This window comes from Mesocricetus auratus, unplaced genomic scaffold (genome assembly GCF_017639785.1).
Source record: "Mesocricetus auratus isolate SY011 unplaced genomic scaffold, BCM_Maur_2.0 Super-Scaffold_100013, whole genome shotgun sequence".
In the NCBI taxonomy this organism is placed as follows: domain Eukaryota; kingdom Metazoa; phylum Chordata; class Mammalia; order Rodentia; family Cricetidae; genus Mesocricetus; species Mesocricetus auratus.
Genome location: NW_024429196.1, coordinates 71229398 through 71511774, shown reverse-complemented (window position 1 = coordinate 71511774; position 282377 = coordinate 71229398). Strand labels below are relative to the sequence as shown.

The following is a 282377-nucleotide window of genomic DNA, read 5'->3' as shown; positions in this document are numbered from 1 at the left end:
ACAGTTCAGCTCTGCTCCTGGAGAGCCGAGCGGAGAGCAGGGAGCCGGGCGGGAGCAGAGTGTAACAACTCCGCTCTGCCAAGGAAGGTTTCCCGGGCAAGTGTTACAGCGCTGCTCGCTCTGCTCTGCTCTGCTCTGCCCAGGGTCGCCTCTGCTCGCTCTGCTCTGCTCTGCCCAGGGTCGCCTTTGCTCTGTCGCAGCCGCAAAAGAAGATCTTCACCCCGAAGCTCATCCAAAGGTGTTTATTGGAAGACAGCTGGACCAGCCAAGCTGAACATACACAGGGTTTATATAGGGGTTCCTGGGGTTGGGGAAGTTTTTCCAGGGTAGGGATTGGTCCGATTTCAGTGCTGAGCTCAGATTGGCTAGAGCTCTGCTCCGGGATTGGTTACTTTTTACACAGGATTAGGGTCAGATTTGGCTCTGGTTTCAGGGCCAAAGTGTGTTTCTTTCTCTGGTCCTTTTTAGCCTTTTGGCTCCAATTTTAGGGCCAGGGTACATTTCTTTCACTGACTCTGATTCCAGGGACAAAGTGTGTTCCTTTGGCACTGGTTTTAGGGTCAGGGTACATTTCTTTGGTTCTGGTTGCAGGGCCAAAGTGTGTTTCTTTGGCTCTGCTCAGGGTGTGTTTCTTTGACTGGTCCCTTTTCCCTACAGAGCCCAGGAGTAGAAAATTCTGGGCGTAAGGTGCCCTCCGCCGCCACATACGGCAACGCCAATTACTGGCTGGTGCTAGCCAGTCCCCGCTTTAAAAGATGCGCTCGTGTAAAAGCTCGTGTAAAAGCTACTGGAAGAAAACATGCCAGGATGTACGTAGAGATTTGGCGAAGCAAACTACAAATAACCTTTATTTTCTCCAATAAGCAGGTGTCAGCTTTTCTGTTCAATTCAGTTTTACGCGCATTGTTAGTTGCAGAGCTTAACGAGCCCCCGCGACTTCTCTGTGTTGTTCTGGTGGGCAACAACCCTACCCTTGGCAGCTGGGCATGGTGGCCTACACCTTTAATCCTCGCACTCTCCAAGGCCAGCCCAGTATCTTTGACGGGTTCTAGGGCTATCCAAAACAGTAAACACGGAAGTCAACACGATAGGTAGCCTTGCTATTGCAAATTTAATATGGTGTTGATGGATGAATAGATGCCTGCGTAGTCAGTCATTCTAACGACAGTTTTCCTTACTCACTTGGCCTTCGGTTAAAAAGAGAACACAGGGTTTTTCTCTGTATAATAGCTCCAGCTGTCCTGGAACTCACACTGTAGACCAGGCTGACCTCGAACTCACAGAGATCCTCCTGCCTACCGGTGAGTTACCACCGCCCTGCTGTGTTCTAATTCTTACACTACTTAAAAGTTTTGCTGGCACTATAATAATAAAGGTGCTGCTTGCCTCCCGGCACTGTCACCTGTGACTGAAATGTCAACGTGCCTGAGGAGGATGTGAATATACTCTCCTTAACGCGCATGTACTTGAGATCTGAGCGTCTTATTCTGAGAGATCGTCCTTAATTACTATCTGGAAATACCTTGCTTTCCCAAGTAGTATCTATTGACCGAATCCTTTAGGTTTCCTGCCCACCATTTACTGCACGTTTGCCTACTTACTGTTTCCCTGTCTGCACTCTTGACTCTCCATGCAACGAATGTAGATAGCATATTTATTTTATTCATTACCCATGCATAGAGCATAATAGAGTCCCTGTGAATGGTGAATACTCAATAATAAACTATTTTTTAAAAAGAAGAAACCTTAAATAAACCATCCACATAGGGATGTATTCCAAAGTAGGCATGATGATGTGCTGTGATAGTAAGGATGTGAACAGACTATTCCAGAAGAGAAAATTGCTAGCTGACATAGAATCTGGGAAAGGAAAGTTGTATAAGGGATGTTTTTGGAAAGAGAGTAGCCAGGCATGGTGGCTTACCCTGTTATCCCAGAGCTCAGGGGGCTGAGGCAAAAGGATTGCTTAAGAGTTCAAGGTCTTCCAGGACAGAGTACCTGTCAGCCACGATTACACAGTGAGATTGTGTTCTCAAGAAACAAATGAGGTTTTTTTTTCAAATATAGAGTAGTGTGGTCCATTCCTCATAGCAATCACTCAGTTTCAGTGATTAACATTTTGCTAATGTTTCATCCATTCCTTCCCTCCTAGCCTCTCATGCCTTTCTTTTTCTTTTTCCATTTTGAAACAGTGTCTAACACTATGTATGTTAAGAGAAGCTTTTTCCTTGCTTGCCGATTTGGTATATCCCCCGCCAGTCACCTGGGCTCTGCCGCGCCAGCCTGGTTCTAGATCCGCATGAGTCCCAAATAAACACACAGGAGGCTATATTAATTATGAAGCTGTTGGCCTTGTTTGTTGTTACTGGCTAGCTCTGCCTTAAGTAATTACCCCATAATTGTTAATCTAAGTATGTTTCTTACCGGAGAATAGTTCCCGGTGTCCTACTCCCATGGCGTCACATGTTGACTCTCCTGTGTTTCTCCTACCCAGAATCCTCCTGGATTCCTAGCCCCACCTATCTAGATTCCTATTGGCCAGACAGTGCTTTATTAGCATAAGACTTCCCCAACATATATAGTCAAGGTTGGCCTTAAACTCACGTTCCTCCTGCCCAGTTCTGGAATTACAGGCAAGTACCACTGTGCCCAGCTTCAAGAAACACACACACACACCCCTACCTTTATCACATAAGAGATTTGGAATGTTTTAGTATTACATGCTAAAAATCAGGGACAGCAAATATATATATATATATATATATATATATATATATATATATATATATATATTTTTTTTTTTTTTTGGTTTTTCGAGACAGGGTTTCTCTGTGGCTTTGGAGGCTGTCCTGGAACTGGCTTGGTAGTCCAGGCTGGTCTAGAACTCACAGAGATCCGCCTGCCTCTGCCTCCCGAGTCCTGGGATTAAAGGCATGCGCCACCAACGCCCAGCTCAGCAAATATATTTTTAACAGTATTGCTGTGTAGTTTACCACATAAATACTATAAAGCAAAAAAGAAATATGATCTTAATAGATGTAGAAAATGATAACATTCACATACTTGTAATTCAAACTCAATAAATCTTCCAGGCACTGATTAATACTACTCAGAAAGTACAAGAAAGGTGCCAGGCAGTGGTGGCACACACCTTTAATCTCAGCACTCAGGAGGTAGAGCCAGGCAGATCTCTGTGAGTTCAAAACCATCCTGGTCTACCAGAGCTAGTTCCAGGACAGCCTCCAAAGCCCCAGAGAAACCCTGTCTGGAGAAAAAAAGTAGAAGAGACGGGAGAGCTTGTTAACTGGAAAGAGTATCCATAAAAATACTAACAATTCTTGCCAAGCAGTGGTGGCACACGTCTTTAATCCCAGCACTGGGGAGGCAGAGGCAGGCAGATCTCAGTGAGTTCAAGACCAGCCTGATCTACAAGAGCTAGTTCCAGGACAGCCTCCAAAGCCACAGAGAAACCCTGTCTCAAAAAAAAATTATTAACATAATTCTTATGGAGAAACATTAGAAATACCCCCTTAAATTTTTATTAACTTCATTAGCAGCAGGAACTGCAGCTGGACATTGTAGGCAGTGTATCCTCAGTCCCTTTCAGAATAATCTCAGGGCCTCTGCCTGTGTCCCTGTGTCCTGGGCATCTGCCACTGGAATGGATTTCAGGATGAGAACGTGGACGTGAAGAGGTTCAGTTGTGGGTGTTAGCACCTTTACGAAGTACAGTCGCCTAAAGTAGCATTTGACTGCTGAGGCTAGTTCTTAGGAAGCGTACCAGCTTCTGTCTCCCTCTTGGAGGACTCTCTTCAGGAATGCTTTCATCAGGAAGACACAGGGACTCATTTGACTCGCCTTTCATTAGTACCGGCTGCCAGGAGCACAGCACAAACCAAGAGGAAGAAGCGGTGGCCCAGTTCTGTGAGGGCCCGGGTTCAAATCTCCAACACCCATGTAAAAAGCCAGGTGTGGCCATGCACAGCTGTAACCCAGCACTGTAGGAGGAAGGGAGGAGTGCAGACAAGAGGATTGCTGAGGCTTGCTTGCCTCTAGTCCAGTACCAGGTTCACAGAGAGACCTCGTCTCAAAGGAATACGGCCAAGAAGAGTTGGATAGGACACTCAGCATCCTCTTTTGGCCCCCATATAAACACACACACACACACACACACACACACACACACACACACACACACACCACACACTCGAGGGCAGACGGGAAAGATGACTCCTTGGGTTAAGTTGTTTGCCACTAACCCTGGCAACCCGAGTCCAGACCAAAGGACCCAAACAGTGGCAGGAGGTAATTGACGCCACAAAGTTGTCCTTCACTCAGGCCTTGACACCCCCCCATAGAGAAATGTAGATAAATAGAAGTAATTAAAGCTCTTTCTGTGCACAATGATACAGAGTGCTTTACCTTCTGTTCATTAGTGTGCCAGTTAGATGGACTCACCACCATTAAGTTAATTGCTGTTGTTTGGCGTATGAGTTATTAATTATACAAAGTTGTTTGGTGTCTGGGTTGTTAATTATGGGAAATTTGCATACCTGTGTCTCACACTTGTTACTCTGTTCATATTCACTTCATTGCTTTGAGACACAGCCTACTTGACAAGATGAATTTTAAGATGAGTGGTAGGTTTCACTGAGATAAATCCATACATACCATTTAACAGTGTTTCTGTACTTTCCCCTTCTCTAAGCCTGGCATGAAGTCTACACTGGCCTCATAAATTGATTTGTACTGTTTTTCCTCCTTTCTTAGTATTCAGACCAACCTGCTTAGAGATGTAATTTACTTTGGTTTTATGTTAATATATAGCTCATTTTTTTCTTTTTTGATTTTGTTGAAACAGGATCTCTATGTAGCTGTGGACATCCTGGAACTCTGTGGATTAGATCCACTTTTCTCTGCCTCCCAAGTTTTAGGACTAATGGTGTGTATCACCACTCTTGGCTTAGCTCAAAAAATGTTAAAGGTCTCTTCCAATGCCTTTCAAATGCTGCAGAGATTGGAAAACTTGGAATGTGCCAAGAGTCTATACATGGTTAACTGTCCAAAGGCTACATCTACAACAAATTAAGCATATAGATGGAGAAGGGAGCTAAAAGTGTTTTTTATTGTCACCTAACAAACCACCTCCCAAGAGTAACGACTTTAAATCGATTTCTTTCCCTGTCACAGTGGTCTTACCTGCTGAGCCATCTCTCCATTCCAAGAAGGAGCTTCTTACAGAATAGAGCTCTGGTTTTTAATAAACATTACCCAAACAGTAGGAAAAGCTTCACAGATGCTCCAAATAATCCATGGCCAACATATGGAGAGCTGTCCATGTGTCCACTTTAAAATCAGAAACTGTTAAGATGCCTGTTGTTGCTGTGGGAAAATATGATCGAATCCTGCGTGCTGTGATGTGAGAAGATTTCAAAACTGCTACAAAGTATGTAACCCAACAACAGTGCCCTGATCTTTATGGAGCAAGGCAGTGATTAATTCCAGTGGTCAGCTTGACTGGATTAAGAAGCCATGGGCCTCAGTGAGGGTATGTCTGTGAGGGTTTTTCCAGAGAGGATTAACTAGGCAAGGTCGGCTGTGACTATGGTCAACCCCCCCCCCCCAGTGGCGGATGGAAAGGCCAGCTGAGCACACTGGTCCCTTCTCTCCTGACCCTCGCAGATGTGGACAAGCAACCTCATGCTTCTGCCACCATGCTCTGCCCACTGTGGACGGCACCCCCACACTGCGAGCCAAAATAAGCCCGTCTTGCCTGAAGTAGTTTCTTATCCGGTGTTCTGAGCCACAATGAAGAGTAGTGATAACACAACCAAAGGTGGTTAGTTAGGAGTGCCTCCGCAAACCAGTGCACATTCTGGAGTGTTCTGTGGGGACCTTTTATCTGTATTCATCATCTATTCCTCATGATAAACATCTTTTTGATGGACTAGTAGTTTCCTTTTTCTCTAGTCCCACCTGGCTGAGTGTTGGGGTGACTAGTTTGTACCACCACACCTAGCTTAATAACTCTCAATACATTATTACTAAGTTACAAAAAAAATCAGAAAACAAAACAAATACGTATGGCCAGCAGGGGCTGAAGAGATGGTCCAGTGGTTAAGAGCCCTTGCTGCTTTTCCAGAGGTCCTGACCACATCAACAGCTTACAGCCAGCTGTAACTGCAGGTCTGAGGCACCCAACTCCTTTCTCTAGCCTCTGTGCACGCCCATACACACGTGCCATACACAAATTACCTTTTTATTTTTGTTTTTGGCTTTCTGAACCTGGGTTTCTGTGTGGCCCTGGCTGTCCTGGAACTCCCTCAGGAAATCAGACTGGTCTCAATGCAGATATCCACTTGCCTCCGCCTCCTGAGTGCTGGATTAAAGGTGTGTGCTCAAAATAAAAAATTTCATAACCTTTAGCAATCAAGGCATTAAGAGAAATCAAAACTGCATTGAGAGGTTTTTGTTTTGTTTTTTGATAGGATTTCTTTGTGTAGCCCTGGCTGTCCTGGAACTCTCCCTGTAGACCAGGCTGGTCTCAAACTCAGAAATCTGTCTCTGCCTTCTAAACTTCTGGATTAAAGGCATGCACCACCACACCCAGCTACAATGAGAGTTTTGTCCCTATGAGAAAAAGTCAAAATAACAAACGCTAGCCAAATGGGGCCTAGATTGTCACAGTTGTATACACAGATGCTAGTAATATGAAAATCAGTATGGTAGTTCCCCCAAAAACTAAAACTGAAACTCTAATCCAGCCAGATCCTGCTGTTTTTCGACATGAAGGACAAATTTAGCATGACTTGCTCAGCCTGCTTTCTTACAGAAACCAGGACCGGCAGCCCAGGGATGGCACCACCCACAATGGACTGGGCCCTCCCTCATCAATCACTAGTTAAGAAAATGCCTTACAGCCTGATCTTGTGCAGGAATTTTCTTAGTTGAGGTTACTGTTGTGCCCAAGTTGTAAGTCCCCAGAGACCACCAGGAAGACAGACCCACTAAACTGCAAAAGCAAGGTTTTAATTGCTCATCCACCCATGACAGGGACCCAGTCTAGCAAGCTGACTCAGCAGCCTCCAGAGGGAGTCAAGCTCCCTGTCTACTGCTAGGTTTTATAGACAAAAGTTACAGGATTACATCATTAGATATGGGATAGTTTCTGATTGGTTGATATTTGGGAACAATTAGGAGAATTTCTCAAAGTCAGTTTTGGCATGAAATACCTGTGTACCGATTATTTTCATTGGTCAGTGCTGAGAGGGAACGTTCTGTAGTTTCAACAGCTTTCTTGTTACGTACATGAGGCCTGTTGTATGTAGATACCAGTAGTTTTCAGAACTATATCCTGGAGACTACAGGGGAGGTTTTGGTCCCCCTTGGAGTTTCTTTTGTGGCCAAACAGTTCCCAGGAACCAAGTATCTAGGAGACTGGGGGAAGGGGGGTCTGGAGTTTCTTTGTGTTCAGTTTTGGTCCTAGACTCCAGGAGGCCAGAGGATCTGGAGTTTCCTTGTGTCAGAGGCCTTCGTGTCTTTTCTGTAGCCTGTCAGGGCTGCTAAAGCAGGGGCTGAGGGAGGGTCTGCTCTCTTTATTTAGTTTACCCCTTTCAGCTACCTTATTTCAGATAACTCTAGCTTGTGTCAAGTTGATATAAAACTAGCTAGCCTGTGGTTCTGATGTAAAATAAGTGAAAAAATATTTAACTAAAAAAAAAAGGCTAGCCAGCAAGCTCACCTCCTCCTTTCCAGATGACATTTGCATATTCTCTCTTTTGTTTCCAGTTGCCTTTTCTGTTTGCCCAGTGACAGTCCTGTCACAGTTGCCTTTGATGTTACCCTTAGCCAGCATCCCTTTCTTGGGTAGCTGAAGTTGGAGTCACACTGCCTCTGAGCCTGAGAACCTGACCTTTAGCATGTTGAGCATGTGACAAAAGGGCTGGAGGCAAGTTAAGAGAAGCCATCCAAAGGCATATTCCAGAGAAATGGACTACAGGGTTTCCTTCCACAAAATCCTGGTGCCGCCTCGTTTCTGTTCTTGAATTCTAGCCCCCTCCCCTTCTTTTGAAACAGGATGTCATTATGTATCCTAGAACTATGTAGACCAGGTTAGCCTTGAATTTACAGAGATCTACCTGCTTCTGCCTCCTGAGTGCTAAGATTAAAGGTGTGCACCACCACACTGAACTCTAGATTTCTCTTTTAATACCACGAACAACCCAACGCCCATTTCATTTTAACTTTAGACTTAAAGTGGTTGTAATGTTTTTTTTGTTATTACCTATGCCTATTAAAGTATTAGAAACAAACAGTGAATAATCTCAGTGTCCCACAAAGGAACAGACAAAGCGAAAGTAACTTGGTTTATCTAATTATTCTTTATCAGTAAAAACTTGGGAGTCAGATATCATTGTAAGAACCTGAATGATCAGGGAAGTGACCGAGAAATGACCAGTGACCTCCTCTCTCCTTCCTCCATCCAAAAGGGCCGAGGATCTTTCTAAGCCCCACCTTACCATTTCCTGTGTCTTTCTATAAGTTCCCGTCCCCAAAACCTCTATGACTAATTTCGTCAGCTCTGCCCTTTGATTCAAAACAAATTGTTGGCAATCTTAGAAGTGTCAGAGTGCAATCAAAATATCCTACAACAGCAAGGCAAATTTTTTTTTTTGTAAAAAACAGTATGCTAAAACCCAAACAAGGGCAGCAGGCTCCTGACTTTTATCCCCGATGTAGGTGGTGACCCAGACTTATTCCATTGCTGGGAGTGTGATGTATAACCTGACACTGCCTATAGCCTAACTTACTTCTGCTAGAATGGGCCTTCTAAAGCTTTCAGCACTATGCATTTCATTGGGAGTGTCTGGGCTCCTACTGTCCCTCATGTGACTTTAATTAGATCTGTCTTCTGTCAGTGTTTAAACTGGACTATTGGATCTGATGGTTTCTTCCCTACCAATAGGCAATCATCTAAGACATGCACTGCCCAAAACATGACTCTAAAAAACAAAGTAGCAAGGCCGGCGTTGGTGGCACACACCTTTAATCCCAGCCCTCGGGAGGCAGAGGCAAGTGGATCTCTGTGAGTTCGAGGCTAGCCTGGTCTACAGAGCAGCCTCCAAAACAATACAGAGAAACCCTATCTCAAAAAACCAAAAAATTAAAAAAAAAGTAGCAACCTTCCATCTAAGACTGTCTAAGACAAACCCTGCCTGATAGTTGGGAAAGCTCCAAGCTGACTGTTTTAAGGGAATCATTTTCCCCTTTAGTTTTAACAAGAACAAGGTAAGAACCTTGAAAAACCTGGTGTTTGGGTTTGGGGGGGGGTTAGATGAGGAGAACAAGGCAACCAGGACATAGTTCTCATACAATAATTAAACAATTGCAAAGTAAAAATCATCATAAAGATGTAAGATATTCGTTATTGGTCTTTTAGACTTAATAACAATAGCCCCTTTTAAATTGTATATAGAGGAAGGCATAGTGATACATGCTTTTAATCCCGATACTTGGGAGATGGATGAGTTGTAAGAGTTTGCAACCTACCTGGTCCACAAGCTTCAGGTCAGTAAGGGCTACACAGTAATACCCTGTCTCAAAAGCACAAGAGAAACAGAGAGACAGAGATAGGAACAGCAGGCAAGAACTGGTTGAGGTAACCTTAATTACCCAAAGGCCTCAATTAGCTTGTCTTTTTTTACGATCAGACTTACTCCAATCCTTGAGGGTGTACCATGGCAGGGAGCCCAACTGACTTTTCTATGGGCTAAACATAATACGAAGTGTCTCTGGAATGAAGGAATCTACCCTCTAATGAGGAATGTTCTTCTGTATATATGTTTCTCTTATTGTTTAATGAATAGAACACTGATTGGATGATTGGCCAGACAGAAAGTGACATAGCTGGGCAGAGTCAGGATATAAGCAAGGACAAACAGGAAACCACTCTCCTCTCTGCGGAGACGCTGAGCAATAACCATGTGAGCTGCCAAAGGAGTTAGAGGTCCAGACCCTTCTCCAGGAAGAGAAGACCACATGGAAATACTTAGATTAATGGAAACGGGTTAATATTTAAGACAGAGATAGCCAATAAGAAACAATAGTCACTGGCCAACAGTTTCATAATTAATAGTGTCCGTGTGCTTCTTTGGGGCTGCGGGACCTGCTGGGACAAAACCTCATGTTACAAAATGGCCCCCAACCTGAACTGGCGTTGGGTGCATGCACAGGAAAGCAAAACTGTATCCTCTAGTTACCGTTTCAGGAGAAGCCTGTATTTGCCATCTCATGCCTATGCATAATTGACCATGCAGATGACTAAACTCAGATGCTTTATGGGAAGTGACATGAACAGTATGAAACAATTGAATGTGTGTCCTAATGTATCAATCAAAATAGAGAATCACCTAAATTGCCTCCCTTAGTAACTAGCCTCTCTGTGCTGGCTCATTTTTATGCCAACTTGACACCAACCCAGCATCATCTGAGAGGAGAGAAACTCCATTGAGAAAATGCCTCCATAAGATTGGGCTGTAGGCAAGCCTGTAGGGCATTTTCTTAATTGGTGATTGACGTGGGAGGTTCCACCCCTGGCCTAGTGGTCCTGGGTTCCATGGGAGAGCAGTTTGAACGAACCATAAGGAGAAAGCTAGTAAGCAGCACTCCTCCATGACCTCTGCATCAGCTCCTGCATTCAGGGTCCTGCCTTGTTTGGGTTTCTTCCCTGATTCCTTCAATGATAGACTATGATGTGGAAGTGTAAGCCAAATAAACCCTTTTCTCCCAAAGTTGTTTTTGGTCCTGGTGTTTTATCACAGCAACAGAAACACCAAGACAGTCTCCTTCTCTTGAACCCCATAAAAAGAATCCTTGAACGAGAATTGGGTCCCATAAGCACTCTCACTCATGTGGATCACTGTCAGTCTCGACAGTGAATCCCACTGTACCCTGCTCTATTGCTTCGTTCTGAATAAAATCTCTTCTTTGGTAAGTCTGTGTGATTCACAGCCATAGTTCTGTCCTTCTGTGTGCTGGCAGAGGTAGTCCATCCGTCTCAGGTGGCTTTTATGGGTGGAGTGGTTTGAATAGGAATGGCCCCTATAGACTCTTGTGTTTGAATGGTTGGCCCATAGGGTGTGGCACTATTAGGAGGTGTGGCCTTGGAGGAAGTATGTCACTGTAGGGGCAGGCTTTATGGTCTCAGAAGCTCAAGTCAATTCTTTCCCTGATGCCTGGAGATAAAGATGTAGGACTGTCAGCTGCCTTTCCAGTACCTTGTTTGCCTGATTCCTTCCATGATGATAAGGACTAAACCTGTGAAACTGTAAGTTAGCCCCAACTAAATGTTTTCCTGCCAGAGGCCATGGGAGTATACAGCAGGTGACAACTAGTATTGAACAGGCTGACCTACCAGATGAGTGACTCTCTGATGAGGAGCCCCACTTGGCAAGGCTGGATGTCAGCATGGACTGAGGCTGTAAGTTGAAATCACGCTTACGCCCGCCATCTTGAAAAAAAGGCAGTTTAAACTGCCGCGGTTTTAACAGATAAGACACGTGGCCAGAAAAACATAAAGATTTACAGTAAAGTCAGACTTGGATGAACAAACCTCTAAAGGTTTACAGTGTGTTTAAAAATATATGTGAGATTGAGAGAGAAAATGAAACGGCAAAGTGGTATATAAATACAAAAGCCGGCGTTTTGGTGGCGCACGCCGGTAGGATTTACTCCAGAGGCAGAGGCAGAGGCAGAGGCAGGCGGATTTCCAAAGAGAAATCCTGTCTCAAAGAAAAATAAATAAAAGTAAATTAAATAAAGTAACAATAGATAAATAAACCACGTAAAGATGGAAAATACACAGTCTGGATACTGTACGCTATTGTGTTTTTCAGTTTTATAATTGCTCAGGAAGGAACAGCTGCTAAAGTACACTTGATTATAAATGCTGCTGAATTAATTCAACTTATATCTTTTCAAAATGCCTTGACTTCAAAATTTAAGTATAAGGATATGTTACTCAGAAAAGGAGATTTTATTCATGTTTCTACAGAAAATGAAAAGCTGAGGATTCCTTCCAGGCTGTGGTTTGATGAACCAAGACCCCCGGAAGCAGTGGACCAGGTGTTCCAACAATTGAAACAGCTAAGATGATGCAGTCTTACAGACCCCGAAAATATGGACTTATACAGGTTTCTGAGTTTTGTCATGATCCCCATGGTGTGAACAGCGCCCCCTTCCAGCACGAAGCAGTTTGGAATGAGCGACGTCCTAATTCCCATCTTGTTTATAAATCTTTATTTTCATTTAAATGGGATTGTTTATAATTGGCTAATGATCACAGCCCATCTCTTTTTAATGGTAAAAAGGGGAATTACGGTATGGGTATTGTTTTTCATTTATTGATACAAATTCAAGGTCAATTTTGTGATATGTATATTTCTCCTCTTGATTAAGTATTGTGCTTATACTGATCTTTTAAAATGTAATGTGTAATTAAATACAGACTATAGATAGTTAATGATAATAGAATTTATAGTTATGTAAGTTAGGTTTTCTAGATATACAGAAATATATTTGAGATAGATAGACAGTCTTCAAACGTCTCAAAGACCTTCAGTAAATGGCATTTAAAATGGCTTAGGGTTTTTCTTGACAATGAGAAATGTCTGCTCCTGGCAGCACCAATTACGTCTGAGAGGAAGATGGGCATCAAAAAAACTTGTTATGGAGTTTACTTTCAACATGGCAAGATTAGCCATTTGGGCAAGAAACTGCTCTTGCCTAGACTGTTTGACTGTTGCTGTATAAACTGGACATGCAGGACCCATAGGAAAGTGACTGCTGAACTCAGTCTTACAGGGTTCCTGCTTCATGGAAGAGTCTACGAGACTTTCTGCAGGACACAGAAAAATGACTGACAGACTGCCAATGCAGATGGACAGTTTGAAATTTCCTGCTTTGCTGAGAAGTGTTCCAGACACATTGTGGCCCATGGGCTGAAGATGGATGCCCCAACGTTACAGAGGAACTTCGGGTGACTGTCCAGGCAGTAAGATGTCTCTGTCAATCCTAATGTTTATATATTATCCTTCTGTGGTCTTTGATAGAGTTGAAGACAGATAGTTATAATTATAGTTTTCCTATGATAAAAGATAAGCTATATATAGAACTTTAGACTCACAAGAATGGGATAGATGATATTTTCTTTAAATCTTGCTAAATGTTGACAAAATATTGTAACTGTGTTCTTACTTGATAACTGTTCTGTTATATACAATTTGACTATGTTAAAGTTAAGACCTTTCTTTTTGTTTAAACAGAAAAGAGGAGATGTTGGGGAAGTCCTGTGTATATGTCAATAAAGCACTGCTGGCCAATAGGAATCTAGATAGGTGGGGCTAGGAATCCAGGAGGATTCTGGGAAGGAGAAACAGAGGAGAGTCGACATGTGACGCCACGGGGTAGGAGCCCGGAACTATTCTCCGGTAAGAGACATACTTAGATTAACAATTATGGGGTAATTACTTAAAGCAGAACTAGCCAGTAAGAGACAAGCAAGGCCAACAGCTTCATAATTAATACAGCGCCTTGTGTGTTTATTTGGGGACTACAATGCGGCAGAGCCCAGGCGGCTGGCGGGGGGATAAACCAAAGCGGCTAGCAATTGTCTCTCTTGTAATTTTTCTCATGTGCCACTAAAACCAGCTATGGGTATTTTCCCCACTGCTTGTGTGTTTATCTCCAGAAATTATTCCATCCACTGGGCACACATAGCTGTGGATGGTCAGGAAGATGATTTCTGCCTAACTATATAATTATGATGAATAGAACTAATACTAGGATATTTTTTGTTACTCAGACTGACATAGGAACATAATAGTATTCTCAGTTACAAAGGCAGCTAATTTTAGACTCAAGAACAAATTCACAGCAAACTGGTTGCCCCTGGAGACTAATATCTGGTTGTCCCTAGGGACAAATACTTGAGGTCAATTTCTCAGGTATTTATTGCTGATTCAAGGTCAGAGCTTGAAGCAACTTTAGTAGACGTAACTTTCTTAGCAACTTTCTGCACGTACTCCTAACCTCAAGGTTCAGCCAGCTAGCTGTTTATTGTTTAAATCCTATATTTCAATGTCACTTTCTGTCTGGGAATCCTGACCTATTCACTGGTGGGTCAGCGTGACCTCGCTAGCCTGAGAGAAGCTGCCATGTATGGCTCTGTTTCTTATTGTTATTCAAGAAGAGCTGAATATGTGATTTGTATTTGTTCAGAGGCTTTTGCTGAGGGAGGAGATGAGAGATGGAGAGAGGAATGTTATATAACTATGTAAAGAGATGTAAGGGTAGTAGAGAGTTTGTCAAGAAAGAGAAATTATTCAAGATGAAGTAAAAGAGAAGGTTGCCAGCAGAAAAGCATGTGTTTATTCCTTTTTTTCTTAAGTTACAATCAGAAAGTATATGTTTCTTTATTTGCCCTCAGATAGAAAAATCTAGCCCAAAGATAGAGAATAGCATTTTCTAGTTCCTCGATGCTCTAAGAAGGCTTTCTTTTTGTTATCCTGGGTACAGTCCTGGGAGCTAGCCTCCCGGGCTGCAACATTTTCCTTTATAAGTTGCCATGGTCATGGTGTCTCTTCACAGCAATAGAACCCTAAGTAAGACAATGGAAAATGTCAAAGGGGAAATATCCTCAAATAAGATTGATTTGAATGAACTTCCCAGACTGAAAACCATGACAGCCTGAGTTTCAGACCTCGGCTCATTCCTCATATGGAAAGAAAATGAATCAAGGGAGGAAGAAAGGCAGCGGAATTCACTGTCATCACTGTCCTGGCTGCCCGGTCTGTGTCAAGCATGTCAGAAGTGGTTACCTGGCCTCCAATACAGTTTCAGCCACACTTACAGAACACAGCCCCCTTGCTGGAGGGTGATTTCCAATAACTTGTGGTTGTTGCATTTTATTTCACTAGAGATTTAAAATCTTGCATTCTCATTCTGATGAAAGCAAACTAGTAACTGTTTAGCCTCTTTCTAATTTAGAGTTTTTTGGGGTTTTTTTGCTTGGTTTTTGGTTTTTCAAGACAGGATTTCTGTGTGGCTTTGGAGGCTGTCTTGGAACTAGCTCTTGTAAACCAGGCTGGTCTAGAACTCACAGAGATCCGCCTGTCTCTGCCTCCCAAGTGCTGGGATTAAAGGCGTGCGCCACCAACGCCCGGCTCTCCTCCCTGTTCTTGGGAGACATTTTGTGTGAAACATACTTGGGTCTAAAATGGGAGAGTTGTAGCCCCACTTACAGTACTTCCCCCTCCCTCCTCTTCCTCCCTCCCTCTCTCTCTCTCTTTTTTAGTTCATGTTGTGCCCAAATTTTGAAACCCCCAAATCACCGAGAGACCCATTTCATCGCAAAAGCAGAATCTTTTATTGTTGTTTAACCCCCCATAGCTTGGGTCCTTTATCCATTCATCGAGGTAGATGCTTGGAGAAGGACCTTAAGAAACCACGGGGTGGGGAATATATTGGGTAGAGCAGGGGGAGTGTCTAGGGTTATGCAACAGTCTCAGAATTGGTGTGCTTCCGGGCTTGGGCGACCTGTCCTGTGTTGATTGGTCAACTGGTTGTGATGGTCCATAGGCCTTGCATGTAAAGCACAGCCCTGCCAGCTAACTTCTGATTGGTTCCTTGCCGAGAGGAAGGTATCTGACCACCTAGTGACCAGAACAGGAGGGGCAAGGTCAGGCAAGCACTTGTTAGCCTGTCATGATTGCTAAAGCAGGGGCTGGTCCCTTTATTCATCGAAATTATTATTGTATATACTATTTTTGAAGTTTTATTGTATGCAAAATTTGTAATCACTTAGAGCCATTTACCTTAATTTTTAAAATTTTGAACAATTTTAAATTTAAGTATATTTTGATTATGTGCTTCCTCTCCCCTGTCCTTCCAGCTCCTGTCCTCCTCCCTCCCCACTTTAATTCATCCTCAAAAAACAAAACTCAATACAACAACCAAATCCCCCCAAGCCAAGAAAACAAACAAACTAAAAGCACACCCAAAAAGAAAAAACAACAATAAACAAACAAACAGAGAAACAACCCACCAAATTGTAGTTGGTCAACTACTCCTGAGCATGAGGCCAGTCCTGGAATGGTTGATATAATCCTGTATACTCTGTTGGAGAAAACTTATTATTCCTTTCCCAGCAGGTATAAGTAACATCCAATTGTTAGCCTTTATCCTAGTGACTAGGTTTTCATTCATTCAGTCATTTTTTTTTAGAATTATAAAAAAGATTTTAAAACAGCCTCTATTCATATGGCAGAGGTCCTTAAAGAGGAAATGAATAAATCCCTTAAAGAAATCTATGAAAATACAAACAGTGGAAATAAGTAAATAAAACCATTCAAGACCTGAAAGTGGAAATATAGTCAATAATGAAAATCCAAACTGAGGGAAATCTGGAAAGAAAAATATTGAAACTGGAGCAGGAACCACAGAGGCAAGCTTCACCAACAGAATACAAGAGATAGAAGAGAGAATTCTAGGCAAAGAAAACATGATAAAAGAAATAGATTCTGTAGCAAAAAAAAAAAAAAAAAAACAAACCAACCAAACAAACAAACAAAAACAAAACAAAACAAAAAATGTTAAATCTAAAAGACTCCTGGCACAAAATTCTAGGAAATCTAGGATACTCTAAAAAGTTCAAGTCTAAGAATAATAGGAATAGAGGAAGAAGAAACAGGTCAACTACACAGAAATTATTTTCAACAAAATCATAGAAGAAGCTTGATGGGGGAAGTCCTTCTAAAGGCAGCTGGCGGGAAAGAATACATGATACAAATGGCGCCCGGACTTAGGGCACAAATTTTCACTTAGCAAAAGCTTAAAAAGGGATTTTTAAAACAGAAGAACAGAGAGAAGCATGGCTTCTTGGTAGCAGCATTTTTCTCAGGTGGGCTCTGTTTTGTTAGAGACCAGCAGAGATTCACGTGGCTCCCTTAAGGGAATCTTCCTGACTCAGCATAAGTGGCAAAAAACCCGCAGGGCTCTTTTAAGAGGCCCCACAACCGAACAAGAATGGTGTATATGAGCAGCTGGCAGTGGCCGTGACCACATCTCCAAGCAGGCACCATGCTGCTTGATGGTGACATAGGCTAAGGCAGTGAGCACAGCTTCCAGAGCTGGCGGAAAACTTACGCCTGTCGTGTTGGAAAGCCAATGCCTAAAACAGCCACAGCTTTAATTCTAGCAATGCTGTTTAGCAGATAAAAGACACATAGCCAGAAAAACATAAAGATTTACAGGAAAGACAGATTCAGATGAAGAAAAACCTTTAAAGGTTTGTTTGCAATGTACTTAAGAGAGAATAGAAAAAGGAAAAAAGTAGCTGTGCAGTGGTTTGGTTGTGGCACACGCCTTTAATCCCAGCACTGGGGAGGCAGAGGCAGGCAGATCTCTGTGAGTTCAAAGCCAGCCTGGTCTACAGAGTAAGTTCAAGGGCAGCCAAAGTTACACAGAGAAACCCTGTCTCATAAAAAGAAAAAAAAAGTAAAAGAAATAGAGTAATAATACTAAATAGATAATAAAAAAGCCACATAAAGATGGAAAATACAGTCTGAATACTGTATGCTGTTGTGTTGTCTTTGAATTGTTCAGTTGCTAAGGAAGGAGCAGCAACTGCTGACATATACTTGGTTATAAATGCTGCTGAATCAATCCAACCTATATATTTTGAAAGTTCTTTGACTTCTAAATTTAAGTATAAGTAAATTAAGTATAAGGATATGTTACTTTGGAAAAGAGATTTTATTTTTGTTTCCACAGAAAATGAAAAGTTGTGGATTCCTTCTAGACTAATATGGTTTGATGAAGCAAGACCCCCTGAAGCAGTGGCCCAGGTGATCCAGCATTCAGAACAGCTGGGATAAGGCAGCTTTGCAGACCACTATAGCCAGGATTTCTGGGTCTTCTTAGGATCTCCATGGTTACAGTGCTCCCAAACAGCAGGAAGCAGTTTGGAGAGAATGATGCCCACATTCCCAAATATTGTTTATAAATGTTTGTTTTCATTTAAATGGGGTGGGTTAGAAATGATAATGATCACAGTCAAGCCGGGCGTTGGTGGCGCACGCCTTTAATCCCAGGACTTGGGAGGCAGAGGCAGGTGGATCTCTGTAAGTTCGAGACCAGCCTGGACTACCAAGGGAGTTCCAGGACAGCCTCCAAAGTCACAGAGAAACCCTGTCTCGAAAAAAACCCAAAAAAAAAAAAAAAAAAAAAGATCACAGTCAACCTCTTTTTAAAGGAAACAAGGGGATTAGGATATAGAAATGAGTACTTTGTATTGGGATGGATTTTCATTTGCTGATACAAATTTAAGGCCAATTTTGTTATATGTATATTTCTCTTCTTGTTTAGCTATTGTGTTTATACAGCTCTTTTAAAAATAATTAAATAAGATGATAGTCACCTGAAATAGTCAAACTTATAGTTATATTAGATTTTCTAGATATAAAGAGATATTTCAAATGGATATTCTTCAAATCTTTCAAAGACCTTCAGAATATGACATTTAAAAAGGTTTAGGGTTAGGCTGGGCGGTGGTGGCACACGCCTTTAATCTCAGCACTGGGGAGGCAGAGGCAGGCGGATCTCTGTGAGTTCAAGACCAGCCTGGACTACCAAGCTAGTTCCAGGACAGCCTCCAAAGCCACAGAGAAACCCTGTCTCGAAAAACCAAAAAAAAAAAAAAGGTTTAGGGTTTTTCATGACATACACAACTACTCCTGACACACCAATTGCGTCTGAGAGGAAGATGGGCATTGAAGAAACTCGTTATGGAGTTTGCTTTAAGCATGGCAAGATTAGCCATTTGGGCAAGAAACTGCTCTTGCCTGGACTGCTTGACTGTTGCTGTATAGACTGGACATGCAGGACTCACAGGAAAGTGACTGCTAAACTTGCAAAACAAGATGGACAGTCCTGAAGGGTTCCTGCTTCATGGAAGAGTCTGCCAGACATTCTGTAGGACACAAAAAAATAGCCGACAAACTGCCAAGGCAGGCAGACAGTTTAACATTTCCTGCTTTGCTGAGAAGTCTGCCAGACACACTGTGGCCTATGGGCTGAAGATGGATGCCCCAGTGTTACAGAGGAACTTCGGGTGACTGTCCAGGTAGCAAGATGTCTCTTTGATGGAGTTGAAGACAGTTATAATTATGGTTTTCCTTAGTTATGATAAAAGATAAGTTACATATAAGACTTTAGTCTCAGCTGGGCATTGGTGGCACATGTCTTTAATCCCAGCACTCGGGAGGCAGAGGCAGGCAGATCTCTGTGAGTTTGAGGCCAGCCTGGTCTACTCAGCGAGTTCCAGGACAGCCTCCAAAGCCACAGAGAAACCCTGTCTCGAAAAAAAGACTTTAGACTCACAAAGATAGGATAGATGATACTTTCTTTAAATTTTGCTAAATGTTAATGGACTAAATATTGTATTTAACTGCCTTGTTATATATTTACTATGGTAAAGTTAAAACAGAGGAGATGATGGGGGAAGTCCTTTTATGTATATGTTGTCCTATTGGTTGATAAGTAAAGCACTGTTGGCCAACAGGGAAGCAAGATAGGTGGGTCTAGGAGTGGAGGAGGATTCTGGGAAATGTAGTCAAGAGTAGGAGTTGCCATATGATCCTAGGAAGAGAGGAGGCATGAGGCTGCATCCTCAGTAAGACAAGACCTTACAAAAATACATATTAGTAATCATGGGTTAATAATTAAGTTAGAGCTAGCCATTAAGAAACCACAGAAAATGGCCAACAGCTTTATAAATAATATAGCATTCTGCGTGTTCATTTGAGACTGACGTGGCTCTGGGACCAGGCTGGTGGGAAGAATACACGTTCAGAAGCTGTGTGGTAGTGGTGATGCACGCCTTTGATCCCAGCACTCAGGAGGCAGAGACAGGCAGATCTCTATGGTTCAAGGCCAGCCTGGTCTACAGAGCAAGTTCCAGGACAGCCAGGGCTACAGAGAAAAACCATGTCTCAAAAACCTAAGAAATCATAGAAGTAACTTACTCTAGCCTAAAAAAGGAGATGCCTATCAAAGTATAAGAAGCATGCAGAACACAAAATAGACTGGACCAGAAAAGAAAGGCCCTTTGGCACATAATAGTCAAAATACTAAACCTCTAGAACAAAGAAAAACATTAAAAGCTGTAAGTGGAAAAGATCAAGTACCACATGAAATCATACCTATTAGAATTGTATCTGATTTCTCAATGGAGATTCTAAAAGCTGGACGGGCCTGGACAGATGTCATGCAGATTCTGAGACCACAAATCCCAGCCCAGACTACTTATTATTCCCAACAAAACTTTCAATCACCATAGATATAGAAAATTAGACATTCTGTAATTAAACTAAAGTTAAGCAATGTCTATCTACAAATCCAGCCTTTCAGAAAGTGCTACAAGGTAAATGCCAGCCTAAAGAGGTTAACTACATCCAACTACATCCACACCAGCAAAGTAAAAAAAAAAAAAAGGGGGAGGGATAGTACACCCCCACTGACAACAAAAATGACAGGAATAAACACTCATTGGTCATTGATATTGCTCAACAGCAACAGTCAGACTAACAGAATAGATGTGAATACAGGATCCCTCCTTCTATCCATTAAACACACCTTAACATCAAGGACAGACATCACCTCAGGTTAAAGTGTTGAAAAAATAGATTCCAAGCAAATGGACCTAAGAAGCATTTGTGTCGCCATTTTAATAGTACAAAATGGATTTCAAACCAAAACTGATCAGAAGAGATAGGGAAGGAAAGAAAAATCCACCAAGAGGCCATTGCAGTTACTAACATCTACATTTGTAAAATAAATACTTCTGCAGCTTAGGTCACATATTGACCCCTACACAATGGTAGTGGGAAATATCAATACCCCACTCTCACCAACAGACAGGCCATCCAGACAAAAAGTAAGCAGAGCAATGCTGGAGATAACTGACATTATAAACCAAATGAACTCAATAGATATTTATAGAGCTAGTTTCTCAGTGAACTCAGACAACATATGACAAGCCAGCGTAATATACATATAATTATCAATACACTTAGTCAATGTTGCTGCAGTGACTTCTCTTGAATATGGTTTCCTTCTAACTTCAAGGAGAAATAGAAATGCTAAAAAAAATTCATTTGAAAATAGAGCAAGAGAAGTCCAATTTTATTTTTTTAATTGGGAATATGTAAAAGAAACAAGCTTATTTTTAGGAATTCAAGTGACTTCATGTAGGAAGTTTCTGCCCTTCCATCAATGAATCATGAGTGTGATATTTGTAACACATTATTTCTGCAATGACATTTAGAATTGAAACATTACCTTTGAAGCACTACAATCTTTCTTAAAAAATGTCTTTAGATAATGAAGAGGATCCCCACACACTGGAGGCTTCCTCCTGGATTAGGGGTTAGCCACAAACCACACCCAAACCCCTGTTTCCCAGAGAGATCCTTCATTAAGTTGGGAAGGAAAGTTAAAGTGGCTGCTTTCTGACTCAGGAGAAAACAGCAGCAAATGACCTTGCAGGTGTCATTTTTAAGCTGAGGAAGAGGGGAGGTCTGCGTTGGAATGGGCTAGGATGCTGTGGTAAAGGGGACAGGGGATGAGGGGGAGGGGGAAAGGTAAGGGGAGGAGTATTTGTCCCAGAGGGACAAAGGACTGCTTCTGCATAGAGAGATAGAGATGGCACGGGAGCAAATGGCAGTTAATAAAAGTGGGAAGCCCTGTGTTAGGGCAAGGTGCTTAATTCTAATTGGGCATGTTAATTAGGTGGACCAAGGGGGCTTCTGATTGTTGAACTTCATTTGACACTTTGATAGCTGGAGCTTGGTAGTCAGCCTCAGGAGGAGGAAGTGGCCAAATGAGGGAATGGTTTAGCAAGGCCGAGGGAGCAGAAGGGCTCAAGCTGGCCAGAGTCCTTTCAGGTAAGGTCTCCGTGTAGCTCTGGCTAGCCTTGAACTCACAGAGATCCATGAAAGCCATAACCCTTTCTTTTAAAACACTGTGCTGCAAATACAAATGTATGCACCATGACAGGTATATTCTGTGAGTTCTGTTCCCCCCCCCCACCTTAGAGGTACAAAGGATGATTTGCAAGTTTTAATTCTCCATTTCAAAATCATTCTAGAAAGTGATTCTAGGTAATATATAAAAGTTAATGGTAATTTGATTATCTGCTTTGATTTAAATCCTGTTGAGGGTGAGGCCTAATAGGAGAAATTTAAGTTGTGGAAGGTTGAATTAGTTATGTTGCTTGTTTGTTTTATTTATTTAAATTTATTTATTTATTTATTGAGACAGGGTTTCTCTATGTAACAGCCCTGGTTGTCTTGCAACTTGATTTGTAGATCAGGCTGGCCTCACAAGGATCCTACCTGTAAGTGTTTCGGGATGGGTCGGGACAGGATGGAACAGGAGTGGGTCAGGTATTCTGGCACTCGGGAGCCAAGGATACTGAGTGTTACACAGCTCAGGTAGAAAGGTATCCTGGAGCTCGGGAGCCAAGGACCACCACAGGTTGCAGTAAGCTTAGCTGCTTACAGCCTTGCCTCAGAGAAAGGCTTCCCCAGTGTATCAGCTCTGCTCCAGCAAGACAGGGTCTTCCAGCTGGGGATGTTCGTCTAGTGTAGCAGTTTTGTTCCAGGAGAAGGCGAAGTTGCTACAGTTCAGCTCTGCTCCTCGAGAGCAGAGAGTGGGGAGCGGAGTGTAACAACTCCGCTCTGCTGAGGAAGGTTTCCCAGGCAAGTGTTACAGCCCTGCTCGCTCTGCTCTGTTCTGCTCTGCCTAGGGTTGCCTCTGCTTGCTCTGTCGCTGCAGCAAAAGATCTTCACAGATCTTCACCCAAAGCTCATCCAAAGGGATTTATTGGAAGGCAGCTGGACCAGCCAAGCTGAACATACACAGGGTTTATATAGGGATTCCTGGGGTTGGGGAAATTTTTCCAGAGTAGGGATTGGTCGGATTTCAGTGCTGCCCTCAGATTGGCTAGAGCTCTGCTCCGGGATTGGTTACTTTTTTACACAGGATTAGGGTCAGATTTGGCTCTGGTTTCAGGGCCAAAGTGTGTTTCTTTCTCTGGTCCTTTTTAGCCTTTTGGCTCCAATTTTAGGGCCAGGGTACATTTCTTTCACTGACTCTGATTCCAGGGACAAAGTGTGTTCCTTTGGCACTGGTTTTAGGGTCAGGGTACATTTCTTTGGTTCTGGTTGCAGGGCCAAAGTGTGTTTCTTTGGCTCTTCTCAGGGTGTTTCTTTGGTCCCTTTTCCCTACACTACCTGCCTCTGCCTCCCAGTGCTGGGATTAAAGGTGTGGGCCATCACACCCAGTTAGTTCCTTTCCTTAAGGCTGTGGCCAGAGAGCTGATAAGAATAAATTTAAGACGGGCGGTGGTGGTGCACGCCTTTAATCCCAGCACTCGGGAGGCAGAGGCAGGTGGATCCAGCCTGGTCTACAAAGTGAATTCCAGGACAGCCTCCAAAGCTACAGAGAAACCCTGTCTCGGGGGAAAAAAAAAAGTATCAACTTAAGGGAGGAGGGAAAGCGTATGTTTCGGATGGGAGGTGGGGGGCGTGTTTCATGGTACTCAGTTCACTTTTTTCCTTTTTCCTCTTTTATTCCATGCATGGCTCCAGCATTTGGGCTGACCCCACATAGGGCGGTGATGGGCCTTTCCCCAGTTTGTCCTCTCTGAAACTCCCTCAGACCAACCCACTTGGAGGTGTGCTTCATTCTAAGTCCAGTCAAGTTGACAGTGAGGATCACTCATCCATCACAGATTAACCCACTTCTTCTCCTTCTCTTTCTCCTCCTCCTCATTCTTTAACGATCTTTATTTTTAATCGTGTGTGTGTGTGTGTGTGTGTGTGTGTGTGGGTGAGAGAGAGAGAGAGAGAGAGAGAGAGAGAGAGAGAGAGAGAGAGAGAGAGAGAGGTGGGAGGTAGGTACATATGTACTAGTCCCAGTAGAGGTCAAGAAAATTTGGCGTCAGAGTCTGTGGAACTGGAGTTGTCAGCCATCTGATGTGGGTGTTGGGAGCTGAACTTGGGTCCTCTGCAAGAGCAGTTTGAGCTCTGGGTGCCTTGGTGTGAGAGTTCTCGCTCTGTTGGGACCGGGTAACTTTCCTGCAGGACTTGTTATAAAGCAAGTCTGGCTCCCCTCAGCTCTCTTTGTGCTGCTCTCTGCATGTGGCCAGTGAGCAGGTGTGTGGCTGAGCACTGGTTAGAGCAGCTGCCCAGTGAGTGTGTTAGTGACACAATGCCTGACACAAGCAGCTTAAGGAAGGAAGGGTTTATTTGGTTCATACCAGTACAGGGGGGAAGTCGCCATGACAGCTGGACGTGGCTAGTCACATGTATCCACACTCAGGAGGCAGAGATAAAAAGAGAAGTGCTCAGCTTGCATTCTCCTTTTTATTTAGTCCAAGACCTCAGCCTATGGGGGTGGGAGGGGTGGGAGTGGGGATGTGGGAGAGGTTTGTATTGGGCTTGCCCACCTCAGTTAATCCAGTGTAGAAACTCACCTCCAGATGTGCCAGGGGCTTATTTCCTTAGTGATCCTAGATCCTGTCTACCTGACAAGCTTAACCTTCCCACAAAGCAGAGTGGCCTGTCAACTGTCACTTGTGTACCAGTAAGGGGGAATGGCAGCTAGGCTACCAAGACCAGGGTGTAGGCGGGACCTTCTTGTCCCACAGCCGCTCACAAATAATCACTCAGAGGCGTAATGCTTGGCCAATAGCTCAGACTTGTTATTAACTAGCTCTTACCCTAAATTGATCTAACTCTACCCCCCCTTTATTTTTGTCTTTTGGCATAGGGTTTCTCTATGGCTTTGGGTCCTGTCCTGAAACTTGCTCTGTATACCAGGCTGGCCTCGAACTCAGATCTACCTGCATCTGCCTCTTGAATGCTGGGATTAAATGCGTGTACCACCACAGTCAGGCTTCATGTTTCTGTCCGTGCTTTGCCACATGGCTCATGGCTTGTCACCTCATTTACGACATGTCCTGCTTCCTCAGCGGCTGACTGGCATGTCCCCTGACTCCACCTTCTTCATCCGGTCATTCTCAGTTTGACTTTGCCTCCTAACTTTTATCCTGTCCAGCTATTGGCCAGGCAGCTTTTTATTAAACCAATCATAGTGACATAGGTTCATACGGTGTACAGGAGGGTTATTCCACCAGGGTGCTTGGTGAAGGGTGTGAGTTCTGAAACAGTAAGAAGCGGTCACCGGCATGAAACAGACTGGTATGCAGAGGCGAGTGGCTGTTGTTCCTCTGTGACACCACTGTACACATGAGGGACACAGAGGACCTCATGTAACACTGTTTCCTCTGACATGGCAATAGCAAACTGTAACAAATCCACAGTCTTAAAAATAAATACAGTCATTTTACAAGCAAAACAAAATTTACTAATGGATGTTTACAATTCTTGGTAGCATCATTTAAATCATGTTCCTTCGATCCTTTGAGTGAAGCCCAGTAAGAGTCAGGTGACATTTACTGACAAAAACAGCATTACTATCCTAAAAAGCCTTATATAAAATGTGTTTGGGATGAAATACTGATCTTTAGCCACCTCTCTTATGCAATCCCGAAAACAGCCACAAGGGGGTGTAGTGCTCCTAATGTTGATCAGCAGCCAACTTTAGAAATAGGACAACCCATTCCTACCTCCCTCCTTTCTCTCTTCCCCTCCCTTCTTTCCTTCCTCTGAAACATGGACTAACCCCTAATAGCAGTCCTTCTCTGCATCAGATCCAACCTACCAAATGTTAGCGTTACCCTCGCAATATTCCTAATCATTTAGCCATGAGGAAAGTCCGCCCGGCAGAGCCAGCTCTGGCATCACTGGCTAAGGATGCTGGGTGGCAGAAGATAACCAGATTCTGCCAGACAGGAAGCAGAAGAACATAATGAGTTATCCTGTGCCTTAGCTTGTCTCACTAACAGCTTTTAAAGTAGCAAATAAGGTACTGAAAACATAGCCAACAGGCAGAAAAATAAGAAGGTATGTTTTTTCACATAGCATTAAAGATACTAGGAAATTGTGTATTCTTCCTCATAATAAATATTGCTAAAACTTTGAATGATGTGCATCTAATATCAATATGTAACAAAGTTTAACACGGTTTTGACTTTTTAATACATCATAATTAGATGTATTCCAGAATTTTAGTGGCTCAGTAATCAGCTAATCCAAAGGGCTTCAGCTAAGAGAATGTCTATTCATTTGATGTGTGTGCGTGTGCGTCCATGTATGTTTGTGCTTGTTATTTCAGGATAAGTATAAAGTTTTTAGTTTCCTGGGCAAAAAGAAATGGAATCATAGCCTGGCAGTGGTGGTGCACGCCTTTAATCCCAGCACTCGGGAGGCAGAGGCAGGCGGATCTCTGTGAGTTCGAGGCCAGGCTGGACCGATAGCCTCCAAAACAATACAGGGAAACCCTGTCTCATAAAAACCAAAACAAAAAAAAAGAAGAAGAAATGGAGTCATGTTTTGCTTTATTTTATTTGAGGTACAGTCTCACTCTAACCCAACCTAGCCTGAAATTGTGGTTCAGACTGGTCTTGAACTCATGACCAAGTGCTGGGCTTGTAGACATGTACCTCCACCCCTCGCTAAGAAAAATCTCCTTGTTTGATTTTTTTGAACAATTGAATCCTATAAGTTAATGTGTGAAATTTAAAACAAAAACAATGAGAATTAAGGAAGAGTATCAAGGCAAAAGTAAAAAGTAGTCATTCACTTCGTGACTCACAAACCAACACACAAGTACTGCCGATGTGGGTTGAACAGGCACCGTAGCCCTTAGCATCCCACAGACACACTGATTTTGGCAACCACCCATGGATATGGATGCCTTTGTGGGAGGCTGGAGTTCAGCAGAGAGGCTTCAACTCCTCAACAGAGTAAGAAAAAAAAAAAAAAGGAACAAACATATCACAGGGTATAGAACAAACAGGTTCACTGTCTCATAGACCTGCCCCCAACCTCACAACTCAGCGACAAGAGCCTTCTCCAGTCATGGCTTCTCCCACAAGGGAAAACAGAAACATGAATGCCTGGTTTCCTAACCATGTCGGAGTCTAAGAGACCTGGTTCCTTTTTGCCTGCTCAAACCCTGATGGCTTGTCATGAATAAATAGTCTGGGCCTAGCTAGAAACAGGGGAAAGAGGGTAGGGGTCATAGCATTTGGGTCATGGAAACCAACAAAGGATGATGGGTCTTACAGCCACCTTACAGCTTTGTCAAGAGGCCCAGGCAGGCACACTCCTCCTCTAATGTATCACCTGCAGGTGCTTCTGTGCAAAGCCTGTGTGGGCCCTGGCAACTCTGCCTGTACCCCACTCGCTACTGCTCCCTGTGTCCTTTGTAAACCAATACTGATCGTCAACTTGGCAGTACCTAGGTCAGCTAGAAGATGAGCTCCTGGGTATGCCAATGGGTACTATGTCCATTAGGTTATCCTCTGGGTAGATCTTTGAGGAGTTACCTAGAGTAGGTTAGCTGAGGTAAGAAGACCCACACTGAATGTGTGTGACATCATCTCATGGGCTAGGATTCTTGACTTAAAAAAGAGAACACAAGGAGAGTACCACCATCCTTCTCTCCCTGCTTCCTGATTGTGGCTGCTGTGTGACCAGATGCCTCACACCCCTGCGTCTATGCTTTCCACGCTACGATGGACCACACTGTGAGCCAGAACAGACCCTTCCCTAATGTTTTCTGTCAGCTTAGCAGCTGCACATGTGTCTACTGAGATTATAATTATCACCTGTGGCCTCTCGGCCCCACAGTCAGCCCTCCATCTGCCACTCAGGCCACAACCTTGCAGGGCTTCCAGTCCCAAGGCCCTGGCTCTGTCATAGCTATGATATGTAGGTTTAAATTAATTTTCTATCATTCTACTTATCAATAAGACTCAGGAGTCAAAGGCTGGGGTGAAGACCTGCTATCTCAAAAAGGTTGAGAGGTTGAGAAACACTACAAGACTCTTCCCTCATCCCAGAACCAAAGAAAGAAAAAGAAGAAAAGCACTAAACTCAAGTCCCTGCCCTTTTCTCTTTGTGCATCTTCTCCATCCAAACTGCTGGCTTCTCTATGGCCATCAGTTAGTTGCTGGCTCCTCCCCCTTATTCAAGGTTTAACTTTACTGACAAGTCTCAGGAGTGTGAGAGTGCGGTCAAAATATCCCATGACACTTCTTTCCATTGCTTTTGCCGAGCATTGTATCACTGCAATGAGCTAACTATCCAAGGCAGGCAATGGCTCAACTCTGCAGAACTAGGAGCAAGCAGTTAACCTTGAACACTCCAGGCACTCCTGTCAGGAAAAGAAACAGCTTCCAACTTGGCTTAGCTTTGTGAGAGTCAGAGGAGGCATAGGTTCCCAAGATGTTTCCCAACCATGAATCAAGGGGGGTAGAATGGCTAAATCCATAGATAAGACCAGATGAGCTCCCACAATCCCTAGATCACTAAACCTGGCTCTTCCAAGGCCAGTCAGCAATGACTGGAGATGCCCACTTTTTCAGATGTGAAGGTAGCAACACAAGGCTTAAAGAACATGGAAAATCAGAAACATCAGTGAGCTGTAAGGGGACTATGGTGGTTTGAATAAAAATGGCTCCCATAGACCCAAAGGGAGGGAAACTATTAGGAGGTGTGGCCTTGTTGGAGTAGCTGTGACTTTGTTGGAGGAAGTGTGTCATTAGGGATTGGGCTTTGAGGTCTCAGAAGCTCAAGCCTGGCTAGTGCGTCAATGTCTCTTCTTGCTGCCTGCAGATTCAGATATAGAACTCTCAGCTACCTCTCCAGCACCAGGTCTGCCTGCTGCTGTGCTTCCTGCCATAATAATGGCATAAACCTCTGATCTTAAAGCCAGCCCCAATGAAATAATTAAATTTCCTTTATAAGAGTTGCCATGGTCATGGTGTCTCTTTATAGCAATAGAACCTGGACTAGACAGGAATGCACAGATAACATAATGAAATCAGTCCATGGGCAAAAGAGAAGTTCAGCAAACAATTTTTCAAAAAAATAATTAGCTAAACCTTTGGATCTAAAGAATACAGAAGTAAAGTTTAGAAATGTGACAGAGAGTTCCAACAGCAGACTTGATTAACCAGAAAAGTGACTCTGTAATCTTGAAAAAGGTCATTTGAAATTATCCCTCCAGTCAGAGGGGAAGAAATCAGAATCAAAAGGAGTGAAGAACATTTATAGGATTTCTGACACCTCACAGTGTGAGCCAGTATGTGCATTCTGGGAATCCCACAAGGAAAAGAGAGAGAGAAGTCAGAAGAAAGCTTGTTTGAGGAAATCATAGCTCCAAACTGATAAATTCTCAAATTCTGAGAAAGACTTGGGCATCCAGAATCCTGAATTCAATTCAAAGCTCTTAAAACAAGATTACACTTTACACACACACACACACACACACACACACACACACACACACACACACAACTATCAAAATTTTAAAAGTCAGAAACAGAGTTTAGAAATTATCAAGAGAAAAGAATCCTTCCACATACAACAGAACCTTCATGAGGCTATCAGCAGATTTCTGAGCAGAAATCTTTTTTTAAAGTTCTTTATTTATAATGTTTATTTTTAAATTTATTTTTTATTTTATGTGCATTGGTGTTTTCTATGTAAGTTTGAGGGTGTCGGATCTTGGAGTTACAGACAGTTGTGAGCTGCTGTATGGGTGCTGAAACTTGAACCTGGGTCCTCTGGAAGAGCAGCCAGTGCTTTGTAACACAAATAATAAAAACACTCAGAGTCAGATACTGGGGTTCCAGCTTCAAACTGAAGATCAGAAAAGCAAAGCAGCCAAGCCACTAGCTCTTACCTCTACCTCAGACTGACAGAGCTGATCCTGTCTCCATGAGCTCTCCCCAAGCCTCAGACTGCTGCCTCTCTTCAGTGTGGCTGGAGAATCAATCTCCACATTAGATCACCTTTGTGTGAGCTGTTTCTCTTTAGGACTGAATCAGTTTCATGTGGCTCAGTGTAGCCTTGAACTAACAGATCCATCTACCTCTACCTCCCAAGCGGGGAAGGGGGAGGATTAAAGGTGTGTACCACCACCTCCTGGCTTCTACAGCCAACTAGTGTGGCTGGTTTTGCTGTCTGCACCCTCAGGCAAGCTTTAATACATCATAAATAGTATATCACCACAAATGCTCTTAACCGCTGTGCAGACATCTTATAAGGGAAAAAATGTGGGATAATATAATCAAAGTGGAACTAGCCAAACAAGAGGCCAAGGAGGTAACTCAGTCATTAAGAGCACATGCTGCTCTTGCATAGGACCTCATGCTGGGCAGCTCACAAAGGTCTGTAACAATAGCTCTAGAGAAATCTGTCACCCTCATCTGGCCTCCTTGAGCACCTACACCTAACTACACACAGACACATGGACACATAATAAGGAAAATTTAAAAACAAACATGCAAACAAATGCCCAAACTCAAACTAAAACGAAGAACACCCCATGCTCCCTGGAATGAAGAAATGGTGGAATTCATCATGACTTGCATAGTCATGCCAGCCATGCTAAAGAGAGTTCTTCCCATTGAAGTGAAAGGATGCTAATTTGTGATACAAATTATGAAACTATACAGAGTAAATATAAAGCTCACCAGTAAAGGTAACCACATAATCAAATTCTGAATAGTCTACCATTATGAAGACAGCACGTGGCTACATTTAACTTAGCATACAAGTTTAAAGACTAAAGTGTTAAAGCCTGCTACAGCGAGGTGAACTTAATGGCCACCCAGTCCCAGTATCTGGTAGATGAGATAGAGTATCTTGAGTTTGAGACCAATGTGGACAGTATATCATAGTCTTGTCTCAACAACAACTACAACAATCAGGATAAAGCAAAAACCTAGACATTATATGAAAATATTTAAATTGTGACATCAAAAAATGTAGCAAGAGAAGTAGAATGCAGAATTTTTACATATAATTGAAACTGAGTTATCAGCTTAAGCAACATGGTTGTAAACTGTGTGATGTTGTTGTGTTTAAGACACATGGAAAATATAAGAAAACCCTCCAATGGATACACCAAAGAGAAAGAGAAAGGAATCAAATCATACCATCACACACAGAAGAAAGAGAAGAAAAATTAATCACTATTGGGAGATGTCATTCTGTAAAAAATGTGTCTGATTGGTTTGAATAAAGCACTGTTGGCCAATATGGAAGCAAGATAGGTGGGACTAGGAGTAGAGGAGGATTCTGGGAAATAGAGACACAGGCAGACACAATGTAGGCCATCAGAGGAGTAAGAGGTCCGTACCCTTTTCTCTAGTAAGAGAAATACTTAGATTAACAATTATGAGTTAAATACAAGTCAGAGCTAGCCAGTAAGAAACAAGCAAACGGCCAACAGTTTCATAATTAATATAGTGTCTTGTGTGTTATTTGGCGACTGCAACTGTGGCAGGGCCCAGGAGGTTGGCAAGGAAGACTACACGTTACAAATCACAAATGGAGATACAGATACACACACACACACATACACACACACACACACACACAGACATGCACGCACGCACACACGTGTGCACATGTGGGGACACCAGACCTTGAGCAGAAACCCATTTCCCCTTCGGCCTGGGAGCAGGCAGCTGCAAGATAAGGTTTACTGAAAACAATTCAGTGCTATAAAGCTCTTGATAGGGCTCAGATAAGGGCTCGCTCACTGAAACACCATGACTTTGATCCCCCCTATGGCTAGATGCTTCTTCCTGCTCCCTGCTGTTTCTCCCAAATTCTGGGGCCGGAGATTAAACCACCAGCCCTCCTGGTGAGAAGTCTGGGAGAGCTGTTGGAGAATTGTATGTAGATGGATGGCAGAAGTCCTTAAAAAGGGAAGCGTTTTTTCTTGGGGAGCCTCCTCCTAAGCTGACTTGGGAAGCATTAAGTTTTCTTAAAGCAACCGACCGGTCTCTGTGTCATCTATCCCGACCACCTCGCTACATTCTCGGATGCAGGCTGCACAGCAGGTGCGACATGCACGCATGTGCACACCATATGTATAGGGATGTCTGTGGAGGCCAGAAGAGGGTGTTAGGTTACCTGGAAATGAAGATCAGATGGGTGTAAATTGCCTGGTCAGGATGCTAGGGATCAAATTCCAGAACTCTCCTCTATAGGAGTAGCAACATTCTTAATAGCTGTGCTGCCTCTCCATTCCAAAGTTCATTTTTTCTCTCTGAGATAGGGTTTCTCTATAGCTTTGGAGCTTGTCCTGGAACTTGCTCTGTAGACCAGGCTGGCCTCAAACTCACAGAGATCGGCCTGTCTCTGCCTCTTGAGTGCTGGGATCAAAGGCATGCGCCACCACTGCCCAGCCCCCAAGTTCATTTTTTAAATAGATAAAATTGAAAAATATTTAAAAAGAGGTTGAGATTGAAGGCAGGGGAGTGGGAGGACTCACATAAATAAAATCATAAACAACCAATATAACAGAAATGCCAACAATCATCATGCAACATGACTACAGTTGTGAGCCAACAACTTAGATAATATACACAAAGTAGATAAATTTCTAGAAATGCCACCTATCAACCTGAATTATAAAGAAATGAAAAAATATTAGCAGACCATTGTAGGAGGAAGTCTGATGCCGCCATTAAACATGTGACTTACTAGAGGCGCATACAGATGAGGTAATAAAAGGGCGGTTTACCACACCGCTAACCACACCCACTTTAGGCAGGACTAAAGACGTATACTGCTGGACGTAAAGACGTATACGTACGTAGGCGGAACTACGTCACTAGCCAAGCCCACTTTTGGGCATGGCTAGGGGCGTTACGGGGGAAGGCATAAAAGACAGCGCACAGGAAGTCTCGCTCTCTTTTCCTGGAGTTCGGCTTCCGGTCCAGTCGCTAGCTGAGATCTGCTGGGCTTCTCTGGGTTTGGTAACTTGTGAGTAATTTTCTACATAAAATACTTAGCGTTACTTTCAGTAATTGTGTGTCGCGTATCGTTACAGCGTCCGTTGAAGCCAACAGACCATGGTGAATAAAGAGAATGAATTACTAATCAAAAACTCTTTAACAAAGAGTCACCCAGGGTGAGAAACATCACTGGTCAAATCAACAAATGTTTAAAGAGATCATTTCAATTCTTCTCATACTCTTTAAAAATTAAAAGGACAGAAACATCTCCAAACTTTATAAGGCCAGCATATTCCTGATACTAAAGTAGACAAAGACATTTCAGGAAAAGAAAGCTAAAGACCTATATCTTTGATGAACATGGATGCAAAAGTCCACAAGAAAATACCAGCAAACAGAACTCAATAGCACATTAAAAGAACCATTGTTATGACTGAATGGAACATGTCTCTGGAATACAAAGATGGCTCCATATACTCCAATCAAGAAACACAAAGCACCACATAGAATAATTACATTGTTTATCCTAATACTCATAGAAAATCTATCTACTGAGATTTTTTCTTTTGTTTTGAGGTAAGGTCCCTCTTTGTAGCACAGATTGGACTCAAACTCATTATACTGCTACCCAGCCTTCTAAGTGCTGGGGTTAGAGGCACATACCACCACGCCCAACTAAAATCCAACATTTAAAAATATAAAAGAATAAAATTCAACAAATTATAAATGGAAGGAATGGACCCCAGTCAGTTATGGTGCTTCATGCCCTCCACCCTCCTGGGGAAGCAGAAAAGGAGGATTTCTTGAATCCATAAATTCAAGGTTAGCCTATACAATATAGGGAGACTGACTAAAAAGATGAACAAATGGAAAGAGAGAGAGAAGGAGAAAGAGAGAGAGAGAAAATACAGTGAGAGAGAAATGTATTTTAGCACGAGTCTTGAATCACAACCCAGAGTAATGATAAAATCTAAAAGCCTTTCCTTCCTCTGTGATCAGACAGAAGATAAGAACTTCTCCTTAGCCTTATATTCAACATGGCACAAGAAGTCTTAGCCAGAGCAATTATGTAACGAACTAAAAGACATCCCAATTAGAAAGAAGTAAAATTCTTTTTCAGAAGATATGAACTGCAACACCAAAGACATCACAGAAAAATATATAGATCCAATAAATTAATTCAGTAAAGCTGTATGATAAAAAAATTGAAATACAAAAACCAGTTGTGTTTCCATACAGTAACAATGAATGATTCAAAAAAGAAAAATTGAGGAATTCCATTTACAGTAACATCAAAAAGAACAAAACACCTAGGAATGAACTTACCTGAGGAGGTGAGATGTCTGTACTGAGCTATAAGACACTTCAGAGCCAGGTGTTGGTGGCGCATGCCTTTAATCCCAGCACTCAGGAGGCAGAGGCAGGCAGATCTCTGTGAGTTTGAGGCCAGCCTGGTCTACAGAGTGAGTTCCAGGACAGCCTCCAAAACAATACAGAGAAACCCTGTCTCGAAAAAAAAAAAAAAGACATTTCAGTGAGAGTCACTGAAGATTCACATAATAGAAAGACAGCCTGCACTTACAGATCGGAGGAATTAATGTCATTAGTGTGAATACTGTCCAAAGGGCTGGCATCTGTGCTAACCTGTGCTAGCATTGATCTGTTTGATGCAACATGCCAACATTCCAATGGCATTTCCCATGGAAATAAAAACAAATACTCATCCAAAAATTTCCATAAAGCCATAAAATACTCTGTGTGGTCATAGAAATCTCAAGTAAGAAAGGAGTGTTTCTGTTTAGAAATAAGTCACAGTAGTAGAAACAGTTATCTAGTCCAGTGGGAAAGAAGACAGAGTTTGGATGCAAATGCTCACACTTAAAGTCGAGGGATTCTCAACAGCAGTGGCAAGGCCATGTACAGAGAAGGCAGAGTCTCTTCAGTGAATGGTGTGGGCAAAGACAAGTCCTGGGTGGAGCTGACCTCCTCACATCAACACAAAAAACAACAGATGTAGATTAGCAAGCATAAGGCTTGACACTGTAAAGCTAGTCAAAGGGAACAGAGAAAATGCTTCTTACAAATGGCATGGGCAATATTTTAAAAACAACCCTCAAACAAAAACAAAAATGACAAATGCAATTGCATTGAACTAAAAATTCACTGTGTGGCAAAGGAAAAATAAAACAAAAGACAACCCACATAGAGAGAAAAACACAAGCTAGACACCCAAGCAGGGGGTAATGTCTGAATACAGTAAGAACGCAACGTGATAGCAAAGCCCACACAGAGTAATTAAAAGGACAGAGTTTGACAATACAGTCTCCCAAAGACACGCATATGAAAAGGTGATCAATATCACTAACCAGAGAATGCATCCCAAAACCACACATAGCAGAGTAACTTTAACCAGTAAGATGAAAGAGTAATAGTTATCATGTGAATACAAAGAAAGAGGTATTAGCTCACCGCTCTGGATGTTCAAGAACAAACATGGTGCTGGCATCTGCTCCACCTGAAATGGCCTCCTGTCAGATGGCCTCCTAGTGGTGAGCACATGTATTACAAGGCAGGAAGCAATGGACTAGGGAGAGGCTGGGCTTTCTCTTTTAAGGACCATAGTCTTGGATACTAATCCCCTCCTGGAAGACTCAGTCAACTCTATGAGGCCGAGATTCATCACTACAAGGGTAGATTTTCAGTAATCTATTCACCTCCATCCCACCCACAGCTCTCTTAGAGTTTCTGCCCCCTCCCAGCCACGGAGGGACAAAGCACGCAGCGGAAGCCAAGTGTCGGTGAGGAAACCACGTTTCGTGCACCGTTGGTGGGAAGGTGGATACCACTATAGAAACAGTAAGAAGAGCCCTTAAAAAGACAAAAAGGAATTGCTATGTGACCCAGAAAGGTCCAAGAAAATGAATTTGGGGACTGGATCCCTGCGACTTGTGTTCACTCCAGCATTATTCATGGTAGCTGTGGTTTGGACTTGTGTGTCAATGTATAAATAGATGATTGCATGAGAAAATATTCTGTGGAATATTATTCAGCCTTGAGAATGGAGGAGTTATTCCATGCTTGAAGACATGACTGAGTGTGGAGGGCATTGTGCTAAGTTAAATAAGCCAAAACACAGAAAAAAGCACATGACCTTGGTTATATATGGAATCAAAATATATTGGACTCAAGAAAGTGGAGAATAGAATGGTAACTGCCAGGAATTGGAGGAGAAGGGATAAGGTGGTTGGGACTGAAGGCGATTCAGTTTCAGCTGTACAAGATGAATGCATTCTGGGTACCAATAGCCCAGATGCCTGTCTGTAACTGGTGCTGCTGGACTGCCCACTTGAACTTGGCTGAGGGAGGCTCTTAGGCGTTCTTACCACACATAAAGAAACAGCAACCATGTGAAACAATGGATGTGTTAATGGCTTCATTGCAGCAATTCTTTTAAAAATGTACATATATACCCAGCAAAATATGGCATCATACAGCTGAAATATATACATTTTTGTCAACTACATTTACATAAACCTCAAAAGCACACTATGTTGGAAAATAGAAGCCAGCACAGTGTGGTATCTAATCTATGTGGCCCAACAATTAAAGAGCAGAGCAAATAAAGATGGCAGAGAAGGTGCCCGTCACAGTGAACGGCTCAGAGCACAGGCTCCAGAAGTATGTTCCCACAGCAGCAGCATTGGTGAAGTCACAAGAGTCTCAAGATGCCCAGATCTCTGGAGCAGAAACTCCATGGCAACACCTGCAAGCCTCCACGGGAGCAGAGATGGTCTGAGATCATCACTAAGAACTCCACTGAATGTTTTCCCTGCTCTGTCGCCCTATGCCCAATCCTTGTGTTTGGAATAGGGAAATACTTGTTCTTCTAAAATAGACTTTCTTCTGGGATAAATCTCAGCTACGAAAGGGATTTAATGTAGACACACAATTAAAGGGAGAAGAACACAGACACAAGCTCCCTGCACCCAGTTTAGGAATTTGGATGGCCCTGGGTGTCCAAGCTGCCTATTGCATCTCAAAGCAATTATTTTTCAGGCTAGAGGCCATTGGGTAGTGAGATACTTTTACCGAATGTCTGTTCTGGGTGAGAGCCTCTGCACTGGTTGCTTTTGCAGAGGATCTGGCACACACACGGCCCACAACCACCTGCAGCTCCAGCTCCAGGGGAATCTGATGTCCTCTCTGGCCTCCTCAGGTACTGCATGCATGTGGTGCATAGACATACATGCAGACAAAACAGCCACATACATGGAAAGTCTCTCTTTTTTAAATAAGAGCACACAGTGCTGGTTTGAAACCAGGTTGAAGCATGGCTTTCATCCGACCCATGTGTTCTTGTTTATGCCAACCTCCTCATCATCTATGTTCCACATAGATCAAACTTCCCTAAAAACTTCAGATGCCACACTACTTCTAAGGCTGAAGCAGATTAGTTCTAGCTATCTAGAATCCCCCCCCCCATTTTTTAATTCATAGGGTCCTCATTTAAATTCTCTGATTCACGTCTTCCTTTAATTTTTTTTCTTTTTTGCAGAAATGTCTGGGGCTCAGGCAAAGACTGATTAAACTAGCTATACAAGCATTAAAAGTTAATGGCTTTGTTTCATTTTTACCCACATACCAGTGGTTACCATGGTTACCTAGAAGGGTTCAGGTGGTGCCAACTTGCAGATGTGCTAAAATGTTTTCCTGGCTCTGTCTCTTAGTTGCTACAACATTATAGTCTATAGTTTTCAGGGAAAACATTCTTTTTAAATATCCCAGGCTAATTTGGGGGAGCTTGTCTCCAGTTTTACACCCTTAATCCAACCATCTCACCGGAGGAACAGAAAAGATGCTCAATACCGGGGAGAACTTAGGAGCCATGGCCCTCCTTCCCTTCCATATACTAATTTGTTTTTCATTAGGAATCACCTCATTTTGAAGGTGAGATGGCATCCCATTGTCCAAAGCCAATGATCTCTGTAGGAGTCTTAGAATTACTTGAGCTGAAAGCAGCAGGCACCAACTAGAGAAATGGCTAGTTCTTGTTCATGGAACAGGAACCCAGAGCAGGGACGCAGCTGGAACCAGACACTGGAAAGCTCCCAAATGTTAACTTTCTTCATTGTTTCCTGTAATCCATTTGGATTTAATGTGTAGAATATACACAGCTGACAACTGACCTTTAAGCATTTGTAGAAGTTCACGGCACCACAATGTGTCTTTCACAGCTCCCATCACCCTCTATCCACCTCCAGAACGCTGTCTTCTTCCACTGACCTAGTCACTCTCCCATCTCCAGAAGCCATTTTATTTTATTGTCTAATTTTTGTTGAGATAGAGTCCTATGTATCCCCAAATAGTCCCAAATTCACAATATAGTCAGAGGTGAGTTTGAACTTCTGATTTTCCTGCCTCCACTTCCGACGTGTTGGGGTTACAGGCGTGCGCCACCGTACCCAGTTTTATGTGGTGCTGTGAACTGAACCCAGGGCCTGGTGCATGCTAGGCAAGCACTCTACCAACGCTATCAGGCCCCCAGACTTTTTTTTTCCGAGACAGGGTTTCTCTGTGTCATCCTGGCTGTCCTGGAATTTGCTCTGTAGATCAGGCTGGCCTTGAACTCAGAGATCTGTCTTCTTCTGGCATGCCAAAGGCATGCACCACCACTGCTGGACTATCCAGCCTAGTTTTTAAGACTGACTAACAACTGGTAATCCTCCTGCTTCAGCTTCAAATGCTGGAGTTATAGGCATGCAGCACTGCATTTTTTTCTTTTATGGTCTTTTGAGACAAGATCTTGCTCCACAGCCCTGGCTGGCCTGCAGCTTGCTACATAGACCAGTCTTAAACTTGCAGGAGGAATTTCTCTGCTTGCTTCAAAAACTGTAACCATATTATGTTCCCAAGTACGGCATTGGGAAGAGCTCAACCATCTCTGTTTCCTGCAATGTTAACTGGAGCAGGACCCAGCATGTGTTCACCTGGCTAGTTGTGCTGTTGGCCATGCTGTTGGCTGTGCCTCTGGCCGTGCTACTAGCCTTCCTGGAGCTGATATCCGGTCTCCATGGCACCACTTGGACTTTCCTATATCATGGGCTCCAAGAGCATGGTCTCAAGCAAGGAAAAGTTTGTCTGTGATTCCTCTCGTTTCAAGCTACCCTTCCCCCATCTTCTTCTACTCTTCCATCCCTGAGCATAATGTTTACCCTGTCAGAGCTCATGATAACTTGGATTTTCTGGACGCATTCTATCCCCTCTGATGCCTCCTCTAGCCTTATCCTGTCCTCAGCTTTCTCTCTGACTGACATCTTTCTTGACTCCCGGCAGCACAGATTTCTGCTGTTTGACTTTGGCTCATACCCATTGTTAGCTTTCAGACATCAGGCAACAGTTTGAGTCCCATTGCACCTGCGATTCCTTTACTTGTTGGTCCAATGTTCTCTTCCATGCAGCTAATGCTGTTTCTGAGGGGTCTTGCTTCAGTTTTACATATCTTACATGATGCAGGAATCTGTAAACAACGATGAAACAATAGGACCATTGTATATAACTAATAGAAAGAGTGTGGGTTTGGAGCTATAGTTCTAAGATTCACTTGACAATGTGCCAGGCAAGAAATTTACCACTGTTCTCTTGGATCTTTGACAAAAGTCACTAGACGGGAGGACTTAAAACTCCCCATGCTCTTAGAAACCCCCACAGTCTGCACAAACAATGCGATGTTCCTGGCATGTTCCTCCCATACAAAGTTTACATTCTCTCACACTCTACGCTTTCATGCCCACACCCCATACTCATACACTCCATACCACCCCACTCACACCTTAATACTCTCACACGCCACACACACTCACCTCTCATACTCATATACCGCTCATATTCATGCACACCTCCCGAGTACACTTGTGTATATCCATACTCACACATTCCACACGCTCACAACTCTATGTATTCATACAACCCACACATTCATGCACACCCACACGCTCACAGCCTGACCCACACACTGTTCAACACTAATACCCACACACTCACACACCCACACACTCATGCATGAGCGCTGTAACACACAGACCTTTTCCATGGGTGAGATTGTCTTAGGTTGACTCAGTCATAGACCATGCTTGCACCTGGCAATGTCTTAGGATATTCAGTCTCACTCTGCAGCACCTTTTAAAATGACTGCCTGGAACTTTAAAACACCGATACAGTATAATTTGTTTAACCAACTCTGGTTTGGACATGTTTCTGGGTTTTTATTATTTTAAAATGCTCCCTCTGGATAGTCTTGCATCTAAATATTTAAGCACACACCAATTATTTTCATAGAATAGGTTTACAGAATTAGAATATCAAGGAATTAGGCTATCAAGTGAGTGGCAGCCATCAACATGTCTGGACTCACTTACATTCCCTTCAGCAGAATGCATTCCACCAGTTTCTAGGCATTCTTACACAATTATCTATTCAGAGGTTTTTAAAAATGAGAATGGAGTTATGGGATGAAGTGTTCTTCCTCAAGGATTTCATGTTCTCTGTATGTGTAGATGGTGTGGAATGTTGGTAGGGCCACGAGAACAGAGCCCTAATGTGATGGAGGCCATAAGAAGAGGAAGACACCAGAGTGCTTCTCTGTCTCTTTCTCTGTCTCCCTATGTGAGGAAAGGACATGTGAGCACAGGGCAGGCATGGGAATCGGGCTCATTCATTCTGACAGGCCGGCCTCTGGGGTTACCAGTCCGTCTCTTGCAGAATCTCTGTATTAAACTCTTCCAGTCACTGCCGTGGGAGATCTCATCTCCCTTCTTCTAGGACTCTGACCAACATGGCTGACTAAAGAGAAGGCTGTGGGTGACTTTTTTCTCTGAGACCCACACAGACTGAGGACGGGGACATGCACAGTACTGTTTTGGTGCTGTGGTGTGGTAAGGAGTTGAGATGGCCCATGTACTGACATTGGTGAAGATGGATAATTACAATAGGATGGTGCAGGCATTGGGGACATAGTTCAGTGGGTAAATCACTGGAGACTGGATGCTAGTCCACATCAATGCCACAGTGATCCATTTGTAATCCTAGCACTCGTAGGGCAGACACAGGGCATCCCTGGGGCAAGCTGGATAGCTTAACTAGCCAAATTGGTGGTTTGCGGGTTAAGCGTCTCAATATATAAAGTGAAGAGTGATTGAGGAAGATAGTAGGTGTCAATCTCTGGCTTCCATACACAGGCACTAATGTGCATCCACACTCACAGACACCTGTGCTCATACAGGTGGACACACCATGTGCACCCCTCGCACACACCAAAGGAGAGCACTTTCGCATCAGCTCTGACCTTCACATACACTTGCATGAATGAGCACACCTGTATATATATGTGCACACATGCATACACCCACACATGCAGCACCCCCCTATACACACACACACAGAGAAAAGAGAGAGAGAGAGAGAGAGAATGAATGAGATGATGCATGTTCTAAAATACATGGGCCATACCAAAAACATGCACTCAAAGAAGACAGAAATAAGAGAACTGTTTATGTCAGTGAACATGGCCACACACATGGGTTTCTGCATACAAGCACACACCTGATAGCACTTCAACAGAGCAGGTAATTTTAAGCCTCTTGTGGAGGGTCTTGGGGTAGATAAGGGAGGAGGGGACAGAGAGGCAGGTGGCTCTGAAGGGTATAGCAACGTATGACAGAAGCTTCTTCCTCACAGAGGGACTCTAATTATACCAGGATGCAGGAGAGTGTGAACCGAACTCACGTCACTGGAGGCTCAAAAAGCCCACTTCATAAAGACCTGCTGGGGGCTGTTTTAAGTAGCCCATCAATCACGGAATGGCTGTGATTTTCTTACAATATACTTCTTCCAGTATTTTTTTTTTATTGCTTTTGTGTTTTGCAGAAGGCTTCCTGCTGCCCAGAGAAACTGGAATGGATTCTTTCATTCTGTGTTATAGCAAAACACGTGTTACCATGGTTTCTGAAAACAAAATTCCAATGAGCAGATGGAGTGGCTGAGGGGAGAGCGTCTCCTTGGTGTAGAAATAGGGGGCAGAACTCAAGCTAAAATAGATGCATTTCAAGAAGTCTTGCCATGTAGAATTACACAGAATTGTTGCCAACAGTATGGCGGTGTGCTAATTATTGTGTTAAACATTCTTAATTGATATATATCTCATAAAAATTAGCAAATTCAGAACCAACGTTTAGTGTACAATATGCTTTATTTTAGTCAGTAATATTTTTAAACTTAGTGAATGTTGGATAGGCATAGATGGAACGAAGGGATCAATTTAGAATCCGCTGTGAATGCTGATGAACTATGGAAGCATTTTGAAATGTAGAAATGAATCGATGGAGACTAAGTCACCAGTGGAGTCTGAATTGTTACTTCAGGAAAGAACTTGGAATATTCTGAAGTCACGAAGTGAGGAAGAAAGCCGGTAGCCCGTTGTCACCCACACTGTTTTCTTCTCTGTGATTTTCTTTTGGTGACCGTGCAGAGGGAGGACTGTGTTTCTTTGCCTCCTTTGCAGCGGCATGTGGTCATGTGGCTAAAATCACAATGCAGGTCAGGATATTGCACCTTGGTATTTTTTACACTGTGTGTGTGTTGTGTGTATGTGTACATATTTCTGTTTGTGCACATGTGTGTGGTATATGTATGTGCATGCATGTGGAGGCCAGAAGTCAATATCTGATGTCTATCACTCTCCACCCTAATTAATTAACTAATTAATCAATTTATAGCTTTTGAGACAAGGTCTTTCTATCATGTCATCCTGGCTGCCCCGGAACTCTCTTTGGAGACCAGGCGGCCTCACATTCACAGAGATCAACTTGCCTCTGCCTCCTGAGTGCTGGGATTAAAGGAGTGTGCCATCATGCCTGGCCTTCTTCCTTCATAGAATCTCTCACTGAACCTGGAGTTTGCTGATGGTGCTAGACTAGCCAAGAATCAAGTCTGTGGGATTCTCCTGTCTCAAATTCCCTGGATACCACCACACCCACACAGCAGCGTTTATTTTTAATATGGCTTCTGGAACTCAGACTCAGGACCTCATGCCTACGCAACAAGCACATTTCTGTTGAGCCCCTGTTGTGTTTGAGACGGGAGCTCAGTATACAACCCTAATTGGCCTTGTATTTGTGATCTTCTGGCTCAGCCTCCAGAGTGCTGGAATTATAGGCACTTATCGTCACCCCTACCTCCTTTTCCTTCTGGAAGCCTTCCTTAAGTTCCAGCAGCCTGCACTCCTGGATATTTTCTTTATTTATGTCTCCTGTTTAGTTTCTGGAAAGTGGGTGCCGCTCAAGCTTCTGAGTTTGGTTTTGGTTTGAGAAAAATCTACTTCTATCTAGAGTGGGTGAAACCTTCTTGGAGTTTGTTTGCCATTTGCAAAGAATCCTAACTCCAATTGATGTATTACAAGTTCTCAGGGCTGGGGATGGCTGTGTGTGGGGGTGACTCTTGGTTATGTCTCATCTTACAAGCATGAGGATCTGGCTTTGATCCCCAGAACCTATATTTAAAAGCCAGCTGTAGTGGAGCAAACTTGTAACTTCAGCATGTGGTGGGAACAGGTAGATCCCTGGAACTCACTGGACACCCACCTTTGCCTAATCGCCAAGTTCCAGGACAGTAAGAGACCCTGTCTTTAGACAAATGTGATAGATGGATCTGGAGGAACCACATCTGAGGTTGACCTCTGGCCACCTCCCCCTTCCCCCACAGAGAGAGAGAGAGAGAGAGAGAGAGAGAGAGAGAGAGAGAGAGAGAGAGAGAGAGAGAGAGAGAGAGAGAGAGAGGGAGAGAGAGGAAGAGAGAAAGAGAGAGAGAGGAAATTGTTATAGAAAAACACAGTTAGTATCACAGTTACAAGTGTCAGCAGTGAATCCCAGATTTCACATTCCTGGTTCCCAGTGTTCTGGAGAAATCTAGTCCCAGTGAATAAGAACAAGCCACAAAGCATTTTGAGACCCACAGTAGGCAGCCAGAGCTAGACTTTTAGGACTGTGAAATGCAACTTACTGGGATCTTACTGCCAGAATCATGTCTTGGGCAGTAGCAAGACATGTGGATTTCTGTGATCTTGGTTATAGGGAAAGACATTCAAAGATGACTTTAATCCAGGCTGGACCAGAGTGTAGCTGGCTTATCTCAAGTTAACAATCAGAGTACCGGGCAAGGTCCAGTATGTGGCTGAAAGTTCTGTTTACCATTCTAATTGTTTCCGTTTATTGGGTGCTGGGAGATGGGATGGTGGGGTGGAGAGACTAGACCAGGGTTACCTCTGGCAGCCATGGCTGTTACAATTCAGGATGGCTTGGTCAAGCTGGGTCTTTGCAGTATATCAACATGCACGCTGCTCTCTGACCATTTCAGACATGTACTAAGATGGGAAGGAGTGTAATTGTGGATCATAGGTCAGAGTTGCATAAGAAGCAACTAGCTTGCCCCTTGGGAAGGAAGCTCTCACAGTAATGGAGTCCTTTGATGTTCATCCCCTGATACTTTTTAGAGTCTTCACTTTGCTGTAGTGCCACAACTGGGGCTTCCAACACCTCAACTCAAAGCATTGGTGGTTAATTTTGATATTGGCTTACCCTCCCTCTGCCTCTTGGCATGCATGGTGCATTTTTCCTAGCTGATGTCCTTGGACACCAGATTTCTAGGTTCTGCTTCCTTTGGATCCCAAGACTCTCAAGCACCAGTCTCTGTCTTGGAGTGGTGTGTGGGGCTGCCAGCTTTGTGGACTGAGCTGCTATTGAACTCTCTAGCTCTCTAGCCTACAGATGTCCAGTGTGGAACCTCAGCTTCTGAATTCTGCAGACTGTTCTAATAAGCCCCTTCCTGTTTATTATTATCAGGGGTTATTAACTCCTCCTCCAGTGTTCCTCTGGCAAGCTCTTTCTATCACAGGCTGGGGATATTTTTGCTCATGGTCTTCTTGGAACCCAGTCAGAGCCAGGTTCTTAACTCATGCTGAGGGATACATTTGAAAACTCTAGGATGATACCAGCATTAGAACTCAGTTGTTCTCATCACACATGATTCTGAGGAGCTACATAGGTGTGATGTGCTCAGCTGTCATGCCAGGCTTTAATTCCAGCCGTACTGTGTGGAAACATAGTTGGGCACACATAACACACCATCCTTCACCTCAGCGTTTTGTTATACACAGACAGCGGGAGCAGTTGTTAGAGATGTGGATCACCATTGAATGTAAGTTCAAATTACTGCCCAACCCCCATTTTGTGGAACAGATGTCCCTATAATTACTCAACCCAGTGGTGTCATGGAACGCAAGGCACACACTGATCTAATGAAGGACAGCTCCCAAACCAAGAGCCTCTGAGACTCAGACTCTGCTTCACGCCTCCTTTGATTTCTAGTCAGCATGGTGCTGGCCCCACATTAGACACACAGCAGATATTCTTTTTGTTTGTGTGTGTGTTTTTGTTCTTTTGCGATAGGGTTTCTCTGTGGCTTTGGAGGCTGTCCTGGAACTAGCTCTTGTAGACCAGGCTGTTCTCGAACTCACAGAGATCACCTGCCTCTGCCTCCCAAGTGCTGGGATTAGAGGCGTGCGCCACCACTGCCCTGCTCCAGTGGATATTCTTTAATCAGTTTAATGATTGAAAGAACTAGGCTACAAAATATTCTATCTAATCCATCCTCTATCACTGACCTACATTAGTCATCTACGATCTATTATCTACTTTCTCTCATCTACCTATAAATTACCTAGACCATATTTTATCATGTATCCATTATCCTCTATATATCTATCAATCCACCTATCCGTCTATTATTGGTCTTTCTATCCTATCACTCATCTATCTATCTATCTATCTATCTATCTATCTATCTATCTATCTATCTATCCATCATCTATGTCATCTGTTATCCATCAATCATCTATCATTTCTCTGTCGTCTATCATAGCCATCTGTCCTAGTGTGCTTCTTATGGCTGTGGCTTAAGTCATTGGCTTTAATCAAATACCTACTGGACTTAAGCTGGAAGCAGCTGTTTCTGTTTGCATTGATTGAAGGCTGCCTGGTACCTAGGGGGATCTTGGCACATGACACTAGTAAGTCACCTGAGGCTTGGTGTTTGGTCACTGTGGTGGTTTAAATGTGAGTTGGCCCCCAGAGAGTACGTATTTGAGCACTCTTTAGGGAGGTGCTACATGGAACCTCTAGGTGATTGAGCCTTGCTGGAGGAGGCATAACTCTGGGGATAGGCTTTGAGGGTTATGACTTCACTTCACTTCACTCTTTCTCTCCTTCCTGTGTGTGGAAAGACACGGGATCAGCCACGTCTTACTCCCGCCACCTATCGCCTCTGTCACTATAGATTCTCCCTCTGGAACTGTAAGCCAAAGTGAACTTGCTTCTGTAAATCTCTTTGATCATGGTATTTTATCACAGCAACAAAAAACTAATAGAGCCATGCTTTCCAACAGAGAAGAAAAGCCATCAGAGTCACGGGTGAGCTGGTAGGAACACCCCGCCATCAGAGTCATGGGTGAGCTGGTAGGAACACCCCACCGTCAGAGTCACGGGTGAGCTGGTAGGAACACCCCACCGTCAGAGTCATGGGTGAGCTGGTAGGAACACCCCACCATCAGGGTCACAGGTGAGCTGGTAGGGACACCCCAGAAGCAGGGCTGTTTACACTTATTCTATCAGATGCTCAGCTGTCTGAGAATAAGCTGATCGACTAAGGGTGTCTCCTCAGGACTCAAAGCCTGGTGGAACAAGACTTGAACTTGGCTTATGAGTGGGAATCGTCTGCCTCCAAGTTCAGAGAGTCAGGGAGTTCCAGTCACCTTCCCCTGCATGCTTTCTTGTCAGGATATGGCAGGGAGGGACTCAGTTCAGAGCATGCCCCCTTCTTTGCCAGCCATGTTACCTATGTGTACATACGGAGGTTAGAAGTCAGTCTCAAATGTCACTCCCCAGGAGCCACCCACCTTGTTTTTTAAGATAGGATCTCTCACCTGGGACTCACATAATGGCTAGGCTGAGGCCAGGGAACCCTAGGTATCCAACTGTGTCTGTCTGCCCTGCTGGAATCCTGAGCATATGATATCACACCGGCTTTCTTCAATAGAGGCTCCAGGGCTTGAACTCAGGTCCCCAAGCTTGCATCTCCCCAGCCCAGCCTGCAGTGTCTCTCTGAGGGCATCTGTGGGATCGAGGCTCCTGATTAGAGGCTTCATTGTTTTACAGACACCTTTTTCCCTCCTCCTTTATTCGGCAAACAGGAAGCAAATTTAGAATAGGTCTAATCTGGGAGAACAAGGAACAGAATTCAATGGCATGATTGGTGTGAAGTAGCTTCCAAATGAGGGCTGCGTAAAGCAGTATTTAAAATAGAGGCAACTAGTCACACAGAGTGAAGACTAAAGAGGGATTTTTTTCCCCCTGGATGGAATCTGTCAAAACCAATTTGTTTCCAAGCTTCCCTTTGCTGTGTCACAGGGAAATGCTTCCATCTATTTTGAGCTGTATTTGGAGAGAAGGTTGGGGTGTGTTAGAATGCCAATGCTTTGGTGTGTGTGCGCATCCTGGGGTTCAGGTCTCTTCTGGAAAGAAACTAAGTAGTCCTCTATCAGAAACCCTGGGCCCCTGATCAGAGAAGCCCTGGGTTGGGAGAGGTCAGACCTGTGGGCAGGAGCTAGCACAGCTTAGAGGAATAGACCCCTTTCTTCAGGGGAGGGCTGGGACTGTGTCCAGGGGCAGGGATTTGTGGTTGAGTTGCTCTCCCGTGGTCCAGTTTAACCACCAGGGAGACTTTGATAATGCCTCCTGCTGTCCCCAAGTAGGGAGGCCAGCCAGTCCTGGGGGAAGGAGGCCAATGAAGTGTCCTATTTAGGCAGCACCTGGAAAATCAGGAACTTGGACTGGGTGGGGCCTAGAGGCAGATGATCTGTCATTGGGGCGCTGCTCTCTGAAAGACCAGTGTGATTTTTGTTTGACCTCGGTTAGGTCTCTGGAGAGAGCTGTGAAAGAGAGAGACTGGCCCTTCCTTGGTCACAAGGGCATCACCTCTAATCATGCAATCTCACTGTCTTGTGAGCACGCCTGCCATGCTACAGTGAGACTAGATCCTTTGACAAAGCCAGTCTTGTGCCCTTTGGACTTGTGGCCTCCCCAAGTACCCTGCCCTGACTCCCCTCAGCGACAGAGTGTGACCTGAGAGGTGTAAGCCGAAATAAGCTCTCTCCTGCCCAAGTTGCTTTTGGTTACGGCATTTTGTCACAGAAACCCTGACTAAGACAGCGCTCCACCATGTTGGACTGTATGCCCCGAGACTGTGAGCTCGCGCTTCTCCTCCCCTGAGTTGTTCTGGCCACAGTGAGGAGAGAAGTAACTGATATATGGAGGCTGCGTGCAGGCGAGGGAACCTCCCCTAAGCTGGCACCCTCCCTCATCCTCCTTTAATGCCTTACTCAGTGCATACACTTGGTGAGAGCCGCTGAGCTGCTGAGAGAAGGAGGAGGATGTCTTTGCAACCATGGGTCTTCAGGGGCTGGAGCCCGTAGTGCTCTTGCAGACCTGAAGCCAATTCCCAGCACCCACACTGGGCAGCTTTCACAACCACCTGTAACTCCAGCTCCAGAGAATCTGACACCTTTGGCCTCTGAGGGCACCTGCATGTGTGTACACATGCATACATTTGTGAACACACACACACACATACACACACACACACACAAAATCTAAAATGAAGCAGTCATTTAAATTTCCCAGGGTACTCTGCATCTCCAGTGTCCTCACGACAGGTCCCTGTAGTCTGCTTCTAGGAGGCTTTCCTGAACAGTGTCAGGAAACCGTTGGAGATGAGACTCCATGCCAAACGCTGTGGAGCACTGTTTCCACAGAATTCTTGGGCTCTTAGTTTTTTTCCATCAAGGATTATAAGGTTTCAATACCATCTAACTCTAGTGATCCAATTGTAACCACAGCACCTTCCACACGTGTGTTCAAGTTCTCCTGTTTGAGTGTCTACAGGTTCCAGGGGTTCTTAGGTGGCTTGAGTGACCCTGTGGCCATTTCTCATGGGGAGGTCATGTATGGAGCGTGGGGCGTATGGATGGGCTACTTGAGGGATCCTGGAAAGCATATCTTCAGGGGGGTGCAAGGAGGCCTTTGAGAATGTCAAAGAGCAAATCAGGGAGAGCCAGCAGGGCATCTTCCTTGGGGTCTGGAGCCTGAACACAGGTTTGGGGAGAGCATCTGCTCTAAGTAACAGAGTTCAAGAGTCAGGGAGCAGAGTTTTATCCTGGTGTAAGCTAAGGCTGACTCAGGAGTTCAGAGCAAGGAGCAGGGTTAGGGCTGGTGAGAAGGAAACTGGAAACTGAATTTTCCCAAGGGTATACTCAGCGGTATACTACTTGTATCTTCTTTGTTTTTGGAGACAGGGTTGCTCTGTGTAGCCTGGCTGTCCTGGAATTTGCTCTGTAGCCTAGGCTGACCTTGAACTCACAGAGATCCGCCTGCCTCTGCCTTCCCAGTGCTGAAATTAAAAGTGTGTGCTACCACCACCAGGCATACTACTTGTTTCTTAAAGCTACTTGAATGAGGCTTTGTTTAATGCCTAGTGGCTGTTTTATATCTTTTGGAGCAGGTGAAAGGACACAGACAGGGCTATGTGTACCAGCATGGAAGCCAGAGGCTGGAGGAACGTGTCCAGTGCTTTGCAGCCACCTGTTCTGGAATTAACTCATCTCTACCCCCTGTAACCCACTGCTACGAGACAGCATGAATCATTCCGTGAAGTGGATGTCCCTCACCTGATTATTTCCTCCAGGCTCTACCTCTCAAAGGTCACCAGCTGCCAAACCACCTCACCGAGGGCCAAGCTCTAACAGATGACATAGAAGGACACCACCATCCAAGCTTGAGCACATCCTTGTGAGAAAGAAGCTCTCTCTTGAGAATTAAGGTGGAAAGGTTGAGGCAGGCGACAGTATGGACAGCAATGCAGGGAAACTGAGGCAGGGATGACGTTAGGAGAGCTGTCCATCCACACCCTGGCATGTCTCTAACCCTCTAGGATCTAATTTTTAACTTTGAGATTTTCAAAATCACAAGGGGAAAAAAAAAAAGCCTTTTTCCCCCTCATTCTCCATGCACTCGATTTTGTGCCACAATACTGCTCCAGAGGCTGTGGCCTTGTCTGTCTGGGCATTTGTCTATCCGACACCTACGGTGGCTAAGGTGAACAGTGTTGTGGGTGCCCTGTCCGTAATCCCAGGTGGAGGTTGGAAGATCAGAAGCTGAGGCCCAGCTTTGGTTACATAGTAAGCTCCAGGCTAGCCTGGGTGGAGACCCTGCCTTACCATCACTACCCCATCGTCTTAAAAAAAAATAGCAAACCAAAACAACAAAAGCAGCAAAAAGAAATTCATGGATACAGATATTCCTGGCACAAGGTTGGGATGTTTCAATGTTACAACTGCAGGAGCTCATGGAACTGGTACTTCTGTGGAAATAAGTTTGAAGGGGCTGGGGATTTGCTGTAGTACCTGGACTTTTGTGGGATCCAGAGAAGAATGTTAGGGAGATTCCTGAAGCTCACCACGATGGCCTCCTCGCGCTTTCCTCTGGGACTAAGTGTAGCTCTAGGTAGTGAGCTCCTGTATTGGGCAAGTTTCACTCTGGTAATGGCAGTTCAGTTAGTGCACTGAGTAAAGTGCACTGAGTTCCTTTGAGTAAAGGAACCAGACATAATCAGGGCTGTTGAAAGGCGCATGACTGAGTCCTACCTCAGCAGTGGATGCATGGCTTCTCTTTACCTTTTACTTCTCAGAAAAAGTCTAGTTGTCTTCTTCCTTGGGTGAGGGTGATGGGGGCCGGGACCCGGACTACTGGGTGCTTTGATGGCTGGGTAGGGGACTCGAGCGTGGGCACGCGCCGGGTGGGGCTGGGGGGTTGCGGTTCTCTTGGCAGTTTCCTATGCAGTTCTTGCTCTGGGGCTTCAGTAGCAATTCCTTTCTGTTTTGGACCCACAAACCTCACAGTAATTGTAATGTTTCCTGGGGCTCCCGGGTTACTATGCATTGGGGATAATACACTGCCTCCTGCTTTTGAGTTGGGACTCTTGAGCTTGCAGCAGTCTGCATGCAACACCCACACCCCTACAGCAGCGGCAACATGAGCCTGTAGCACTCATGCGTCCCTGCAACACCCACGCCTCTGCAACACTCACGCTCCTGCAACACCCACGCCCCTGCAACACCCACCCCTATAGCAGGGGCACGCCAGCAGTCCCCATGCCCCGTACACCAGCTATGCACCAGGAACACCATTGTGCACCTGCAGCACCCACGCACCCTACGCCACCCACGCACCGGTAGCACCTACGTGCACCTGCAGCACCCACGTACATAAGTCCAGCCTCGCCACTGCCGCGCTACTTCCACAAGGGAGGGGATGTCATAGTCCACAATAGTGGTTTAGCTAGGTTTCCTGAACCACGTGGTGGGTGGGGGACTGCGGAGGAACGATCTCAGGACACCGAGCCAGAGGCAGCCAGGTCAGAGCCCAGGCACTAATCCCATTGAATCACAAAAGATAAGGCTCTTGCTGATGAGGAATTTGGAGGGTGGGGCTGGAGCAACCCGGAGTTGGCCCTTGTGGCGACTGGAGCCTCACATTGCTAGAGATTAAAGCAAGCAAGAAAGGGGAAGTCAGACCTGCTGGCCTCGGGCTGAATGGAAAAAGAGCTCAGTGTAGAAATGAGGCTGAAAACAATTGCTGCCTTTGGTATACTGAAGCCACAGCACTGCTATTACCAGCAGAGGAGAGAAGAGTCCAAATAACTTGTGACAATTTAAACTGTTTTGCAGTCTCAAGTTTATTATTTCTTCTTTCTTTTAATGAGGTGGCTGGTGAAACCCCTTTCAACGATTTAAAAATAGACTAGCCTTCAAAATGTATTTTAAAATGTCTGCCTAATGTAAACAGTGTTAGAATTTAGTACTATAAATAGCTTTTTGAATTATTTATACTTTCAAATTTTTTTCATTGTCATCTTGAGGTTATTCTGTTGGTTTGGGTAAGAAGAAAAGAAGTAAAACAAATATTTCTACTTAAAATTGAATATTCAGTATTAAAACACAAATAATATATTAAAAGGTAAGGTTTACCTGCATGTTACAATATCAACCTGCCCTGCAAGATGTGCTCGCTGGTAAAATAGTGGCACTAAGATAATGGAGGAAACCAGCCACTTTCTGACTGGATTTGATGACTGTGCCACAGGAGGGAATTCAGGCCTGCTGCTGTAAGCCTGATCAAAAGCCCATGCCTGGCTCTGAAGGTCACGGGTTCTAGAGAGGAACCTACTTACTGTTTTGCTAAACAACATGTTGTCAAACTATCCACACACTAGTACCGTTCGACCAAAGGCTTCTCTCGGCACCTAACGCGGAGGTAAGACTCACACATGCTCAGAGTGCTGAGAATACATGACTGCTGGGCGCTCAGCCCTATGTGGGACGTCTGTGTCACCCTCCAGGCTGAGGCTCAGGGAAAATCTGGGAAGAGGAGCTGGAAGAAATGTAAGAGCTGAAGGATAAGGACGAAAGCTTATCCTCTGTATTGAGGGTGTGCCTCCCTCAGCTACTGGACTCACGAACTGTCTGCAGCTGTGGTTATCTGCACACATTTAGTCACCATCACGGCAGGCAGCAATAAGGGAACTCAGTGGGACACACACACACACACACACCCACGCACGAGCGCGGGCACACACACACAATGTAGTTGTGGGGTACCTGAGGGATTAGGAGGAGAGAGATATAGGTAGATAAGATCAAGACACATTGTTTACATGTATAAAATTGTCAAAGAACAAATAAAAGATACTAACAACAAATGTGAGGTTTAACCCCTGTGTTTTCTTCTTTAGCCTGCTCATATGGTGGGTTAAATTGCTTTTCAGATACTGACTCGGTCTTACAGCCCTGCAATAAATTCCACTTGGTAGTGTTACATGGTTCTTTTGACACATTGCTGGAGCCAGTGGAATATTTTGTTAAGGGGCTGTACTCACGAGGTATTCATTAGACAGAGAAGTTGGCTGTAGCTTTTCTCTAGTTTTGTCTAGTTTTGGTGTCACAGTGATGGAGCTAGTTAGAAACCATTTCAATCTCTTCAGTTTTCTGGAAGAATCCATGAAACAGGAATCTTAATTTAGTGATTGTTCTAGTGAAAACATCTGCTTTTGTGATTTCTGCAAGCTTCTTTTTTTTTTTTTTTTTTGGTTTTTCGAGACAGGGTTTCTCTGTATTGTTTCTGCAAGCTTCTTAACTACCAATTCAAATTCTCTTCCTTCCCTTCCTTCTTTCTTCCTTCCTTCCTTCCTTCCTTCTTTCCTCCTTCCTTCCTTCATCCTTCCTTCCTTCCTTCTAGATGGAGTTTCTGTTCCACCTGGTCCCACAGCCATTTAGCCCCAAATAAACACACAGAGACTTATATTAATTATAAACTGGCTGATGGCTCAGGTTTCTTATTGGCTAGCTCCCTCTTAATTATTAACCCATTTCTTTTAATCTGTGTATCTCCACATGGTCTTGGTTTACTGGAGAATGCTCCAGTATGTTAACTCTTTCATTGGCTACATTGTGTCTCTCTGGCGGCTTCTCTCCCTTTCCTCTTCCCAGAATTCTCCTGATCTGATAGCCCCACCTATACTTCCTGCCTGGCTATGGGCCAATCAGTGTTTTGCGCATCAATCAATGAGACATAAATGCAGAAGGACACCCCCATCACTTCCTTCCTCCCTTTCTTTTTAACAGGGTCTCTGTGTAGTCTTGGCTGTCCTGGAACTCACTCTGTAGTCTCCGCTGGCCTTGAACTCAAGAGATACACCTGCCTCTGCCTCCCAAGTGCTGGGTTTAGAGACTTCATCACCACCACCATCTGGCTCCAATTCAAACTCTAATGGCAGTAGACTGAGCCAGTGTTTGTCATCTTTCCTGTGTTAATGTTGTGGGTTTGAGGAATTGGTGTATTTTACCTACATCACTAAATGTACACAGACTGAAAGTTGTTCATAACACATTTGACTTTTAATGGCTAGGGGGTCTGTGGGGAGAGCCCCTGCCTCACGACAAATGTGGATAACTTGTGTCTTCTGTTTTACCTCTGTGGTTGACCAGAGGTACACCAACTTGAGAGGGTTTTTTCCCCCTCAAAGATCTAGCTACTGACTTCATTAGTTTTTTTCTACCAAGTCCAATCTCATTGGCTTTGTATTTTCTCTTGATCACATCTTTTGCCCTTCCACTGTCACATTTGTTTTGACCTCCATTTACTAGTAAGTTTCTTGTGAGAGAAACCAAGATACGTGAGATCCTATTTTCTAATGTATCATTTAGTGCTATGAATTCAGCTTGACGCTGGTACTTCCATATCATACATTTTGAAGATTCTGTTGCTAGCTCAGTATGTAGCCTGCTTCCATTGCTGCACAGGTCCAGCAGCCTCTGCGTGCCTTGCAGACCGAACTTGAACCTGGGAAGATACTTGCCTAGATGTCGTCGTTTGAACAGGGTATCTTTAAAGCTCTCTTCTAACGACCTTGGAGCCTTGGATGGGTTCTTGCCTTGAAGGACCTTTCCTGCTATCTTGGGGCAAGGCAAGCGGCTTCTCATTCATGGCACTAATCTCTTTAATAATTGCTAGTGTTTCATCCTCTCCAGCTTTGTCTGTGACTGGATTCAAGCTCATTCCCTTGTCAAACTGCACATTCCCCACATCTTTCTGCTCTAATTTCTGCTTTTTGTCACTGTAATCTAAGAACAGTGAGTAGTAACTATGCCACAGTCTGGCTGTTACATTGTCGTAAAAATTCTTCTGCAAAAATAAAAAATTAGCCTATTTCTTTGGATTCAACCATGCTCAAAAAATTACAATAACTTCCTCATCTATTTATTTATATTGTACTGTGCATGGTATGTCATGCTTGTGCAGCAGCCAGAGGTTGTGGAGACAAGAAGAGGGCTTTGACTCCCCCTGGAGTTGAAGTTATTAGCAGTTGATGTAGGTACTAGGATCCAAACTTTTATTCACAAAAGGCCCAGTTCCTGATGGCGTCCTTGTTCACTTCTGAAACCTCCATAGCCTGAATTCTTCTTGGTATTGGTGATGGTTATTCTCAGTTGTCAGCTTGACTGCTTCTGGAATTTAACTAAAACCCATATGACTGGTGACCTGTGAGAGATATTTTTCTTAAGTAAATCATTCGACGTGGGAAGATTCACTTCTAATCTGGATCTTTGTGGCGAGAAGATCCACCTTTAGTCTGGACCACACCTTGTACTGGTAGCCTCTATAAATGACACAGGAGAAGGACACTTGCTCTCTTTTCACCTGCCTGCTCTTACATTTTCTCGCTAGCAAGTCCACTCCTTCATTCACATTATAGCCCACGTCTTCAGGGTTCTGGAGTACACTGCAGACCAGCTGAGACATCCAGCCTCCTGCACTGCACTACCGGATTCTTGGACCATCCGTTGGTAGACGGCTATTGCTGGACTAGCTGGGTCACAGCTTGTGTGTGGGTATCTGCGTGTGTGTGCAGATGCCTGCAGACCAGAAGAGGGTACCAGATCCTCTGGAACTGGAGTCATAGGCTGTTGTCAGCTGCCAAATGTGGGTCCTGGGGCCTGAACTCCAGTCCTCTGCAAGATCAGCAAGCGCTCTTAAACCATCGAGCCATAGTTCCAGTCCCCCCTTTTTTTCTTTTTAAATACCAAGATTTTAAAAAATAACTTATCAAATTTGGATTTTAGTTTCTTATGTTGAGTCTAGGAACCCGGGTATTAGTTCTTTAAATATCTTGTCAACACTCCTCTCATGTGACCCCAGTGATGTTAACACTAGACTTTTTGTTGCTACCTCATAGACGCCAGAAGCTCTGTCCATTTCTCAGTCTGTTTATCTCTGCCATTCAGGCGGACCACATTTTGTTAATCTGTCTTCATGTTCATTGATTTTTATCTTGTTATCACTATTCTACTTGTTACCGAGTCAGTCCTACGGTGAGGTGACATTGTTTCAGTGAGTCATATTTTTCTTGAGTTATATTTTTCATATAAGCACCTTTGTCTCTTTATATAACTTATATTTCTTGGTTGAGATTTTCTATTGTAAAATCTGGTTTCAAGGTACTTGGCACTGGTTGACATTGGCTCCTGGTTAGTCGATGATTTTCATTTTTGTATTGTATGGAGACACATTTGGTCTTAACTTGCTCCTGACCCTTGCCAAACCCTCCCTTTTACTGGATGGCCACTTTATTTATGTCTGAACAGCTTTCGTGGGCTGAAGTTCCTAGGGAAGTTTTTGGAAACTTGAAGTAGCAGTCTGGTTTGCCTTGTGCTGCTGGGCTTCCACCGTGGCCTCCACTCCTGTCGTCTGTAGGAGAAGACACCTTCTCTGGGGCAGCCTGGGGATTCTGGGGTCAGAGTGGATGTCCCTGTGCCCAAGCCAATTCTAACTTTGGCTGAAAAGTGAGGAGATCATGGCTTCACCATTTTTGTCCCTGTGCCTGCATTGTCCCAACTGTCCCAATTGCTTCTGCCCTGGTGTGGACCTGGTCTGAGCACTTACTGGGGCTCTGAAGCTGCCTGTGTGAACAGATCAGCCACTCAGTGCTACAGGAGCCCACATGGGTCCCCACTAGGCTACTGGGCATCCCTTTTCCTGGTCCTTTTGGATGGAGAGAGCAGGAATATTATGTTTAGGTCATTTTATTGTTGTCTAATATCTCCTTCCCTCCCTCCCTCCCTCCCTCCCTCCCTCCCTCCCTCTCTCCCTCTCTCCCTCCCTTCCTTCCTTCTGATATCAGCTATCAAGTGAGTTCTCCCCCCCCCCCCAGTAAAAGAATTAAAGAACCGGAAAAATAACTTAGTGCAATGTGGAAATAAGGTTGTCCCTCCTTCCCTCCCTCCCTCCATCCCTCCATCCCTCCCTTGTTCCTGTCTGTTGGTTCTTGGCTTCAGGCCTCTTCAGCATCCAGCTGACCTATGTGAGGGCTAAAAATAAAACCCAGAGGCCTCACCACAGTGCTATCCTTTAGTCTGAAGTCTACAGTCATTTACTTTTAAAAACATTTTTAATGGATTGTAAATTAACTATAATACTTTTTCCTTGTTTTTCCCCTCTCCCATTTCTATCATTTTATCTGGCTACCTATAAACTTTTTTCTAGGGCCTGAGCTATGTTTAGGGGGAGTTGTGAGGGAACATGAGTCTAAATATTATCTTCTGAAAGTGGAAGCTGCAGTTGACATTTTAAAACATGGATTGTTATCTAGTAATGCATGGCCCTTGGTTTCCCTGAATGGCTTTCAGAGCTTATCCTAGGCTCCCACAGGCTGGGCACCCTAGGAGGCTTCAGTCCATGATCAGTTGTCTTTACTGATGTGAGCCTATAGTAAGGCATCCTATTGTGGTGGTGACAAATCCAGGTAGACTCAGAAAACCCAAGTTGGCTTAACCATGCAGCAAAATCCTTTAACTCCCCACTGATTTCTTTCTTAGAGTCTGACCCATCTGTACACACTGAAGATTTGTTTGGGGGACAGACTTCCTCCACAGTCCTGTTGCTCCATGTGCTCTGTTCAAAGATGAGAGCCCCAGAAATGACCTAGCAGTGTGTATGTGCTGTTATATGTTTTATGTGTGTGGTACATGATGTGTTTATAGTGTGTATACTATGTGTGTAGAGTATATGTAATGTGTGTGCTGTGTGTATGTATGTGCGGGGTGTGTATGGGCATATGTGGTATGTGGTGTGGTATGTGGATACATATCCGTGTATATACATGTGGGGTGTATGCATGTGTGTATTGTACATATAGTACATAGTGTATATAATATGCAAAGATGTATAAATATGTGTAGAATGTATGTTTATATGTGGTATATGAGCTATGTGTGTGATGTGTTTGGGACATGGTCTGCATGTAGCATAGGTAAGTATGTGTGGTATATTTATGCATATGTGGGGTGCATATGTGATATGTATGTGGTTTGTGTAGATATGTATGGGGTACATGGGTATGACACAGGCTTTGCGTATAGTATATACGTTTGTGCTATTTGTGTGTAGGTGTATATATGGGTTTTGTGTGTGTTGTGTGTATGTATATATGGGGAGTGTGGGAATATGTGGTGTGTGTGCACTGGGTATGTATGAAGGTGCATGTGAAACGTGGTGCTTGTGTGTGCCACGTATGTTTATGTGTGGAGTATATAGGCATATAGGTGGGTGTATGTGGTATGCATGTGTAAATGTGGTGGTGGCCACACACTCTTTCTGCACCTAGGAGGTGGCTATGGTGCTGGACTGTTCCTTCTGAGTGATGTGACCTTGGAACAGCTGCGTGAGCTGTTATATCATTTGCATGTCTCCTGCATGGGCCAGGTGCCCTGGCTTCCTCAGCACTGCACCTGTGCACTGTGGGTCATTGACTAGCAGCTAATCTTATTTTGAGGTAGAACTAAAACAAAGGTAAGCATTGGGCATGGTAGCATGTGCTCGTATTTCCGGTACTGAGGAGGCGAATGCAGAAGAACCTGAGTTCAAGGCCAGTCTGGGATACATAGGGAGCACATGGCAAGATTTTATCTTTACAAGGGGGCGATGGTAATCCCTTGGATTTCAGAGTCAGAATTGGGGCCATGGGGACCCGAGCCGACCTCTTGGCCCTTCCTCAAAAGACGACTTGCATCTAGGTGACTTTCTATCCCAATGAGCCAGAGTCAGCTCTCTCAGCTCTTTGACTGACGGGAATCCTGTGGGGAAAGCATGGAGGGCTCTACAGATCACCTGCCGTATAGTCAGTTCTTGGCAAGAGGTCGCTGTTCTAAGTTTTATTTAGTGTTGGTAGCGAGGTCTCGAAGGCATTGGGCTCCTAAATCGATGCAGGTGTGACACAGGACCCACCGTGCTCCCTCTCTACTCAGGAAGTCTTCACAGTCTGTTAGGATGTGAGCAGCCACAGCCCTGTCCTGAGGAAGCAGCATCCTTCTGGTCTTTCACTGAGAAGGTGTCCCCGTCATTCCTCGAGGTCATCAACATTGGCCTGAGCGCGAGGGCTGACATCTGGTGCTGACACTGAAGTGACCAGGCCCGGTGCACGGTGCAGGCGCTGAAGTGACCAGGCCCGGTGCACGGTGCAGCCGCTGAAGTGACCAGGCCCGGTGCACGGTGCAGGCGCTGAAGTGACCAGGCCCGGTGCACGGTGCAGGCGCTGTTCCACAGGACAGGCTTTCTACAGCGGCGCACTGAATACTTTGCTCTGGGAACAAGGTGATTAAAAGAGAGCTTGCTGTGCAGACCCTGTCACCCTGTTCTCCTTCACTTTGCAGCTGTGTGGGTGCTGGGATCTGAGTGGCCAGGAGGAAGGACAACACAGTAGCCAAGACTTAGCCGGAAAGAAAGGTCAAGACCCATGAAATCGTCAGTCCTACCAAGTACAGATTCATTTTCCAGTGTGAAAGTCAGACGCTGTCAGAATTCGGGAGGGGGAGTGTCTCTGTAGTGAAGAGTTTGAAGCTTACTGGGAAGGTTGGTGTCCCCAAGAACTAAGGTCTGCCGCATTAGCTATCTGCTCTGCGTTCACTTTCCAGATTCCTGGCAGATAAAGGGTGAAGTTGCAGTTTCCCAAGCAACAGAGGAGGGGGAGGAGAAATCTCCAGGAGCCAGTGCTCTTTCTGGGCCAAATGAGTGCTAATCTTGGCACTTACCTTGCTATTCCTCACCTGGGTTGCCTCTGAGGCTTTACTGCTTCTGATCACGACACACCCTGCCTTCTCAAGTTGCACCATGGGACACAACGCAGGCTCTATAGGAGATGCTGGATACTATACTGGTTTTGGATACTACAGTTTCCTCCTGTTACTAAGGGAGTGGCCATACATTTGAGGGTAGGGCCAGCATGATGTACTAGGGCAACATGCTTCCAAGACCGACAGCATCCTCCCCACTTCTGGGCAGCGATGAGCCTGTGTAGGATGAGATTTAGGGGTCTGTCTGTCTCTGTCTTCTCCATGCTGAGGTTATAGTTGCCTGTAATGCCACACCCCAGTTTTACATGGATGCTGGGGATCTAAACTCAGGTAATCACGCTAATGCAGCAAGCACTTGGCTCACTGAGTGCTCTCTGCTCTCTCTTCTGTTCTCTCCTTTCCCTCTCCCCCACCCTGGTCAAGGACAACTGTCTGGGCACTGTCAGGATGGCCTTTGTCTTTATGCGGCACCAGGAGCTGAAGAAATGGGAATCTGGACACAGGCCACTTAAAGGAATTACCAACAACAAATAAAACAGTTAGTGAAAGTTGGCTTGGTGGAAGGTTCTGGACTGCAATCAGGATTTCTGATGGAATGTTACAATCTGCCTGCCAGGATATGATTTCAGAGACATTGAAAGGGAGACTTCAAAAATATTTTGATTTGCTTCATTTGGGGGCTTTCTAAACATTTACTATTTAAAATCTTTCAGATTAATGATTCAAAAATGCCGTTTGTTGCAACGACTTATGTTTGGTGTCTACTTGCCATTTATAAATGTTCAACAAAACGGGTCTCGTGTGGCATTTTGGTGGTGTTTGCAATGGCAGTTGTTGGTTTGTCTCGAGATTCTAGTGTCTAAGACATGAGAAGATGACGAAGGACCTGGAAAGGAAAGTTAATGCTGTTGCAAGGGGACAAACCACAATGGATAATGGGGGACGGCCCTTCTCTCTCCTGGTCCACAGAGAGAGACCTCGCTGGCGAATGCATTATGAGAAGGAGGAAAGGGGCCTAAATGAAATGTAAATGTGCCTGCCAACACGGCCTCTCAGGCTAACACCCTCTCCAGGCTGCAGACACCACACTGATGTACTTATGGGGTCCCCCCTTAGCAACAGAGTTTCCATGGAAACGCATTGTGACTTGCTGAGAGGAAGCGGGCAGGAGGAGTCTGCAGGAATTTCTCATTGAAATAATTACAGTCGCACTCCATGTGCTGGGGAGATGAAAGCCACCATGACTTGTTTTCCAAATTCCTTTTCAATGCTTGTTTGTGACAGCCCTGTACCTGAAGACTTGTCACAAATGCTTGCTAGATTATATTGTGTTTTTGAAAAAAGCACAACACAGGCACTTGGTGGCCAATTAGCATTTCTTTCCTAAGGAGGGAGTCTTGAGAATTTAAACATTTGTCCAGTTAAGAAAATCCTGCAGAGTGATTTTCATACATGAGGGAGAGATGGAGAGAGGGAGGGAGAGAGAGAGAGAGCCATATGTGTATGCCATCCCAAAGAATCTGATAAAGTTTTGTGCTTTTGTTCAAATTCCATATATAATGATAATTTAAAAAAACACTTCATATATCACAGCAAAGTTGATCCTATCTGTACTGCATTTAGTACTATTTGTACTGTATTTAGTAATTTAGGAAATTTGGGGTTACTGTAAGGGGTTTTGTTTGTATACTTAGACAATATCTGAAAAGGGGATTGAAAAGAGAAAATGGCATTTAGTGAATTACCCCCAAGTCTTCACAGTGAAAACTAGATTGTTATTTATCCATTTATTTTTGTTTCTCTTTTTCTCTGTCTCTCTCTCTGTCTCTCTCTCTCTCTCTTGTGTGTGTGTGTGTGTGTGTACATACATGGGCATGCACACATGCGCACATCTATGTACATCTCTGGACTTGCATTTGGAAGTCAGAGGTGATGGCTCACCAGCTTCAGGAGCCATTCCTTCCCATCTCCCCAGAGTTTGAACTACAAGTGTGCACCACCATACCTGACTCACTCACATAGACTCTGGGCAGCAAACTCAAGTCCCCAGGCTTGCAAGACAAGCAGTTTACCACAAAGTGGTATCTCTACAGATAGCTACTTAACATTTTTTACGTATTCATTTAAAGATATATCTGTGTGAGCCTGTATGGGTTTGTATGCACTACGTGTGTGCAAGAAGAGTTGCATAAGACTCCCTGCAAAAGGAGTTACAGACAATTGCAAGCCACCATGTGGGTTCTGGGAACTGAGACCTCGGCAAGAGCAGAACACACTGCTAACCACTGCTGTCTCTCCAGCTTAGACAGTTATGTTGGAAGAAGCTTTATATAAAAGGTGAAAAACCTGATGTCTTCTTCCCAGTAGAACTTGCTGCAGTCCTGCACAGCATCAGCAGACACAGGGGGTCCTGGAAATGGTGCTGGAGAATGACCATCCCTAGTGTCCCCATGCCTTTTCTTAAATTCCCCCTTTATGTTGCCCTTTGGGAGTTTCGTCCTGTGCAGTTCTTTCAGTAGCACCATAACTCGGTGAACCCCAGCACAGCTTCTTACTTAGCCTGGCCATTTGACATCCCCCCCCTGAAGGTCTCAGATACCAATCTCAGTCCTTGTTATTCTTCCTGAGCCTGTCCTCTTACTGCAGGGACCATTGTCCACTGGGCACTCTCAACAGACAACCCTTCTCTGATCTAGGTTCATTTCTGTTGTTACAAAACATATTCTGCCAAAAGACAACTTAGGTGGAAAAGGATTTGCTGGAACGCATAAGTCCAAGTTACCATCCATCATTTGGGAGAAGTCAAGGCAGGTGCTTCCTACAGCCTGTTACATCATAGCCACAGCCAAGAGCAGAGAATGATGGATATTATGCTCAATTGCCAGCTTGCTTATGCTCAGCTGGTTTCTCCACTCTTAGATAGTCTAGGATCCTCTTTCCAGGGAATGGTGCCACCCAAGTGGGCTAGGTATTCCCATATCAATGAACTTAATTAAGACAATGTAGACAATCCTTGGTTGAAGCTTTCTTTCCAGATAATTTTAAGTTGTGTCTAGCTGACAGATAAAGCAAACCATTACACTCAATTCTAGGGGAAGTCACCCAGGGTGAGTACAACTGACATTCATGATCACATAGCGGTAAGATCATTATAGGGAGAAGTGGGGGTGGAAGGGGGCCCTGTGGAAAGGATGCTGTGGATTCCACTTTCCAGCCTGAACCCAGGCCTGCCTCCTGCTCTGGCCTGCAGTCCCCAGCATGCCCTTAGTGACTCCTGGTAGACACTTGGTTCTTGTTTGCCAGGACCCTAGGAGAATGGGAGAAGGACATTATCTTTTCTGTACTTTCGATCATTATCCTGGCTTTGTCTCTGACACTGTAACTGAAGAAGGGAGAGACTGTTCAGTTCTGTTTGAATGTTCTGGAGCAATATGGAAGACTTTGGAACCTTGGACTGGAAAAGTGATTGAATGCTGTAATCAGAGCTTACAGGGCCATTCAAGTGGGAGCCTAGAAGACCATAGTGCTGAAAGTGATGAGAACCAGAGAGGCCTAGCCAAGAGGGAAGCAGCAGTTTTAACAGAAGTCAGGCTAGAGACCATTCCTATGATATTTTGGTTAAAAAAATATGACTGCTTTCTGCCTTTGTCCCAAGAACTTGCCTGAAGGCAAATTAAAATGTAATGGGCACATTTCTTTGGGAGAGGAAGTTTCAAGACTGAATGTTGACTCTATTGGGGGGTTATTATTGGCATTGCTTATGCAGGTCTGTAGTAAAAAAAAAAAAGCAAGAGTCAGAGAAGGAAATACAAACTGTACAGTGTGAAGAATGAAAAAATGCACTAGGAAGCTTAATGCTACAGCCAGGGTTGAATGAGAAGAGGCGCTGTCACTGTCAAGGAGGTTTGGGTCCTTAAGGAGAGGCCAGCTCTGCACTGGAGTAAAGGGAGGGGTGCCATAGGGGTGAGACCCACCCAGACGAGGTCCCACTTGTGAAAGAGAGATCGAGACACTTTCTGCTCCCAGAACACACCAGCTTAAAGCTCTGCTGCTGAGGTGGCTCATGGTGCCAGCGCCCATTCCAAGCTGGCAGATGAACTTGGTGGTGCCATGTACCCAGTGCTGGCTTTAGAGGCTTGAAGAATGCATGCAAGAGAGAAGGAGCTCAGCTGCTGAGGCCAGGCAGGCTGAGGCAAGGGAGTCCCAACATGACTGTGAGAGCCATGTTTTGAGGCTGTGAAAGTGAAGCATGGATTGCAGCGCAGCCCCTAGCTGCCAGACAACAAGAAATAAAAGACCAAGATAGGGTTTAATGAAATGGAGACTAAATTAACAGTGCACAGAAACAGTCAGGGAGCTGATTCTTTAGAAAAATATGTGAAATTGAGGACACCCAAATTAACATAACTGAAAGAAAGAGAGAAGACCCAGGCTAATAATTTATAGGTGATTGGGGGTGTGTGTGCTGTTACAACAATTTCCAATGGAGCCCAGAAGACAGTATGTAAATGGAGGCTTCTCTCCCATCCATAAGTTCCAGAATAACCACTCAGAGGCTTAATATATCTTATAAATGCTTGGTCAGTGGCTCAGGCTTATTAAAAACTTGCTCTTACATTTAAATTAACCTATATTTCTTATCTATGCTTTGCAATGTGTTTCATGGCTTGTTATCTCATTTTCTAGGTGTCTTGCTTCCTAAGTGGCTGGCTGGTATCTCCTAGACTCCACCCTTATTCTCCTGTAACTCTGCTTGGATTCCCCACCTGGCTTTATCCTGCCTTGCTATAGGCCAAAGAAGCTTTATTTATCAACCAAGGACAGCAACACATATTCACAGGGCACAGAGAGACCATCCCACAGCAGTTATCAGTGAAGACTTTGAATACTTAGATGCCCTAGAAGAAATTGATAATTCCCAATGTGGCCTACCAAAATTAACTTAGGATATAGATAACTTAAACTTATCTATAACAAACAACAAGACTGAAGCAACAATCAAGAGTCTCCCAGCAAAGGAGAACCCAAGACCAAATGGATTCACTGAATTCTACTGAGCCTCTAAACAGGGTCTAGGAGCAATGTTCCATAAAGTAGAAATGGAGGAACACAACCTGATACCGTGGCTGGGTAAGGACACAAAAGGGCAGAAAGCTATGGGGTCTAGTGAAGCGGCTCAGCAGGAAAAGGCACCTGCCACCATGCCCAAGGGCTTGAATTCTATCCCCAGAACCCACATGTTTGGAAGAGATGACTGACTTCCTTAAGTTTCCCATTTACCCTCGTGCGTGTGCTTTTATGACATGATTATATATGTGCACACTGAAATGCAATGTGCACACATACAAGTAAATGCAAATAAACAAAAGAGAAAACCACATGTTATCTTCTCCAATAAACAAAAATTCTCAATAAAATACTTGGAAACTCAAGAGTTTGAGTACCAGTGCACATGTCTCTCTTTTACACATACACACACACACACACACACACACACACACACACACACACAAGGGTGTGTGTAAAAATATGTCCTATGAAAGAACGCATTGAAAAGATCATACACTATGACCAAGTTGGTTTCATTCCAGGCACACAAAGATAGTTCAACATACGCAAATCAATCAATACAGTATGGTACAGAGATTACATGATCACCCAATAGATACAGAAAGGCCCTAGACAGTATAATATCCCTTAATGATAAAAGTTCTGGTGAAACTGGAAATAGAAGGACTGTACATCAATATAATAAAGACTACAGACTAGTATCCAGCATACTAATTGGGAAAAAAGAAAGCATTTTCTTTGGAATCTGGAATGAAACAATGCAGTCCTAAGCAGAAAGAATAAAGCTGTGAGTTAGATTCATACCTCTTGCCCATATTCAAATCAATTCAAAATGGATCAAAGATCTTAATGTAAGATCCCAAACTCTGGAACTGCTAGGGTGAAATGTGATATAGACATAAGCAAGGGAGCTCAGAAAAGGACTTCAGCAGCATAAGAAATCACTCTAAGAGTCAATGAGTGGGCTTCATGAAATTAGAAACCACCAATAAAGGAAATAATTAGCCTAGTGAAAAGACAGCCCATGGAATGGGAGAAAATTCTTGCTAACTATTCACCCAAAAGGGGTTTAATGTCTAGAATATATTAAGAACTCTAAAAATTAAATGCCCCAAACTCTACAAATCCAACCAATTATGGGTAATCAAATACAATATTCTTGAAGGAAGAAATAAAAATAGCCAATAAGTGGATGGGGAAAGTCTTTATGAGTATATGTTGTCATATCGGTTGGTAAATAAAGTACTGTTGGCCAATAGGGAAGCAAGATAGGTGGGACTAGGTGTCAAGGAGGGTTCTGGGAAATGTAGTAAAGAGGAGTCACCATGTGATCCCGGAAAGAGAGGATGCATCAGGATGGCATCCTTGGAAAGATAAGTACTTATAGAAACATATATTAGTAGCCATGGGTTAATACTTAAGACAGAACTAGTCAATGAGAAGCCTTGGACATTGGTCAACAGCATTATAACTATATAATGTCTTGTGTGTTATTTGGGAGCTGAGACAGCGGCGGGACCCAGGCATGTTACAAATAAACATTTGGAAAAGTCACCAGAGAAATGCAAATTGAAATTACTTTGAAATTCCATCTCGTTGCATTCAGAATGGCTCTCATCACAAAATCAAGCGACAACAAATGTTAGCAAGGATGTGGGAAAAAGAGAAATTCTTAGATTTTGTTGGTGAATACAATATAGGAGTTTCTTTTAAAAAACTACTTTTATGGTCTAATTATTTTCACATCAGTGTTTACTCATCTTATTTGTAGTCATCAAGATATGGAGCCAACCTAGATGTCTATCAACACTTGAAAGGATAAAAGGTTGGCACTTAATGGAATGTCATTCATCTGTGAAGTAAGGAGCTGTGACATTACTGGACAGATGGAGCTGAGGTCATTAGGTTAAGCATAATAATCCAGACTCAGAAAGACAAGTATTCCACCATGTTCTCATGCACACAGAGCTTAGATATGCATTTACACATATGTAGGTGAAGGCAGAAAAGGGATGAGAGAGGCAATTGGAAAATGCCACATGAAAGCCAGCAGGGTTGGGCTTCCTGTCTTTCTTCTGTGAGGGCACGGGCATCTTTGATGTTTGCACACGAGAAGTTGGGCTGGCAAATACTATTAAAGTGGAAGCCTTAATTATAATAATGTGGGGCCCTGGAGTTTTGTGTGTCTGTAAGTTTTTCAAACAGTAAATTAACAAGCAAAGCCCACGTGCACACAGAATGCCAGCACAGAGTGTAACCTCGTTGGTCACTTTGTTTTCTCTTGAGGCAGGTGCACTTGAAGCTTCCTATGTAACTAAAGCAGTGGTTCTCAAGCTGTGGGGCCTGGCCCCTTTGACAAACTTCCATCTCCAAAACTGTCTACATGACGATTCATAAAAGTAGCAAAAGTACAGTTATAAAGTAGCAACGAAAATGATTTTATGGCTGGGGTCAGCACAGCATGAGGAACTGTATTAAAGGGTCCCAGCATTAGGATGGCTGAGAACCACTGCCCTAGAGGATGTGTAGAGTTTAATATTGGATGATTCTTTTTCCCCTAGTACCGACTATCAGAAACATGCTTTGAGAGTCTATTTCTGCTGTGTGTCCCAGTCTCATACTGTGCCCTCAAGTGCACAGGGCAATCTCTCCGGATTTGGGTCCCCATGCTCACAGCTAGGCACATTCAGACTCAAAGAAACCTATTTGCTCTCGCAATTTTAACTTTCATGTTCTCTGTAGCATTAGGGAGAAGTCCTGAGAGAGCTACTTAGTTTTCCAGAAGCAACACTTGCAGGTATGTATACCATCACCAGGGAGTCACATCCTGGGCTCAGGTTAACTGGAAACGTGCCATTTTTGGAATGCCAGAGCACTTCCTAAAACAGCAGAGGTGGCCCTGAGAGAGGCTTTATAGGAGCAGAATATGGTTTGAAGGTCAGAGCCCAGAGGGTGCGGTATACTGGACAACCCTGGAGAGGGTCAGAGTTGGGTAAAATGCACAGTGCAGTTCCGTCTCGTCAGTACCACAGTGTCACCATGGTCACAGCAGCTGGCCATTTACCTTTCACACCGTTTTGGCAGAGCCCTGCTGACCACAAGATGTACGGCCATCCACAGATCACATGATTCTGTAGGAAGCCTCCCACGGACTCCACTCAATTGGCTGTTTCCTAGCAACACACCCACCACACTGTCCACAAGCCCAGAGATGGCCCTACAGTAGCTTCAGTACAGAGAGGAAAATCTGCCACCAGCATCTCATAAGGGGTCTAGCAACCTTCTTCTACGAAGAGGGCTCATTCCTGGCACTTCCTGGTCTTGCAGGGCTGTAAAAACGATGCTAGGGCTCTTCTTGCCTGAACACCAGCACCAGAGTCTCAGATGGAGGCTTCTCTGCCTGCCACATCCCTGAGAGCAGACAACAGGGCATCAGAGCCCCCCCCCTCTCTCTCTGTAAAGAGCAGTCAGTGAGCCATGCAGATGTTGTCACAGTTAACCTAGTCTGTCCTAAATGCCACACCAGTCACTTATATCTACAGAGCAAATGCTCCTGTCTATTAACATGGTGTGGATGCTAGGCACAATCATGTAATGGTTATTTCCTCCAGGGTCACCCGCCCCCCCAAGAGCAGCTGTCTGATTCGGGGAGGGAACTAGAGGGTAAAGCTAGCCTATAACCACAGATAACTGTTATTAAATGGCAGCTGTAGGCCCCAGGTGGGAAGGTATGCATGTACACTAGAGACTGCTGTCCCTCCACCATGCAGGCATCGCTGGGCTATTCTCATGCAGCATCACAGATTATTGTCAGCTGCTCTTCCAACACCGAGTGCTTGAGAGGACCACTCTCAGGTGACACCACCCCCACCCCGACCCATTCCTGGAAATCCATCCTAACTCCTCAACCCACCATTTTTTGCCCCCACCACTTTCTTTTTTTTGCCAGTCTGATAAAAATCCACCGGAAAATTCAACCTAACGTACTGAAGCCTGTAATTCCTCACTGCTGTGTGCTCTCCCTCCCTCCCTCCCTCTCTCCCTCCCTCCCTCCCTCCCTCTCTCCCTCCCCCCTCCCTCCCTCCCTCTCTCACTCCCCCCCTCCCTTCTTCCCTCACTCCCTCCCTTCCTCCCTCCCTCCCTCCCTCCCTCCCCCTCCCTCTCTTCTTCCCTCACTCCCTCCCTTCCTCCCTCCCTCCCTCCCTCCATTCCGTTCTACACCTGTACTCTATCACCCACTCCAACTTCTCTCTGGTGTACTCTACTACATCTTAACTGTAACACAAAAAAGTAAAAGACCCAGAGACTGATATTGGGGTTCAAACTTCAAGCTGAAGGTCAGGAGAGCAAGGCAGCTGGGCATTAGCTGTCACCTCTAGCTCAGGCTGAAAGGGCTGATCCATGCACGAGTCTCTAACTGCTGCTTCTCCTCAGTGTGCCCGGAGAAGGAATGCCTCTACTGAGACCCTGCTTCTGTCTTTTATACCCCTCTAGTGCTGGGATTAAAGGCGTGCGATCTGTTACTCTTTTGGACTGATTCAATCTCGTGTATCCCTGGGTGGCCTTGAACTCAGAGAGATCTGTCTACCTCTTAAACCCTGAGTCCTAGGATTAAAGAAAGGTGTGTGCCACCACCTCCTAGCTTCTGGCTGCTGGGATCAAAGGTGTGTGTCACCACTTCCTGATATCTATAGCTTGAGGCTGACTTTGCTTTTCTGAATCCTCAGGCATGTTTTGGTAAATCATAAATAATATGTCACTACATTTAACATTTGTGCTTATGTCTTTGGAATGCATATGTGTTCGTGTGTATTTTCATGTATGTGTGCGCTTGTGAAGGCCGGGGAATGTCTATCACTCTCCATCTTTCTTATTTTTATTTTGTGTATTGATGCTTTGTCTGCATTTATGTTTGTGAACCATGTGTGAGCCTAGCGTTTGAAGAACCCAGAAGTGGGCACCAACTTCCCTGAAACTGAAAGATAGTTGTGAGCCACCATGTGGGTGCTGGGAATCAAATTGTGGACCTCTGGAAGAGCAGCCAGTGCTCCTAATCCCTGAGCCATCTCTCTGGCTCCCCACCTAATGTTTGAAACAGGGCTTTTCACTGAATGTAGAGCTCATTAATTGGATAGGATTAGTTGGTCATGGAGCTTCTGGGGTCTTCCTGTCTCTTTGTCCCCAGCACTAAGATTTCAGGTGCACACTACCATACAGGACTTTTTATGAGGATCTGGGGCCCTGAACTCATGTTGTGCTTGTGTGTAAGACATTTCACCAATGGAGTCATCCCCTTAGCCTGTCTTTGAAATTGAAGTCTTTTTTAAAATTCCATTCTATCTTCTGGAAAGTCTGAACTGTCCATTCCTTTTTCTGTTTCTCATGCCATTGTTCTGCGATATCTAATGACATGACCACTACATGCAGGGAGAAGGCTCATTGGACAGCACATACCACACCTCTCTGAGGCAGGGTTGTGTGTGGCCATGAAGACAGAAGGTGTGGTTTTGGCATGTTGTATAGCCCCAGTGACCCTTGGCTTCCATTTGTGCAAAATGAGATGCAAGCTGCATTTGCAACGGTGTGCATTGTTTGTTTGTGAGGACATTTTCTTAAGGTTGTGGTGGTGTAGCCAGGCGGTGGTGGCACACGCCTTTAGTCCCAGCACTCGGGAGGCAGAGGCAGGCGGATCTCTGTGAGTTCGAGGCTGGGCTGGACCGACAGCCTCCAAAACAATACAGATAAACCCTGTCTCGTTAAAAAAAAAAAAAGGTTGTGATGGTGTTCTTCACTGCACCGGAAACCCACTCTGCCATGGCATCCTTCCAGTTGGGTTTTTATACTTACCCTACAATTTCTGACTACTTTGTTTGTTTTTGGGACAGGATCTCACCATGTAGCCCAGTCTGTCCTACTGGAGCCCTCAACGGTCCTGCCTCAACCACCCAAAATACTGGCATTGTATGCATGTACCATCTACCCAATATCTGACCCACCTTTTATATCTTGTTAAAGAATTTCATATTTCCCAGTTTCAACCTCTGCACTGGATGTCCCTACACAGAAGACTCCTAACCCTAAGCTGACTATTTCATGCCTTTATTACTTCACCTGGTTGGACTCTTCATCCTGCAGGTAGGAAATGTGGGCTTTCCCCTGCATTCTTTTTGGTGGAAGATGCTGGGCTGCAGAATGGTAAGGGTAAGCAGCCTTCACTAGCAGCTGTTCCGGCAGGCAGGGTGCTTTGCATCACTATGGTGTTTTAATCCGTTCCCCTTGTTAATAACATAGCCCCCAAACTAGGTGAGTTCTGAATAAAGACATTTACTTTGGCACGTGGGTCTGGTACAGTTGAGAGACCAGAATGGGTGATGGGCTTCCCGCTAGCAGAGTCTGAAGCGGCTCAGGGTTTCATGTGGTGAGAAACAGGGAGCATGCCTCTGTGTGTGTGTGTGTGTGTGTGTGTGTGTGTGTGTGTGTTTTGTGTATGAAGTTGTATGTGCGTACATGGTATGGCACCCATGTGGGGGACAGATAGCAGCCTCCACTCTCATTCCTCAGATGATAGCCATATTTTCTTTAAAAACAACTTTTCGTTACATTGCTGGAGTTTCAGCATGTGTGTGGAGGTCAGAGGACAGCTTCAAGATTCTCTTTCCAACCATGTGGGTCCTGGGAATTGAACTCAGGTCATCAAGGTTGTCAGCAATTTTTCTGGCCCCCATCTTGGTTTTTGAGATAGGGTCTCTTCTTGGCCTAGAACTTGCTGAGTAGACTAGGCTGGCTGGCTCCAGAGTCCCAGGAAATCTGCCTGTTTCTGCCTCTGTAACCCTGGATCACTAGCCCAGGGTTAGTTTTGTTTTGTTTTGTTTGATTGAATTTCTGAGGATTGAATTCAGGTCCTCATGCTTGCAAGGGAACCACTTGACTGACTGGGCTGTCACGTGAGCCTCCCCTCTTCCCACAAAGCCACCAGTCTTCACTCTCTGAGACTCCAGTCTGATTACCCTATCCCAGTCACGTCCCAGAAGCCCTTCTGCTGAATGACACAGATTATGATTTCACCCTCTGAATGGTTGCCAGGATTAGACTTCAACATGAGCATTCAGAGAACACATGATGCTCAAAGCATAGTGCAGACTATGAACATGGCATCGAGATTTATCTATCCAGGCATCCCCTTTCTCATCAGTGCCAGTGTGTTGCAGGTTGATAGCCCAGATGCTTGGGTTTTGGAGAACAATGCCTAAAAAGTCATGCCAGGCTCCCCAGGGGAGCAAAGGGCTCTCCTGGGATAAATACATGAGCAGAGCGCCCCTGCAGGGGCTGTGGAACTCCATCTGATGCAGTAGGTCTCTTTAAATTTCTTTTTTTCCCTCTCCTGCATACCAAAATATTCATACCATTTTCCAGTTAACTGCAGATTTTCTGTACTGTATTATATTCTTGGAATATTAACAGCACACACCAACGAGTATTTTTGTATGTAAATTTACACGGCCATTCATATTTTCCCACTCATTTCCCTCCGTTGGCCTCATAACAGAATTGAAAAGTCTCCTGTTGGCTAAAGGGTTAATGATGTAGCTTTGGGATTCCCTCCATCTCTCTGGAGGCTTAGCTTGCTAGGTGTTTTTATTTCTTTATTAGGAAAGACTTCAGGGGGAAGAGGCTAGCCTTTGACTGTGCCTTCTGTGTACATTCATAATAAAAGCTGGTACATTCATGGCTGCTCCATGATGTAGAAGAACCAGTGAATGAAAGTTTGGGTACAGCTCACCTCCAAGAGAGTGGTCCTGCTTCACCCGGACCTGACCCGACCGGTCTCCAACATCTTTATAAAGCTAATGTCCCCCCTCTCTCTGCACAGGCTTGTCTCTTCTTCCTAGCATTTTTGTAATCCATCTGGGTGGTGTTATTTTTTTTTCTTTCTCTCCTTTTTTTTCCCACACTGCTGTTGGATAAAAGATCCCGCCCTTGATTGAAATGGAATCTTCCACTATTGAGCGAGCCTTTGTTGAATGAGTCATCGGCGCAGCCGCTCATTGGCTGATGCCGCCTGAGCCCAGGGGATTGCCTGGCACCGGCTGCAAGGCCCCGCTCCATTCACAGAAACGCTGGCTCGCTCACTGGCCCTTCCATTCACACAAACAGCCTCTCATTCACATTCTGTCGTTTTTTTGTCTGCTTCTAATGAAGACCACGGTTTGGGAATGGTGGGGCTGACTTGCTTCAGATTGGAGGGGGACTCTAATCACCATCGAAATCGTCTGTGGGGTGCGCATCTGCTGTTGCTATGCAAGCTAGGGGAAGGGAAAAAAGAGAGTGCGGGGTGGCTGCTGGGCTAGGGCTGCGGCGCGGTTGGAGAGCGGTGGGGACGCCGTTTGCTGCTCCGGGGCGGGCCAGAGCGCTGCGCTCTTTCGTCCTCTGGAGCCGGCCTCACCCGAGCGCCCGCCATGGGTGGCGCTCCCTAAACTCCGTTCCTGGGGCTCCCAGAAAACCTGGGAACCTCACAGCCATCCGAGATCAGCCCTGGGCGTGAGAAGACTCAGGGTGACCTGCTAGTGTGCTAGAAGGCAAAAGCATTCGCTGGCACAGAAGTTACCGGGGAAACTTTGACAGCGACTGACTTCCCTGTGGTGCAGGTTATCTATCTTAACGCATGAGGACACCTGGCAGAGGCCACCGAGGAAGGGGTCAGTGGGTCTCAGAATCTTGGACAGACCTTCCGGGAGGCTGCCGGTGTCCTGTTCTCCTAAACGCCAGGAAGAAGGCCTATGTGTGTCACTGCAAGCCTGAGCCTGACTCCCAAGGATGAGGCCGTTCTTGCTGTGGATTTGATGGGCAGTTAGAGCAGCCGCATTTTTTTTTTTTCTGTCTGACCGCAGGGCTGCAAAGCAGCAACTGAAGGGACATTGGAATGGATGGATGGTGTTACTAAGGCGTGCTTCCAGGCCTTAAACACATTCAGTTGGCATAGAGCTCAAGACGCAGCCCTCTTTTCTCTTTTCCTGTTTGGCATGGATTTCTGGAGCCTGTTGCTGCTCATCAGAGAAGCACTATTCCTTTTGGGAAGTAGATTTTCAACTTAACCCCGACTGAGAAAGGCTGCTGACTGCTGTGGATGACCAGGGAAGACTTCTTGAGCTGTACTGAGAAGAAGTTCACGTGTAGATTTGGTTTTTTTTCGTGTGTTATCCGAGAAATTGCATCGCCACAGACACTCATGGCTGCTCTGTGGATCTGAACAAGAAAAGCAAACCACGGGAAACTGACGCCCTTTTAAAATATTCACCTGACGGGTGGAGGGTTCCCCTCTTTTTCTTCTTACTTAAAAATTCTTGCTACTTTCCAAATCAGGATTCATCAGGATTCACCTGAAGACTTCTTAAAAAGCCGTCGTCACATTTTAACGCATCGCTGTCAGACACTTCTGGGGCTCACCCACATGAGCTGAGCAAGGGAAGACAAACCCTAACATGGAATAATGGGGTCTGGAAAGTTCGAGAGATCATTTGAAGGAACTGGGGTTACCTTTGGCTCAAATGTGGGATGGGGAAAAGGTAGGTGAAGAAACAAAGATCGGAAGGAGATAGCTGCGAAGGTAGAGGAAGGAAATTTGAGAACTGATTGGCTGTAGTTGCTGTCAGCGGGTGGATGTCGTTTTTCTTCTCTCTCTCTCTTTTTGCTACAGGAAGTGGTTTGCGGAGCTCACCGAGCCTTTGTTGAGAAGGGTCTCCTCAGAGTGAGTCACGCTTTTGCTGGGAGCAGCCCGGTGCAGCTGGGCGCTCCATCAGCGGTAACTATGACTTTTGCAAGGCAAGCGTTCCACCCCAACCCGTGGTCTCCTGGGCCCGCGCTGCGCGTCGGCTGCTCCGCTGCCTTGTAACGGTGTGAGGACTCAGTCGTCGGCCTCGGTGCTCCCTTTCCGGAAAGGCTGTCCTGGGACCCCAGCTCCTTGTCCCGCTCCGGGGCTCGCGGCTAGTGTGCTATGCGCGGCAGTCCGCGCCGGAGCCGGCACCAGCAGCGCCCGGGCGGATGCGGCGAGCTCACGGAGGGGCATGCTTCCACGCACCAAGTACAACCGCTTTAGGAATGACTCGGTGACATCGGTCGATGACCTTCTCCACAACCTGTCGGTGAGCGGCAGCGGCGGCAAGGTCTCGGCGGAGGCGCCCGAGGCGACCCCCTACCTGGTGTCGGGCGAGGCGCTGCGCAAGGCGCCGGACGATGGGCCCGGCAGCCTGGGCCACCTGCTCCACAAGGTGTCCCACCTGAAACTCTCCAGCTCCGGCCTGCGCGGCCTGTCGTCCGCCGCCCGGGAGCGGGCTGGCGCGCGGCTCTCGGGCAGCTGCAGCGCGCCCAGCCTGGCGGCCCCGGACGGTGGCAGCGCGACCCCCGGGTCCCGCGCCCAGGCGGCCAGCATGAGCGCCACCAGGAAGAGCCGGGCTGGCGACGAGCCGCTGCCCAGGCCCCCGCGGAGCGCGCCTCACTCCAACGACCAGGTGTTGGGGCCCGGAGTCACCTATGTGGTCAAGGTGGGTAACCGGAACATACAGCTAGGCGAAGGTCTTGGGATCGGGGTGCGTGGGGGAGTCAGGGCGGCTGGGGACAGATGTCCTTTTCTGAAGCCCCAAGGTATGGGAACACAGACGACGTTTGAATATGAGGAAATGCGCCCTCCTTAGCCATCCTCTTGCTCGACAGGGCAAAGAGCGAACTACAAATGTGCCTTTCGCATGTAGGTGGGATAAAGGTTGAACTGTCTGGTCACCTCGCAGGGGGCCTGCTTTGCCCAGGGCACTGTGGTTGAGGCATACTTCTACCACCTGGCTTCACCAGAAGTCCTGTCAGTGTCCCCTCTCGCTCTAGGAGTCCATCCTGAGATCGTGGTCTGGCCTACCAGAAGTACACAAGTCATATCTGCACGCCCCCCCCCAACACACACACAAGAGATGGGCCCCAGTGCCACAACTTCTGCGTCCTCCCCTGGTGGCGGGGTGGGCCGTATTCCCTTCGAGAGCAAGAACGCCCGGTTTCTGGAGGGCAGCCACATCCTTGCTTCCTATGAGACAGGTTCCAGTGTCTTACTTGGAAAGATATTCTTTGGCCCTGGATTGTTTTGGTTTACAGCAGTGGAAGGAGTCATTGGGACTGTTTCCCGGGTGACAGTAGTCTTCCCTTTAAATGGGGTTAAGAGGGGATGTGGTTGTGGCTCCTGGACCCAGAGACTGGACAGGAGTTTTTCTTGCAACACAAAGAATGATAATTTTTTAAAGAATCACAATGTGGTTGGCAAAATTCCTGCAGTGCACAAGCATGCGTGGCGTCGAAGGTACTCAGCTCAGCTCAGTTAATCTCCCCAGTGCCCATGCCCTCCCATCTGACCAGCTAAAGCAGCCTCAGCCATGCTTCTCCCAGGTGAGGGCCAGGGGAGTCCAGGGACTTATTTCAGTCCCGCCACCCAGGCGTGGCTTTTCTGATGAAACAGAAGCTCTCCCAGCCACCGGTATTAACACACCTGTAGGACGGACTGGGTTGTAAGCACTAGTTGCAGATCCAATTTACAAATTCCACAGGGCACATCTTTAGGTAAAAAGCAGTGTCTTGGCAGCTGGGAACCAAATCCCCAAAGGAATGCATGCCATCTCTGACTGTATAAGACACGTATAAAGAACATGGCCACTGGGGCTTTTCCAGAGTGCACTTTAATTTGACCTCTCAGCTACTGAACGCAGGTCATGTATTATCATAGTATTTTAGCAAAAGGGTCACAGAGCAGCATAAAACATACACATTTGGTTGAGTTTACCTTTAAAAGGATGAATATCGCTTATTTAAGTTATATGTCCAGGGGCCAAAGAGTAAAACCAACCAAGTAAGCAAACAAACAAAAACCAAACTATGACAGCCTGGAGGTTAAGCCGTGACTGGAATATATTTGTTATCTCTGTTAGTCTCATAATTGCATCTTATGATCCTTTTTTGTGAATCATTTAACATAGGCAAAGAGAGCTGGGCAGAACTGTTGGTGTGTGCGAGGCAGGACACAGAGGGTTGTTTTCAAAAGGAGGGGCAATTCTCAAACTCATGCCTTAGAAGAACCGCCCTGATTGAAGTCAGCTGTACCAGTTCCCAAGGAGCAGGTCAATGAGTCCGGAGTTTGAATATTCAACCAGACAAATTAAAATAGTGTTTTAGGGAGAAAAGTCTCTTTACCTAAGGCGTAGCCCTTGTCAGATGGGGCCAAATGAGGAACATAGGAAGATAATGGACGTAGCCTGGACTCTTTCTGTGGGGAGAGTTTTGAGTTATTCCAGAGTCAGCAGCAGTACACCAGGGCCAGCAAGCTGATGGGGTCTACTCTGAAGCTGCGTGTGTCCCCAAGGGGCACAGCAAGCGGTGGTGCCCGGTAGCGGTCACTAAGGACCTGCACCATCCTCCATGGCTCCTGTTGTTGGTCAGCAGCTGTGATCAGTGGTGGCCTGTGAGCATAAGTGCAGGGGTGGTCCTTGCATCCCCGGAGAAGTCTGAGATCACACAGAAAGAAGTCCAGACGCCAAAGGACAATTGCAGTCCTTGTGTGCATGTCCCCTTCAACTGATCGAATGGCCCTCTGTCGCACGTGTGAGCAGATTTCCCACATTGCCATGCTAAGTTCTAAAATGACTTGTTTTATTGAAAACCTGAAAGTCTCTTAATTTAGTGTTACTGATGAATGAAGGATTCTTCTGATACCTTCAAAAGCCTGCATTTTATAACAGGAACTCAGTTCTAAAGTCTGAAGGGTTATGCTTTGTGAAATTGCTTTAATTCCGCTTGATATAATCCTGTTTTCTAAGTTAAAGAAAGCCCCCAGATGCCTTCTGGTCTTCTGGAACATTCCTACACTGCGCCATCACAGGTTTTCTTTTCTACCAGAAGTACATAGTGGTAGGTTGTGATGGGATGTTGTATACAGGAGTGATAACTCTCAGATATTTCATCTGCTTGACAGGGGCACTGTAGATACTGAAGCCTGGTGGGTTTTGATTGTCTACACAACATCAAGCCATTTCTTTGTCAGTTGCTAACATTTTCAGTGGAGGATGGAAAAGTGAAGACTGAAAAAAGTTCTCAACCAGCAGAATTACAAGCTAACACCTGAGCTTGTTTTATCGGCTACATCTGAGCCTGCTGTTAGTTTACCCTTTCCTTTCTTTAAAAGTTTTTTTTCTTTCCTTTCTTGAGACAGGACCTTAGTATTCTAGGCTAGATTTGAACTTACTATGCAGTCAATGGTGACCTCTACCTCTGTGTGGATATTGCAGGTGTGCACAGCCCTGCCTGGCTCATGGAGATCTCCGGGGGTGGGGAGGAGGGGAGAACTGGGGATCAAACCTGGGACTCCCAGAATCCTAGGTGAGCACTCTGTCAGCTTAGCCATAGCCCTCAGTCTGATGTTAAATAAGGGCAGGGGCTTATGCACTCCGGAGGGTTCAGATTTAGACTACTGTGAGCCAGACCTCACTGGCAACACTATTTTATTCCTCCAAGTATTCCAGACACTTGTTTAATTGTGGTAACTTAAAAGAGGAAGAGCAAGAAACCATGACCTGGATAGACAGAACAGAAAAACCCAACAGCAAAGAACCATGAATAGTGTGTTACACGTCTATCTAAAGCTTGCTTTCTGTTTGGATGTAACAGTTGGCTGGAGATAAAGGAGTGCTGTTCTGCAGCCGCTCACCTGTGTGTTGTGTGACTGCTATGTGGATCCCACAGGCCACTCCTCTTTCTCTCCTGGTTCCAGTAGGGAGACTTTAGGAAGGGAAGCTAGTCTGAGCCTGACCCTGAAGAATCTCCGTAGGCAGGCAGGTTTCAGGTTCGGTTTTGGAACTGTTTGGTGGAGGCCAAGACTACAGTTATCAGGTGTGACACGGTGGTCTGCTCCAGGCTAGTCTTAATCTCCAACTTGGTCCTTACAAGAAGGGCTCTTTAGAATGAAGCTTTTAAAAGGTTGAGAGGGGTTGATGCACTGAGGCATGAACACATTTAGGACAGGCCCAGGTGCCAAAATAAGAAGACCCAACAGAGAAGCCACGGCTCAAGGCTCCTGTGCAGAGCTGTGCACACAGCTATTGCCACCCAGGGAGCCGGCAGGCTAGGTTGTGCATAAGTCTTGCTGATAGCTGTAAGTTAGCTGGTGGGTGTTACCTCTTTACCGGAGTGAAAATGACAAGCTATCTATGGAAATTTCTTCCCCCAGTATCGGGCATTGAACCCAGGGCCACACACATGCTCAGCTAGAGTTCTACCACTGAATCCCCAGGGCTAGAGGAACTTTTCCCAACCAAAAAGGAGGTGTGTTGGGACTAGTTTTTTTTCTGGAATAAAGCCTTGATTTTTAAAAATAATTTTATTTCTCTGATTTATGAATCTGGTGACATCTGGGGGTTTGTGAGTCATCTGTTTTATTCATTAATCTATTTATCTTTATAGATGATTTTTATAAACTAGATTTATTCTGAAATTTATTCTTAAATTTTGATTTGACTCATATATAAAGACATCTTTTCCCTACAGCTCCTTTTTAGTAACTGTGACTAAAGTTCATACCAGATAGTCATTGCAAGTTCTTTTAAGTATGTCCATGATGTCTTAGGTAGTAGAATTAATTGAATTTTGTTTTAGTTCTAGTTGAGTTGAGCTTTAAAAGTTGTTCTCTTAAAGTTGTAATGTGTGCCGGGTGGTGGTGGCGCACGCCTTTAATCCCAGCACTCCGGAGGCAGAGGCAGGCAGATCTCTGCGAGTTCGAGGCCGGGCTGGACCGATAGCCTTCAAAACAATACAGAGAAACCCTGTCTGGTAAAAACCAAATAAAAAAAAAGTTGTAATGTGTAACTTGTGCGCAAAATACTGCCTAAAACATTTGAACAATAGTTTTAGAAACTCTCATGACATTAATGGTTACATTCTTAATTTGGTCTGGAAAATGTGTCTTCTCTTATGTGACATAAATGTCGATGTGTAAAATGAACACACTCCACCACATAGCCATCCATATACACATGCCATACACCACACATATCACATAAATATATCTCATACCCTACACACACACACACACACACACACACACACACACGCACACACACATGCACACACACAAACTGCCTAGATATATGCTTTTACCACACACATACATGCCACATCACACATACAGAGTACAACCCCACACCCAATATACTTACAAATACACACATTATTGCAACCAATTACCACACACACATATACACACCACACATCATATATATAACAACATCTGTACATCCTACATATACAATGTACAGGTATACAAAAATGCCACATACTACACATTTACTATGTCATATCCTCAAATCTCCATCCTTTCATATACCACAGAGCTATACACACATGCCACATATGCATACCACACATATCATGTTACATAATACACACATTGCATAGACAATACCTGCACACTGTACTACTATACATATATATACACCATATATATAAATACACATCTCACATACCACACATACACTGTATAAATATACAGGTATGCCATATACTACATACAGACTCATATCTCATATCACATATACAAGCCCCTACTATTGTACAGATATACTGCATATATACACACATAGCACATATCATATTCACACACTGCATGTACACAAATACCATACCTTAAACATATACTGATACACACAGCACATGTCACAAACATAAACCCTCATCCTGCATAGATACACATATGCTATATACCACACACACACACACACATACAAATACACTGATTGCACAATGCAACACATTACACATCATGTACTCAGACACATAGCCCCTCTCCCAGAAATCACATACATGCATACCCTTACCCCACTTACCACGTACTCACACGCATGCCCCTTTCCACCTCTGCAATGCATAGCTGAACAACCAATGATATTTTGGATTGGGGCTGTTTTCATTCTCATTGGAAAGTAGCAAGTGTCTCATTTCTAAAAATGCCCAATGACCTCACATGTTTCATTTTTATTCATGCTTAAGAACAAAGTCACCCTGAACAATAAGCCACCAGCAAGACTTTGTCCTCACAGGACAGTGCTCTGCACCGGGTTTACCTTTCCGCAGATGCCTGGTTTTGAAAGGATGTGTGACAAATACCCTTTAAGCAAAGCCCACTAGTGATAGCGAAGCTGGGTTATCTTACAAGCTGTGCTCACCTGTGACCTTGGCTTGGCTTACAGTGCTTCAGAGTCTGGGGCTGGCTGGCGAGTGGCAGGGCTGCTTGGCGTGGGATTGAATGGTAGTTCATCTCTCTGGACCTCACCATGCCTGCTGTGGACGTTGTAGCATTGTTGGTCTTTAAAGCCAGGAGGCTGGACTGGTAGAAATGTTGACATCATGGTTGGGAGGGTTCTGGCTCTGACAACTAGCCTAATTGGAAAGATGGGCCTATGACAGGCACTGTACCCTCAGAAGAGCATTCGCTTGGGAGGAAGAGGGCTGGATCGCTGTGTCAGGGCAGACTCCAGTGCCAGCTGGGTGGAAAAGTATGGTAGGGTTGACAGGGGAAAGAAGGAACCAGCACACTCATGAAAATGGATAAGGAAAATGTGGGATCATTTAATTAATAATGGAATGGCCAGATGTGCATACTATCTGGAGAGGAGGAGAAAATGTTTTACCACACAAAACCTCTGATATGTTCTGAATAAAGAATACTGGCCAGGTAGGAGACACTGAACATAGGAATACTACAGAGTGGGGATATGTTGTCCACTGTGTGTGTGTGTGTGTGTTTGTGTGTGTGTGTGTGTGTGTGTGTGTGTGTGTGTGTGCGTGTTACTATACTCTAGGATAGACAATGGCCCTGGAGTATGCGTGACTGCACTCTAGGATAGATGCTGACTGTGGAATATGGCTAACTGCATGCTAGGTTGGTTGGTATTTGTACATGTGTGGACTTCTGCACATGACTTTCAGTGTGCTTATGGTAATTACTGATTTCAAATTGTAATTATTGCTTTCCTTTAGTGACAGAAAACAATTCATTTTGTCCTACTTTGATTTCTCATTACCTTCTGCCCACCAAAGCAACAACACCCCTGTTAGGTATATCTACCTGTGTTCGCATCTTGTCATGAGAGACTGCATGTTCATCTCCGAGTTTCAGAATAATTATGAACAGTGTTAATCAAGCCAGAGTAGGGGGACTAAGGATCTCCTTTGGATCACTTGATGGCAAGCAATGTATCAAGGACTGAATTCTGACTTTCCGCACAGTGTTTCTTCAGACTCATTAGGAGAGTGTGGGTGCCTCTTGACCCTCTTGCCCACCACAGGGGATGGCTGCTGCTCTCCTCTGGGCGCTCACATCTTCCTGACTCCCGGCTAGTGCCCCTGCAAGGGATCAGTATTCAGAACTTGCTGGGCTGAGAGCTGCAGCTTGTCAAATTCAGGAGTACATTGATCCCAGGATTCCAGGCTTAGGGACATATGCTATTCTGGGGGTGGGGCAGGCCACAGGCAGCGAGGTCTGAGTTTTTAGCTGTGAACTGCAGATTTTATGAGAAACTGCCCATGCACCCCGAGTCTTCAGAAAAGGCACTTCGAGGAGGTAGCTTCTGGGTTTCTGATCACCTGATAGCCATGTGAATACATTGGAAACCCCTCAAAGTCAAGTGTTCTGAGAAAAAATTTCAAATAGCTCATTGTTCTAATGCCAAGGCTTCAAATGTGAAGCCACATGAAGGTCTCTTCTGAAACGTGTTCTTGTTTCAAAGAGGAAACCTACACCACAAGTCTTCACACCCTTCTGCCTGTTGAAGTGAAGAATCCATTCAAAATTGTGAGTGTGTGTAGGTGTGTGTGTGTGTTTGTTTGTGTATGAATGTGTGTGTGACACATTGGGTGTCTTCCTCAGTTGCACTGCCCTTTATTTTTTGAGATAGGGTCTCTCTCTGAACCTGGAGGTCATTGATGCAGCTAGACTGTCTAGCCAGTGAGCCCCACATCTGCCTGTCTCTGTCTCCTGGCCCTGGAGATTACAGGTGTCTTCTGCCTGGCAGGGTTTTGTGTGTGTGTGTGTGTGTGTGTGTGTGTGTGTGTGTGCTCTGGGGATCAAACTGGTCTTTGTGCTTGTGAGCAAGCACTTTACCATCTAAGCATCATCCCAGCTTCCATCCCAGGTGTGAAATTTATTTCGCCCCAGATTTTCAAAGTCCCTGGAACTTGGCCTTCACCTGAGCTCATGTCAACCACGCTCTCTGCTGGGGTCATTCTGAGGAGCTCCGTCTGCACAAAGCCAGTGATTGCTTGACCGTCAGTCTAGAGGCACCTACTGAAAATAAGTTTAATAGTGTTGCCTTTTACTTTGCAAACATTAAATATTTCTACAGTCATTATCCCAAATAGAAGGCCCCCATTGAAGAAAATATGTTAAAAATCAAAATAACTATGGTGTGTTTCCTCACCATAGATTCACTGCAATGGGACTGAGTGAGTATGCGTGGAAGCCGTTGAGACTGTGAGGAAAATCTTTCTTTTTAGCAGGTTCTCTTAGGTATTTTGTCACAGTAAGAGAAAGCTGACTAATATGCAAGGGGAGCTGTGTGTGTGTCTGTGTGTGTGTGTATGTGTGTGTGCATGTGAGAGAGAGGAGAGAGAAAATGTGTACACATTTGCACATATGCACTGAAGCCAGAAGTTAATGTCAGCTGCTTTCCTCAATTGCAAACTCCACATTAGTTTCGAGGCAGGATTTCTCAATGAACCTGGAGCTTGCCAATTCTTCAGGAAAGCCCTAGGGGTTTTCCTAACTCCACCTCCACAGGGGTAGAATTACAGACACACACTTCTGTATCCACTTTTTATGTGGATTCTGGGATACTGGCCTCAGGTCCTCATCCCTCATGCTTGCATGGCCAATACTTTACCAACTGTGTTGACTCTCAAGGCCAGTGTTCAGAGGTCTTTACAGGACCAGAGGCCTGGGTCCTTTGAATGTGTCAAGGCTCAGATGGCTATGGCACCTGGAGCAGCCTGCAAGCCCCTCCTGCCATCACCACTGCATGGGTAGCAAGTGTAGTAGCAGGATGCATGACATCACACATGTTAGAGGGACAGGGTTGTCCCAGGCACCTATGAGAGGGGTATGCTTCTCTGCCAAGGTGTGTGACCATTAAAATGGAAATACCATGGTCTTTCCCTCTAATTTCAAATATTCATAAAAATTATAATTTATAGATGAGCTTCATTTTAGGATTTGCTTTATTGGCACTCTGGAGATGGCTCCATTGGTAATGTAGCCCTCCTTGCAAACGCAAAGACCTGAGTTTGACCCAGAACCAGAAAAAAAGCCAAGCCTGGTGGCGTGTGCTTGTGCTCTCCAGTGCCAGGCAGACAGAGATAGATGGATCCCTGAGGTTTGCTGGCTAGGAAGTCTAGCTTTTTTCAGTGATTTCCAGGCCAGTGAGAGACCTTGTCTAAAACAGCCAACCACAGAAACAAGGCTGGGTGGTGATTGAGGAAGGACACCAAAGGTTGAGCTCTGGTCTCCACACACTTCCCCACCATGCTCTTGCAAACACACAAGCACATTTACACACACACACACACACACACACACACACACACACACACACACACACCATATGCTCTCATGGAATGGCCAATAAAGTTTTTGGCAGGTGTTTTTATTTGACTTTGACCAAATTAAACAACAGGTAGAAAGGTAGAAAGTACTAGCACAAAGAGGGATTAGTCAGACGAGCGCAAGGGGTCTGGATTGTGAGCTGTCTACCTACCTCCAACTGTTGATGCCCATGCGCTGCCCTCCCCACCCTCTCCTAAGGCCAGGGTCCCCGCTGGCCTTAGAGGTGGAAGGGCTGCTTTGGTAAAGGACTTCTCTGTATGAGAAGGTGCTGGAAGCTCTCTCTGAAGAACAGAGCCGTGGTTCTTTTCGCCGGAAGTCACACCTCCTGTAATGAGCATAACCTTTTTTTTTTTTTTTTTTGAGCAGTGACATATTAACTCAGGGGGAAGAAAAAAAAGGAATTCCAAGTGTGGCCACCTGGGAGGATTGTCTTTCTTATGGACACAGGTTGGTTACTGGAGCAAGGGCAGTGTATCAGTGGCTACGCCTGTGAAGAAAATGACTACTGGTTCTCCACAAGGTGAACTGCCAGTTGTCCTCGGGGAGGGCTGGGGCCACACCAGCCTTTCCCTGTTCACACTGGAATGTTAATGCATCCCAGCGCAGCGCAGTTTAGCTGCTGTGAGTTTGTGCATACGGTGACCGTGTCACATCCAGAGGACAGCATTCACAGCACTGCTCCCAACTTGCGGCTTTCACGATGATTTCTTCTTCTTCCGTAACATTCCCCGGGCCTTGGACTTGACAGTTATTTACTCTCAAAAGTTTAACTAGTTAGGACTCTCTGTATCAACTGCTGCTCAGTGTAAAAAGAAGTTTCTATGGCCAAGGTTGAGAGCAACACCAACCCATGGGTATAAACATAAATATTTAAAAGGCAGTTTGACAACATGGCCATTTAGCAGAACAGTAGTAGGTTTACTGCTGTGATCTATGACTTCCTGAGCAATGGGATTTTGACCAGTGTATTAGTAGTCAAGTTTTTTTTTTTTTTAGAGAAAAGAACTGATAGAGTATCTGTCTGTCTGCCAATGGATTTTTTTTAGAGTGCCTTACAAGCTGTGGTCTAGCTAATACAACTATGGTTGTCTCCATTGGAAAGTCCAAGAATCAAATAGTTGTTCAGTCCATGAGGCTGGATGTCTCAGCTTATCCTCAGCACACATCAGTACCCTGAAGAAGTAGGCTCTAGCGCCAGTGAACTTGCCTGTGTAAGCAAGGGCCAAGAGTCAAAGAGCAAGCTCTTCTTCTTCTCAAGTCTTTGTACAGGCTGTGGCCCAGATTTAAGGAGAGTCCTCCCACCTCAAATGATCCAGTCAACAATGACCCCTCACAGGTGTGTGCAGCTAATTCCAGATGCTATCAAGTTGACAAGACTAACCATCACAGCCACATTTACAGCACTAGGCTCGAATCCCTCCTATGCAGCTGGCCCATCTGGGAGAATCCTGATGTCCCTTTGTAGATGACAGAACCCTCTGCTGTCCTCGTCAGCCTCCTGCTGTCTCTGTACACCTCCTGGTTAGGAGTCTGGAGACAGGGGTGTGCTAGTAAGTAGTGCTCAGCCGGCCCTCTGGACAAAGCTGCCATGGTTGATGTCTGTTCCTGTTGGGTGAACAGCTTCATGGAGAGACGAGAAGACAGACATGACAGGTTTGCGCCAAGGTGCAGATGATGGGAAGATGTACTGCAGTGACTGGGAAGTGATGGGCGTCGAGCATCAGTTACCTTTGCTCTTCATATCACCATTCAAATGTGATGCTTTCCTCTTCCAGCCTCTGTCCTAAACACCATTCCCTTCCTCCAGTGTCACTTTAAGCCTTTTCTTCCTTTAAGCTACCATCCTTATTTGTATCTTTCCCATTCCTTTGTGTGTATGTGCGTGTGTGGTGTGGTGTGTGTGTGTGCTTGTATTGTGCATTATGTGTGGTGTATGCGTGTTTATTTATGTATGTGTTTGTGTATGTGTGTATTGTGTGTTGTATATGTTGTATGTATGTATATGTATGTGTATTGTGTATGCTGTATGCGTGTACGTATGTGTATTGTGTATGCTGTGTGTGTGCTTGTATATGCTTATATTGTGTTGTGTGCTGTGTATGTGTGTGTACGCATGTGCTTGTGTTGTGTGTGTTGTATGTGTGCATGTGTGTGTGCTTGCGTTGTGTGTGGTCTATGTGTGTTTGCATCTGTGTGCTTGTGTATGCTTGTATTGTGTGTTGTTGGTGGTGTATGTTTGTGGTGCATGCATGTATTAGTAAAGGTTCTCTAAAATAAAGGATCATTTTAAGGATCAACTTATACAGTATTGTCCAAGTAATCCAACAATGGCTGTTTTCACACTGGAAAGGCCGAGAACCTGGTAGCTGTGCTCAGTCCATGATGCTGGGTGCTTTTGTAGTCTTTCTCTGGCATTGGAGTCCTGGAACACTCCTGGAGGGCTGCTGGTTTTCATTCCATGCTGGGAGACGGAGGAAGTTGGGTTCCCCCATCAGTGAAGGGTGGTGGTAGCATCTGCAGCAGTGGTGGAGGTGGTGGGGGCGGCAAGGTAGATTGTAAGCAGGGAGGATGAACTGTCAAGTAGACAAGAAACAGCTTCGTTCTTCTACACCACGCTATCTGACTGCCACACAGAGGCTGTGACCCACATTTAGGGTGAGTCTTCCCACTTCAAATAACCTGATCAAGAAAACCTCTCACCAGAGCGTCCAACAGCTTATCCCTTAGATGGGTCCAGACCTAGTCAAGGTGATACCCAAGGTGAGCTATCTGTGTGCAGCAGTGTGTGAGCGTGCACACTCCCGAGCATATGAATGTGGGGCCTGAGTGGGGTACCCGATGTCTTCCCCCATTGCTCTCGGGTTGCCTTGAGACAGGGTCTCTCACTGGACTGGAAGTTTGCCATTTGAGCTAGGGTGACTGACCAGTGAGTTTTTGGGGTTCACTTCTCTCTGCCCCTTTCAGTGCCGATGTTATAGGCATAGGTATCCACACCTGACGTTTTGTGTGGATGTGGGTGACTTGAACTCAGGTCCTCAGGCTTGTAGAGCAAGAGTTCTTGTCTACTGACCCACCTCAGCAACCCTCACTCCCACCACTCTTCTTATTCATGTCCATATGCAGTGGTTGATTTCTCTTCTGTTTCATTGTTGGGTTGTTTTTGAGCAGGCTTCCCTTTCTACCCATCACTGTGTTGTTTTGTCAATGTATAAATTAGTTTTTCAGTTCAGTGGTTACTTAAAAAGCTCCCATGGGGGGGGGAGAGGCTGTGCTAGGAGCTGGGTATAAGCTGATGAATTAGTTGCTTCCTGTTCTTTCAGCATCAAGAGTGTGTGTGTGGGGGGGGGGAGGAAATGCTGGGACCTATACTGGCCACAGAAATATTGAGATCAAGAATGGTTCTTCTAAAAAAAAAAAAAAAAGAATGGTTCTTCTGCCAGGTGGTGGTGGCACACACCTTTAATCCCAGCACTTGGGAGGCAGATGCAGGTGGATCTCTGTGAGTTCGAGGCCAGCCTGGGCCACAAAGTGAGGTCCAGAACAGACAGGGCTACACAGAGAAGCCCTGTCTCAAGAGAAAATGAAAAAAGGATTGGTTCTCCCGAGGGACAATGTGGAAACAGTCTGGAAGGTGATGGGATATGTGTGCATAGGAGCTAGTACATGGGCGTGGGGAAGAGGAGGGAGAAAGGAGAGTAGAAAAAAAGTGTGTGTGCATTGCAGAGGAGGAGACAGAATCAGAGCATGTTCTCATGCCTGTAGCATGTAGAGGAGGGAGGGGCTGACAGGGCGGATGGGACCTGGAGCACTTGCTGGGCCTTGGCAAACCGCTGGAGACCAAAGGTTATTCCACCCTGTGCTTGGAGAACTGACTGGAAGGTGGGGAAGGAAGAGGCAGTTGGAGGGGTGAATGATGAGGACCGGGAGGGTAGCTGCATTGGCAAAGTGCTTGCTGGGCAAGCCTAAGGACCTAAGTTCAATCTTCAGTTCCCACAGACAAGACTGTTGTGGTGTGCTCTTGTGATCGCAGAACTGGAGAAAGAGAGATAAATCATGACCCTGGGGCTCATTGGATGGCCCGGTAGTTCACTTGATGAATTTCAAGCCTTGACCAATGAGAACACTTGACTCAAAAAGTAAGGTGGATGACTTCTGAGACTGACCTCCGGCTTCCACATGCGTGTTCACGTGTGTACTCGCACCCCACCGTATCCCCAAGAAAGCTGGTGGCAGCTTGGACCATGGGCTAAAGGTGAAGGTGCAGCCTAGGTGTGTGTTGGACGCTGTGCAGGGCAGCATGCCGTCTGCTATCGAATGGGCTTCTTCAGAGCAGCAGTGTTCCAAACTGAATTGACAGCCTTTCCCTCTAGTGTCTATTTTTTTTTGTTAGTGTACCACCAATAACTCCACTTCCAAATCAGAAACTTCCAAAGCATCCCCAAACACTTCCTGCCCCAAGCTCACGGCATCTGTTCAGGCACAAGACTTGTTATTTTTGCCTAACGACGCTTCAGACGTTCTTCCTGTGCTTCGCTTTCGTCCTGATTCATGTGCTCATCGTGCCTTGGTTAGTGCAAAGACTCCTGGGTGTGGCTAGCAGTCGCTTTGGGAGACACTCTTCTCATTAGAAGAAAGTGTGGTTGTTTCCCAGTGTTCACAGCAGGCAGATCCACGGAGTAAAAAATTTCCCTTCACTGCCCTGGTTGATTCTCTCTCTCTCTCTCTCTCTCTCTCTCTCTCTCTCTCTCTCTCTCTCTCTCTCTCTCTCTCTCTCTCTCTCTCTCTCTCTCTCTCTCTCGTGCATGTGGGGTGGGGGCCACAGATGTTGACTTCTGGTGTCTTCCTCTTATTGTCTCTACTTCTTTTTTTTGTTTGTTTGTTTGTTTTCAGGCAGGTTTTCTAACCTGTAGCTCACTGTTTTAGCTAAGTAGGTTGTCCAGCAAACTCTGTGATATTCGTTCTCAGCTTCCCCAGGGCTGTGGTTCCAGGCATGCACCTCTGAGGCATGAACTCAGTTCCTCAGTCTGTGCGGCAGGCACGTTCCTCCCTGAACCATTTCCCCACCCCTGCCTAACCCTCTAATCGAAATGCTCTCAGAAAAGGTCTGTAGAGGCTTCACTTCCACCCCTCTCTATCTTTCTCGGAAGCATTTTGCCCATGCTTGCAACATGTTTTAGGGACCAGCACTTTTTTCCTGTTTTTACTGCTGCTGCATTTTGGCTGTGGTGATTAGATGAAGGCCACAATTTTGTCCCAACCTACACCATGAATCTGGCTATATTCCAATACAAAAGGTCACTTACTATTCTATAAACTTTCACAAGTTAGGGGAATTTCCACTGTTCTTAATTTTTTTTGAATTTCCATAGTTTTCAATTGAAAACTCAAAATCTGAAATGGTTCTCGAATTTCATCCATGCATTGAAGTCAGCATCTATTAAGGTAAAATACGTTTTAAAAATCACTTTCAGTTAATTCGACACATCACTCATCTTTCTGAAATTCTTGCCTAACTTCTCATTGCCCTAATTAAAACAAAAGCTCTTTATTTTCCCCTTGGTTACAGAATTCAATTAGAATTCCTTATATGAGAACAAAATCTTGGTTTGGCTCAGTTTAGCCTGAGCCCTACCTCCTATCCCCCCATCTCCCAACTCCATCCACACAGAACAACCTTTTTCTATCGTCCCTCTGGGTTGATCTCAGACTGTTCCCTCCGAGTGCCTTCACGCCATCTCATCTCAACTTGAGTAATGCCCTTTATACTTACAGCTCAAATTAACAACCACTCTCTCTGGCCTCTCATGCCAGCAGCTGGTGGCTCAGTGTCTGGGACTCTACGGCTTTAAGTACCTGCCATTTCAGTCTATATGGAGATTGTACCCAGTGCTGAAAAATCTACAATGAATCAAATAATTATCACTTATAAGGAAATGGTAATCTAGAGAGAACTGTCACAAGCATGCTATGAGGCTACAGTTATGTGTCTGGGTTCTCTAAAATCCCTATGTAGAAATCTTAGGGCAATGGCATAAGGAGGCAGCGGCTTTCAGAGGTAATTAGGTCATGAGCAGTGAATGGCACTGGTGCCTTCCTGAAGGGACCCCAGGGAGTTCCTTTGCCCTCCTTCTAATGTATACCACAGCCATTTCCACACCAGACATTGACTCTACTGACACTTTACTCTGGGCTACTGGCCTATGTAGTCATGAGAAACACATTTGCTATTTAAGACACCAATCTCTAGTCTGGAGTATATTTAGTCTAGCTACCTGGGCTGGGTAATAGATGCAGGAAGTCATGGATTGTAGGAAAGGGGCCAGCCACTTGCTGTAGTCTCTCTTTTGAACACCTGAGAATGGGTACTTTGTAAAGAAAGGTTTATCTTTGCTCATAGTCTAAGACTTGAGTGCCCAAGTTGTGATGGCCGAAAGCGGCAGGGTTAGTGGGCATGTTCAAAGGAGGCAATGTGCAATGCCATTGTCCTCCAAGGCAATGCAATGCCACTGTCCTCCAGGTAAATGCAATGCCATTGTCCTCCAGGTAAATGCAATGCCACTGTCCTCCCGGGCAATGCAATGCCACTGTCCTCCAGGTAAATGCAATGCCATTGTCCTCCAGGTAAATGCAATGCCACTGTCCTCCAGGTAAATGCAATGCCACTGTCCTCCAGGTAAATGCAATGCCATTGTCCTCCAGGGCAATGCAATGCCACTGTCTTCCAGGTCAATGTGTCTCTTGACATAAAACCAGCCCTGTGAGAGTGAGGATGCTCTCATTGTTGCTGGCATGTTCTCCATTCCTGAGTGCTCTGCCCTTCGATCCACCATGCCTCCCAAGACTGGATGCAATCATCAATAGCATCCAGTCTGAGTTTCAGAGGGGACAATCCATCCTCAAATTGCTTCCAAAGCAATTTGGAAGCAATCAATTACTTCCCAAGACTCTCCTAGGCAAAGGGTGGGTGATATCTGAGGACAGAAGACCAGAGGCTGCAGTGTGTGAGAGGGAGAGGACAAGAGCAACTGGGTCAGAGGTTGATGGAGGGCATTAGGAAGGTAACTCCAGGGCCTAGAGAGATGGCTCTGGTTTAGAGTGCCTATGAGGACCTGAGCTCCCTTCTCAGCACCCATTGGGATGGCTCACAGCTCTGTAATTTCACCTCCAGGGGATACAATGGTCCTTTCTGGCCTCCATGGGCATTCACACCTACATATATAAACACACATACAAAGACAACACAGACACCCTCACAATGAACTAAAATCTTTAAAAAATGAAATAAAAAAGTAACTCCAAGGGCAGGGGAGATGGTTCAGTGGCCAAGAGTGGTTGTTGTGCAACCATGAGGACCCGTGTTGGAAACTTAGCACTCCTTTAAACGCTGAGCATGACCATGGGCACCTCACCCCGGTGCTATTGGGGTGGAGACAGGAGGCTGCTGGGTTTTGCTGGGTGATGACCTAACGATAGCTCCAATGAGGGACCTTGTCTCAAAGCAATAAGGCAAAGACTAGCAGAGCAGGCTATCTGACATCATCCCCTGGTCTTCATGATCACACAGATGCAGTCATCTGCACATTCACTTGTGCATGTTACACACACACACACACACATGTGCGCGCGCACGCACGCACGCATACACATGGCACAAACACCACACAATTATGAAGGCAATTCCAAAGAGCACACTTTGAACCCTGCTCTATTGGTCTCCTCCATAATTGTTCCCTCTCTGAGCTCATAGGCATGCATGCCACAGTCTGCCCCATGTCTTCATAGGGTGCTCCATAGATGGGAGGCATAATTAGCAGACCCATGAATTCCATTCCCCCCCTTCCTTGCAGCTAGCCACAGGAGGGTTTCAGTAAGTGACTAGGTTTTAATGAGAGCCTCATGAGACCATTATTAAGTTAAAATGCTGCACAGACAGAATGTTTCCCAAACAGAAAGCTAAACTCTTTAACGCTTCTGTGTACACCCACCTCTGATTAAAGCACACGGAGTCACAAAAAAAAAAAAAAAAGCGGAGGGGAGTGAGTGGATCAACAAGTTTTCAGGGTTTTTTTTGAAGGCTCAATTATGCTTCTGGTCCTGTGGAGAATTTGGTAGGTGGTAAAAAATGGTAGAGGGTGATTTTCCAAGGAGTTTACTGTGGGAAACAATTATCCCCACTTTATACTGAGAGGACTGGGGGTCAGAATAGTAAAAATGAGGCAGTTCACTTTGCAAACTTACAAAGTTGGGCATCAGCCCAGAGAGAAAGCAAAAATGGCAGGCACGTCCTATTTGGTTCAAGACGGTGGTTTTTTATATTCCCAGTTTCATTGCCCTGCCTCCTGAATTTCTCATTGGCGCAGTTCTTCAGGGAAGTACAATCTTTTCAGTAGTCTAACTTTGCAAACTCTAAAACACCCTACTTGGGGCTCAACATTTCTTGCTTTTCTGGTGTTTGGGCTCAGTTGTGTAGAAGACCACATATGAGTTTTAAATTCTAAGATAAAAAACAATAACAAAAATGCCCAGGCAAGAAGGTGCCAGCTACCAGCTAGAGAAGATGGCAGCCTCATGCTACCTGCCCATCTGTGGTCCATTAATGAGGTATAAGTGCACCTCATAGTGAAAATGGAGCACAATGGTATATTTCTTATATGTATGGTCCTTTTGAACAAGGTAAGCACCCCAGTTTTAGAGAGAAAGAAAATGCTGTAAAATGTGTTAGCTATTGGTAAAAGGTCTGTGGAGAGTTGGGAAAGGCCTCGGATTAATTACTTTTCTCTTTGTTGTGACCAAATACCTCACGAGAAACAGCTCACAAGAAGAAGGATGTTTTTTGGCTCACAGTTTAAGGAAACACAGTCCACGAGGGTTGGGGCGGAAGGGAAGACATGGTGGCAGGAACAGGCTGACTTGTCACATTGCATCTACAGTCAGGAAGCCCAGAGAGGCTGAACAATAAGAAATAAATGATATGATCATCCATTGGAAAATTCTAAAGATTCTGTAGAAAATTATTAGAATAAATAAGTTAGTTTAGCAAAGCATTGTGTACACAAAAGCAAATCTAACTTCTGAAGACTAATAGTGACATAGAGAAACTGCAATTATTACATATCATTTGTAATTCCACCAGGGAAATAGAATATTTAGATTTGAACCCACCAAAACATGAGTAAATGGGTGTTTGCTGAGAATTTTAAGACATTGATGGAGTAAATAAAATAAGACACAAATAAACATGTAAGACTGAGACACAACATAGGGCCTGAGAGACAGAGAAGTGGTTAAGAGCACTTGCTGCTCTTGCTGAGGACCTGAGCTCAATTCTTAGAACTGACATTGGGTGGCTCACAACTGCCTATAACTCCCATTCCGAGGTATCCAATGCTCTCTTCTGGCTTCAGTGGGCACATGCATATATATGCACTCATACCCCACCCCCACACACTTAAAAATAAATAACTATTTAAAAATTTGATGAAATACATAAAATAGATACAGGTAAGTAAGATACTCATCACATTATAAGAATAAAACTTAATATATTAAGTTTTAAAATTAAGCAATAGTTTTAATGCAATCACATCAAAACTCCCATAAACACTTGAATAGACACAGCCCATATATTGCAAAACCTCCACAACCTCCAAAATACACAAGACATTTTAAGGTGGGAGGAGTAACTTTGCTGGATACTATGAGCTATTCTAAAGCCAGGGGGCTGGTAAGATGACTCAGTGTGTGAAGGTGCTTGCCACCAAGCCTGATGACCTGAGTTGAATCCCTGCACCCCACATGTAACTCTTCTCTGACTGACAAACATGTAATGTGGAGTTTGTGTGTGCACGGGTGCATGTTGTGTGTGCACGCACACATGCGCATGCACACATACACACACACAACATAATTTAAAAATTGAAAAATTAAAGGTAGATTGTGTGATAAGGCAGGGACGGTGACAGAGTAATCACACATTGAAAGATCCTCAGTTGATCTTTGATAAAGACATCAAAACCATTCACAGGATGAAGGGGAGTATCACTGATGAGTGTCCCAGAGTAATTGGATATCTATAACTGAAAACATAAATTTTGACTTGAACCTCCCACCTTCACAAAATTAACTCAAAATAAACTATAGTGTTGAGAAGAAATGTAAATTATAAAACAGAAAAATGAGGTGTTAACAAGCTTTCTTTTGGTGCACCAACCAGTTCCCAAGTATGACACAGGGGCATACTTAGTTAAGAATGCTTGGCCTTATCTTAGCTCTTATTTTAATCTGTTTCCTTTTATCTACATTTTCCTTCCTTCCTTCCTTCCTTCCTTCCTTCCTTCCTTCCTTCCTTCCTTCCTTCCTTCCTTTCTTTTTCTGTACATCTTTCTTTCCTGCTCTCCAGGCTGGTCGCTGGCTGGCAGCTACCTGGCTTCTGGCCCTGGGCGTGTCCCTCTCTTTTTTCCTTATTCTCTTCTCTCCTGAGCCTGGATTTCTCTTCCTACTTATTCTCTTTGCCCACCAGCCCTGTCTATCCCTCTCTCATCTTTTTATTAGACCAATCAGGTGCCTTAGGCAGGCAGGGTGAAGCAAATACAACAATCTTTACATAATTAAACAAATGCAGCACAAACAAATGTAACACATCATTACATTGTTAACAAAGGCATCAGAAACAAATGTAATACACCTTCACATAGTTAAAGTAATATTCTGCAGCATAAACAAATGTAACACATTTTTGCCTAGTTAAAGTAATAGTCCACAACAAAGAAGGTATGTTTGAGCTTCAGGTCAGGCAAAAAAAGACTTTTATTTGGTACCAATGTAAAGTGTATACAAGAAAAAGTAACAAATTGGATTACATCAAATTAAAGACATGTTCTGCAGGGACTTGTTACATGGATAGAAAGACAACTTTAAAACCATAAACTATGAAATAACAAATAATAAGAAATAAGCAGAAAAAGAATAACAAGAGAAAAAGTCTAATCAGGAAATGAACAAAAGCATTAAAAATATTTCACCAAAAGGCAGACAAACACATGAGAATGTTAACAGCATTAATCACAGGGGAAATATGACACAACGGTTCATTGGTTTAGGCCTCTGACCTGGTTATTTCTAAATGTCTATTTGCCACATCCTAGAATACCTGAGTTCAACTGGGGGATTATTTAGATCACATTGGCCCAGGAGAATATTTGTTGGGGACTGTCTTGATTGTTAATTGACATAAGAAGAGCTCCATGAGAATGTCTGTTGGGGACTGTCTTGACTGTTAATTGATGTAAGAATACCCAGCCCATTGTGAGCAGCGTACTCCCTTGGCAGGGGATCCTGAACTATACAGGACAGAAGACAGCTGGGTGAGAATAACCCAGCAAGCAGGTAGAATGGCACATTCATTTCTCTTTGCAGTAGCTGTATCTATAATGTGACTAAGTTGCCTCAATTCCTTCCTTGACCCCCTTGAAATGGTGGATTATAATCTGGAATTATAACTCAAATAAACTCTTTTATTATTACAGTGGTTTGTATAAGAATATCCTCCCATAGACTGTGGCATTTGAACACTGGACCCCTAGATGATGGTGCTGTTTGGGGGTGTTTAGAGGAATTATGTCACCGGGGGCAGGCTTTGAGAGATTTTAACTTCACCCTAATTCCAGTTTGCTTGCTCTGCTTTGTGCTTGTGTTTGAAGGTGTGAGCCCTCAGTGTTCTACTCCTACCTTCATGTTTATTGCTCGTGTCATGCCTCCCACTCTATGAACTCTTGTTGCTCTGGATCCATAAGCCCCCAAATCTCTCCTGTAAGTTGCCTTGGTCATGGTGTTTTATCATAGCAATGAAAAATTAATTAACATACTCCCCTAAGTTGATTTTGGACAGAGTAGGGCAAGTCTTAATAGAATCCTGAAAATCATAACTGCAGTAGATGTTGGCAGGGTTCTAGGGACTCTACAGTTTTAAGAGACAGAGCTACATGGGAAGCAACATAGATATTTAGGGTGACATCACTGGACTCCGTGACACCCCAGAACAAAACATAGTGCAAAGTTCACCTTAATTTCCAACTTGGCATGATTTAGAATCACCATGGAAATAATCTCTGAGCATGTCTGTGAGGCAGTTTCTAGGTTAGTTGAGACAGAAGACCCACCATAACTGGAGGTGGCACCATTTTATGAACTGGACACCACGCTAGACTGAATAAAAAGGAAAAGGTGAGCTGATCACCAGCATGCACCTCTTCGCTTCCCAAACTCAGATGTGACGTGACCAGCCATCTTCTGCTCCTGCAGCCATTATCTACCCAGCCCCGCCCTCAATGCTGGGCTGTGTCTTCTAGAACTGTGAGCCCAAGTAAGTTCTCATTCTCTTAGGTTGCTTCTTGTCAGGCATTTTTCCATAGCAAGGAGATGTGCAGCTAATACAGGGAGCGTGGGGGAAAAATGGACATACTTTTTAGGCATCTATTGCTGAGGTGTAAGGCCCAGTGTAGAGGCTTACAACTTTGATCTTCCCCTCCAGGAATGACTTGGCTTAGTTCCAGTCTGGGGTGTCTCATGAGATTATTAGATGTCAACTTGCCCAAGGCTGGAAGAACCATTTTTATTTTTATTTTTAATTATGTGTATGAGTATGTGTGTGTGTGTGTGTGTGTGTGTCCACGAGCATGTGAGTGTGGGAACCCACAGAGGCCAGAAAAGGGCACCTCCCCAAAGTAGATCCCCTACAGCTGGTTTCCAGGTGGTTATGTGTAGAGAGAAGCCTTTTCCATAATTGTTAATCTAAATATTTCTCTTACCGGAGAATAGGGTCCGGGCTTCTTACCCTTAAAGCGGTTACATCTTGACTCCTTGTGTTTCTCCTACCCAGAGTCCTCCTGGACTCCTAGTCCCACCTATCTTGCTTCCCTAGTGGCCAACAGTGCTTTATTGACATATACACAGGACTTCCCCATCATCTCATTTTTTCTGTCTAAACAAAAAGGTCTTAACTTTAACATGGTTAAATTATATATAACAGAACAGCTATCAAGCAAGAACACGGTTACAATATTTTGTCCATGAACATTTAGCAAGATTTAAAGAAAATATCATCCATCCCATCCTTGTGAGTCCAAAGTTCTATATGTAGCTTATCTTTTATCATAACTAAGGAAGAATATAATAATAACTATCTGCCTTCAACTCTATCAAATATCACAGAAGGATAATATATAAACACTAGGATTGACAGAGACATCTTGCTGCCTGGATAGTCACCCGAAGTTTCTATGTAATGTTGGGGCATCCATCTTCAGCCCATAGGCTACAGTATGTCTGGAAGACTTCTCAGCAAAGCAGGAAATTTCAAACTGTCCATCTGCATCAGCAGTCTGTTGGTCATTTTTCTGTGTCCTGTAGAAAGTCTCATAGACTCTTCCATGGAGCAGGAAACCTGAAGGACTATTTGAGTTCAGCAGTCACTTTCCTGTGGGTCCTGCATATCCAGTTTATACAGAAACATTCCAGCAGTCTAGGCAAGAACAGTTTCTTGCCCAAATGGCTAATCTTGCCATGTTGAAAGCAAACTCCATAATGAGTTTCTTCGATGCCCATCATCCTCTCAGATGTAATTGGTGATGCCAGGAGCAGACATTTCTCATTGTTAAGAAAAACCCTAAACCATTTTAAATGCCATTTTCTGAAGGTCTTTGAAAGGTTTGAAGACTGTCTGTCTATCTCAAATATATCTCTGTATATCTAGAAAACCTAACTTATCTAACTATAAGTTTTGACTATTATAAGTAACTATCTATAATCTGTATTTAATTATGCATTATGTTTTAAAAGATTAGTATAAACACAATACTTAATCAAGAGGAGAAATATACACATCACAAAATTGACCTTGAATTTGTATCAATAAATGAAAAACCATACCAATACAAAGTACTCATTTCCATACCATAATCCCCTTTTTCCTTTAAAAAGAGATTGGTTGTGATCATTAACCAATTATAAACAACCCCATTCAAATGAAAACAAAGTTTCATAAACAATATGGGGATTTGGACGTTGCTCATTCCAAACTGCTTTGTGCTGGAAGGGGGTGCTGTTCATACCATGGGGATCATGACAAAACTCAGAAACCTATATAAGTCCTTACTTTCAGGGTCTGTAAGGCTCCATCATCTTAGTTGTTTTAGATGTTTGATCACTTGGGCCATTGCTTCTGGGGGTCTTGGTTCATCAAACCACAGAAGCCTGGAAGGAATCCTCAGCTTTTCATTTTCCGTAGAAACATAAACAAAAACTCTTTTCCAAAGTAACATATCCTTATACTTAAATTTTGAAGTCAAGGCATTTTCAAAAGATGTAAGTTGAATTAATTCAGCAGCATTTATAATTAAGTATACTTTAGCAGTTTTTCCTTCCTGAGCAATCAAAAAACTGAAAAACACAATAGCATATAGTATCCAGACTCTCTGTGTATTTTCCATCTTTACGTGGCTTATTTATTTATCTATTATTATTACTCTATTTCTTTTACTTTTATTTCTTTATTTATTTTTCTGAGACAGGGTTTCTCTGGAAATCTGCCTGCCTCTGCCTACTGGCATGAGCCACCACAGCTGGCTTCTTTATTTATTTACCACTATGTCGTTTCTTTTTCTCTCTCATTCCTATGTATATTTTTAAACACACTGTAAACCTTTAGAGGTTTTTTTTTTCCATCCAAGTCTGACTTTACTGTAAATCTTTATGTTTTTCTGACCGGTTGTAAGCGTGATTCCAGCTCATTGTCTCAGTCTATGCTGACATCCAGTAAAAGCTGTCGGCTTAGAGATGTGGTCACTACCATTTCCAGCTGTACGTACACACCTTTTAATTGTTAGCAGAGCCTCTTAAAAGAACCTTGGTTTTTTTTTTTATGCTGAGTCAGGAAAACTCCCTTAAGCGAGCCGCTTGAGTCTCTGCTTGTCTCTAGCAAAACAGAGCCACCTGAGAAAATGCTGCCACCAAGAACCCATGCTTTTCTCCTTTCTTTTGTTTCTAAAATTCCTTTAAAGCTTTTGTTGTTCTACGTGGAAATTCAGTGATCCCACTTCTGACACCATTTGTAGAGGGAAGCCTTTTCCTTGCCAGTCGCTTTGGTTCTTCCCCACCAGTTGCCTGAGCTCTGCCGTGTTGTAGTCCCCAAATAACACACAAGACGCTGTATTAATTATGAAGCTGTTGGCCTTGCTTGTTTCTTACTGGCTAGCTCTGACTTAAGTATGTACCCCATAATTGTTAACCTAAATAATTTTCTTACTGGAGAAAAGGGTCTGGGCTTCTTACCCCTAAGGCAGTTACATCTTGACTCCCTGTGTTTCTCCTACCCAGAGTCCTTTTGGACTCCTAGTCCCACCTATCTTGTTTCCCTATTGGCCAACAGTGCTTTATTGACATATACACAGGACTTCCCCATTAGTTATGAACCTCCCATTGTGGGTGCTGGACTGAGTGTGGGTCCTCTGAAAGAGCTGCAATCACTCTTAACCACTCAGTCATATCTCCAGTCCATGAAGGATCCCCTGGAGGCTAGCATTCATGGGGCAGTGGCACTGGCTGCAGACAGAAGTCTCCCATGGGGGTGCTTGCCATCAAAGCAGTGGTGTCTTTTATGGCTTATCTCTGGAAGTCACATGTTATTCCCCTCATATTCTGTTAGTCATGTGTGTCAGTGAGGGAAAGGATTCTGTAAGGGCAGGCCTTTCAGGAACCCTCAGATACGTACATGCTGTCATAGGCTGTAGGCTGGGAAGGACCAGACTCTGAGCGAGAGTAACATTTCCATGAAGTAGAGATGATGGAATGCAGAGTTTTATGAAAATGGAGCGTGGGCTGACTGAGCCAGGTTGAATGTTTTGTACAGTTACAGCAGACAACCCTCATTCAGATTCCAGGTCAAGTTAACCAGAGCTGGCCCCACTCAAGAGGGAGTGAGTAGTGTGTGTGCATGTGAGCTGGGGGATGAGCAGGGAGATGGTTTGGAAGGCTGTTGTGGTTCAGAGTGACAATGAGTCAGAGGCTTGTATCTCCTTTCTAGTGTGGTTAACTGGTGTGGCCCCGTTGGACTAAGTAGCAATTCAGTCACAGAGGCTGGTGGCAGCAAGGCTACTCTGACATCCCCAGAGATGATATACTGAAAAGCTCCATAAGGTCTCCATTTAAGGTTGGCTCTCTCTCTCTCTCTCTCTCTCTCTCTCTCTCTCTCTCTCTCTCTCTCTCTCTCTCTCTCTCTCTTTCTCTCTCTCTCCTCCCTCCCTTCCCCCCTCTCTCTTCCCTTCTTTCTTTTTTTCCGAGACAGAGTTCTGTGTAACAGCCTTGGCTATTTTGGAACTCACTCTAGATCAGTCTGGCCTCAAACTCAGAGATCCGCCTGCCTCTGCCTCCTGAGTGCTGGGATAAAAGGTGTGCGCCACCACCGCCTGGCCAAGGTGGGGTTTTTAAAGGCATGAACCAGGGGATCCGGACTGTGGCTAATGAGATAGCTGGGTCAGTGCTGAAAGTTTTCAGAGGCTCTGTTCTCCATCACCACACCAGATCCTGTGTAAATGGTTGTCTCTTAGGAGCAAGGTGAGAGAAGTTGGTTGAGGGCCTGAGGGCCGCACCTCAGGGTATAACATAAGCCAGGCTTCAGAAGGAGTTGAAGCCAGTGTCTCAGGGGCCAGTATTAAGAGAATAGTCTCAGGCTAAGACAAGGCAAGCTGTTTCCTCTGACCAGAGGGAGGACTGCGGTGCTGGCTAGGGTTTGGCCTCAGCTGTGGAGAGCAGCTGAGTTGGTTATATTGAGACCATCTCGGTCACCAATCATACTTAGAAGAGGAATGGAGATAAGTACTCTTCAGGAAGAGAGAGAATGGATTTTCTAATACTAAACCTAGGCTGGGCAAAGGAAGATACTAGAACAAACCTGGCTGCTGAGAGCAAATGTAGCTGCCTAGCTCTCCCCCGTCATGTCTCTAGGGTGGCCTCCCCTGGGTGCCAGGATGCACTTTGGAACCTTCTGCACTCCTGCCTTTGACTTTGGAGAGCAGATGTTCATTGCGTTAATTTTCGGATGACACTCAGCATAGCAGTTCACTCTTAGCCAGTCAGACTTCCTCCCCGTGACTCAGCTTCCTCACTGTAATGAGGAGATGACACACTCCACCAGCTAGCGTTCACAGAGGCTTCCAGTTCTTCCGATGGACGCTGTCCTAGTTAGGGTTTCTGTTGCTGTGATGAAACACATGAGCAAAAGCAAGTTGGGGAGGAAAGGGTTTATTTGGCTCTCACTTTCACAGCACTGTTCATCATCAAAGGAAGTCAGGACAGGAACTCAGACAGGGCAGGAGCCTGGAAGCAAGAGCTGATGCAGAGGCCATGGAGGGGAGCTGCTTACTGCCTTGTTTAGCCTGTTTTCTTACAGAACCCGGGACCACCAGCCAGGTGTGGCCCCATCCACAATGGGCTGGACCCTCCCCCATTGGTCACTAGTAAGAAAATGCCCTACAGGCTTGTCTGCAGTCCGATCTTATGGAGGTGTTTTCTTAATTGAGGCTCTCTAGCTGTGTCCAGCTGACGTAAAATTAGCTGGCAAAGCTACCGAGGGGGGCAGGAGGTTGAGACCCCCTGGGAGGAGGCTGAAAGTGGCCAGACACTGTCCATGGCCTGGGACTTCAGGTCTTTCCCTCATAGGTTCTGAAAATGAATCTGGGGCCAAAGCGGTGCTGTCATGGACAACAGAGGACAAGATGATAACCCAGTGAGGTTCTGGAGCTGTGCAGACGTGGTAACTGTCGGCTGGTGTCTAGGCTGAAGGGTCTCACGTGAGTGTTGGGTTGAGAGTGGGTGAAGAGCTTATCACACACTGTCGTAAAAATAAGGCCTTACCCACCATTCATTCAAGACCAAGGTGTTCTGGGTGGATTGCTTATAAATTATTTCCTTTTTAAAAAGTGTGTGTGTGTGTGTGTGTGTGTGTGTGTGTGTGTGTGTGTGTACATGGATGCAAGCACATACGCATGTGTGTAGAGGCCAGATGATGACACTGGGTGTCACTCTCCTTCAGGTGTAACCCACCTTCTTTATAAACACAGGGTCTCTTACTGTAGGCTAGGCTGGCCAGCAAGCCCCAGGTAGCCCTCTTTCTATGCCTCTCCCCAGCATCAGGATTATAGGCACATAACCTGGCTTTTTTAGGTGGGTTCTGAGGACCAAATTTGGGTTTCAATGCTTGCATAGCCAGCAATTTATCAGCTTAGATGTCTCCTCAATCCCTGTAAACTTATGTCCAGAGTAAGGTCCCATGTCTGAAATTCACACTATCTCATGAAACCCTCACTCCCTGACATCCTGCAGAGGGAGAAACAACAAGATCAGTGTTTTATTAAAGTTCACACAGGTATTCAGCCACAGAGTCTTTGATATAGGAAGGGGAGCTAGGGGAGGCTGAAGTGCAGGATTCCAGAGTTCGCTCCTGTCTTACTATAAAGCAGAACACAAAAATACATTCAAATCCCATAGGGTTTCATCATTTGGCAGCCCAAGGGGAAAAATCAAATGCTTTGCATGTGAAGTCCCACACTTCAGAAAGAATACAAAGCAGAGTGAAGTTTGCCATAATTGTCTTTCTTCTTGTGTGTGTGTGTGTGTGTGTGTGTGCTTATGTACTCATGTATGTAGAGGCCAGAGGTCAATGCTGGTGTCTTCCCAGATCACTACTCCATCTTGCACTTTGAGACAGGATCCCTCCCTGAGCCTGGAGCTCACTAGTCAGCCAGCAACCACCAGTGGTTTCTTCTGTCTCTGCCTCCCCAGCACCAGTGTTACCAATTCCTGGCTTTTTATGTGGCTGCTGGGGACCCAAGCTCTGATCGTCACACCCACACAGAAAGCACATCACTGACTGAATCACACACACACACACACACACACACACACACACACACACACACACACGCACACACGCACACACGCGCACACACACACACCCTCTTCTTCCTGTCCGTGGGTGCGCAGGATATGGAAGTATTTAACAGATCCCAAGCCATGTAACAGTGGGAGTCTCAGCTTGTGAGTTCACATACCAGCTAATATAAGTACCCAGAGATCGGTTAATTAGCTCAGAGGCTATAAATCCATCTTAGCATTATCATTAATCACTGGGAAACTCTAAGCATATGATTCAGTTAGGAAAATGTGGATTTATTGATATTGTAGGAAGTGTACCTGTAGGCAAGGTTTAACTCGACCCGTATTTGTTTTCAGGGTGCTGCTCTAGACAGGGATAAATGAACGCCTGGATGAGCTGAGAGAAATGGCCGTATTTATAGCAACAGTGCTCTAGGCTACATCTCTTCTTCCCATCCTCAAGGGGCTAAGGATCATATGTAAGGTTCACTGCATGCTAGGGAATCACTCTACACTGACCCACACCCACAGCCCAGTTTTAAAATCCTTCTTAGTTCAGGGTTATCATCGAGTCACAGAAAGTTACAAATACAAAGCCCATCTTTATCCCCCTCTTCTTCGTTTGCTAAGCTCAGCTGCTCCCTTCCCTTGTTGTTCTTTAACCATGTATCAGCCTCTCAGACAGACAGCCTGGTTATTTAATGGCAACATGACCGGATCTCGGAATAATGTCAGGAAAAGAGGCAGTTGGTGTACAAGCACAATACCTTTTGAAAACCAATACAAAGAGGTGCTTTAAGTGAGACACAAGGCTATGAATTATTATCATTTGTGTAATTCTACGTTGCTGGGGGGCTTCCAACAGCATCTTTAGCCTCAGTTATTTTGTCTACATTACATGGGTAACAGGGGTCATTAGGAGTGAACTGAAAGACCAAGGCATAACTCTGCAGTAATAGTGATGACGTGTGATTGGGGAGCAGTGGCCTGGGCTGGCTGATTGCTTGCTGAGGGCAGGCCCCTGGCTTGGCATCTGGGAGATGAGCTGGAGTGTCAGGGTATTGGCAGGCAGGGAGAGATAGTTTAATAATTTCTTTAATTTGAATTATGGCAACGTATGACACAGACTGTCTTACGTTGTCTGTGTCAAGTGTTACAGCATGATAAAAAAAAACCCAGCAAGACCTCATTGTGAGCAGTTGAGGGGATCATGTTAATGGGTGAGAAAGTTGTAGTCCTAGAAAGAAGGGGGTTAGTTCAGGGACCTGTGATACTTTTGGCAAGGTGATGTTTGATGTGGCTGTTAGGAATTATAGGAAAAGTTTGAGGGATGGAGTGAGAAAGAGAAGACTCCAGATAGGAAAACTCAATATGGAAAAGCAAGGCAATGGTCAAGGACCAGCATGAGACCTCCTCTCCCTTCTGGATACACTCCCTTTCTGTCTCTCATTAGAACAGGTTTCTAAGAGATAGCAACCAAACATGACAAAATAAAATGTAATAAGATAAAGTAAAAACCATCAATAAGGCTGTGCAAGGCAACCTAATTGAAGGAAAAGAGTCCCAAGAGAAGGCAAAATAATCAGAGACCCACTCATCCACACACTCAGGAGTCCCATAAAAACACTAAACTGAAAGCTATAGTATCCACGCAGAGGACTTGGCGCAGCCCCTGGACTTGCTGTGTCAGTCTCCGAGTTTATGGGAGCCTTGTTCTCCTGGTGTCCTCCATTCCCTCTGGCTCTTACACTCTTTCTGCCTCATCTCCCACGGGGTTGCCTGATCTCTGGGAGGAGGGATTGATGGAGACATCTCATTTAGGGCTGTGTATTCCAAGAACTCTCTCTCTCTCTCTCTCTCTCTCTCTCTCTCTCTCTCTCTCTCTCTCTCTCTCTCTCTCTCTCTCTCTCTCTCTGTGTAGGCTGTGAGTCTCTTGCATCTGTTCCCATCTGCTGCAGGAGGAAGCCTCTCTAATGATGGCTTAATAAGACACCGGTCTATGAGTGTAGCAGAATATCATTAGGAGTCACTTTATTGATGTTATTTATGTTTTTAGACCAATAGTGTTTGATTTTACCCTATGTTGCTAGACTATCTAGTATATGGTTCTTGGTTACCCAAGCAGGGTCAGGTATGGGTTTCTTCTCATGGAGTGAACCTTAAGTCAAATCTGACATTGGTTGGATGTCCCCACAGCCACCATTGCTCTAGCCTATCTTACCGGCAGAACAGATCATAGGTCAAAGTTTGGTGGCTGGGTTGGTGTTTGTTTCTCTTTTGGTAGCCACAAGAGGACCTCCCAGCACCAAAGACACTAGAATGTATGGATGAAGGCTTTGTGTCAGCTCCAGCTCAACCTCTCCATGTTCAATGAGTTGTGTGGGTGTTGTCCTTGGCAATGTCAGCTGCTGTCAGTTTCTGGAGAGGAATCCATTGTCTTGGCAACAGCCTGGGTTGTTTGTGGAATTTCATGGGAACCCCTTGGCCAACAACTCAACTGAGTACAACCCAGTCTTGCTACTGGAAACCTCATTTGATGACTCGTTTCCCTCATTATTAGGAGACCTCATTAGGATCAACTTCATACATTTTTGGAAATTTCCACTGCACTAGGTTTCCATAGTATCCCTCAGATGTCCCTCAATTCCAGCAGTCTCTCCTCACACTCTCTTCCTTTACCCTATCTCCCCTCCCTCCCCTCCCTACTTGACTCTCCCATTCCCATGCCACTGACACCCAGTCCACCTATAAAATCTATTCTATTTCCTTCTCCCAGGGAGATCCATGTGTCCCTACTAGAGCATCTCTCTACATTTAACCTCTCTGGGCCTATGGATTGTAGCTTGCTTTTCGTTGACTTAATGGCTAATATCCACACATAAGGAAATACATGACACTTTATCTTTCTGTGTCTGAGTCACCTCACTCAAGATGATTTTAGTTCCATCCATTTGCCTGCAAATTTCATGATGTCATTTTTTTAACAGTTGACTGATACTCCATTGTATAAATGTACCACGTTTTCTTTATCAGTTCTTCTGCTGAGGGACATCTAGTTTGTTTCCAGTTTCTGGCTATTGTGAATAGAGCAACAATGGATATGATTGAACAAATACCCTTGTGGTAGGCTGGAGCATTCTTTGGATGTATTCCCAGGAGTGGTATCTCTGGATCTTGAGCTAGAGCAATTCTAGCTTCCTGAGGAACTGCCATATTGATTTCCATAGTGGCTGTAGAAGTAAGTTTGTCCTCCCACCAGCAATGGATGAGTGTTCCTTTTATTCTCCATTTTAGCCAGCATGAGCTGTCACTTGTGTTTTTGATCATAGCCATTCTGAAAGATGTAAGATGGAATTTCAGAGTCATTTTGACTTTCATTTCCCTGATAACTAAAGATGCTGAACATTTCCTGAAGTTCTTTCTTTGCTACTTGAATTTCTTCTTTTGAGAAATCTCTGTTTAGATCATTAATCCATTTTTAAAAGTTGGGTTATTTTCTTTCTTGATATATAGTTTATTGAGGTCCTTATATGTTTTGGCTATTAGTCCTCTATTGGATTCAGAGCTGGTAAAAATCTTTACCCTTTTGTAGACAGCCCCTTTCTCTAAATGATGGTGTCCTTTGCTTTACAGAAGCTTTTCAGTTTTATGAGGTCCCACTTGTTAATTGTTGATCTGAGTCTTGTGCTGTGGTATTGTGTTCAAAAAGTCTTCTTTTGTTTCATGAGTTCGAGGCCATCCCCCACTTTCTCTTTCAGGTTCAGTGTATCTGGTTTTATGGTTGAGGTCTTTGATCCTTGAGTTTTGTGACGGGTGATAAGTATGAATCTGTTTGCATTCTTCTACATGCAGACATCCAGTTACTCCAGCACCATTTGTTGAAGATGCTGTGTTTTCCCCAGTGTGTATTTCTGACTTCTTTATAAAAAATCAGGTGTCCATATGTGTATGGATTTATGTCTGGGTCTTCAATTCAATTTCACTGATCAATTTGTTTGTTTTTTATGTAAATACCATTTTTTATTACTGTAATTCTGTAGTACAACTTGAAATCAGGAATGGTGAGACCCTAACAGTTCTTTTATTGTTCAGAATTGTTTTAGTTATCCTAGGTGTTTTGTTTTTCCATATGAAATTGAGAATTGTCTTTTTGATGTCTGTAAAGAATTGTGTTGGAATTTTCTTGGGGATTGCTCTGACTCTGTAGATTGCTTTTGGTAACATGATCATTCCTACTATGTTAATCCTACCAATTCATGAGCATGGAGACCTTTCCATCTTCTAATATCTCTTTTATCTTTTTTCCCAAATCTTTGAAGTTTTGGCATACAAGTCTTTTTCTTACGTGATTAGAGTTACCTCAAGATATTTTATATTATTTGAGGCAATTATGAAAGATGTTGTTTCCCTAATTTCTTTCTCAGTCCATTTTTCATTTGTGTATTAGTTTTGGAATTAATTTGATATCTAGTTACATTGCTAAAAGTGTTTATCAGCTATAGGAGTTTGCCTAGTGGAATTATTGGGTCACTTATGTATAGTATCATATCATCTGCAAATAATGGTACTTTGAGTTCTTCCTTTCCTATCTGAATCCCCTTGATCTGATGGGGAATGTCCTTCTGTATATATGTTTCTCTTATTGCTTGATGAATAAAACACTGTCTGGCATACAGCCAGTAGAGGCAGGAAGATAGGCGGGGCTAGGAGGCGAGGAGAATTCTGGGAAAGGTGGGTAGGGAGAGCCCGCCAGAAGGATGCCATGTATCAGAGGAAGGAGTAACAGATCCAGACCCTTCTCTGGTAAGATAAGACCATGTGGAAATACTTAGATTAATAGAAATGGGTTAATAGTTAAGACAGAGCTAGCCAATAAGAAGTACAAGTCATTGGCCAACAGTTTTATAATTAATATAAGTCTCTGTGTGCTTATTTGGGGTTGAGAAGGGCTGCGGGACCTGGTGGGACAAGAGAACATAGCAACATTCATCTCCTTCATTTGTCTTGTTGCTCTAGCTAAGACTTCAAGCACTATATTGGCTAAGTGTGGAAAGAGTAGACAACCTTGTTTTGTTTCTGATTTTAGTGGAATTGCTTTGAGTTTCTCTCCATTTAATTTGATGTTGGCTATAAGCTTGTTGTAAACTGCCTTTATTATGTTTAGGTATTATGCTGGCTGGTTTTGTGTGTCAACTTGACACAAGCTAGAGTCATCAGAGAGGAAGGAGCCTCAGCCGAGGAAATACCTCAATGAGATCCAGCTGTAAGGCATTTTTCTCAATTAGTGATCAATAGGGGTGGGACCAGCCTGTGATGGGTGTTGCCATCCCTGGGCTATAAGAAAGCAGGTTGAACAAGCCATAGCAAGCCAGTAAGCAGCACCCTTCCACGGCCTCTGCATCAGCAACTGGTTCCAGGATCCTGTCCTGCTTGAGTTCCTATCCTGACTTCCTTCAGTGATAAACTACAGTTGGAAATGTAAGCTGAGTAAACACTTTTCTTCCCAACTTGGTTTTTTGTCATTCTTCATGGCAATAGAAACCCTAACCAAGACATATGTCCCTTGTAACCCTAATCTATCAAGAATGGTTATCATGAAAGGTGTTGGATTTTGTAAAATGTCTTCTCTGCATCTAATTAGATGATCATGCTGTTTTTGTCTTTCAGTTTGCTTATACAGTGGATTGCATTTATTGATTTTTGTATATTGAACCGTCCCTGCATCTCTAGGATGAATACTTGATCATGGTGGATGATCTTTTTGATATGTTCTTGGATTCAGTTTGCAAGCATTTTATTGAGTACCTTTGCATCTATGTTCATAAGGGAAATTGCTCTGTAAATCTCTTTGTTGGGTCTGTATGTGGTTTGAGTATCAGGGTAACTATGGCTTCATAAAGTGGATTGGGCAATGCTCTTTCTGTTTCGATTTTGTGGAATAATCTTGTACTCCATGCATGCTGTTTGGAAAATCCCCCACGACCCAGGTCCTTCCTCCACGTTGTGTAGCAAAGTTGTACCTGGGGAATTGTGTACCACTTATAGGGATGGTCTTGATTGTGCTGAGTCATTGTAACCCCATGAACATCTTCATGAACAGATGGTCATCTGAGGAGCCAGGATGAGGCTGCTCAGCAGGAGACATCCTCCCTGTGATTTCCTCCTCAGGTCCTCGGGTGCTATGTAGGCTCCTATAGCAAGTTGCTGCTTTCCTGGTGGTGTCTGTTTCTTTTCCCAGTCCTGCTCTGACTGGCTCACTGAGCCATTTTCTCAGCCCATGTAACTGTCAGCATCACTCCCCATCCCCAGGCCTAGGACTTAAAGTTCTGGGAGGAGCTGTGAAGCAGGCCCTCAGGAGGATTCTGAGGCATGTTCAAGTTCGAAAGCCATAGTGCTAGCCATCAGTTGATTTTATTTACTCTTTAACTATGCCGCTATTTGTAACTGTCTGTGTGATGCATACACACACTCCAGGTGTGTGTGTGTGTGTGTGTGTGTGTGTGTGTGTGTGTGTGTGTGTGTGTGACATTTTAATGCTAGGAGACAGAGAGAGAGGCAAGAAGTCACAGTCTCCCTTCATCCTGTGCTTTAGGAGCCCTTCCCAGTGGCAAGTGGCTGCTCCAGTTGGGCGCCTGTCTACCCACACAACTTTACTATAACATGATATACTGTTTTCAAATTCATAGAATTATGAGTCACAATTTCTCTTTCTTTAAATACGATGTCTTTGTGGCTAGAACTTCATCTTGAGAACTTGTGGTAAGGGTCTTAAAGCTCAAACACAAGGGCTCAAGGGACAATACTGACACTTCTGGGCACTTGCTGTAGTGTTGATTTAACCGTGTTCCTTAAAAGTTTGTGCACTGAGAGCTCTGTTCTCAGGGTGGCAATGCCAGGAGGTGAGACCTCTAGAAAGGAGCCCCAGGGCCAGGTGGTTAAAGCAATTATCATGCAAACAAGATTTGATTTTAAATCCCCAGAGCCTGTGTAAATGCTGGGTGGACATGGCAACTCACTTGTAATTCCAGCCATAGAAGGCAGAGCCAGGAGATTCCTCACAGCCTCCACCCTCCTTCCCCAAGCAGGTTGGTTAGTAAGACTATCCGTATAGGGGAGTTCTGGGTTTGATTGGGAGACGTTGGCTCAAAAGAATAAGACGGAGTGAAGCAGAGGAAGATTTCTGGCATTGGTTTCAGGTGCCACACCTGGGTGCACACTTTTCTTTCTCTGTCTCTGATTCTCTGTGTGTCTCTGTCTCTGTCTCTCTCTTAAGCTAGCCTGCCTCAGGTGTTTATTTCATTGACACAATGAACAATGGGCTAAAACACCTCAGGGACAGTGTCGGATGCTGCTGGGACTGGACATGCTCCAGCAACCTGAGCATGCAGAGCTACCCCACTCTCTGAGGGGTGGGCGACCTAATTATAACTTGAGTGATGTGTTGTGGTTTACAGATTGGGTTGTCACACTGATGCAGAAGGGACCTCCGTGTCTTGGGCCCCTGCAGGTTCCAAGCAACAGGGGGAGTGGAGTCAGTCTTCGCTTTGAGATATCAGAACTTCCAGTCTTGTAACTCATGAACACAAAAAACCTTTCTGTTGTCCTTAGACCCTGGTCCTTTTGCCCCCAATTTCCAAAGCCTCACAGGAGCTTCTGTAATTCATTCGCATTCTTAGGGATCTTGGGGTAGCAGGACAGACTTGCTGTGGTAACCCTTGCCATCAGGTTGCTCACAGCGACAAGTTGACTTCTGTGTCAGCATATGGTTACCCAGGCCAGGCGAGAGTCCTCTGCATCTGCAGACAGTGCCCCAGTGAGTCCTCCCAGTGCAGACAGTGCCTCAGTGAGTCCTCCCAGTGCAGACAGTGCCCCAGTGAGTCCTCCCAGTGCAGACAGTGCCCCAGTGAGTCCTCCCAGTGCAGACAGTGCCTCAATGAGCCCTCTGCATCTGCAGACAGTGCCACAGTGAGTCCTCCCAGTGCAGACAGTGCCTCAGTGAGTCCTCCCAGTGCAGACAGTGCCTCAGTGAGTCCTCCCAGTGCAGACAGTGCCTCAGTGAGTCCTCCCAGTGCAGACAGTGCCTCAGTGAGTCCTCCCAGTGCAGACAGTGCCTCAGTGAGTCCTCTGCATCTGCAGACAGTGCCACAGTGAGTCCTCCCAGTGCAGACAGTGCCTCAGTGAGTCCTCCCAGTGCAGACAGTGCCTCAGTGAGTCCTCCCAGTGCAGACAGTGCCTCAGTGAGTCCTCCCAGTGCAGACAGTGCCTCAGTGAGTCCTCCCAGTGCAGACAGTGCCTCAGTGAGTCCTCTGCATCTGCAGACAGTGCCTCAGTGAGTCCTCCCAGTGCAGACAGTGCCTCAGTGAGTCCTCCCAGTGCAGACAGTGCCTCAGTGAGTCACCTTTCCCAGCACTGGCTTGGCTTCCTGCCCTTTCCTTGCTTTTGCAGCCTGCTCGGGCTCCCCGCTGCAGATGGAGGTCCATGGCAGGGCTCTTCTGTGTGCCTCCAGTTCCTTGGCTGTGACCACTGTCTTCTGAGCAGCATTTCTCCTCTATTTTCCTCTGCTCCCAATAAATTGGGTTTTTCTTTTAACATCTCTGCAAATCACAGTCCCCTTCTCGCTTCATTCTGCCTCCACACCCCCTTGTTACTTTGTTGCTTTAACAATCTAGCTGGGTGCTTTCTGTCAGCCTGCTTTCTGTTGCAGGACCCTCTCCACCTCTTTGCGCCCTTGCTTTGAACAGTTCTTATTCAGAGAGCCAATTTCATCTGGTGCCCTTGAATTGCTATTTTTTAATAGCAATGCTGTTTTCCAGTATTCCTTCTATTTCCCAGAAAAAGGTCTCAGTAACTGGATTGGGTTTTCAACTGGGCATGGATGTGTGGAAGGGGGTGCAGTGCCTGTGAAGCCAAAAGATGGCCTCAGCTATCCCTTCTGGTAGCTGGAGTTACCAGTTGTGAGGCACCTGACGTGAATGCTGGGAACTGAACTCGGGTCCTCTGCAAGAACAGTACATACTCTTAACTGCCAAGCCATTCCTCTGGCCCCTTCTCCCTGGTTCTCATCTAACTAAACTGAAACTCCAAGAGGATTAATGTGACAGACATCCTAAGGAAGTAAGGTTGAAACTTCTGAAGCCAGGACATGGCAAAGAAAAGAAAACTTGGACCTTCAGATTGGTCTCCATGTAGAAAAGTGTCAGCTGTGAGCAGTGGTTGAATCCTCTGGGCTTTGCGGGGCTTGCAGAAGGCTTGGGGCTTGGAGCTCTTCAAAGTCCCCATGTGAACTGGGGAGGTGGCTCAGTTAGTAATTGCAGACCATAGATGATAGTCCCACAGCTCTCATAAAAAAGCAAGGTTCGATGAAGTGCTAGGGAGATGGGGGCAGGAGGGTCCCTGAGATGTGCTAACCTGACAGCTTAGCCTACTTGGTGAAACCTAGGTCAGTGAGAGACTTTGTCTCTGGCAAACCAAAGTGGACAGAGTTCTGAGGAAATATGCTAGAGCTTTTCGAGCCCCTCCCCCCTCTTTTTCTCTCACCCCTATGTGCTACTGAGGATTTTGACATTGGCTTCAATTTGGAAAGCAACAGTCTTCAATTTAGTACTGACAGTTTCCAGCAACTTCTCTTCAATCCTGACTTGTCAAGGATTATGCTACAGATTGAAGGAGAATAGTCTCCATAGGTTCATGACAGGATCTAGAGTTGCCCCAAAGCAAGCCTCTATGCAGAAGTGTCCTTTGTGCTGGGGTCCTGGAAGGAATAGAAACAGAAATGGGGCTGAGCTCCCGGATTATATGTAGCTGCTTCCGGACTGGAGACAATGTGACCAGCCGCTTCAAGCACCATCTTCTCCACCATGATGGACTGTACAATGAACCTATGAGTTAAAGTAAGTCCTTCCTTGAGTTGCTTCTCTGAGGGTATTTTATCACAGCAATAAGACAAGTAGCTAATGCAGCCCATTTATTGTTCCAGGGGACACTTTGCATGGTTACTTTTTACTTAACTCTCAGAGGCTGAGGTGGTCAATCCTAGTGTGAAGATGAGAATAGACAGATTTCATTTCTCTGCATCAGAGCATCCTTGCAGATGTAAAAATATGCTTATAAATAATAGCATGAGTGATCTAAAAATTCTTACATGTAGTTACCAAACAGATACTGATACTATCAGTAACCTTAATTTCATGATTGTGTCAATATTTTAAAATCTTTCTTGAGTGTGGAGATTGAGCTGGTGTCACCTCTAGCTCAGACCTGGGACTCACTGTGTAGCATAGCCTGGGTTCCTGTCCTGAGACTGCATATACACCTCCACACACAACTTTTGATGGGGCATTTCAGGATTTGACTCAGTTCTTGTGCTTTGGTGGACAGTACATCACTAAGTGACTTATTTTCCTGCCCCTAACCATCTATCTAGAAATGAGCTCTTCTGGATCGGCCTCCATAAAACACAGTTATAGCCTAAACACATCCATTTTGCTCTATCTGCTCTCTGGTATCCCCTTGATGGTTCCCTATCGTCCCCTTGATGATGCTCAAAACTCATATTTAAAGTTGTACATAGTTATCAAGGCATACACTCTACCTGTATTTCTGTTGATTCTTCTCACCATCTTGTGGTGGCCCACATGCTCCTCTTCATTGTATTCATTAAGTTTCTGGACTTCTTACAATAAGTGTTCGTGGGCGGTTAACTTAGAGTCTTCCCTTTCCCCTCCCACTTGAGCGGCAGTCTGGGTGGAAATCGGATTCTGGTTGGGTCCTTCTCAACTTCAGACTTATGTTGCTGCTACTGTGTATTCTTCTGTTTGGTGTTGGAAGAACTTCAACGCTCTGCCAGGCTTTATCTCTTTGTAAGTAACTTAGCTTCTTCCGCCTACTCATGTAATACCTTTTCAGAAGAAAATTATAATTTGATCCATAGAAACTGTACATGGGGGGGGCTGTGAGATGCACACAATGTTCCAGTCAAGATAAATGTCTTTTCATTGCCGTAATCGTTTTCTCTCAGTGATAGAAGCATTCAAAATGCTTTCTTCTAACTTTTGGTGTTTGTGGTTTTGAACAAGGTCTTGAACTTGCTATGTCGCTGAGTTTGACCAGGAGCTTCTGGTCCCCCGGCCCCTCCTCCTGAGGGTGGGATTTCAAAATCATCATCATCGTCATCATCATCATCATCATCATCATCATCATCATCATCGCAGCCTGCACACACAGTGCTGGGGATGGGACCCAGGGCTTTGAGCATGCTACAAGTACTCTTCCAACTGATCCACAGGACTCCATGTAGCCTAGGACGACTTTGATCATCCATTTCTCTCCCCTCCACCTCCCAAATGCTGGGATTATAGGAGTGTGTCACCATCTTGACAACTTCTTTAAGACTAAGGACTTACAAAAAGCAACACCAAGATTTATATCTACTAAACATGACTTAGAACCCATGGCCCATGCTTTTCTCACACCCCTTCCTACAGTTCTTCCCAGCCTTGGTAGACAGTGTTCTACTTGACACTTCCCAACCCAACATTTTCATGCTCCATGTATGAGTGGATCGTGTGTGCTGCTACCAAAAATCTGTGCTTCTCTCCGTTCTTCTGTTTCTAAAATTCCTTTAAAGCTTTTGTCATTCTACGTGGAAATTCAATCCCGCTTCTGACAACCATTTTGTAATGAGAAGCCTTTTTCTTTGAGAGAAGCCTTCCTGCCGTCCTGGTTCTAGAACTGCATCAGTCCCAAATAAACACACAGGAGGCTACATTAATTATGAAGCTGTTGGCCTTGCTTGTTTCATACTGGCTAGCTCTGACTTAAGTAATTACCCCATAATTGTTAATCTAAGTATGTCTCTTACCGGAGAATAGTTCCGGGCTCCTACTCCATGGCGTTACATGTTGACTCTCTGTGTGTTTCTCCTTCCCAGAGTTCTCCTGGACTCCTAGTCCCACCTATCTAGATTCCTATTGGCTCAACAGTGCTTTATTAACAAATGTACAGGACTTCCCCCATCACGTGTGGTGTTGGCTGCTTTGTATACGGCTTATTGCATGTAACACAGCATCTCCAGGTCCACCCATATAATTGCAAATCACAGGATTTCACACTGTTTATGGCTGAAAAGTATTTTATTACATATAGATACCATATTTTCTGTAATTGCTCATTACTTGACAATCATTTAGGCTGACATCCCATTCCTTGGTTACAGAGAATAGTGGCATAAGAACATGGGAGACATCTCTTTGGCATACTGATTTAATTTCATATATATTTATAAGCCAGATTGCTAGACTATGTAGTAATTTTATTTTGGGGGAATTTCCATGTAGTTCCTTTTTCTTTCTTCTTTCTCTCTTTCTTTCTCTCTTTCTTTCTCTCTCTCTTTCTTTCTTTCTTTCTTTCTTTCTTTCTTTCTTTCTTTCTTTCTTTCTTTCTTTCTTTCCTTCTTTTACAACATTGAATTCATTTAGATTCCCACTAATGCTGCATAAGTGCTTCTCTTTCCTCTACATCTTTGCCCACATTTGTTATTTTTCATTTTTGCTAATAGTCACTGTAACTGGGATGAAGTGATATCTTGTTGGGGTTTTGATTTCCATTTTTTTGGTCTGATGATTAGTGAGGCGGAATATTCTAAAAATTTATCTTTAATGTGTGTGTGTGTGTGTGTGTCTGTCTGTCTGTCTATCTGTGGGAGAATGGGCACATAAATGCAGTTTCCTGTGGTGGCCAGAAGAGGGTGCTGGATCCCCTGGAACTGGAGTTGCATGTGTTCGTGAGCTACTAGATGGAGGTGCTGGGAACTGTACTCGCATCCTTTATAAGAGCAGCAAGTGCTGCTAGCCAGTGAGCCATCTTTCCAGCCCTGTCTTAGGTTTTTCTATTGCCCAGATAAAGCACCATGACTAAAAGCAACTCGAGGAGGAAGGATTTATTTCACCTTACAGCTTTTAAGTCAACCACAAGGGAAGCCAGGTCAAGAACTCAAGGCAGGAACTCGGAGGCGGGAACTGAAGCAGAGGCCAGGGAGGATGCTGCTTACTGACCTGCTCCTCTTGGTTTTCTCAGCCTGCTTTCTTGCAGGACCACTAGCCCAGGGGTGGTACTGCCCACAGTGAGCTGGACCCTCCCACATCAATCAGTGATCAAGAAAATGAACTATAGGCTTTTCCACAAGCCAATTTGGTGGGTCCATTTTCTCATTTTCACTCCTCCAAAATCATTTTAGTTTCTGTCAGGTTGACATCAGACTAGCTAGCACAAAGCCCTAACATTATTTCTACAATAGTCATTTTAACTGGGGTAAAACGATAGGTCATTGGGGGTCTTGATGTCTGTCTCTCTAATAATAACTGATGTTGAATATTCTCTTATATACTAGTTGATTATATGTATTTCCTGTTTTTGAGAAATGTCCATTTAGGTACATTGCCCATTTTAAAATCAGATTGTTTATTGGCTTATTGTTCACTAAGTTGCTTTCCTGTGTGTTTTAGAGTACCAGACCTCATCAGATGTGTAGTCTCCAGATGTTTTCTCCCATTCTGTATGTTACCTCTCCATTCTGCTGATTGCTCCTCTTTCTTTGTGTACAAGTCTTTCAGTCTGAAATAATCCCGTTCCTGCATTTTGCGTCTGTGCCCTGTAGTTTTGGTGTCTTATCAAAAAACTCGCCACTGAAGCACCACCACAAAGTATTCTATGCTCGGGTTTTCTAATACTAGTCTCACAGTTTCAAGTTTAATTATTTTGAGTTGACCTTTGTACATGGTGAGATAAACTCATTCTGCAGTTTCCTCTTAGCCTTTATTGAGGAAAGTTCTCCTCTCATATGCTCTTTGCATCTTTGTTGAAGATTGGTATGTTATAGTGTGTGGGGTTTATCCTACTGTCGCTAGTTTGTTCCCTTGTCTACTGTTTTGATGACTATTGTCTTAGTTAGGGTTACTGTTGCTGTGGTGAAACACCATGACCAAAGTAACTTGGGGAGGAAAGAGTTTATTTCACTCACAGTTCCATGTAACGGTTCATTATCAAAAGCAGTGAGGGCAGGAGCTCATTCAGGGCAGGAACCCTGGAAGTAGGAGCTCATGCAGAGGCCATGCAGGGGCGCTGCTTACTGGCTTGCTTCCCATGGCTTGCTCAGCCTGCTTTTCTGTAGAATTCAGGACCACCCGCCCAGGGATGGCACCACCCACAAAGGGCTGGGCAATCCCCTATCAATCACTAATTAATAAAATGCCTTACACGCTTGCCTACAGCCTGATCTCATGAAGGTATTTTCTTAATTGAGGTTCCCTCTTGACTGATGATTCTAGCTTGTGTCAAGTTGACATAAAACCAGCTAGAACAACTGTAGCTTTGTAGTATATTTTGAAGTAGTTAGATGTGGTGATGTTTACAGCTGTTTCATTTTCACTGCTGATGACTTTGCTGTCTGGCATTTTATTTATTTATTGGCAGTTCCATATGAATTTTAGGATGTTCTTCTGAGGGAATGTGACTGATATTTTCATATGTACTGCATTGAATCTAAAGATTGCTTTGGGCAGTTTGGACATTTAATAATATTTCTTTTTCCCAACTACAAACAAGGGATGTCTTTCAGCCTTTATATGTCTTCTTTCATTTCTTTTGTAAACATTTTATTCTTTTCAATGTAGAGATCTTTCATCTCTAACATTTTTTAAAATTTTATTTTTGTTTTTTTTTTGTTTTTTTGGGGTAGCAAGTTTAATGTAGGTTGAAAAACATGATTTACCATTTACATCAGATCTAAGAAATGGGAACTTATTCTAAATTACAAATAGAAACCTTAACTTGCAAGGGCTTAACATAGAACAAACAAGAACTTATTCTTTAACTGCAAACAGAAACCTTCACCCACACAGAACAAATAGAGACTTAGGGCAAACATGAACTTATTCTTAACTGTCTTAACTGCAAACAGAAACAGTAAAGTGCAAGGTATATTTTTCCTGACTGGATCTCCCATTAACTTGCAAGATATGCAAGATACTGCTTTGAGCCTCACAGTAGCCCTCCTTGTTTATCTTACAGCTTACATTCTTGCATGACTTTTTTTTTAGTAAAGTCATTTGAAAATACTTGGCAATGCATTAATGTATTTAAAAAGCATTGCAGCTCCCTGGATAGCAGAAAATGCTCTTTGCCATTATTTTTGATAACTTAAAAATGTCTTTGTTTTCTTGATTTCTTTTTCAGGTAACTTATTATTGGTGTGTAGAAAAGAAGCTGATTTTATTACATTGGTTTTGTATCCTGCCTCTTTTCTGAATTTGTTATCAATATTAATTATTCTAATTTATTATTCTAGTAGGGGCATGTGTCTGTGCATGCAGACAGTGACGGTTTGATTTCTTCTGTTCCAACTCCTTGTGTTGCATTTCTTTGTCTTTCTGATTGCCCTGGCTGAGACTTCTGTCCTACTGAGCTGCAGTGGTAAAAGTGCACATCTTCACCTCCTCCCAGACCTTAGTGGGAATGTGTTCACCTCTTTGACATTCCACACGATGCTGTCCACAAGCTTTTAGGATGCTGCTCTCTGAACCTCTTTCTCCTGAGCCCAACCTTTTAGTACCACACGTGTTTGGGAACAAATGTTTCTTCCTATTTCCTTTGAGAAAGTACCAACACTATAGTCTGTCTCTAACACCGAACATTTTGTATCAGTAATTAATAAATTAATTCTTTTTCATGGTATTGGAGGTTGAGCCTAGGCCTCACACATGCTAGGCTTCTATCTCTGAGCGCCAACCCCAGTCCCTTTAAAGCCCTTCCTTTGAGGCACATTTGCACTGTTACATGGCTGGCTTTGCATTCATTGTGTTTCCCGGTAGGCCTTTTGCTCCCCCTGCCTCAGTCTCTGGGCTGGCTGGGACAGAGTTCTTATATCTGTGCTGCATTGTTTTCTGTGACATTCTCACAGTTCTGTTATGTTAGACCTGGTATTAACATCACCATAATGGTGGTCGCGGTGTCCCCACAGTCCCAGGGCACCAGTGAGCCTGGCATTCACAGTAGCCCTGGGCAGTGGACTGTGTTCATGTAACTTTTTAACATTGGGCATGCCTTTCCCATAACTCTGCAATGTGATGTGGTATCTGTGGTGACTTTGATAATGGTGGTCATCACATAAGTGTGTGATATTGGGCCTGTTAGTCACAGGAACAACACTGGATTCTGTAGTTATATAACCCTGTAGTGTTTTGAAAAAATGTACATCTAAATAAAATGATAGTGCTAGTAGGTTTTAGGAAAGCCAAACGTAGTGCCAATCTAGTTACCTAGGATGCTTTACTCACGGATGAGAGTTATGATTGTGTGTGGAAGTGGTGTGCAGATGTGTGTGTACATGTGTGTATACTCACTCCTGTGTATTTGCATGTGTCTGCAGGTGCATGTATGCATGCATATGTGCATAGAAGAGTTGTAGATTTGGAGTGTCTTCCTCAGTCATTCTCCATCCCAGTTTTTGAGAGAGGGTCTCTTATTGAACATGGAGCTCACAAATTCAGCTGTACCCTTGTATATCTGCATTCCCAGAAATGGATTAAATGTGTGTTCTGCTATGCTTGGCTTATTGTACATGGATCTGGGGGATCAAACTCAGGTCCTTGTACTTAGAGGGCTATCACTTTAATGACTGAGCTGTCTCCCAGCCTGGAGAATTATGGTTTTGGTAGAGACCAGCAGTGGTTGTCTAACAGAATAGAATTCTGTCATTGACCTTAGAACTCACATGATTCAGATGGCGCTGGTGGTTTTCTGTAGCCTTGACGTTGGTGCTGGTGGTTTTCTGTAACCTTGATGTCGGTGCTGGTGCCGTGGAGGGAGGAACAGCCACGTTTGTAGATGGAGAGACTTTTCAGTTTTGAGAAGTGGGTCAAGTGTTACATAAAGTTACATAACAAAAGATAACAAAGCTGGGCCCAAGTTTGGGTTTTCTGTGTAATGCAAACTTGACTCCTTTCTGTAACACACTATGAGGCTTATTCAGTCTAATTTAAAGGCGCCTGTATCTTCTAGCTCTCCCAGGGCTTAGAGCAGGCATTGCATCCCTTGTGTCATGACTGCAGTCACAATGTCTGTCCACCTGCACATGTTTATAAGTGACACTGACCTAAGTCACACACTGCAATGTGTGCATTTGAACTTCTGGAAGCTCGTGGTAAGCAGTAAAGAAGGCTTTCCACTAAACTGAAGTGCTCTATAGTTTACTCACAACCCTGTAAATATATTTATCAGACAATGTAGGTGTCCAGCTCAGTTTTACATCAACTTTTCATAAGCTAGAGATGCTTGGGAAAAGGGACTCTCAACTGAGAAAAACGCCTCTGTAAGACTGGCTTGTAGGCAAGTCTGTATGGCATTTTCTTAATTAACTATTGATGAGTGACACCCAACCTGTTGTGTGCAGTACCACCCCTGGGGAGTATAAGAAACCAGACTGAGTGAGCCGTGAGGAGCAAGCCTGTACACAGCACTGCCCTGTGGCCTCTGCATAAACTCTCAACTCCAGGCTCTTGCCCTGTGTGAGTTCCTGCCCTGACTGCCTTAGTGATGGACTGTGCTGAAGGAAACCCTTTCCTCCCCAGGCTGCTTGTGGCCCTGGTGTTTTTATCACAGAAACCAGACAAAGACAGAGGGTTGGCGTTACTGAAAGTGTTGGTTGTACAGTGGCTAAACTCTTCTTTTTTTTTAATTTAAGAACCTAGACAGGCAGTGGTGGGGCACACCTTTGATGCCAGCACTCAAAAGGCACAGGCAGGTGGATCTCTGAGTTCAAGCCCAGCACAGAGTTCCAGGACAGCCAAGGCTACACACATAAACCTTGCCTCAAAAAAAAAAAACAAAAAAAATTAAGAACCTTTAGAAGTCTTGTACCGACCTAGGAATATGATGTTTTGGTTGAGGGGTCAATCCTATTTAAAATATATTTTAACAACATTAACATAAACATTTAAGGTTTTCACATCTTACAATGTATAGGGTATACTTCAGTAAAAGCTTTGAAAAATACACATCCAAAGAAAATGGCAATGCTAAGAGGTTTTATAAAAGTCAAAGGTTCTGCCAATTTGGGATGTTTTCTATTGGATAAAAGTTTAGATTTAGGGTTTTAATAAAAACACAATCACACCTAGAATTTAAATCATTTTATATTAAAATTACTTATTGCTCCCTCTGTGTGTGTGTGTGTGTGAGAGAGAGAGAGAGAGAGAGAGAGAGAGAGAGGGAGGGAGGGAGAGGGAGAGGGAGAGGGAGAGGGAGAGGGAGAGGGAGAGAGAGAGAGAGAGAGAGAGAGAGAGAGAGAGAGAGAGAGAGAGAGAGAGAGAGAGAGAGAGAGAGAGAGAGAGAGAGAGAGAGAGCGCTAGAGAATTGCAGCGTGCATGCAAGAGTCAGGACAGCTGGCCGGAGTTTTCTGCTTGTTCCCTGTGGGTCCCTTAACCACTAAGCCATCTCACCAGCCCTGTTCCCTTGAATTTAAAGGTACAATGTGATGCAAGAATGTGTATTGCCCCCCTCCCCCTGACACCATTAGTACTTTTCTATTGCTCTCAGTTCCCAGGGCTCATGAACTATTTTTTCCCCTTTCAGTACTTGGGATGCATTGAAGTTCTGCGCTCAATGAGGTCTCTTGACTTCAGTACAAGAACTCAGATTACCAGGTAAGCTATCTTGAAAGTAGACTCCTGTGATTTTATCTTTGAAAGGAAAAAATCTCAAAAGTTTGCATCCTAGGAATTTTTAGAAGAAAGCCTGACCCTTCTGACACTGGAGGCTGGTAATGGAGTCAGGACTCAGTGTGTTAAAGTATGCATTGAAATATAGTTGTATCTGTCTACGTGTGGAGAGAGAGGTCTCTCTCATCAGAGCACCAAACTATATTCTTTTTAAAAAACAAAGACCAAGACATCTAGAGTGAGTTTCCAAAGTTGCACAGAGAAAACAAATTTCACAGGAATAGATTTAGAAATATTCACGGGGGAAAATTATTTAGGAAGGAGATTGATTTTTAAAAATATTTTATTTTTGATTAATGTTTTAGGTAGTATACAAAATATTGGATTTAATTATGACATCTTATTTGATTTTTATTAATATTTTAGTATAAAAATACTGGAATTCATTACGCTTTCACAAACTGTGTTTATATTTACCTCCTGTCACTCTTTTTCCCCCCTTTCCTTCCCACTTGTCCTCTTCTCTCCCCAAATACTCTTTCTACTTTCATGTGCCATATATTTTAAATCTTTATTGTACAAATGAGCAAAAACATGTACTTTTTGTTGTCTCTCCCATTGCCCTTTCTTGTTCCACTTTCCCCCTCCCCTGGCATAGTACCCCCTTCTACTTTCATAACACACACACACACACACGCACACACACACACACACACACACACACACACACACACACACACCACACTTCTGTTAGTCTTACTTATTTCACTTAACACCTTAGCACAGTGGTCTCTGGTTCCGTATGCTTTTCCTACAAATGACATAATATTTAAAATGTTTTATATGTGTTTCTCCGCATTCTAAGTTTCTCAGTGGCCAGGACTGAAGCACTTTTCAATGAAACATTGTAGCAAAATGTAATCATAGAAGAGCCAAGCTTTTAGAGAAATGCTGTTGCACTGACCATTGTGTAAGTGCTCAAGCACCATCCTCAGGGAATGATGCTTGATTACTTCATCCAGTTCACTGTGCTGTGCTTCTCTGAGTCAGGGAACCAGGTCTGAAGGTCTCAGTCATGACATGTAGTCATCAGTCGTTATGTTCTTACCACTGTCCTAGGTACTGTAGTGATGCCTCTTCCTCCCCTCTGGAGAAGTTTCTGGTTAAGAGTTGACCTTTCTCTTCTCCCTAAAGCAACTCAAGACATGTGGCGGGAAGTCTGTTTCCTTGGTCACCCATCCACTCACTGTGCTCACAACTACAAGGACATAGAGGGGTGAAGAGGCTTCTCATCAGGGGAGGGTGAGAGAGACAGAGCGAGCTTCACTCACAGGCTACGAACTTATTCTTATCAGGGCTTCTGAGGGGCTTGTTCGTGGGGATGGGGGCTTTTCAGAAGTGTGGGAATATGGACTGGGAGTGATGTGAATGGTTAAACCAGGAAGGGCAGGAACAATATTTGTGGTGACTTTGGGGAAACATTTAAGCTGGAGTGGGGCTGCCTTCAAGATAAAAGACAAGGCAGTCTTAGTCGGTATTCTATTGCTGTGAAGAGACACCATGACCATAGCAACTTTTATAAAGGGAAACATTTAATTGGGGCTGCCTTACAGTTTTATTGTCATGGCAGGAAGCTTGGCAGCATGCAGGCAGGCATTTGCTGGAGAAGGAGCTGAGAGTTCTCCACTTGATCCATAGGCAGCAGGAAGAGAGAGAGAGAGAGAGGCTTGGCTTGAGCATATGAAACCACAAAGCCCACTCCAAGTGACACACCTCTCCCACAAGGCCACTCCCTAATGACCAGACATTCAGCTATATGAGCCCGTGGGAGCCGTTCATATGTGAACCATGTTCCCTTACTCTCACTGACAATGTATACACTGACACATCAAGGGCAGAGTGATTCCCACTGCCTAGGGATGTGAGAACTGTGTGTGATGTTCACGCTCACCTGTGTGGTGGTTGTTTTTAAAGGGATGAAGCCTACTATAGTCTTTTCCACTGGGTTCCCTCTTTAGATTCCTGAGGCATTTTTGTGCCACTGATGTATTTATTAAGTTATGCCATCTGTTGTGTTTCTGAGCAATATGGGCTGTTTGCTCTGCCCAGATGCTCAGTGTTGAACTAGATGACATACAAATGACTGAGGGTCATTTATGGGACACAGACTGAGCCCTCACTTCTGGGGGGAGGTAGTAAGGGGGGCACAATTAAACAATTATAGTTTTTCCCTTGAGTGAAGACTTTCTTCTTGGAGACCTGTGGGTAGAATCCAAGAGGAGAGAAGCATGCACACTGTAAAAGAAAGCAGATGGAGCCAACACTGGGGATGGAGGTTGGATGACTTTCTCCAGCCCCATCCCACTGTGTAAAAATGCTGCAGTACAATAGGGCATGTGGAATGTCAATCCTGGACTCCGGAAAGTTGGTGCTGCACTCTGGTTGCAGCAGTATTGACTTGGGTTTCATTAGACTTTTGAAAGTTATGTCGTCGATCTCTCTGATGCTCCCCTATCCCTGTGTCATCTCTATTATGTAACATACTTCTTATTGAATTTAGTTCCTGGAGCATATTCACGCAAAACATCAACACAAAAAAGAAGCTGTTTGCGTCCAGAGGAATGCTCTGCCCTGCCTTGTAGAGCCAGTCACACAGCGTGGAGCTTTTAAGGCCTTACTAGTAACTAGGCATTAACTGTGCCTGCCTCTGCAATTAAGTACTTCCTCCAGAATTTGTGTAGCAGGAGTATTCTTGGGAGATTGCAGGGACACTTAATATGGTCAGATTTTACAGACACTAGGTGAACTTGTTTCTAAAAATATTCCAGCCATGATAGTTATTTAATTAAATCAATTTTTGTAAGAAAACAACATCTACACATCTGTTTTACTGTATTTTTAAATATAACTTGAAGTTCTTACCCATATATTATTTGGAGGCATTGACAGTGGTACCACATAACATTTTCAAGATAGGTTTAGTTTTGTTATGTTCCATGGCAACTAAGTTTGTTTCTCTTTCAACAATAATAGATATGGATTTCCAACTGAAAGATGGCTTTTAATGGTTTTCCAACTAAAACATAACTTTAAAAACATACATTTAATTGCTTCTAGACTTAGTGGCTCAGTGGCTGTCAAAAATTCTATACTCCTGATACCTTGGTTTAGGGGAATTAGTGATATGTTCACTCCAATCACTACCCACCCTGGTTGTAAGGCTCATCTCTGCCAGGCCAATTCTTACCTGAAATATTGAGCTTGGCTTAGATTTGGACTCCTCATAAGAAGGGGACCAATAATGTCTGTAGATTCTACAGGACAAGGCCTGGTCATAAGGCCTCCTGTTGAAGTTTATTTAGTCTATTCATCACAGTAGACACAGGACTACAAGTGAGCATCCCCAGTATGAGAGGCAGCAAGGCTACAGAAGGTGTTTCTTCCCTGAGGACCCTTTTGTTGACGGGGGGTCCAGCGGAGTTAAGGACCTCAGTGCTTGTGGGAGATTCTGAAGAGGAAACTGCTTCCCTCAGGATCCTTCTCAGCAGGCTCGGAGAGCACAAGTCCTCTCGCCCTTCCCTAAAAGTAATCTTGTCCAGCACAATTCTGGAATAAGGCACAGGCACCCCCACTTCCCACATCTGTGGATGGGAAGTGCATTTTACAGTATCAAAGGGGCAACAGAGAAGCCCCACTGTAGGAGGCAGTGAAACTTTAATTGCTCTAGGATTTCAAAGCTAGCTCAGCAAGCTGATAACCTCACCATCCTCCACTTCCAACAACTGTGACATGATCTTGGCCTGCTCTTCAGGCCCTGCAAAGAGCTCAAGGACCAAGGATGGGAACCAGGACTGATGTCACCTGGTTCCCAACTGGAGGTCCATTGGAGGCCTCTACATTTATCTATGCAAGGCTGTTGGATTTCCACACTGGCCATTGTGGCCACAAAGGTGGGACACTGGCCCTGGCCTCAAAGCTGATGTCAAAGCTGTGATCCCGTCATCTGCACGGCTGGAATGGCATAACAGTATTTCCTGGGTAAGGGGGCCCTGGCCTCATCTGGTGGGGACTCCTGCAGAAGGTGCTTTAGAGTCTGGGCTTGAGCTCATGACATGCTGAATCTGCTCAGAGTAGCCCTGCTGGCTGAGATCTGCAAGGAGACAAGAAATATCCTTGGTCACTGTCGTGTTAAACTCTGTCACTGGAAGTCCCCTCAAGGCCAATCTGTAGACAGTAGAAAGCTATGGGTATCTACACCGTACAACTAAATCCGGAGTCCTCAGAGAGGTGGCATTTCCCCGGCCATGTTACAAAGGTCCTAATGATGTTTATTGTCAGCTTCAGATGTTGTTCGGAAGTCACACCCTAGATACACAATATGCCAAGAGTGTCTGGTCAGGTCCCCAACCGGACACACAGGACAGCAGACCTAGCAGTGGTCACCTACCTGAAGCAAGGGCCTCTTTTCTCTCCTCATTCCCCGCACACATCCAGGGTGTGAAGCTTCATTGTCACTTTCAGATGGATGGGGTTTGGGATCACCATGGAAACACATCTCTGGAGGAGACAATGAGAAGGTTTCCAGGCAGGGAAGACCTACCCTGAATGCGGGCAGCACTATGCCATGGCTTGGGGTCCCAGACTGAATACAAAAGAAACGGAGCTGAGCACCAGCTTTCACTCTCTCTGCTTCTCAGCTGCGGAAGCAGTGTGACCAGCGGTCACACGCCCCTGCCGTCTTCACCACAGTGGACTGGACTGTACAGCAGTGACACAGTCTCTCTCCTTAAGGACAATCACAGAAGTCACACGTGGATTTCAGGTCAGGAAGGGTCCCACTCAACCCCCTGCAATGCTGGGGTGAATATCAACTGTCCAGTTGCCTTCCTCTCTGGGTCCTGTGCGCTTGTGCCCCCCGCCAAGTGTGGCTTTCTGGAGTCTGGAGTGAGTTGCAGGTGACTGATGAGACGTTGTTCAGGGCCCAGCATGAGCCTGCATCTCTAAACTCTGGAAAGGGAAACCATTTGATGCATTTTAGGCTCTTTAAACGGGCTCACAGACCCCTGTCTGGAGTTTTGCATGTGGTTTTCAACACATACCATGTGGTGGCCCCTGCCCTCTGCATACAGGAATTTTGCTTCAGAATGGGGAGATTATGAGAATTTCCACTCTGGTAAAAACTGTGGAAGCAAAGCATCTTTCTTCCTTTTCTCTTTGCCCTTGCTCAGGGCACTGGTGGGATCTCTGGGATGTTCCTCTGGGTGCTAACGTATGTCTCTGGGTGTTTGAAGTGCTGTTCCTGGCTGTGGCACCAAAACCATGAAGTAGAGGCGCCCACAGGCACATGTCAGCCATGATTGATCTGGTGATCGCTGGGATGTGGGGTCATCTCATGCTAGGGGCATGGTTTAGAAGGTAGCAGTGTGGACACACGGTGCTGATCTGAAAGAGAGTCACCATGGCTAGTTACAGGGCTTTGAATGTGGTCAAAGAGCAAGTAAGCCCTGTCCATATATAAAGGGAGCGGAGGCCCGGATGATGGTTTTGAGAATGGCAGTTCTCTATGTGTACTGGGTGTAACCTCCTCTATCTGCCCCTTTATGTGCGTGACCTCACATTTGCCCCTGCGTGGGTGTGGCCTGCTCAGACCTGCCCCTCCGTGGGTGTGCCCTGCTCAGACCTGCCCCTCTGTGGGCGTGGCCTGCTCACACCTGCCCCTGCGTGGGTGTGGCTTCCTCGCCCCTGTCCTCGCATGTCCCTCCACATCTGCTTCCATGGGGGACAGTTCCTCTCCAGCTGAAGGAGGATGTGCTGGACCAGACCTCAGCATCGTGCCTCCACTCCGTCTTCTAAGACGTCACCTGGAAAGCTCAGCCCTTGGGTTCTCACGTTCTCCAACTCCAGGTAAAGCTGTTACTCCATTGTCTTCAGGTCTGTGAGTGTCGGCACGCTCATCCTCACACTCGCCCGTCTCTCCACCCTCACTGTGACTGTCACCACACACCGTCACCACACGCCCGGGAGGAGCATCAGGCTGCACGCCAGCTGTCCTGACCTGAGGGCTCATCCCACTCACGATGTCCTCTGCCACCTGCCGCCTCCATCTCACTATTTGTGTCGCGTGGACATCAAGTCGCCGGCAGTGTGTTTTCGGAGAGGGCATATTCACTGACAGGAGATTTGTGTTGTTTACAGTGGGTTTCCTCAAGCCTCGCGTTCGCCGGGTATAGATTTGCAAGTGGAAGATGCAGGACAGGAAGAAGGGCAGGTAAGGCCTGGGCCTGTGGGGGCCCTGGGGGTTATGTGGTCTCATGACACCTCGGGTAGGTGCTGGACATCTTTTATCCAGGCCTCCTGTTAATTATTTTCCTCTGTAGGTAAATGGCTCCAACTCAATTAAGCGGTCAGGTCCCCGAAGGCATGGTGACAGGGCTTAACTGCATTAGGGTGACTTTCTTATTTGAGTTAATGTTAGTGAGTCTCGCTTCATAAACACATCACGCCAAGCATGTAACTCCACGTACTTGGACACCCATCAAGGTGCAGCTAATGAAGGGGGCCCCTGTTCACCCACTCTCTTAGGTCTGAGAAGGAATCGCATCACTACTTCACCCTTACAAGTAGACTAATGCATTCCTGTATCCCAGATTTCCCTTTTCACTACAAAACAAATAGCTCCCGTGTTGATTTCAGTTAGCTGAGCCAGAGAAAGGAGCAAGTCTATTTTTATAGCATCTCTGAAGCTAAGCAAAGAATGAGGAGAGAGAACACCAGTGTGAATCGGCCCCCTCCACACCCCCTTCCCCGTATACTCAGGCGGCTCAGAATGGCTGGGTTTGAGCTCTACCTGGTCATTCTAAAATGTGCTTCCAGTCCTGACATCTGAACATCTTACAACCCTCCTGAGAGCAAGAGGACACAGGGAGGACTTAGCATTCCCATGTTTGGTTTGATGTTTCAAAAGTGACTTGTGTGTGTGTGTGTGTGTGTGTGTGTGTGTGTGTGTGTACACTAGTACAGTGGCCTTATTAAGAATATTTTTGTGCCCTGGTCTCCCATTCATTAGTATTTGCATTTAAGTGTGTGCCAAGCACAGGGGGTGTGGTGGAGGGCGTCAGGGACCCAGTGTTCAGGGCAATGGACTATACATTTGCTCATGAAGGTGAGAGGATGCTAATTTGGGAATGAATGAGCAAGAAAGAGTGTTCCCCTTTGATGGAGTTGAGCCCACAAGCACTTCTCAGAGGAGGGAGCAATGAACACTGGCAAGTTTCTCCTGCAGACTCACTGAAAAGAGAGCATGGTGGCAGTCGTTTGGACCTGGTTGGATGGGGGACAGACTCCCTCATTGAACCACCCTTATTGGATACACACAATTATGTTAATCCATTTCATGCAGAACTTCCAATTGGTACCCAGGGAAGATGTGAGTCAGCTCCAGAGACTGCCGTCCACTGCATCCAGCTTGTCCTATGCCTTGATGTTAGGACACCAAAACAACCCCTGGACACAGGAACTTGGGTTCTGCCCTGTAGACCCCATGCAGTTCCAATGTTGTGTTTAACCCCTTGACCATGATGTATGCTACCAGATTCTTCTTATTTGTGAAAGGTAGGCAATATATTACTATGTGGTAATGTCCAGTAGAACCATGGCAGATAGTGAGGGCACACAAGATGTTACCTTGATTGGACCTGCAGCTGCGTGTGTTTATAATATGTATACTTCTGTCAGATCACCAATAGTTCCAAGGTTAGGTATGGAGAGGCTCTTAGGAGCATGTGCAGCGGCCCCAGAGAAGCTGGGTCACGGAGTTCCCATACAATGTACTGGCAGCTTAGCTGACTACAGGATCCTTTCGCCAGCAGTCCTTACTGTTATATAGCCTTAGGGTGGGGGGCCTTGTGAGTCCCGTAAGTTTTCTCTACTTCCCTCCCACCGTGAGAGCAAACAGTTCTATGTGCATGTGTGGGTAGAATCGGATCCCTGGAATGGCACGGGTGTTGGCACCTGGATGAGCTCGAGCTGCTGAGACCAGGAGAGGAAGAGTGGCTGGCTGGGGCATGTTCATGCAGAGAAAGGGGAAGCCTATCAGAGCAGCTGGACTCTGAAGGTCTCACCATTCCTGGTTCTGGCCTGTTCTCTTGGCAGCAATGTGAAGAGTCTCTGGAATACACTCTTGATGCCATGCTTTTTTCCCCAGGCCACCTCTACTATAACGGATTGAAATCCTCTGTTTTTGTGAGGTATTTGTCACAGCGACATGAAGTCAACCACACCAAGTGTTGAAGGGTTACCTCAAGATTGATTCATTTGCATTTATTGACAGCCTAGGAAGGTGGGCTTGGGAAAGGAATGCCTGGTTCTAGGCTGGGGAAATGGGAGGATGTTCTCCTGATGGAGTTTGCATCTGGGGAATACACACTTTATGTCAGCGTAACAACACAGAAGTAGTTCACTTACATAGAGAACAGATTCATTTTGCCTTACAGTTTTGAAGGTCTTACTCCACCATTGACTGGCTCCTTGATGAGGCAGTTCATCATGGCCAAAGCATGTGGCATGACAAATCCAGCTAAGGACCTAGGCGGGGACAGAGAGGGAGAGAGGGAGAGAATGGAGAGAGAACATGTTCCCACTGGTCTAAGGCCTTCTATGAGGCTCACCTCCTAATGACTGATACTGCGTTGGATAGAACCAAGTTGAGAACCAAGCAGTGCCTTTGAGGGAACTTCATGCAAACAGTAGCAATGGGTTGGTGTCAGGTCATGCCCAAGGGCATCTGTGCCTTAGCTCTGGACGATGACAAGGAACCAAGGGACTCCATCTGCCCTGCTGAGGGCACCAGACGGATAGGACTTTGACCTTGGGTTCTGGTTTAAGAAGGAATTGGGGGTGTGGAGATGACTCAGTGAACAAAACTACTTATGTCACAAGCCTAACAAGTGGGGTTAGAAGTCACATAGACAGCATGTGGTAGAGGGCAATACCAGCTCTTCTATAGCCATGTAGGAAACACAGACAGGAGACTGTCATAGAAATGCAGGCAAGCTAGCTTGGAGTGGAGAGGGCTTTGGAAACTGTAAGCTGCAAAGCCAGAACTGACTCGCAGAAGTTGTTATCTGCCCTACACATGTGCATTATGGCATATGTGTTCCTATACATGCAGGTGAGCACATGTGTGCACACGCACATGCACATGTGCGCTCTCTCTCTCTCTCTCTCTCTCTCTCTCTCTCTCTCTCACACACACACACACACACCAAATGAATGGAATGTCAAAGAGGCTTGTATGCTCTCTGCTTGGGACTGAGACCCTACCTCTAGACCCCTCAGTCTCCAGAGTACTCATTCTCAAACTCAGGCCTACATTAGAGTCCCATGGTTGTAACACGAGGACCAAGGTGGACCATATGAACTTCAGCTCCTTACATGTCTTGAGGTCCTGATTCTGTTCAGGATTCCTCTTTGAGAAGTATTATTCTATACTCATGAAAAACCATTTTGACTAATTCTTTGGGCATTTTTAACTTCAGAATCATTTGCACTGACTGTCTGTGAAACCACAGCTTTCAAGAAAGAGTCCATTCCCCCCAACAGAGCCCACTCACCCAGGAATTTTAACAAGGGAGAGCACAGAGGACTCGGTAGTTGAAGGTGGTTTAAATAGCATCCACACCACAGATCTGTGGATTCCTCTCCATGCTCTCTGTAAGGACCATCTGGCATGGTGTGTATTTATAATCCTCATGCCAGAAGCATATTTGTGTCACAGTGTACCCCTCTTACTGCTCATTTTCTGCCTTTGAGTGCAAGCATCTCCCAAGTGGATGATTCCAGAAGGATCCCTTGGCTCTTGTCAGAGGTGGCCTCGTGAGTAGGTTTGGAGCCAGGCAGTGTGGGCTCAGGACTTTTCAGCTGAGTGACCCTGCACACATGGCTTTAGTTCATTGTTCCTCATGAGGTCCCTCAGCACTTCTGTGTTACTGTGGTGGAGTCTCCTCCTCTGTAGGATCAGGAATCCACTGAGTTGATGTCTGAAAAACATTTGATTCCCTTCTAACACAGAAAAGAGCTCAGCACAGCTTGTCTGGGTATGTTTTCCTCTATTTTTAAAATATTTATTTGTGTGTGTGTGTCTCTGTGTGTGAGTGTACACATACATGCTTGCGTGCCCATGCGCCAGTGTACATATGCCATGGAATGTGTATGAAGCTTGGGGAAAGCCTGAGGCGTCTGTCCTCATTTTCCACCTTGTTGGAGACAGAATGCAGGGGGAATATTATTAGCTTTCAGAGTTCTGGTTGGCCTGGTCCAAATTCCCCATTTCCTTTGTTCATCTCCCAAACCTGCTCCCCTTCTCTTGGGATACACTCCAAAACTTTGTTGTTGTTGTTTTCATAAAAACTAATGACCCCTCCTCCCATCCCATTAAACACGACACAATGTCCTTGTGTCACTTAGAATCAGTGACTACATAGTGAAAAGTATGTTTTGGCTTATTGTAGACAAAATTTTTACCAAAGTAAGTTGTGTATATGTTAGAGGAACATACAGCAACACTAAAAGGTGTTCCTGTGAGTGAAATAGCACATGCCTGTGAGACCAACACTAAGAAGGCTGAGGCCGGGGGAGCATAAGGAAGGGAGAGGAGAGACCAGACAGACACACAGTACAGAACACAGAACCAGCAGCCTGAGCAGTAACAAGACCTCGTTTAAAGATAAAAGGATTAAAGGTGTTCCTGGAAATGTCAGACTTAGATCCCAAGGATGCTGAGTCACTTCTTGACTGACAGCTCTTGATACCGGGGTCTTCTCAGGTGCCCTTGTCCTTTATGTCATTCCAGGAGCACTGGAAATGATAAAAGCGGACTCAGAACAGGCATAAAAATTTGAAAACAATAGTGACTTTCAAAAAAATGTCATTAGGAAAGGAGAGGTGGCTAAGTGGTACAAGCCTGACAACCTGAGTTTTATCTCAGTAACCCAAGATAGGAAGAAAGAACTGATTCCCAAATGTTGTCCTGTGCTATGGTGTAATGTGCCCCCCCACACGCACACAAATAATAATAACTAATGTAGCATAAAGGTCTCTGAAGATGATAAACAGAGGGAGAGGAAGAGACAGAGATAGAAGGAGGGTGAGGAGAGAAGAGAAGGGAATGAAAGGAAGGAAGGGAGAGAAGAGAGATACAGAATACAGAGTCAACATCAGGAACGAAGGTGGGACGCCAGACAGGAATGGGACAGCTGTGTCAGCAGACTTGATAACTTAGGCAAATGGAGGAACTCCTGGAAGGTACAACTATCCAAGCTCCCTGAATGAAGACTAGGTGACCTATGTAGGCTGTAGCTAGTGAATGAAACATTACTAAAGAAGACCTCCCCATAGAGAGAACTCTAAGGCCAGATGGCTGCAAACACTTAAGCGAGAGGTAGCACCAGTTTCCACAATCTGTTCCAGTAAACAGAAGGGACACTTTCCAATTCGTTTTATGAGTCCAATGTTATCCTGAAACTAAAACCAGACACAGACCGTCGGAGAAAACAACCAAACAGAACACCTCACAGACACTGACACAAAACTCTGACAAGAAACTTCAAATGGGGGGTCCAAGATGCCTCAGAAAGATAACGCACCACACTCTGATAGTATTTTGCATGGATTATACAATGGGTTTAATACTTAAAATGACAATTCTCCATTTCGTCAAGCTAAAAAAGAAAAATCCTATGATCATCTTGACAGAGGCAGAAAAGGTGCCCAACAAAACCCTGAAAACATTGGGAAGAGAAGAATGTTTCAGTGCAGTGATGGGGTATCTGAAAGGCCACAGCTAGCATCAGCGCACGATAGGAACACTTCCCTTTAAGAACTGGAGGTAACTGGGTTTCCTCACTCAGAATGGTTTTTTCTAGTGCCGTCCATTTACCTGCGATTTTCAAGATTCCATTGTTTTTTTCCTGCTGAGTAGAACTCCATTGTGTGAATGTACCACATTTTCTCTATCCACTCTTCAGTTGAGGGGCATCTAGGTTGCTTCCAGGTTCTGGCTATTACAAATAATGCTGCTATGAACATAGTGGAGCAGATGTCCTTGTTGTATGAATTTGCATCTTTTGGATATATGCCTAAGAGTGGAATTGCTGGGTTTTGTGGTAGATTGATTCTCATTTTCCTGAGGAATCTCCATACTGAGTGAGGTAACCCAGTCACAAAAAGACAAACATGGTAAGTACTCACTCATATATGGATTTTAGACATGGATCAGGATAGTGCCAGTCTGCACTTCCACTGACAGAGAGTCTGGGAAACAGGAAAGAACCGAAGAGAGAGATGCATGGTACTCCAGAGAAGAGGAATGAGGCAAGATCTTCTGAACAAATTGGGAACATGGCAGGGCTGGGGGGAGTGGGAGCTGGGAAGAAGAGAGGGGGAGAAGAGGAAGAGAGAGTAGGTCATGGGGGAGCAGGAAGGTTGAGTGGGGGGTAGAATAGGGGGAAGAGGGAGTCATAAGTTAGAAGACAGATCTGGCACCAATGACACCTCTAGTGATCTAAAGGGATGACACCAACTGGCAAGCTAAGCAATAGTGGAGAGACCACCTCAAATGCCCATTCCTGATAATGAACTTGATGTCTATAGCCATCCTAGAACCTTTATCCAGTGACTGATGGAAGCAGAGGCAAACACCCACAGCTAAACACTGAACTGAACCCATGGAACCCAGTGACAAAGAGAGAGGAGCAATGAGCAAATTGGCAAAGAATGGGCTGCCAAAAGCAGCAGAAACAGCTGATCTGAACAGGGGAGAGCTCTTGGACCCCAGACCGACAACTGGGAGGCCAGCATGGGACTGATCCAGACCCCCTGAGTGTGAGAGTCAGTGAGGAGGCTTGGGCAACCTATGGGGCCCTTGGCAGTGATCAGTGTTTATCCCTGGCATACAAATGGACTTCATGTGCCTATAACACAAAGAGGAATGCTCTCTCAGCCTGGACTCTTAGGGGAGTGCCTGGACCCTTTCCTGAGCGAAATGACAAGACTCTGGATATCCCCTATGTGGAAGGAAGTGAGGATAGGGTGGGAGGCTGGGGAGGGTGGGTGTGTGCAGGAGGAGGGAAGGGAGAGGGAACTGGAATTGACATGTGAAGCAAGCTATTTAAAATTAAAGTGATAAAAAAATTAAAAAAATAACTGGAGATAGGGTACCACTGCCTTTAGCACTGGTATTTAACACTGCCAGAGAGAGCCCAGTCAGTGCAATAAGACAAGAAATAAAAAGTCATGCCAATGGGACAAAGTAAAATAAAACCATCTTTATCTCTATATGTAATCCTGAAGAGCTATACAGAAAATATAAGAACTAACAGTTTAGAAAAACTAAATTGTAGAGGGAAGTTTCTGTCCTTCCCAGTCTTGCAGCCATTCAGTCTCAAATAAACACACAGAGACTTGTATTAATCATAAATTGGCCTATTGCTCAGGCTTATTACTAACAGACTCTTACAACTTCATTAACCCATAATTCTTATCTATGTTTAGCTACATGACTTGGTACCTTTTCTCGATAAGGCATTCTCATCTTGTTTTCTCTGTGTCTGGCTGGAGACTGATTCTCTGCCTTCCTCTTCCCAGAATTCTCCTAGTCTTGTAGCCCTTCCTGTTTGGTTACTGGCCAATCAGCATTTTATTAAATCAATATGAGTGACAGATCTTTACATTGAACAGGAATATTATCCCTTGTCCCTACATGTTATCAGATCAGTATACAAACATCTATCATATTTGTTATACTGATAAAGATCAGTTCAGAAACAAAAATAATTTAAAGTTGCATGTATATGCCACTGTACATATGTGGGGTTCAGAGGACAACTTTCAGGAGTGACTTCTCTCCTTCCACCACTCGAGTTCTGAGGATCAAACTCCAGTAGTCAGGCTTGGCAATAAGTACCTTAATTGCCTGCCATCTTGCCAGCCAAGATTGCACATTTTCTGTAGTCACTGTTGGTACAGTTGTGTTTAGACTATGTTATACTATGTAAAATGCCGGACACATCTGTGCTGCCCCAGAGTCACAGCATTTTCTCATTGATGGCCCTTAAAGTCTAAATTAGTCTCAACCCAGAGAGCCTTTCAATTTGATGATTTGAGTTTCCTTCATGGGCTCATCTTGGTGACAGGAACGTCCCAGAAATGCCTTCGTTTCTTCCCCTGTTACAGTGATGAAATACCCTGACCCAAGCAAATGAAGGAGAATGAGTTTGTTTCGACTCACAATTCCCAGGCGCAGTACATCATAGCCCAGGAGACAGAGAGGCAGGAGCCTGAGGGGGCTGGTCACGTGATAACCACAATCAGAAATGGAGATCGGTGAGGGCATGCATGATGGTGTCTGGCCCTCCTTCTCCCCTCACAGTCCAGGTCCTACTGACACTTAAATTAGACCTTCTTCAAGACGAATCCCTCCCTGAATCCTCAGACACTAAGTGTAATCCAGAGGACCCCTCAAAAGCGTGTTCAGAGGCCTGCCACCTGACGATCGATACCTGCCATCGCCAGGGCTCACAGTGAGGCACACAGTAAAATCATTTCCAGCCATGGATGGAATGACTCGAAGTCAAGAGCAAGCAGTTGGCTAAGAGACCAGCCGACCAGATATTACTTTAAATGATTTCCCCTTTCTTCTGCCTCAGGGTCATCTTACAAATGAAAATGCATGAGCCCACTCATGCTTGGCAGTATAGAAGTGACTTCCTTTAGGAAACTCAGCTTTGGGTATCTCGGTAGAATGTCCTTTCTCTCAAGTTGTTTTTTTCCAACTCCTTCCAACTTTGAAGAAATGGAAGACATTGATAGCTTTTTATTTCCTCCCTTGAAGGAAAATCTTTGCCCATTGAAAATTTTATTCAATTAGCCAATTTGCAATTTCCTATAATTTAGTTAAATGTACCTTAAAACTTATGCCATGATCTGAGAGAGATACAGAATGTTGAACAGTGAGCCTGGGCCTGCCTTTCATTCTGGGGAGATAATGTGTGGCTTTTGTTCTTTTTAAAAACATTTCTTTACTCTTTCATGGCCTTGTACACACTAGGCCGGAACTGTACCTCTGAGCTCCATCATGAGTCTCAGGTCCCTAGGCTGTCTGCTGCAGCGCAGAGTTGGCCTCTTTATGATGGAGCATTCACACCCCCAGGCTCTTTTATCACCATCCCATGAGCTTGAACCCGCCTTGAGAAGCACTCCTTGAGAGGCGGTAGGCGGTACCACCCAGTGCTGTTGCCATCCCGTGTTCTCCGTGGTATTTTGGGGGCTCTGGCCGTTTCCTCTCTTGCTGTCCTCTGCTTCAATCAAGCAATTTGGTCTCCTCAGGAATGGCTTTGTGTGTATATGTATGACGTGTATGTGCACGGGTCTTGAGTCAGCCACACAAGTTGTCCCTTTGCCTCTGCTCCTGGGGCATCTGGGGAAAACCTGACTTTCTTCAGCATGGGAAATAATTAAGGGTGATTGTTTGTGGGCTGAAGTTGTGGCTCAGTTGGTAGAACGCATTAAGAATGTACAGTTCCTCGGGTTTCATCCCAAGCAGGATGATTAGCAGTTGAAGGTCCTCCTTTGTTACGTATAGAATTTGAGGGCAGCTTGGGACACATGAGGGCTCGTCTCAAAAAAAAGGACAGATGCTCACATCACACCTGGCCTTGCATATCAACCGAGGACCATTTTGTTCCTACCCACATTTTTTACAACCCCTTGGTGGGTCAGCCAATGACAGGGAAGAGGCCCTGGGCTGCACAGTGGTCTGCAGCCTGGTGATCTGGGAAGGATGAAGACTAGTGATTACAACTGAGTTTGCCTCACTGTCCACCTGCACAGTGCGTGTTCCCACAGCCACCTTGCAGGTGTTGCTTTCTTGTGGGGTCAGCAGGATGAGGCAAAGCTTTTTATCCTTTGAGGTTGACTGTCCTGTGAGTTTGGGGGTGTTTATCAGGCCCCCAGCCTCCACTCGCAAGATGCCACAACCCCTCACCAACATGATAACAATCCAAATTATCTCAGCATTTGTTCTAGTGTATCCAGAGCCTCAGAAAGTTGCTTTAAACTAAGCCCTGTGCCTTAGCAATGAATTTACTTTATCATAAAAGCAACATACAGGAGCTGGGGAGCTAGCTCAGAGGTTAGGAGTGTGCTCTGTTTTATCCGGAAGACTAGAGTTTGCTTCCCGGCACCCACACCACGCAGCTCACAAAAGCCTGTAATCTCAGCTCCAAGGGATCTGGTGGCCTCTTCTGGTTTTAGAAGGCACTTGCACACACTTGTATGGATACATTCACAAGACACACGTGAATCTTTAGAACTGTTTTTGAAAGAAACAGGTATGTATTCACTTGAGAATTTGGGAAGAACACCACGATGTAAAGGTGGGTGGGGAATTTCCACACATTTGCAGTCACATTGTATTTGAAGTTTTGTGCCATGGTTTTCCAAAGTGTACCGTTAAATAACCACCTCCAGGTGTCACAGTTTTGTGTGGCATGTGCTCTTGGTCACTGTCATCCCCTCCCGAGCCTGTTTGTTTAGTGTCTATGGGACACAGCTTCTGTGCCTTTTGAGTTTGGCCACTAAGTAGGGCCCTTTCTTGGGACATGCCGGAGGAGTCCTGATGTATGTTTCTGGGCTGCTACAGCCACAAGGAGAACACATGTCTACTCACTCCAGACGGGACATCAATGACAGACCTAGTGACAACCCCACCAAAGGCTTCTTAGAGAATCTGTGGGGTTACTGGGGTCACTTGTAGGAGTGTGGGTGAGAGTTTATGCACCGGGGCCTGGGTGACCCCACCCCCATTATATCACTGGAAAGTCACACCCCAGCATGAATGATGTCATCATCATAATTGCATAGATGGAATTCTCTCAGGTAACCTTTGGCCTCTGTGTTCTCTAGCAGAATCATACACAGGTGCCAAGGGCAAGAGGCAGTAGCTCTTATTATTACATTATTATTATATTGTATGTTATAATATTATTCCTCAGAGCAGCTGTCCACTTTTTTTTTGAGACAGGTCTCTCACTGGGATCTGAGGTAGGCCTATTTGGCTGGCTGGCCGGCAGGCTCCAGGGGTCCTCCTCACCCTACCTTTCCAGCACTGGGTTACAGGCACAAGCCACCATAACCCCCCTTCTGATGTGGATTCTGGGGATGGAACTCAGGTCCTGCAAACATTTAACCTGCTGAGCCATCTCTCCAGCCCTGGGTACCCACTTTTCTATTTCCTGTGTATCTTTTTTTTTTTTTTTGGTTTTACGAGACAGGGTTTCTCTGTATTGTTTTTGAGGCTGTCTGTCCAGCCTGGCCTTGAACTCACAGAGATCCCCCTGCCTCTGCCTCCCGAGTGCTGGGATTAAAGGCGTGCGCCACCACCGCCCGGCTCTCCTGTGTATCTTTGATACTTTTCAATTGCTGTGACAAAACACCATGACCAAATCGATTTATAAAAGAAAGCACTTCATTTGGCTTACAGCTTCAGAGGGTCAGAGTCCACGATGGTAGATCAAAGGCAAGGTGACAGGAACAGCTGAGAGCACAAGCAGGAGGCAGAGAGAAGACACTGAGTCTTTTGAAACCCCAGTCTCCAATGACACATCTCCTCCAGCAAGGCCATGCCTCCTAACCCTTCCCAAACAGTTTCACCAACTGGCACTGAGTCTAAGGAGGCCATTCTCCTTCACAACACCACATTGTAGGAATGTTGTAGTTGTATTTTTACTCTATTGCCTATTTACTCCCAAATAAACACACTGAGGCCTATTCTTTCTTATAAATGCCTGGCCTTAGCCAACTCTCCTTAACTTAAATTATTCCATCTACCTTTTCCCCCTGGGCTTTTATCCTTCTCTATTCTCTATACCCCTCTTTACTTCTTACTCTGTGGTTGCTGTGGTTTGCTGTGTAACTGTGTGCTTGGCCCCTGCATCCTCCTCTCCTCTTCTCCTTTGTTGGTCTCTCCTCCTAGATTTCTCCTATTTCTTCTCTCTGCCTGCCAGCCCCACCTGTCCTTTCTCCTGCCTTGGTATTGACTGTTCAGCTCTTTATTAGACCAATCAGGTGTTTTAGACAGGCAAATAATCACAGCTTTATAGAGTTTAATAAATGCAACATAAAAGAATGCAACACATCTTTGCATCATTTAACAATTATTCCACAGCATAAATGAATGTAACACATCTTCAACTAATATTCTGTGGGAAGCTGTCTTTGTGGGACTACAGTCGGAACCAACCAACTTGTCCTGTTTGTACCTGAGAGGGGGATTGTGGATTGAGAAAGGGTAGGTAAAGATGTTAAGAGAAAGACAGAGACACAGGATAGAGTCAGGAGGGCAATCCAGTGAATATTGAACCCTCTATTCTTATTCTTCAACATTCTTAGCTTGGCTTATTTCTCCTTTGTTGATCTCCAACCAAAAGGGGGAGCATGGCAGAAGACTTCTATTATCATGTATGTGAGCAAACAAACTTACTTCCCTTAAATCCTCCAGGCATTTGGTAGCTACACCTGTTATTCAGCCTTCAGGGTCAAGAGTGAACATACCTGAGCCCAAGTCTGTTATTATTTAGATAAGACATCTGGTACCAAGGTGGAAACATCCTGCAGTAGCCAAGTGTTAGACCTTCAGGTGCTTTGACTTACTGAAGACAGTTTTGAACTCTCTGACCTTGAGGCAAGTTGAAGTGGACCCATCTTTATGGGCTCCAACAATATTCTGCAACAGAATGTGTCTGGCTACTCTGGACACTCCAGAAAATCGGAGTCTCTGCCCCATTTGTGACTGGCTTAGTTCACCTTCCATAGTATCCTTGAGTTCCATGGTTGGTGTCCCAGGTGCCATACCTCCCTACCTTGCTAAAGCAAGTGTGGGGTTTACTTCCCATGTCCGCCATGCTTTGTCTCTTCAGCTGTTGGACAACTGGGTTGTTTCCATCTTTTGGCTGGTGCAAATGAGGCTGCTGGGAATATGGGTAAACCCTGCTTTTGGTGCTTTGGGATTCTGTGCCAATTTTATGTCTGATCTTTTCAGGAGCTGCCATGCTTTCCCCAAAGCAGCTGCAAACTCCACATTCCCTCAGGCCACAGGCAAGGCTTTCAGTCCTCCCCATCAGTGTCTCAAAACCTGATGGTGTGAGGCATGATCTTACTGTGGCCTCTACAGGGATTCTCTTTTGCATTCATAGTGCATGGCTTCATTGTCCCAAAGTCCCTTTGCACGTGAGTTGGCATTTGATGTCCTCTGGGAGGTGAGGCTTTGCCTGTCACTGTAAGCCAGATGTTATAGGCTGGACTCCAGTATTGAAGCACACCTGACTGGAGATGTGAACCAGATGTTATAGGCTGGACTCCTGTATTGAAGCACACCTGACTGGTGATATGAACCAGAGGCACTGCAAGCCCCCACTTGCAATCGGTGTGAACTTAGACGGTCTCAGGTTCTCACTCAGAAACTGGATGTCTGGCCATTCCCGTGCTGAGCGATTAATGTATGCCACTTTACAGGACAGGGCCAGGTAGTGTGCCAGTCCTGGACGCTATCGTGGCTTTTGCCATCTTCTTACCGCTGCCATGACATCACTGGGTCGCCAGGATGAGACAGTCATCTTCCCATTGCTCCCTCTGTCACACATTTCCTGGATTCGTATCAGGAGACAGTATTCTGGCTTTGCCTTCTCCTCCCTTGCCAGTGCCTTCCAGAGCCCTTCAGCAAGCCATGGGTGTAGCTCAGAGCTGAAGTGCTTGCCTAGAGTGTGAAAGGCCCTGGGTCTGATCCCTAGGGTCACAAAATCAAATCACCATTCTGGTCCTCCAAACTATGTTGCTATAGTTTTCTCTAGCTTCAGAAACGAGAGTGGCTCTCTCTGACATAGTGTGACAGCCCAGTCCTGCTGCCTGGTTCTCTTGCCCTTGCTTTCTTTCCTCTGTCTTATTGTGTGTTCAAACACCCATTCTTTGATGATCTAGCATACCTCTTGACAGCTCCAACTGCAAGGGGCAGGCTGAGGGGAGGTTGTATCAGACACTCACTGAAGGATTTCTACGTCAATAAGGACATTCACCAGGAAAGTCATATGATCCCTCCCAGCTCACAATATGCTCGAAGCCTATGGAGAGCCATCCCTGCTACACTGCCCACAGCTTATGGTAAATGCCCTGTCTTTGAATTTTCCATGAACGGGGGATGCCATTTCCTTTTCCTCTTGTCTGTGGCCTTCCTTCCTGATGTCCCTAACCCCCACACTTTGTACATGCACATTTCCCCTTCAGTGGCTCTGCCCATTGTGTGTGATTCCTTATTGTTCATTCTACAACTGTCTAAGAACAGAGTTAATTGTTCTTAGCTTTTCCTGGCCCACTGGGCCTTATGGCCTGGGACTGATAGCTAGGGGGACACACCAGGGGCAGTGGCCTCTGATGTAAGTGCATCTGGTGTCTCTGTTGTCACCAGCAGTTTAGCTTGTTCTCCTCAGCCTTGCAGCCCTGTTATTAAAGTCAATTGTTTTTAATTCCTTTAAATTTTTATTACATTTTGCTTATTTATTTAATGTGTGTGTGTGTATGTATACATGCATGTGTATATGCATACATGTGGAGGCCAGAGGTAAATACTGGATGAGTGTGTCTTCCTCTATCTATTGCCACATTATTATTATTTTGAAACAGGGTCTCACAGTGTAGCCCTGGCTAACCTGGTTGGCCTAGAACTCACAAAGATCCACTTGCCTCTGCCTCCTGAGTTCTGGGAATCAAGGCAAGCACTGCCACGCCCAGCTTTCTATCTTCTTTTGTGGCACAAGGTCTCTCACTGATTACCCTAGACTGGATGGCAGGTGAGCACCAGGGAACCTTCTGTCCCTGTCTCCCCAACAGTGGGATGGCAGCCACATGCCACCAGGTCCAGCTTTTGTATAGGTTTTGGCCATTGATCTCAGGTCTTCTGCCAAAAGCATCTTATCAACTGAGCTATTCCCAGGCCCACAGTGGGATTTTTAATTATCTGTAATCAGCCCATCAGAGACTCAAATCCCCTACCGTACTGAAAGGATACCTTCTCGTCTGCGAGACTCCACACGCATACCTATCTGGCTGTATTTCTGCGCTTTTTATTTCCATCCACCCATGCATCTGTCTCTCATACAGAGTGACTTCCTGTTCTGGCATTGTACAGCCATGTGTATTGTCTGGAAGAATGCACTCCCCCTCATTTTTCTTTCTTGTTACTTTTCAGAATGTCTTCATGTTGTTTTAAAAGCTCTAAGGTAATCTGGATGGTTGTGATGGCTGGGTGTAGGTCGACACCAGTGCAAGAGCTAACTCTTGGTCAATGGACTGGACCTTCTTGTGCCTTTGGAGGAAGCTGGGGTGAATAGATGTGTAGGTGAGGTAATGTCTGGGCCTGGTACCATGAGAGACATGAGAAGAGATGCTGCCTGCTGGTCCTGCTGATTGTGCTCAGGGTGTGTGTGTGTGTGTGTGTGTGTGTGTGTGTGTGTGTGTGTGTCTGAGAGAGAGAGAGAGAGAGAGAGAGAGAGAGAGAGAGAGAGAGAGAGAGAGAGAGAGAGAGAGAGAGAGGAGCTTCAATTCTCCCTTTCACTTCCTTACAGGGTCCATATCCCAAGTTATACTCACACTCACTAATGCAGTAGGAACCACTTACATCTCCTCCTGCCTCATCCTCTCAGTGCCGGATGACTGGCATGCACCACCAGGCTCAGTTTTATGTGATGCTGCAGATTGAACCTGGGGCTTTGTGCAGCCTCAGCAAGTGCTGTACCATCTTAGCTGTCCTGGGGCTCTGTGCAGCCTCAGCAAGTGCTGCACCATCTTAGCTATCCACCTAGCATTTGGGAGTGACTTTTAAAGGCGAGGCGTGGGCGTGGGTGTTCGGTATTGGCCCAAGAGCTGGGGGAGTTGGGAAGCTCCTTGAGTGCATTCTCAGCACACTGCTTGCCCTGGTCAGTTGTACCCTCTGGTGTTCGGACAAGATCCTAAATGGGAACTGGCCCAGGCTGCCCCTCCCGTTTGCTGTGGGCCTGGGGTGGGAATCAACTGTTTGCTTCCTCACTCTAGAAGAGGATGGCTGTGGAGTAATCTCCTTGGTCACCACATGAATAGATGAACCATGATGGTCACTTCCTCCAGGGCCTGCCCTTTTCCATACGTCTAAAGAATCCTCAGGACTCAGAAACACCGGAGGATGGGTGTAGATTCAGTTTGACTCCATCAACATCGTGTGGTTAAAGAAAGCGTTTCAGTCCTTCCAGAGTTTATTTGCCCTAGTTGAAAATGCTTTGTGTTCCTGGCATTCTAGGCTGAGGCTCAGGAGGGGGGTGCATAACTTCAGGCTTTCTCTAATGCCTTGTTCCCAGCTTTCCTTCACCCCAAAGTCCTGGGCAGAGCTCAGCCAGGGTGCAGTATCAGGGCAGCTTCTCACTGTGGGGTTCCCAACTCCCCCCTCTCACTCTGCCCCACTCCAAGCTGCCTTTACAGGCCACCCTCCCCAGTGAACGTCCTGGGAAGCTTACTTGGCAGTTTCTAGAATTCCATTTAAGCTTCCCTTTGTCCCTTTCCTTTCCAACTCAGGTAGTGGCACTTCCCTTATATGTTCAGTAGAGATGCACAGACATGGACAGAGGGAGGGGTCAGAGGTGAGGAGGGGGCCACACACAGAGCTGTGCAACACCCCTCACCAGAGGCACACCCTGGCATGATAAACAGGCACTGCAGCGGGAACGGAAAAGGGCACTAGAACTTTCCACATCGTTAATAGTGCTGCCCAAATAAATGCCACCAGGCTTAGATGGTTGGGAGACTGGTCAATGCTGTGTGTAAGTAATGGATAAATCACTACCTTCTCTCTTGTCTTGCAGATGCTGGCTGCCTCCAGAGGGCCTGTGCTGGGTCCACACCTGGAATCTGTGGACTCCAGGTGCCCTCAGAATTGTCTCGGTGCATTTTGTTGCATGTCACGTTGATTGTGACATGGTCCCTGCATCTCCTTGATTTCAGCCTTCTCTGGTCGCCTTCCCCACTTATCATTTTTGATGTTGCTGGATGCATAACTTTCTGCTGACTGCACTGTACCTCATTTTATCACATTAAAGATTTGTTGTTGTTGTCATTGAATGTGATGATTAATCTTGGTTGTCACATTGGAAGAAGGGAACCTCAGTTAAGGAATTGCCTCCAAAATATGATCCTGTGGGCATGTGCTTGGATGCTAGTTGATATAGGAGGGCCCAACACACTGTGGGTGATACCATCCCTACGAAGGTGGGCTTGGGCTTCGTAAAAGACAGTTGAATGTGAGTCTGGGAGCCAGGCAGTAAGCAGCATTCCTCCACGGTTTCTGCTCCAGTTTCCTACCTTGAGTTCCTTTCTTGGCTTCCATGATGGACTATAACCTGTTGGCCAAAATGAACCCTTTCCTCCCCAAGTTGCCTTGGTCATGATATTTACTGAGGGTAGATTTTTGTTTTGTTTTTTAGATTTTATTTATTTATTTATTCTTGGTTTTTTGATCCACGTGCCTCTGCCTCCTGAGTGCTGAGGCATGAGCCACCAGTGCCAGGCAATGATTGATTTTATTTTCAATTTGTGTGTGTGTGTGTGTGTGTGTGTGTGTGTGTGTATGCACATGAGCAGGTGTGCCTCTGGAGGTCAGAGGCATTGGGTTCCCTGAAGCTGGAGTTTCAGGTGGCTGTGAATTACCTTGGCATGGGCACTGGAAACAGAATCAGATCCTTTATAAGAGTGGTACCTTCACGTGTTTGCTGAGTCATCTCTCCACCTGAGGAAACTGAGTTCCAGTTCTGGTTCTGTCCTTGACTATCTGAGTGTCTATACAGCTGAGATAAGGATGTCTGGAGTCACTGGTTTACCTGTTCCTGGAAAGATGTGTGTTTACAGTGGAGCCAGGAGTAAGCAAGGTCTTCAGGATCACCCCACAACCTCTCCACAGCGTCTCCAGTGCTGCTTTGAGTATAGAATCTCCCCCATCTCCATGCCAGGCCCTGCTTATGAACACCTGGTGGCATCCACTTGGTGCTGTTTCCTTATAGGGATGGAGCATGGAGGGAGGAAGCAGGTCACTCTGAGCTGCCTTGAGGTTTATGACCAGACTTCAGTTCCTCTTTACTCTCTGTTTCTTGCCTGTGGATACAATGTAACCCACCGACCTCAGGCCCTGGCCCCCATGCCCTCCCTGCAATGATGGACTGCACCCCCTCCTCAAACTGTGAGTCAGAATAAGCCCTTCTCTCGTTAAACGGTGTCTTCTCAAGTGTCTGATTGCAGCAATGAGTCAAATAACTAATATATGAAACTAATAATAAACTACCAATACAATCACTTTCAGATCTTCTACTATCTTCCTATGACTATTTTGAGATTATGTATTTTGGGATAATATTACAATTGTGATGATAAGATTGTAATTGTTATGAATATGTGTGATGTCTGGAGCCAGAATTAGATGCCAGAACTTTAGTTTATGATTCATCCCCGTCCTCCTTCTATATATGTGATGGTTGGTTTAATTGCTAACTTGACACAATCTAGATCACCTGGGAAGACATTTTCAATGGGGGATTGTCTAAGTAAGTTTGTTTGTGTCTATGTCTGTGTAGGTTGTCTTGATTATGTTAACTGATGTGAGAAGACCCAGTCCACTGTGGGTGGCACCACCCCCTGGGCTGGGATTCTCCACTGTATAAGAGTAGGACACGTGAGCTGAGTAGTAACCACAGATACATCATTTCTCTCTGTTCTAACTGTGGATGTAATGGGATAGGTTGCTTTAAGTTCTTGCTTTTTTTTTTTTTTTTTACTCCCCTGTTATGATGAAGTATAACCTGGAGTTGTGAGCTAAAATTACCCTTTTCTCTCCTAAGTTTCTTTTGTCATGGAATTATAATTCAGCAACATAGGTAAAGCTAGGACTAGGTATATTCTGTGCCGTATGGTTTGGCTCTGCCCTCATCTCTGACCTCTGTCTGTATTCGTGTGTGTCTATACAGAAGCGGCAAAGGAAACCCCACTGGTAGAATTGCTGTGGGTGAGGGCAGGTGGGGAGAGGACAGTGGGGGTGTCTCAACTACCCTGGCTAGTGGAGGTCTCCAACGTCCTAGCTGTCACATTACATAGAAATTGAACTCAGTGGAAAAGACTCTGTGCTTAGTCAGGAGCCTGCAAAAGGGACTTTCATTGTCTGGCATTGAGCACTGAAGGAAACTGTCAGCACCATGGACAGAGCCTCCCTCAGGAACCCCTGCTCACTTCCCTGCTGCTTTCCACCCTCACTGCCACTGGCCTTCTGGTTTCCCACATGTCATGCCCACCTCCCCACCCCACCCTACCCCCAGGGCTCACACTCTCAGCCTGGACCCCTTTGATCCCACCCTCTGCTTCTGATCCCAACAGCCTCACCTTGCCTCTGGGGTCCTCCTGTGCCCCCAACCTCTGTCCCGTCTCCACATACAAGTGTTGCCCAGATCTTTCTTATTTTATGACCCTATGTGTTTCAATCCAAAATTAGCGGAAAATATTGTTAGGACATTTTCGGTAGGAGGTTGACTGCTCACCCGTCAGATGAGTCCCTTTTCCTGTCCCACGGTTGTCAAGTATCTCCTGTCTTTTGCTCTGTCAGCCTTCCCTTACTCCTCCTCTTGATGGGACATTCACAAAACCCTTCTATAGAATCTCTTGGTTCTCACCCTGTAGTTTTTCTGTAGATGCACCCATGGCTCTCTGAGTTTAGGCTCTTGCTGTGACCACTCACATCATTCACAGCTATGACACCCACCTCCTTGCCCTATTTGCTGGGACTTGCTGACCTGACATATGCACGACCAAAGATCAGATTGAGAAGTTTCCCATGTTTTCAAGAGCCATTTGTCATTCCTTGTCTGAAATCCCTCTGTCCCTGGTCTTAGCTTTGTAGCTTTGTCCATTGGGCTTATGACACTTTTCTTTCAACTTATTTTGAGACCATTGTCTCTTGAATTGCCTGGATTTTTATTTTGATGCCACTGTTTGCATCAGTATTTCCATTAATGATATATCACTCTCATATCAACCTTCCACTCAAAGATCATTAAAAGTAATTCTTCCCCGAGTTTCTTTAATACTTTGAAAATCACTCAACAGCTTCTATTGGTGACCCACCAAGAGTTGATTTACATTTGAGGCAGGAACTAGAAACTGTTTCCCCTTGGGTAGCTAGCTGTTCATCACTAGGTGTGTGTGTGTGTGTGTGTGTTTGTGTGTGTGTGAACTTACCAAGTTCTTATGTTTCATTTTTCATTACTCTTTCCCCTACCTAAATATAATTTTAAGTGGGAAGAAATCACCCTACTGTTCTACTGTTATGTTTTTATTGATTTACTCTGAAAAGTATCTGTGTAAACATGCTTGTTATACATGCGTGTGCAAATATGCAGACATGCCTGTGAGTGTTTGTGCAAAGTCCAGTTCTAAAGTTCTTCACTGGTGAGAATAAGCTTCAGTTTTGAGAGGTGTCTGCCCTATTGATGAGATTGGAGGCCTGGGTGGAGAAATACAGTGCAATCATAAACCCGAAGGTTAGCATTTTGGCAGGGCTGTCTCTTGTAGCTTTCAGATGACTGCCGAGTTTGCCAAATGTTCCATTTTTGTATTAGTGGAGTGCTGAGGTCAGGATTTAGCTTCTCAAAGTGGGGTTGTACTGAGTGGAATGCTAAGAAGCAATCTCTATTATTAAAAACAGCAAAATTGGTACCTGTGTTCCAAAAAGGGATTACATGGAATTACACAAAACTAAATGAACAAATTTGAGACAGTACTGCTCACCAAAACAGCCAGGAAGGAAATTGAGAATAGCTCCATTTAAAATTAGACCTTGGAGTTAAAGTAACTAATTTCAGACATCTAAATATTGCTGTTTTTAATGGTGTGCCATTTCTATTTCAAACAGAAATAGACACCGTCTCTGGTTGAAGTAAGGATTTGTGCACTTGAGTGATCATGTGAGCATCAGAAACAATTCTGTGGCCATTCTAAGGCAGCACACTTTTCTGAAAAGCATGTTGATTTGAGGACCTTGGATGATTCTTCTGAGAGCTCACAGGGTGTCCATAGGGCTCACTCAGAGTTGTGACTGTGCTCTGGGAACTTCACAGGTCTTCCTGAGAGGACTTTCTGTTTGTAATCTGTCAGGCTGCTCCTCCCCCCTGACTACTGATGATCCTGTCTCTCCCTGGAGGAGAAATCAGCTGCAAATGGCTCGTGGCTGACTAGGTTAGATTTCTGATAGTGGGAGTCCTTTTGGAGAACTGTTTGTAAAATGCTTGATTTCCTATATCGTTCCATGTTGGGGGGAAGGAAAAAAATCTAGGAATTACTGTGGATGTTGAAAGAATGGCCTAGGAGAGGCATTCTGTACATGTCATCTCTTTAGCTTGTTGAGACCAGAGATTTAGCTATTTTGTTAAACTAAATCTTGACTTAGTAAATATAACGCAGAAGTTCCAGGAGATCTGATGCCCTCTTCTGGCCTCTGTGTGTACCTACACACATGTGGTACACACATATACATTCATGTAAACATATGTTTACATACAATTAAAACTAACCAAATGAAAAACCATCAGGCAAGGTGGTCCAAGTTTGCAGTCTCAGTGTGGGGAGGTGGAGACAGGAGTGTGTTTGGGATTCATTAACCAGCCAGTCTACAGAGTTAGTACATTTCAGGCCAGGGAAAGACCCTGTCCCAGAAAACGAAGTAGATAGTGTCTTGAGTAACAACACCCAGACTAACTTCAAGCCCACACATGCATCCATACAAACACGCAAAATTAAGTGGGTAAGGGATTGGGGAGATGGCTCCGTGGGTAAGAGCACATATTGCCCTTGCAGAGGAAGCAGTTTGGTTCCCAGAACTCACGATGGGCAGCTCACAACCACCTGTAACTCTGGCTTTTGGGGAACTAATTGACCCCTTCTGACCCTTGAGGGTACCCACACTCACATATACACATACCCCCATCACACACACACACACAATCAAAAATAAAACACACCTTAAAATATTAAGCAGGCAAAACAGATATTGAGACTTATGTACTCCTATAAAAGGATAGCATAGGTGTTGGGGAAATGACTTACCAGATGATGTTTTCTGTGTAAACATGAGGACCCAAGTTCAAATCCTCAGCACTCATTAAACAAAAACTAGTCTTGTTTGCGCATGCCTATAACACCTTTGCTGTCAGGGGAAGTGTGGAGCAGGAGGATTGCTGGGTCTTACATGGCTGCCAGCCTAGCTCCAGATTCAGCGAGCAACTTAGTATCAAAGGAATAAGGTGGAGATTTGTGGACAGGGTGCCTAACACCATTCTCTGGCCTCTGCACGTACACAGGGATGTGCAATTCATAGACATGCAGACACACACACATTAACTCATTGATTAAAAAGGACAACACACCTGTGTTCCCGAAAGCAAACGGGGAGTTTGTTTCGAGCAGATTTTAGATGGTACACATTTGATCATTTTGATAGAAGCACAGTTAGTTGGCTATTATACAATAAACAGGAGCAGTGCTGTCATCCCAAACATCTGCTCTGGCTTCACTTTTCCAGGCCAGGATGACTCATACTGTGCAGGCTTCCTGGCGCCTGAGCTGCCAAGAACCCGTTTTCCTCCCCTCTCTCCACACCGTGTCAAATGGCAGACATGAAGCTTGCCTCCGTGGTTGCTGCCCTAATTTGACAAGGACATCTCCTAAAGCAGTTGCATTGTGATCATGGTTGTCTTTCAACTGCATGGTAGTCATTAATAGTGAGGCGTATTCCACCTGGGAAGCTGGTTGGCTGTCTCTAAGGACCCAGTGTCTTCTTGTTCATTCAGCCCATCGCTTGGCCTGGTTTGTTTATTTTTTCTGTGTTCTTGCAATACTTCCCCCTCTTTGTGTGGGAGCTGAGGAGTTTTTCCAGTTCCCTTAGGCACCTTCAGCCCTTCTCCCAGTTGTTTTCACTTACAGCGCATCACAGGGTTGAGCTGCGGGTACTTTCAAGGTCACGGCAGTTGCCATCACAGCCTGCCACACCTACATTTGAACCTTCACAGCCTCCTTGTTTGGACTCTTCTTTATTCCAAGTTCTTCAGCCCTCATAGGGTGAGACCTATGTACGGGACTACTGTCCTACTGGACCCTGTAAGTGTCCCCCATACTGAGCACTCCCATCCCTTGACTCAGGACAATGCCTGGCATGAAGAACTGCTGCTCAACCGACACTGTTCTGGTATCTTCTCTGCACACTGTCTCATCCATGTACCACAGAGCTCCCTTTCTCCTCTTAAACTCTCTGTATTCTTTTTAATGCAACAGCTCCTTGACTTTTAAACCCACTGCAAATTAAAATTATTGTGGAGAATACACTGAACTTATAGACTATGGCAGAACATGCAAGCCTGGTGGACTTTAGTGTTGGTGGCTTCTGCTGCTGATCGTGGTGCTGGCTTGGAGCTGAGGACTGCTGCTGATGCCCAGTTCCCAGAGAGGGTCCTGTGGATGTAACCAGGGGAAGTTAGATGTAACCAGGGGGAAGTTATGTTAAATAAAGTGAGCCCGGCACAGGAAGACAAGCACCATGCAATATCTATCTCATACGAAGAAGTTGAAAGCCGTGGGCGTGAATATAGAAAATGATTATTAGAGTTCAGGGATGGTGTGTGTGTGTGTGTGTGTGTGTGTGTGTGTGTGTAGGGTATGTGTTGGTGGAAGATGGATCAAGGAAGGCTGGACTTGATCAGTGTGTGGTGTGTGTTTACGCGCTATACACTGACCTACCATGACATGAACAGTGAATACATACTTCACAAGAATTAAAATATTTTAGAACTTGAAACTTAAAATAAAGATTAGTAGAAAATTCTAAGTATGATTTCTACTGAATATGAATCACTTTTACACTACCATAAGTGATAAGCCAGAGACTGTTTGTATTCATTTATTTATTTTTATTTTTTGTGACATGGTCTCATGCATCCCAGGCTGGTCTCAAGCTCACTATTTAGGTGAGGACAACATTGAACCCCTGGTTCTCTTGCCCCTACTAGGATTTTGGTATGTACTACCAAACCTGGTTTTGTGAGGTGCTGGACTTTAGACATGTTGGGCAAGCGTTCCACCAATGGGCTATAGCCCCAGCTTGCTGGCTGCCCTTAAAGCTGCAGAAGCTGGGAGTCAAACAATGAACATCAAATTTCCTCCAGAAGGATCTCAGTGAGCTGTGGTGGCTGGAAGCCTTGGTCCTGGTTGGTACTCTGGCCAAAAAGAACATTTCTAAAGACATTATGATCGGCATAATTAAAGAAAATGTTGGGGAGAATACATATCAGGTGCTGATTTTAAAAAATGAAGCCTTAACTAAATGTCAAAGGAAAAGAAAAAGGAACTGTGGCATTGGTCGTGGTGCCACCACAGTAAGAAGGATAGAATGTGGTAAAAGTTCTAAGATGACCTGCCAGTACTTGGCTTAATTCTGCTTGTTGGAGGAGAGGCACTTAGAGGGCCAATTTTCTATGCTAAAATAAGCAGGCAGTTATTTCCTCTGGACCTTTGAGCGCAGACTATCCGAGTTGCATAACTCTGACTGGCATGTAATAAATTGAATCTCTCCCTGCCCTCAGGGAAGCCATCAGCCGGGTCTGCGAAGCTGTGCCAGGTGCCAAAGGAGCCTTCAAGAAGAGAAAGGTACTGTTGCCCTCACTGTGTGTCTGTCTCCTCCTCACGTCCTCTCAGGACCACACTCCATGCCCTCACCCACATAGCTACTCACTGTCTTCTTACATGACCTGGACTTGGCTGCTTTTTAAGGGAAAGCACCCAGCTAAGGCTATAGCATCCTGCCCTGTCTCTCTCAAGCAAATGTAGGCACTCACGTGGCTTAGATCCTGGAGACAGTGCTGGCAATCAACACCTGGCCAAGCATCCCCTTAAGCCCATTACATAACATGAACTCATCTACCTCTAACAACTCATGTAGCAGCTACCCCAGGAGTACGTGCTAGCAGATGCTCAAGAACTGGATTCTGGGGTTGGGAGTGGGACCTTGAATTTGTAATGATGCCAGTTACCGTGGTGTGAATACATGGATGTGAGTCAAAGGTCCCGGAGAGAGTCAGGAAGAACCGCACAGCAGCCCCTCACTGCTGTGCTCTCTCTAGGCACAGCTGATGGGACCTGAAGTGCACAGGTTCACACAGCGTGGACCAGGTAGCAAACCAGTCAGGACTCAAGAAGCATTTGCCATCTTTAGATGCCGTCTGTGTGGTTGTGAGTTTGTGTATGTTCACTTTCAGTAATAGCTGTGTTTAGTGGCCAGCTCGTAACACTTCTGAAGACAAAACAAGTGGTTTTCCTGAGCTGGCTCAGCCATGTCACCAGAAAGCCCTATTACAGAAGACAAAAACTGAAGCTTTGGGCTGAGAAGCCACAATGTGAATAGGAGCTGGGGCAATGATCAAGCCAGACCACCTGCTCCAGAGACTGGGTGTTCAACTACACTTCTAGAACTTTCCATTCGGTACATGGTTGGATTAGGAGGGGGCTAGGGAGATAGCTCAGGGGGCAAAGCGCTTGCTTCATAAGCGTGAAGACCTGAGTCTGTATCCCCAGCATCCATGTCAAAACCCTGGCACGGCAGCACATGGCTGTGACCCCAGTGCTGGAGAGAGACAGGCAGATCTAGGGCTCACTCGCTAACCAGGGTTGCAGAATTGGAATGGTCCAGGGTCTTTGGGAGACTCTGTCTCCAAATATAATTTAGAGAATTTTACAGGAAGACCCTGATGACCTCCAGTCTGTGCACGCATGCATACACACACACACACACACACACACACATACACACACACGTATGTATGTGACATACATATCACAACGAAAAGAAGGAAATATTTAATTATGCTGTCTCTCATTAAGTATCTAAGAAATAAATAATTCAGCACCCACAATCATGACTTTCACCTACCTAGAAGGGATTTGCGGGAAAGCATACCATACAGAGCCCTACATCTGCTCCATGCTGAGCTCTCACATTCCAGATGGTTTTACTCCAAGTCACTTCTGTCTTCAGAACTGGGGACACTTGTAAACCTATAGGGCAGCTGGGCCTGGGGCACAAAACTTGGCAGTTTGGGTTATATGAAGGCCAGTACCCTGGGGGTCCGGGAACCAAGTAAAGCTCCCAAATCTTGACTACAGGAAGCAAGGTGTCTCTTGGGAACAGTGAGGAGGACCATCATCTTTCAGAACAGATGGTCCTAACAGGTCTTGTGGTTCCCATGTTTTTTTTTTTTGTTGTTGTTGTTGTTTTGTTTTTTTTTTTTTTTGGGTGGGAAGAGATGGAGGTAGTAGCAACTTTCCAGGCTGTGCCCAGATGCACTTGACCTGACTCTCACACAGTGGGGTGGGCTCTCTGAAGGGCTCTTTTGAAGTGTTAGATAAAAAGAAAAAAAGGCATGGCAGGGATCCTAGAGGAAATATCATCTATCTGGGAAGCAAAGAGCTGCGTTTGGGTTGCCAAACCAGGGCAGCCCCAAGTGACAAGTTCAGCAGAGGTTTAGTCTTTTAAAATAGAGACTTACCGTTGTCTTTGGAGACAGTTCATTGGCTGGGCAGACACCCTCGACTGCAAATGGATTCTGATTGGTTCATTAACTAGGCTACTCCCCACTGAGAGGTTGGTGTACAAGGCCCTGCAGCAGGTCTGGATTTGGCCTCTTATCTGAGTCACAGAACACGCTGTGGTCTGAGCTTCAGAAGAGGGGTGTGACCTTCCTGGTTCCCCAGTTCCACTTTCAACAGCCTTCGCTGCTGCATTTTCTCTCCTGGTGGACTAAAGAGCCCTGTGGCTGGTTAGGAGCATAGTGAGCAGAGGGTGTAGTCAGGAGAGGGCTTCAGTGTGTGCCCAGGGGCCTGTGGGACACAGCAGCCTGTCTCTCCACCCTGCCCAGGCCCTGGGCTGTCAGAGGTGAGTCCTTCACAGGGAGCCCCCTTCTGACAAGGATTCCCTTCAGGAGAGAGCCTGGTGACCCTCTGAGGTTGCTCCCAAGTCTTGGTGCCACCCAAGCTTCACTCCCCTAAGAGGCATTCTGAGTCTCGGAGTGCCGAGACAAGGTCAGCATGTCTGCAAAGCTGTGATGTCCCTGCTGTGTGGTTTCTGCAGGTTGATATCTAAGACTCAGGAAATACCAGCATGAGGCCAAGGCAGCCAGGAAGACAAGGAGGAGTTCTGCCCAGAACTAACATATTAGGCATTTATAACTTCATACCTCCTAGTACTGGATGTGCATGTTGGCATTTATAACTTCATACCTCCTAGTACTGGATGTGCATATTGGCATTTATAACTTCATACCTCCTAATACTGGATGTGCATACTGGCGTGGGCTCTTGTTTCCTCAGCTCCTCCAATTGACATTTGTCTGTCTGCTGGCCCCTCAGTGGGCAGGAGCAGTCAGTGAGAGCCTGTGGTGTTATACTGGCATCTCTGCCTCCACCCTTTCAGACAGTCTAGGTCAAAAGCTAAAATATCACTCTTGGACTTCACAGCCTCCGAGCAAAACGCTGTCCAACATCTTGGGGAAGAGCAACCTCCAGTTTGCAGGGATGAGCATCTCCTTGACCATCTCCACTGCCAGCCTGAATCTGCGCACTCCGGACTCCAAACAGGTGTGAGGCTTCCCAGGCATCCCCAGGGCTTTCCAGGGTGGACATCTCCACGGCTTCCTCCTCAGCTTACTGAGACCATGCAGAACCTGCTTGCGACTTGAACTCTAACTCTGGCCACTTTGACAGTCCACCCACAGATGGATGAGTGGTTCTCTGGAGCTCTGTTCCAAATGGTGTCTGTTTGGTTGGTGTGTTGTAATATAAGAAATGGTGATGTCTGTGCAAATGTCTTGGTGTAGCCATGCTTTATCAGATTTATGGGCCGCATTTTAATCTTAGCTTGCTTGGGGTGCATAGTGTGCTATGGTTTGCTAGACAGGAGTTTTCTTCCTCGTGGCTTCTTATGTTGGAGCCTCCTGTAGTCCATCCCATCTCAGGGTTGATGAGCTGTGCATATCTATAATATAAACAGGGTGGAATGACCCCGGCAGCATAGCCACACTTACAAAGACAATTTCCAGGTAGGATGGCTGTACTTCCGTGTGCTGACTGTTTTAGGTCAACCTATCATCCATCCATCTATCCATCTGTCTATCTATCTATCTATCTATCTATCTATCTATCTATCTATCTATCTATCTACCAATCATTGATCTATTTATCATGTATGTATGTATACATGAATTTCTATCTATCTATTCATCTATCTATCATTGATCTATTTACCATGTATGTATGTATACATGGATATCTATCTATCTGTCTTTCCATCCATCCATCTACCTACCAACCTTCTAGCCCCAAGATGTAGAGACAAATTAGTTAGATTTATTGTACAAATCATATATAAATAAGGGCCTTGTTGATACATAACTGACTACAACTTCCTACTCTACCCTTTTGTCTTCCAGGGACCCACTGATACCCTTTGTCTTTTCCTATTATTTTCTAAGGGTTGGACTAACCAGTTCTTGAGGCTGTGGATCTGGGATGTCTAGTCAGCCTCGCCTTGCCTAGGTTGTCTTAAGTTGAGCTGCAGCTGCTCATGGAGGCTGGCACACTAAGCTCAAGATAGTTATACAAACTGGAATCTGGCCTCTGTGCACATGGACCATTCATCTCTAGGGGTCCCTGGGTTGTAACACTCCATCCTCCTTGCTCATTCTGTCCTTACAAAGAAGGTCCAGTAAGGATAATGCTAGCACAGCTTGTCCTGAAGCCCTGCTCCACCTTGGTATGGTCCAGGTTGGGTCTAGTTAGGTGTCCAGTTCTCTTTTCCCTGCCATGTATTAGACCCATGTATTAGGGTCTAAGCGCAGTTTTCCTAACACCCAGGGGCTGCCCGCTAGGGTGATACAGGACAGTCCACATCATCAATAGAGCATATGGCTGTGCCTTTCCTGTTTCCTGAATTTAGGTCCCCACTGTAGCAAATAGAGAAAGCAAAAGCCCTGCCTCCTCCACCCAGGGAACAGACAAACAGCACCCACTCTACGATGTTGAAGTTCAAGTAGAGGGTTAGATCTGAAACCTGTAGAGGAGAAACACGCTATACCAGTGGTTCTCAACCTTCCTCATGCTGTGACCTTTTAATGTAGTTCCTTATGATGTGGTGACTTCCAACCATAAAATTGTTTTATTGCTATTTCATAACTGTAATTTTGCTACTGTAATGATTTATAGCATACGTATCTGAAATGCAGGATGTCTGATATGTGGCCCCAAAGGGATCTCAGCCCACAGATTGACAGTGCTGTGCAGCACTGAACAGAGCACTGGGCTCAGATCCCCCACCCTCCTGGGTACTTGGAGGGGTGATAGGCAGTCAGGAAAGTCATCACATATCGACTTGATCAAATTTGACTTAGACTTTTTCTTTCTAAATTATAGCTTCTAATTTAATCTCCAAACTCCAGGTTTAGAGTTGGTATGTGTGTGTGTGCTTGTGCATAAGGTGTATTTTGTGTGTGTTATATGTGTGTGTGTGTGTGTGATATGTGATGTATATGTGTTTGTGATCTGTGGGGTGTATGCATATGTGGTACGTATGTGTAAACCAGACGACAATCTCATCTGAAGATTGTCAGATACTGTCCATCTTGATTTTTGAAACAGGGTCGCTCATTGGTCTGGAGTTCACAGATTTGCCCAGACTGTCTGGCCAGTAGGCCCCAGGAATCCTCCCCTCTCTACCATCCCAGAGTTGGGATTACAGGCTCCATTCCCAGTTTTTTCATGTGTTATGGGGAACCAAATTCAGGTCCTCATGCTTGTGTAACAGTCAATTTATCAACTCCTTAAATAAACACACAAAATTGCAGCATTAGAAACTTATGCTGGGCATGGCAAGGCACAGCTGTAATCCAAGTAGTAGGGAGGTGGGTCTTGAGGATCAGAAGTTCAAGACCATCCTCATTGACATGAATCCAGATCAGCCTGGGCTACAAGACACCAAAGTCCTCTGTTCTGTTGGGGATTCGGGTGCCTTATCATTCATTCAAAGCTGTTTGCCTGCAGGTATCAGGATTCTAGGGCAACTATTATTAGTTAGTTGCCTGGGGCTTGGGCAGGGCCACCCAGCAGTCTCGTTGTTTTGTATTCTTTTAAACCCTCAGGTTTCTGTAGATTGAGGTTTTGCAAATGTCAACAGCCAAAGTCGGCATTTTAAATTATTTAAAATTGTATCCTATAATGATATGTTATTCCGAGTTTTCGGGAGCACATACTCTCTCTGATGCTCTGTGACCCAGTGACAAGGGCTGAGGGACAAGGAGGAGGACACTGCTCAGAAATAAACCTGGCTGTGTTGGGATGGAGCTGGGAGCTCCTTTCCACACAGGAACTTCTCTTCAATGTCGTTACATTGTCTTTAAAAAGATAAAAATAGCAGGCAGGACTTAATGTAGCTTTTAGAATTTAGGGCAGCTTCTAATTCACTCTGTGTCTACTGAATTCCATGGATGTCATGGCTTACAAACCTGATGGAAAGTTTCCATTTTTAAGACAAATGTGTGGAAGGGCCCCTGATCTTTAAGCCAGTGAATTATGAGAGGACTTTAATTCTTGGATACTGACCTTCTGATTTATATACACCTGATATGAGTGGTAAGGAGTGCATCAGGCCATACTCGCCCAGTCTTTGCTTTGGTGTTTGGGGAAGCAGAAACTACAAGTTGTAGTGTTTTGGTACGGTGTATTTTTTTCCTTCTTTGTGTGTGTGTGTGTGTGTGGGTGTGTGCATGTGTACATGTGTAAGACATATGCTTGTGCAAAGGACATACGCAAATGTGAATGGGTGTGCATGCACATATGTGTGCATATGTGTAGAGGCCACCTCTGCTGGCTGATTCAGGGCCTCTCATTGGTCAGAAACCTGTTGACTCAGCTAGCCCACTGGTCCAGCTAGCCCCAGGGATCCACCCATCTTTTCCTTTCCAGTGCTGGGATTGTAGCCGCCACATCCAGTTCTTTGTCACATGGGTTTGGGAGATTGAACTCCGGTCTGCCTGGTTTTAAGGCGCCCACCTTCTGCTTCCTGGAGAAGTCTGGTCATTGAGACGCTGGCCTCAGGTTGGAGCCTTGACTTCACAGATCTGTAATCATTACACTTCTTTCTTTGAACAAGCCTCTTGGCCCCTCTGGGCCCATGCTCTGTGCATGTAAAATGGGCTTCCCACAGGATCCTTAATGAGGCTTTCGGATGGTCACCCAGAGAGATGGTAGCCATCAGACTGTGCACAGTGAGGGCAGGTGACCTACAGTCTCGGTGTTTCACAGTTGTCATGGACTGGGGGCCGTTTTTGGGAGATCTTGTCTTTTGTGTAGCCAGCCAGCAAGGCAGGCTCTGCAGCATGTGGGCAAGCGCTAATGGCTAATCTCATTTCTTGTCTCCCCCCTGGCAGATCATAGCGAATCATCACATGCAGTCCATCTCCTTCGCCTCAGGGGGTGACCCGGTGAGTGGCCTTGGCTTGTTTCTCTTGTCCTTGCTGGGAACTTCCGAGAACAAGCCCTGATTTAAAATGTGCCCTTGAAGACATGACACAAAATTGTTGTACGCTGATTTTACTATTCCAATAACAGTCCAGTTGTTTTAGGACCAGGGCGGTTGTCTGGTGAGAATTCTATTCTGATAAAGTGTATGTGCTCAAAAGAAACATAGTGCCCCAGAAAAACACTATGGGGGGGGGAGATCCTTTGAAGTAAATAGTGTTTTATAAGACAAAATATTCAGCTGGGCGGTGGTGGTGCATGCCTTTAATCCCAGCACTGGGGAGGCAGAGGCAGGCGGATCTCCGTGACTTCCAGACCAGCCTGGTCTACCGAGCCAGTTCCAGGACAGGCTCCAAAACAATACAGAGAAACCCTGCCTCAAAAAACCAAAACAAACAAACAAACAATCCCCCCAAAAGACAAAATATTCATCAATAAACATTTGCAAGTAAAGTAGTCATAACCCCTGAAGCTGTGATCCCAACTGTTTATCCCTCTTGGTCTCAGAAGTCCTCCCTCCCCATGCCCTGCTTCCCTTCCCCACCCCCTCCTCTTCTTCCCCTCTCATTTCTCTGTATTAGAAACTGAGCAGAGGGCCAAGGGTCAGCAATCACTCCACTGTTCAGATACGGCTTAGCAGCCCTCTTGACTATCACTTAAGTTGCCATTTGGTATGGGGAGGGGTCACCTGTGACCAGGCTCTACCACCACTAATTTTCAGCCACAAAGTATCAAGAGTTCTGGAGGCATGGCCTCCACGTGAGGTATCCATAGCTCCCGTGTCTGACGTGTCTGACGTGTCTGACGTGTCTGACGTGTTTGACCGGTTCTTGCCATGCTTGCTTTCCTTGGTTGTTTCCCTACCACATCTCCAAAAACCACCTCAAAACCAGGCAGATAACAGGCAAGGGAGCAGGACACTGAGGGAGCAGGAAGGAAATGAGCCTGACTCCTCCTAGCAGGGACAGGGAGCAAGGTTCCTTCCACATGTTACCACGATAATTTTCATTGTTCTGGGTAAAGTTTTCAGTGGTTAAGGACAAAAAAATTAAAAGTGGCATAATAGGATGAGGAATATTTTTACCCCAAGTTCATTCAAATGACAAAAGAATTCGGTAACTTAAGATATCCCTTTTGCTTCTTTTTTTGATGCCAGTGGTTTGGGCCCTTTCCACGTAGGATATTGTTTTCAAAAGCCTCCCAACAATGCTTTTCCTTTTATTCCACCTCTTCCTGGCCATGCCTTTCTTATCGTCCTAGTGTTGACTATTTTTTTTTTACACCTCATTGAAACATAAACTCTCTTACTAAGATGTAGATTTAGAAGGTGAAAATCTTCTTGAGTGTACACCCACGGGACATTCCTCAAGATCATGTCTATATTTGACAGATTTTTGTCATCACTGCGAGACATACGTGAGAAAATCAGTTTAAATGAGGGAAAGGATTATTTTGGTTCACAAGTGCCAGCCTGAGGTTGTCTGGGTCTGTTGTTTTGCCCTTGAGGCCAGGCAGGGGAAGGCATCCCAGAGGTGCACATGTGGAGGAAAAGACTGTTCACTTCATGACAGCCAGGAAGCAGAAACAAAGTGGAATGAAGACAGGGCAGACCCTTTGAAGGCCTGTTCCCAGTGACCTACTTCCTCTAACCAGGATGTACCTCCTAGTTCTATCACCTTCCAATGGCGTCACCTGTCCTAGGTTCATATCTGCCGCTATGATAAAATGTCCTGACCAAAGCAGCTGAAAGGGGAAAGGGCCCACAATTTCCCGGGGGGGGGGGCTGTCACAGTGGAAGGTGCTTGAGATACTTGGTCACACCACATCTACAGCCAAGAGCTGAGGTAGCTGAGTACCGAGTGACTACTAAGCAAGTTCTCCGTAGCAAGTACTCAACTGGCACTCTCTGTTACCACACAGTCTGGGTCCCCAAACCTGGGGATGATACCACCAAAGAAAAGCCGTTTGCACACTTTGAGAGTCAAAGTGAAAGAGCTGTTCCCTCCTAATCCAATTAAGAATCAAAGCAACCCCCTACAGACATCCCCATGGGCCAACCTGATCTGGATGGATTCTTAGTTGAGGCTCCTTACTCAGGTGGTTCTGAGTTGTGTCAAGTTTGACAGTTAAAATTAACCACCACGCTGTCAAATCCCCTGGGAATCGATCCATAGCTGAGATGATCAATCTCAATGATGGGGTCCCCAGCTGGGGCCAAGCCTTCCTGACAGGATCAGTTTTGGAGGACAATTGAGACCCCAAGCACAGCAATGCCCCACTTTCCTGAGTCCCACGCATACTCAGACCAAGACCTTCATCTCTAGCTCAAAGTGGTTTGCAGTGCAGTGGTGTAACCACAGTGTTTTAAATGTTGGGGGCCACCCAGTTCTCATTTGTATAAATGGCTTCCCTTTCTGGAAATGCTCTGAGATCATGTATTAATGCTAATATGAGCATGGGTACATATAGTGCCATCTTGGGAAACCAAATACATTGTCTTCTGTTAGAAATGTTTCATTTTCCCAGGATATGCTCAAGACTATAAACCTTTTCAAATTTTTCATTATTTCTTCTGGAAAAAAGAACAAATGACTATGATATATACCTTTAATCTCAGCATTCAGGATGCAGAGGAACTCTATGAGTTTTAGGCCAGTGGCTAGCTTGGTTTGCATAGTGAGACCTGTCTTTAAAAAAAAAAAAAAAACTGACAGCATTTGGTGACATTCGATCTGATCTATACTATCTAACATTTTTTGTAATTTTTTTTCCTTATACAGAAACTCATGATTCACACAGGAGTTGAGGCAGGGATATTGTGAGGTTCAGACTAGCCTGGACTACAAAGTCACAGCTTGTCTCAAATGACAAAGCAACACAATTCTGAGATCTTATTGTCTTGCTAAGTGTACACGTTTACTCTGTGTCTCCTCAGTTCACCCAGCTGGAAACAAATAAAAATGACAAACACTGTTAATCTGTCTTTACAAAAAGGAACATGCAGTGGTGATAATGTAACTCCTGGTGTTGAGAGATTACCAAAAGTCAAGTGCTTTACATACAAGCATGAGGGCCCCAGTTCAGACCTCTAGAACCCATATGAAAAGATGCACACTTGTAATCCTGGCACTGGGGAGGCAGAAACAGGAGGATCCCAGCCAGCTTAATTGGTGAGCTCCAGATGTCAGCGAGGCCTGAAGAATGACACCCGAGGTTATCCCCCCCACCTCCCCTGACACCTGAGGAGGATGCCTCCCTCCCTGCACACATACAAAGATCCCCAAGAGGGTGCCAGGCCAATGAACTGTCCCATAGAGTCTTGGTGACTGAGAACAGAGATGGAATAACTGCAGAATAAGATCCCCACAGCCTCTCCTCTGCACCTGAGTGTGTCCACAGGACACTGCCAAGAACACTGTTCTGAATTCCGACCCCCTGGGAACGGATGCCAGGTGAAGGTCAAGATTGGCAACAGAATGGCCATTTCCTAGCTGGGCCGTGGGCCATCTAAGAGGCAGATGTCATATTCTCCTGGGCCTTCCTTCCCCAGCCACTATGTAGTTTCTTAGACTAGAGAAAAAAAAACTGCTCCCCTTGAAAAACAAATAGGACTTCCTTGTATGAACCACTAGTGTTGACAAGGGCTAATTTTGTTCTCTAGCTACACACAAAAATCAAACAATAGACTCATGTGTGTACAGTTTCTGTGAACTCTAAACTCCCATCAAATTTGGAAGTTACAAAGGAAGGCTGTGAAGTTCATCACATGTGGTTATGTTAATGTACCACAAAAAGAGTTTGTCAAAATTAAATGCCACCCTCCCTATCACCCTGCCTCCCCAGCCCCGTCTCCTGCCTCACCTGCCGTGCATCTGTGAGCTGTCTTTTTGGGACAGTAGCTCTGCTACTACAGTGCCCAGGTGGTTCAGTTCTTCTGCTAGTTTCTTCTATTCAAACACAACCTTCGGCATGCAACCTTAGGCACCAAAGTGGCAGCCATTTGGGTGGATTGGGGCCAAGGCATCATCTACTCGGCTTCTTGCAAAACTCCAGCTCCTATAGTGTGGGAAAGCTGTCTGTGACCTCAGTCTTGACGCTGTAACTGTGCCCAGAGCCAACTCAAGGACACGATGGCTCCAAAGCTCCAGGGCTGCGGGCTAAGGTGTTCCTGAAGCTTCTGAAGGAGAGTTGTGACTCTCACATCCCGTAAGTCTGGGAGGAAAGGGAAGAACTGTATGTTCCAATCCATATTTTTGCCAACAGCTTCAAATCTTAGAAGATGCCCCTCCATGGGAGTGAACAGAGGCTGCTTTATAGTCTTCCTGTCCTTTCTCTCGCCAGTCTGTGAAACATTAAAGACCAGGAAACAGACTCCTCTCAGATGAGCCTTGGAGACAAGGGTTCTTTTGTCTCCACCCCTGGAAAAGGCCCTACGCCTTTGCTCTCTGGAAATCTCGGAGGGCACTGTGCCCACCCATCCCTTCCCACATCCCCACTCTCCTCTCCACTCTTCCTGTTGCATTCTCTGAATCTCTGTTAAGAGGGAGAGGACACTTCCCCACGGACAGAAAGTACAGATCAGCACAGACCACTGACACTCGGACGGAAGGCACAGCAGATGGGCTTGGAACACAAGCTTTGAAAAATAGCTACAGAAACAGGCTGTCCTTTCAAGCTGCCTCCAAGGGGTGGGGCTCCTGTGCTCATTAGTTTTAACCATCACTTTGTCACCACCCAGAATCATTTGGGAAGAGAGAGCCTCCTTTGACAGATTGCCTGTGGGGTAGCAAGAGGCAGACCACTGTGGGTGACACATTCCTTAGGCAGATCCAAGCTGAGCAGAAGGGAGCAAGCAAGGAACCATGCATTTGTCCTCTCTCTCCCTGCTCTTGACTGTGGATGTAAAGCTGTATGGTTTTGCTCAACACACACACACACACACACACACACACACACACACACACACACACACACACGCGCGCGCACGCACGATTGAAATACTAAAGACAATAATGCTTTAGAAAGGATTAAGAAAACGACCAGGTCCCTGGCTACTTGTTCAGCAGTGAGTAGATGCAGGCTGCCTTGGTAGACTGTCAAGGCGTCAGAAGACTGGCGAGGAAACTCATTTCACACCAAGGGGTGAGGCTTCTAAATAAAGCCTATGTTAAAAAAAAAACATTTACAATGTTTTAAATTAGCCATGCACCATTGTTTAACGAGGTTTACTGTGACAGCTTCCTGTGTGTATAGACTCACTTTGATGGTATTCACGCATCTTACTCTCCTCCCGACCCCTCCTTTCCCTTGTTGTCCTCTTCTGCTTTTGTGTCTCCCGTTTTTTTTCAGCGCTGACCTATGAGTCTTTCTGACTCCTACTTCACTCCGTAGAATGATTTCCAATTCCATCTATTCTCCTGGAAAGGAGATTTCATTCTTCGTAGCTGCATAAACCTCCACTGTGTAGTTTCCGCCACGCTTTCTCTATCCCCTCATATGTAATTCCAGGCACAGAAATAACAGCTAGGCTAGTTCTGTATCTTGCCTATTGTGAGTGTCCAGCCTTTAAACACCCTCCGTAGTATTGTCCCAGCAATCAGTTCTCAGAATATAGTCTCTAACCTCACAGCAGCTGGGAACTTGTCAGCAGTTCAGTTTGGGGGTCCAGATGGAAAACTGGGGTACAGTTTAAGTGTCAGTCTTAAGTCCTTAGGGGATTCTCATGGGAACTCAAATCTGAGAACAGTTCACATACGCATCACTGGCAAAGCCATGCTTCCAGAGTTTGATTCTCACTAGTGTGTCTTTGAGCTTTAAAAAGGTCCCCATGGTCAGGTCTCAGATCCAAACCAGCTAAGTCAGATGAACCAATGCTCCTCAAGAAGCAGTTCTGAAAGTCTCCCAGAAGAGCCAGCACAGGGAAGTCAGGTGCCTGTCACCCTGGCTGCTCTGGGTGTGGTCACAGACAGGTGGCATGCCCACCTGAGGGTGGGGAGGGGTTGTTTAGTGATGTCTGTACCAGCTGCTCCTGATTCCTCAGCCTCTGCCTAGACTGCACTCAGATCTCCGGGGATTTCCAGCCACACCCAAGTTTGAGGACCTGCCTCAAACCAGGCCCATTTCCTATCAGTCTGTTCCCAGTATCAGGCCCTCCCTCCCTGTCTCCTGCCCTTCCTCCCTCCCTCCCTCCGTCCCTCCCTCCCTCCCCTCCCAGTACTGAGGAGCTCAGGGCCCTCGCACACTAGGAAAGCACTGGTCCATTTACTTTACTCCCACCCCTGATTCTCTGCTGTGTGACAGATGAATGGCTACTCACCACACTGCGCTCCGCATCCCCCTGGTCCTCCCTCTTGCTGTGATGAGCGATACAAATGTCTCCTTTTCCTTCCACAGGACACAACAGACTATGTCGCCTATGTCGCTAAGGACCCTGTTAATCGCAGAGGTAAGCAATGCTCGACCCATTTAATCACTCGCTTGTGTGAAGCCAGGCTTGATGTGTGAACCAGATGTTCCTCATTATCCCAGCTCCAGCAAATGAGCACGTGTCACGTGACACGATTAAGGCTAATTAAGGCCTGCAAGCATAGCTTGTCACCTGGCTGAGAGAGAGCCTACCAGATGCCGAGAGCCAAACTTGCACGTGTGTCAGGATGGCCTTGGTTTGGGATACCCGAGTCACACATCACCTCTCTCACCTGGTGCTCTGACAGTGGCCTTAGGTGTGCCTAGGAAACTACACTCCCCCACCCTCCTGAGCAGCGTCACACAGTGTGTGTGCAGTGTCCTGTCTCCTGCTTCTGGAATCATAGATACAGGCCGAGTGGGCATGCCATTTGCAAAACCAGAGTGGATAATAATACACTCAGGGTGACTACCCTTGGACACTAGGCAGCTCCCGGTGACCCGTGCCACAGCTACGCATGAAAAGTCACCAGCAAAATCCAGTGGAGTCTGTCACTGTGCGGAGTGACGCTTCCCTACACTGCAGACTGGTTCCTTCCTTCCTCTTGGCCTTTGTCCTATGTGCCAGCATCTGGTTTTTCCTCCTTTGCTTGCATACTCACAGACATATTTTCTCTCTTGCAAAAAAAAAAAAAATCACAACAACGCAAGCCCCCAATACACACGATACCTAACACTCTGTTTCACCATTCTCCTCCCAAACCCGTATTTTGGATATACATTCAGGACAATCAACAAGGGCTGATTAATTTGGGATGGGGCGCGGGGCTTCTGCAAACCCTTCTTCATTGCCCTTTCTGCAGCAGATACCAAATGTGATGGTTAATACTAATTGTCAGCTTGACAACTCCTAGAACCACCTAGTGGGTAAACCTCTGTACTGTCTGTAAGGGGGTCCCTGGGTTGGGTTAATGAAGGCCCACCCTTACTGAGGGTGGTACCATCCATGGGCTGGAACCCTCAAATAAATGAAAAGGAGAAAGTGACCTGAGAGCCAGCAGTCATTTCTCTGCTTAGCTATGCAATGTGACAGCTACCTCAGGCTCCCTGGCTGACTGCCCCGTGGTGATGGACTGTTCCCCCAACCCGTGAGCCCAAATGGGCCCTCCTCCCTCCCTTCCTTAAGCTGCTTTTGTCAGGTATTTTATGAGCAGTGGGACAGTAACTGTGTGGCTGGCATGTGACATGTCCCAGAGGCTCTTGCAGAGCAAGGGGCGTTGATGGTTCATATGCCAAATGTCCTTGCAAACTGCTTCCAACTTGGCTGCAAACATTGGCGTTACCATGGTAAGTATGTGAGGTTCTCCCCTCCTGGGTCCCCAGTCAGTTCTGACATCCTCTCAGGGATGTTTTGAAGTTGAAGGCACAAGACAATGGGAAGACTGGATCTGGCTTGTTCTTCCTGTTCTTCCCCATGCAAGTCTTCATTTAGGGTGGTGGGGAGAGAAGTGGGGAGGTTTCTGTAGATAGCATAACACAGGTTCCTAGTCTAGAATTGCCATGTCTCTCCTGAACAGAGCTGAGACAGTTAGACAGGTGTGTGTGTGTGTGTGTGTGTGTGTGTGTGTGTGCGCGCAGGTGTACATATGTGAGCGTACACATGTGGGTGTTATTCCTCAGGTACTGTCTACCTTATTTTTTGAGGCAGTCTCACTGGCCTGGGACTCTCCAAGTAGGCTAGGCTAATTGGCCAATGAGTCCAGGAGTCAGCCCTGACCCTGGACTAGCTTTTTCAGGGTAACAATCTTGTCCTGCAATGCCTGTTTTTGTTTGTTTGGTTTTTTGAGACAGGGTTTTTCTGTGTAGTTTTGTAGACAAGGCTGGCCTTGAACTCACAGAGGTCCCCCTGCCTCTGCCTTCCAGGTGCTGGGAATGAAGGCGTGCATCACCACTGCCTGGCTTGTTTGTTTTTAAAGCTGGGTTCTGGGGAATCAAACTCAGGTCCTTGTACTCCTAAGGCAAGCACTTTACCAACTAAACAGTCACTCTGGCCTTTCTTTAAAGGAGAGAAGGGACAGGACTGCCAGGGCCCTGAGATGCTTTGTGGGCGTTAATACTCACCCTTTGTCTTCTCAGGTGACTGTGTATAGCCAGTGCTGGCCCCAGGTGAGCAAGGTTATACCTGTGACAGTTAGGACTGATGCCCAGACCACTTGAGCAAAAGCTCTTGTTGCAGGCTTACAGACTGGTCTTAATGTCTAAGGTAGCAAACAAATTAAGTTGTTTGAGGCAACAAGGACATGTTGCCTCACAGTTCCGGAGGCTGGATGCCCAGTTCATGGTGTCAGCAAGGCCATATGGACTCCCTCTGGGTCCTGGAGTTCTCGAGAAATCTCTCCTTCCTCTGTCTGGCTTCGGTAGTTACAGGCAATCTTCAATGTCCCGTGGCTTGTAGGTGTGCCACTGAAACTCATCCTAATGTGGTGTGGATGCCTATAGAGATGACAGTCCAGGGTGGCTCTGGGTCCCTCCTATCCTGCTATGACCTCCTTCTAACTAGTTACATCTGAAATTTCCCATTTTCCAAAGAAGGGCACTTTCTGGGGTCCTGGGGTTAGGATTTTTGGCATAACATTTTTTTTTGTGGGGGCATAATTGAACCCACAGCAGAAGCCAGCCACTTTCACTATCCTAGCTTTCCCCAAATCAGGGAGGGAATTGGGAAGGGGAGACATAGGCTATCCCTTACTAGGCACTGGCTCCCCAAACTCTATCTGGGTTAGAAGCAGCTGGGGTTCATTCTCTGTTTTGGTTTGTTTCAGATGAACAGCAAGTGATCTAGGCAATTTTGTCTTTCAGATGTGTTTAGTAGGTCCAGGTCAATGGTCCTCAAAATGAGCTATTCTTGAGAGTTACTTAGGAGCCTTATTAAAAAAAATCTCAACACTCAGGTCTGAGAGGATGGGATCCAGGCAACAATGTGTTTAAATAGTTCTTTGGGGCTTGAGGAAACAGCTTAGTTGGTAAAGTGCTTGCGGTATGAGCATAAGAGGCTGAGATAATTTCTCAGAACCCACCTGAAAAGCCAGGTGTGGGGGCAACATCTGTAATCCCAGCACTGAACGGTGGAGACGGGAGGATCCTGGGGGCTTGCTGGCTAGCCTGCCTCGTCTAGTTGGTGAGTTTCAAGCCTCTCTTATAACACAAAGAGAAGGTTCACTGAGGAATGGTACCCAAGGCTGCCCTTTAGCTTCTATGCACACATACAACCACATGCACCCACATGCATATGCACACATGCCCCAACATGCACTCACATGCGTATGCACACACATATATATTCTCTGATGCTCTGATGTATATAAAGCAACACTGAGCACTAAGCTGTAGCCTATGTCTCTAAGGTGTCTGGCCTCCAAGCACTTCGCTTTGGACCAAACAAGGGCCCAGCGTCTGTGGTGTTTCACAGTCCAGCCATCTTGTGACCAGCCTCACCTTTCAAAGTCAAGGTGCCAGACGTTTCTATATCTGTACTTGGTCCCTTCACCAAAGCCCTCTCTGAGGTTGACATGCAGTGCTGTTAGAAAAACTGAGGCAGTGTTAACCTTGCAAAATGATGGTGTGTGCTTTTCTAATGGTACTTTATATTTGCCTCTCAGTTATTAAGAGCCCAGGGCTTCTGTAGTTAATCCAGTGGAAGGAGAAGAGGCCTGACTCCCTGGGCATTAAGTCATGTGGAAACCACCACCAGCCATCTCAAGGAGATCAGGATAGCACATGAGTGACGTTTCAGGAGGCTGGTGACCAATAGGAGAGCTACCCAATGATTGGTTTTGTAGAAATGGGACTCCTAATGTGTCAGCTTTGTTGGAGTCTAATACATCATTTTCTCTCTCTTCACACACACACACACACACACACACACACACACACACAGAGAGAGAGAGAGAGAGAGAGAGAGAGAGAGAGAGAGAGAGAGAGAGAGAGAGAAGACTAGTCTTTGGGTATCTTTATCATCTGCTCTCCATCTTGCTCTTGAGTCAGGGTCTCCCCTTGAACTATGAGCTCATTTACTTGACTAAAGTAGCTGGCCACCAAGCACAGGTCCACTCCTGTCTCTCCTCTCCAGCACTGGATTCACACATATGCATCACTGCACACAACTTTTAATGAGGGTTCTGGGGATCTGAACTCTGGTCCTTAGGCTCTCATGGCAAGCACTTAACCAGCTGAATGGTCTTCCTGGTCTCTGTTTAATTTTTAGTTGACACATAGCTATATTTATTTATGAGGTGCAGTGTGCAATGATAAAATCAGAGTATTTCACCTTCAAACCTCAAGCTTCTTGCCCCTTGACTCCCTAACCTGGAACTATGAGCCAAATGAACCCTTTCTCCTTTAAGTTGCTTTTGCTGGGGTGCTTTACCACAGCAATGGGGAGGAAACAAACACACTCTCTCCCATATTTTAAAGCAGGCTCCCTCACTGAACCTGGACCTTGCTGAGGAGACTCGTGCTTGGCCAACAGTCTCCAGGAATCCTCCTAATTCTGTCTCCCGAGTACTAGATTGCAGGCCTATGCTATCAGGCCTGGCTTTGTTTGTGGGTCCTAGGGACTGAACTCAGGACCTCAGGTCTGCATGGCAAGTGTTTCAACAACTGAGCCACGCCCTCAGTCCCTACATTGTGCTGTTTGGTGTTTCCGGTCAGATTTGGCTGTCAGCACTTTACTCTTACTAAGTCTAGAACTTTCTCTAAGTCCATTGAGCAGATCAAGATCCACCTGGGACACCAGTTCCGATCTATCACTAAGGTTTCTATGGCCTTAAGGAAACTCTGAGAGTATCAGAACCACCAAGGGGGCTGGAGAGGTGACTCGGTGGTTAACAGTACTTGCTGCTCTTACAGAGGACCCAGGTTGGGTTTGTGGTACCCATAGGGTGTCTCACAACCACCTGTAACTCCAGTTCCAGGGGTTTCCTCTGCCCTCTTCAGGCACTGCATGCATGAGATGTGTGTGTATGCATAAAGGCAATACACACATAAAGTGGAAGTAAATAAACATTGAAAATAAGACCTTTACTTTTGCAGACAAGCCTTCTAAGAATTTCACGTGTCCATCACCACTGTGGGATGCCCACAGAGACAAGACTATGGTTTGGTAGAGACATACCAGAAGGGATGCGTGTGACTTTTTTTTTCCTCTGTTCCTCAGATGGGGCCTTTTGTCAAGGGGTCCAGGAGAGCCCTGGCACTGTCTCTAATGAATGCATGTCCCCTTCTCCCCAAGCTTGCCACATTCTGGAGTGCTGTGATGGGCTAGCCCAAGATGTCATTGGCTCCATCGGACAAGCCTTTGAACTCCGGTTCAAACAGTATCTGCAGTGTCCCTCCAAGATCCCCGCTCTCCAGGATCGGTGAGTAGTGGTGCCTGCCTTTCTCGGCGGCTTATCTTTAAAACTACCTCCCACATTGCACTCGGGCAGACCCAGATCATCACGCATTTCCAGAACTCAGACACCTGGCTGGCGCTCGGCAGAGGCATGGAAACCGACAGATGGAAGCTCACATATGGCTCTGAATGGGCAGGAAACATTTTTTGAAGCTATAGTGACAGTAGATAAGGTTACCAAAAACAACTCCATTGTAATATTTTCTTTTTGTCATACTGTGTCTTCTCTAGCCCTTTGATTCTTCCATAGGTCCCCTCTCTGGGTCTGTGTCCACACAGTTAGCCAAAGCCACCTGCTGCCAGCATCATTTTTGCTTTATTGGCCTCCATAGCCTAGTAACTTCAGGGCCTGTTCATCTGCCATATGGCTCTGGGCAAATCCTTAAACTGTCTGAGTCACCGTGGCTTCATCTGGAAAACAGGGATAAGGATCACTTGACAGCTGTTTACTATTATGGAGAAGCAATTATTAACACCAAATGTGGGCTACTTAGGTATATATATATATATATATATATATATATATATATATATATATGAGAGAGAGAGAGAGAGAGAGAGAGAGACTGCTATTCAGTTTCCTTAGGATGCAAGAATATTCTATGATGTAGAAAGCTGACAAGTACTATGGGGTATATGGGGCATATGGGGCATATGGGGCATTCAGTGCTCTCCTGTCCTTGAGTATCTTCTGTCAGTGAAGAACTTGCATAATGCAAAGCTACTACAGGTTGGGAGATGTCTTGGCCAGTAATGCACTTGCCTTGTGAGCATAAGACCTGAGCTTTCTCTCTGGAGCCTATGTTTAAAAGGAAAAACCAGCCAGGTACAGTGGTGTCTACTCATAATCCCAGTGCTGGGGAGGTGGGAACAGGTGGATATCTGGGGGGTCACTGGCCAGTTAGCCCAGTCTTCTTGGTGAGCCCCAGACCATTGAGAGACCCTTTCTCATAAACAACATAAATAGCCCTGACATTGACCCCTAGCCTACACATAAACAAATGTATGTAAACCTATGTACATGTGCCCACATATACGTGTGTACACAGAAAAATCTTTCTAATGGTGTGTTCACTGCAAACAAGCATTGTTTCCCTTAGGTTTGTTTCTTATTCCTTTCAAACTCACAAAACCACCTTCTGTGGCGTCATCATGGAGCCGGGGTCTGCTCTGTTCCCTCCCCATCCCTTGACAAATTCCCTTTAAGGCATCCTTTGTGCCTGCCAGGGCCCACTTTACCCAGGCTGATGAGTTCGGCGGGATGGGGGCTGGAGGATGTGTGAAGGACATGGCCACAGCCTGACACCTCTGACCCGAGAATGCGTCATCATAGCTCTTTATTTTTAATGTGACTGGAGATTGGGCCCATGCATTACAGGTTGTATTATCAGAATTTATAATGGTGTGGAAAGACTGAGTTGCAAAAGGGTATGGACTGTTTGTGTTTTGAAAACCCACTGCCCTAGTTAGCTTAAATTGTCAACTGACACAGCCCAGAGTCACCTGGAACAAGGGAATCTCAATTGAGGGATTGCCTGGGTCAGATTAACTATGGATCTGTCTGTAGGGAATTGTCTTGATTGTTAATTGATGCAGTGGGGCCCAGCCCACTCTGGGAAGCACCATTCCCCTGGCCAAGTGGTTCTGGACTGTATAAGAAATCTAGCTAAGCATGGCTGTGAACGAGCCAGTAAGCAGTGTTCCACCTAGGCTTCTGCTCAAGTTCTCTCTTTGACTTCCCTCAATGATGGACAGTGAACTTGTTAACTGAATTAAACCCTTTGTGAGCATTTGAATCGTCTCCATCCTTTGGCTCTTATGAACACAGCTACTATGAAGTTGTAGTCAAGCTTTGAGGTAGATATACATCTTGTATACATGCCTTAGAGTAGAACTATTGAGTTAATGGTCCTACTGTTTGTTAACCATTTGGGAAACTGTGTTAGCTACCTTTTACTTTTTTTTTTCTGTGATAAGATAAGGCATTAGTCAGGGTTCTCTATAGGAATAGAATGTGTGTGTGTGTGTGTGTGTGTGTGTGTGTGTGTGTGTATCTGTGTGATATGGGATTTATTAGAATGACTTGCAGGCTGCGTGTGGTCCTACTAGCCCAATAATGGCTGTCTACCAACAGAAGGTCCAAGAATCCAGTAATTGTTCAGTCTACAAAGCTGGATATCCCAGACGGTCTTCAGTAAATGCCAGAATCCCAAAGAAGTAGGTTCTCGTGCCAGTGAAGGAATGGACTTGCTGGTGAGAGTGAAAGCAAGCAGATGAGAGGGCAAGCTTTCTTCTTCCGTGTCCTCAGGCTGCCATCAGAAGGCGTGGCCAAGATTAAAGGCCAATCCCTGCCTAAAAAATCTGGATTGGAAATGGATTTTCCCACTTCAAATGATTAAAGAAAAAAAATCCCTCACATGTGTGCCCAGTCATTTGGATTTTAGTTAATTCCAGATTTAGTCCAGTTGACAACCAATAAGAGCCATAACATATACTCTAAAAAACATCCACATGAGGTAAGAGGGGTCTATTTTGCTCATGGTTTGGAAGAACAGTCCATCATGGCAAGGAAGTCAAGGCTGCAGGAATGTAAGGCAGGTGGTAGTCACATTGCATCCACAGCTGGGAAGCAGAGGGCAATGGTGCTAGTGCTCAGGTAGCTTCTTCCTTGTTATGCAGTTCAGAGACCCAATCCCAGGGAATAGTGCCACACATTATTAGGATCAGTTTTCTCTCTCTGTTAACCAAAGCATGATAATCCCTTGCAGGCATGACTAGAGGCTAACCTAATATAGATAATCCTTCATAGGCATGGTCAGAGGCTAGTCTAATTTAGATAATCCCTCATGGGCATGCCTAGAGGATAATCTAACCTACACAATCCCTCATAGGTGTGTGCTAGAGTCTTGTTTCCTTGGTGATTCTAGATCTTGTCAAGTTGATAATCAACATCAGCTATCGTAGTCAAATGATTTTTCAGAGTGATAGTACCAATTTACATTTCCATAAGCATTGTAGGCGCTTGTTACTCCTCCAGGCCGCATCAACGTTCATTGTTGTCCATGTCTTTGATTATGGCTGCCCTAGTGGACAGGTGATGGTTTGGACTTTCATTTTTCTGATTATGATATCTGGCCGTTTGTCTATCTTGTTGGGGAAAATGTCTGCTCAAATCTTTATTTTGCAAATATTGGGTTGTTTTTCTTTTAAATTGTTAAGTTGTAGGTGTTGTAGATCCACACTACCTTAAAGAAATAATATTAGCAATATTTTCCTATTTTGTAGATTGTGTTTTTTCAACATGTTTTATAACTTTCAGTGTATGTCTAACCTTGATTACATAATTTACCCCTTAAAAATTTCCCTTTTTGATGCTCCAATGATTTCTTATTTTTTCTTTTTATCATCATTAATGTATAAAATACAACTGATTTCATGTATTGTTTTTTGTATCTGTGAGCCCATTCTTTAGACATACTTTAGATTCCTAATTGCAATCTTTTTGACTTGCTTATTTAGGAATGTGTTAATTTTAGCATCATATTAATCTTATATGAGTCTACTTTGATTTCTATATTGATTTTATTATTATATGAACAACTACTTTTTAAACTTCAATTCTTTAAAAAATTTTAAGCTTATTATTACATAAGCTTAACATTATATTCTTTCTCCTGGGGAATGTTCCCTCTACATGGGAGAGGATGTTTTTATGCTGTTGCTTTTGGGTAGATGTTTCTTAGGTCTGGTTAGTTTTTTTATATGCAAACTTCTATTTCCTAATCTTCTGTTCAGTCATTCTATATAATAATGAAGTGTATATTAGTGTTTCTCCATATTATTGTTGAACTTTCTGTTTTTCCTTTTGTATTTTTTTATAGAAAACTTATTATTGGGTCATTTTCTTATTTGTTCTGTCAACCTATGCCTTTTAAGAAGAGCATTTAATACATATATTTAAAGCAATTGCTGGTAAGTTAGGATTTTTGTCTAGTGTTGAGCTATTTTTTTCTTTATGCCATTTTATCCTCTTAGACACAGTTATTATCTCCTTTGTGCAAAATAAATAAACATTTTTCAAGTGTACAATTTAACTTCTTCCTCTTTCACTACTTTTAAAGTAGTGATCAGAGGATTATAGTTAATATATTAATTCATAATTACAAATTCAGATTAAAGAACTTATTAATATACAGAAGATTGGCTTCTGTACAGCTCTATTCCTCCATTCCATTATACTATTTTAAATTTTTTATTCATTTTACATAGCAACCACAGTTCCTTCTCCCTACCCTCCTCCTGCTCCCTCTCCATCCCCTCCTCCTGCTCCATCTCCATCCCCTAACTCCCATCTACTCCCTAGAAAGGGTAAGGCCTCCCATGAGGAGTCAGCAAAGCCTGGCATATCAAGTTGAGGCATGACCAAGCCCCTCCCTGCTGCTGCATCAAGGATGTGCAAGGCATCCCACCATAGGGAATAGGCTCCCAAAAGCCAGCTCATGTACCAGGGACAGATCCTGGTCCCACTGCCAGGGGTCTCACAAACAGACCAAGGCACACAACTGTCACCCACATGCAGAGGGCCTCGTTCAGTCCCATGTAGACTCCCCAACTGTTGGTCCAGAGTCTGTGGGCTCCCAAGAGCTTGGGCCAGCTGTCTCTATGGGATTTCCCATCATAATCTTGACCCTCCCCCATATAATCCCTCCTCACTCTCTTTGGCTGTAATCCTGCAGCTCAGCCTAGTGCTTAGCTGTGGATCTCTGCATCTCCTTCCATCAATTACCGGATGAAGGCTCTATGATGACAATTAGGGTGGTCACCAATCTAATTACAGGAGAAGGCTGGTTCAGGCACCCTCTCCAATATGACTAGGAGTATTAGCTGGGGTCATCCTTGTGGATTCCTGGGAATTTCCCTAGCACCAGGTTTCTCCCTAGCCCCATAATGACGCCCTCTATCAAGATATGCGTTTCATTGTTCTCATCTCTGTCCCTCCACCAACTCAACAGTCCAGATCCTTCACGGTCCCATCCTCTATCTCTCCCTCTACCACTCCGCAGTTTGCCCATTAAAAACATACTTTACTTGTTTTTTGTTTTTGTTTTGTTTTGAGACAGGTTTCTCTGTATTGCTGTGGAGCCTGTCCTGGAACTCACTTTGCAGATCAGGTTGTCCTCGAACTCATAGAGATCCGCCTGCCTCTGCCTCCCGAATGCTGGGATTAAAGGTGTGTGCCACCAATGCCTGGTCACATTACTTATTTTTAAGTGTGTGTGTGTGTGTGTGTGAGCATACTTGTGAACATGCATCCTCAAGTGCACTAGTGAATGCAGTGTGGAAGCCAGAAGAGGCTTTCAGATCCCTGAGACTGGAATTACTGGCAGTTGTGAGCCACTCTGTGGGCTGGTAAAGGAATTTGGGTCCTCTGCAAGAACCCTGTGTGCTTTTAACCACTGTGACATCTCTTCAGCTCTTCCCATTGTGCTGTTATTGTCATGCAAACTACATCTTCATTCATTGTGTGTTCATCAATACAGCTGAATTGCATTTTTAAATTAGAAGGGAAGAATAAAAGAATTTTAGGCAAAACTGAACTTACCTTCAGTTGTAAATTTCTACTGATAGTCACTTATTTCAGCTTAATATACTTGCCATAGTATTTCCTAAAGAGAAGATTTTCTATAGTGCATTTCCCCTGTTTTTATTTGCCTTGGAATATACTTTCTGTTGCACCTGCTGTGCGGCCTGCATCCAAGAATGTAGCGAGGTGGTCGGGATAGATGACACAGAGACCGGTCGGTTGCTTTAAGAAAACTTTATGCTTCCCAAGTCAGCTTAGGAGGAGACCCCAGTCCGCTTAGGAGAGCTCTCAGGAGAAATCTCAGGAGAAGTCTCTGGCGAAATCTCTGGAGAAGTCTCCCCAAGAAAAGGGAGCTTCCCTTTTTAAGGACTTTTGCCATCCATTTACATACCATTCTTTCCACTTCTCACCCTCCTGGCTGGTGGTTTAATCTCCGGTCCCAGAATCGGGGAGACACCACAGGGGGCAGGAAGAGGCATCTAGCCGTAGGAGGTGTGGAAGGCATGGTATTTCAGTGAGCCAGCCCTTATCTGAGCCCTATCAAGCTTTAAAGCACTGAATTGTTTTCAGTAAACATTACATAGATGCCTGCTCCCAGGCCGAAGGGGAAGTGGGTTTCTGCTCAAGGTCTGGTGTCCCCACACTTTCTGCCTTATTTTGGCGGTATTGCTTTATTGGCTATGGAGTTCATGACAGGAAACCTTTCTCTTCCCTGCCTCTGGCCTCCTTTGTTTCTGGTAAGAAATCAGCTGTTAATCACGAGCACCCCTTGTTCTCACGAGCAGCTCCCTCTGCTGCCCTCAGGATGCCTTCTTTGTCTTAGAATAGTTAGATTAGGGTGTCTAAGTCTCTCTGAGTTTATCGAAGCTGAGCTTTTTAGCCTCTTGGTTGTATAGAACAATGTTTTCTTTTAGCTCACTTGGGAAGGTTTGTGCCATAAGGAGGCCAGTACTTTCCCTGCCCTCTTCAGTCTCTGCTGTCCACCAGGGACTCTACTATGTGACATATTGGCATTCTTGGTGGTATTATACAGGTCTCTCAGTCTCTGTGCACTTTTATTATTTAGTTTCTTTTCTGTTCCTTAGACTTTCGTCTCAGTTGAACTATTTTAAAATGGTGTTTTTCTTCTTCTACCTTCCAAACCTGCTGCTTGCTTAAGTGAGTTGTTAGAATTTTCTTTTCATGTTTTCAGTGATGGTAGAATTTTCAATTCTATAATTTATTATTATTTTATTTATTTATTAATTCTGACAAGCCCCATTTTGTGAGGCATGGTTTACATATTTAGTGTTTTCTACATCAGTTCTTTTAGTTGGCTGAACATATTCCGTCTTCATTTATTTATCCTTAAGTCTAAGATTTCCTTGTGACAGTTTCTATTGACTTATTTTTCCTGTATATGAGCTACCCTTTCTTTTTTTATACATAGCTTATAATTTTTTTCTGACTGTAAAAATGTTAAGTAATAGAAGACTGCAAGGTTGAAACTCATATTTCTTCTCTTTCCATGATGTATATTGTTAATGTTTGTGGTTGTTTTAGTGACTGTACTGAACTAATTCTAAAATTCTATAATCTATATTTGTCACCTATGTCTACTGATGGCTCTGCTTGGCTAACTACGTTTGTTCACTAATGAATGCAGAGGTTCCCTTGAATGTTGAACAACTCAGTCTCTCAGTCTTTACTGAAGGGCTACTTGTGTTTGCATGTATATATGAACATGTGTTTGTGTATATGCATGCTTGTACATGTATATGCACATATATGCTATACATGTGCATATGAATATGCATGTATCCTATATACGTATTTGTATGTATATACATATATGTGTGTATGTATACATATATCTGTGTGCATGTGGCGAATCAGCCGATTTTTTTTCAGCTTTCACTTTCTACTTGTGAGGTGTTTAATGGTGGGACAGAAACGAGAATTTAGAGCCATGTTGCACCCTGTGGGCAAGAACACAATGAGTCCTGCAAATGTGTGGAGCCTTCTAGAAAGACATGTTGGAGTTTATTAACATCCCAATTTCTCATTTTAGGGCTTGTGATTGCCATTGGTTGTGGGTATTTGTTTTGGTGCCTTTCCCCCTCTAATTCCATAAACTCTATATTCTTTGTCACTTACTTCCACTAATAAAAATTGTTTGACCCAAGTGTTATTCCCAGCTTCATATGGGTCACATGATAAACATTTGCCTCTGAATAGTGCCCCAGGCATGCTCTGCATCAGGTTAAATAAAAACAGATTTGGCAAACACAAACAGATGATAAGTGCTTAAGGAGATGAGAATGCTAATTACTCTAATTTGGTCACTGTGTGTTGTATAAATGTATCAAGTTAGCACACAGCACCCCATAATAAATGTGCAAAATTACTATGTGATAATTAAAAGTAAATTTTTAAAAAGACAGCTTGGGGAATTGGGTGCTCAATGGAACAAACACTCAGACAGTGTCTTAGTTTGGGTTTTTAGTGCTGTGAAGAGACACCATGGCCACAGCAACTCTTATAAAGAAACATTTAATTGGGGTGGCTTGCTTACAGAGATTCAGTCTATAAGCATCATGGCAGGGGGCATGGCTGCCTGCAGGCATGGTGCTGGAGCTGAGAGGCCTATATCTTGCAGGCAACAGGAAGTAGACTGATTGTCACACTGAGGAAAGCTTGAGGAAAAGAGACCACAAAGCCTGCCCCCACAGTGACACACTTCCTCCAGCAAGGCCACACCTCCTTAGTTCCACTTCCTTTGGGGGTCATTGTCTTTCATGCCACCACAGACAGGGAAAACAATGATAAATTTTTGGGAACTGGCTTCTGAAGGAGGCTCAGAACTGTCCTGTTCCTTTCTGTGGCTATTTGGGTGATGATTGTCATTGATTGATAGCTGTTAGCTTACATGGCTATCACAGGAGTGCAAACAAGACCATTTAAGATGCCACAACAACACTGATCTTACAGTTTATTTCATTGTTTGAAAATGTTTGTGTTTTAGTTGTGTGTGTTATATGTGTGTGGGTGTTTTTCTTGGTTTCGTTTCTGTTGCTGTGATGAAATATCCTAACAAAAGCAACTTAAGGAATAAAGTTGTTTTCTAGTTCACAACTCAAGGTGAAGTTCACCATGGCAGGGAAGCTGAGGCAGCTGGTCACATACAAGAATAAGAGTGCAATGCACAGATTTCAGTGCTCAGGTTGCTTTCTCCATCGTACACAGTCCAGGGTCCTGCTGCCCAGGGAATGGTCCTACTCACAAGTGGGCAGGTCTTCCTGCCTTAATCAAACAACAATCAAGATAATGCCCCATGACAATTCCCAAGGGACCATCTTTGAGGTGATCACAAGATAACGTTAACCTCAGTGTGTGTGTGTATGTGTGTGTGTGTGTGTGTATGTGTGTGTGTGTGTGTGTATGTGTGTGTGTGTATGTGCACACACTCATGTAAGAACCCAGAGGAAGACTTCAGGTGTCATCTTCTACCTCTCTCTACTTTATTCCCTTGAGGCAGGATCTCTCACTGAATGTGGAGATCACGGTTTTCCAGCTAGACAGGTAACCAGAAGGCTCCAACAATGGCCGTGTCTTTCACTTTCTAGCTCAGGTGTGGGTGTTTCAGGTGCATGCAGTTTTAACACTTAGCTTTTCAGAGGATTGCTCAGGATCCAAATTCATGTCCTCTTGCTCATGTGGTAGCACTCTTATCCGCTGGGCTCTCTTCCCAGTTTTCAGGGGTTTTGTTTGTTTGTTTGTTTTTGTTTTTATACCCTATGGGTTGCTGCAAGCTTCTTATTAATTCCAGAATTCTGAAAAGTTGAGTCAGACAAACAAAAATCTCTGGCCAGTTTTGAGTGTATGAAAGATAATTCAGAGGTCCACACTCTGCTATTTGTTGTGAGGCAATCTTCATTTTATATGATTTTATTATTTAAGTTTCATGGCTTACTGAAATGCATACATGTATATTAAGGCTTTGGTGTTCTTTGTGTAATTTTTTTATTTTCCAATTAAAGGTGATTATTCCCTTGACATAGTCCAATGAGTAGATCTCTGAATAAGAGAGATTTAGTTCAACCTTTCACCTCATTTTTACAGATTCCCAAGATGTAGATGACCGAGGAAATGGTGAATAATTCCTTTCTTAATCATAGGTGCAGTATTCATCCATTTTTCAGTATTATAACAAGAGCTTTGATGTAATCCCATTGGTAAAGTGCTTGCCTAAGAGGCCCTGGGTTCCATCTCCAGCACCATATAAACTGGGCATGACTTCCTATGCTTGTAAATTAGGCACTGGAGGTAGAAGCAAAGAATCAGAAGTTCAAGGTCTTCCTTGGCTAAGTATGGAGCCCAAGAGAATCCTGGGATACAGGAAACCCTGTCTCACTATATAGAAATATAAAATAAAAATAATAACAAAATACCTGGGTCAGGCTGGCTTTATGAGGAAAAGAGTTCTATATAGCTCATTCCTTTAGAAGCAGAGTACACAGTGCTGGCGTATGTTCAGCTGTGCTGAGGGCCTCTTGGATGCATTTCATCATGGCATAAGTGCCTAAGAACAAAGAGAAGATTACTTCTTAAAACAAGAAGCCAGACAGCCCCCAGGTCCATGAGTCTTCCTGAGGGAGTGTCCTTAATGGCCTATGGTTCCCCCATGAGACTTCACTTCTTTTTTATATCACATTTTTAATATAATTTTTATTAATTCATTGAGAGTCTCACAAAAATATTTTGATCATATTCACACCTACACTCTCCAGCCTCCTCCCAGATCCACTTCCCGCCCCTTCCAACATCCTATTCTGTTTTATCTTTTTTTCTATTCCTTTTCTTTTCTTTAAGTTAGAAACAAGCTTGTTTCACATGTCAATCCCAGCTCCCTCTCCCTCCCCTCCTCTCATGCCCTCCCCACCAGGCCCCCTGTCCACCACCCAATCTCCACTCTGATCCCCAGAGATGGTGAGGTCCTCCATGGTCTGTCCTTTCATCTAGGACAGGGCCTAGGCTCTCCCACAAGAGTCCAGGCTGAGAGAGAGCATACCTCACTTTGGGATGGGCATCAAAGTCTATTTGTATGCCAGGGATAAATATTACCCAGTGCCCCATAGATTACCTAGACCTCCTCACTGACACCCACATTCGGGGGTCTGGGTCAGTTCTATGCTTTCTACACAGCCATCAATCTGGGGTCCAAGAGCTCCCCCTTGTTCAGGTCAACTGTTTCTGTGAGTTAAACCAGCCCACTCTTAACTCCTTTGCTCATCAGTTCTCCCTTTCTGTGACTGGATTCCAGGAGTTCTGTTCAGTGTTTAGCTGTGGGTGTCTGCCTCTGCTTCCATCAGTCACTGGATGAAGGATCTGTTTCCCAGACTCTCTGGCCATGGGATTGTAGGCTGGCACTCCCCTGATTCATGTCTAAAATCCATATATGAGTGAGTACATACCATGTTTCCCTTTTTGTGACTGGGTTACCTCAGTCAGGATGGTTTCTTCTAGTGCCATCCATTTGCCTGCAAATTTCAAGATTCCATTTTTCCCCGCTGAGTAGTACTCCATTGTGTAAATGTACCACATTTTCTCTATCCACTCTTCAATTGAGGGGCATCTAGGTTGCTTCCAGGTTCTGGCTATTATAAATAATGCTGCTATGAACATAGTGGATCAGGCGTCCTTGTATGAATGTGCATCTTTTGGGTATATGCCTAAGAGTGGAATTGCTGGATCTTGTTGTAGACTGATTCCCATTTTCCTGAGGAACCTCCATACTGATTTCCAAAGTTGCTGTATAAGTCGACACTCCCACCAGCAGTAAAGGAGTGTTCCCCTTTCTCCACATCCTTTCAGGCATAAACTGTCATTGGAGTTTTTGATTTTAGCCATTCTGACAGGAGTAAGATGGTATCTCAGAGTTGTTTTGATTTGCATTTCCCTGATGGCTAGGGATACTGAGCACTTTCTCAAGTACCTCTCAGGCGTTTTAGACTCCTCTACTGAGAATTCTCTATTTAGTCTTATACCCCACTTTTTGATTGGATCCTTTGGTGTTTTGGAGACTTGCTTCTTGAATTCTTTGTAAATTTTGGAGATCAGCCCTCTGTTAGATGTGGGATTAGTGAATATCTTTTCCCAATCTGTGAGTTGCTTTTTTGTCTTGCTGACTGTGTCCTTTGCCTTACAGACGCTTCTCAGTTTCAGGAGGTCCCATTTATTAATTGTCTATCTTAGTGTCTGTGCTACTGGTGTTATGTTCAGGAAGCAGTCTCCTGTACCAATTTGTTCAAGGATACCTCCCACTTTCCCTTCTAACAGGTTCAGTGTGGCTGGATTTACATTGAGGTCTTTGATCCATTTGGACTTAAGTTTTGTGCATGGCAATAGACATGGATCTATCCCCATTCTTCTACATGCCAGAATCCAGTTCTGCCAGCACCATTTGCTGAAGATGCTTTCTTTTTTCCATTGTATATTTTAGCTTCTTTGTCAAAGATCAGGTGTTCATACGTGTATGGGTTAATGTCGGGGTGTTCAATTCAATTCCATTGGTCTGTCTGTGTATATTTGTGCTAATACCAAGCTGTTTTCAGGACTATAACTCTGTAATATAGCTAGAAGTCAGGGATGGTGATGCCTCCAGATGTTGTCTTGTTCAACAGGGTTGTTTTGGCAATCCTGGGTCTTTTGTTTTTCCATATGAAGTTGAGAATTGTTCTTTCAAGGTCTGAGAAGAATTGTCCTGGGATTTTAATGGGGATTGTGTTAAATCTGTATAGTGCTTTCAGTAAAATTGACATTTTTTACTATGTTGATCCTACCCATCCAAGATCATAGGAAATCTTTCCATTTTCTGGTGTCTTCTTTAATTTCTTTCTTTAAAGGCTCAAAGTTCTTGTGATACAGGTCTTTCACTTGTTTGGTTAGTTACCCCAAGGTATTTTATGTTGTTTGTGGCTATTGTAAAGGGTGATGTTTCTTTGATTTCTTTCTCCACCCTTTTATCATCTGTATGTAGTAGGGCTACTGATTTTATTGAGTTGGTCTTGTATCCTGCCACTTTGCTGAAGGTATTTATCAGCTGTAGAAGTTCCCTGGTAGAGATTTTTGGGCCACTTATGTAAAGTATCATATCATCTGCAAATAGTGAAAGTTTGACCTCTTCCTTTCCAATTTGTATCCCTTTGACTCCTTTTGTTGTCTTATTGCTCTAGCTAGAACTTCAAGGACAATATTGAAAAGGTATGGAGAGAGTGGACAGCCTTGTCTTGTTCCTGATTTCAGAGGAATTGCATTGAGTTTCTGTCCATTTAGTTTGAGTTGTTGGTTTGCTGTATATAGCTTTTAATATGTTAAGGTAAGTTCCTGTTATCCAGGGTATCTCCAAGGCCTTTATCATGAAGGGGTGTTGGATTTTGTCAAAGGCTTTTTCAGCATCTAGAGAGATGATCATGTGATTTTTGTTTCTCATCTTGTTTATATGGTGGATTACATTGATGGATTTTTGTATGTTAAACCATTCCAGCATCCCTGGAATGAAGCCTACTTGATCATGGTGGATGAATTTTCTAATGTGTTCTTGGATCCGATTTACCAGTATTTTATTGAGTATTTTTACATCAATGTTCATGAGGGATATTGGTCTCAAGTTCTCTTTCTTAGAGAGTATCTTTGTGTGGCTTGGGTGTCAAGGTTATTGACGCCTTGCAGAAAGAGTTTGGCAATGACCCTTCTGCTTCTGTTGCATGGATATTTTATCTTTTAAAATAACCTGATGATTTCAGTTTGTGTTCATGGGTATGGGACCATCCACTAGAACACAGGAACCTACCAGGGCCACACCCATAAAAATGAGGGTTCCTCCCCAGAAGCCATCAACTGTCAGTAGCTGCTCAGTGCCCCCCCCACATACATACACCATGTTAAAATGTTTACTGGCTTGATGTTGTCCAGGTTAATTACAACTTGTTTTGAGTTCATGAGTGTGGTGGCCCTGTCTTGTCCAGGAGACATTGTTTTCCTCTGGACCTCCCCAAACTTTGGGGCTTACAATCTTTCTACCCTGCTCTTCTGCAATTGTCCCTAAGTATTGGAGCAGTGGGGAGGGTTGTGACTGATGGATTGATGTAGATGTCTCATTTGTAGCCTAGAGACTCCACTTCTTAAAGGTGCCACCACCTTTTAATATTACTACATTGGGGACCAAGCCTCCAACACATGAACTCATGTGTGTTAGAGACCATACTTAAACCATTCAGTGTTTTGTTTCTATCACTGCACTGATGTCAGAGTGATTAGGTCAGCCTGTGTGCTCAATGTTGGTGACAGTCACTGAAAATCCTTTAACAGAATGCAGAGTCTAGATGAGCCGTGGACTGAAGAGGAGGGAGATGGCCCTGATCACCCATACTACAACAGTGTCCCCAGCAAGATGCCTCCTCCAGGAGGGTTTCTTGATGCTCGATTGAAAGCCAGACCCCATGGTCCGGATGCAGTCCAGGTAAGTTTGGGGTTCTCTTTTTGGGTAAAAGATGACCCCCATTTGCATTTATCCTCTTCAGTGTTGTTTCTGGCTGGTTTTTCCACTTAGCTTTTGACACAATCCCTCACAGGCTTTCCCCACTGATATCACAAATCACATGGAAAGGAGGGGGTTCGGTTTGACACCGCCGTGCACTGATCAAGTACCTCAGAACCACAGTGCCACGTCTGAGACAGGAGTGAAAGTAGCCTAAATCTTAGCACTGATTCCACCATGCTGTGGTCTTAATGAGGGGGTATCAGGACTCCAGGCTTTTCAAAGGCCCATGATACTGTGGGTTCCCTGAAAAGAGTGGATCCATCCCCCTGGAGGTGTGGGAATGTCATGCATCTTTTTTTTTTCCTATTTTGTTTATCCCCTACTTTGTTCTAGTTTCATTTGTGTTGCTATGATAAAATACCCTGACGCCAACCAACTGTGGGGACAAAGTGCTTATGCCAGCTTACAGTAGCAGGTTACAGTCCCTCACTGTGGGGAAGTCCCGGAGCAGGAGCCTGAAGCAACAAGCACAGTCAAGAGCAGAGAGATGAGATGTGTGCGAATCCTCCCATGCTCACTTGTGGTCGGCTCATTTCCTCCACTCGTAGTCAGCTCGGGTGTCCCTGCCTAGGAAGCGGCAGAGCACTCAGTGGCCTGGGCTTCCACATCAACTTGCTTAAAAGGCCAAATCCCCCGTTAATATTCCCACAGACCAGCTGAAGTGCACAGTTCCCCGCTGAGACTCCCTTCCTAGACTCGTCTCTTCTAGGTTGTGTTAAGCTGTCAGTTAAAACAAACCATCAAGCAGTCCAACTCAAACAATCTGTCAGTCAAAATTGCTTCCTAAAACTATTATATCTCCATCTTTTATGGAAGCTTAAAAGATTTTTTTTCCTCTCTTTTCTGGTGCTAGGGGTGGGACCCAGAGTCATATGCTTGGTGAGCTGAGTGATATATTAAGGATATAATAATGTTATAATAAGGATATAATAAGGTTATTGGTACCAATAAAAATTTTAGGACAACACTGACACCAAGACTCTGACACTGCAGCTTCCTGGTTCTCAGGGAGTGTGCTTCTCTGAGAATGCATGGCTGCTGGGACAAGATCTCTCTCTGGTGGCCCTTGGGAGGAATTATGGGGATCATGAAAACAAGGGGAGGACTGTAGCATCAATGAAACTGTGGATTTGTTTTTTACAACCATGCAAGCTTGTCTGTCAAATACAATGCCACTGTGAGGCAGGAATGGAAGGGTGGGTGTCCGAGAGGAGGCACCAACCCCCAAAACCACACCCACCACACAGTTGCTCACAAAGATGAGGAATGAGAAGATGCTTCCTGCTTTCTGAGTGTCAACCTATGCCTCTAGTTTGCAGGGAAAGAGCAAACTTATTACCAGGGAAGACACTTAGGAGACACATTTGGTGAAGACTGGCAGCGAGCACCCACCCGGCAAGGTAAGAGCACTGACCATGGGTCTCTCCGACTCCTGTGAGTAGGAGCAAAAGTCCCTGGAGACATCAGGAAAATGAACATTCAACAGGCACCCAAGACTCCATAACTCAGTATGTCCTAGGCCCATATTTGATTTCTCTTGTAGTTTTTAAGTTTCTTCTAGTGTTTAGTGATGCAAAGTTATCTTGCTATATAGTTTGGATTGGCCTTGAACTTGCAGTGATCCTCCTGCTGTAGCCTTCTGAGAAGTGGGATGACAGGCATGAGTCAACTCACCTAGCTTCAAGATCTTATTTGAAACAAGTAGATATATTCTCCCAGAACAAACAAGAATTTATTCATCTATTTGCCAGTAACCATCCTTCCCAAAGGAGCATTAGCAAGGTTTCTGCTATACAAGCAAAGCAGAGACGGTCACACACTGAGAGTGACCCGAGCAGGTGCTCTTGGGCAGCACTTTCCACATTACCTGTAGGTGACAAAACAGTTGAGACCCCCAGACCCGGCCTCAGCACGCCTTTGGCTCACTGGGAGGTCACATTGAGGCAGTGTTACTCAATGCTCAGCTCCCAGGGTCCGAGAGCACCAAACATGGTCGGCAATATTGGGCAAGGCTTTTAACCACTAGTGCCCATCCTGGCTGGCAAATTCTTTTTTTCTTTTTTTTTTTTTGCCAGGGAGGACTGAAAAGTATCTTGACTGAGAGCTGGTACTCATAGGCTTAGAGAGAATTAACCATGAGTAAACATTCTCACCAGCAAGCTTGAGGAGCTGCTCTGTGGAATTCTGGGTAACCCAGTCACAGAGGCTGAAATAGTGTTGCCATTTTAAGAGGTAACAGGGCTCACTTTTCTTGGTGCAGGTTCCTTGGACATCTATAGCACCCCGGAAGGGAAAACACACATGACTCTTGTAGGAGAGACACCAACCTATGTCAACACCCAGCCAATCCCTCCCCAGGCTTGGCCAGCAGCAAGCAGCAGCACCGAGAGCAGCCCACGGAAGGACCTCTTTGACATGAGTAGGTGTCCATGCTGTCCCTATGCTGCCTTTTATTCAATGTTCGTATCACTGCTGGATTTTCTTTGATTGGGTTCAAGTAAGGTGTTGGGGTTACACATCTTCTCAGTGCAGTTTTCTTAGGGAAACTGGTTTTCCTGTTGAAGATATAAATATGCAAGTTCATTTGAATATTAATTGGCTGTACTAATTGTTGCATGATTTTAGAGGATATAGAGATGACTTGGCCATGGTCAGAGATCTCAGTCTATCAGCAAGGATATTCAGATGAGAAATTGCTGTATACCTTGTTCACAGTATGGTCCCTCTGTCAACCCCCCCTCCCTTTCTGCTTGCCTCCTCTCTCCCTCCTGTCAGTCCTCCCCTCCCCCTCCCTCTCTGCTTGCCCCTCCCTCCCTGCTCCATCCATTTGCTCTCATCTCCCCTCTCATTCTTCCTCCCAACCTCCTCCAGAATTTACCCAGTTCTCACCATGTGTCAAACACAGATGGCCTTTACCAACCAATCATGCACTGTCAGGGGGGCGAGGCATGCTCAGCAGTGGGCTGTACAGAAGGGAAAGGTGGGAACCCACTGGACTTGGCAGTATCAGCTGACATTGTCATGTGGACTTGCTCTTTGATACATGGTGACAGAAAGTCATGCCATTCATGAACTGAAATGCAGTGAGTAGAAACTTGGAGAGAGTTTTGGAAGCTCATGAATATAAACATACATACTTACATATACATACACACACATACATATGGAGAGAGAGAGAGAGAGAGAGAGAGAGAGAGAGAGTGCCTGAGTGTATATTGTATATGTGTAGACCATAGTCTAACCTTGAGTGTCATTCCACAAGACACTCTCTTGTTTTTGAACCAAGGTCACTCACTTGGCCTGGAACTTGCTAACTAGATTAGTCTGACTGGCCAGTAGATCTGCCTGTCTACACCTCCTCACTGCTGGGATTGCAAGCACATACCTGCTTGCCTTTTTTGTTTTTGTTTTTAATTTATCTTTATTTTTTATTTTTACGTATCTTGAGTGTTTTTGCCTGCACCGCATGCATACCTGGTGGCTGTGGAGATCAGAAAAGGGTGTCAGATCCCATGGAAATGAAGTTCAAGGAGATTGTGAGCCATCATGTGGGTGTCGGTAGTTGAATCTGGATCCTGTGTGAGATCAGCAATTACTCTTAACCACTGAGTCATCTCTCCAGCCCCAAGGGCCTGACATAGGTTCTGGATATCAAACCCATGCCCTCATGCTTGGGAGGCAAATACTTTACCAGCTGAGTTAATCTCTCAGCCCCATAGCTTAAACTCTCCTGCTTTAATTCTCTGAGAAGTTGATGGATGGAAGAGAGTCTGGAAGAACCGACCCTGACTGCCACTTACTGGACACTCACTACCTAATTTATGCACAGAGAACTTTGGTTATTACTATCACCACCCCTACTCTGCAGAGAAGGAAAAGGAAAGTCGTAGTGGCTAAGTAACCTGGACCCATACCAAAGGCAGCCCCACCAGTCCATCACTGATGTTCACAGTGTCTTGTGAGGGTGAGGATAGACCCCGGCACTTTTTTGATGAAGCAACATTGTAGCCTCTGTAACTAGTTTCTCCTGGCCACTGTGACTTCACATACATGCAGAACTCCCACCAAAAGCTGTTGAGGGGCAGGGCTTGGAGGTAGATTATGGATCACATAATCCATTCTTTTCATGAAAAAAATTGAAAACAGACCAAGAAGTGTAGGACTGTTTTCCAAGCAGTGATTCTTCAGCTCAGGCTTCAGGGTTTCTTTATTTAATTTTTTGTTTTTGTTTTCCTTTGCTTTGCTGTGAGACAAGGTGTTTCTCTGTAGTCCTGGTTAGTGCGACACTCACTCTATAGCTTGAACTCTCAGCAGTCCTGTTGCTCCACCACTGGAAATTACAGGCACATGCCACCATGCATGACTTCAGCTTGAGTTCTTGTAGTATCTCTAAACTTCAGGCTGGAGGCTTTGAGTATGAGCAGACTGTTTAATTTAGTAAATTTACCAGTGATCTTGAGTAGAGAGCCTGAAGAGAATTTATATGGCTGAGCTTTGAGGAAAATGAAGTCTAGAGCCCTCTTACCCCCACCAATTAATTTCTATTCTTTTTTTCCAAATAAGGGAAGTGATGCTAGAAAGGAGACAACAGGTCAAAAAAATCATTGTCTGTTTAGAAGTATGGACATTACGTCTCTATATCCTGAAACACTGCTGCTAAATAGTAGTAGTGGTGACAATGCTGTTGATGATAGTGGTGGCTAATGCTGGTGATGTTAGCAATGAGGGTGATGCTGCTGGTGATGTAACTGATTAGGGAGGTGGTGCTGATGCTGGCGATGTTAGTGATGATGGTGATAGTGATGCTGGTAGTCTTAGTGATGATACTGCTGATGTTAGTTATTATGGTAGTGCTGATGTCAATAATGGTGGTGATGCCGCTAGTGGTGTTAATGTCTGTAGTGTAATAGGCAGTGTGTTAGTGTTGGCAGTGATAGTGATGATGGCTGGTGATGGAGATAGCAAGGTGGTGATGGTGCAGAAACAGCAGAATGCAGAGTTTAGTACTCCACATAATCAGATTTTTGAAAGTAGGATAAAAGCAAAGCCCAGGAATGGGGGAGGGGGCGATTCTATCAGTAATGTGCTTGCTGCACAAGTACAGTGACCTGAGTTCCATCCTCTAGAACCCATGTAAAAATGCCAGCTGTGGCAGCACACATCTGCAATCTCAGCCCTGGAAGGCAGAGACAGGAGCATGCCTAAGACTAGGTAGCCAGCCCAGTGGAGCTCCAGGTTTAGTGAGGAACTCTGTATCAAAGAATGAGGTGGAGAGCAATTGAAAAAGACACCCAGCACCAATATCTGGTCTGCTCATGCATGCCCACACATGCATGTGCACAAACACATACACACACACACACAGAGAGAACATAAAAAATTATCATTTTAGCTTTTATCCAATGGTTTTTAAATCACTTTTCTTCCACACATTTGTAAAAGATTTTACTTTGATGTGCCCTCCTTTTTTCCCCATCCTTTCTTAACTTCTGGTGTCTTGTTTGACACCATTCACCGAGTAGTTACAGAGTTCCGATGGGTATCCCAGAAACAACGTGAGACTCTGGGGTGGAGCTTTGTTTAAGAGAGAACACTCTAGTTCTTGTTGCGCTTGCACGCATTTTAAACTCACAGTGTCAACCCAACATGGCACACCTTTTTTATTCAGTGCTTTTACCATGTCCCTGTTGCCTGGAAAATCACACACTGGCATTTAATTAGATGTACTTAGCAAATTGTTTTGCCACTGATATGTGCTGGTAATCACAGTGGTCTGAGCACTCGCTGGTATGCTACACAGTAAGAAGTCTGTTCCAGAGCAGATTAAGCCAAGTGTGATGTCAAGACTCAGATACCAGTGAAGGTCAAGGCAAAGTAGAGCTCCTATCTTGGAGCAAGTCCACAAGAGGCACCAGGGGTTTCGAAGGAAATCTGTGGCACATTGGGGTTTTCATGGAATCAGTTTCATGGCATGGTTTCCTTTGGTATTGACAAGTTTGTATACAGGGTTTCTTTCTTTTCTTTCTTTCTTTCTTTCTTTCTTCCTTCCTTCCTTCCTTCCTTCCTTCCTTCCTTTCTGTCTTTTCTTCTTTCTTCTTTATTTCCTTCCTTCCTTCTTTCTTCTTTCCTCCTCCTCCTCCTCCTCCTCCTCCTCCTCCTTTTAACTTTCCATCCTTTGTCTCTTACACATCATGCCTCTTGATACCATTCATCTCCCCATCTTTTCATATCCTCTGTCTGCCCTTGTAACCTCCACCCAAAACAAAATAAGATTTAAGAGAAAAGAGAAAAAGTAAAGTTAGAAAAGAGAAAAATAAAAATCTAATTGTGGAATTTGTAGTGTGATACAGTGAGTCACACTGTGTAGCATTTAGTTTATATATCTTTACTTGCAAGTGCTTATTGCAAAGAAGTCATTGGTCTGGTTCGAGGACTCTAGTTTCTGCTATGCTATCAATGCTGGGTCCTCACTGGGTCTCCTCTTGGATATTCTATTGCTGCACTGAGTCATGGAGATCCTGCAGCTTTGGGTCTTCAGGGCCTGCCCCTTCATGTGCTCCAGCAGATCACAGATGGGGTGGATTTGGGGGTGGGCCAACTGATAGCCCTAGTTCTGGCCCTAGGTGGGTGCAGGGTTAGTCAGCCCACCATCCGTCCCCCATCCTCAGCACCAGGGTGAGCTCTCCAGCGTTGCTCCAGTTAGTTCACTCTATGTAGCAAGGGATAATGGGCAGGGCTATTTCTCTTGCTTTCATGTCCTCAGGGTTGACTCACCCACATCTACGCCACCGGGGCCAGCTCTACTATGTTGCCCAGGCAAGGTGCAGGAGCTACTCTCCCAAGTGCTGCAGCTGGTGAGGGGCAGGGCCAGATCTCCAGCTCTCATGAACTCAGGGCCAGCACTCCCACCTGCTACAGGTGGCAAGGGGCCGGGGGTGGCATCTCTCTCTTGCCCACTCCACGTTATGGTTGATGAGGGGCAGGGCCAGATCTCCCATGCTCACATTCTTGGCAGCTCACCAGTGCCCTGTCAACAGGGTCAGCTCTACTGTGCTGTCCAGGAGAGGTGCAGGGCTCACTTTCCCGAATGCTGCAGGGCGCAAGGGTCAAGGAGGGAAGGGACAGCTTTCTTAAGGAGGCTGGCCAGTGGTTCAGAGAAGGCAAAGCTGCGAAATGGCAAGCTGTACCTGCCTTCTTGTGGTGTGCAACATTAAAATCCCTCTCTCCAGCTGGACATGTGCTCACATCCTTGGCACCAGGCACAACCCCCAGCTGTCTGGAAAGTAGACTCACCAGAGAGCCATGCCAAAATTTGGGCGGTGCATTTAAATTCTAGTTCCGACTATCCGTCTCTGTTGCCAGCCTTCGTCAAGAGTTACATTTTAATTCTCATCTCTCACTCTATTTTTATTGCTCACTCTTCCGGGGATTGATTTGTTGCTGTCATATGCTGTTGACAGAGCCTTTTGAAGATGCTCTCAAGAACCAGCCCCTGGGGCCAGTGCTGAGCAAAGCAGCATCTGTGGAGTGCATCAGTCCTGTCTCACCCAGAGCCCCAGATGCCAAGATGCTGGAGGAGCTGGATGCTGAGCCCTGGTACCAAGGAGAGATGAGCAGGAAGGAGGCAGAGGCACTGCTGCTGGAAGATGGAGACTTCCTGGTCAGAAAGAGTACTACCAACCCTGGTTCCTTTGTCCTCACAGGCATGCACAATGGCCAGGCCAAGCACCTGCTGTTGGTGGACCCGGAAGGCACGGTGAGGCACGAGCAGACACCTTCCAATAGGCTCATGACTACCTTTAACCATGTCTATCTACTAGGCTTGCATGGGACCACACCCATACTGCCTCTTCTATCTACATGTGCCTTCCCGGGACGGGAGACTTACGTGTTAGTGATCTGTGTGGGTTATAAAACTTGGGAAGTTATCAAATCCCAGGATAAAAGCTTTGGGCTTCATGCCCTTTAGGATAAAGAGACGTGGCCTGGGATGGTGGCCCAGTGGTTTAGAGTTCTACTGTTCTTGCAGAGGACCTATGTTTGGTTCCCAGCACCCACATTTGGTGGCTCACAACCCTCTCTAACATTAGCTTTGGGGAATCCAGTGCTCTCTTCCGGCCTCCACAGGCACCCATGCTCATGTGTATACATACACACCGATAATTAAAAATTTAAAAGTAAGTCTTTTGTTAAGAGGTAATGGAATAGCGGCTAGGGAAATGACTTCATGGGTAAAGAGCTTGCCATGTGTATTAATCACTTTTCTACTGCTGTGATAAAATACCATGGCCAAGGTCAACTGAAGAGAGGCTCACTTTGACTCAGTTCTGGAGGGAGAGTTCATAATGGTGGAGATGGCATGGCAGCTGGAGTGGGAAGCTGACTGATCGCAGTTTGTGCACACAATAGGACACAGGGGGAATGAACTGGAAGTGGGCTGAGGCTAGACTCCCAAAGCCCACCCCCAGTGATGCACTTTCTCAGTAAGGCTGCACCCCCTCCCCAAAGGTTCCATAACCTCCCCAAGCAGCATCACCAGATGTTCAAGTACATGAGCCTATGGAGGACATTTTTCATCAGTCCCCTATACCACACAACCTTGAAGACCTGTGTGTGAGTCTTTAGGATCCACGTAAAAGCCAGACATGGTAGCATCTGTAATCCTAAAGCCCTCACAGTGAGATGGGATGGCTACTGTCACTGTGATGAAACACCATGACCAAAGAAACTTAGGGAGGGAAGAGGCTATTCAGCTCACACTTACACAGCACTGTTCATCGTCAAAGGAAGTCAGGACAGGAACTCAAGCAGGGCAGGAACCTGGAGGCAGGAGCTGATGCCGAGGCCATGGAGGGGTACTGCTTACTGGCTTGCTCCTCGTGTCTTGCTCAGCCTGCTTTCTTATAGAACCCAGGACTTACAGCCCAGGGATGATACCACCCACAATGCACTGGGCCCTCTCCCATGGATTACTAATTGAGAAAACGCCTTACAGCCTGATCCTATGGAGCTCCTTCCTTTCTGATAACTGTAGCTTGTGTCAAGTTGACATAAAGCAGTGCAACACAAAGACAGAGGCCAGAAACATCCATGAAGTAGTTTGATGTGCGTAGCTGTGAACAATGAGAGAACTCAAGACATCTCTCTCTCTCTCTCTCTCTCTCTCTCTCTCTCTCTCTCTCTCTCTCACACACACACACACACACACACACACACACACACATGCCCTTTAGGATAAAGTGTCTATACAGGCTTACTGTATAGACACTTAAAAAGTTATTCATGTTTTATATTCTATGGAAAAGGACCTCCACTTGGAAGTAAAACTTAAAATATAAAATACAAAGATTACTATGAAGGAAAGACTTAGAAAAATAACACTTTTGGAGACTGGAGAAATGGCTGAGTGGTTAAGAGTGCTTGTTGTTCTTATGGAAGACCTGAGTCTGATTCCTAGAACTCACATTAGATGTCATATAACTGCCTGTAACTCTAGCTTCAGGGGATCTGACATCCTCTTCTGCACACATGAGTACAAATACACACACACAAGCAAAGACACAGACACACAGATGCAGACACACACACACACAGGCACACACACACACACACAACGCTACAGCAATAACAACAGCACCATTCCTTCCTAAAATATTCATAGTGAGCATGGAAGTTAAAGCCTACTTGATTTTCAATATTTAATCCAAACAATTCCTAAACTGGAAACCCCAACTTTCCTGTAGGCTAGAAAATGTCCTGGGCAGCAGGAAACCCCCATTAATTAGCCTCATATTTTCCTGGTCAGAGAGGTACAGCCTCCTGACATCGAGGTGGTAGTCCAATTCTGTCTGAGTGATTCTGTGGTTCCCCTGACTTGTCCATTGGTCAATCAATAAGTGTGTTTGACTTTACCCTGGGCATAGTCCAATAATTGACAAGTTCAGTAAGTGCAATTTAATCAACTTAACCATTGAGCAAATGCCAGGGTTGTTATTTTAAAACCTCTTATCCAGTAAAAACAAAAAGTAAGGTAGAGTTACTTAACAGAACTAGATCAGAGATGTTTGGGAATGGAACCAGAGTGTTTGGCTGGACTGTGCATTTGGGGGACGGATGAGGGTAGGGGTCTCCTGGTGAGATTCAGGGACCTGGACTGAGATGCCCACACACACAGCCCCTGGCACTTTTGAAGCATCTGTCTTTATGGGGCAGCCATGCCCCCCCCAAGTATGGACATAGTGAGTGCAGTGACTATGAAGGTTTTTTTTCTTTTAAGCATACACCTTCTCTGAGAAAACACATATTATGTGTTTGTGGTTTTTAGAAGTTTGCAAACTTAATGTGTATATGTACATAGTGTGGATACATTCAGCTGTGAGTGTGGGCATATCCTTAGCAGTATGTGTAGAGGTCAGAGGTCAACCTCAGGTGCCAGTCCTCACCTTCCACTTTGCCTGAGAAGGGCCACGCATTGTTTCCCTCTGTGGCCACCGAGCTAGCTGGCCCATGGGCTTCCAGGGGTCCCCTTGCCTCCTCCACATCCCATCTTGTCTTAGGGACACTAGGTGGGGTTCCAGGTGTGTGCAGCATCTCTGGGTTAAAGTGGGTGCTGGGGATCAAACTCAGGTCCCCATGCTTGCACAGCACCTGCTGAGCCATCAATCCAGCTCCAAAGATGTATTTTGAGAGGGGATTGTTTCCTGCTAGGCTATCCAGTGTCTGTCTGTCATGCACACACTCTGAGAGCCACTTACTAAGTTCTCTGGAGGAGGTAGGTGCCTGTGCTGTCACAGACCCTCAGGCATGGTTTTCTCTGTACAAGGGACAGTATCTATGGGACAGGTGGCAGGAATGGGAGGAAATCTGTACATCTACATTCACTGAAGTTTATGTTTGCTTCCCAGTTAACAGCTGGGGGGGGGGACGCTCCTTCCTGCTCATTCTTTATAGAGTTTGTGTGCCTCTGCTGATCTGTGGGGTGACATCAAGGGGACGTTTGTCATCTGGTTCTCACTTCTTTAGGTACACGCCACTAGTGGGTGACCAGGCATCTCTTACAAGTTTGATCTCTCAGCTAACCTGTGGTTGATCTTGACTTTCTTCCTGGGCTTTTTTCTTGTTTTGTTTTGTTTTTCAGGCATGGAATTTAAATGTATTCTTTTTACTTTTTTTTTTCCTATCTGTCAGTTCGGTCTGTGATTTTTTTTTTATAAGTGTCTTTCTTCAGAACGACTAAGCTGGATCCATTTTTCACCACTTAAAGTCATGGTTTTGAGTTTTCTACTTTTGTTTGCTCACAAATCACAAACACACTATATTTTTATACTTGCTTCTTTTCATACCACAGTTTTATATGTCACAATTATTTAAGTCTTCTCTGGAGGGACTCTTAAATGCAGTAAGGAGTTGAGAACTAATATCTTTAAGTCACTGAAACAAGTGAGCTCATTTCCATGTAACTGTTCATTAAATGTTTCATGCTGTCTGTGCCATACTGAGCTTCCTCCAATGACATGCATGCTCTCTGTTTTGGACTCTATTTCTGGGCCGCAGTTGTGTTCAGACCGACTGTGCACTCATCCATGGGTTTTAATCGTGATGACTTTGAAGCTGTCCTAACACCTGGCGCTGTGATTTCTGCTTATTTCATTTATATAAGTCATCTCTTCTATTCTCAGGCATGTATCTTTTCTGGTTTGTATTTTATTTTATAAATGATACAGCAATTTGTTAGTAGCATGTCCTTTTATTATGTTTACTTATCACGTGTGTTTGTACTATGTGGGTGTCAGGAGTGTTAACCTGCTCATCTGATCTCGATTTAATTTGGTGGGTGGTGTACATCAAGAAAATTATGTTTCTTTTAGACTTTCCAATCTGTTAGAGTACAGGTTTGAAAGTGTGTCCTGATGATGCTCTGGACCTCCTCGGTGCCTGTGGCTATGTCTCCCCTTTTACCTCTAATTGGTTGATCTTCTCCCTCTTCCTTTTAGATAATTATGCTAAGGGTTTGTCAATCTTATATTTTTCTCAAAGAGCCAATTCTTCGTTTCCTTGATTGTTTGTATTGTTCTCTTGGTCTCTGTTCTATTGATTGCAGTCCTCAGTTTGATCATTTCCTGCCATCTACTCCTTTGGGACATTATTTCTTCTTTTTGCTCTAGACCTTTCAGTTGTGATGTTAAATTACTGATATGAGATCTTTCCACTTAGTGCTATGAACCACCTTCATTGTGTCCTTAAGTCTGTATCTGTTGTCTTTTCATTTTTACTCAATTCTAAAAAGGTTTTAATTTCTTCTCAAGATCTGACTTGACCAATTTTTCATTCAGTAGTGAGTTGTTTAGTTTCCATGGATTTGTAAGCTTTCTGTTGTTTCTTACGTCCAGCTTTAATCTGTCAGGGTCACATAGGATACAGGTTGTCATTTCAATTTTTTTTGTATCTGTGGAAGCTGCTCTGTATCTGAATATGTGGTCAGTTTTGGAGAAAGTTCCATGAGGTGCCAAGAATATATATATATATATATATTGTCTTTAGATGAAATTATCTATAAATATGTTAGGTCCATTTGATTTATGACTTCATTTAGTTCCATTATTTCTCTGTTTAGTTTTTGTCTAGATGACCTGTCTACTGCCAATAGTGGGGTATTGAAGTCACCCACTATAACCATGTGTGGGTCAATAATATGCGATTTTAGCTCTAGTAGTATTTCTTTTGTTTGTTTGTTTCTTTTTTTGTTTCTTTCTTTCTTTTTTCGAGACAGAGTTTCTCTGTATTGTTTTGGAGGCTATCCTGGAACTGGCTCTATAGACCAGACTGACCTCAAACTCATAGAGATCCGCTGCCTCTGCCTCCCCAGTGCTGGGATTAAAGGCGTGCGCCACCAACTCCCGGCAGTAGTATTTCTTTTAAGAACACGGCTGCCCTTGTATTTGGTGCATAAATGTCTAGAATTACAATATACTCTTGGAGGATTTTTCGTTTGATGAGTATTAAGACTTCCTCCTCCCTGTTTGTTTAAACTAGTTTTGGTTTGAAATCTATTTTGTCAAATATTGAAATGGCTACCTCAGCTTGTTTCTTTGGTCTGAGGTGATGTCTATCCTTGATGGTAAGGTATGCTTCATAGGGTTTCTATTGCTCTGAAGAGACCCCATGACCATGGAAACTCTTACAAAGGAAAGCATTTAACTGGGACTGGCTTACAATTTTACAGGTTTAATCCATTATTATCATGGTGGCAAACATGGCAGTGTACAGACAGACATAGTGCTGGAGAAAGAGATGAGATATGAATTTGCAGGCAGCAGAGAGAGAATGGGCTTTACTTGAGCATCTGAGACCTCAAAGTCTGCTCGTAGTGACACACTTCCTCCAACAAAGTCACACCCACTCCAACAAGGCCATACCTCCAAATGGTGCCATCCTCTGTGGGTCTATGGGGGCCATTTTTTTAAACAACCACAGTATATTTTTTGGATGCAGCAGAAGGATGGACTTACCTGTTAGTCTGTATCTTTTTATTGGAGTATTGAGACCATTGATGTTGAGAGTTATCAATGAGTACTGTTTATTGATTCCTGTTACTGTATTTTGGTTTGGGCTTTCCCTCTCTTTTGATTTGCTAGTTTGTGATTATTTATTCCTTGTGTTTTCTTGGATGTGCTTGAAGTTTTCTTTTTTGCCATTTGTAGAGATGGATTTCTAGATAGATACTACTTAAATAGAATGTCTTTCTTTCTCCATCTATTATGAGTGAAAATTAGTCTGCACTGGCATTTGTGGTCTCTGGTAGTCTGTAGTATCTATCCAGGCCCTTCTGACTTTTAGAATCTCCATTGAAATGTTGGGTGTCATTCTTATAGGTCTGCCTTTGCCTTCACAGCTTTTAACATTCTTTCTTTGTTCTGTACATTTGGTGTTTTGATTATTGTGTGTTATGGGGAGCTTGTTTTCTGGTCCAGTCTGTTTGGTGTTCAATATTCTTCTTGTACTTTCATAGGCACATCAGGTTACAGAAATTTTCTTAAATGATTTTGTTGAAAATTTTCTGTGCCTTTGGCCTGGGTTTTATTCCACTGTTTGTGTTTTCATAGATTTCATTAATGGATTTATCCATATCCAGTTTAAATTCCTCAAGTGTGTTCATGGTGATGTTGAAGTCCTTGTCTTGTTTCATTTCTCAGGGCCAACTGTGGTAGGGTGGCTTAGCTCTTGTGGAGACATATTGTCCTGGCTGTCATTGATTGTGTCTTTTTTCTGGTGTCTAGGCATCAGGGTTTGGGTTGATCATAATTCTAGGTGCTGATATCTAGTCTTGTTTTTGTTGAGTGGCCTTTCTTGTCCTTGGTTTCTGTTGCCCTTTCTAGACCTTAGGAGACTGTGGTGGCTGTGTTGCTTAGTAGGGAATACTTCTGAGTCCTTACCAGGTGTGACCACTGGTGATCTCAGGTAGAACTTGTTTCTAAGTATTGGGAGCTGACACACAGGAGCAGTGATGGGCTAGAAGTGAAGTTGGGTCTGCCACATGATCTGTGGAGTCCACAGGGTGTGGAAACAGAAAGGGAAGACAGGATCCTGCAGGTGACCTGCCACAGGGCTGGGCGTGAGACTAGGGAATTGGAATTGTATGATACAAAGGAGAGTAAAGATTGTCTTCATGATTCCCTGGTCATCTTGGCCAGTGGGGATGAGGGGGGGGGAGAGAGAGACAGAGAGAGAGAGAGGGAGGGGGAGAGAGAGAGAGGGAGAGAGACAGAGACAGAGAGAGACAGAGATAGAGAGAGGGAGGGGGAGAGAGAAGGAAAGACAGAGACAGAGAGAGACAGAGAGACAGAGACAGAGACAGAGAGAGAGACAGAGAGACAGAGAGAGAGACTGCCTTGGGTGTTGTCCAGTGAAATAAAGGGATTGGGTAAGGAAGGGAGGCTTTTGGAGAGGATTGGCTTAGTCCCCTGGGAGTGGGAGAGGAGAGGAGAGGAGAGGAAGGAGAGGGCACATCAGGTGGTCTACTACCAAGCTGGGTTTAAGACTGGGGAACTGGAATTTGAGGATGAGAATGAAAGTCAGTCTCACCTACCTGATTCCCTGGCTAGCATGGACAGAGGGTTTCCATGGAGAGGGTCCATGCAATTGCTTTTATTGTGTGCAAAATTGAAGTTTATCAAATGCTTCTTCAGCATGTTTTGCTATAAAAATGTGATTATTTTTTCTTAAGCCCATAAACATGGGTAGAATGTTCAGATTCTGTGAGCCTGCCAAACCCTACTTTTCTGGTTTGGGAGCATCTGTTCTTTGGAAAATTTGAAGACTGTTCATAAATCAATAGGACTTCAACAAGTATATACCCATCTGGTTTAGGTATCAAGGTGACGTGTTCATATTCACCTCTTAGTATGAGGGAGGCTTCTCCAGGTAAGAGATGGCATGATAGAGAACCCTCCCCTAACTGCTAATTCAAATGTAACTCCATGGATAATCTCTCTTTATTCTGATTTACTTTTCCTTTAATATACACCACAAAATGCGTACTTATTTGTTAGTTTGTTCCCACTAGGTTATAATTTATATGTGAATAGCTTTTTCGTTCTTGTATTAGCCCTGAAGGACTTGGCACAGTGTCTGATATACAGTAGGCATCCATAAAGTAGGTAGTCAATAGATACTGGGTGGATACTTGATCCTGCATGGCTTTTACAGATTATGAGCTGAGAGTCCAAGAAATTTGAGGACCAGGGTATGTGTATGTGTGTTGCGGAGGTGCCACGGGTCCTCTGCAAACTCCAGGGCCTGTAGAACAACAATCCATAAGAGGCAAGAAGGAAATGCAGTTCAACACAAAACAATGCTCAAGTCCAGGGAGTCTGACTGAGGCAAACAAAATTAGCCTGTGGAAGTCAGGATTGGCCTGGCCCTACAGATAACTCAGAAATTAAATAGGATATTGTAAAGGACAAGTGACATCTCCCATAAGGATGGGTTTTATTGAATGGGAAACAATGCTTAAGATCTAGAAGGGGCATGCCTGGGATAAACAAGCATGTCTGGGGCATTTGGGTGAGATGTGGCTCTACACATAGCAAAGATCCCCAGGTTACAAACTCTATCCATCCCCACATTTTCAGGTGGGAAACAGGTAAACATGTCCTTTCTTTGGTTTCATTGGTGCTTATCTGTCAGCATGAAGACCTCGTGCCCTCTACAGGTGTGTGAGTGTGCATACATGACACTGCTAATATTGAACTGTGGTGAAGTTTTACAGGTGTAGAGCCACAAGCAAGATTAGCTAAATAGAAGCATTCCAGGGTTCTTCCTTCCGTCACAGGCCTTGCAGCAAATAAGTTGTTGTTAACAAAAAGAAAACAGCAGAGAAAAACCCTCAAGAATTCTGTGAGAATATAAATATTTCACTTGAAAAAAAACTGGTATTTAAAAAACATGAAACATTAAAAAATTCTAGCTGAGTTTGTCATCACAAAGAAGAAAGATGATAAAATGTGTTTGCTAAGTCTTTACACCCCCAAAGACTTTTAAAAGGCATGTCCTGTGTGTTGACATTCACAGGCAAGAACGGAGAGTAATGGATCAATGACCTCACACTTGTGCTCTGCTCTCTGCTTCTACTCTTACACAATCCAGAGTTCCCGGCTTAGGGAACAGTGCTGCCCACAGTGGGTGGGTCCACACACATCAATGATCATAGTCAAGATAATCACCTAAAGACATGCCCACAGGCATTTTCCCAGGTGACTGTGGATTGTGTCAGGTTAACAGCTGACACCAATCATTTCACCCTACTAACAATATTTTACAAGCCAGTATCAAGGTGTGCAGAAAATGGAATTGTGATAAGGTTTTATCGGGAGCTGATTCCCAAGGCTGTGCTATCATATAGTTTTAATTCCAGAGCGAAATCCGCAGGACCATCAAGAACGCTTGTTAAGTCATACCCACTGATGACTATTCTTTTGGGGGGCTTTTAGCTGGATCTGATTATCCAGCTTAATTGATCCTACAGAGGACAGCTTTAGCTGGAAAGGAGATGGAAATGAAAGACTTAATTAAAAATGTAAAGTTGCCTCCTCGCTTCGAGGACACTGAAATAGACGCGGAACACGTTCTCTTCAATATTTATTCATCTGATTTTCATGGTAATTGGCTGGTCCCTGACTATAAAAGGGGAAGCTTTGGCAAGTTAGATTACTCAGAGAAAGAAGGATGCAAAAAAAAAAAAAAAAGGTCTGAGTCTAAATTTATCCGGCGTCTAGCAGCCTCTGAGCTCTCTCGCTGTGCACTGAGGTCACTGGGAAGCCAGAGGAGGCCACCCAAAGCAGTCCCGAGCCTCTGTGGTGGGGGGTTGAAGAAAGGGACTCTAAAATAGCAGGGAAGAGAGTTGGTGACAGAGGCTGTGGGCAGGACCTCAGAGATGGATCTTTCAGCACCTGAATCATTCTGTCAGCCCACCTGTGTCTAGAATTAACCCCCGAGTCACTTCACTCATGGTTGATTCATCCTTTTGGCCAAGCAGGGCCAGCAAGGTGGGGTGGACGCCATGCTTCCCTTAGGAGAAACCGTTATTGCTGAAGTGTCCAGGTCCTCTGTAGGCTGGACTCATGGAGCCTCTGGCATGTCTCGGAGCACACACATTAGGGCTCTTACTAAATCGCTCTACAGTGGCATCACTTCCACAGCCACTCTGGCTTTCTGTTTCTCCACGTGTTCTCCGACACCTGTACTGGATCGCCTGTGTGATCTCGTCCCTGCTGCCCGAGCTTCGAGAACCCAGCTGACATGAGACCCCAGTTGTCTTTATTTTGTATTGATTTTCCAGGAAGGAAAAGAATAGGAATTAAGAAAAGGGAGAAGTATTTTAAATATTTTGTAGCATATTCCCATTTGACCCCTTGCTTATAAACACCACCAGAGTGTATCTCCACTGTTAAGAACATTAAAAGGGAACTTTCTGGAAAGCTACAAGAGTAAAAATTTACCTTTCCCTCAGGTTTCTGCTTCTTCAGAGCATTTCCTAAGCTTATCAACATTATCTCTCTGTGGCATGCAAGCATGTGTTTATGCACTTTTACAAATTCTATATCTAATTTCTTAAAAGAGTTGTTATCCCTGAATTATTTTTCACAGTTTGCTTTAATGGATGTAGTAATTCTTTTTTTATGTTATGGATATGAGTTGAATTTTTTTGTGGCTTCTGATTTATCTTCTGAGGTTGGAATTGGTCTGTGCTCTTTGTGATGTGGTGTTTTTTTGGGTGTGCTCATAGTGGTATCTAGGAACAGGATGCTGTGTTGGATGGTGTAATGAGCATTCTTCCCACCAGCCTCATCCCAGAGCCGCGTGAACCCCAAATAACACACAGAGACTCTATTAGTTACAATGCTGTTGGCCAACGTCCAGGGCTTCTCATTGGCTAGTTCTGTCTTAAGTATTACCCTTAACTACACATAAGGTCTTATGTCATGTGTCCTCTCTTCCCAGGATCACATGGCAGCTACTACCCTTTACTACATTTCCCAGAATCCTCCTTGACTCCTAGTCCCACCTATCTTGCTTCCCTATTGGTCGACAGTGCTTTCTTTATCAACCAATAAGACAAACACATACACAGAAGACCTTCCCCCATCAGGCTGGTGTCCTTGTGATGTCTCAGTTCTCTTTCCCTGTGTCTGTCCCTGACAAGGGGGATGTGTGACACACACATCTGATGCCTGAGAGGACAGAAGCACATGGAGTAGGGTGTCTGACACACAGAAGGGGAAGAGCTTCGGGATTTCAGCGCCTCTCAGAAGTTCCTTGTCTGGGGACACTGTTGTTCTCTATAGACACTGTGCTTCATTTCATCAGATACTTAACTTCTTCTCTGAAGGTATAAGCAAACAAAGATGAATGGGTAGGAATTGGAGCTATGTGTTCTATGTCTACTGCCCAACTGTCATTTCCCCTGTTACTAGCAATGAAAGGGTTGCTAGATCTAGAAGGAATGGACTGAAGGTCAGTAGAGGTCTCCATGCAGACCAGAGAAGGTTCTGAGGCTCTGGGTTGAGTTTGCTCCCTTGACAACAATTCCCACCATACTGGGAAAGTCGCGAACATCTGCTGCTGTGAGGCCCAGGCAGGAATGGCCTCTGCACTCAGCCATCTATCACTGGGACATGCCAGCAAGCCACAAGGAAAGCTGTAAGAAGGCCATGGTTGCCTGGAACCCCGTGCCCCTACCATGTATCCCAGGCAAACACAGTGTTGGGCATTTTCTTCCCAGCTTCTGGCCTCCACCGCACTGTCAGGTGCCTGGTCACCATTAGGCAAGTTCCTGCCTGGGTACTCCTTTGGAGGCCCAGTTCCGGCTAGACTGCATGTCATCCTTGCTGTGGGTGGCAAGGACTGGTCCCTCTGTGTGACACAATGGCCTGTGGAGTGTAGTCTTCCTTGCCAGCCGCCTAGGTCCTGCCACTGTTACAGTCCCCAGATAACACACAGGGCACTGTATTAATTTTGAAGCTGTTGGCCATTTGCTTGTTTCTTACTGGCTAGCTCTGACTTAAGTATTAACCCATAATTGTTAATCTAAGTATTTCTCTTACCGGAGAAAGGTTCTGGACCTCTTATTCCTCTGGTGGTTACATCGTGTCTAACTCTACCTCTCTTTCCCAGAATCTTCCTTGACTCCTAGTCCCACCTATCTTGCTTCCCTATTGGTCAACAGGGCTTTATTTATCAACCAATAAGAGACAGATTTACAGAATGACATCTCCCATCAATGGCCTAAGACTTTAGCTCAGTTTTCTGGGTGATGGCTCTCACTGGAACTATGCTTATATCACCATAGAGAAATGCAGAAAGGAAGGTGTCACCCACCGTGATTGTGTAAGTCACCTCTGGCCCTGGACTAGTGTGATTTCCCTGTCAAATGAAGGTCCTGGGTAGGAAGGATCATTTAGCCATCTTTCTTTGGGAAAACCATGGAGCCCCTGGCATGCTATGGGCATTCCTGTCTCTGCTTCATCCTGGGCTGCACATTGTGGCATTCATGGAGAGTTCTGAGTGACATAGCTGTCCAGGAACAAAGTCTTTCCAGGCACCACACCATGTTGAAGGAACCTTCCCCCTAGAAAATTTCAAGTTCCCTAACATTGTGTACTTATGGCCACAAGGGGGCGATAAAGGCACAGGTTCTACCTTATGGATTCTGGAGGTGCCTCACTTGGGAGGGGTTTTTTTTTTTTTTTTTTTGACAGGGTTTCTCTGTATTGTTTTGGAGGCTGTTGGTCCAGCCCGGCCTCGAACTCACAGAGATCCGCCTGCCTCTGCCTCCCGAGTGCTGGGATTAAAGGCGTGCGCCACCACCGCCTGGCACTTGGGAGGGTTTTTTAGACAGACTGGCATCCTGCCTTAACTCTTCTCTGGGAGAGCCTGACTACAGGGAGAGGCCACTTCCTCTTCTCCAGTTGGACTCTGAGCTTGTGGAATTTCACAAAGGTAGAGGTACAGTTGTGTTCCCTGTGGGCTTCCTTGTGTGTGGATCTGATACTATCTTTGATGACGGAGGGTGTGGTGGGGAACAGCTTGGGAGACACTGTGGGCAGTGGTCTTGGCTTCCCCACTGTTCACAGAAGACAGAAAGTTTCTCTGTGGTTTCTTCTGCCACTGGTCGGATGGCACTCCAATCCCAGAGGTCTCACAGAGACAGGATGCTTTCTAAGGTCTTCTGGGCTCCTATAGGTAGGGTAAGGATTGTACCCTAAGCCCAGAGGACTCACAGACACAGGGCTCCCACAGATGGGGTAAGGCCTGCAGTAGGGTTTTATGGGGAGTGGAGAATGAAGACAGTTATCTTCTTGGGATGAGAGATTGGTATTGTCTCCAGTCACAGAACCCCTGAGACACCATTTCAATGTGGGACTGCCTATGACAGGATCTTCTATGGCTAGCTGTGATTTCAGAGAAAACTGTCTGTACATACAATCTTCTTGCCATTATCCCCAGATAGCAGGAGAGCAACAGTGCCCATGGTGTTATAAATGTCAAGGAGAAGAGCAGGTTTCATAGAAAAGAGAAGCTGAGGTAGGATTCCCATTTGTTAGGAGAGAGACCATCGGTCCAGATGCAGAGGGATGAGGTCCTGAAGATAGAGAGAGTCTCCAAAACCCCTAAGGGAGCTGCATCAAAAGACAAGTTACCACACAGAGCATGAAGGATTCCTGAAGGGAGGACCCTTAATTCCCAAGAACAATGGGGGTCTCAGTGTGGGGTACAGAAGTAAGATCTATATCATGACCTAGTCTGGCCTAGTCTGCATGCCAGGCATGAGAAGGCAAGGAATCACTAAATAAAAATGAAACTATGATTCAAGGTCATCCATGGTCCAGAGATTGGGAACTGGACTTGCTCACTGTTGCAAGTGGAAGGGAGAGAAACGAATTCCTGTGAGAGTTGCAAGGTCACAGTTTTTATCACTTTCTGTCCCAGAGAGAGAATTATGGGGGCGGGGCAGCCTCTGGTCCCTGACCCAACAAGCGATCTGGGGATAGCTTTGAATCTATGGTGGAATGTGTGTATACTGTGCAAATGGTAAACCATTTTATATATAAAGGACTTGACCTTCCCTGGATTTTGATATCTGTAGTTTTCTTAGAGTTTCTATTGCTGTGTAGAGAATCATAACCACAGCATCTTATAAAGGAAAACATTTAATTGGAGCTGGCTTACAGTTCAGAGGTTTAGTCCATTATCATCATGGTGGGAAACACAGGATCATGCGTGCAGACATGGTGCTGGAAAAGGAATTGAATTTTCTATATCCTGATCCACAGCCAGCAGGAAGTAAACTGAGATACACTTCCTCCAGCAATGCCACACCTACTCCAACAAGGCCATCCCTCCTAATAGTGCTACTGCCTATCAGTCTGTGGGGGCCAATTACATTCACACTACCACAGTAGTGGATCTTGGAACCAATTTTCTTTAGACTCCAAGAGGCCACTGTATTTTCCATATCTATCTATCTATCTATCTATCTATCTATCTATCATCTTTTTCTGTATCTACTATCTACCTATTTATACATCATCTATCTGTCTATTATCTTTTTCTCTATCTACTATCTACCTATTTATATATCATCTATCTATCTATCTATCTACTTATCTACACATTGACTTGGTCACACTGAGTTTTCCTCCCACTCCTTTGGAAGGGAAGGCCTGTGAATCAGAAACTCCTTTTGTCATACAGAATTGAAGGTAGTAGAGTATCTTCTTTCTCCTAATGCTTTGCCTCTCTAAGGTTTCTTCATAACTGCCCTGGCCTCGAGCCATTCTCCTAGTAACCCCTTCTGAAGGGTCATCACCTGTTGGCTTCCTTTGGGAACTTACCGTTACTTTCTTTTATCTAACACTGCAGCTGTCTACATTTTTTTCCTGTATCGTCTTCTAAGAATTTCACGTTTTTTAAAAATACATTTGAATTAACGTTTAAATGGATATAAGATCTTTATTTTTTTCTCACATGGCTGTCCCAATCTGTTAGAAAGAAATACCATTTTCTTCAATGCATGACTTTACCTGTCATTAATATTTAGTTGTCATGATCTGGTGGGTCCATTGTAACTCCCTATTCTGTTCCATGAAGGTACTTGTCTGTCCCTCCACTAATATCCCATTGTCTTGATTACTGCAACCTTATAGTGAGTCCTGAAGCAATGACAGTTTTCCATATTTGTTTTTTTCTTTCAGAGTCCAGAATGCCAACAGTTAGACCATGGGACCAACCCTGTTCTTTTCTTTCAGTATTTTGCTGACTACCCTGCATCTTTCTCTTCTCCACATAAACTTTAGAAAAAAATATCGATATCAACAACTTAGTTTGCAAAGACTTAGAATGAAATTGTACAGAATCTAGAGACCTGGTTGGAAATGACTGAGATTGTGACCTATAGTTTGACTATCCATGAACATGGACTATCTTCTCTTTTCATTGAATTCTTTGTTTATTTTTCTTTTTTTAATTAGGCTTTTGTAGCTTTCTTTGATATAAATTATACATACTTTACTAAATTTATACCTAAATATTTCATTGAATACAAAAGTATTCAACTTTTTATGTTAATATAATTGATATTTTGTTTTAAATTTTGAATTTTATGTAGTTATTACCAGTATATAAGAAAGTGATTGACTTAAAACTTTTTTATGTACTTATTGCTATTAGGTGCGAGGTGTGTGTGTTGTATGCATATGTGTAAAAGGGAATGCATACTACGGTGTACATATGGAAGCCTGAGGACAGCTCTGTGGAGTTAATTCTCTTTTTCCGCTTTCACACGGGTTCTAGGGTTTGAACTCAGGTTGCCTTTACCCACCGAGCCATCTATTTACTTGAATTGTGTATTAGATCAAGAATAGTTTCCATTGTTGGTGTCTACATATCACAGTCATGCAGGAGTCTGTAAACAAAGGTGGCTTTGCTTTCCTTCCTAGACTGTATTTTACTGTATTTTCTTGTCTTCATTAGTTGGGACTTCTGTTGTCCCAGTGAAGTGAAGGAGAGAAGGGATGAGGTGGGCAGTGTCCACAGGGCAGAGGATTGAAATATTCAAAGATTGCCTGAGAGAAACAGATGGGTGAGACACACTAAACTGACTAGCTGCTGTCGTGACCAGCTGTTATCAGTGATCAGCTGCTGTCAGTGACTGGTTGTTATCAGTGATCAGCTGCTGTCGGTGACCAGGGTCTGTACAGAAACCATCTCTGAAGCATGGCCAGCCCTTGGGTTCAGGAAACCTGCTTCTTTCTCTCTTGCCTTCCCTGGGCAGAGTCAGATGGTTCAGAGAGCTCTGCCACAATGTGTTCTTTCTTTTCTTCATATGACATCTGCTCAACCTTGCCTTATTTCATCCTCACAGATCCGGACGAAGGACAGGGTCTTTGACAGCATCAGTCACCTCATCAACTACCATATTGAGAGCAGCCTGCCCATCGTCTCTGCCGGGAGTGAGCTTTGCCTCCAGCAACCAGTGGAAAGGAAACACTAAGCTGGTCCAGCACCCTCCCCATGCCTTGTGCCAGGTCAGGAGGACCTGGGCTCCACTACTCTCAGCCTATGGGAACTGGGGCAGCTGTCTGTGGGCTCATCACCTTACTCAAGAGTGCCCCCCAGGTTTCCTCCAAGTTCAAATTCATAAACACGCTCTACACATCTCAGATGCATATTAGAGGTGTATATACCCACACATCCTGTACAGATGGCCCCTATATTTATATTTTTTAAGACTAAGAAAGATGTGAGAATAATGCTCTATGCTGTGTGTTTTTAGTGAGAGGAAAATTTGACTGTAGCTGTTCAGACAAAAATTTTAATTCAGCTGACCTATTGGGAAATTTTGCTAGGAAGCTGTAACCTGTAGTTCTGTATAATAAGCACAATATGGGGGTGAACACAGCTCCAGGACAAACAGACTCGTGATAGACTATGGCAGTATGCTGCCTAAACATCTGCCCCTGCCCCTGCCCCTGCCTCTGCCCCTGCCCCTAGAACTCCGTGTGAGTGCTGGTTCTGGGCTGCAGTTCTGCTCACAGACAGAGGTGCCTCCTCTGACTGTGGCATACTGGGTGCTGCCTTCTGTGCCCCTGGATACGTGCCATGTGAGTGGGCTCTTTGTCACATGATGACCCACTGAAGCCCCACTCCAAAGCAGGTGGTACTCTGCCTCTTTCTGGGGGGTCATGTTTCAGGTCATGTTTGATTCATATTGTTTGGGTCATGGGGACCTATTACCTTTGACTCCCAGTTGTGTGTGTAGGGGGGGGTTGGGGGCATTCATTTGAGGACAAACACGGTACAAAATAAGACTTAAGATCTCTGATTGACAAACACTTCTTTTGTTTTCATCAGTGTAGTGATGGAATGAATGTCTGTGAAGGCAGGATATGGAAAGTGTTCCTGGTCTGTGTGTCCTTCATGCATAGAGACACACTGACACGACTGATCGTGTGACTTCAGACATACGGAACACACTGGGTGTTCATCGCAGGCAGTATGTAGAATGCTGGTGCAGTGGCCTCCTACTTACCTCTTGTATTCAGTAGAACAAAAAGCATGTGTAAGAGCCTTGCAAGGCAGGTACCACCAGCTTCTGCCCAGAATTGAGCCTTGGAGACACACCCACTGGCTGCTCCTCCCATGTCCATGCGTGCTCAGCGCTGTGCTCCAAAGTCTTTGGAACCGTCTGAAGTGAGGGATGGTGAGGCACCTCCCCTCCCCCTCCACATTTTCTCAGTAGCCCAAGTGAAAAGGGACCATGCTCATGGCCCTCTGTCTTGACCCTTTTCCTACCAGTTCAGAGGCTGACAGGCGATTTCATGTTCCAAAGTTGGCTATGCCTATGACTTACAAAACATTTGGACTGCGATCACTCTGTGACTTAACAAACACAGGCAGATGTTGCATTTGTTGGTTGGTACCTCCAAGACTGCAACCTGGACGCTGGTCCCCTTGAGATCCCATGTGTATGTGGCACCCCTGGCCAGTAGGATAGGAAGCATAGGACTCTGTACATTTTAGGGTTGGATGGTTATAAATTGGGTATTTAAGAGGTGTGTGTGTACAGAGAGAGAGAGAGAGAGAGAGAGAGAGAGAGAGAGAGAGAGAGAGAGAGAGAGAGACAAGTCTAGTGGTTAAGAACATTGGCTCTTCTAGAGGACTCAAGTTCAATTCTCAGCACCCACATGGCTGCTCACAATTGTCTGTAGCTCAAGTCCCATGGTATCTATCCTCTTCTGGCCTCCATGCGTACCAAGTAGGCACACAATGCACATACATACATGCAAGCAAAGCCACCCATATGTATAAAAGCAAATTAATATTTTAAAGGATTAGTTAAGAGGAAACATACATTAGGTAAATCAGGGTTCTGCATGGCTCTAACACTAAGTGCTCGAGCCCAGCTTCTGCTGTAGTGTGGTCAGTTAGGTGCTAACTGGTGAGTCTGGCCCACTGAATCCGAGTTGGCAGTAGAATGTTCTAGAATTAGAATTCTGGGGGACCTAGCCTTAACATCACTATCCTACTACTTACTGAATGCTGTTGGTGACAGACACTACATGGATGAAGCCCCGGAGATGAGAAGATATACTGGTAGCCCCTGGCTCAGACTCTTGCCCTGTGACCGCAGACATGGGCTGTGGGGTGCTCCTAAGAGTTACCCTGCATTTTGCTTCTCAGGAGACTATGCCTTGTGCACACACATGCAGGTTCTGTTGCTCCTATGTGAATGCATGCTACAAAAAATGTATATAAATACCGTTTCCCCCCATTCTCAAATGCTCCACTTTGCAAGGCTAAAATGCCTAAGTTCAAGTCACCAGGAAAGTGTTGCAGTCTGTGGGCACCTCAGCATTTGCCCAACTTTATTTCCCTCTCCAGGGAAGTTAAAAAGCAGAACTCAGAGGTTACAGTTGTCTCCTGTGAAGCCAGTGTTGAGTTTGAGGGTGGTAGAACTCAGTTTAGAACATTTAAAGTATCGGGGCCAATGTGTTTCTTTTCAATTTTAATTCTAAATGTGGAATTTTGATCTCAGATTACAGGACTGGAAATTTCAGACACAAGGCAGAGTGTAGAGGTTGTGCATGGCAGCCCTGCTCTGACTTGTGTTTCCTGTAAAGCAAGTCAAAGGTCACACTGGTTTATCATTTCCTTCTGCAAACACTGTGTGTGTGATGGGACACTGCCTGGGGCATCACTTACACACGGGGAAACTGAGGCTTACTTCTGGTCCCTTGGTCAGCTAATAGTAGAGCCATTCTACTCAGTCAGTGCTTTCTGTGCTCATCTGTGGGCTAGTCTCATCTGAGGCTTGGAGGCAAACCCAAAAGAACCTCCTCCTCAAGCCTGAGCCTCTTTCCCCACGGCTTCCGCCCATAGCTGCCTGGGTGGGGCAGGGTTACAGGCTACAGAGCAGCAGCTCCAGGCAGAACATCACTGTATCGTGCATTGAGGACTATGACTCCCAGGCACAGAGACTGAGTCTATGCCAGGCAGGAGCATGGGAGGTGTGCCTAGATCCTGTGCTCATTCTCACGGGCACACTCCGTCACACCACCATGAATCCTGTGCTCATTCTCGGGGGCGCTCTGCCACACCCACCCAGCACTCTGCATCTATTAATGGTGCAAGATGAGGCTCAACAGTCTTAAAGTGGCTCATCTGCTCTTGCACAGTGGCCCTAAATCCTCTGCCTAGTAACTCCTTCCCTTGCCCTTCTGGGAGAGTTAGCTGTGCTTCAAATAGCCTCTTCATGCTGGCGAGGCTGGGCCTCCCAGGGGGCTGCTCATCATGGTCTAGGTTGGCTCTGATTCTTGAACTTTTCCCTCCACCATAAGGTGGGCAGTCTGCTAACGAGACATTCAAACAGCTCAATCTTCAATCTACACTCATGTTACCATGGTGTCCTTTCAGTATTTAAAGGACCAAGAGCCAGGTGCCTGCTCAATCTTGATGAGCAACTCAGATGGTGGGCTAATGGATTGATGCCAAATAGGCCACATGTGGCAACTGGGGGGTTCTCCTGGCAACAGAGGCAGTTGTAAGTGAAGGCTGTGTTAAACCATGAGGAGAGGGAAAAGCCTAGATTGGAAGGGAGGAAAGGACAAGGGAGAATGAATTCCTCCAAAGTCCATAGGCTTCAGGTCACAACCGCCATGTGTCTAGGCTCCATGTCAATCCTGGTGTCCTGGATTGGGAAAGCCAAAAGGAGGCCTTCCCCATGGCAACATCAGATCCCCAGGAGGCTTCCTTATGGGAGTGGACGTATTAGAGCCAGTACCATATCCTCCTCTTGTTGGAGTGAGGTGAGAGAAACCCAACTTCCCCCGAGATAGCGATGCAGCAGTGGCCACCTCGGCAAAGCTAAGCCCCCTACAGCTAGAAGCGCGAGGCTGAACCACAGTGCCAGAACAATGAGGCTTTGGCTGCCAGATGGGTCCTCTGAGACGTGGCTTTGCCACACCCTGGGACTTTCCTCAAAGAGTGGTGTGGGTTGATAAATATGTGACGTGCACAGAAGGTGACTTCCTGGGACTTTTCATTCACAACATGTATTTCTCTTCTCCCCCACAGGCCAAAGATGGCTTGCCATCTATAAACAACTTCTGTGGATGGTGACAGCCAGATTTTAAGTAGGAGGAGGATAGAAGAAAGATTGCAAAAGAGATCATGTGCCCAGACAAATCTGTGTGATGCTAGTTCTTATGAAACTTTTGAAGTGTTTTCCAAGAAAGACAGTGTAGATAAACCCCACTCCTGGGACATATTGCAAACCTGGAACTCTTGGCTCTGTCTGGGATAATGGGCAGGTGTTTCCAAGACAGTTCAACTGTCTTGGAGGGGGCCTTGTTTTTCAGGTGAAGACACTGAGCCAGGCAGTGGATGGCAATGATCAGTGGCTAGATTTGGGCAAGAATGCCCGACTTACCAAGGCCTTCTGGGGCTCAAACATGCAACTCACTCTATGGAAGTAACAAGCAGTCCATTTATCCTTATAGTTCACAATTTGAAACACATGAAGGACTGGGCCATTTACATGAGAGAGACAGGACTTGTGGTTGTCTACTTAGCTGGTGTTCTTACAAAATGGGGCATCAGAGGGGCTCTGGGTACATATAGCTGATTTTGGAAATGATCCCAGGAGTCAGGAGGGAATTGGCTGATGAGGAATGGTTGCATGGGGAGCATGCTCCCACCAAGTGTACACGTGGGGCATCTATCTGCTGCGGAGTCTTGGAAGCATAACTGAATATACCTGAGATGGCTAGTGGAGGGGGAGAGGAAGGGGCTCCCCCAGAGCCAGCATGAGTGGAGGGCTATCTGCAGTGATTTCTGTCCCCACCCTGTGCATACCCGTGCGAGCTCTGCAAGCTGGGACATTCTGGGGCAGAGGCTGGTGTTTATAATAAACAGTCTCAGAGCAGAAGGCAGGCGTAGAAGCATCAGGCTGCTTAGCCCACACTAAGATGTCAGGGCTCTGCCCTTGAGCTCCCAGCTCAGGGGGCCTAGAACGAGGATAGCATGCTTGCATTTTCAGCATGAGGCTATGCCGATGCCAGGGGTCTCGGCTTTGACATTGCCTGGTGAGTCTCCAGCCCTTCCTTGACTCTTACTGGTGACCCCCACTCCCCTACCCAAACCCACCTTGTATGGAGACTTTTTTTCACACACTTCACATTATAGATCCCAGGTCCATGCTGTGAATTTAAAAATGGAGAATTAATAAGTACAACTCCCTGCAACTGTGGCTGGCAGATAAAATGCCATCTGCCAGACAAGATTTATTTATAATGGGGTTTATACATATTTATAAGTTTGCAAGCAACAAATGCACAGTTTTAAAACTGGCACATTTTATAGCAGCCAGAAAAAAAAAAAAACAACTTGCAACTTTGTAGCAGGTTTTTCGAGTGTGAACTGCATGTGTGTATTATATACATACACAAACTTTCCTTGATTCAGATGGAAAGCGTGTGTGTACCCACACGCAGATCAACTCTGTACTGGGTATTTTGAGCCTCTGGGGTTTTCTAACACGGACAACCGTAAATCAAAATGGCGTCAAGAACTTGGGGCTTGATAGGCTCTCATCAGCAGACCCAGGGAACCCTGAGTGCTATGGAATGGCAAGACAGACAGATATAGTGATGCATGTTTGCAGTCATCGCACTTGGGCAGTAGAGGCCGGAGCCTCAGTAGTTCAGGGACAACCAGGGCTATATGAGGCAGTGTCTCAACAGAACTAAACAGAGGGGTGGGAAGCAGTCAGTCGAAGATAAGGAAGAGCAGATAAAACAACTGCAGACCCATGTTTTATTCTGGCTCCGGCACTGCTCAGGCACAGCCTGACCTGGCTTGCCAGCCTTCCTGGCCACATTTGAACATTATGTCCTATGCAGCAGGCCCTGGAGGGACTCTTGGGACAGAGAAGGAGGCATAGGTGCATCTGCCCCTGCTTATAATTTATTAGGAACCTGACCCCTAACACACACGGGGGGGAGTGGTGGAGTGTGGGAGGCCTTTCAGTGCCGATGTGCCCACATCCAGTTAGGTAGGACCCAGGGTCACCACTGAGCTGGGGGCTCTGAAGACTTTGCACAGTAGGTGGCGCTGTGGAGCCTGGGAGGCTGCAAAGGGCGCAAAAGTTGAAGATGTAACCCTGCATGGGAACTGCTGATGCCGAGGGCTGCAGATAGCCTGCCTTTCCTCTTGCTCAGACATCCTGGGTGAGTCCGAGACCCTCAGACACACTGATTCTTGTCTTAGGGTGAGAGAGGACACAGGACAGGATCAGCTTTGTATACCCACCGTGCATGGGGGACCGTCCTGTGGGGTGAACCTTTCAAGGTATCATCTCACACTGTACTCACGACATTTTCCCACATCCAAAGCCACTGACACTGGAGTCAAGCGACAGCTCCCAAGGCAGGGATGAATGGACTAACCAGACTTGGGCGATGAGTTTCTTTTCTTCCTCCTCTTCTTCTCTCTCTCTCTCTCTTTTTTTAACACTATGTGTGAGTTGCCAATTGACTGTTCTCTGTTCAACTGACTTTCAGCTCTAACTTGTTTCAGAGTATTGTGAAATTATGTGAGTTTATTTGTGTTCAGAATTAAACATCTGGTGTTTAAAGACCCCGGATTTGGAGACAGCTCAGCATAAATGTAATGTGTAACAAGGTATTTGTTTTTCAAAAGCATTTGGATGGTCATACATATTGATATATGAATATTTGGAACATTTTGTTTCTGTTAACTTTTGTGAGACACAGACAATTGCTATAACAGCAGTCTGTCTGGGTTTATTGCCAACCCAAACCTTTCTACTTTGATACTGGCATGGAATTGACTTCCTAAGTCACCTGTGAGGAGCAGAAATATAAAACCAATTTCAAGTTTTCTAATATTTTTCTATGATAAAACTTATGTGATTTGCGAACATTTGGAGATCCCACGATACAACAGGCAAAGGTTATTGGCTTGGACTGCCTTACCTCCAGGGGCTCCATCTTACTATTTCGGGGAATGGTGTTGCTTCTAGTTCCGTGCCCTTCACCATGGGCCTGACAGACCACACTCAAGCTTATGGGATGACCAAGTAGAGGCAGTATATATCATCACCTCCCCATGGCCCAGGTATGGCAGGTGGCAGGCCAACTACTTTTGACAATGCTGCTCTTCTTGTTATTATTAGGTACTGGGACATGTGCCTTCATCATCTAGACAGCCATTCATGCATTTCGGATTCCATAGTAGCCCCTCTGAACCTCTACTTAGACACTAAAACATTTGGGTGATGAGGTTTGCACTTGTCCATACAGTTTCCAAAGCATGGAAATTAGGAATTTTCTATAAAATGCACCTTGTTACATTTCTGCGAATGGCTCTTTCCCAGCACAGAATAACCACAGCTCAAAGATTGAGACAAGTAAGCATTTTTAAATAGTTAATTGTTTCAGTGACTGTAGGTGTATAAGTCTGTTGGCAATAAAGGCTATTGTGAAAAGTGTCTCTGGCTTGTGTGATGGAGCTTATGTTTGTATGGTGCCATGGTACACGTGTAGGCGTTGGAGGGCAACTCGTGGGAGTCAGTTCTCTCCTTCTAACATGTGGGTCCTGGGGATCTAACTCAGGTCCTCAAGTTTGGTGGCATGTACCAATGCCTGCTGAGCAAACTCACTGGCTCTGGATCTGCTATGCCTCACGGAAGACAGGAAGATAGATTGGAAGTTTTCTCTGGAAAGTAGGCGTTCTGCTTTGCCTCAGATGAAAACACGGAGACCTGGCAGAAACACAAGATTCACACCCACTTCGCCATCTGGAACACAGATAGCTGTGGGCCGGCCAGAGGTGAGAGACGGGGAAAGGCTGCGCTGGGGACTTCTAACTACAAATTTTAACACTGTAGTCTCCAGAACATCACACCAAGCACGGATCCTTTGTGTGGGATGCAAGTTAGAGGCTAAGAGCTACTACTTGTAGGACAGCTCTGAGGGCCGGTGCTGACCTGCTTTCCCATCTTGCACAGAGGGCTGGTGCCCTCTGCTTGGACAATGTTTTTATTTTTTATTTTATAATTTCTTCTCTATAAGGGAGCTATGGGAATTCTTCAAAACATGGGATCTAGCTTGGATATGACTCCATGGAGATGCCCAGTACCTACCTAAAGCCACAGGTTGTGTCTATAAGCCCAGCAGAAGGAAGACAGACTGCAGGGGCTCGCTGACCAGTCAGTCTAGCCAAACAGGCAGCTCAGGTTAAGTGAGAGACTCCGTCTCAAAAAATAAGGTAGAGAGTCATAGTGAGACACCCAACAGCAACCCGGCCTCTACTCCTGCGTGCACAGTAACACACATGTGCATCACCACAGATACACGCTCAGCACCACAGCTGCCAGCAACAGGAAAACACTATCTACCCAGACTGGGATCAGCAGCGTCCAGTATACTAAAGCTTCATTCTAGCAACATCTGTCAGATGGAGCTAAGGGATAAGGAACATAGTGATTGAGTTTCTAAATGTGGTTTATTCCTGAAATGCTGGGCAACCAGGTACCACGGGAGAAGGAAGACCACCCTGTTACACCCCTGAGTGTCTATTGCAAAGCAGCAGACAGTCTACCACACAGACCCCAAGAATGGGTTTCATATGAAGTCTTTTAGTTTTATTTATTATCAATAAACATAAACTGCAAGTAATAAAGGTTGCACACAGCCCTGGGTGGGCCCCAAGTTCCCTGGTGTCGGGCCACTTGTTTCTGACTGTCAGGGCGAGGGCTTGGACACACCCGACGTCTAAATGCTGTACAGGTGGCTAGCTAGCGAAAGCAATGCACCAGCAGCATGGGGGACCGATCAGTTTTGGATACATCAAGTGAGCGCAGTTAGATTTTTAGTGTGCTTTTAACTTCGATCGCTTCAAAGTCTGTCATGCTACAAATGTTGTTGCCTCCTAGTGGGAACAGTGGGCATGGCTCCCTCCAAGGGCTGTGGAAGGAAAATAGACATAGGAGAATTTCCCAAGTCAGGGTCATGTGACGTGTGTTATTAATATTAGTGACCCAGGTCCGTGGCTTCAAAGCATTCCAACTATGAAAGAGCATGTCCTCAAGCCCCATTCTTTCCACCTCAACTCTCCTGTACACTGGTCTGTTGTTTTTCTTTTTTCCAGTTGTGGTTGTTTGTTTGTGTTCTGTTTCCCTTAACCCAGCGCCTTCATGCTTTCCTTTCCCAGAAATGCTTTGGGTTTTGTCAATGCTGTCTGACAAGAGAATAAGTTAGTTTTTTCAGTGATGTAGAGAAGAGAGCAGAGCGACTGCCCCAGCAGAACATCTTCTCGGCTGTACTCTACATCCACCAGGAGTGACTCAAGGAAACTCCTTAGCCAATCAGCCCATGGTTACCTAGGAGCCACACAAAAGTCCCTAAGCGAGAGCAAATGCTGTCAGGTAACCAAGAGAAAAGTCAGCTTTTAAACGGTCCCTGGTATGTAAAGGCTGCCCTTTCAGGGCTCACAAGGCAATGGTCTCTGATGCTAATCAACTTATAGGGACCTCTGACATGAGCTTCCCTCAGCGAGAGTCCGTCTGAAGGCTTCTCTGGGATCATTGGTGCTGGCCAGCGCCCCCAGACACACCTGCTTTCCATCTGTGTGTCTTGTGGCTGGAGTCCTTGAGGAGGAGCAGTTCCAAGGTACCTTCTGAACACTTCCTTTACAAGGTGGACAAAAGAACACAGGTCCAAGCGATGGGAGCGTCTATCATAAGGGAATGGCGCCGGTTCTCTGAAGAATGCATAAATAACACATCACCCCTCCTAGCCTGGCAAAGTCCTCTCACTGAATGGCCCTGGTCAGGACCCACACTGAGAGAGTTGAGAAACTTTGCTGACAGCTCTAGCTCCTTGCCAGTGACAGCAAAGGGGACCCTTGACCTCAAGCTCTTGTATGGAGACTTGAACTCAGGGTCACACCACTGAGGGACTGCTGGAAATCCAGTCCCTTGCACAGGAGACTCACGATGGAGAGCACCTTGCCGCTTCCTCAGGGGCTCCTCCTTTCGTGGTCTACCAGGGGTCTGAGATATCCTGGCTGGCTTTTCTGTCATTTTCAGAAATGCCCAAAATGTCACCTAATTAGGCTTTCAGATGTGTTTAAGCTTATGCATGTGGCACAAGAGAGAGGGACACAGGAATGTGAGGGTAGGACGCACATCCGGGCTTCTCTTGGGGGAAGGCTTTTGAGAATACAGAGCTTCGGTAACTTTCCACTCCTACGAGCTAGAACACCAGAGCCAGAGGACTGGGAAGGGCACGTCACCTTAGCACATGGTGACCCCGAACCTGGCACAGCAGTGGAGGCAGGTTTGGAGAAACAGTTACATGATGCGTGAGGACTGACACCTCACGCGGGTTCCATCTGGGAAAACCTGGCGTACACATACTATGCAACACGGACACAGACAAACACATACATGAGCACCCATGAAAATATGAACCTATGAAAAATAAATGTAGTGTGAGAGTAAAAAAACATCATCCCAAGGTGCGCTGTGCGCAGCACATCACCACCTGCCCTCTCCCTGGACCAGGGAGCGCGGCATCCAAAGGCAATGGATGACGTCAGCAGCTTGGTACATTCAGAAAAGAAGGAGCCTGCCACAGACAAGGCTCATCCACGTCCAGGCTGAAATACGTTGATGAGTCCTCGGGGCCCCTCCTCAGGAGATGCCACACTGTGGCCACGTCAAGCAGACCCCCAAAGTCAAGGTCTCCAAGAGCCCACGTGGAAGTAATGCGTGCAATAAATAAGCGTGCCTGAAGAGCTGGCCCTCTGGAGACGGTCACTTGCAGAGGACCCCATTTTGAAGCGGTCTGTTTCTGTCAGTGACGCAGGAAGCGGTGGTCACGTGGGGCAGGTCTTCCTTGACCTTTGGAGAATGGCTGCTGTTGTTGCTGGAGCTGGATTTACTTCTGCTTGGGTCAAGAGCAGGCTGCATGGGCGAGGCCTGGGTCCCCTGGCCCCTGACTAGGCAGCTACACACCAGCCGGAAGAAGGCACGCCGCATCTCTTTGCTGGCCAGAGTGTAGATGACTGGATTCATGGCCGAGTTGAGCACAGCCAGCATGATGAACCACTGACTCTTGAACAGGATGGAGCACTGATTCACCCTGCAGGCCACGTCAATGAGGAAGAGGATGAAAAGGGGGGACCAGCAGGCGATGAACACACTCACTACGATCACGACAGTGCGCAGCAGGGCCATGGACCTCTCCGAGTTGTGGTTGGCCACCCGTCGGCTGCTGGACTTGACCAGGAAGTAGATGCGTGCGTACAGGATGACGATGGTCACTAGAATGGCCGTGAAGATGCTGATGAGGAAGGCAATGTACTTCTTGGAGTAGAGGGGCAAGATGGTAGAGCAATCGGGAAAGTTCTCCAGGCAGTTCCAGCCCAGGATGGGCAGGGAGCCCAGCGAGAAGGCGATCAGCCAGCACATCCCAATCAGGAGGAACACCCGGTGCTTCTTGTTGGCGTCATAGGGCCTCATCTTGATCATGGTCAGGTGCCGCTCAATGGCGATGGCTAATAGGCTGCAGGTGGACGCGCCGAGGGCCACGAACATACTGCCTTCCCTCAGGAACCACACTGTCGGAGACAGGCTGAATGTCTTCCTGCCGGACATCAGAATGTTGACCTTGTAGGCTATGCCGGACAGCAGGTCGCAGAGAGCCAAGTTGCCGATGAAAAAGTACATGCGGTTGTGAAATTTATTGTTTTTCCAGATGGCAATCAAAACCATCAGGTTCTCCAAGACGATGAAGCTACAGGTGACCAAGAAGAGGATGGTGGTGACAGGGGTACCATCATCAGGGGGGTCCTGCCTGCCTTTCAGCTTCCCCACGTAATCGTAATGTTTCCGGAGAGTATCATTTCCTAAGACCGGCTGGTGGGTCTGCGCATGCGTTGCCATGACTTCCTAAAGACAGATGGTCACCGCAACAGTCCACCAGAGGGCGCTCCAGGAACGTTCATTTCAGGGAACAATTGGGCTGGTGATGGTGGATTCCAGAAGGCGTGCAGGCCTGGATCCAGCAAGAGTGCAGAAAATCGGATCTGTAAGGAGAAGAAAGAAGGAACCTTGGATCAAGTGATCTCCGTGAAAACGCTAGCACATTTGGAGGGCTGGTGTGCAGGGAGGGTTGGGTCTCAGGCCCTGTTAGTCAAGTAGAGACCAGGGAAAGCTGTTACTGCAGCTGCCACAGAAGGAACCTCAGTGTTCTAAGGCAGAAGGTGCCAGGGAGCTTCTACCTGGAAACGTCCAGGCACCAGGAAATACTGAGTTAGTTCTCATCCACCACGTGGGAGCTGGTAAGCCAGTGTTCCCAGCTGCAGAGGGAACCAGATTTTTCTCAGGATGGGGAAAAGGGAGGGAGAGAGAAGGAAGGACAGAGGGGAGGATGAGAGGGAGGGGAGGAGAGGTGGAGAAAATCAGCACACAGTATGGGGGATGGCGGCTGAGGAGTTCTGTGTCCTCCCGGATGAGCTTCGGAGGACACAATGGGAAGCGCCCATACTTCCTTGGACCAATTCCCTTGAGGTCCGGATGGGCCTTTGGCCCACCTGGCAGACAGCCTTACGGCATGACCACACAGGCAGGGCAGGAAGAACAGCCTGAGGCTGAGCAAGAACCCTGAGGCCACTGCACTGAGCAGAGCCCAGGGAGGAAGGACTGCGAACCATCCTGGAACCAGCTGCCTCGGAGGTTAAAGGAGAGGGAGGGAAATGGCATGAACTTTGAGTGTGACTTGAAATGCAGAGGGCTGGGCTGGGAGCATTGGCATATTCACAACGCCTGAGGCAGGCAGCTCCATTCTGCAAGTCTCTTTCCCCACCCTGGTGGTACTGGTGATGGTAGTGTTAGTGATTGTTCTTATGGTGGTGATACCCGAGATGGTGGTGGTGATAGTCCTCCTCCCCCTCCTCCTCCCCATCCTCCCCTCCTCCTTCCCCTCCTCTCCTCCTCCCCCTCCTCCTCCTCCTTTCCTCCTCCTCCCCCTCCTCCTCTCCCTCCTCCTTCTCCTTCTTTTTTGACAGAGGGTATCGTGTAACCTAGCCTGACCTAAAAGTTGCTGTGATGACCTTGAACTTCTGACCTCCAGCCTCTGTCTCCCAAGGGCTGAGATTACAAGCTGGAGCCACCATACTTGTTCTTACGCAGTGCTGGGGATGGAACTCAGAGCCTCTGGACTACTAACTAAACACTCATCCTCAGCCCAGCCCTCCAGATTTTTATTTAAACCTTGTCTGTCTGTCTGTCTGTCAGCCTGTCTGTCTGTCAGCCTGTCTGTCTGTCTGTCTGTCTGTCACATTCTACTCGCCTTATGGCTTCTAGGGTCAGGGCAGCCCCTACGGCCTTTCCTCAAGGCTGCCATCACTTTAAGAAGGATGTTGCAAGCTCTCATTTGAAGACTAGAAATTATAAGCAGTGACAGTTTTTTGAGATGCAACAGCATACCCGACGAAAGCCCTTAGGAAGAGAAGGGCTTATTTGGCTCATAGAAGTTTGTTTCCATGCTGATTCCCAATGCCATCGAGTTGATAGTCAAGACTAGACACCAAAGCCAGGAATGTCATCGTCATGACCAGTGTCCAGCCTCATGCCCTGTGGGGGCTGTCCCTGTCACAGCAGCTGTCACAGTTCCTCCAGATACTAGAGGAAGTAGGCAGCATCTGAGGACAACACCCCAAATTAACCCCTGGCTTCCACACACATGCGCCCGTGTGCACACCTAGGTTAATCTGAGAAAAAAGCTAGAGCTGAGTATCAGTTTCCACCTGTGCTATGATCCAGGCTTCAAACACAGTGTGTTCATTCCTGGGACAGATGCCCCTGATGGCAGAGCAGGCAGCCCAGGGACATTTTGAGACAAACCTGGGCATTGTGACCTGGTGGATGGCACAGTTAGTCACTAATTGGGGTGTTGTCTTCAGATGCTGCCTACTTTGGGTATTTGTTTGTTTGTTTTGAGACAAGGTCTCTCTTCTGGCCTGGCCCTTGCCTAGTAGGCTTGACTGGCTGGTCAGAAAGCCCCAGGAATCCTCCTGTCTCTGTCTCCCCAGCACTGGGATTATAAGTGAACGCTTCTGCTTCGCCTGAGTTCTGGGAATTGCACTCAGGTCCTCATGCGTGAGAGTCGAGCTCTTTGCCAACCCAGCCATCTCCCTAGCGCTCCGGATGCTCTCACACCAACTCAGTTGCCTCCTGTGCCTCGATTTCCCAACCTCCCACAGCACTCTGACACACCTCATCACTCCCTGGAAAGTCTGGGCTTTTGCCTCAAGTGTCAGCAGAGGGGAAGAGAGCCGATCGGGACTCCCTCAGGAGGGACAGAGGGTGAGGAACAGGATCTCAGCAAGAGTATGCACAAGGCTGGGCAGAGTGGAAGAAAAACAAGAGAACAGCAAAAGCAAACACCTAGCAATTAAATAACCACAGAGAAAATGAGAGTGGGCACGCCAGGACTTGTGGAGGCCAAAGGCTAGTAGGCTAGCCCAGTTTGCCACGAAGGCTTGGATGATGGTTCTCCTTAATTAAAACTCATCTCTCAGGACCTGAGATTTTATAGCTCATCTTTTGTTAAATATGATTCTCTGCATTTGCAATTTGGAGCTGTCTTTCTCTTTGGGACCTAAACATATATTTCCTCTGGTTTTTCGATATCACACAGCGGGCCACATCCTGGGAGCTAAGTCCTGGACCAAACACCAGGTGATTTTGGATACATCTTGGTGTCACCATGTGTGGTCAGATGCAGTTCACAGAAGTTCTTTCCTCTGTTCCCGAGGGGTGCCGCCCACAGACCTCTCCTTCACTAAAAGATAGCCTGAGCCTTTGGTATCAGTGAACTCTTTGTAGGGCGAGGCCTGGCATCTAAGTACTGTCACCAAGTCACTACAGGGTACACCAGGAGGCCAGCCTGACCCACACCACACAGACAACCCAAACACCCTGAGACCAGCACTCAGATCAGCAACAGGGTCACCGGGGGTCATCTGCTGGTCACCACTGTCACCCATTGTGACCACTGTCTGGGTTTCCCAGCGCAAGTGGATTTATTCTGTTTCTCCCAGTATATATATGAACACATGGGATACCCCACATCTGGCATGCCCCCACCACGCCCCAGGATGCTCATGTTAACCAGGTTTGTGGACGCAGCCAAACCCTTCCTGCTCACAGACTATTGTGTGTCTGCTCACCCTCTGTTGGCTCTGGCTTATAGGCAACAGCAATCCCCCCACCCCCTGCCCCACCCCCTGTCCCCCAACACCCCCTGTGTTGGTTCTCACAGTCTTTTGGTGGACAGGTGTCTCTATCTTTGCCCACCATCCTTGGGTTCTAAGGGGCATGCTGGTATAAAGGGTGGTGATATAACCACGACCAGGAAGTGCTGGCCTCTCTGACAAGCAGGTGTCCAGCTCGGCCTATGAAATGCGTCAAAGGGCCCCCATTGAAGGCAAGCTGGATGCAGCAGGCAGTCTTGCATTGTACTTGGGGAAGCAATGAGCAATGACCCTGGTTTTTTTGGGGGGTGTTTCTCTGTATCATTTTGGAGGCTATCCTGGAACTGGCTCTGTAGACCAGGCTGGCCTTGAACTCACAGAGATCCGCCTGCCTAGGGGAAGCAATAGCCCTGTAAGTCGGACTGCTGATTCATTTCCATTGGAACAAAAGGAAGCTCCTGGGCTGGGGAAATGGCTCAGAGCACTTTGTGCATGGGCTGAGAGCCTGGGTTTGACTCCCCAGGTGGCATGGAAAGCCAGGCATGATGGTGCACTTCTGAAATCCCAGCACTCCCGTACGAGATGGAAGAATACCCAGATTTGCCAGCAGACGGGCTAGCCTGGTATACACAGCAGTGAACAACCAAGGAGACCTCGCCTCGAATGAGGTGGGAGGGCAAGGACTGACACCTGAGGTTGTCCTCTGACCTCTACACACACACTGGCATGCATGAGCACACACACACACACATGCACACATACACATCACACACACACATGCACACATACACACACATGCACACATACACATCACACACACATGCACACATACACATCACACACACACATGCACACATACACACACATGCACACATACACATCACACACACACATGCACACATACACATCACACACACACATGCACACATACACACACACATGCACACATACACATCACACACACATGCACACACACCATTCACACATATACACACACCACACACACACCACTCACACAGGGTTTTTTTTTTTGTTTGTTTGTTTTTTGTTTTTTGGTTTTTACGAGACAGGGTTTCTCTGTATTGTTTCGGAGGCTATCGGTCCAGCCCGGCCTCGAACTCACAGAGATCCGCCTGCCTCTGCCTCCCGAGTGCTGGGATTAAAGGCGTGCGCCACCACCGCCCGGCTCCACACAGGGTTTTTTTAAAAAAAGAAATCTGATGTTGAGATTGTGGTTAGTCTTCTAAAATGTGAGGCGTCCTCTGCAGCTAGGGAGGTTCCGCTGAGCTCTGGTAGAGATCTCTCAGCAGCACCGGTCTCGGTCTCTCAGCTCACATTCCTCTATAGTCCTCCTTCCTTGCCTGTGTTCATCAGCACACTCCCGGTGTTTGCATTAGCAAGCACCCCTGCACCCCTACGGACTCCTCACCCCCCTCTGCTGGCCCCTCTGATCTGACGGTCACAGCCACTCTGTGTTTAATGGAAGCCACTGTTCACATCTGAGCTGTCCTTGCACCCGGCACCTGAGCACCATTTTGGCCTCACGATGCTGATCACACAGCTCTCCGTAAGAATCCGACACCAAATGGATTTTCTTTTTGCCTAGAAGGAAGGGAGACGCCTTGACCAAATGGCTCCGTGGTGGGTGACCCCACGCAAGACCCCGCCAATATTAGGCACCCTCCCCCCAATCCAATCCAAAAGCTGCGTCCCTTGGGGGAAGCAGCCTGGGAGAAGGGTCCGATGGTTTCCAGATGTGCCCTTCCGCACTAGCGACTCACTTTCTCCATATGGCAGCGTAAAAAGTAAACAAACTATAAAAAGAAGGAAAGGCAGGGGCAAATATCTCTGCTGTCTCGTCTTCTCCCCCCTCCTCCCCTCCTCTTTTCTATTCTTTTCCCTCCTCCTTCCCTCTTTCTCTCTCTGAGAAAAAGAAATCTCCCTTGGTCAGAGGAAGGACTCCATGTTTGCAAAGACATGTCCTTCCAGGGACACCGATGACCTCATCCTCTAAGCTGAATCAAAGCAGCCACGATTTGACAGCGAACAGCAGGTCTCGGAAAGCTGCAGTCCGCTTTGTTTTCATCTTCACTTAAAAGACTGGAGAAGTGAAATAACCAGCGGGCCCAGTTCATGGCTCCCAATCCTGGAAAGGGCCTTTGCTAATGAGTCGCCTCACTCTGGTTTTCTGCCTTGGCCTCACTCTGCCTCCAGAGACAGTCCTGGACAGAATGGAGGCTTCACTCCCTCAGCACCACACACCAGGCTCATCCCCGAAGCACCCTGAGAGATAAAGGTTACAGATGAAAGGGGGAGGGGGGTGAAGACTTTCCATCTCTCCCGCTTTTCTTCCTTCAAGCAGGGATACAAGTCCCTCTGCCTGGTGGGGCTTTACGGGGCCTGCTGTCTGCCCTACACGTCCTCATTAGCAGACGAGATGATGTTACAGATCCAGATGTTGTCCAAGAAACCCCAGATATGGAGGTCATGTCCCAAGAATGCTGGCTGCCCTGTGAATGTCCTGGGCCAAATGACACATCTGTAAGAAGGCATCAGGTTATGATGCAAGGCCTTTATTTTCTTTTCCCTCCTTTGCCTGCCAGGCAGTCTTATCAAATTCTCCCTATGGTGCTTGTTCTCGGTAAGGGCAGGGGACCAACTTACTGCCAAGATTCCAGAAAATGAATGTCGACATGTGGAAATATCTTCCATCAGGAAGATAAAGGCATGCACAAACATGAGGTATCCTGCCCAGGAAGTCCATCCTGGTCACTCCATGTCACATCTAATCCCCAAGATAGCATGCGATTTCTGAATGAACACAGGGAAACTGAGGCTGGGAGAGATCCTGTGGTCTTGGAGGCAGAGCTTGGCTAGGCTGAATGCCAGGCATCTGTTTCAGCCCATCCCTTTGGGGATAAGCTTTTTATGAGTCAGTCACATGTCATAGGTCCCTTAACTAGGAGGTGCTAAGAGTCTCTGAAGCCTCTTTACAGTTTAATTGCTTGAAGCTACTGGAATGTCAGTCTGGGAGCTTTGGTGGAGTGTTTGGATAGCTCTGAAGACAGAAGAATGGAAGGAGCATCCAAAGACAAGGGACACAGTCCATCTGCTGAACACCCCTTTCAAGTGCTGTGGAAACTCTTTTAGAATTCTCTAACATGAATCCAAAATTGATAAACACGGAATGGTGAAGGTAGCCATGATGATAAGATTCAGGGACCCCAGCGCCACATGTCAGCTAACACACACAACTTGTTTAAGAGCGACCTTCTGCCTTTGGTAGAAAAAGGGGATTTAACAGCCACAAGGGAACCCCAACATTTTCAAAATTATGACACACTCAACATTTGATTATTCTTGTAACCACAATATGCCCATAAACTGTAGGCATCGAGGAAGAGATTTGTGGGACAAAGTGTCACGATTTCCAGAAAGAGGAGCAGTCCCTGATTCATGGGAAGCGGGTCATCAGGCCAGAACACAGAGCTCCACAGGAAGTGAGAGATCCTATATCCAAATATGGTAGAGAACCAGGAGGGTCGTGTGTGTAAAAGAAAATCATAAATGACATTGGAAAGATGCTAAGTAGTTGTGACATCATTTTCCTCATACTAGGGGGGTCCCTGAGGGTGGACTCTGCAGGTGGGCTCTCTGGCATGTGTGAAGACAGAGAGACACTGACCGGATGTGAGCATCTTCTGGTCTGCAGATAGGAAGACCCAACATGGGCTCCTATGGCATCGTAACTCACCCCAAACTGAGCTTTGTACCCCTTAAAAAGCTTACAGCTATAGATACCTCCACAACTCCTCAAACAGCATACACAGACACACTCACATACACATTTCATACACACATTCATATATGCACACTCACACACTCTCCCACACGCACATACTCACACATATACACTCCTACACATTCACACACTCACAGTTTCACATGCATACTCATGAACAGACACATGTGTGTGCAAACACACACACACACACCACCACCACCATCACCACCTCAACAAAACAGCCTGACCACAGCCACACTTGGCAGCCATTTCCCTGCAGTATATGACTCTTCACTCCACTTTCTAGGAATTGCAGTTTCTTGACCCTGTCTGCCTGGTTTTCGCCTATGAAGGAAGGAACTTTGAATAGATAAGTTTTGTAGGTGGTGATATGCAATACCGGAGACTTCTGACTGCAGATTTTAGAATGGTGAGTGATTCTGGAGGTCTCAGAGCACTGGCTGGGGGGTGGGGTGGGGGAGGTTACAGGGTAGAAGAGCCTTCCATTCAGGGTGATGTTACCGTGATGTTCAAACAAAGCATTCCCTTAAAACAGCTGGCAAGACATCCCTCTTACACCAAAACATAAGGAATGTGGCATCAGAAGTGTCCAAGACATCAGAAGTGTCCAAGACCAGAGAGACAGGGACACAGAGATCAAGCGCAGGCACAGGATTAACAGCTACTCTTCCCTCCATCCTATCTTAGTTAAGAACCCAGTACCAATTTTCCCTGAGAGCCTCATTATCGCGTTGCAGGCACCCCTGTATTCCAGCTCCAGAGCTGACACCCCTAATTGCCTAGTTTAAAAAGTGCTAAGAAAACTGGAATTTTGTAGCTAATAAAACTTAAAAGAACGACACCCCCCAGGGAAAAAAACCACAGCCACCCCCCATTCCCGGGTTTTCTTCCAATGAGGACACCTAACTTCTGAATTAGTCACGTAAAGCGAGGGAATTTGGAAAGCCTGCTCACTATGCTCAGGGTTTACATTTTAAAAGCCCTGGTTGTAATTTAAAAGAGTCCTATCCCCCTCCACCAGCCCTGGGAGGTGGCTAGGTCACCGGAGTGAATGACCTGGAGAAGAGGAGGAGGTGGCCGGTTGCGAGGCATTCGCGAGCCCAGGTCACTGCCGTGCCCCGACTTGGTTGGAATTTTATCCAAAGAGTGGTCCGGGTGGACCCAGAGCCTCTCAACCCAAGATTCGGGTTTGCACAACTCCCGGCCGGATCTCGCCGCTCACCTCGGTTTGCAAGGCACATCTGGGCTGGCTGCATCCTGCGGTGTCTTAGCTAAGACTCCAGCCTAGGGGCTCCGGAGGTCGTTCCTGGCCTCAGGTTTTCCTCCGAGTCGTCCAGCCACCTCGCTCAGCACCCGGACCTGGTCGCTCTCCCCTGAACTCGCTCACCCAGACTCTGCCCCAGAGGATCCGAGGCAAACTTTTGCAACGGCCCTTCGGGGCGGGGCCCATAATCACCCCGCCTCCTGCCGCCCCTAACCCAAGCTGGCCGGCCTATTCCCTGCTATATCCCGGTCCCCAGCCACGTCCCCGCCCCGGGGCCGCGTCCCCGCCCAGCCTCTCTCTGTCAGTCTGCCTCTCACCCAGGCTGTCAGGACCCAAGGCTGGGGACTCTTCACCCCTTTGGACTCCCCCTGCCCCTATTACTCCACCCATCCCACCCCCAAAGAACCTGACTCCAGGGTCCTGCGTCTATCCTGCAAATTCTCCGTGCTCCGAGACCCAGTAGCTGCAGACACCGAAATGGATTCAGAGCTGGGCTTGGGTAGCCTGTCTAGGTGGCCAGGAGGATTGGGGCGGATCCATATTAATACTGTTTCTCCCCTCAAGACGACTAGAGTTAAGCATACTATCTTTAACGCCATTGCCTTGATAGGGACCAGCTCAGTCTGAAACAGACCGACTGCCAGTTTGAGCTGGTAAGCTGAGCCTTCCGCCCCTCTGGCTCTCCCACCCCACCTTGTCCCTCTACCAGCTGCAAGGCAGGGGCCCCCGAGACACTTGTGTCCTGGCTCCCATGTCTTGCCCACCAGAGCTCTTAACCTCATTCACACCCCAGACTACTCCTGTGCTCTGGGCAAGTCTCGCCAGCCCTGGGGGAGAACTGAGAATGTCTGGAAGGGAACTGCTCCGTTGTCAGTTACAAAGGAAATGCAAAGACCTCCAGACCGGCTTGGGGAGGGAGAAAGGAGAGGAAGCAGAGCATGGCTATGTTCCAGAGGAGGCAGGGTCCAGGCCCCTGTTACCTTCTCTCTCTCTTGTCTACAGAAGGTGAATTTGGAGCAGGACTCTGTTTACTTGGGCTTCATCTGGCATGTGAAGGCAGAACTTGGCTGGCCTTGGCCTTCTCTGTTGCCTGGCAAGAAACACAGGCCCTCAGGGTCATGAGCCCCGCCTGGGCTGCTCGGTGGCAGAGTGATTCCCCCGAGCTCTGGGTCTACTTGCCCAGCCGTCAAATTTGCTTAGTGTTTTGGACACAGCTGGGAGAAGCCATTTCTCTTCCCCAAGTGCAATGGGAATGAGTGTGTCTCAGAGCGTTGGACTCCAACGAGAAGGAAGAGGGGACGGCAGTTGAAGATGCTTCTGCAGCCCTTTCTACAGCCATTTCCTGTGACCAGGACACAGTATCTTGGCCACTGTGTCAAACCCTACGAAAAGGCCCAGGCCTCTGTTCCCACCACGTTGTCACCATCACCGAGTCACCATTACCGCAGCACCCCTACCGCCACGGCTGGCAGAGATGTGCTTTTACAGCATCTGCATCTCCCCAGGACAGCGGTGTTTGCTCCTGATATGACTGGATAACCCTGAGTTCCTGTGACCGTTCCTCCAGCTCCAGTCTCAGGAATCAGTCTTCCACAGCCTGAGAGGTACCAGGCTCTTACTGCTAACGACAGGCTTCCCCGAGAGTGACTTCACCTGCAGCAACCCTGAGGTGTCCCTGAAACCTATATTTCAATGAAATTATTTTCTCTCAAAGATTCCCAGCCAGAAGCAGCTATCTTCCCAATCCAGGCCTGATGGAATCCCCACCCCATGTGCTGTACCGGAGTCCTACCTCACCCCTGTCTCCTGTCATGGCCTTACCTCACCCCTGCCTGCTGTGGTGGAGTCCTACCTCACCCCTGCCTGCTGTAACGGAGTCCTACCTCACCCCTGTCTCCTGTCATGGCCTTACCTCACCCCTGCCTGCTGTGGTGGAGTCCTACCTCACCCCTGCCTGCTGTGATGGAGTCCTACCTCACCCCTCTCTGCTATGATGGAGTCTTACCTCATCCCTGTCTGCTGTGATGGAGTCCTACCTCACCCCTGCCTGCTGTGGTGGAGTCTTACCTCATCCCTGTCTGCTGTGATGGAGTCCTACCTCACCCCTGTCTGCTGTGGAGGAGTCCTACCTCACCCCTGTCTGCTGTGGTGGAGTCCTACCTCACCCCTGTCTGCTGTGGAGGAGGCCTTCCCTCAGTCTGCTGTGCTAGAGACCTTACCCCTTCCACTGCTCTATGTCTTGTCTTTAAAGCCCTGACAGTCAACTCTCACTCACAATGCATCTCTAAGCCCACAGATCCCAGATTTCTCTGACTGTGTCTCCCTAGAGAAGTAGTTCTCCTTTTAGGGTTATCGACTGAAAGTCTTCCCTGTGTATTGCTAGCTGATGAGAGGAAGCCAGTTCACAAGCTCAGCAGGAACGGGGGATAGGGAATCCTCATTCTGAGACCATTCCTGACAAGGTAGAGTTGGACAAGTGTGTTGGAAGGCATGAGACCTTTAGGTGGAAGCCTGTGAAACAGTGGTCTGACCACACAGCGCTGGCTAAAAATGAAGCAATGTTTTCCATGGAGATGTCAACAGGTGTCTATTGTCCTGTGGCCTCTAGACTCATCTTTGGGGTGCCTCTTGGGTTACCCATGTAGTCTCTGAGAATCATTCTCAGCATGCTTGTGAGGGTGTTTGGGTGAGAAGAACCTCGGGCTGGCCAGGGTGGGGAAGTTTTGTTCAATCCCGTGGGCATGACGTAGACTGTTGTGAAGACAAAGGACCAGTCCCCCTAGCTAGAGAGCACCCTCTGTCTGACTGTCTATACCCACAGCAGTGCATATGGCTTCAGACCTGAGTTAGCACAGTAACTCCACAGGGCTTGCATTTGTTCCTTCCACGAATGAGTCAGTCCCTCCTGGCAGGTGTGTTTGTATTACGTGTGTCTGCATACATGTATATATTCTATTGGACTGGGTTTCTTGAGAGTGCTGGCTGCTGGAATTGTGGTTCCAAAGAGAAAAATGAACTCTTGGTAGATAGACACCATGGGAGAAAGATGATCCTCTTAGGCTATATCGGGGACTGGGGTCTTGTGGTCACTCTGCAACTCGATAGACAACCTCAAGCCACTTCCTCTATGTGACTTACACCACTCAGATTTTTGAGAGAGATAGCTTTATGTTCAGACCTGGCTGTGGCCTTGCAGAATGGAGCATGGCCTCACATGTCACAACCCGATTTGGGACCCACTGTGAGCCTGTGACTCACCGCCACATTCTTCAGGGGGGAATTCTTGCCGTGGCAGTCATCTGCCAACGCCAACTGACTACAGCGCCTTGTCCCCATCACCGCACTCCTACTCTGCCCCCTGTCGTCATCCCTGAGGTCAGCCAGGAAGGAGTTCCAGGAACCATTCTTCTCACAGTTCATGTTTTAGAAAGGAGTTACTAGTCTTCAGAGACATAACTCATGTATACCGTGTCTGTGTGGTATGTTTACTGTGAGAATGTGTGTGTGTGATGAGGGTGTTTGGGCAATGTGTAGTGTTTGATGTATTGTAGTGTGCTTGGGCACGTTTGAATAGTGTGTGTTTGTGCAGTGTATCTGTAATGAGGTGTGGTGTGTGTGTGTGTGTGTGTGCTTATGATGTGAGTGTGGTGATTCATGTAGTATGTGATGTGTGTGTGAGTGGTGAACTTGTGTGTGTTGTGTGGGATTGTATATGTGTGTATTTGTATGGTATATATGTGTATGTTTCTAAAGTGCATGGCATGTGATACACATGTTTGCATGGTGTATTTGTAGTGAGTAATGTGTGAGTATGTATGTATTGTGTGTGATATGTGTTTGTATATGACGTGGGTGTAGTGTATGATATAGTGTGATGTGTGTTTACACGTGTGATTTTTGTGATACATGTGGTGTATGTGTTGGGATGTGGGGGTGTATGCTGAAGGAAGAAAGTGTGTTTGACTCTTTGTGGAAGATAACCACAAGAGCCAGGAGGTTTAAAAGGAGGTTGACATTTGGCCTTCGGGAGTCCCATGGCAGAGCTTCTGAACCCGGGACTGACTCTCCTTTGAATGGTAGATGACTAGAGGTCGGGCCCTGCTACTGTGAGGGTGGAGTCAACCCTGGGGTTAGAGGTATGAAATCTCACCTTCAGCCTCTCCCTTCATCTCCAGGGCAGAGGGGCTGGGGAGTTCCCGTCAGCAGTATCCAGGGCCAGCATTGATTGCTCTGCTGTTGGCTCCATCAGGCCTACACCAGAATTCAGAGAACTCCAGAAGGGTGGGTATGTGGAGAAAGGGTGTGTACAGGTGGGCATGCCCATGGGCGTGCATATGTGAAGGCCAATGGTGGGCATTGAGGTGTCTTCCTCTACCACCATGTGTTTTCTTTTCCTTACTTTTTTGGGGTGGTGGAGGGCAGGGTCCCTCACTGAATTTGATGCTCACTAATTGCCTAAATTGGCTGGCCAGACCTCTGGGGATCCTGACATCTCTGCTTTCCCAGCTCTGGAGTTATAGTAGATCACCATGCCTGGCTTCTGCATGGATGCTGGGAATCCGAAATCAGGTCGTCATCATATACAAGCGACAGGCACCTTACTCACTGAATCATCTCTCCAACTCATTCTGTAGTCTTCCAGACATCTCTAGAGGATACTTTATCCAATGTAAATGCCATTGAAATAGTTTATATGCTGTAAGATTCAGGGAGGAATGACAAGAAATCATGTGTACATGTTCAGCATAGGCTCAGGTTTTTTATACTTCAACCCATCGCTACTTAAATCTGTGATTGCAGGACCCTTGGCTATGAGGGGCTAAATATGTATGACATGTTTTAGGGTAGGAAGATAAGGAGAAATAGGGTGAAGATGAGCAGTGATCTGAGTTGAGAAGTGAGTAGGTTAAGAGGGAATGGGAAATTCCCTGCCCGATGGTGTGTACGTGTGTGTGTGTGTGTGTGTGTGTGTGTGTGTGTGTGTGTGTGTGTGTGTGTGTACTTACCTGTGGATGCTCACAGAGACCAGAGAAGAGGGCATTGGATTCCTTGGTCCCCTGAAGTTGGAGTTACAGGTACTTGTGAATTTCATGATGTGGGTCTGAGAACCAAACTCAGGACCTCTGCAAGAATAGTACATGCTCTTAACTGCTGAGCCATCTCTCCAGCCCCAACACAGGGTTTCTTTGGGGGACAATGAAAAGAGTCTAAAATAGACTGTGGTAGTTATTCCTTTCTGCAAATGTGCTAAAAACACCATAAAGCTGCCCGCATTCTATGGTGGTGTGTGGTCTGAATTTTATTTCATTGAAGTTATTAAAATGGCCCTGTAAGTCTGTGTAGGGTATTTCTAGAAAACAGCCTATTTGGGGGAAGGCTACTATTGGTGTGCACAGGTGCCTTCTCATTCTATTCCTCGCTTATAACTGAGTCGTTTTAAATGCACACTTATTAGCTTCACTTAGAGAAACCTAAATGTGAAGTCTGTCCTACAATGCTGTGTGCCAGAGCATCTGGGTGGAGCTGTGTGGACTTGGCGTGTGCACTGCTGGATATGACAGAGCCCTGCCGTGTTCCTTACTGTGCTGTGTTCGTCCCCTCCAGCACGCAGTCTGCAGCTCTGCCTCGGTAGCTCTATGGGGATCTAGAGAACAGGGCAGGGCTGGACATGGGCTCAGTTGATGTTGATAGAGTGCTTGCCGGGCAGGCACGAGGCCTTCGGTTCCGTTTCCAGTGCTGTACAAACTGGCTGTGGCGGGGGCACACCTGTAGTTCAGCGCTCAAGAGGCATAGGAGGGAGGAAAGGAAGTCACAGTCAGGGTCCGTCCGTTTGCTGTTCGGCATCTGGGCTGCTTATCCTTGCTATCATGTGTGTTGTCACGATGGCCGTGCAGGGATTTCTTTGGCTGTAGTCCCAGAAACAGGGCAGTGGAATCATAGGATGTATCTATTTTCAGTTCTTTCCCATAGTATCCGCACCACTTTACATTCCTGCTAAAAACGTATAAGAACCTCTTTTCCCCACGTCTCGGTCACTGTTGTGTTGCTGTGAAGAGAGACACCATGGCCAAGGTGACTCCTACAAAAGAAAACATCTAGCTGGGGGCTTACTTACAGTTTCGGAGGTTTAGTTCACCATCATGGCAGGGAGCACGGCAGCAGGTTTGGCAGGCCTGGTGCTGGAGGAGTAGTTGAGAGCTACGTCCTGATCTTCAGGCAGAGAAGGAGACACTAGTCTTGGCGTGGGCTTCTGAACCCTCAAAGCCTACCTCCAATGATGTACTTCCTCCAACAAGGCCACACTTCCTAATCCTTCTAGTCCTTTCAAATAGTACCACTCCCTGGTGATTAAACATTTAAATATATGAGCTTATGCAATGTTTATGCAAATCACCGCACCCCATACCTCAACAGCATTTATTTATTCATTTGCTATTTTTGTATGTTGTGTGTATGTTGTGTGTGTGTTTGTGTGTGTGTATAAGAGGGGGGTTATGAAAATATGTGGACATGTGTGCTTGTGTGTATGGACACCAATAGGTGTCTTCTTCAATCACTTGCTACAGTTTTTATTTATGTATACTTAAATATTTTTATTAGTTCTTTGAGAATTTTATAATATATTTTGGCCATATTTGCCCTCTTCATTCTTCTCTGATCCAGCCCCACCCCCGTACTCCTCAGTTTCATGTCCTTTTTAAATGTTCAATAATCCATCTACCCTAATTTGTGCTGTCTGCATACTTCTGAGCATGGTGCTATCCACTGGAGTGTGGTTGACCTACCACCAGTAGCCACAGCCTGAAGCCAAACCAACTGTCCCTGCTCCAGAAGCCACTACTACTCAGTTAGAGGTGGGGCTCGTGAACACCTCCCCGCTCCCTGCTAGAGTGTTAAGTAGACTGACCTCGTGTAGGTTTTGTGCAGGCCAACACAGCTCCTGGGAGTGTTCCTGAGTCCCATGTTCAGGACACACCGGATCTTACAGTCTGCCACCCTCCCTTTCACTGCGCCTTGGGGAAGTGTGTCATAACGGTGTCTCATGTGTGGCCGAGCACTCCACAGTCACTTTATTTTCTGCATTTTGACCAGCTGTCAGCTTCTTTGTTAGCCACCATCCACTGCACAAAGAAATATTTTTAGATGAGGTCCGAGAGCTTCACTAGCCCATGAGAAGAGAGACAGAAACTACTCAGAGGGTAGTTAATTAGGGGAGTCATAGGGAGGAAGGTTAAATGGGAGAGGAATGGAAGGGTAGGGCAGAGGAGGGAGTTAGAGGAAGAATAATTAACTCTAAGGATGTTTGAAAAAGCCATATGGAAATCTATTTCATAAGCTCCATATATAGTACACAAATGTATTGTATCCATATAAAAGAATTTTGGTTGGAGTTATCCTACACAGGGGTCTATGCTCATCCCAGAAGTCATAGGTTGCCAAATAAAAAGCCAGTGCCAGTGTGGGATACTTCTCTTCAGGTTGTTGGTTAGAAGTATCCCAGAGACTGTCAAAATAATACAGGCTACTGTCATCGCTCTTGATTGCCCATCTGCCCACCAGAACTTGATGATAAGTCCCTATAGCATAAGAGAGTACAGGCATCGGCCACACAGACAGAGAGGAATCAAATTGGGTACTGACCAGGAAGTTTCCTTTCTGCTGCCTGGTTCTCTTAGTACTGGAAGGTTCTATGTGGTTCTCTCTCTCTCTGTGTGTGTGTGTGTGTGTGTGTGTGTGTGTGTGTGTGTGTGTGTGTGTGAGAGAGAGAGAGAGAGAGAGAGAGAGAGAGAGAGGTCACCAATAGCTTTTCTGTGAACCCTGTGAACTGTAATAATGTCTGTCATGGCAAGATAGGCCCATGGTGGCATGACTGTTTAGGAGGTAACCAAATACCTTCTCCTTCAATTTAAAACCCATCTGCAGGAGGAAACACATGCATAGTACTGCAAATCTGGCCAAGAACCTATGATTAAGGAGTTCACAGGTCCCAGGGAGTAAACCTACTGCTGTTATTTTTCCAAATTGACCTAATATTAAGCTGCCCTCTCAATTTATATAGTATATATGTATTATATATACACATATATATTTAGGCAGGGTCTTCCACTCAACCCATCCATTTGGCTAAGGTGGTCAACCGATGGTTTAGCTGCCCGGGATTGCATTTTTTAAAAACCTGGGTGTGAGGATCTGAATTCAAATTCTCCTGTTTGCACTGCAAGTGCTTTCCCATCAATCCGTGTCCCTCTCCCTCCTGTGTGTTATGTGGGACTGCACACAGATTTGTGTGTGGGGTTCTGTCTTCACATCCTTAGATCTTTCTCCGCTCTCTCTGACTTGGTTTTTGAGACAAGGTCTCTCTTTTTCATATGGGTTTGGAAAGTCAGCTGGGGCTGGGGGTGGGGTGCAGGCCAGTGGGCCCCAGGAATCCATCTCTCTCCTCCCTAGCACTGGGATTATAAATGCTTACTGTCACACCAGGCTTTTAAGTGGTTTCCAGGCATTGACTTAGTGCCTTATACTTGCCAAGTAAGCCAGCTCTACTTTTTATTAATTTTTTTAATGATAGCCACTGTGACTTGGGTAGGATGGAATCTTGAATTTTTGTTCTTCATTTCTCTGCTGACTAAAGGTATTGAACGTTTTAAAACATTTGGCATCATGGGAGAAAGGCTTCAAGGTGCTGGTTCAGGAAGTGCTTTCTAGATAGGACCCCAAGGTCCAGGAAACAATAGTCCTTTTAAGCATAGATACACTAGGAGAAAGACCCAGATATGCTAAGGCAGAGAAGGAAGACTCACTACCCACTCCCCATGTGCTGCGGTGTTGGGGGCAGCTGGATTGCTTCAGACACCCTTTTGCGAGAGACAGAAGCACCACAGTGGTTTGCAAGTGAGAAACCAAGGCTCAGAAAGGGGAACTCAGAGCCACGCAGGCAAGAGTGGGAGAGCCCACGGACAGCGGACTATCACATAACCATAAACTCGCTTCTGCCCTGGTTGTTCCTCTGGGGACAGACAGCCTCTTCCCAGCGATCCTACCGGGAACCGGCTGTTTAACTAGTACAGGAAACTAGCTCAGGGGCAATTGCAGGTTTACACTGTTTCTACAAGCAGCAGCCTGGGGCTTTTACTCAGAGAAGCAGCGTCCCTGCTTCCACCGGACAAGGGATGCTCTGCTGTACTGACTGCAGGGAAACCTTGGGACTTGGGGCAAATACTTAACTTCTCTGACACCAGGAGTGGGACTTTCTGCCAGCAGTGTGTTAAGGCTTTCAGAGGCGAGTTGACAGCAGATAGAGAACCGAGAAAGCAGCCAGGGCCTGTGCGCATGCGCATGTTTTCAGCCTGCTCTCTGGAAGATCCTGCTTTGGGTGTGGGTGGCCTGGATTCTCGTCATCACCTCTTCACCCCCTCTCCCATATACACACTTGCAGCGACACTATTTTGGGTTGGAAAGTAGCTGGAAGTCTTGCACGTGAATACCACAACCAGGCAGTACAGATTTCAGCAGTCTGGGTGTTTTCTGCCAAATTGCACCCCCCATGGATGCCCCACCTGGGAAATCATGGTGGGGGCTGACTGGCGCAGGGCGCTTCGTTTCCGGACAGTTCCCAGAGGAGGTAAACTGCATCATTCAACAGAAATGCCCGGTGGTGCTGCCGCACTGAGCAACCTAGGGAGGATAGGTGGGTCAGGAGCCAACCTGCTTGCTGCCTGCTGAGACTAGTTTGGTGCGCTCCCACTGTGCCCTTAGGCTTCTGAACGAGTGTCTGCAATGTTCTGGAATACATTTGCTTATTCTTGGCCACCAAATGGTTTGATTTGTGGTGGTGGTGGGACCGGGAGGGTGGGGACGAAGTGAGTAGCAGTTGTCAGTTTCCTCCTGCTTCCAACATCAAAGGCTGCGGATGACAAACCGAAGGGCTGAGGAGGGCTTGGTGAGGCAAGAGGAGACAGCGCCAGCCAAGCCCAAGCTGGTGCCTGTGTGGGCAGGACACACACACACACACACACACACACACACACACACACACACACACACACACACGGACTCCCTCCTCGGGACAGCCCTTGGAGATCAGCTTCAGGTTAAGACAGGAGCCACACAGAGAGGCATTGGTTGTGCCAGAGTTGCACAGCTATGTTTGTCACTTTGGCCCTTGAAACTCTGCTACGTTTCCTTCCTACTCCACTTGCAGTCGTTGGATCTATTCTGATTACATTTGGGAACTGCAGCCTCCTTGCAAGCCATGGACTGATCCTTCCCCTGAATGACCAGTACCTGTCACGGGGATTAATGTCGGCAACTTGACTGGATCTTGAATGTGTCCGAGAGGGAGTTTCTAGGTTGGGCTACTTGAAGTGGGAAAAGTCCTCTAAATGTGGGGTTCACCCCTTGGGCTGGGGGTCTAGAATGAATAAACAGGAGAGGAGAACTAAGCAGCAGCACTTGTCTCTCCCCTCTTCCAGACTGCAGGCATGACGTACCCAGCTCCTCATGTTTCTGCCTCCATGCTTTCTCCACCATGATGGACTAAACCGCTCTTTCCCTAAGCACCGGGTATTTTGTCACAGCCATAAGGACAGTAACTGGTTCCCTGGAGGGCAGAGGTGAAGGGAGGGGGAGAGGAGGGTGGGCCTGTGGCAGACCCTGGATCTTGCCATTCTCCACCTCTCTGAGCTCTGACCAGCATAGGCTAGGGTAGAAGATTCTGGATGGACCTACGGGGTCCCTTTGAGTGGCCCCTGCCCCTGAGGGTGGTAGGGCAGGCTGAGCTACTGCCTTGAGCAGAGAGAGCACTGGCATCCTGCCTCTGCATCACTCTTTAGGCTCTGTGAGTCAGCATCCTCTGCCACCCCGAATACAAAGTTGGGTACCCAGCATTCAAAGAGTCATAGAAACTGCATAGCCTCGTCCAGATACACATGTGTGGCAAGTTCCCTTCAGGGTTAGTTGTCTGGAAATGATGCATGGATTTACGTAAAACAACAACAACCCTTTAAAGAAACTGAGGGAAATGTGGGGGCTGGGGGGAATCTCAAATCAATTTAGTAACCTAAATCATCATTTGAAGAAGAGTAGAGAAGGGATGACAGCAGGGACAATAGACAGAAAGAGCCAATGAAGAGACAGAAATTATGAAAAGTGGGAAATACAACAGAATGAAAATATGGATGAGTTGAGAAAACAGAGATGGGGAGGAGGACTCCTGGGACAGCCGCTCTAGTGTAGCCTCAGTGAGATGGACCAACTTATTGAGAAGTGAAGGTTACTGGCCGGCTACCTCCCTCTCAATACGAAACAACATACTTAACAGTCTTACAACTATCAAGGAAATGAAATCAATCATTTACACACATTCAAAAAACATAAAAGGGAATCTCGGGGTCTGGCCTCCAGAGTGTTGAGATTTCAGGGATTTGACACCATTCTCTCTCTCTCTCTCTCTCTCTCTCTCTCTCTCTCTCTCTCTCTCTCTCTCTCTGTGTGTGTGTGTGTGTGTGTGTGTGTACTTGCATGCATCACTGGGGACTGAAGCCAGGGCCTCACACATGCAAGGTGAAAACATTCTACCATTTGGTCTACAGCCTCACCTTAGGAAAATCTTTACCTAAACCTTACATCTTCTACAAAAGCTATTACAAAGAAGACCATAGATTTAAGATCAGTATAAAGCTTTAAAACATTCATGAGATAACATAGGACAGTGTCTTTATGGTCTAGACCTGGTAGCAGAGTGATCAGATATGACAAAAAGGTATTTATATATGTGTGTATAAATAAATGTAGCAACAAACCAAAATTCATCAAAATGGAAAGGTTTGCTCAGCAGAAAAAAAATCCCTGCTTGAGAGGGGAGACAGCTGAGCAACAGCCTGGAAGAAATATTTGCAAACCACGAATCTAACAAGGAACTGCTATCTAGGATATATAAAGAACTCATTAAAAAATCAAGAAGAGTCAAATCAAGGGTGGACAGGATAGGCAGAGGGGTCACATGGATGGAAACAGATTCATGGCTAGTCATGAGAGACGTGCAAGTAAAACCACAGTGAAGTCTTTGCAGTGGTCTGTGAGGACAGCTAACACAGAACACTGCCTGGCTAGCTGCAGGAGAGAGAGAGCAGAGAGTCTGGTTTTCTCCACTGTGAATGGAAAGTGGTACAGGCGACTTGGAAAACAACTTGTCAGTTTCCTAAAAACATAAAGAATAAGTATGAGTCTACTCAGGAGAATTCATGGAAGGTCCCCCTGAAGTCCTACAAGTGATCAATCACACTGAAACCCCAAACTGGAAACAGCTAAGCCATTCCCTGTGCAGAACCATTAAGAGGATTCTGGCCTCTAGGTTGTGAGGATGGACTCAGCTACATGCTACAACCTGGATGGAGTGCTAGGATGTCATGTTATGTGGAAGAGTCAGTTTCTAACTGGCTCTCACTATAGCATCCGCTTTTAGTTTTATAATGTGGGGAGAGGTGTCTGGTTTCCGCTGGGGTGTGATGGTGAGAGGTGTGGGTGTGGCCATGAATGGTGAACACCCTGAGATACTTCTGCCTCTATGTATGTGTGTGTTCACGTGTGCATGTATGCAGAGGCAAGAGGTCATTCTCAGGCATCAGCCACCTCTATGTTTTAGACACAGTCTTTGATCGGCCTAGAATTCACTGAGTAGGCTAAGCTGGCTGTCCAGGGGCACCCAAGGACCAGCTTGTCCACTCCACCACACTGTCCCCAGAGCTAAGATCACAAGCACAGGCCACCAAATCCAGCATTTCAAAACTTGGGATCAAGGAATAAAATTCAGGTCCTCACACTTCCAAGGCAAGCATCTTGTCATTTGAATTATCTCATCAGCCCAAACAAGTTGTGTGTCTTCACTGCAGTGGTGACCCGAGTCTACACATGTGGTGAGAGTCTAGGGGCCACACACTCGCCTACACTCACACATACATGCACACACACATATTCACACACACACACGTATACGCACATACACATGCTTTATCTTGTCAGGTTCCTGATTTGGAGGTGGTAGCATACAGAAATTGAGAAGAATGGGAGAGGCAGATAGATCGTGTTCATTGGGTCCCTATCTCTGTATATCTCTGTGAGCTTATAACAGCTTCAAGAAAGTTAAAACTTTTCACTGATTTTTAAAAAATTAGAAGAGCCACCTTTCTTCCTGGCAGAGACTTCACAAGGGACAGTCCTCTGTTCACTGGTAGTTTGAAAGGACGTTCTATCCCAACGGCATTGCAGTTGGTGGTGTGTTGACATCCCAGCGAACAGCACAGTATTGGTGTTTCTCATGAGGCTGGTGGGTGGCAAAAACCACACATGTGTATCCTAGGGAGTTGGTTTGGAAGCAAGCTGCTGTTGCTGCCACTTGTGGTCTCGATGAGAAAATCTTAAACTCTAAATAACCTCTTTGCAGACCCTGAAGGACAGCTCTTAAGATGAAAATATGATGATACAGCAAAAAGCAGGACATGGGCGTCTCCCAGGAAGTCAGATGAAAGGTGTGGGCAGCCAGATCTTAGTACCCAGGGGGCAGCGCTCCAAGCAGAGGGCATGTGGCTGCGTTTTGCTAGGAGGAACTGAGGGAAGCCTGTGACTCCACCTTGAGACACAGGCAGGGTTCCCACCTGATACACGTTCTCCTGGGCTCATCCGCTCACTTGCTCTGCCTTAGCCCGAGCGTCAAAGTTGAGAAGCAAGTGCTGGTAAAGTTCCTAACTCATCTTTAAGTGTCGGGGTGTGCCCTGGGGCATGTGAAGCCCTGTGTACTCACTCTTCCTGCCTTTGGCTGAATGGAATCTGCCCCACTCTGAGTCCAGGTGGAATTCATCGAATGCCCTGGAATCTTGTCAAGTTGACTTTTGATAACAGTTAACACTTTGTTGGCCTGAGTTGTTTTCTAGCTTATGACTTAATGCTTGTTGCTAGCTGACTGCAAGATTCCAAGGCTACCACAGCCTGTGGGTGAGGTGTCTAGGAACCTGCGATTGTCTTAATCAAACTTAGCTTTCATCCTTCCAGAGCTTTTGAGGAGCTCTGACACTCACTGTCTTTCCCAAGTGGGCAAGGGTGAGGGAGTTGGAGGGAGGCAGGAGATGGGAAGGGGCTGTGACTGAGGTTGGTCAAATAGAAGACATCTCCTGTTACTCAACAATACTTTTGTTATCTTGAATCATTTCAATGATTAAGGATGGTGTGTGTGTGTGTGTGTGTGTGTGTGTGTGTGTGTGTGTGTGTGGTGGTCATCTCACATGCTTCTGTCTAGCACATTGTCGGAATTAGAGACCTTTGCCCCAGAGCCCTCTCTCCAGCCAGGACACCAGTGACTCTGGCTCTGTCCCCCCACCCTTCCTCTCCACCAGGCCGTCTTTCTCCAGCTCTTCCATCCCAGTGAAACACAATGTTTATCCTGTTCCCGGGAGACAGTGGTATTTGATGTGGTTTGTAAATGTGGCCCTGTAGACTCAGTGGGAACAGCCCAGACAGGAAGCTGGTGGCATGAACCCTTCAAGCTTTCCAGTGATGTCAAGAGGAGAAGGAAGAAACGGTCATCCGTGCACGTCTTCCATAGTCCTTGGGAATCCTCCTCAGATAGCCCACCTGGACATCAGGCTTGAGTTTTTTACCTCTCTTGCCCATGGTTATTCTCTCATTTTCTGATACTCCTTCACAAGTGCCTTGCCAGGAAATCCACCTCAAAGGTGAATTCTTGAAATCCTTGTGTGATTCAAGATCAGCTTTATAATCCCCTCAGATTGGGCTGATGGTTTGGCTGGATGTCAAATTCCAGAATAAAAATCATTTTCCTAAGAATTGGAACACGTCATGTTTTATGCTTCCTCTCTCTCTCTCTCTCTCTCTCTCTCTCTCTCTCTCTCTCTCTCTCTCTCTTTGTGTGTGTGTGCGTGCGCGCGCGCATGCGTGAGCGTGTGCGTGTGTAAGTGTGCATGCATAGACCAGAGGCCGACACTGAGTGTCTTCCTTAATTTTCTTGAGACTGTCTGTCTCTGAACCTGAAGTTCATGGATTAGGCTAGGCTGGCAGGCCAGCGAGCTCCTGGGGATCCTCCTATCTCCACGTCTTCTAGTTCTGGAATTACAGGTGTGTGGAGGTGTACCTAGCTTTGCTTCTGGGGCTGGGGACCAAATGCAATCTGTGCTTTCCAGGCAGTGCCTTGTGAACTGAGTCGTGTCCCAGCCCTCAAGCTTACCCATGCTGGAGGCTGTTAAGGTTTTCCCTCATTGTCCCTCAGAGACACTCTGATAACAGCTGTGGGAGTTTGTCAATCATTTGTTCATGGTCAATTTCTAACCCTCTATTTCCTTCCATAATGTTGAGTTTCCATATTTATTCTCTAATTTCGTTTTCCTTCATTGCTCATTTAACCTCTCTTTGCCTTTCAAATCTAGTTTCTAGAATATATGTGGGTCTATAACATTTTATACCTGAGCTGGGCAGTGGTGGCACATGCCTTTAATCCTAGCACTTGTGAGGCAGAGGCAGGGGGATCTCTGTGAGCTCATACTTGAAGGGACCTCCAACAGGCCCAAGCACTGCAGCAGGTCTTGCCCACCCCTTCCCTCTCCCTTGCTAAACCATTAGATTACTTTCCTAAAGCTAGGCCCCAAGGTCTGTTCCCTTATTTGGTCACTGACTAATCCCTGAGACTAAACACCAAAGTCCAACAATCAAAATTCATTATTTGTCTATACCAGCTAACCTGTCCAGTCAGGACTTACCAATTCACCCTAGTACAGACTTCCCTTTTTTCTCCTTAAAAATCCACTCCTGCAAAAAATAAAATAAAACAAAAACAAAAACATCTGCTGCTGCTTTTGGTCTGCCTTTGTCCAATCCCGAGGTACCTACCGCCCTTACTTGCCCCTCTTGGGTAATAAATCTCCTTTGTTCTGAGAATTTGGTGTCTGGGTGTGTCCTTGTCCTGTATGGACTCCCCCTGTCTTATCCAATAATGTGTGTGTGTGTGTGTGTGTGTGTGTTTGTGTGTTTGTTGGGCCATATCTTAGAGTCATAAGTAGGTGGAATGGCCCACACATTCTAGCCCAGCACTTGGAAGACTGAAGCAGTAGGATCCCTACAAGTTTGATTCAAGCTTGGGCTATATAGTGAGTTCTAGGTCAGCCTAGGCTACAAAGTGAGTCTAGGCCAGCCTGGTCTACAGAGTGAGAGCCTGTCTCAAAATTAAATAAATCAGTAAAATGAAACAAAGAGAAAAAATAAAAATTTCTATCCAAAATTTCAGCTATCTAATGTAAGTATGTATATATATATATATTATATGTACGTGTATGAATATATATGACAAATAGGTCCCTGCCATCTGTCTTCCTGTCTGTTTGATATTTGGGGAAGAGGTACAAGCACACACAGCCACAAAACACATATTCTCTCTTGTTTTTCTTTACCTTCTCTACTTAGGTCTCTTCTTTCTTTCTTTTAGCATTCTTCCTGTTTTGCAGGCAGGGTCTTCCACAGCTCAGGTTGGCCTCAAACTCCCTATGTAGCTCAGGTTGACCTGACCTCCCGATCCTCCTGCCTCAGCCTCCCAACTGCTGGGATGACAGGCGTATCCACTGATTGTTTCAAACAGGAGGTCTGGCCTGACATCAGGTGGTCTCTGCCTCCCTGTTCACCTTGACACTTCTAGGTAGACGGTGGGGGCCAGCGTTTAGGTCTGAATTCTCCCCACAACCCACATTTAAATGCACAGCCTTTTACTATCAGTAAGTAGTGGAGCCTTGAAGATGAGGGACTGACTGGTGGGGCCTGCGGCAGGGATTGTGGGATCATGGGCCTTCTTGTGTTTCTCTTCCCAGCCACTCTAAGGCAAGCACCTTTGCCTGTCCACGAGCTTCCTACTGTGATGGGTTACCAAGAGTAATGGAGCCAACTGACCCAGGCTAAGACCTCCAAAACGATGAACCAAAGCAAACCTTCCTCCATCACAAATTGACCATCTCTAGCATGCTCTTACAGCAGTAGAAAGCTGATGTTACAGTGGGTCTTGTGCTAGGGAAACCACAGTGTCGGTGACTGCAGTTCCTTGGTTAGTCATTCACTCATGTTCTCTGGTGGTAGAATCTTCCGGTCTTCTCACTCTGAAATGTCAGCCTGGGATCGGGGGAGGGCTCATTGCTTCCCTGTCTTTCTTGATCCTCCTGTGCCAGCTCCTGCCCCAAGCCCATGGCTCCAAGGCCCTGTGGGTCCTGATGATGCTTTGGTAAGCTCGCAGTCAGCACCAGTCTGTGCAAACCCAGGAGACGCCTCTCCCACATTGTCACAGCCGTTTCCATCCTCTACCCACTTCTCTCTGCAGAGTGTGCTGAGCTCGCTCTCATGGGTTCCACGGCCTTTCTTTTGCTTTTGCTTTCTCTGGCTGCTTTGATCTTCAAACCTCATCAATCTGCCTCCACTGCCATGGTTTTCCAGGATGGAGAGAAGGTGGCTGTGGCCAATGCAGTAGGCTCACAAGGGAAGCCCAGCAGGCTTCATCTTCAGGGGAGACACTGTCATCTCAAACACCGGTGGCAAGAGGACCCCTTTCCCACACCGTCCCACCCTTCCTGCTGCCTCTCTCCTCGCCCCTCTGAGAAGTTCTGGTTTTCTTGCTTTCTTCCTCCTCCAGGGAGCCCTGAGCTCTACCACAGTGCTCCAATCCAGCTCTGCTGTGGCTAACCCCAGGGCCCCACCCATAACTCTCACTGCGCTTTCCAGCTGCTTGCACCAAGGTGACCACACACTCTTGGTGGCTCTTCATTGCTTGCAACCAGCTGTTCTTGTCCTTTGCTTTGCAAATGTCTCTGGCTTTCCCTGCGGCTCACCCTGACTAACCCAGGACTTTCACAGTTTTAGTGGTCCTACACACACACACATACACACACACACACACACACACACACACACACACACTCACCTGAGCACTTACCCAGTCACACTTTATGCTGATGTCAGAAGGATATTCTAAGGTGTTGCTCAAGGGAACCCTGCCAGCACCTGGGATGGAGTCCTCCCTCTTTTTATCCAGTCAGCAGTATCCTTCCCTCTCTCTCTCTCTCTCTCTCTCGTTCCCTACAACTTTGGGAAGCGTTCCGTGTGGTCTTCTCCACAGGACCTTTGCATATGGTGCTTCCTCTCTCGTGTTAAGTATTAATTGGTTTCCACTTTGCTGTTCTTTATTTACTTTTGAGACAGGGTCTCCCTCTGTAACTGATGGTGACTTTGAACCTCAGTGCCACAGCCTTCAAGGTTACAGTTGTGCATCACCACAGCCAGCTGGCTTCCTTCTCTACCTCCCTAGGTTCCATACCCGCTTCCAGATGAACTAGCTCTTCCTACGGGAAGCCTTCCTGGCTGTGTCCGCTTTGCTCCACGTTGACTTTCTCCCATTGGAGAAATTAATGCTCCCCAATTCCTCCTATGCTGCCTACCCCCACAGACAGACTCTGCATCTGCTGGAGGACCCAGGTGCCATTATCAAGGGGGCTGTGTTTGTGGCCCAGGGTGCCCTGGGGGTCTGCAACATTGAACATGACTTGGGCTTGGGAAGGGAGGGTGTTTCTGACTCCTGTGAGTAGAAACACAAATTACGTTCACTTCCAGGACCCCTGGAAACACAGCCTATCCTCATCTTCTGTGGTGCAGGCAAGGGGTGGGAGGATGTGTGTATTTTCCTGATTATTTATGTGAAACTCATTTTTCTTTCTAAGTTTGCTGTTGATTTACATGTAACAGTGAGACTGTTCAGGATGTGAGACTATTTTCAATCTGCCACAGCCTGACACCCCCACTCAGGAGCCCTGGGGAATTACCTGGGGAGTCCCCGTGACACAGCCACGCCTGGGAGAGGATGAGCTTGGATGACCCCCAGGGTGGGGTGTGGAGCCCAAAGGGAGCCAGATATGGGGATCTTCGGGTGTGGTGCAATCTTCCAGAGGTGAGAAGTTTCCACTCAACTGGTTAGTGTTGGATAGTTGGTGACAGCCTGCACAGGGATCCAGAGCTGGGAAATCAACACTAGAGAGTTGCAGGAAAGGAGAGAGATGCAGAGGAACCTGGAGATGTGCCTTGACTCCAGGAGATCAAGACGGAAGAGAGGGGCTGTTGGGGAAGTCCTGTGTATATGTCAATAAAGCACTGCTGGCCAATAGGAATCTAGATAGGTGGGACTAGGAGTCCAGGAGGACTCTGGGAAGGAGAAACAGGGAGTCAAGATGTAACACCATGGGGTAGGCAGCCCAGAACTATTCTCCGGTAAGAGAAATACTTAGATTAACAATTATGGGGTAATTACTTAAGTCAGAGCTAGCCAGTAAGAAGCAAGTAAGGCCAACAGCTTCACAATTAATAGAGCCTCCTGTGTGTTTTTTTGGGACTGATGCGGCTCTAGAACCAGGCTGGCGGGAAGGCTTCTCTCAAGGAAAAGGTTTCTCTTTACAAGGGGCAAAGGTCTGACCTTCTGTGTATCCTCAGCACAGTGCCCACCTCTCCCGGGTTCCCGTAGAGGGCATTTCAGAGCATGCTCCCTTGGCTTCGAGAAGTTTGGGCAAACTAAAGGTGCCAGTCTTTGCAAGGCACTGCCTCTCCTGTGTAGTCTATGGAGCTGCCTGTTCCGTGGCTTTCTGTTCTCCTACCTTAACATGGAGACTGCCGCATCTCCCTCCCAAAACTCCAAACCTGTCCACAAGACATCCCACACTGAACAGGTAATGATGCATAAAACGTGCCTTCAACATGTGTGCGATACCTTTGTGCATGAACATGTAAATCCAGTCCTTTCAAACCAACAAGTATGTTGACTAGCATAAGCATAAATAGACACACACACACACAAAACACACTAACACAAACACACAAGCACACACATAGGTAAACACATAAGGCCACAAGGCCACACATATATTTCATCCCTAAAATTTGCCTTTCTAATTAAGACTGTAGAAATAGTTTTGCCTAGCTTCTTTCTTTTTTATAATCCAGTTGTTTTTGCAACATTTTCTTTTTCCCTGCCCTCGATTATTTGCAGGCCCATGGAATGATAATTATTATTTACAAAGCAAACAAAGCCTCCGGAGCAAGACACTGAGTGCTTTGAGGTTTACTTCCTGTGTGGAGACTCTGGTTCTCTGGCCCTGAGACTCAGAGATCACAAGGAGGGTCATGATAGGCAGCGGAAATAAACACTGGGAAGGTGTCCTTGCTCTTTGAAACAAGGCAGGAGTAAGTGGTGAGGGAAGAAACTTGGAGCTTCTCCGCAGACTGAGGTTGGAACCGGGAAGCTGGCTGGTTGAGGGGTCACCAGCTGCCAAGCTCATGGGCCACAGGGAATGGGGGGATGACAGTCTGCTGGCTGCATGGTATCTTCAGAGCACCTGGAAACAGGGCTGCCCGGGCCTCTCTGGGCCCCTGCAAACTGCTGGACACTTTGCTTTTATAGTTGTGTCTTTAGCACCAACACTCAATGAATGTTTCACCCTTAGAGTCCTAAGGGTGGCTTCAAAGTGACAGCTGGTGGCTAGAAGGTCTGAAGAAATTCCCCTACTGCAGATTCCTGAGCACCCCTACCCTACCCCGGCACAGCAATTCCTGAAGGACAAATGGCAGACATGGTCTGGGCTGTGAGACCCAGCTGTCACAGCGGACCAGGGACTGTGGTATGGAAAAGGTTAGCGGGCTTTAGGGTAAGGGGCTGAGGAACTCCATGAGCAGAACTTGTCTGTCCACCCAGGTCCAGAGGCTGACTCTAGGAGAGGGTGGGATAATGTAGTGGTACCTTGTTTCGCTTGTAGACTTGCAGTGGTGGCTGAATCCTAGGGGCGTGGCTTCTGGTGTGAAGATGTGGCCCTGTATAAGGAAGAGGAGAGGTTGCCTGGATCTCTTGGGAAGAGTCGGGGATCCGGAAGGGCAGATACCACATCTTCAGGAGCAGGAGGACCACGGTGGTTGTTTACCATTAACTGTGTTAAGTGCTTCCCTAATAAATACCTGTTAATCATTTATACCTGGGACTTGTGGACTCCTTTAAATTTGCCTTCAGGATAATGAACAACAAGGCCCAGGTGAATAGTATTTAGGCAAAAGCAAGTGGGGGAAGAGGCCCTGTGATTTCCTGGCAATGTGGGATTTGATGACAGGACATGAGCGGCTCCAAGAAAGTGCTTGGTGCCTCCTCGCCCCTTTCCATTTGGAGCCAGAGGAATGGGGAACCTCCTTTCCCCTCTCCAGTGGGACCTGCTGTGCAGAACTGAGATCGAGAGCTTTGCAGAATGCCTGACAGTGCAGGATGTGGTCACAGGTGGCAAAATGGATGGTCACACTTCTCCCGTAACAGGTTTGCTCTCTGCACAAAAGGTCCCAACTTTGCTAGGTTAGGTGGTGGACAAGGCCCATGCTGACCCCAGGGTTAGACACAGAGGGCACAGGGGAGGGGGAGGAAGTGGCTCTGCCTGCCTAGCCCTGGTCCCCGTCACTGGACCCTGCAGCACAGATTATGTCTACCATTTGTCTTTGGTGGATTGCAGATCTCTGGGTGGTGCTCAGGGCTGTGCAATGGGGCAGCTCCCCCAGGCCTTCTGGCTACCAGCAGTCGCTTTGAAGTCATCCTTAGGACCCCTCCGGATCCTAACTAACAGTGTACATTGGGACAAAAGGAAACTCAAGCCCATCTCTCACACAGGGAGGTCAGGCTCCTTCTCTTAAAGGGGAACTTTCAGGCATTTTGGTACCATAAGGGCAACAAGATGAGAAGAAAAGCAGCAAGATGACAGAAGACTATTGCATCAAGAAGCTGCAAGGGTCTTGTCTGGGGACCTCCCAAAGGCCAGCCTCAGAGCAAGGGTCCTGTCTGGGGACCTCCCAAAGGCCAGCCTCAGAGCAAGGGTCCTGTCTGGGGACCCCTCCCAAAGGCCAACCTCAGAGCAAGGGTCCTGTCTGGGGACCTCCCAAAGGCCAGCCTCAGAGCAAGGGTCCTGTCTGGGGACCCCTCCCAAAGGCCAACCTCAGAGCAAGGGTCCTGCCTGGGGATCTCCCAAAGGCCAGCCTCAGAGCAAGGGTCCTGTCTGGGGACCCCTCCCAAAGGCTAGCCTCAGAGCAAGGGTCTTGTCTGGGGACCCCTCCCAAAGGCCAGCCTCAGAGCACGGGCGTTTTCCGGGCTTGTTAAGCAAAGAGTTGATAGTTAGCCCAACTTGTGTTCTCCTTCCTTTCAAAAACTCTTGGACTATGGTCACAGATGCTATGAAATTATGGTGATCTGTCTGTCTGTGTCTCTCTGTCTGTCTCCTCCAACATCCCTACATTGTCTTTCCAGTACATCATAACCCTTAGCTACCTTCTCTCTGTCTTGTCTTGTATGGGTTCTGTTTCTTTTCTTTTCTTTCTTTTTTCTTTTCTTTTAAGATTCCATATATGAGTTTTGTGAAGTAAGCAAGGAAGAAAGACATATGGACAAATGGACAAGCACCTCAGCAGCAGCGGAGGCCTGACTCAGGAAAGGGACCCCTAGAATCACAGAGCAAGACAGGGTCTTGCAAGGAGACACTTGCTTTTTAGATCTGAAGTAGTTGGCCAATACTAGGGGTAAGGTGAGTGCCAGATTAAAGACCATCAGCCATTGATAAACATCTCCCCTACGGCTGTTACCGTGGTCTGTACAGTGAGCAGGGCAGGAATCTAGAAAAACCATCAAGTTACTTAAGTTTCAGGAATTGTTGTTTAGCCCAAATGTCAACGCTCTACAAAACAGTGTGACAACGGCTAACAAGACTCAAAACGGAGTGTGTTGTTAACATGAACAAGAATTCCTGGGATGATTGCAACTGCGAAGAAGGGTTGATGGACTGGTTAGAACGCCGGGGATGTGGGGAGGGAGAAACGTTGCAGACCCAGAAGCTAATTACCTTGCCTCAGAGTAACCTTAGCTCCCGAACAACCATTTCCTGCCCAACTCGGTGGTAGAACTAATAGATGAAACCTTCTGGAACCCATTAACTCGGCGTATAACTAGTCTTCAGCAACCCAAAAGCTAAGATTATCAACGAATAACATCTGGGGCTGATAGAAAGCTCCCTCCACCGGGCGTTACCACCTCTCTGCGGTACCCACCAGGGCATTTTGAACTTGTCTTGATTTATGACTTACTTTGTTCTGTAAAACTATAAAAACCTCACGAAACTGTTTCCATGTCAGAACACAGAATTTGGGGTAACCTAAATCCATGTTCCTTGGGGCAAGGTCTCTCAAATTTAGTTTCAGAATAAATTACCTCGTATCCCTTTAAGATGAGAGTTGTTTTTTTCATTAACAGCAATGAGTTTATGGATTTGGTTTTGTTTTGTTTGTCTTCTATCCCTAGGTTATTTCACTCAGCATCACACCCTTTTAGTTTGCACATGTCCATACAAATAACAGAATGTCATTCTTTTTAAGGCATATAGTGACTAATAGGTCACTATATATAAACCATGTTCATCATCTGCTCAGGTTACCTCAGGTGATCTCATAACATGGGTCTTGGCTGCAGTGAAGAAAGTTCTGGTGAACCAAGGTGTGTGGGTGACTCTTTGATGTCTGGATTCCATTTCCTTTGGACAGATACTCAGTAATAAGAGTGCCAAATCACATGCTGGCTCTGTTTTTAACTCTCTCTCTCTCTCTCTCTCTCTCTCTCTCTCTCTCTCTCTCTCTCTCTCTCTCTCTCTCTCTCTCTCTGTGTGTGTGTTATATGCCTGTGTATGTCCTTGCCTGTGCATGTATATGTGGAGGCCAGAAGTCAATGTTGGGTGTCTTCCTCAATCTTGCTTTGGGCGCAGAGTCTCTCACTGAACCTGGAGCTTGCTGAGGAGGCTAACCCTGACTGACTAGTGAGCTGCAGGGACCCTGCCATCTCTGTCTCCCGGTGCCGGGCTTTCAGATGTGTGCTGTCACATCCAGCTTTTCCTTGGGTGCTGGGGAATCTGAACTCAGCCTCTAATGCTTGTACAGTAAGCACTGTACCCACGGAGCCATCGCCCCTGCTTCTGTTTTTAGGTTTTGGGGAAGGCCTTGCTGTTTTCCACAATGGCTGCACCTCCATTGCCATCTGCAGTGCGCATAGCTGCTCTTTTCCCCACGGCATCATGGGTAGGCCACCTGCCTTTCTGATGTGGGCCATTCTAACTGCTCGAGGTGCTTTCTCATGGTGGCTTTGATTTGCATTTCCCTGATGACAATGACACTAAGCATCTTTTTATAGACACATTGGGCCATTCCTGTCTTTCTTAAGAAGTGTGAGTTCTGGCCCCATGTCTGTTTTTAAGCTGGGTTATTTATTTTCATACTAATGGGTTCACTGCATTCCTTCTATACTTCGGTATTACCCCTTCCCAAACATAGGACTTTCAAGTACCCTCTCCCATGACACAGGCGGCCTCTGCAGTCTGTTTCCTTTGCTGTGTGGAAGCTTCTGTATCCTACGCACCTCCATTTGCCTACTGCTGAATTTGTAGCCTGTGTTTTGAGAACCACATTTAAAAACATTCACTAGACCTGGTCGAGAAGCTCCTTCCATTTTCTTCCAGGAATTTGTAGTTTGGGTTCTTAAATTAAAATTTGCAATCTATGTTGAGTTTATTTGGTCTAGCTATAAGATAAGCATCCAATCTCATTCTTCTACTTCTGGACACTGGATTTTCCCAACAAGACTTGGTATGCTTAATTATATTTATTTTGGTGTGTGTGTGTGTGTGTGTGTTTGCAGGTGTCCACACATGTGTGCATGTGTGGCGACCAAAGGTTGGCATCAGGTGTCTTCCATTGTCCTGCTTCACTTTGTCTTTTGAGACCGGGTCCTTTGTTGAATCTGTAACTCTCTGAATCAGTGAGACTGACTGGCTCCCAGATCCATCTGTCTGTCTGTCTGTCTCTCCCAGTGCTGGGATTGTGAGTGTGTATTGCCGCACCATGTTTTACAGGGCTCTGGGCATCTGAACTCAGGTCCTCATGCTTGCACAGGAAGCACTTAACTCACTGAGCCATCTCCATAGCTCCCCACCCCCAACCATTTATCAAAAACACAATTTTCTATAGTGTTCTTGGCATAACTGCTGAAGATAAGCCAACTATGAACACTGGGACTTATTTCTAGTTTCTCTACCCTGATCCATTGGCCTGTAGGACTGTTTTAATGTTAGTAGTCAAACTATTTTTATTGGTGAAATAACTGCCTCCACTGTTTCCCATTCCTTTACTGGGCCTGGGAATTAAACTGCCATAAGACAGATTCGGAGAGGGAAGCAGACAACGTGTTTACTGTCTTTAGATGGTGTAAGGGTTTCCATAAGGAAATGAAAACAGGAGGAAGCAGTTGGAAACAAATGCTGTGTACTGAGCAGGACAAAAAGTAGCAAATGTAAGGATGTAAGAAAGCCAGCGGGTGGGAGCCAGAAGACTGATTGCTGAGGATATGGGAAGATACTGTGGGTGTAATAATGTCTGCTTGCACAGGCTTCTTCTGGAGTTGGCTGCTGTTCTAGCTAGGAGGATGCTACTTGCTTTTTGGTGTAGGTAGGGTGTTGTTCATCAGGAAATTCATCCCCAGTTTTTAAAAAAGAAGATGGTGACAGATTGCTCATCAGTTGAACCCCTTGTCTCACAAGTGTGAGTTTGGATTCCCAGAATTCCCAGTAAATGCCGTATGGACTTGACAGCTCATCTGTAATTCCAGCATTGCGGGGTGGAAACAATGGATCTCCATAGCAAACTGGTTAACAAGACTAGCAGTATCATAAGCTCTGGGTTTGATTTAGAGGCCCTACCTTGATCAATAAGGTAGGAAAATGCTTGAGGCTGATGCCCAATATTAGTTTCAGGCTCCCTCATGTGTACACATCCATGAATAAATGCATGTGTACACATGGATACCACACACATGTGAAAATGGAATAAAAAGAAGCAGAGTACAGGCCAGAGGGGTCTTCTTGCGCCCCCCCATTGCCTTCTATGTTCTCTTAACACAAAATTGTTGATAAGACACAGCAGCACCCTTGGTGTGATTCTTTTTGTTTGTTTGCTTCGTTTTTCAAGACAGGCTTTCTCTGTGCAGCCCTGGCTGTCCTAGAATTCGCTCTGTAGACTAGACCGGGCCAGCCTCTAACTCACAGAGATCCACCTGCCTCTGCCTCCTGAGTGCTGGGATTAAAGGTGTGCGCCACCAACGCCGGGCTTTTGTGTGGTTCTTATTTCTTAGAGCCATAGTGTATTTTGAAGTCATGTGGTGTGGCTTTTTCAGCCTAGTTCTTTCTACCCAAGCTCTCTTTGATTGTTTTGTATATTCAGGATGTTTTGCGGTTCTACATGATTCCTATTTCTATGAAACTTGTCTTTGGCATTTTGATAAAGATTCTATTGAACCAATGGATTGCGCTGAGCAGAATCCTCTAAGATCAGGGACAAGATGTCAGTCATCCCCTCTTACCACTTCTAGTCAATGCAGTCTGGGAAGTCCTGACAAGAACAATTAGACAAGAAAAAGAAATGAAGCATATCTGCACTTGAAAGAAAGAAGAATGGATTATGTTTGCAGGTCACATGACCTTACATATAGAAAACTCCAAAGACGATGCCAAAACCACCTAAAATAATGAATAGATGCAATGAAACTTCAGAACACAAAGTCAACATGGAGATGTCAGTGACATTCCTCTATACTAACTTACAGGAAGTACAACATTCCTCTTTATTAAGTAACAGAAAGTACAGGGCCTGCACATGAGGAATGGCACACTGTAGAGCATCAGTGAGGGCTGTGAGATCCCCAGAACCCACATAAAAGACATTGGCCATGACAACACACCTGTAATGCCAGCTCCGAAGAGGTAGAGACAGGGCGCTCACTGGGGCTCCCTAGCCAGCCGGCCTTGTCTACTAGGCAAGTTCCAAGCCATTAAGGGCCCTGTCTCTACAGAACAAGGTGAATGGCTTCTCAGGAATGATAGCTGAAGCTTTCCACTGACCTACACACACAGGGGCACCTGCACACTCATGAACACGCACATACATACAAACATCAATGAAATAAACAGACGAAGACATAAAGAAATGGTAAAGTATCCCATATTCATGGAGTGGATAAGTAATGCTGTTAAAGTGTTTGTAAGGGTTTGGAGAGATGGCTCAGCATTTAAGAGCCCTTACTGCTTTCCAAAGGACTCCAGTTTAGTTCCCAGCAGCCAAGCTGGGTGGCTTACCATCACCTGTAACTCCAGCTCATGGAGAATCCAATGCCCTCTTCCGAGTTCCATGGGCACTTCACACATGGGGTACACGTGCAAACACACACACACACACACTAAATCAAATGTTAAATGATTTTTAAACAAGGCATTAATTTCATATACAGGTGTTAGTAGAATAACCACCCCCTGGAAGTAGCTTAGGAAGCAACTGTAGCAAATGACTACACATTTAATGATCAGAACAACACAAATTATGGGCCTCTATTTGTGTAGTCCACAGCTCTCACACATATGACAAAGGGGACTTATTAGGTTGTTGTACATGATAGGGACTGGGTCATCTGGCAGTGGCTGTCAGCACACTGGAGAGGCTGAGAACCTGGGAGCTACTCAGTCTTTGAGACTGGATGTCTCCACAGTCCCAAATTGGCATTGAAGACCGGGATCATTCCTGGAGAGCTGCTGATCTTCAGTTCACACTGGAGGCTGTTGAAGTTGCTTTCTAATGTCAGTGAAGGAGGGGGCATCAGCGCTGGCAACCGTAGGTATGCTCATCAGTAAGAAGTGAGGCAAGGCAGGCAAACGGGCCTGATTTTTACTGTCCTCAGGCTCTGCTTTTTAATCCGTGTCACTGCTTGGAGGATGGTGTCCTGGCAATCAGTCCTTCCTGGAAGAGCCCTCACAGAGACTAGTCCCTCAGCTGCTCCAGATCCAGTAAGTCTCTGATTAACATAAGCCATCACAGAGTATTTTCAGGACAGGTCCCTTTCTGGGGGTCCTTTTCTGTTTCTAGGGAGCATTGTCACCCATGGCTCACCAGTTCCTCCATCTGGAAGCCTTGAGGCTCAGGCTTGGGCATTAGGTCGTCACGCCTGCCAATCAGGGCTGCTACTTGTCAGTCTCAGTCATGGGAGGCAATTTTTAAAGATAAACCGCTACCTCTCTCTGTGCAAACATACACTCACAGACATACATGTTCACACAAACACAGACACACACTCAAACACAATCACAGACACAGGCTCACACACATGAAAACTCCCACACTCACTCCCACACACTCACACACATGCACACACATGCACACTTTATAGGCTCTGCTTCTCCAGAGGATGTTGACCAAGATTCTGGCCAATAGACTCATGGCCTTTTTCTTTAGAAGGGCATTTGGGGGAGGTCATCATTATTTACAGACAGTAAACACTTGAGTATATCCTACTTGACCCCTGTGGACATAGCACCACAGTGTCCCTGCCCTCCAAGGTCTCCAGTCAGAGGAAACTCCAAGGTTGCTGAGAGGAGGCAGACATAACCTAACCTTGAGTGAAGAGGCCAGAGGAAGTTTCTGTCAAAGGACTTGCTTGGAAATGGACAACTACAGAGTTGGGATGCCATCCAGGTGGCCTGGGAAACAGATACTGGCATTGTCACAGAAGCAGCCCTAAATTAATCGCTGAAACAGTGAGTTGTATGAGAGAGAAAGAATTACCTGTGACTGATTGCAGAGGTGGGAGTCCAAGCCTGGAGTCAAGACTAGTGCAGTCATTGGTCTGTACAGGTGTGCTCAATCTCTAGCTCTTCATGGGACATGTGTTCAGAACACAGTGTTGTCATGATATGAGGGTTCAGTTCTGGGCCTCCTTGAATCAAATGGTCAACTATCAGACATACATTCAGGCTCAAGGCAAAAGGTCAAGGTTAACGATTTTAACAAAAACATCCCTCAAACTCTTGGAAGGTAACCTAGGCAACTGTTATCATGGCCCATGTTTCAGAGGGATTATCTATCCCAAAGCTAGTGGAAGACTGATAACATACTTCTCAGCTATGTGACTTCCAGGGTTAATGATTTTTTTCCAAAAAAAAAAAAAAGCAAGCAAAGCTAGAAGGTTTACATAGTGGTCTCCATTTCAGAAGGGCAGCAGACTGGTACTATCCCGGTGTTGGGACTCTCGGGATGCATTTTGCCCTGGATGACTTCTGCTGAGGGGGGGCTTATTCCTTCCTCATTGAGGAATATCCTGCAGGGCTTTCGAAGATGCTGATTTCCTGCTTGTCCTTGGATTTCTGAGCTTGAGACTTTGCATCGTTGGTGGCAAAGGACAGATGGTCTCAGGGCCATCCTCAGGACCACTGTCCTACTGAAAGGGAAGGATCCATAGCTCTCCTGCGATGAAGTCTGAAGATCCTGTCACAGGTTGTATTAGTCAGGGTTCTCTAGAATTCTCTGTCTCTGTCTGTCTGTCTGTCTGTCTGCCTCTCTCTCTCTCTCTCTCTCTCTCTCTCTCTCTCTCTCTCTCTCTGTGTGTGTGTGTGTGTCTCTACCCCACTTCCAGGGATTTATTAGAGTGACCTACAGGCTTCAGTGAATGGAAAGTCCAAGAATCCAGTAGCTGCTCAGTCCATGAGGCTGGATGTCTCATTGGCTTTCGGTAGACACTGGAATCCAGAAGAAGTGGGCTCCAATACTTGCTAGAGAGGTGAGAGCAAATAGGCAAACAGCAAAAGCTCCATTCCTTTGTGTCCTTATATAGGCTTCAAGCAGGAGGTATGGCCCTGGTCTGGATTAAAGATCTAAATTAAAAGTGTAGATTCCTGCCTCAAGATCCTGATTAAAGATGTGTTTTTCCCCAGCTCGAAAGATCTGGATTAAAGGTATGCTTTCCTATCTCAAAGATCTGGATTAGATATAGTCGAGTTGGCAGCCCAGAATAGCCTTTACTCAGGCTCTGGGAGGACCAGACTGAGCTGGGAGAATCATTCACTTTCAACTTTCCCAGGAGACACCTGGGATTAATGCCAGCTTTTCATAAAAAAAGAGGAGGTCACGAGTCAAGTTCTGGGTGTAGAGAAGATGCCTCATGAAGCTGCAGCACGAGCTGCTTTTATTAGCAAATCTAAAGCACAAGCTGGGAATATGGCTCAGCAGTTAACAGCACATGCTACATAGCATGAGGACTTGAGTTCAGATCCCACCCATGGCTGCTCCTGTTTGTAATTCTAGTGCTGGAGATGTGTGCCAGAGACAGGAGGACAGCCTAGTTGGAAAACAGGGAATGATCCTTCTCTAGGAGATGAGAGAGAGAGAGAGAGAGAGAGAGAGAGAGAGAGAGAGAGAGAGGGAGGGAGGGAGGGAGGGAGGGAGGGAGGGAGGGAGGGAGGGAGGGAGGGAGTCTGGTGTACATGTACCACACACACTGGGGCAGGGATCTAAAGCACAAGGCACAAATGGTCATGGGGTGAATTCTTAGAAAGACAGAGTGATGCCTTTTTTTCCCTTTGAGACAACACAGAAGAAAAGCTGGGCTCGCTGCAGTGAGAAGATTGCCAGGCAGGAGCCCACAGATAATGCAATAACGCTGGAGACAACCTCTGAAGCCCCACAGGGTCCATAGGACCCACATCCCTTTGCTGTCATTACCTTTCCTCCAGCTCAGCTCCTCTCCCCAGCCATTTCCCTGGCGTCATCTCCAAATGAAGACTGCAACTGGTTCACCTCAGTTCTGCTTTGGTGGGAAGATGTGTGCCAGAATGGGCAAAGGCTTCCGGATAACCAAGGAAACAAACAAACAAAAAAAGGCATAGTATGCTTTAGAAAACTTTTTAATTGACTTGTTAAAAATCATGTAGGGAGAGATGGCTCAGTGGCTAAGAACACTGGCTGCTCTTGCAGATGACCAGATTCGTTCCTCAGCACCTACATGGTAGCTCACAATCATCTACAGTTCCAGTTCCCATGATCCGATGCCCTCTATAGAGCAGCTTCTACTGATTCTTGGTAGCCCAGATCATTGTCACAGCCTTTAGGAATCTGTTTCCCAGGTAACCTGTATGCAAACTACCAAAGAGCTGATTTTCAACTTCTGGGAAAAGTTTGTTTCTAATAAAAATATTTTAACAATTTCACAGTGAGTTTTATGAATTTGTGCTAATTATAACAACAGTTTACTGAGGCTATAGTCATTTCCTGGGACTTGTTGATAGTACAGCACCACCACTTCCTTTGACCATTCACTAGTCATAACAAGTATATTACAGACTATGAATGATTAAATAATCCTGTGATACTATTGAAGATGACTTTTAAATTGAACTGAAAGGCAACCAACTATCGAACCAGTAGCATTGTGAAGGCAATACAACCTATGAAAGAGGAGTCAGGTAGCAGCATTTTTAACTGGGATAGATTCAAGCAGTAATATCTTTTGGGGGCACAAGTATTCATGCAAATATATGCACATATATGCACATTCACATGTACATGTGTATACTTATTCAAGCATGCACAAACGCAATGCCAACTCTCCTATCACAGAATGGAGCAATGTCCACAATGAGCATCCTTGTGGTGAAAGTGTTAAACTGAGTCCCAGACTCAACTAACTGACTGTCTTAGTTAGTGCTTTTATTGCTGTGAAGAGACATCATGACCACAACAACTGTTATAAAAGAACGCATTTAATTGGAGCTGGCTTACAGTTTCAGAGATTTAACCTATTACCATAAAGGTAGGAACATGGTGGCATGCATGTCGCTGAAGAAGGAGCTTAGAGTTCTACAACTTGATCCGCAGGTAGCAGAAAGGAACTATGTGCCATGCTGAGCATAGCTTGAGCACATGAGACCCCAGAACCTGCCTCACACTTACTCCAACAAGGCCATACCTACTCAAACAAGGCCACACCTCCTAATAGTACACTCTCTATGGGGCAAGCATTCAAACACATGAGTCTATGTGTGTGGGGGTCATTCTTATTCAAACTGACATATTGGCATGTAATATAAAAGTAGAAGAAAAGAAACTTTACCAAATGCTTGAAGTACATCAAGAATCTTGTGAGGGTGATTTCTCTTTGGGAGAAATGAGTATATTCACCTGGATATAACACATTGACAGACCAAAGAAAAGATTCTACTCAAGTCAAGATTGGAACCTGTCTTAGTTATGGATTTTATTGCTGTGAAGAGACACCATGACCATGGCAACTCTTATAAAGAAAACATTTAACTGGGGTAGCTTGCTTACAGTTTTAGAGGTTCAGTCCATTATCATTATGGTTAGGAGCATGGCAGCATGTAAGCAGACATGGTACCGAAGAGGTAGCTGAGAGTCCCACATCTTTCAGGCAGGAAGAAGTTGACTGAGACATTGAGAAGTACCCTGATCATTAGAAACCTCAAAGCCCACCCCACAGTTTCACACTTCCTCTAACAAGGCCATACCCATTCCAACAAAGCCACATCTCCTAATAGTGCAATTTCCTCTGATATTATGATGGCCAATTAAATTCAAACTACCGCAGAACCCAACTGATTTTACTGGGGTTACTCATAGAAGTGTGGATGATGACTCAGGAGGACTGCATCAATCAAATTCTTTCTAGAATTAGTATACAACTCCACTAAAGAGTATTGTTATGGTGGAAGCTTCATAGTCCCTGGTGTCCATATACCCAAAGAGTCTGGGATGTTATTGTGGAAGTTCCACCCAAGCCCCCCATCTCTCTCCAAACCCTGTTTCATCTCAGAAAGCCTGAGATGACCCCTCCCCCAGAGATGCTCAAGACCACTTCCACAGGGTATTTAAACTGCCCCCCAGAAAACAGTTTTCCAGTCCCTCCTTCCTGTCTCCTCTCTGGAGGGCTGGAAGGCCATCTGGAGCATTGTATCCATTAAAAGTGGGCCTTTCCTAATTCGGTTTAATTTGGTCTGATTTGAATTGCTGCATCAGTGGAGAGGCTTATCGGGGTGTACTTTTAAAGTATCTCTCACATAGCAATTGTTTGCTACTTAGATGACCTCAGGAAAGCCCTTGTGAGCCTAGCCTCAAGACCTCCCTGGCCATTATAGGTTTCTTGAGTTTCCTCAGTCCTATGACCCCTGACCCTCTCCTGGAAGGAATGTTTCAATCTAGAAGCAATAGCTATACAACCCTCACCCTTTCTCTGTCACTTACACTCTTTCTACCTGCTCTTCTGCAATATTCCCTGAACCTAGGCACTTGAGATATGCCGTCTGATTCTTTTCTCCATCCATGGCTGAGCATGGACACCAACAGCCATAGTTCATTTGTTCTAAGCAGTTTGGCCACTTACAAACCTCCAGTAACCACTGTCCAATTAAGAAGAAGTTGCCTTCCAGGGCTGAGGATAAGGGCAGCTGTAACCTATGGACATAACCACAGATGTTACAAACACCTGATAGGTGCCATACATCTGTTTAACAAAAGGTGAGTAGTCCTCCTCACCCCCAACTGATTCCCCATGACTTGCCAGCATGAGTTTTGGTCCTGGTTTACAGTATAAAACACGAGTTCCTTTCATGAGTATTGGGCCCTAAAGCCAACTCAGAAAGCAATTGGGTACACTCCTAATAGTTGTGTTGCTATTGCACCAGCAGACACACCGTACCTGGCACATTGCCAGGTAGCACACAGGGTCTGAGCAGGACTGTGAGTGACCATATTCCCAACAGCTTGCACAAATGCCCTTGCATTACATTTCAGCCAGCAGGAAGGGAGCACAGTGCCAGCATGATTTGTCCTGCACCCAAGGTGTGCAGTATCTTCAGCAATAAGGACTTCCCATCAGGTCCTGGTTCACAACCCACAGCAGTGGCAATATCCAGTCTAGTTTGTGGGGCCTCTGGGGACTCCTCAACTGGCAGCCCATAGAGTGGTAGCTTACCCCCAACACTGGAATTTTCATTCAAGAACTTCAGGGCTTCTGGGAGAAACTTTCCCACTCACATGGGGGGGGCACTTCATCCAATCTCTTTAACTTTTAGTTTTACCATCACTCCAGGTGCGCTTCCAAATCTGTAAGACCATCAAGGGTTAGCATTATACAATGAAACCTGGCCAAGGAAAACGAACTCTTAATGAGTCCTGCATTTGGGAAGGGAAAAGAACCAGGCCCTGTGAGATGCAAGATTCCTTCCTGGCTGAGCTCTGTTTCCTTGGTGGTGGAGACGTAAAGCCTTGGGTATCATTTCTTTGGAGGTCAGTTTCAGCCCCCACAGGCCTGTTAAACAGTGTAGCTTTGCAAGTGGGAAAAAAAGCTGTATCTGATAGCAGAAGGAAGAGCTACAAGTGTCTCCCTACAGCCAGGGCTCCAGCGCAGTCCCAATCACAGATGGGCCTCTCTCACCTGTGAATTTCCCCCACCCACCATGTGTGGGCATTGCCAGTGAACGGAGTCTTAAAATAAACTGTTCCATGGTCTCCAAGGTCAAATTCCAGATGCTGAGCAGCGACTGGTCAATGCGGACCACCCTGCCCCGCATCCCAACATCTAGAGTTCTTTCAAATGTTCTGTTGCAGAGTATGCACTAAGAGAAATGTGCTCTGAATGTTACCTTTTCTATGTGAGACAGGATGGTAAAACCATTAATACGCTTCTGTCTGACAAAAGGGGAATGACGGACCAACAATACTGGCCAAATGTGAGGGGTGACCTGCCCCATGATTTGGTGGACAGAGCCTTCCTTCTATGTTCAGTGAACCCTCCTGGTATCCACCCCACACATGTGAGTCCTATTGAGATCCACCCCATATGTGTGAATCCTGTTGGGACACACCCCACATGTGTGAATCCTGTTGGAACCCACCCTACATGTGTGAGTCCTATTGAGACCCACCCCACATGTGTGAATCCTGTTGGGATCCACTCCATACGTGTGAGTCCTGTTGGGATCCACCCCACATGTGTGAGTCCCGTTGGGATCCACCCGGCAGTTGGTTTGCTCAGTCCCTCCATCATCAGCTATCAACATCAGGATTCTCCACTGAAGTGGAAAAGACCCGGGCCTTGATGTAGGCTCTGGCAGCTGGAGGGAGCTCGGTGTCCCTGGCCCTGTGTGCTTCAGGGATCACCTGATGGAAGATTTCACTACTTTCCAGAGTGGCCAAAAGACCCATGGGATGAGGAGATGCCTCCTCATGCTACAGGGTTTCCATGTGGCCAGAGACTCTGCAGATGTCAGCTAGGTGACCTTTACCAAGAAAGAGGCCTGATGTGCTCTCTGAGTTCAAGAAGGCAGACCCAGAGATCCTTAGGGGAAGGGTTGAAAGCTGCGGCAATAATCATACTCACCCACCTGTTCATGTGTGTCTGTGTAGACCAGAGGTCAACACTGGGGCCTTCCTCTGTCACTTTCTACCTGATTTTATTTCATTTTTATATTTTGGGACAGTGTGTGTCACTTTACCTGTGATTCACTGGTACAGACACCAGCCAGTGAGCCTCAGACATCCATGTCTTCCCACCAGCAATATTTCAGATTACAGGTGCACCACAGTGCCTGGCTTTTTTCCTGTGGGTAGTGGGGGTGGGACTCAGGTTCTGCTTGTGTGACAAGCTCTTTTCTAACTGAACCATGCCCCAACTCCAACAGTCACATGCCTTAGAGCAAGAGTGTCTATACAATTTCACATTCTCCTCGCACATAGAAGACCTCCATGGACAAACTTTTAATAGCCTCTGACCTGCTTTGCATTCCTGCGAACTACAGAAAGTTTGCACCAAGGGCTCTTTGGGGGAATGTATGATTGTTTATCAGTTGTCTAATTTGGTCTATTTGTGTCTACAATCTGTTATTGAGCAGACCGAGTTTAGTTTGTTTTTACAGGAAACAAACATCAGGATATCAAAGTCAGGGATCAGCTCCGTTATGTATTTTTGTTACAGTGCTCAGATGGACTTATGGTGCAACTTGACTTTGTGGAGAGCTGCTCCAACCTCCCCAGTTCTGGGGCCCAGATGTCCCGCCCCCACCCAGTGCAGATGGGAACCTTGCGATTCCGTCTGGGCCAGGGTGAGAGGCTTCATGGCTGCCACAGAGCAGCTCTTAATGAAAACTGACTTCAGTTGAGAAACACACTATGCAGAGAGGATGTGCTGGTTTGTTTTTTCCCAGGGACTTAAACAGAACATGAGGACGTCACTGGAGCCCCTGTTTCTCCTTTATCATGATGGGTGTTGATGTTCTTGCCTTGAAATGGCTGTCAAGTAGCTTTAATTGCTGATGATAAGAGCTGTGGTCTAATTTGTTCACTAATTCTATCGCTTATCTTAAAACCTACTTACTGTTGATGCCGTGCCAAGCTTTGGGGGCCTTGACAGTGCGTCAGGCACAGACATCACTGGGGTTAGAGTTGGGGCAGGAGTTAAAGGAAGGGAACCAAGGAAAAGAGGGCCTTGCAAGAGCTGCAGGGAGCCATGGTCCTTAGGTGGGGGAGACTGGAGCATACAGACGGAACATACCTGGGATAGGCTAGAAAACCGAATCAAAGGGCCAAGCCCTGTATCCCGGGAGCTTCTTGTGGAAAGGGCTTTGGCCTCTTTCAGTGTCTTGGAAGTCTCCAATCTAGTTTGATTTCAGTGCTGGGGGTGGAAATCAGACTTTATACATGCTACACAAGTGCACAGAGCCGTGTCCCAGAACAGCCGTATTTCCTGACCTAGCCCTCTATCAGGACATTCCAAGCACACCATCTGCCTGGTCCCCACTTTCTCGCTTGTTCTGACACAATGTCCCGGCATATATTTCTTGTATAATAAAATTATCACAAAATAGAAATAAACATCGATGAGATGGAAAATAAAAAATATATTTTTCATGTCATGCGCATGCTCAGTGTCTTTTTGAAGATGTTTTCCCCCTTTATGTTTTCATGTGCTGGTGTGGTGTACATGTGTGTGTGCTTGCATTTGTAAGTGCTCAAGCATGCACCCATGTGCTTATGGAGGCCAAGGCTGATTCTGAGACTAGTTCTCAATCATTCTTCCCACTCACTCAGTGAGGCAGGACCACTCAGTGGAACCCAGAGTTCACTTGCTATATGACTAAACGAACTAGCTAGCTTGTTTTGGGGATCCTCCATCTCTGGAGGGTGGAGCTTCAGGTGGGATGCCACATACACCCTACATTTACATGGGTTCTGGGGATCCAGATTCTGTGACCTCTTGCTTGTAGAATGAAATGCTATGACCCCTGAGCTACCTCCCCAGTCCTGGGACACAATTCTAGAAATCAGCGGAAACAGCTGCAGATCAAATCCTGAACTTCTGCTTCTCTAGGCAGAAGTCCTGAGGCCGAGGGCTCTCAAAGGAGTCTTGGTTCATGTTCTGTTGCTGTAACAGAATGTTGGAGTCTGAGTAACTTATAACGAACAGAAGGTTTATTAGCTTGTGGTTGTGGTGGCTGGGAAACCATCTGGGGAGGCTTTGGTCCTGCACCTGTCATCTCGTGGTAGAAGGCAGGAGGGCAAGGCAGGTAGACAGCCAGACTGGGCAGAACAAGCTTCCTCTTCTTCTAATTAATGTTGTTGCTATAAAAATTAACTCATATTCATCATGCAAATGAGTTGGTCCCAGGTGACATTTCCCTGTATACCTGTCACCCTCCCTGTCTTCCTTACTCACCTAGTCCCCTTTCCTCCCCTGACAATGCCTTTCTACTTACAGACACAGCTTACTTCTAATAACTAACACACTCACAATAACCGCTGTGGTGTTGACATTAGTTCATTCATAAGGACAGGGCCCATGTGACCAGTCACCTCCCACACTGCTGCAATGGAGGCTGTTGCCAATACATGAGCTTGGGGAGCATTCAAACCACGGCAAAGTGTGGTTAGAAACCTTGCAATGTCTGTTAAAAGTTAAAGTGTGTGTGTAGAGGGAGAGGAAGATTCCCAATGGGCCCACAAGAGGTAAAATAACCAGTGAAAAAGAGAATTTTCAGGGGCCCCTTTTTACAATTAATTAATTAATGTGTGTGTGTGTGTGTGTGTGTGTGAATGTGTGTGTCTGTAGGCTATGGTGTATTTGTGGAGGCCAGAGGACAAGTTGCAAGAATCAGTTTTTTCCTTCCATTCTATGGGGCTTGGGGATCACACTTGGGCCATCAGGCTTGGTGGCAAGATGCTGAACCATCTTGCCAGCCCAGGGCCTTGGGTCTCAATGGCCTTTGTCATCCAAGTGCAAGACCAGGGGCTCCTCAGACCAAGGCTGAGTATGGAACAAGATTTTTGTAGCCACTGTATGAGTCTCACTAGGATTCCTCTTTGTCTTGTTGAGGAACCATGTCCCTCGTGTGCTTCTATGGGTCCCTCTCCATAGCCCTCATGATCCCCACCCCTATCTTGAGTCTCGGGCAAGTTTGGGGAGCCTCCACATACATCTCATTGGCAGAGTTTTCTCTGGAAGTTTTGTAGGCCAAGAATTTTGAGTTCAGGAAGATTTGTAAATGTGGACGGACAAAGACAGGTCAATCAAGAGTGTGTTTGTTCCTACTGTCCTGAGTGAGGGCTGCTTGCCATCCTCCCTGCCAAGCATTCTTATCTATGGTGTGTGTGTGTGTAGATGATTAAAATATATTTTAAGTAATTTTTTGCAGCCTGCCTTTTCTATTTAGTAATATATTAGCTACATGTTTTCATGTGACTTTGTGTTCTCAGACATTGTTTTAATTTTGACGAAATGCACAGGTCATAAAATGCATCCTAAGCCCATTATGTGTGCAGTGCAAAGGCAGTGTGTGTGTGTCCACACACTTGTACGCACATTGCCACCATCTGCCTGTGTAACACTTCACTGTTCACATCTGCAACACTGAGCAGCTTGAGAACCAACCTAAGCCCCTTCGGTGGGTAGAGTCCTGTAACATCTGTCCCTTGGCAATTGCCTTGTTTCAGGTACTGAATACTTTCTTCAGATTTCACTCACATTATAGCACGTGTCAGAATTAATTTCCTTTTAAAGGCTGGCTAATACTCCCCACATATGAGCATCCTTTTAGATGACTACATAGTGTTTCTCATAGAGATAGACAGATAGGATTTATTTTGCTCAACCATTATTCTAAAGTTACTGACTTGTTTTCATTTTTATCTTATACAACACCGTGTTGTGTCTTCATAGCTAAGTACTTGTACATTTGTCTGAGTTTTCCCTTATGATACATTCATAAGTAGAAGTGGAATGGGGAGACAAGGAACAGAGCCAGCCCTTGGAGACTTCATGAGGATCTCACCTTTACCCTGGAGAAAGACATCCTCCTCAAGCTGCTCTCTGATGCCTGAAATCCCACCTCAAGCATTTGATGCTGCTCTAAGTAGCTTTCTACTTAGAACTATGACCGTTTTGAGGGTTAAAAAAACACACCCAAATGCTGGTCTCAAGGACCGAATGTCCATTCTACTTCCATAGTGAGGGAAAGGCTTGGGATGGGAAGGGATGGGACATGTGGGACATGTCATGGGTGCTCAGGTCTCTTTTTGTTCTTTCTTGGATAGGCCCTCTTCCCTGGCCTTATGATCTCGAGTCTTCTTAGAGTTTATCTTTCGTGATGAGGTACCTTTAGACTTGCCAAAGAGCCGTTGAGGTAGCCATGCTGGCTGGCATTGTTACCATTGTCATCAGCATCATTATGCATGTGTATGGATGTTTTACCTGCATGTATGTACATCACATACATGCAGTAACTGAGAGGCCAGAAGAGGGCATCAGACCCCCTCAAACTGAATGTACAAGTGACTGTGAGCCACTTTGTGGGTGCTGGGAATTGAACCCATGTCCTCTGGAGGGGAAGCGGAAGCAAGAACTCTTAACCACTAAGTCATCTCTCCAGCCCCCTGTGCTGATGAGTTTTAATTGTCAACTCACTACAGTCTAGAGTAACAGTTCTAAAGCTATGGATCAAGATATTCCACATAGCAGATATTCACATTACGATTCATAACAGTAGCAAAATTACAGGTATGAAGTACCAACAAAACAATTTTATGTTTGGGGGCCACCACAACATGAAGAACTGTGTTAAAGGGTCTTGGTGTTAGGAAGGATGAGAACCACTGCTAGCATCCTCTGTGAGGAAGGTCTTAATGAAGAGCTAGCTAGATCAGGTTAGCCTGTGGGCATCTGAGGGATTGTCTTGGTTAATTGATAGAGGAAGACACAGCCCATTGTGGGTGCTGCCATCCCTTAGGCAGGAGTTTCTGACCAATATAGGACAAGAGAAAGCAGCTAAGAACAAGCAAGCAGAGATCCAGGGGTTTACCCCTTCTCTACTCTTGATTGTGGACAGTATGTTTAAACTTCTGCCTTGACTTCCCCACAGTAATGGACTGTAGCTTGGAATTGTATTCCACATAAAACCATTTAATTGCTTTTTTGTCAAAGTATTTTGTCACAGTAGCAGAAAGAAAGCTAGATCAGCAGTGAAGAGGTTTTTCTTCTTTACTGATCTCCCTGTGACATTAAAATCTTACAAAGACAAAATTTTGTGCAAACCGAGAAAACATTAGTGGTGTAATGCTCTATTAAGTGGGTTAAGTTTCCTCAAATGCCCTCCCCTCTACCCCAGAGTGCAGTCCGGAATTGCCCATTTCATTTAATCACCATGACTCTTTACTCCTTCCACACCTGTAATTGCTTGCTGTAGCTTTGGTAGTTTCCAAGAGAACTGGGGGCACTTTGGAAAATTGTCCCATAATTTATTTCTCTGTGATACCTTCCCATGGTTGCACTGGGCTTGCAGATTGGTCAAGCGTCATCCATACCTTGGATCAGAGTGCATGAGACCAGGTGACTACCCTGTTGATGATAACCTGGACCACCTGCTGGCTGTGGCATCCTCAGGATTTCTCCTTATGGAGATGAGATTTCTTGTCCCTTCCTCAGTTGGTTCCCTGTGCTCAGCGAGTTCACCTCATGATCAAGGGCAGAGAAAGTGACATCAACCCCCTGGAGGTGGATCAAAACATCTCCAGACAGTTACACCATGACTAATAAATATTTGGGGTAGGTACTTTGAGGCTGTGCCAACATCCCGTCTCTAGGAGACCATACCACGCTGTGGCATCCCTGCCTCTCTCCTGCAGTCACCCCCACCAGGCAGCTCTCACTGCAAGTTTCTTCTCTCATTCCTTCTGTGTGTATGACTTAGAGTTTTAAAGGAAAACTTGTCTGTTTCCTCCTTTATTTATTTTTAATAGTTTATTTTTATCAGTATGTGCCCATGGATATTTATTTTATTCTCTGGGTTGTTGCCATCGAAGCCTCTACTCTATCTTGTTGCACAATTTGTTCCAGTTTTGTCCACTGGAAGTGTTCTCAGGTTGCCCCCCTATGCTCTCTCAAAGGCCTTCCCCTTGTTATTTTTCTCTCGAATGCTTTCTCAATTCTGGCACTACAAAATGTTCCTGCTCATCGTGTGCTTTTCCTGCCCCTTTGCTGGAAGCATCCGTGTCTCCAGGGAATTGTAGTTCTGTCCTTTGGTTCACTGGAAAATGGCATTTGTGGTGTAAGAGCCCAGTGTGATGAGCTGGCTTTGTTGGATGCTGTGCTTTCAGACATTCTTGCTGACAGAGCCAGTGATGCACAGGCTCCTCTAGGTGTGACTCAGAAGCACACGGTGAGTGGACAGTAACAGAAGTAAAGACCCACACTTGACAAATGAATTAGCAGAACCAGGTCACTAGGGAGCAGCCAGTCCACCCCTGGGGTTGCTGGGAGCTGGGGTTGCTGGGAGCTGGGGTTGCTGGGAGCTGGGGTTGCTGGGAGCTGGGGTTGCTGGGAGCTGGGGTTGCTGGGAGCTGGGGTTGCTGGGAGCTGGGGTTGCTGGGAGCTGGGGTTGCTGGGAGCTGGGGTTGCTGGGAGCTGGGGTTGCTGGGAGCTGGGGTTGCTGGGAGCTGGGAGTGGCTTCTAATGCAGGTTTCTGCAGGTCAGGTCCATGCTGTACAACCTGAGCCTGAGAAAAAAAGGTCACACTCCAGAATCCTAAATATGATTTTACTACCGAATATATATTGCTTTTGATCCATTACATTTGAAAATTCTAAGTTGGGAATTGTGTGTGTGTGTGTGTTCTCATACATGTACACACATGTGTCCACACTTATTTGTCTATTGATAACTGTTGCAAAGATAAATATGAATTCATGCTTTCATCTTTAGAATATCCCATCATCAACCTATCGATATAGTTAGATTTACTATAGGTATGCATGCACACACACACATGCACAGACATACATCACACACACATATCACATACACCACATACAAACACACATACACAGTATTTACTACACACATATACACTACACATACACTATATCTCACACATGCCATATATACCATAAATTACAAAAACCACACGCACATACAACACATATATACTTCATACCACACTACCATATTCCCATACACTCCCACATACACCACATCTTACTTAGGATGGATTTTTTTAGTTCTGTCCATTTGCCTGCAAATTTCAAGATGTCATTGTTTTTTACTGCTGAGTAGTACTCCATTGTGTAAATGGAGGGCATCTAGATTGTTTCCAGGTTCTGGCTATTATGGATAATATGCTGCCATGAACATAGTTGAGCAAATGTCCTTGTGGTGTGAGTGTGCATCCTTTGGGTATATGGCCAAAAGTGGTAATGCTGAGTCTTGAGGCAGGTTGATTCCTAATCCTGAGAAACCACCATACTGATTTTCAAATCAGCTGTACAAATTTGCACTCCCACCAGCATAAGTGGTCATTGGAGTTTTTGATCTTGGCCATTCTGACAGGTGTAAGATAGTATCTCAGCGCTGTTTTGATTTGCATTTCTCTGATGACTAAGGATGTTGAGCATTTTCTCAAGTGTCTTTTGGCCATTTGAGATTCCTCTGTTGGGAGTTCTTTCTTTAGATCTGTACCCCAATTTTTACTGGATCATTTGGCCTTTTGATGTCTAGTTTCTTGAGTTCTTTGTACATTTTGAGGAACAGTCCTCTGTCAGATGTAAGGTTGGTAAAGATGTTTTCCCCTTCTGTAGGCTGATGTTTTGTGTTGTTGACCATGTCCTTTGATTTACAGAAGCTTCTCAGTATCAAGAGGTTTCATTTACTCGTAGTTGGTCTCAGTGTCTATGCTACTGATGCTCTATTTAGGAAGTGGCCTCCTGTGCGTTCAAGGCTATTTCCTATTTTTCTCTTCTGTGAGATTCAGTGTGGTTGGTTTTATGTTGAGATCTTTGATCCATTTGGACTTTGAGTTTGTGCATGGTGATAGATATGCATCTATCTGCAATCTTCTACATGTCACTATCCAGTTATGCTAGCATCATTTGTTGAAGATACTTCCTTTTTTCCATTGTATAATTTTAGCTTCTGTGACAAAAATCAGGTGTTCATAGGTATATGGATTGATATCTGGGTCTTTGATTTGATTCCACTTGTTCACTTGTCTGTTTTTATGCAAATACAAAGCTGTTTTCATTACTGTAGCTCTATAGTAGAATTTCAAGTCAGGTATAGTTCCTTTATTGTACAGGGCTGCTTGGGCTACCTTGGGCTTTTTTGTTTTTCCGTATGAAGCTAAGTATTGTCCTTTTGAGGTCTGTGAAGAATTTTGCTGGGTTTTTGATGGGGATTGCATTGAATCTGTAGATTGTTTTTGGTAAGATTGCCATTTTTACTATGCTAATTCTACCTATCCAAGAGCACGGGAGATATTTCCATTTTCTGATGTCTTCTTTAATTTCTTTCTTCAAAAACTTAAAGTTCTCGTCATACATGTCTTTAACTTCTTTGGTTAGAGTTGCCCCAAGATATTTTACGTTGTTTCTGCCTATTGTAAAGGACAATGTTTCTCTGATTTCTTTTTCATTCAGTTTATCATCTATATATAGGATGGATATTGATTTTTAAGTTAATCTTATATCCTGCTACATTAATGATGATGTTTATCAGTTGTAAGAGTTCCCTTATAATATCGTATCATCAGCAAATCTGGAGAAGTTTGGCTTCTTCTTTTCCAATTTGTATCCCCTTGATCTCCTTATGTCGTCTTAATTCTCTATAGAACTTCGAGTACTATATTGAATATATATGGAGAAAGTGGATAGCCTTTGTCTTGCTTTGAGTTTCTCTCAATTTAGTTTGATGTTGGCTTTTGACTTGCTGTATATGGCCTTTATTATGTTTAGGTATGTTCCTTGTATCCCTGCTCTCTCCAAGACCTTTATCATGAAGGGGTGTTGAGTTTTACTGAAGGGTTTTTCAGCATCTAATGAGATGATCATGTGATTTTTTCTTTCAGTTTGCTTATATGGTGGATTACATTGACAAATTTTCATATGTTGAAACATCCCTGCATCTCTGCGATGAAGCCTACTTGGTCATGGTGTATGATTTTTCTGATGTGTTCTTGGATTCTGTTTGCCAGTATTTTACTGAGTACTTTTGTATCAAAGCTCATGAGGGAGCTTGGTTTGTAATTCTCCATCTTAGTTGTGTCTTTGTGTGGTTTGGGTATCAGGGTAACTGTAACCTCATTAAAAAAAGTTTGGCAAATGTTCCATCTGTTTCTATTGTGTGAAACAGTTTGAGGAGTATTGGTAGTAGCTCTTTGAAGTTCTGGTAAAATTCTGTGCTGAAACAATCTGGCCATGTGCTTGCTTGGTTGGGGGATTTTTGATGACTACTTCTATTTCCTGAGGGGCTATTTAATTCATTTATCTGTCTTGATTTAAATTTGGTATGTGGTACTTACCCAGAAAATTGTCCATTTCCTTTAAAATTTCCAATTTTGTGGAGCACATGTTTTTGAAGTAAGACATGATTATTCTCTGAATTTCCTCAGTGTCTGTTGTTATATCCCCCTTTTCATTTCTGACTTTGTTAATTTGGATAGTCTCTCTCTGCCTTTTGGTTAGTTTGGAAAAAGGCTTGTTTATCTTGTTGATTTTCTCGAAGAACCAACTCTTTGTCTCATTGATTCTTTGTACTGTTATCTTTGTTTCTATTTTATTGATTTCAGCCCTCAAATTGATTATTTCTGGCTGTCTACTCCTCCTGGGTGAGTTTTCTTGTTTTTTTCTTCTAGAGCTTTCAGTTGTTTTGCTAACTCACTGTTGTGGGAATTTCTCTAGCTTCTTCACATAGGCATTTAGTGCTATGAACTTGCTTCTTATCACTGCTTTCATTGTGTCCCATAAGTTTGGGTATGTTGTGTTGCCATTTTCATTGACTTTTAGGAAGTCTTTAATTTCTTTCCTTATTTCTTATTTGACCCAATGGTGATTCTGTTGAGCACTGTTCAATTTCCATGAATTTATGGGCTTTCTGCAATTAGTATTGCTGTTGAATTCTAACTTTAAACCATGGTGATCTGATAAGATACAGGGGATTATTTCAAATTTTTGTGTCTATTGAGGTTTGCTTTGTTACAGAGTGTGTGATCAGTTTTAAAGAAGGTTCCATGGGGTGCTGAGAAGAAGGTATATTCTTTTGTGTTTGGGTGGAATGTTCTATAGATGTCTATTAGGCCCAGGTGAGTCATTATATCTGTTAGTTCCTTTATTTCTCTGTTAAGATTCTGTCTGGCAGACCTGTCCTGTTACGAGAGCGGGGTGTTGAATTCTCCCATAATTAGTGTGTTGGGCTTGATGTATGAATTAAACTTTAGTAATGTTTCTTTTACAAATGAGTGCGCCCTTGAATTTGGGGCATAGATGTTCAGATTGAGACTCCATCTTGATGGATTTTTCCTGTGATGAATATGAAATGACCTTCTCCGTCTCTTTTGACTAATTTTAGTTTGAAGTCTTCCTTGTTAGATATTAGGATAGCTACACCAGCTGGTTTCTTAGGTCCATTCGATTGGAAAATCTTTTCCCAACACTTTATTCTGTGGCAATGTCTGTCTTTGAAGTTGAGGTGTGTTTCTTGTATGTAGCAGAAAGATGGATTCTGTTTTCGTATTCAATCTGTTAGCCTGTGTCATTTTATTGAGTTCATTGATTTTTAAAGGATATTAATGACCAGTGATTGTTAGTTCCTGACATTTTTATTTTTGTTGTTGGTGGTGGTATTATGTATGCATTTCTCTTCTTAGGAATTTGCTGGCGTGGAATTATCTATTGCCTGTGGTTTTTTTTTTTTTTTGGATGTAACTAAGTTCCTTGGTTTGAAGTTTTCCTTCTAGTACTTTCTGTAGGGCTGGAGTGGTAGATAGGCATTGTTAAGTCTGCTTTTGTCATGGAAAGCTTTTTTTCTCCATCTATGGTGATTGAAAGCTTTGCTGGATATAGTAATCTGAGCTGGCATCTGTGGTCTCTTAGTGTCTGCATGAGGCCTGACCAGGACCTTCTGGCTTTCATAGTTTCCATTAAGAAGTAGGGTGTAATTCTGATAGGTCTGCCTTTATATGTTACTTGGCCTTTTTCCTTTTCAGTTCTTAATATTCTTTCCTTATTCTGTATAGTTAATGTTTTTATTATTATGTGGTGAGGGGACTTTTTTTTTGGTCCAGTCTATTTGGTGTTCTGTAAGCTTCTTGTACTTTCATAGGTATGTCCTTCTTTAGGCAGGGAAAGTTCTCTTTTAAGATTTTGTTGAATATATTTTCTGTGCCTTTTTTGACTTTTCCTTCTTCTATCTCTATCATTCTTAGGCTCAGTCTTTTCATGGTGTTGCAGATTTCCTGGATATTTTGTGTTAAGAATTTGAATCTATTTCCTCTATATTATCGTCAATGCCTGAGATTCTCTCTTCCATTTCCTGTATCCTGTTGGTTATGCTTGCTTCTGTAGTCCTGATCATTTACCCAGATTTTCCATTTCCAGAGTCCCCTCGGTTTGTGTTTTCTTTATTGCCTCTATTCCAGTTTTCAAGTGTTGAACCATTTCCTTCACCCGTTTGATTGCTTTTCTTGGTTTTCTTTAAGGGATTTGTTCATCTCTTTCCTTTTTTTTTCTTTGTCTTCTCCTCCATTTCTTTAAGGGATTTTTTTCCATTTCCTCTTTAAGGGCCTCAATCATCTTCATAAAGTTATTTTAAATATCATTTTCTTCTGCTTCATGCACATTGGGATTTCAGGTTTTGTTCCTGTAGAACCTCTAGTTTCTGGTGGTGCTGTATTGCTCTTTGTGTTATCAAGTACGTTTTTTAGCTTGTTGTCTACCCAGTACAGGTGGAGCCTGTGTTTCACGGGTCCCTCGTCCTCCAGTTGGTGCAGTTGGAGGCTGTGGCTCCCTTGAACACTCCCTCAGGTGCAGACAGGGGTGAGCCTCTGGTGATGGCTCCTTCAGGTATAGATGGTCTCAAGGTTCAGGCAGTCATTCCTCCAGGTGCAGGTGGTACTGTGACTCTGGTGATTGATCCTCCAGGTGCAGGCAGTGTTGCGGCTGAGCCTCTGGCTCCAGTGTTTGGAGAGTTTCTGGAGGCCAAGACGGCAGCAGTGCTAACCCTGTCCCCCCTCCCCAGACTCTTCTTAAGATTGTTTCTGGAAGCCACTGCTGTTAATGCTTCTGGAACACTTGCTCAGCCACTGACACACTCTCTCTCCCGGCTTCAGGGCTGCCTGCCTGGCCACCCACTGATGTGCTCTCTCTCTCTCTCTCTCTCTCTCTCTCTCTCTCTCTCTCTCTCTCTCTCTCTCTCTCTCTCTCTCTCTCTCTCTCTCATGATGTTTATAGTAGTGAGACCCAGGTTTGGGTCTCAGTGGGGACATTGGGTAAGAGTTCTCTTGTAAGAGTTACTATCTGGTAGACAGGCAGACAGCAACATGTGGGAGAGGTCCCTTCTGATGGGGAGGTTCTCTGCCATAGGACTGATGCAGCCCATAAGAGTGAGGGGCTTCAGTTCTGGAAACCAAGCCACAGTGTTTCCAGAATTGTGACAGTTCAATGGAAATGGAGGGCCTTTAGGAGATAGCCTGGCTCTAGCTAACACACAGGACAATTCTTAGCAGCCCCAAATAGGAAACAGCTCAAATGTCTGGCAGCTTAGGAATGAAAAGTGTGGTGTGTTCATACTCTGAGTTGTCATTCAGCTGTAAGAAGAACTAAGAAAGGATCTTGGCTACCAAGTGGATGACCCTGATGCATTAGGGAAGGGGAAAGAAAACTTAGCCACTTCCGACTCACATACATGAAGAACCTAGAATAGACCAGTGTAGACATCGAGGGCTAGAGCAGTGGCTCCTGGGCTGGCCAGTATTGGGAGTGATATGAGGAGATATGCTGCAAACAAGTGCTGGAATTCTCTTAAGTGAAAGTGTTGTAACATCAGACTGTGCTCATGACTACATAACCCTGTAAATGCAATTAAATATACTGACTATATACTTTTAATAGGCAAATTATGCACATATTAAATATAATATAGCTGTTTTTTTAAACCACCTATTCATCATCTCCCAGTATCCATGAGTTTCACAGCCCCAGCCAAGTCTCCTGCTGTGGTCTCACAAGTTTATGTCCCAGGAGTCCTTCAGCCTGCATTCTCATATGAAGCTTAAGTCCCTTTCCAAGCTTGTATGCTGGTTGGAGAATGTAGGTCTTGGGGCTGTAGGACTGGAATCATCAGCTTCCAGACACCTTGTATGTTCCTCTGCCCCTTGGTCCTATCTCCTAGCATATCACAGAGGCTGAGGTCACTTGGATTTCTAGTAGCTGGGGAGCGGGAAGGGGCTGCCCTCAAAGTCTTCCCATTATGTACCCCAATAAAAACCTCCCCCACACACTCTTAAACATCCCTGTCGTTAATTTGCAAGTGTTTGTGTGGGTTGTTTCATGTATATGAAGACCTGGGATGATTGCTTGGGCTTCAGGGGCATTGGTGAGAGCTTTCATTTCTGTGTTCTCACCTGGATGCTGGCACTCAGCATCCCAAACCTACAGCCTTTCCCTGGGCTCAAGAACCACACTGCACACTCATCTGCTGGCCCAGGAGACACATGCGCCAGGTTGTTTTGTTCTTTGCTTAGCTTGAGACAGGATTTTTCTATGTTAACCAGGCTGGCCTTGAACTTGTTTTCCTCTGCCTCTGCCTCCCAAAGGCTGAGGTTACAGGAATGTACCTCCAAGCCCAACCCTACTCACTTCTAAAAGGGCCCATGTCCCAATGCTCTTGAACCTATGGACACTTAGGTGGACTGTGTACCTTGGCTACTGTAAATGGCGCTGGAGTGAACACAGGGTAGAGGGTGCTGATGCTGGTGACACACTGATTTCACTGCACGTGGAGGCTGAAATGTCCATCTCAGAAGAGAGGAGTAGGATAACAGTTGTCAGAAAGAGGCTGGGAACAGCAGGGAAGAAAGGGAGGCCGAGAAGGCCTGGTAGTGCAGTCCCAAATGTGGATAGATGAGGAATAAGCATCACATCTCTATATCACAAAGGGATGGCAACGGTCAGGGCAATTTGTCTATTTCTAAGTAACCAGGAGACGAGTGGCTTAATTACGTCATCATCACCCCGACACAAGATATATAAGGAGGAGAGCCTCACTTTGGTTCTCGGTTTTAGCAGGCTCTGTCTGTGTCCCTGGGAGCAGCATGGAGTGTGTGACAGAAACCTGTCTTCGCTTTAGTGGCTGAGCAGTGAGAGAATGGGAAAACAAGGGGACACACAGCAATGACCTCTGTCCTCAATCTAAACCCCACCGCCTACCTTGCAACACCCTCACAATGCAAATCCTCCAAGGGACTAATGTATAGTAATGTCAGGACAGACACACCCAATGGTGGGCTTCACTAACCCCCAAGAGCTTCTTAACCCAGTCAAAGTGACAGCCCAAACTAACTATCACAAAATCCTGAGTGTTCTGAGCACACGGAATGATTGGGGTGACAGACATACTAAATGCCTTGTTAGTCGTTGTGGGCTATAGGCACACCAAATTGCACAATCCTCCTGTGTCACTCAGAAGAGAAAGAGAAGAAATTCGGAGGGGGGAATGGGGAGGAGGGTGAGAAGGTGGAAGAGGAAGACAGGGATGAGGAGAAGTTAAAAGGAGAATGAAGAGGAGAACGAGGAGGCAGAGGAGATGAAGGTGTTGGAGAAGGAGGAGAAAGTGGTTGTGGATGAGGAGGAGGAACAGCACCCACCAGCACTGGCTTAGGTCACACAGCTATGATGTATTGGGCCAGGCAAACAAAACAGAAAAGAGACTGGAGGAACCGGGCGCATGGCACTGGGCATCTTGGTCTCCACTGCTGATGAATGGGAAGACACCAAGAGCCATGCTGAAGCCTTGAGGAGAAAGGGCTCTGTTCTCAGCCCAGGAACTGGGGTGAGAAACATAGGAGGCAGGAACCACCTGAGGGACTATGCGGAGGGCCACACTGCTGTGCCTTCTGAGTGGATGAGAGCCCCAGAGCATGTATCACGGGGTCATGGGCACAGAGCCTCCTCAGAAGAGTCCTGTGGCTGCCATGCTCTCTCTGACCCAGTGTCCTGGAAGCCCTGACAGTTCCAAGGATCATGAGAACCTGGTGTAGATGGGCTGAAAGACATGACTCACCATCACAGTGTTCCCTGGGTGAGTGACTCTCCCTGGTCAGCAGGGAGAGATGCCTCAGGAAAGGATAGGTGATCAAGCCAATCTCAGACCAGGGATTCCTCATTGAGTACATGTGTGCATGTTGCTAATCCAATGAGGGAGGAAGGGAGCAAAACAGATTTTGTAACAGCAAATGTTTTGTTTGGACAAGTGGTATTAAATATTGAGTCCATGAAAAATGAAGGGGTAGCATGGTAACGAAGGATCTGGAAGTGGGAGCAAACCAAGCAGGACAACCCAGGGAAGAGAAACAGAGTCTACCAGAAGAACTCTGGGATGCTCCAGGAGATGGGGACACCTTCTCAGCACAGCTGTATTCTGTTTGTTTTTCGAGACAGGATTTTGTAGTTGACTTTTCTTTGGGCTGCCAGCTCACAGAAAATGGCATGCAGACTTATTAATTATAAAAGCTTGGCCTATAGCTCAGGCTCATCCCACTAGCTCTTATAACGTAAATGAACCCATTTCCATTCACCTATGTGTCTCCATGTGACTTATGGCTTCTACCTCTGCTCCAGCATGTCTCGCACCCCCTGTGTCTGACTGATGACTCTGCCTTTCTTCTTCCCAGAGTTCTTTCTGTCTAGAAGTCCCTGATATACCTCCTGCCTAGCTATTGGCCATTTAGCTTTTTATTAAAGCAATCATGGTGACATATCTTTACATGGTGTAATAAAATATCTCACAACAGAGTTTCTCTATGTAACCCTGGCTGTTGTGGAACTCGCTCTGTAGACCAGGCTGGCCTCAGACTTGCAAAGTCCACTCGCCTCTGCCCAGCTGTGCACCACCATTGCCCGGCCCTACAGTCTTGTTTTTTTTTTTAAATTAATCTATTTATTACATCCAGACCACAGCCTCCCCTCCATCTTTCCCTTCCAGTCCCTTTCCTCCCTCCCCCCTCCCACACCCAGTCTCTTCCTCTTCTGTCTCCATTCAAGAAAGGGCTTGTCTCCTATGAGTATCAATAAAACAGAGCACATTGAGTTGCAGTAAGATGAAGCCTTTTCCCATGCATAAAGGCTAGGCAAAGTGACCCAGTAGGAGGAGTGGGATCCCAAAAGCCAGTAAAATTGTCAGAGGCAGGTCCTGTTCCTACTGTTAGGGTTCCCATAAGAGGACCAAGCTATAACTCTGACTCCTCCTCCACAGAATCCCCAGACTCCACCTAGTGTTTGGCTGTGTGTCTCTGCATTTGCCTCCACCTGTTGCTGGATGGTGCTTCTCTAATGACAATTGGGCCCCGCACCAGTCTGGCCAGTTCAGGCTACTTATTCTCTATCGCTAGGAGTCTAACTTAGGGTTCTCCCCACAGATTCTTGGGAGACTCCCTTATGCCAGGCTTCTGACCAACCCCATGCCCCCAGCAGTCCCCTCAGCACTCTACCCTTCCATACCGTCCCC

General features: G+C 45.5%; 2 protein-coding genes across 4 annotated transcripts; one reads left to right on the top strand and one right to left on the bottom strand.

Moving 5' to 3' along the window:
• The first annotated feature begins 72981 nt into the window (after positions 1 to 72981).
• Positions 72982 to 217533, top strand: Shc3 (SHC adaptor protein 3). 3 transcript variants are annotated; one of them, XM_005066307.4, is made up of 13 exons: positions 72982 to 75457; positions 122146 to 122216; positions 152966 to 153029; positions 155892 to 156011; positions 159854 to 159907; positions 166338 to 166389; positions 171640 to 171766; positions 185735 to 185885; positions 187279 to 187366; positions 188227 to 188385; positions 193427 to 193722; positions 209887 to 210049; positions 214098 to 217533. In XM_005066307.4, exons 1-12 carry the CDS (start codon positions 74981 to 74983, stop codon positions 210013 to 210015), a joined length of 1788 nt encoding a protein of 595 aa, XP_005066364.1. In that variant the 5' UTR covers positions 72982 to 74980; the 3' UTR covers positions 210016 to 210049; positions 214098 to 217533. The 3 variants fall into 3 exon arrangements, with proteins under 3 accessions (XP_005066364.1, XP_012966085.1, XP_021080580.1); XM_013110631.3 differs by lacking the exon at positions 214098 to 217533 and having other exon boundaries at positions 72982 to 74482; positions 74614 to 75457; positions 209887 to 210909; XM_021224921.2 differs by lacking the exon at positions 214098 to 217533 and having other exon boundaries at positions 209887 to 210909.
• A 1129-nt stretch (positions 217534 to 218662) lies between these two features.
• Positions 218663 to 230559, bottom strand: S1pr3 (sphingosine-1-phosphate receptor 3). The gene is made up of 2 exons (XM_005066308.4): positions 230336 to 230559; positions 218663 to 222137 (listed from the first exon to the last, which is right to left on the bottom strand). The coding sequence occupies exon 2, from the start codon at positions 221992 to 221994 to the stop codon at positions 220864 to 220866; it is 1131 nt and encodes a 376-aa protein (XP_005066365.1). The 5' UTR covers positions 221995 to 222137; positions 230336 to 230559; the 3' UTR covers positions 218663 to 220863.
• Positions 230560 to 282377: the final 51818 nt, after the last annotated feature.

Coding starts and splice junctions, on each gene's coding strand:
- Shc3 (XM_005066307.4), top strand. CDS start 74,981: ATGCTTCCACGCACCAAGTACAACCGCTTTAGGAATGACTCGGTGACA. Junction 122,217..152,965: donor ACAAGAACTCAGATTACCAG/GTAAGCTATCTT, acceptor CCCTGCCCTCAG/GGAAGCCATCAGCCGGGTCT. Junction 156,012..159,853: donor GCACTCCGGACTCCAAACAG/GTGTGAGGCTTC, acceptor CCCCCCTGGCAG/ATCATAGCGAATCATCACAT.
- S1pr3 (XM_005066308.4), bottom strand. CDS start 221,994: ATGGCAACGCATGCGCAGACCCACCAGCCGGTCTTAGGAAATGATACT.